The sequence below is a fragment of the Manacus candei genome, unplaced genomic scaffold (genome assembly GCF_025592945.1).
Source record: "Manacus candei isolate 608988 ecotype Guabito, Panama unplaced genomic scaffold, ASM2559294v1 h1tg000067l, whole genome shotgun sequence".
Classification (NCBI taxonomy): domain Eukaryota; kingdom Metazoa; phylum Chordata; class Aves; order Passeriformes; family Pipridae; genus Manacus; species Manacus candei.
Window position 1 is genome coordinate 9,554,874 of NW_026138115.1, and position 268,807 is coordinate 9,823,680.

Genomic DNA, 268,807 nt, shown 5'->3' on the forward strand with positions numbered 1-268,807 from the left:
CTTTATAATTCTTTTAAAATTGTGAACAAGTCACTGCTAAGTTCTAGAAGGGTGCTCCTGGGTTTAATTAAACCAGAGCAATCCTCAAGCTTCTTCTTAAGACTGAAACCCCTTAATAAGTAGGTCTATACAACGGGTGACTTAGGAGAACCACTTATTTCATGCAGATCTGTGAAACTGTGATCTGTTTCTTGTCATATACGAGGTGTTCTTCACTGGCCTTGTTGCTCATATGGACAGCTTGAATCTAGTAATTCCATTCAGCCAGACAGCAAAGTCTCTGTTGGCAGCTGCATGTCTGTGTAGGCCTTCCCTGAAGAATGTCCTTGTAATTGCATTTAGTTGGACATCTTTATTCTTTTGTGTTTCTGTTACTGATCAACACTGATTAAATCAGTGTTCACTGAGCCAGTTGCTGTTTGGAATTTTTATTTGCAAGTTTCATACTATCCCTGTGTTTAAAATAGACACCTTTGCTCTAACACATCTTAGAGGAGGTCTGCTACTTAGTTTTTGCATCTTGAATTCTTTCAGTGAACAGAATGGATCAACAAAGATGTACCAAAAATTTTGAACAGGAGTCAGTTGCAGTATAGCTTGTTTCTGTATTTTATACATAGTCGTGTAGGATTCCTGCAGATAGTAAAACATTAACGTTGTGTCACTTGGATTGGGCCAGCTCTTCAGTCTGGGTTAGCAAGATGCTTTTTGCAGGTGACTGGGATTTTTTGAAACAGATTCTTCATCATAATGCTAAAGCAGAGTGCAGCTCTAAGCTCTTTGCATGGTGCTGCAAAAAAAAAATTATTTTTTTTAAAGTTCTTTTATGTTCACTCTGCAACTAACAGGAAAGGAGTGCTTTGACCACAAAAACCAAGCAGTTCTGCAAATACATCTGGTGATTTAAAGAAGAATTGGCTTCTATTTTATAGAATATCTATCTTCATGCATTTATAGATCTTGTTGCATTTGAATGTAGGGGAACTTCAAAACACTGATTCATTTTTTTACCACTGAATTTCAGAAATTTAATTATATGAGAAAAACTGAAATTGACAGTTTGAAAATAGGTCCAGATAACTATTTCTGTCTTAGTCCATTAATGTTGATTTGCTCTTCTTCTGGAGCCAAGTGTGTGCACAAGTACGAGAAGTCTTTATGTGCAGCTTTGATAGCTATGAAGTAGTCTCATTTGTTCAGCCACAGAGTGGATAAGCTGCATTTAGCTGAGCTTACTTTCTCACCTGTGTTCTGCCCAGGACTAGCTCTAACATTCCAGCAGATGACCTGCTTTCTGACTTCAAGAAACTTTACCTCAAAGAATTATTGCTTTTTTTTTTTTTTCTCTTTTGGATTGTAGTAGGGAACAAGATGAGGTTAGCTCAGGAAGACCTGACTTCAGCCCTGATCCTATTAACTTGATCATGGAATGGTTTAAGAGCAGACAAAACTGACCACCTTGAAACTTGGGTCAGTAGGTAACTGTTTTGAGCATTCACAAATGTACAGTGTGTTTGCTGTGTAGTCAAGTCAATTTGAAAACTGTGATATATTAAGTTAGAAGTGAGTTATCATAGATTCTACAAGTCTTGAGTCCTAATCTTGTCTCTGGGATTCACTTTTAGAACAGCTTGTCTTTAGAAGGGAGAAAAGCAGCTGGACAAATCTTCTTAATATAGGCAACTCCTGTGTAATACTGCTGAAATTGTCAGTGTTAAAAAATTACTGGTGTCCATTTGGATTCCAGCTGTACTTGTTGAGGAAATTGTGTTCAAGCCTTCTGCCTTTTAGTATCTTTCTGCTGTGTCACACTGTCTGCATATGACTTTGAATTTTGCATTGCAAAGACATTTCAGAAATCATTCAGGCAGTTAGCATTTGCAAACTGCTTGGTTACATTTCATCCTTGCCATATCCTTTTTGGGAAGCAACTCCCCCCTGGAGGCCTTTTATTCAAGAGAACCTGTTTTGCCAAAATTTGGTACCTGTTGAAACTGCTTCTGAAAAAGTAAGAAGTTACAAGTCCAAGATTTTGCACTTTTAAGTCAGTAATTCACTGAGCATGAAAGCCAGGAAAAGCTTTTTGCATCTACTAAACAAACTCCTCTTCCACAATGGAAGGAGCAGTACTGGTGTGTGCTAGGCAAACCTACAGCATGTGTGCTGTCACTGTATGTGTAAGATGGGTTGCTGCTTTGATACTTATGAACTGAGCAGAAATCTGTCTCCTTTTTCTCCTGGCAGTAGAAGTGAATGAAAGAACCAATCTTGAGAGATCACAAAGGACAAAAAGCTGCTTAAGAAATAAGACTTCAGTCTTTGCCAACTTTTCAGAGACATTCTAATTGAAAATGAGTCCTGGTATTTCTTAAGAGATGCAAAATTCAAAAGAAAATGAAGGCTGCTTTTGAACAAAGGATTTTGCCCTGTACTGTATGTTGGCTAAACTTATACATAAACATACAATAGTTACCTTCCCAGTACCTCTCTGAAGAACTTAGCAAGCAAGTTTTTGCCTCTGGTGAGCAGAGTGAAGAGTTTAGAACCATAACTGTTTTCAAGGCTAATGGCCATACTTTTTCACTCTTGAGAAAATTGAGAAGCTCCTATTACTGAGCATCAGCAAAGAGTGAGAGATGTGCTTCTTGTTAGAAACTGGCCTTCCCAAGTAGACCTTTGTCTGAAGGAACTTGATTCATAGTTTTTCTGTAGTTCTTCAGCAAAGAAGAAACCAAGTTTTTTTGTGTCAAAATAATCAGGGCTTTCTTTTTTGTTTTTTTTATGTGACACAAACTTTTGTATAGTGTGTGTATGTATGTAGTATATTTAACTCTGTAGTTTCTACATATTTTCCTTTCTAAGTAGCATCCTTAATGAGCTGTTCTGGTTCTTGAGTTACTGGTGTGACATGGTTATGCTTTAGGCAGACTCAGGAGTGAGTTGACCAAACATCTTACTGTGATGAAGTCATTCAGTGAGGGGATTGCATCATCCATCCTCCTCTTGCTGTTTCCTCTAAGAGTGCAGCAGTGGTACCCACTGTCAGAGCTGCACCTTCACACAAAGCAGGCAAGGGAAGTGTGCCCATAATATCAGTGACTGTCTGCTGTGTGGATGAAGGACCAATACAGCAGAGGTGGAGAAAAGGGGTAGTCAGGCATTACTTACTCTCAGCTGTACATCAAGGATCTTTCATGTGCACTGGAACAAGTATGCCTAAAACAGGAATGCAGCTTTCAGTGCCTAAAGGGACACTCCTCTAAAACTCTCCATGCCAAGTAAATCCTCTCCTTCTATACAAATTTTAATTTCTTTACATCTGGAAAGCATTTGGCTTACAGCTATTTGCTTGTTCAGAAGCCGTGTTATCCATTCAGGGAGATCATAGGAGAGGCTGGAGGAAAGCATGAGCATGACTCTTCATCTGAGAGAACACCTTGCTCCATTGGATCTGGAGCACTATGCATGAGCCCCCTTGCTGCTTTACAGAGAAGGAAACTTGTGGAGATGTATCCCAATATACTGTGCTCAGTCGGAATTTATACAGTTTATATATATTATTTTTACAGTTTATATGCAGCCTATGGAAGTGTCAGGCATGGTCTGTGTGGGTGGCACCTTCTGCATGGAGATCTGAGATACCTGCAGTCTGGTCTGTTTTAGCACTAGAGAAGTACTGAGCTGTTTGGGAATGCTTAGTGTGATCCTTCAGCAGGTGCATAGCTGGCTTTGGTGCTGGACCTGGCACCCAAGTGGCAGTGGACCACTGTTTGGGAAAAGCACCAGTCATTTGACCCATGTAACTTGAATATGGTTTTAAAAGAAAGGAAAAGAAAAAAAAACAACTCATATGCCATTGTGATGGTTTTGTATTCCTGTAAACATCCCCAGCCTTGCAGTTGTTCACCTGTTCAAGGATTTGGACTTCAAGCTAGAGCACAAACATTAAGTGTTTGTGTGAACTATTTTGCTTTATCTTTCACTAAAAAGAGAAGCATTTGGTGCGGACATTGGAGCTGTTGTGTTTATATCCCCAAAAGGGGCCGGGTGAAAGAGATGACAACTGTGGTGTGTGTTGAAGGCCTTAAGCTGTGACTCTTGGTATGAAGAATTGAAATTAAAACTGACCTTGAAGAATGCAGTGAATTTTAACCCATGGAAGAATACTCTGTACTCTTAGTTAAAGCAGTATGTACTGCTGTTTTCTTGGGAGGGAGAGGTTTAGGACTCAATTTGTGTGTGACCCTGGCTAGCAGCTGTTTAGGAAATGTCTGTATGTGGGAGCCAAAAGTAGTGCAGTTCTCTGCACTAGTGTTCCTATGTAGCTTATATAGTTCCTGTGTAGTTCCATTGGTAACTTGTTCCTGGGCTGCTGAAAGCGGGAGACTTATTGAGAGGGTCAGGGACTTCAGAAGCATTGGCAGCTAGCAAATTCATTTCTTCAACAGTAGGTAAACAGGTCTCACATGAATATGCCAAGGGTTGGTGCTGTTCCAAAAATACCCATGGCGAGGTGAAACATGCACCAAACCATCTGACCAGTGTAAAACATTTCATTTTTTTTGCCAAAACTCATCCTGTTCAGACAGTATTTCTGATACCCCTTAATGGTATGTTAAGCTTAATGCATCTCCAGCCTCCCAATGTTAATTTCAGACCCATTTGAGAGAGGACAGAGGAATGCTGGAGCCTGAGGCTTTAGGTTAGCAGCCCCAAAGCCAATGGTGGCCCACATTTCCACAAGCCCTGGGCAGCATTACCAAGTCACAGCACTTCGTCTTAAATTGCACTGTATTCTTATGCCTCTGTGTTGCTATAATGTACATATATATTGGATTTTTTTGTAGATAAGACATTTTAGATAAAATTTTTAAATGGGCTCCCCCCAAAATATTTTATGCCAGATGTCTAATTTTTTTTACACTCGTGATTAACATGAATTTGGATGCTCTTTGGGCAGGGAAAAAGATAAATGGATGGTACATTGGCTTTAAAAAGGTAACAATGCATGTTTAAAAAAAACACTGGAGAAAAAAACTGCTTGGGAAAAAAATTCATTCAAATATATTCTATGTTCTGCATAATAAAGACTTTAAAAAAATGCTATATTGTGGGTTTGGCTTTTTTTTCTTAATGCTAATGAGGCTTTTCCCTATTAGGGAGACCAAACCCTTTTTCTCTTCTTTCCCAATCCCTCTCCCACCTACCCCCCAAAAAACCCTCAAAAAACCCTAACACACAAGTTTTGTACTGAAATGACTGTGTAAAACCGTAGCCTGTTTGTTTGCTCACATCAGTGTTCCCCTCTAGTCATGTACTCCAGAACCAGGAAACCTTGCGTGCGAGATGGATGCTCAGCTGTTTTCTGGCAGTCTCAGGTCCCTTGTACAGCAACAGCCTTGACGTGCAATCTAGAAAAGCTGCTTCTGTTGTGGAGAGACACCTGCAGTGGCAGCTACTCTTCCTGAGGTGCAGCACTCCCACGAGGGAGTGCCCCTCAGAGCTCAGCGCTCGCCAGGGAAAGCTGGCTGTGCTGGAAAGCCAGGCTGCTACCCTTGGGTGCTGTTACAGTGTCAGGCTGCTCTCAGCTGTCATGCTGCTAATGAGATGTTTGAAAGGGGTTCTTGATCCATCTCGCAAGGGATTCTTGACCTCACATCTGTCTTGCAGTCTGTGTCTTGTTTTAAACATTTCCTTCCATTCATCTCAGCCTTAAGTCTGCATAAACCAGATGTCAGTATTTGAAAAGGAGGTGCAAGTCCTGGTTTTAACTGTGGCTACACAAATGGGCCCAGGTGATTTGCAGCTCTGTGCTAAGGCTGCTGTAGAAATGTTTTTTCTGTTCAAGGTGTCCCTTTCTGGGACACTGCCAGCACTGGCACTTTTCCTCAGCAGGCTGCAAAACCTCCTTTCAGTGTCTTTCCCTAATAAGTTTTTCATAGTCCTTTCCCTAGTAATTTCCTTCACAGGCTCATGAACGCCTGTGGAGATCCTGGAATAGATACTCTAGACCCAAAGTAAACAGCCACTCCATGTTTCCAAAAGCCTTTGAGGGTTAGATAAGATGCTGCCGGCGTAAAAGACAGCAGATCAAGGAATAAAAACTTATTTTGAGTGGTGGAAACTTCCTCCCGCAGCTCGGGAACAGCCGGAGCTTTCACTGGGGAGCACAGAGCCCCGTTTCTGCCTGTCGCGGGCCGGGCCGGGAGCGGGGGGGCTCGTCCCCGCTCTCCCGCGGAGCGGCCCCGGTGCTCGGAGAAGGAGAGGCAGCGGCCTTTGCAAGCTCTTCTCCCCGGGGGCGCGGCGGGAGGCTCCGAGCCCTGATGCGCTGAGCCCCTCGCCCGGCCGCGGCCCCGCTCCTGCCCCTCTATCCCGGGCGCCTCCATCCTCCCGCCTCGTGCGGCCGGGCCGGAGCCGCCGGGCCCCGCGGCCGCCCCGCCCCGCCGGGAGGGCGCTGCGGCGGGGCTGCCCCGGCGGGAAGCGCCCGTGGTGCCGCTGGGCTTGAGCGAGGCCGGCGCCGCCGAGGCGAGAAACAAAGAGTCCCGGGCCGGGCGGCCCCGCCGGAGGGCAGCGCCCCGCGGGCACAGCCGGGCGGAGGGGGCGGCGGCCGCCCGGGCCATGCAGCTGCCGGGAGGGGAGGAGCGGAGCGGGCGGCGGCGCCCCGGAGGGGGCAGCGCCCGGAGGGAGAAGGGGGAGGTCTGGCAGTGCCGGCAGCCTCCGAGCGGGGCAGGGGCGCGGCGGGGCCGTGCCCGCGGCCGGCAGCCGCGGCGATCGCCCGGGCGGGGCTGGACCGCGCTTCGTGCGAGCAGGAGCCTCTCCCCGGCGAGCGGCCTCCCGCCCGCCCTCCGGTGCCCAGCGTTGCCTGCAGAGCTGCGGCAGCACCGGCGAGTGACTACGCGGGGGGAGGAGAAGAGGAGGAAAAGAAATCGGATTGCCGAAAGGATTAGGAAGCGGGGTGGGGAGGCGAAGCTCTCTCCTCCCGTCCCTCCCCGCACACACTTGTGAGGCTATTCAGAGTTATCCTTCAGCATCAGGGGCGGGCGAGCCGCGACCGCGAAAGGTGCTCGGCAAACTGCAAGAACGATCAGAAGGAGCGGAGCGGCCCGGGCCGGCGGACCGTGCCTCGGCCCCTGTCCCAGCCCGCGGGGCACCTCACTTCCCGGCTCCCGTGTTTTATATATTACTCTTTTTTCTAAGTTTTCCCCTGCTCCTCTCGCTTTCTCGGAGAAGGACAGGATTTGGAGCATTGCGGGCGGGCGTGCTGCCGGACCGCCTGCTCTGGACGTGCGAGGTGGGGAGAGAGGGAGGGAGAGATGCCTCTGATTAGAGGGCAAGTCGTGCTCATCCTCAGTTTCGTCTTCCTGACAACTTTCGTGGCTGTGGTGAGAGGACTGCCCGTGAGGAAACACCGCAGCAACAGCCCGAAGGAGAGGAGCTCCAAGCTGGCGGAGGTAAGGCAGCCTTTGGGGAAGCAGGGAGAGCCGGGAGGGTGCTGAGGCGAGTCCTTCCGCAGTCTCTGCACCCCTTCACGTGCCGGGAAAGCTGGGGAGGCAGCGGGCCACCTGAGCGGTCACCGGGGCTCCCTCGGAGGCGGTTGTGCATCTCGGACGGGAGCAGCATCCAACACGTGTCCCGCGGCCCGGCCGCCCGCAGCTCCAAGGAGAGAAGCAGCAGCGGGGAGGAGTGTTTGGGCCCCCCCTCTTACAGGCTGTTTCTTCACCCGTTGAGGGGCAGAGCACTTTCCCGGCCTGCGGGATTTTCGGGCAGCCTCAGGTCTTCGCACTGCACAGAGGCTGAAGGAAAGGGGCTGCTTTAGGCTTTCTGAAATCGGGGCCGAATGTCGTGACCCGGTGCCCGGGAAGATCCGTTGCCTCCAGCATCCCAGGTGGGAGAGAGGGGTTGCATTAACGGGGTTGGTGCCTTGCCAGGAACGCCGAATCTCCTCTACCACAAACATATGACGGATTTTAGCCACCATCTCACCTCCGCGCCGAGACGCCCCTGGGGCAGGTTCCGGGGCGACCACGCTCCCCTCTCATCCCGGCAGCCTGCGCCCCGCCGTGTCCCCCGGGGCAGGCGGCCTTGGGAGCCTCCCGGCCGGGAGGGAGTATGTCCCGGGGCTGCGCCTTTCCCTCCTTGGAGTGCCGGATCCTGGCCAGCGCTGGCTGCCGAGCGCGGACTGTGCAAGGGAAAACTTAAGCAGGCAGTGAGAGACTGGTCAGATTGGGAGACAACTGGTGGCATCTGATGGGGATTACAGGAGGGAAATAGGAAAGAAACAAAAGGAGAGCAGGGAGAAGAGTTTGAATAAGGACAACTGGACGGTTGAAACAAGCTGTTTTCATCTTGAAACTCTTCCCTGAAAAGAAATGGTTTGGGCAGCACAGCTGTGTTTAAAAAGTACTCTTTCAAAGAATGCTACTGCTAAAAGTAGGTGAAAGGAATAACTGAGAAAAGTGGCGATAGGAAGAGGTTGAGCAGGACAGGGTAAGAGCAGCTCAGCCCTCACTGGCGATACGCAGCAGTACGGGAAGCAGCAGATTTGATCTGCAATGTCAGTCAGACTGGCAGAGGAGGTGTGAAGTGATGGGAATATACCTTATTCCTAGTTATTGCCGAAACAGAATGCTGATATGTGGAGGAGTCGTGCTGCCAGCTCCTGTCAGATGCACTAAACTCCATTCCAGCATGAAATCCAGGGAACAAGTGCAAGGAGCGAATCTGATGCATGGAAAGCCTGGCCAATATGGGCAGGAGAGGGCACGGCCTGTGTCCAGCCAGGTACCGCTAGTCAAGTCTGGTAAGAGTTTTGAGTGGAGCATGGACTGAGCAGATTGAAAGAGGACTGCTGGGAATGTGTGCTGTAGGGCTGCTAATAACATGTTGGTGCTGTGCTTTGCTAGTGAAACTTTGAACCTAGACATAGATGGTGCTTCACTTGCCAGAGAAATGCCAGGCAGAGTGACCTCAGGCTCTGGCTGCAGGAGGAGTAGCCATTTACACTTGAAATCCAGGAAAGTATTGCAGCCCGGGGCGGGGGGGGGGACGACAAGGATAGAGACAAGCTGTATGTTATGAAGTTATGCATGTGCCTACCACGGGACTCTGCAGTGCAGCCTTCAGGCTCCTTTTTATCTGACATCTAAAATATGTGGGAGAGGGGAGCGAGCTGCTGTCAGTCGCAGTTTGTGAATGGTTGTGAATGGGGAGCGTTGTGCGGCCAGCCAAAGATCACACACGGCACTTACACAGCCCGGCCTCTGTCCCCAGGACCTTTGCTTCTTGCAGAAGTAGAAACATACAAGAAGTTTATAAGCAAATGTTTGAGGGTGGAGATTAGAAGCAAGGAGGAAGTTGAAAAATTAATTCCTCTGGGAGCGTGTTGGTGCTCCCGTGCATGCCCTGCATCCCTCCGAGTACTGGCTGCACAGTTCTCACGGCAGGGAGAAAGCAGCAGAAGACACATTGGCATGCATCTTCTAGCTGTGTTTTGGGATGAAATCCTCTGTTTCTGGTGCATGTCAGGGAGAATTTAGAGTAGTCATGCACAGCTGTTTGAACTAAAGCAGAGAGCACAAGCACAGCAGTATGGTGGTTAAAAAAAAAATCCGGAGTGATTTTGGGTCATACACACAGATGGTTCCTGTTGCAGCACTGATATGTCCTGTCTCTATGGCAGCAGGGTAGCCACAGCTAGAGTATTGGTTACACTATGGGTAATGCCCTACAGATGTGGGTAGAATGAAGAGGGCTGTGGGGAGAAAAATAGAAATGACAGAGAAGAGCAGATAGACAATCAAAACCATTAAAGAGTTATATAACTTGGACTTATTTTAATTTAACAACTTTCTTTAAAGCAAACATTTTTCATTGGTTTAGAATTGAATGGGAATTGTTATAATCTGTGCTGAGCCTCAGAGTTGCACTTCTATACTAATATAATTTAGAAAAATTAAACCAAATTTTTCAGTAAATTTTTGAGTTAGAAAGTCTTCTAATTGCAGGAAGGATGGAGGAAACACATGCTTTATTTTTGGGTGATAGCCTTATCAGTATGTCCCAAAGTCCTGTTCCTCAGTCAGGATCCATTACCAAAGGAGCAGGAAAATTTACATTTTCTCAGCTGTGACACCGGACAGAAAAGCTTTGCCTGAGTTACACTGTTCTCAGCATAAACAACAGATGTAGTGAGGATATTTGCTATTGCTTCAGTCTGTTTGACTGGAAGTTGAAAAGGCAGAGTGAAGAAGCTGAAAGGCAGTTTTCTTTCCAAACTATGACTTAAATCTAATGAGAGAAGGTACGTGCTTGTTTGGAGGCTTTTTGGTGATGTTTGGGAAGGCAGGTGGGCTCCAAAGCAGCAAGCAGGTGTACAGCAGGGTTTTTAGAAGTGATTTTGCAGATTGGATGCATCATACTTTGATGTGGGCAGAAATGTGGCAGGATGGAGCACTGACCAGCAACTGGCTCTTCAGATTTGGGTAACTGAACAGTTTGAAAAGCTTGTGTCCCTTGTGGAGACAAGGTACAGCTCATCACATCACTTAATGGTTTATTTATTTATGAAGTCAGGAGGTTTAAATGCAAAATATGTTTTGATAAACTCACTGGATTTCAAAATGTTGGCTTTGAACACTGTTAATAGACGTTTGAATTATTTCCAACTGATACTAGTTGATTCTGGTGCTTTTCTGGTAAATAGAAAACAGCTAGAGTCCTAACATGCTAGAAATGTAAATGTTAGAAATTATTAGATCTGTTTGAACCGACATCACAGCTTCAATAACTGTGCATAGAAATAGAAGTGCTAGTGGGAACAGTAATGGGGGTGTTGGGAGAGAGCATCCCGACAGTGACAGGGTGTGGCAGAGCAAGCCAACAATGTTTCATGGAGGGTCCAAGCTCCCAGTCTAGCTCTGGTGGGCTTGATGTGTGCTCTTCAGTAGGAGGGAACCGCTCTGAGAGAGGGGTCCAAGAGCAACATCAGCAAGCTCCCTAAGGCACCTGGGGTGTTACTGCTGGGCTTGGACAGGGGCAGGGGGCAAATCCAGGCTGGAGCTTCCTGTTGGAGTTCCCCTGGTCTGAGGCTGTGAGCAAAGCAAATATGGCATCTGCCATAAGACATAACAGAAGGGAACAAAAGAAATATCAAGCACAGCATAAAGGCTGAATTGGCTGCAAATCAGTGGGTTTGTGCAGCACCTGATATGACTGGCTCCAGGCCCCTGAGAAATAACGAAACAAGTGGCAACAGTACCTATTATTTACTGGTTAAATCAAGCAGTGAGAGTAGCGATGGGAAACTACATACAAAAATGTAGGTCTACACCTGATTAAAAAAAATTGGTAGCAGTCTTGATTTAAATTGACCTGCCCTGTGCATAAGGGCAAGTGAGTGCCAAGGAATGCTTAAGAATTAAATGTACAGCAGTCACGTGATGCCTGGATGGAGATAACAGCAAATGGAGAGTGAAGGAGCTTCAAGGTGATATGGCGTGGCTGTACTAGATAAAAAAGTGTTAAAGGGAAAGAAATATCATCTAGGCTTGAGTGGAGTTTGTCAGGAGACTGTAAACAGAAGTAGCCCTGTCATTTGGGAGCCCTAACATAGCCTAGACATGTTGGTCTGGGGACACCACTGGGGTGATGAGCTGCACAGGCACAGAGGTCTGTGGGAGCCTGCCCTGTGCCTCCCCCCAGCTCTTGCTCCTTCTTGACTCTTCTAGGGCTGTCTGGCCAAGAAGAGGATCTCACTTTCCCAGAGCCATCTCGCCCTGCTGTGGATGTCCAGCTTGTGTTGTCACCTGGGTCCGCCCTGTGTGGAGCATCTTGTTGCGCTGCCGCCTCGTCAGGAGGGCCCAGCTGGGGTAGGAGTGGGCGGCCGGGTCGGTGGCTGCCTGCACAGCCAGATCCTCGCCGCCACCGCGGGCTGTGTCAGTAGCAGAGTCATTTTGCCTGCGGATGTGCTTTTTACCTTTTCATTTCTTCAGCAATTAAGCGTTCTTGTCCCTGGCTTTGTCCTTGGCGGAGGTCGGATTTGTGGGTACAAAACGTTCACTGAAGCATCCTTCCGCTCTGAAAGGGGCTCTTTGTGTGCAGGGAGGTACTTCCCCCTTTGTAGCAAATTTCCTTTTGAGAAGTGCCAAATTATCTTAGTCAACACAGTTGAAAACCCTCCCGCCCTGGGGCTGAGACAGCAGCAGAAACAAAGGGGAGCCGGGTGTAGGGAAGCTGCCCAACAAGCGGGCTTCTTCCCTTTTCACTGCACAAATAGGTCTGCTGCATTCCCATTGTTACAATGAAAGGGGTTCCTGTAAAAGGCACATGTAAGGGGAAGAGATGAGGCATAAATCGCTCCACAGGGCATTGCCCGGCACTCTTTCTGGGTTCACAAAAGTGTCCAGCTCATGCAAACCTTCTCCTCATCCTGCTTCCAACCATGATACCTCCAAGCCAGGTGGGGTGATGGAGGGAGTGTGCTAGAGTTAATTCCTACTTTCCTCTTGTCAGTGTCCTATGGATAGGGAGTGCAAACCAGGGATCATCTGTTTTCCATAGTAGCAATAAATATTCTTCCACTCAGAATAATCCCCGAAACAAGCCCTGATGCTTCCCATAGGGAAACCTGAGGACAGTCTGAGCTATGGACAGGCCAGCAAGGTGTCCCATGCTGTCCAGCTCCTTCAAAGCAAATGTTGTCAGCCATAGGCTCAGGTTTTGTATAAAACACTGGAGCAAGGAAGAGATTGTGTCATGTTTCAATGTTAAATTATTTTTGTTTCAGACAGAAGCTTGCAAAATAGTGGTGCAAGGAGTTTGGGTTTTGTTTTTTGTTGTTTTTTCTTTGGTAGAATGTTTTGCAAGGAACCTTCATTGAGCAGTCAGATGCTTTTACATGGCCAGCTGTAAAAGTCAGCCTGCAGAGGATTGCTTCCAAACAGTCCCGTTTCTGCATGTTCCTTCTGTGTATTAACTCCTGAGGGTTGTCTGAGAAGCTGTTTGAGATGTACTTTCATCTCTGTACTCATGAGATGAAGACACCAAAAAGATGGTGACCTGCCTGCCTCTCAGTCATGGGTGGCCCTTGGCGTGAAGGGCACCGATGCCTCCTGGGCTTCAGGTTGGTTTCGTCTCCAGGGCAAGGATACAGCTTCAAAGGGAACAAAATGCAGTACATTGCTGCCTTTTGCTGTCTCCTGGCCACTGGATGGTCACAAGGTAGAGACCTGGCTGCAGATGACCAGGAAATGCTCATGCATGCAGGGAAGAGGTGGTGAGGTTTGGGTTTATCTTGGATTAGGAGCTGATGGTTGGCCTGGTCTGTCAGGGTCTTATCTAGCACTCAGGACTTGGGGTGCAAGGCAGGTCTGGGAACATGTCCCAAACCAAGAGAGCCACCATCATGTAGGGTGCAGTTGGAGTCTGGCACATGGCAAGGGTACAGTGCCCTTCAGATGAGCTGTCTTCTAGCCCAGCCTTGGCAGCCTGAGTCTAGGGGCGAGCAAGCCAGTCTCAGCTCTTTCCCAGCAGCTGAGCCCCCAGGCTCCCGGGATGGCAGTATTTGCTGGATGGCCTAGAGGTGCTGCAAGAGGTGCTCCACCAGTGGAGAACTGACACCTCTTTGCCTCCCTGGGATGTCCTCTCTTCCCCACCACTTGGCACACTTTCCTGCTGCCCTCCCTGCCCTCCCTTTCACCTCCAGCCATTCCCGCAGCAGCCAAAATCCCCAGGGATGCCAGCTGTGCCGTGCTGTGTGTCGGACAAGACAAGGTGTTGTACAAATGTCTTCACATAGGCTGTTCCCCCCAGCAGTTTCCCCTCTTGAGACATTGATTTTTAAGGAGCAGGCAGCCTTACCATGTAATAAAACTACAAAGATGCCCCTTAGGGGAGCATCTGGTTCTCTTCTGGGAAGTATCTGCAGAGTGGCCCTCCTCATGCCTCCAGCAGAGGAGGTGTGTGGGTGTCTCAGAGTCCACTTGGCTTCTGCATCCAGGATTACAGCTTGAGTACTGTGTGTCTGTGACCACTGTGGGGACTGGTCCTGGGGTTACCTCTAGGAAGTGACTGGCCAAAGGGAAGAGGAGGAGTCAACTGGGGGCTAAGATGCTGGAGAAGTGGGGCTTCCCATCTGGATATGCCCTAGCTTTCCTCTGACTTTGGATTTGCCTCTGCAGCCTTGCAAACCTCAGGCTTCTGTCTGATGGGAGGGGAAAAAAAAAGAATTCTTTTTGGTGAAGCACTTAAGAAGTAACAGAGGCTGTCCTGGAAGATCTTATGAACAAGTGAGTTATGAACACCACAGATTGGAGCTAGAGGAAGGTACCCCAAGACCCTTTCTCCACCCCACACTGATGTGCAGGAGTCATTAAATCCTGCCACTGGGCTGGGGAGGGGAGCTGAGCTCATCTACGGGCTGGGGAGCTGCAGCCAAGCACCTGGAGCAGAGGTTGCTGGCTGTGAGTCATCCTAGGTTTGTCTCTTAAGGAATAGAGATGCAGCATCCCTGCCTGGATCCCTTCCTGTGCAGGGCATGGAGATGCTCCAAGTCCAGCTCAGGTGTCCATTTTGTCTGTTGTTGAAGGGATCCCCGATGGATTTCTATTTGGCTGGTTAGCTGCATTCCCTGCCACACTGCTTGCATGGAGGGGCAGCCTCTGCACCCTGTGTGGGACAAGGGGAGTAGGTGCCTTGCCCTGTGTCTCCTCACACCACCCCTTTTATCAGGCAGGAGGAGGCTGGCATTGGTTCCATCAGTTTCTACACTTGCTTTGCTATATTTCGGGGGATTTTGCTTTTGCAGTTTTGCCTGGTCTGCAGCAGGGAAGGGAGCAGCAGCTGGAGCAGAGGGTTACCGTGTGCAGGCTAACAAATGCGGATCATTAGCTGGAACAAGTTAATGGTTACTGAAGCACATGGAGTTTAGAGCTGGAACAAGTTAACAGCAGCTCAGTCTGATGCATTAGGAGCTTATGCGTATTACAGCTCAACTATGTTAACAGAAAACATGTGCCCTAGCAGGAGCATTTGCCAGAGAGTACCAGAGGATACGGATGTGTGTCTGTTCACCTCTCTGGGGGACCTCTATGTGCAGTCTCTGTGGGGGCCCAGCTCCCATACCCATGGCTGTGCTGCATCTGAGCAGCTCCCAGTTGGCCTGGCTGCAGCAGAAGTTTCAGGATACGGCCTCAGGTTAAGGGTCTTCAGGTAAGGGTGCCTTGCCACTGGCTGGTGTCCTTGCAGCAGGCACTACCTGTCAAGAACAGGCCCTTGGGACCTCTGCACTTGGACAGTCTCCTGGTGCAAGGACAACCCCATGTGCTGTGCTGTGATATGTCAGTGGTGCCAACCATATACCCCAGTTTCCCCTCAAGGACTGTGTGGTTCATCCATGTGGAAGGCAGGGCAGTCTCTCCTCAGGGCAGGGACCTTTCCTGTGGTGAACCTTTCCGAGAGCCTTCTCCAAGTAGGACATGGGAGACCCACATCTATTCCTGGCCTTGCCACAGGCTACCTGAGAGACCTCGGGCAGGTCATTTTCTTTGTCTGCAAAATGGAAATTTTACAGCATTTGTCTCAGTGTTAAAGAGGGAGAAGATATTTATGGTAGTGTGACACTGAGAAGGGCAACAGCTAGACATGGCAAGGTGAAAAGCCACCAGGCTCCTACTTTTCCTCCTTGTGTCACAAGTGATCTGGGGAGTGAGGATGCCATTGGCAAGTTACTCGTCAGCACATCCACAGGAGAGCTGACTGCAGTGAGAGAAGCTGGGCTGTGCCAGTGGGATGCATGGTGAGGATCAGTGTCAGTAGCCTGGAGAACATCCCCATTTGTGGTCTTACACAGTCACCTATGCTGTGTCCCTGCTCCTCATGGTGCTGCATGCTGCTGCTTCTCCATGCTATAGTGTCTTCTGCTCCAGGGCTGGCTCTGCCTCAGGGCAACTGAGTCATCGACCTTGGAAAGAGTTTTGAGATTACTGTTGTTGCAATTGTGAGACATGGAAATAAATGTGAGACATGAGTAAGCCTTTGATGCTGCCTCCTGCAGCTTCCTACTCAAGACAATTGGGATGGAGCTAGTTAGAGAAGGAAGTGATACCATATGATCTAAAGTATTTTGATAACTGCATGAAAATTATAATCATGAGGTTGTAATAATATCTGCACAGCCTACAGTGTGCTGCCAGCTCCTGCTGGCCTGTCATAAACAGGATCTGCCCACGCAAGCATGATAACCAAGTGCTTTGTCGGTTCCATGAGCACTTGTAGAACTCCCCCAAAACCTAAATGGAGTCTTTACTTAAAAACAAAAAGGCAACAAACCAACAAAAAACCAACCAAACAAATGGAACCATAAAAAATACCCCCTAAAACCAGCACCCAAGTGTGAGTTGATTCTGAGGTGGACCAGAGAGTACAGCAGGTGGGAAATCATGGTTCTGCTCTTTACTTGGGCCTTAGCCCCTTTGCAGGTGGGATTGTAATCCAGGGCACAGGAAGAGGGAGGCAACTGGAGGTATTCACTTCTTTAAATTACCTCTGACAGATCTTCCAGAGCTCAGCTGTCAAAACCCTGAATGATAGCTCCTGCTAAGCCACCTGCCTGTAAGTCTAAATGTGTTGTGTCCGATGACTGGGATTGTGGCTCAGAAGGTCTTACAGACAGTAACAGGAACTGGGTGGCATCTTCACCTTCCCTGATATCTCCTAGGTACCCACCCAGCTCTTGACACCTCTAGAAGCTTTGGCAAGGCTCTGGGAAATCCGTTAAGTGGGTGATGAGCTGATGGGTAGCAGAGGTCACTTGCCTGATGTTTGTCCCATGGATTTTCCATCTGGCTGAAAGACTGCCAGTTGACAGGCTGTGTGCTGGTGGATGGGTTATGAGCCAGGAGGATCAAACTACAGCCCTCAGGAGGCTGTGGTGATTTCAGCTGGCTGGGCTAAAAAAACCCTTTCTTTGAGCAGTATCTCATCAAGGAGAGAGCGTGCACTATGGGAGGAAGGTGTCATAACCTACTGAATTTGTTCCTGGTGATTACCCTGCTGTTCAACCTTCCTTTATTTTCAAGAGACAACAGTGTTACTTGTTAACACTAGAAAAACCTCCCCTTTCTCCCAACCCTATCAGCAAAAATTGTCATGAGCTTTTCTGCAAACTACAGCTCGAGCTAACCCCAGAAATACTGGGCTTCCTTCTAAAGCAACCAATCATCTTCCCTCTACTTCCATAGTTTTATAGTATAGCTTTATAGTAAAATCCTGCTTTGGAGTTGTTTCTGCCCAGTTTCAGTCCAAAGATAATTTTTTCTTTTTCCAGATCTTTGCAGCTTATTTAGGTGAATATAGAAAGGAAAGTTCTGTGGTAAAAAAAAAAAAAATTGTACTTGGCTAATTCATAAGTGGGCAAGTTTGCAACAGGCTGCAGCACAGATTTTAAAATGTTGGAGAGAGCTTGGGGAAAGAGTAGGAAGGTCTATTCAGGAAAAGATCAATAGTTCTTCTGGTAGTTTCTTGTTTCAGTACACCATGGTAAAACTGTTCAAAGGAAACCTAACACAAGCAGTAATGATTAAGCAACAAAAGCCCCCATTCCTTATAATTATAGCCCAGTGTGATACCGGCCTTTAGCAAATACGTCATTTTCTTCACTGCAGTGTTAACAAGCCCAAACCACAGCCTGAATGTTGCCTCTGATCTGACTGCCGTGTGCACAGGTTTCTTTGGTTCAAGTTGAGTGAGTTTATGTACTTGATAATTGGCTTGGGATGGGTGTGGGTGGAAGCTGCATATTCTGAGCTTGTCCTATGCTGGTGACTCGCTTGCTCCACTGACTGCTGATGCACAAGCTGCAGCAGTGCTTCACTCCCAGGAGAGTTCTCTCAAATGTCCTTGGAGGGGCAGCTTTGCTCATCAGTGTGTGTAGTTACAAAGAGCACTGCCGGTGGGTGCGCTGGCAACTTGCAGCGCCTACAGTGATGCTGACGAACTTGCTGGAGGGACAAGTACCTGTGGTTGTGGTGGCATACACCACAGGTAGTGTGGCCCCTGGTTGCCAAAGTACAGTACAGCGCAGTTGATGTTTTCAGGTTGTAGGATCTGAGATGTCACATCTCTAGTAATTTTTATGTAGCAGCTGCAGCACATGAACATTGGTAATTTGCTTTTTTAACCCATGTTTAGTTCAAAGCCTTAGAGAAGTTTATAGCAAAATCGCAGATTTTAAGAGCAGATGAAATTATTAGAGCCTTGAATTTCTTCCCTAGTACAGATGTGGTACTCATGTTGAGCCTAGTGATGTGGGTTTGACAGTCTCCACAAGAGAAATTGTCACTTTTCTTAGCTTGTTCCTGTGGTTAATCACCTATGGCACTAAAAGCATGAGACTTATTCCTCAGTTAAATTTGTCTGGCTTTGACTTGAGCACATTGCTTCCTATTATGTGTTTCTGTTCTGGATTATAGAGTCTCTGGTGCCTGATGGATTATTCTCTTAAAGAACTGGAAAACCAAGTCATTGCTTCCTTTTTTTAACATGACGAACAAATTAAATTGTACATATCTTTCACTGGAAAAGTCTTTCCATCCCTTGAAACGGTTTTGTGGCTGCTCTCTTCACCATCTCCAGATTTTCGAGCAATTTTAATAGAGCTGTATGGGCTAGAAATGGGAAAATGTCAGCCTTTGGTCTCTAGAGCAGTGATGTGTGGCCTTTTTCCACACACCTTGTTGCCTGTGTTATGTACAAAGTAGGCATGACACTGGAGTGAATTTCTAATGAGTTCCTTCCCCTTCCAAACATCTTTTTTAAGCTTTTGCCCCAAGGTGTTTAGGTGATCAGTCCTACATGTGGGAGAGCCTGGACTATATGGGAAGAGCTCCTGGGCTGGTAGGTAGGAGGGTGTGATCCTGCTTATATTCTGCAGTCAAAACATGGTCTTCAGAAATGGAAAGCCCATGCTCTTTCCCAAGTACTGTCCCAGAGTTTCTCTCAGGTCCTGCCCTGGGAAGCCTTATTCCCAGCAAAGCAGGATATGCCAAGTGTATGCAGGAGTATCTGTGGCAATTCCGTTTTTTGAATTTTTCTTTTGCTTGGTGCTGCCTAGTTGCAGGAGAAGGCTGGAGCTCAGCTGTGAGGCATTGATGGCTTTCCAGCACTGTACTCTGCTTCTTTGGGGTGGTTGCAAGTGTTCTTCCCTTGGCTGCTCCAAGGGAAGGTGGAAGGAGAGGGGAGCTGTTGGTGACCAGCTGGGCGATGGTTTGCAGACTTTCTCTTGTGCTCTGTGGAGAGTGGAGGAGTAGAATGTTAACTCTGGACAAGCAAAGTCTTCTCTTCCTTTAGCTGATGCTCTGCAGTGGCCTAGCTCCAGGCTTGTTTGCTTTATCCAGCTGCTCCTTGGACAGAGTAGAGGAGAGAATGGATGTCATGCAGCAGGAGCGCAAATGTCGAGGGCAGCTGCTAGTTTGGCTGTCAGGAGCCCCTTGATGACATGGAGAGGACACATCTGATGCCATGGATGCTCTGACCTGGAGAGAGCACTGGGCTTTTAAGAGCTTGTTAAATCCATGGCTGGACTGGCTGGGGCAGGGCACTGAGCAGAACCTTACTCAGGAGGGGCATCTGATGCAGGGACAAATTTTAACCCAGCAAAGCTTCAGAGCAATGCAGATGTCAACAGGAGGGAAGTGTTGGGTGGTACAGTGCAATGACCATTGCTGAAGGACTCTGGGCCATCCAGGGCAGGCACTCTCAGTGTCCTTGTGCCTCTGGAGTATTTGGGCACTGAGGGAGCTCTGTTCACCCTGCAACACGCTCACAGCCAGTTCCCCTGGAGCAGTTTTACATTTTCCCTGTGGGAACAGTACTCTGAATTTCTTGAGCTTGTTTGGGCGTAAAATCTGAATTAGGCACTGAGTGTAAATTTGGAGACTTGGAGTCTGTTCCTGGCTGGCTTGGTCTGATGTCCTTGGGTGAGCTCGGATCTTGTTGCTAGAGGAGACCTCACTTTCCATGTGTATTAAATTTGGGTTGTCTGTGAAATGAGCTTACCCAGCCCAATAAACTCATTGCAAATTAGGCAAGAACGCCAGGCTCGCAGGGCTGTTGTCAGTCTCTAGTGCAGGGGTTGTGTTGGGCATCTGCATCTGGCAGCAAACCCAGCACTGTCAGGCAGTGTCGTGCAGCCAGCACTAGGACACGGCCAGGTTTGCCTGCTCAGCCCCCCTTACTGTTTATGTTCCACCCGGGCTCTGCCTTGCTCCCTGCTGAGGAGACCCTGGGTGTGACAGGAGACCTAGCAAGGGACTAAGGCACTGGGAGATGGGCTGAGACAGAGCCAGACATCCTTCCCATCCACCCTTCTCAAAACCATTGTGGTTTTGGATGGGGACAGAGGGAGGTGGGAGGGGAAGATGTAGGCAGAGTCATCTGTCTGTGCTCATGGTTGCTACCAGCAGTGCCACAGGAGCCTTCCTGGCCAGGGAGGGGGAGCAAGCCCCAAATGCTCTCACCAGGCAGCACAGGCACTCTCTTCCCTGCAGCCCTCTCTCCTCTGGGCCCATCTGGCGAAGTCTGTCACCGGCCCTTCTCTGCCTTCAGCCTGCTCTGGGCAGCAGCCAAGGGACCAGCGGCATCCCTGCTGCTCTTTTCCCTCCCCCGGGAGTGGAGAGATCACGGGCTTTGATGTACGGGCACAGGGCTGGGGACAGGCTGTGTGCACTCATGAGAGTCTGGCCAGGCTCCAGCTGCCTTTGAAGTGCTCCAGTGATCAGGATGAAAGGAAGGGGAGTCCTTCCCCAAACCATCTGGCTCTAATTGCAGGTAGAAATGCCTCTCTGCGTCCCCCCCTCCGCCCCGTGGGGAGGGGGCACTCCACACTCTTCTTCGTTAATCCCGCAGCTCTCAACTTGGCTGGCGTGAAGGGTGAGAGCTTGGGAACAAAAGAGGGTTTCAGATGGGCAGCCAGCAATAGGCATCCTCTGGCGGAGATGCTGGGGGTTCGGGCACCTCTGCCCGTGCCACAGAGGGGTTTGCCAGTCGTTCCCATCTCTGGTTTCTCAAGCACACTGGAGCCTGCTGGCCCTTTGGCTCACACTCTTTCGTGCCAGTGTGCACCGAGTGCAGGGACGAGGAATGTGGGAACTCGGTGTGAGCCCAGTTATTTGGCAGCACACGCTGGCCGCCTCCCTGCCCCCTCTCCCCCCTCCCCCCGGCTGACTGGTGCTGCCTGTGGGGCAAGGCTCCCTGCCCGCTCTCCCTGCTCCTCCTGGGACAAGGCTGCTGTGAAATGCCACGTGCCACTGAAGTGGCAGCAGCAGTTAGAGCCATTGGCAGCACTGGCAAGTGAGTTTTGTTGACTTGTTCGGCTGGGCATCTTCCCTTTCTCAAGGACCTGGAGGTAGCTGGGTTATATCTACCAGCAGTTTCTTTTCCTTCTTGTGGTAGCCTTTGGGCAGCATGTGAAATCTCAATTAAACCTGTGTTGCTTGAAGTTGTCTGCCTTAATATTAACACCACAGAACAATTTATTTTGATGAGGTTTTCCCCTTGTCATAAAGCCCTTGTTATAAACTTTTAATATAAATATATAAAATTATTAAACATGAGCTCTGGTAACTCAGTGACCAGAAACAGCCCATGCTGTGACCATCTCCAGGGACCAAGCAATGGCCAAAAAGGGAGAGCAAGATGTGGAAAGCCAGGCAAAATGGGCAATGAGACAGCAGAAGGGTGCAGAGAGGGTGGTTGTGGGTATGGGAAGCACCAGCTTGAATAGACCTGTAGGTTCAGGTGCAGCAGGGCTGAGTCCTAGCACAGCAGAGGACACTGGGTATTAATTTGATTGATTAACATGTTAACTGCTACCCTGATGCTGCAGATGGGGTGGAAGAACCGTTTGGTGCAGCCGACCAGACCCCCCTTTGCTGGGCAGCAGTTTCCTCCCTGCCCTGCACTGCCACCCTGCAGAGATGTTTTCACTGCCTCTTCCCTCTCCAGGTCTCTGCCTCATCCAACCCTCGTTCGGCAGGGGATGAGGAGCTGCCACCATCAGGCAAGGCACGGGGGCTGAGGCGGAGCGGGCAGGCTGGCCCACGGCGGCACAGACGTCGGGGGGTGGCTCAGCAGGCTGCCAGGAGCCCAGCAGTGCCCCAGCCCAGCAGTGCTGGCCAGGAGGAGAGCCTGCCCTTCATGCTGAACCTGCAGAGCTTGCCGGGGCTGGCCAATGTGGACCTGAGTGCCCAGAACCCCAACATTCAGGTGGGGAGTGGGTCTAGGAGGGCCATGGGGGGATGTGGGTGAGCGCTGCATGTGCTCTCCAGCCTCATTTGGTTCCCTAAGAGGAAAGATCTTGTGAATGGGGTCTGTGTGGCTTCTGCCATCTGTCTTCTTGGTAACTGCCAGCTGCAGCTAGCTGGCATTGAGAAGCTCCTTGCCAGAGGAATTTGCTCACACTCTTTTCCCTGCCCCCCCAGCTCCTCTCCACAGAGCAGGAGCAAACACTCCTATGTAGGTGACCTCCCAATTTCTGAGGGTGGTGTTTGCCCCTGTGGGTGACCACCAGCCCCCCTGTGCCTCCCACACTGTCCCTGCTCAGTCTCTCTGGATGAGGCGAGACCACTTGTGCTCCTCATGGTCCTGCAGCCCAAGGTGTCTCTGGCATCTCGGATTGGGAACCAGTGCATGGTCTGGTAGGTCTGTCCTAGGGCTGTGCCCTGGCTCACTGCCTTGCCTCATGTCTGCCTTAAAGGTGACCATTGAAGTGGTGGATGATCCTCAGGCCGAGATGGAGATGGACTTGTTGAAGGAGACAAGAAATGACTGGTCTCTGACATCCTCTGAGTGGTTGTCCCACAAGGACCTGTTCTGGCCCCTCTTCTGGGAATACACTGACCCTGCTGAGGGGGAGGAGGAAGAGGAGGAAGAAGAGGAAGAAGAGGAGGAAGAGGATGACAACCTGGATGTAGGGGACAGGGAGGAAGAAGAAGAGGATGATGAGGAGGAGGAAGATTACACAGCAGAGTATGAGGAGGAAGAGTCCATGCTCAGTGGAGTGGGAGGTAATTGGGACCAGCGATGGCCTGGGCAGAAGAACTGGATCTTTAAGGAAAAATATAATTACGGTGAGTTCTCTTGGTATGCACAGCTGCCCTGCAGACCTGCACTGCCCTCCCCTGCCTTGCCTGGCCCACAGCCCTGCAGCAGGGATCACAGCACGCTGGTGCTCAGCTCCTACTTAAAAAATAAGCAAGCATGCCAAGGAGCAAGGCCAGTACTCAGCTGTGGCTGCCAACAGTCAGACATGCTAGAGTCCCAGTGGGAATTGCCCTTGCATGTAATCAGATGGAGCATGGACTCTAGCGAAGGCATGCTCAGATGAGAAAAACATTGTAAATGTTTAATGACAAGTGCTGCTGCCATGGACTCAGATCCCTGCAGTGACACCAGTGCCAGAAGCCTTTGCCTCAGACGTCGGCATTCCCCCAGGAGAGGAGCTGCAGAGGGCTCCATGGCAAGTACTGGTGAGCAGACAGGCCATGGCACCACAGCAGCTCCCTCTTGCAGCTTCTTGGCCATGACCCTGAAACCAGTCAACCTTTGCTAGTACCTCATGCTTCAGCATCATGGCCAGTGCATTGGCCAAGTTCAGTGAGGAAGGGGACGGACAGTGATGCCTGTTTGGGTTGGTATGACTGGGAGCAAAGCTGTGAGAATGAGAGCTTTTGCTCAGGAGATGCTTCCCTGGGGTTGGCAGCGAGGACAAGGTTGGCTGGCCCTTGGCATCACATGACTGGGTACTTCTGTGTGTCCCAGGCAGCACTGTCCCTGTACAGGGATGGTGCAGAGCTGAGGGAGGTCCCAGGTGGCTGTTGGCTCCCCTTCTGCTAAGGCTTTGCTGAGGTTCACCACTCTCTGCCTCTTCCCTGCCTTGCACAGACTATGAAGATGAGGATGAGTGGAGCCTGTGGTCCCCTTGCAGCACTACCTGTGGCAGTGGGAACCAGAAGAGGACCCGGTCCTGTGGTTATGCCTGCACAGCAACGGAGTCGAGGACCTGTGACCTGCCACACTGCCCTGGTGAGCCCTTGGCCATACCAGTGCTTGGGTACTGTCTGACCCCAGTGTGGGCTGGTCCCCCACTGCTGCAGGCAGTGCTCATGCTTCAAGAACTAGTTATGTTTAGTGTGATCAGAGCTAATGACCATGGGGCTTTGTTTCCACAAAGAGGCTATGGTTGGGTTTCATGGCTCCCTAAGCAGTTGTGTGGTACCCAAGGGTGGTAGGAGCTGGGGTCCGGCTTGATGTGTGACTTCTTGCACCTCTCTCACACTGGGAGCTTGAAATTTTCTCCTGAGGCATATTGAGAGCCAGCTCTATCCAATGGTATTTACATAACTCACAGCCTCAGGCAGGTGTGTCCATCCAGTCTTGTTGCTGGCCCTTGCTTCCAAAGGCAGAGCTATGTCACCAAAGAAGTGGCGGAAGAGGGGCTGGAAAATGGATGGTGTCTGGTGCACATACAGAGGGAAGAATCTCGCCACTGGTCCTGGTGTTCAGCCTGGCTCTTTGTTTTGTTTTTTTTTTTTATTTCTCAAGGTGCAGAAGGGGAAATGGTCTTCCCCACAGAAGAGACACCTTTCAGAAGTGACAACACCACAGAACTGTTCAACTCAGGTCAGCCTCTGCTTCTGCCTTGCACTGGCTTCAGCTATGACTGGGGGGTCATAGCTGGCTGGTGGGGAGGGCTCTGCCAAGGGCTCCCACGTCTGGTGTCCAGCCTAAGTCACCCCAAACCACTACCATGTGCAGGCATCAATGGTCATGCTGGTAAACCCAGTTGCTCCCACAGCCCTGGTACAACACAGTCCTGCTTTACGGTTCAGTGGCTGAGGCCAGCCTGCTGTGTGCCCTCTCCCATGGGGGAATGCTGCCAGCCTGGCTCCGGCACAAAACCTCTTCCCTCTGTCACTGCCCTGGGGAGGGAGTCTGGCTCCAGCTCATCCCAAGAGCCTGACTGCTCCTGCCTGGTTGTTGCAGGCTCCACTGGTGGTATTGGCAAGGTGGCAGAAAAATGGCAACTGGGTAAAGTGGGGTGCAGACTGTGCATGCCCTCACCTTTCTGTACCTTCCCCCCAGAGGTAGACAGCTGTGAGAAGTGGCTGAACTGCAAGAGTGACTTCCTCACCAAGTACCTGAGCAAAGTGCTGACAGACCTGCCCAGCTGCCCCTGCTCCTACCCACTGGAGGCTGTCTACAGTGCCGTCAACCTGCGGGATGAGCAGCAGGGCAAGAGCTTCCGATGGCGGGATGCCAGTGGCCCCAAGGAGCGCCTGGACATCTACAAGCCCACAGCACGCTTCTGCCTGCGCTCCATGCTCTCCCTGGACAGCACCACCCTGGCTGCCCAGCACTGCTGCTATGACGAGCACACCCGCCTCATCACCCGCGGGAAGGGGGCTGGCGTCCCCAACCTCATCAGCACCGAGTTCTCCCCGGAGCTGCACTACAAAGTGGACATGCTGCCCTGGATCCTTTGCAAGGGTGACTGGAGCCGGTATCACGCCGTCCGGCCCCCCAACAATGGGCAGCAGTGTGCTGACAACCCCACTGAGGAGGAGTACCTCTCCCAGCTGCAGGAGGCCAAGGAGTACTAGCCACAGCCACTCTCAAAGGAGCCACTGGCTTGCACCCCTGCGCAGCCTGGCGAGCCCTGGCCCTGCTCATGGGCTCCTCGGTGGTGCCAAGCAAAGCGGGGAGGATGCACCATCTGTCTCAACCCCTCAGAGGGGTGCTTCAGCCCCCCTCAGATTTCTGAGGGTGCCGGAGGTTATCTCAGTGCAATCCCTGCCATGCCACCCAGGGCAGTCCTGCAATCCAGGGCTCCTGGGCTGGCACATGGGGAAACAGTAAGTGCTGGGAGTTGTAAATGGAACAAGGGGCTGCTCCTGCCCGCTTTTGTTCTCTATGACCTTTCAATGCAACCTGAAAGCTGAGCGCAGGGTGAAGCAGGCACAGCTCCTGCTGGCTTCATGCCTTGTCTGAGGAGCTGGTGAGGCACGGCTGCCTGCTCTTGCCTGTGCACCTGCCCTGGCACACACTGGATTATGTCTGAAACTGGGGTAGGTCCTCTAGAGAGCACACGGCTGTCCCAGCCATGCATACAGAGCAGGGTTTGCATGCTCCTCAGGTTTGTGCATGCACAGTTGGGAAGGAGCAGAGAAAGGCTTAGCAGGGTCCATAGGCTGAGGGTGGGTGTGGGGCAGGAGGAGACTGGTTACCTGGGCTCCCTTGGAAAATTGCCTTGCCACCAGGGTTTTGATTGCCAAAGCTAGACATGGGTGGGCCTTAGAGGAGGCCATCACAGGGGATGCACCACCTCTGTGCATTTTAACCCCTCTACCTTGGTGCTTGGGGGAGCAGGGTGGTAGCACCCATGCAAGTCCCAGCACTAGCCCACTGTCAGGCCTTGGTGCCCTGGCAACCCCCAGAGGATCTCAGTGCTCAGGAGCACCTGTGACACAGCCCAGAAGAAAGTCCTGTGTTTCCCAGTCACAGGCCTGCCAGGGACAGGAGACACCTTGGCCACTGCTCATGCCATTGCTGGCGAGGAGCAAAAAGCACCGAGTCAAGTTCTCCATGGGAAGAGGAACAAGTCAGGTGCCACTGGGAGCATCCAGCATTGGCCCTCTCTGGTCTGCTGCTGGACATGGGCCCTGCTCCATGCTGTCTCTGCCCAGGTGCCCAGCAGGAGACAGCCCAGGGAAAGCGACTCATGGGCACGCCCTGCGCCTCTCAGGCTCGCTGCCGGGCCAGGCTCACAAGTGTGGCTCCAAAGGAGGAACACACACATGCTAACAATGTCAATACCTGGTGTCCACAGATCACGAATCATGATGCTTTCTGTTGGCACTTTGGTCTTGCCTGGGTTTTATTCAGCTTTTCCCAGGTCGGTAGCAGTGTGTCCCAGCATATTTTGTGAGCTTTTCTGCAAATAAACTAGGCTGAGCACCTTTATCCCTGGACATTCAGTTGTTGAACCTGGCAGAAACTTTACAGCTTTCATTTGGAAAATTTTATGCATCAGAGGAAATAAAAGAGCAAGTCAAGCACACATAAAGACGAATGGAGTCATTTCTAGACTAGAAGTTTCACCTGAAACCTGAACTTCACCTGAGGCTGTTAGCTACTCCATGTGTTTCTGCAGGACACTGTTGGACCAAAAAAATATCTGTCTGGTTGCAGAGGTCCTTGGCTGACCATCCTGTGCTATGTCTGTCCTTGCAGGAGTTTTCTCCAGCATCAGTGAATATCCATGATCTGAAAGCAATCTGGGGAGTCTTTCTGGGAGCATCTTTATGTATGTTGAATGTATGTTGATCCTTTTGCCTTGGTTACTGGTAGAATATTGCATCTTTGGTCATCAGTAAGATGGTCATCAGCTAAGACTTCCTAGCTGGTAAAACAAAACTATTAATGAAGTTATCACTTAATTCTTCTTATTTAACTATTATTCCACACTTGTATCCCTAGACTCTGGCTGTGGTTTCTATCAAAACATAGGCAGGCATCATCCATTTCCCAACAGGTATGCAGTCTGAGATGAGCAGTGTTATGTAAGTAGTAAGAGGGAAGACAACCAAATAAGCATGATGAAGACTTAGACCCTGGAAAATTTTCTGATCATTACATGTTCCTACTCAAAATGGTCATTTGCTCACTAGTTTCTGCTAAAGAGGTAGGTCATAAAGAGGGGGTGGCAGTGGTCTGGTGGCTTGATTCTGGGAGCCTGGGATGTGTTCAGGGAGCCTCGTAAAGAGACACAGAGGCTTTTGTATGGGAAGCAAACAAACTGACCGGGCGAGGCCATGGAAGGATGAGCTTGTTATCTTCTGTCATTCAGCACAGCATCTTCATATTTCCTCTCCCATACCATATGTCATTATTAACATCATCAGACTCTCAGAGGAGCTTATTTACCATCAGTGCTGACTTCTTTAAAACAACCTCCTGTTGAATGTGCCTAGTGTTCCGTATTGGACCCACACATGGAAGCAGGACTTCTGCAAACAGCCTTTCTTGAAGGAGACTTGCAAAAGCTCAGCCAATTTGTTTGTTAGACTGGCTACTCTCTAAGGAAGTGCTCTTACAATAAGGACTGTTATTCAGGCTTTGCACCCTCCTCCTCTTTATACTGGCTATGTCAACCAGTCTAGTTCTGTAATAACTGGAGTTCCTGTCCAAGGGCAAGTAGAAAAATTCCTTGCATTGACAGCCCCCCACTCCCCGCCTCCCCCACAAAAGCTAGTTGAGAGCCAAGTAGCTATTCTGCTTCGCTGCCTCTATGGTTTAGACAATATAGGCATGAACTGGAGCATGAGAAACAAGAAGCAGTGTTGTTCCTCATACGAGCACCTTACACACCGGGAGGCTTTGCAGAGCACTTTGAGAAAAGCAGACCTTAAGCAAGCATTTATTTTTATATCCCATCAAAGATTCTGTCCAGCTCACTGCCATTTAAGTGATGAGTCTCTAAGGTTTTATTCCTTAGGTTTATTGTGGATTTTTTATATATAATATATATAAAATGTCTTTTATTCCTACAAAATTTCATAGAGAATAATTCTTTATTCTGATGCTGCAATAAAGCACTTCATATATATATATATACATATATATATATTTATATGTCATGCTGATGTCATTCAGTTGGGACTGGAGCATATGTTGCTATTAATTTTGGTTGAGAGGGATGACACTGTGTTGAACACTACATGTCTTGGGTTCTCAGTCCTAGTTGGCTTTGATTCCCTTCCTTAGGATTTATATTTGGTGATGTCTGGCTGCAAAAATCATAGGTAACAAAGACTATCTGGAGCCCACCACCACAGCCATGGTGGAGTTATAAAATGGTAAATCCCCAGGGGGTGGTGACCCTTGAGGTTTGAAGCAATGAGCGCTTCTGCAAAATATAAACATATCACACTTAGACCAGAAAAGAAAGTAGTTGTAGTTGTTGTTGTTGAAGTAGCCATGTTGTAGAGCCACAAGGAGAACGGGCAGGAGCCCCCCTGGGGGCTCTGCCCCCCCCCAGCCCCTGGCTGGGAGGCTACAGGGACTTGGAACAGTTTAAGCTGGGCTAAGTACCTGTAGCTATGAGCTGGGGGATGTTTCTCCACTGTGAGCAACAGAAGCGGCAGCAAGAACAGCACTGACCAGGGAAGGTGGCAGAGAGCCAATAGATAAGAACTGAAGAAGCAGCAGAAACAGCACGTAGCCAAAGAGAGACATAGAGTTGTCTGAAGGAAAGAGAGCCAGCAGCAGAGAGAGCAGAACTAAGCTCTACAGGGAGAAAGTTTGGGTAAGAACTGAACCAAAACCCCAAACTCCTTTTGTGACCTCTCCTAAGCGGAGAGGATGGACTCCTACTGAATGGAAGTCCTAAGATGCAGCATGCACTGCAGAGAGGAGCTGAAAAGTGAAAAGCTCAGGCGTCCTGGAAAGCCAGACCAGGATGGCCAAAGGAATGCAGAGGAGGGCCTCGCCCTCCCGCTGTTGCTGCTAAGCTAGCAGCCTGATGACAGAGCACGGGAGCTTTGCAAGGGGGCTTGACTCCCCTGAAGATAGGTATTGTCACGAAGACCCCTGCACTTCGTGATATGACGTGGTGAAGTGACCTTTGTCCCGGTGAGCACAGCCCACGGAAGACCCTCGCTTGGAGTCGAGTGGCTGAGAGGGCTTGGATACCCCCTCGTGTGTACTGGCAGAGATCCAGCTACAGCTTCTGCATGAGAGAAGAGAGCCTGCTGCCCTAGAGACTGCTGCTCTGAGAGTGGAAAGGATCTCTTCTTTCTTCCCTCCTGGACTTTTATTTGGAAGGGAGAAGAGATTTGATCTATTGTAAATACTGTTTTGTCATGGTAGAGATAATTAAGATTGTATATAATGTATTGTAGTATTTATTTTGTACAGTCATTGTAATATATTCCTTTCCCCCCATTTTGGGTCTTGTATGGTGTCTGGAAAACCCATATCATACTGGGTTGAGATGTGGGAGGGGGGCTAGAACTAGAGAATTGGATTTTGGGGCTCTCAAACCATGATGCATGGGATATGTGAAGTTTTGCTTAGAGGGAAGGAAGCCTTCTACAAGACCATCAGGGTCAGTGCTGAGAAGCAAATGCATTGCCTGGGCCCCAGGTTTTATTCCATGGTGAGCTTGGCCAGAGCTGGGTACTGGCTGATGTTACACCAGCACACTGCTTTAAGCAGGTGTTGAGCATGGAAGCAGGGGGAAGATAAAACCCAGCACCATCCCAGCTGGAAAACTGGTTTGGCAAACCACCTCCAGAGCCAACAGCTAATTATAACAGGGGGATTTGCAAAGCTTTCCAGGGATTGCAACTCTTTGTTGCCTTTAATTTGCTGCGTAAATCATGACGACTTCCAAGATCTTGCTTGTTTCCAGCTGTTTTCTCTCCTTCTCTCTTGCTCCTTTTGCTTTTTGCTGTCTGCACACCTGTCAAGGGTTATCTGCTGCTCCATCACGGGACTCTGCTCTGCTGCTGCCTGGCACGATTGCTGGCCCCTGCCTGGGGGGAGCAGACAAGTCCTCTCAGTGAAGGATACTCTGAGCTTCGCACGGGTCTTCTGCAACATCTAAAACATCGTTGCATGGAGCCCAAGCTGCTCAGACAAAATCACTCCCTGGAGGGGCAGTCAGCAGTTACATGCCTAACATGCTTTTATCCTCTGCAACAAGGTCCTTGCTGTGCTGGATGCTACAAAAGTCCTGGGCTATAGAAATCCCACAGACAGATAATGGAAGCAGGAAGAATTCCTGCACTAAGCAGGTGCTGAAGACCTGGAGATGTCACTTGAAATCACAGAGTGAGTCTGTGGCAGAGTCTCAAGCTGCACTTTTGCCCACTGCATTGAACACAAAACTTTCTGACCAGCATCACTGCTGGTCATCATTGTCTTAGTCTGCCAGCCTGGACTGGAGCTCGGTGTGGCTCAGCTGCACCAGTTCCCTGGCGTCTGACTTGAAGATGAGTTTCTCTGCACACACAAGGGGCCATGCCCAGATTTTGCTGGGGCACAGGTGGGGTGAGTTGAGCCCATCTCTCAGGGATGAATGTGAGATTTCATTACAGCAACAGAGATTCCGTTACCTGTCTGCTCTTTTTCAGGGCTCCTGCTCCAGTAGTCTGGTTCTTGGAAAGCACACAGGAAGCCCAACTGGGCCCAGAAGGAGCTGCTTTGGAATGAGAGGATAGAGGATGATAATGCACGGAGAGTTTGGCCAAAGCCTGTGCAGCAGACCTGTACTCCAAGGCCTGGCCTTAACCTAGGCAAGAGCAAAGTGTGATTGTGATGGTCTGTGGACCTTGAATTAAAACTGAAGTTTTAGAGAAGAAACAAACATTTCAGACATCCCTGTTCTGGTCTGTGAAGGGACACCCCACTGTGTGGCTACATTAGCCTTCTGGGCTGGGTGTGCTGATGGCACGCAGCTGCCAACTTCTCTGGAGCAGGAGAAGTTTAAAAGGAAAAAAAAAACCCACACTTGCCGCAATTTTTCAGGTGGCCACACGTTTCCACTTGGTCAAGATAATTTTTGCCCCTAAACTTGTCTTCCAGTGATGATGTAATTTTTTTTTTTACTTTTAAGTTACCAGTTATATTATCTGTACTGAAATGTACTGGACTCATTACATCTTTATTAGGCCCTCCCTTATTTACTAATAAAAATATTATATAAAGTGTTACCTAAAATCTAAATAAAGGCCAGGTACTCTGCCAAAGAAAATTTTGAAGTTGACTCGGTATGAGTTGTGCTTGATGTAGCCATGATATAGGCGTGTTGGTTGTTACTTTTTCACTGATTAGTCAGGTATTTTATAGGTTACTGACTGCATTTGTATTTTTTTCATAAATGAATGTTACAGATTGATCTAGTTCTCTTGGCCCTCACCTCTTTCACCTTCCTTCTCCCTCTCTCTCTCCCTTCCTCTTCCCAGTCCCACTCCTCATTGAATTCTGAAAGACTGTTCAACTTTTCCAAGTTTCTTAGGATACTGTGTCAGGCCCTGTAATACTGGAAACACCCAACTATTTTCACTTTTGCTTTAAAAACCCGTGTTAGTTAAGTTCTTCCCATTTTGACATTGAAGTAGAGTTGGGATGTTTGTTTCAAAGCAGTTTTAATTGTTGCTTAGGCTGGGGGCTTTCAGTCTGATTTGTAGCCTAATTTTCCCATAGATGTTTCACACATATAAATGATCAAAATATATGAGGAAGGGCCAAGTCATAGCACAGCTCCATCTAAACCCACATCCAGTTTCTGACAGCAGTCAATAGTGAGTGACTAGGAAGGAAAAGAGAAGGATAAGTACACTATTTCCCTGAAGCACTTTCCTTGTTTGCCAGCAGCTGGTGGCTAAGAGGGTTTCTGAGCTAAATGAGGAGGTTGTTCTGTTTAATAGCCCTTGATTGTTTTATTCTTGCAAGACTTTTTCCGCTCCTGTTCTGAATTCATGTGAACTTTTAGTGGTACCAAATCACCAGTTGCAAGAAATTCCAAAATTCACTGAATGTGTCCAGAGACCCCTTTAGTTTGTTGTTTGATGGTTGCTCCTTACTCATCTCCTCCATGTGCTTCATAAAGGCATAGCCAGTGAGCATCCACCTGTCATCACTGTGAAAAATTCATGCTTTTATCTCTGTTTTCTGGTTTTTTTGACTGTTGTTTTCTTTAATTCACAAGGCTTTCCCTCTTATCCTGTGTCAGTTCAGATTCTTAAAGAGCCTTTGGGCCGGAGTATACTGGACCTTGCTTTTCTCCCTCATCTTATACACACCACTCCCTTCTCCAAATAGCTGAAGGGCTGCAAACTGTGTCAGGCTCTCCTGACACTTCCAGTAAAGCAGAGGTCTGGGGTTTCTCATTAGCATCGTAGAGCTTCACCAGATGTCAGCTGTAGCCAAAGGAGTGTGTCTCTTTGCTGGCAGCAGGCAGGTGTTGTGCAGGGACCTTCACTAGCATGATTTGAGGCTCAGATCTCCTTTGCAAAGGAAACGACTGAAGTGGTGTAAGGCCCTGATTACCACTGCTGGGCCTGATAGAGCTGGCATGTCCTGGCACGCTCTGTGCACGAGTGCACAGCCTGCCCTTTTAGCACAGGCTTTCCTTTGCCAGCAGGTGAGTCCAAGAGGTTCACATGTGAACAGCAGCCAAGGCATGGCCACATTACACAGCCTGTTCTGCTGCTGTGGAGATGGTGATTTCCAGCCCGCAGAGCAGGGAGCCAGCTGGGGCAGTACCAGCATAACTCAGGGCAGTCAGCTTTGCTGGAAGAACCCTCAGATGGCTTCCAAGCAAAGCCCTGAATCCATGAGCCCCATGAATGTGGGTTGCTGGCTGAGGCCAAAGCGTGTCTTATTAGGGTAGCAGCAGGATGCCCAAAGTAAACCCTGCTTGTGATGAAAGGAAGGCAATTAAAATTCCACTTCAGTTGCCTTCCTGTCCCACTTCCTAACCTTCCAGCAGCAGGTGATTAGCAGGGCTTGCCTTCTGCTGCCCTGGCCCAGCTGTGCCAGCAGACCCTGCAGCAGGCTAGCGCTGCTCCAACAGCACAGCTGCCAAAGCACAGCCAGGACATTGTGATTCGGCTGTCAGGTTTGCCTCAAGTTAACTTAGAATGAGCTCATTTTTCCAGTTTTCAAATAATTTTGCTCTTTTCCTACCAAAGTTTTTCGCTGTGAACTCCCTTGCTAGCCTTGCTGTTTAAGGTTTCCCATGTTTCTGCCCAGGATTTCCCAAACAGGAAACCAAACATGCATGCTGTGCAGTAACATCAGTGTGCCTACATCGTGCTACAGTCTCGCAGCCTACCAGATGTGTACACTAGTTCATCTGTGCACAAAATTCCTGGCAAAACACCTGCATCCCTTTTCCCAGCCAGACAGTGCTTTAGGGAAGACAGCCCTGCAAGACACAGGGAAGCTCTACCATATCTACAGGTGCCTGCTCTTTGTGCAACTTCCCTTGCTGTCATAGGTGAGCTCACAGGGATGAGTTACACCATCCAGAATTTAGTTCCATACTGCACTCTTGATATCTGCCTGTACACACTTTATCATGAATTTTTTACACTTGAGCATTTTGGAATAGTGAGCGGAACAGGCAAAATGCTCTTTTTAGTTTAAAAAGCAACTCAAACTACTACATTCAGGTTTTTTGAAACAAGCTTTAAAGTTTTTTTTCTGTCTCCTCGATTGAAAGGAATAGTCATCACATGCCATTCAGATTTTAAAAAATGAAAAAAAAATTTAAAAATCCCCCAAACAATACATTTCACCCAGTAACACTGCTTCCTTCTAGCTTAGTAGAGGAGCTCTGCAGAAAACACTAGTGGAAAACAAAGTATGCAAGAGAAGCTCATGCCTCAAAAAGAAAACCAAGCACTTCTGTCACTCTTCAGGTTAAGCAGTTTGACACTTCTGATCAGAGTTAGATTTTTCCCCTCCTCCTATAAACAAGTTTATTGCTTTAAAAGACATCTCCAGGAACAAATGGTATTAGCAGGAGAGAACATGCAAGCGGTTTTCTCTTCCTCACCAGTTAAAGCAACCATTTAAGTGGGATGAGCCAAAAGTACTGCACTCAGTAGACTCTAAATAGGGGTGGGATTTATTCCTGTAAAATAGTTTGGTTTGGCCTGAAGTGCTTGGAGGTAGCTGACCCTGGGCCCCACAACCTGCTAGAACCATTCTGTAGGTGGGAGTTTCCCTAGCAGTGATTTGCTGATTATCTTGGACATCAGATGGCTAAAGGATAGTCATTCTTGTAGAGCAGACTAGTGGAACTGTAAGAAAGGACTATGCTGTTGGGATATGCAAAGGAGGAGAGGAACAGTTTGAAGAGGATCACAGATCCCTTCAGAAATGGGAAGGGTTTGAAACATTTACTAGCGGCAGATCAAAAGCAGAGAGAAAATGAGCAGCTGCTCACAACTAAAAACTGCATCAAGCTCATGCTCTCTACTCCCCCAGAAGTGAGGAGTAAATCACATTGGCATCAGCACTCCTCATTGATCGGTGTTTTTCCAGACAGATCCCTCCCTCAGCCTATCAACCGACCCTTTGAACTCAAGCCGATCTGAGGACACAAATTCCATAGTGTTTTTTTAAGTTAGGTTTATTTAGCAATAGAAGTATGTACATGTAAGAGAATCCCCTGCAGCACAAGACATGCACAAAGCAGTGAGGGACTGAAAGTGGTGCTGCTCAATAGCCTTCCTCATCACCTGTCATCCCACTTTACTCAGCGGCAGAGCCAAGATTAGAAACGAACAGGCGAGAAATTTATCAGTCCATGTGGCAGAGTCTTCAGGCAGAGCCTCCCAGCAACTGCTATTAAAACAAGCGGGCGCCATAGCCAAATGTCTGTTTTATGCCCTCAAAGTAGTAGCGCTGCCAGCCTTGCTTTGTTCTTTCCTCCTCACTGGCAGGAATGCCTTTGCCTTCCAAGCACACCTCTGTCTCACCACCTTTGTCATGGAAGTTTAAGGTAATGGTTGCAAAGTGCCCTAGAGGAACCAAAGCAAATCTGTCAGCAGTGTGCAGTACAGTATGGACAGCCCCAAGGAGCTGCTCTGCTCCTCCTCTCACACGGCAACATTTAAAAGACTCTCCAGGATCCTTCCCCGAAGATGTACTTATGACAGCTGCAGGCCTTCCCTAGAAACACAGGGAGGATAGGGCTCCCTCTTCATGGGGTTCAAAGCAGTTGCAGCCACAGCTGAGCAAGCTGCCACTTCATCCTTCCTAATCCCTGGTCACTGCTCCAAACAGTGGCTGATGATTCAGACATGATAGTCTGGGATAGGAAGGTGGGAGAACACTGGTGCAGCTCCCAGAACACCATGTACTCCCTGATCATGAGCCAGAATACAGTGTGGTAAATGGGGCTGAAATTCTTCAAACACAGGCAAGGGCAGTTAACACCATAGTCCATTTCTGGACTACTTACCAGCTGGCCAAGATTTAAATCTCCATTTCATAACAAGTTGCTTCTCAGGAACCTTGACAAGAGATAGAAAGACTGAGTAGTAAGTTTTTGCAAGTCCTGCAGTCTAACAGAAAACAACTGGAATTGTGTTGATATGAAGCCCTAGAGACCCCTTGAGAAACACATACAGAGGGAAAAAGACTTTAAGTGTCCTTTTCAATTCCCTTCTAGACAGGTAGGCCACAGTACAGCCACAAACACTGAGACAGGGTCCCTGTGCAGAAGACTTTAGTGGCAGTTGGGTCAAAGAGGAAAATGGTCAGTTACTATCTTTAACACTCCTCCAACCCCTAATAAATAAGTAAAATCACACCAAAGCAGGGCAGACCTATGACTGGTAGCCAGATTTTCTCCCAGACTGAAATCCCATATGTTAATCCATGCTATTAGGAAAGATTCAATGGCCACAGAAGTTACAGATAATTACTGGGCACCAGGTAGAACTCCACAGTTAGCTGACAGAAGCATTGCTACAGAACTGATACCTCAAAATTAAAAAGGCTGTCTCTGAACAAGATACACCTGGCACTAGTTAGTACTTACAAGGTCAACAAACTCTCCTGTGACACTGCCATCCAGCAACTGAAACTTGCCTCCTTTATCAGCCTCCAAGGTGGCTTGTGCGTGGCTGAAAGCTTGGACCATCTGAAAACAATTCAGGAAACCTGTATTACTTGACATTATCTGCTTACAAACTTGTTGCCTAACGCCTCCCATCCAGCTAAAAAATTTCTGGAAGAGGAGGTAAGTCACAGAACCACAGAGTATGTAGAGCAGAATATGCAGAGCTGCAAGGACCCACATGGATCATCGAGTCCACATCTTAGCCCTGCACAGGACTATCCTCAAGAGTCACACCATGTCCCTGAGAGTATCATCCAGACACTTCTTGAACTCTGGCAGGCTTGGTGCTGTGACCACTTCCCTGGGGAGCCTGTTCACCCTCTGGGTGAAGAACCCCTTTCTAATATCCAACCTAAACCTCCCCTGACACAACTTCAGGCCGTTCCCTTGTCATTGGTCACCACAGAGATCAGTGCCTGCCCCTCCTCTTCCCCTCACAAGGAAGTTGTAGACTGCAGTGAGGTCTCCCCTCAGTCTCCTCTTCTCCAGCTGAACAGACCAAGTGACCTCAGCCACTCCTTGTATGGTTTACCCTCAAGACCCTTCACTGTCTTTGTTGCCCTCCTTTGGATGCTCTCTAATAGCTTAATGTCTTTCTTATATTGTGGTGCTCCAAACTGCACACAATATTCAAGGTGAGGCTGCACCAGCGCAGAGCAGAGCAGGACAGTCCCCTCCCTCGGCTGGCAATCCTTTGCCTGATGCCCCCCAGGACACGGTTGGCCCTCCTGGCTGCCAGGGCACTGCTGACTCATATTCAACTTGCCATCAACCAGGACCCATAGGTCCCCTTCCATAGCACTGCCTTCCAGCATCTCGTTCCCCAATCTGTACAAACATCCAGGGCTGACCCATTCCAGGTACAGAATCCAGCACTTTCCCTTGCTGAGTTTCATATGGTTGGTGATTGCCCAGCCCTCCAATTTGTTGAGGTCTCTCTGCAGGGCCTCCCTGCCTTCAAGGGTGTCAACAGCTCCTTCAAGTTTTGTGTCAGCTGCAAACTTGCTTAGTATCCCTTCCAGTCCTGTGTCCAAGTCATTTATGAAGATGTTGAAGAGCACAGGGCCTAAAATGGAGCCCTGTGGAACCCCACTAGTGACAGGTCACCAGTCTGATGTCACTCTGTTCACTATTACCCTCTGTGCTCGACCCGTGGGCCAACTGATCACCCACTGCATGGTGTGTCTATCCAGCTGTGTGCTGGACAGTTTGTACAGAAGGATACTGTAAGAGAGTCAATAATGTAAGGTCTTCAACAAAAGTCAAAAACCCTGCCCTGGCCAGAAAAGCAAGGTTATAGGCACTACAGCAGAATTCTGCTTGCCCAGGGAAAAGAACCCTTAGCTTTCCAATTCTGTGCAGTGTTCTGAGTCACACATGGATTTACTTTGTTGATTTCTTAATGAAACCTATTTCTAAGAAAAGATAGTATTTTTTTTCTTTTTTTTTGATTTTCTTTTTCTTATCAAAATAGAAGGAACAAAAGACTAAGACCATTTTTAAATTATACAATGCTGCTCTCTCTTCCAAAACTAAAGTACATTTTAATACCACCTAACCTTAAAAGGAAAAAACAAAACCAAAGCACAAGCACAGAACCATAAATCCCAAGTGAACTGGCCACATGCAATAAGGGATACACCTACGGATAGGTGCTGACAGCAGTCTGGAACTGGCTTCTGGCTGACATTATCTCCTTGTCAGCTGTGTGAAAAGATGCATGCACAAGCTTTAACCACCTGCTCTGCAGACCAACTTTCTTCTGATTCCATTCTCATGGACTGTGAGTGTCCTACAGAATGCCTTAGAAAGCTTCTTAGGAAGAACTTCCTGTATGTAAAGGACAACTCTCAGAACAAGCCAAACATTACCTCCTGAGTAACGAATACCCGGTAGAGTTCCTCAGGAGATGTTAAGAAGGTGTCCTTCAAGCTGATCTTACAGGTAGGGATCTTGACTCCTATGGATTTGGACTGCGATGCTGCAGTACTGCTCTTAGCAGCCGCCTAACAAAACGACAAACAAAACAAACACACGTACACTTTTTTCTCATTAAAGAAACAAAAATCAACAAGTGGTTCACATATCCAAGAGAAAAAGCAAAGGCTCTCGGTAAAGATGCAATTAGATACAACCACACTCGAGTGTAAAAGGCAGATTTATCATTCTGCTTGGAAGAAACATCATGTCCTGCAAATAGAAACAGTCATGCCTATACCACAGATTGCCAATTCCTGAATGTATGCAGCCTATACACAACACAGGTTGCTCCTGCAAGCCCCAGTATCTAATACTATGTACCTTTCTTCACAAATCCCAAAGCATGTTTGCAGAGTTTTGTTTACCTTGCGGTCTTCTGCTTTAGGAGCCACCTGAGGTGTTGTTTCCATATGTTCACCATTCACTGTGGGCAAAATCATGCCCTGGGTGAATTCTGGAAAGAAAGGAATGTGCCAATGAAACCAACAAGAGATCAAGGAAACTTTTAAATTGTTCTTTGAAATACACAATCAAAAAGGGCTTCCTGGTTTCCCCTCTGCTCTTGGCTAGCATCACTGACTTGAAACAGTTTTTAGAAAAGGAAAAAGACCTCTTTTTACAAGCAATTAATTATTCTTGCCCTTACTACGCTCCACCGAAGGCCCTGTCAGAACCTGTCTACACCAACAATTAGGAACTTACATCCTCTTGGTAGCCTAGACACACCATATTCCACATGCTGCTCTAGCATTAATGTTAGTTAGCTTTAGACTTCTGTAGCTTTATTTCTCTCTCACTCTCTAATATAATTGCAATCACATCTCAAATACTTTTGCCTGCTGCTCTACAAAAAGTATTTGTCTAACCAAACCAAGTTTTCCATTTCTGTTTAGCTTGGCTCTTCATTTCTCATAACACTGTAGTAGAGAATAGTTACTTCTGACTCCCTCTTCAATTTATCTTTTTTGACACCAGATGCCAGGACTACACAGGGAAATGCAGGGACTGTCTCACCAATGCCCTGTCCAGCAGCACTAGCACTTTTGTAACTCCAACAGAATCTTCAGACTCTTTCAGAATTACGTTTGCTTTTTCTCCAGCTCTGTCACTTCTACCTTAACCAATTATGTAACATTTTGCTCCTTCTCCTTCTTCATGTCTTCAAACTGACAAAATTTCATTATACAGCAGAATTTTATCATGTGTATAACTTTGTATCCCACAATACTTGGTTCCCACCTACTCTTGTTTATTACACCCACAAGATCATACAGTTTTTCCTGATTGACATTCTCATCTTCCACTGGGTGACTGCATCTCCCACCCTGAATACTACAACACCTGAAAAAAAACAAGGTACAGAAATTTGATCCTAGAAAATCAGCAATCAGTGATGGTTTGTACTCAGCATATCTAGTACATGTAATGTAATACAGGTAAATGGACATAAAAAGTAACTGTAGAGTTCTCAGCCTATATTTGAGAGGAACACCAAACTTAACCAAAGCACAGTGATTTAACTCCAACTGCTGGACTCAGATTAACTTTAAAAAAAGAAATTTGATCCAGATGTTGTGCCACAGGCAGTGACTGTGTCATTGGGGTAGCAAACACATTTTACTGGCTTTATTTTTTCTATAGCTGAACTTCAGCACATGAAGGACAATTTCAGATTTAAAACATAAATCCAAAAATACTGTTTATTACTGGGTTACCAGCAAAGCTGTGCCACAGTGTCTAGACACAGAAGAGTTTCTTGCCAAATCCTAACAATTTCCAAAGAGACAGAAAAGTTGCTATTACTGCTCTGACACCTTCCTGTTGAGATGAGGTGAGGAACTCCTCGTTACCCCCATCCTTTCTTTAGCTTTAGCCCATATAGGTTCCCATAACATTTCTCCCTCTCATACCTGTTTTGAGAGTGCTGATGTAAGTTTTCATTGCATCTCTAATTTTTTTTGCACCCTCTTGCTTCATCAGGCTCTTCAAGTTAGTGTCAGGCTCATCTTTAGCAAGGCTGACAAGGATCTAAACAACAAGGACAAATATTAACAAAGCCATACTTGCACAATCCTTTTATTATTCAATTCAACATCACAGCTGATGTGTTTCAATTTAGTTTCAGCTAAACTTTCACAATCAGCAATGCAGGTTTATTCACCTTCCACTTCACCTGTCTCAGCCCACAGTAATAGGCTGTGTACCTAAATACCTTCACGTGCTACAGAGCCTTTACATCTAGAAGACAGGAATAATTTGATAAAGATGCAACATGACAGGGAGTGACTCTCTGTCAGAATGCAGTGACAGAAGGAAGCATGACGGTTTTAAGCTGAAAGAGGTTAGAATTAGACTAGATATTGAAAGGAAATTGTCTACTGTGAGGGTGGTAAGGCACTGCAACAAGTTGCTCAGAGAAACTGGAGATGCCCCATTCCTCAGAGTGTCCAAGACCAGGGTGGGCAGGCCTATGAGTAACCTGGGCTAGTGAAAGGTGTCCCTGTTCACACCTGGGAGATTGGAACTAGATGATCTTTAAAGATCTCACCCAACCCAAACCATTCTTTGATTCTATTAACTTCAGCAGTGTCTAGTAACATGAAAGGAAATACTAATGCTGTGAATATTCCTGTTAGAACAGCCATACAGCCAGCAGTATTAGTGTTCAGCTGCGCTTACCTCAACTTCATCAATGTCATTTTCATCCGAGAGATTAGGAATCTCCACATAACCTTTGTACTTCACTCCGGTCTTTGAGGTGCCTGCAATGACAATTACGTTATTCAGATCAACCCTTCTTACTCTGGTAATTATAACAGCAAACTTGTATTGCATTACAATATAATGTTTACCTTTATTATTATTTCCAAAATGAGATAAGTATCCTTATCCTTAACATTATACATGAATCTGACCTTGAAACAGAAGGGGGGGCACATCACTCACCAGTCCAGGCCAGCTTGATAGCCCACTCATAGAAGAAGATAAGCTTCCCTTTCCGGTTGTTGATGGAGGCCTCTCCATCCAGTTTGCTCACTTCTGTCACCTCACAAGCCCCTTCCTCGCCCTCCACCCTGACAGGTAGGAGGAGAGTTTTCAGCCGCTCCGTGGACCAGTTGGAAGCATCCCGCTCTGTCCTGCGGGAAAACCAGACAGGGTGAGAACCTGGGACAGGCCAGCACACACCGGGACTTATATCCAATGTTGGCTGGTCCTTGTCTCTCTGCCCCACTCCAACACACACACACACACAGAGTCCTTCCCCAGGGCACCCCCACGCACCCCCCAGCTCGGGCACTCCCACACATGCATGGAGCCGGGGGGCCGTCCCAGGGGATCAGCCTGGACGCTCCCGTCTCAGCACCATCCTGCAGGAACGGGGGGGAAGGCGGCGGCCCTGCTCGGGGCCCCGGCCGGGAGCACCCTCCGGCCCCGGGCCTCCCGGGCAGGTCGGGGCGCGGCCGCCCCGCTCACCAGTGCCAGTTGTTGACGTTGGTGGCATCGGCCCGCTGCTCCACAATCCAGCGAGGATCTCCCTCCCCCCACTTGGCCATCGGGACCGAGATCGGGACCGGGACCGCCGCCTCCGCTCCGACCGCCCGTAGAAACTGCTAGAACCGCCGCGCCGCCTCTCGCCTTCCGCCCGCCGCGGGCCCTTCCGGCGCGCCCCCGGGGAGCAACACTTGTCTTATTGGTTCCGCCTGGCTTGTTGGTTCCGCCGCGCCGCCGACAGCTGAGACTGGAGCTGTCGCTCCCGTCCCGTCGCGGCTCGCCCCCGCCGGGCCACAGCTTCCAGAGCGCCGAACCCCACTACCGGCCTGCGAGGCACGTCGGGATTAATAGTGAGGGAGTGGGGAGCGGCCGCGGCGCTGCTGGCGGAGAGAACTACATTTCCCGGCGTGCCCCGCGGCGCTACCGCCCCGCCCCGCTGTGCGGGTGGAGGCGCAGCTGGAGCGGGAGGGGCGGCGAGGTGAGAGCGGGGCCGGGGCGGCGGGGCCGGGACTAGGGGCGGGGACCTGGACCTGGACCTGGACCTGGACCTGGACCTGGACCTGGACCTGGACCTGGACGAGAGGTAGGGGCGGTGATGGTGATGCCTCTGAGGCAGCCGCTCGTTCCCTCACTCCGCTGAGGCAGCCGCGCGGTGCCGTTGCAGATGAACAGGGCGCGGGCGGACGAGGAGGAGTACTGGCACAGCTCCAAGTTCCGGGCCTTCACCTTCGACGATGAGGATGACGAGCTCTCGCAGGTAGGGAAGGTCCGCCTCCGTGAGACATGCGCGCCCGGCAGGGCCCCGTGGCTGTCCTGGCCCAGGCCTGGGCCCCGCGCATCGCTGGGGGTCCACGCTCCCTGGGTGGGTGGGACCCTTCCCTGGGTCGCCTTCTGCCCTGTGCAGAGGGTTCCCGTCTCGCCCCCCACAGTAGCCAGTCCGAAATCTCATCAGGACTGTGATTCCTCGCCCATGCACGAAGCTGCATCTGCAACTGGTTGGGCTGTTCGGGTCTGCATAGGGGAACCTTTGGGTTCCCAAGGTGAGGAAGGGCTACTATGTCTGCTGAACACCTACAGGACTAAAAGACGTCGTCCACAAGGAGCAGTGGAAGCTGAAGAAGCTGTATTCAAAGCTCCAAGGGATATCGATGGTAATAGGAAACAAAGTGCACTCTGCAACTCTGGTGGTCCTTATGCAAGCTCTTTTGTCCATAGCTAAAGGAATCCAAACGGGCAGTGAATAGCCTTCGGGATATTGTCGATGATGATGATGATGACCTCGAGAGGGTCAGCTGGAGCGGAGAACCTGTGGGAAGTAAGTGCGGAAATACTGCAAGTTATCCTTGAGACAGAGAGAGTTTAAAATTACTGTTTAAGTCATGTCACTTAGTCAGGTCAGGAGTATTATTTGCTATCTAATGCTGCATATCTAACCTGATCCTAGTCTCCCAGGTCGGGTTGTGAGCCTGAGTGAGCACTGGATTTACCTGAGTGGATCCACTTAAAAGAGAGTGAGCAGAAGCCCAAATTATATAAGGAAGAGCAATGTAGGCAAATGGAGGGAATACATTATATTTTTTCTAATATATAGTTTATAGCAGGTATTTTGGAGGTTATGGCTTGATATTCGTCATGCTCAGGTGGCCTGCAAGATTCTAGGTGATCATTTCCTTCACACCGCTGCCTGAAATGGCACCATTTAGAGTTCTCTGTGTTTTGACCCCACAACACTTTAAGGAGATATTCCAAGGTTTAATGTGTATTTATAGAATGACTCTTATGCTTGAAATTTGAAAGGGAACTGTAAACATTAAGTAAATGTGGTTTTGGTGTTGAGGGGAGCGAGCTCATGGCCCACACACTGTGTGTGTGCTGCTCATTGGAGTTCATGACCCACAGAATACGTGGTGCTTACTAACCAGTGCCAAACAATGAAAATTTACGGACCTTCAAAGACTGATCTTCTTGTCCTTTGCTGTAGCTCCTCCCACAGGCCATTTCTTTTCCTGCCCAAGGTCTCTCTACCTATCACCCTGATTCTAAAATATGTGTGTTGTGCAGCTGTGCGAAAAGAAAAGTCTTGAACAATCAGGAAGAAGACACATTCCTTGTTGCCAGAAGCATATGCACGCTGATAGCTATTTTGTCTCTGTGGGAAGGAACACAGTCTTCCAGTGTTAGGAAAGTCTGCTCTTAGGCTTCTGCAATTTGAGGTAGGCCAGGGGCTCTCTGTTTTGCTTTGTACTTTTAGAACAAGGACTGTGTTTTTCCCTGTGCAATAACATATAAATGTTGGATGGTCTACGCATTTTTTTACCCAAGCCATAACTAGCTGTACAACACTGCTGAAAATAGCCATTTCTGGAGGACAGTGTGCAACTGCTTAACAAGCAGTATTACATGAGACTGGGCTTCTGCATGGATAGATGCCCTGCATCTACTTTATGCTGAGGGTCAGAGTTACCAAGATGTGCAGAACTGACCAGCACACACTTGGTAACATTCCTGCCATGCCATAAGATCATTCTTTACAGACTCTTTTTCTCTGTTGTAAATGCCCTCTGTCTGCACACAGGTATCTCCTGGTCAATCAAAGAGACAGCCTCTGGCAGCACTAGCTCGCTGGAGGGCCGAGACTCCAGCCTACAGAAGGGCTCTTCCTCCTATGCTGCGTTACCCAAACAAGTTTCTTCATACTCCCTAAGCAGCCTGTTCAAAGGTGAGGATCATCATATACCATACAGACAAATGAGTTTTCCCTCAGAGTACCAAGGGGCAACTGTGCTATCTTATGTAAATTGTTTTATTGCAAAACAGGGACACTCCAATCTCACCTCAGGTTGGGAGTGTATTGGTCACTAGTCAGAAATTGGAGACTGCCTTGTGCACAAGATTGCATGCTTTTGTGGTGCGGGAGCAGGCTTTGGAGATTATAGCTTCTTAAAATCCGGGTTCCGTGGAACAGCAGGGTAGAGCACAGCTACTGTACAGCAATCCATTTGATTGGTGGAAAAGAGCAGGCTATGAAGGGACTGGCTTGACCCATGTAGCCCTCATTTGATCTTCAGTTCTGTAGAGAACACAGGTTGATTATCCTTTATTTGGAGCTCATCTGACACTTGTTGATGCTGGTTCAGCAAACGTGTGGTAGCGGCAGTGGCAGCATAGCTGGTTACAGGGGGAACTGCACAGCAGGCCTTGGGCAAACTTACACAACTTGCAAGAGTTCAGCTCTGTTGTCTCACAGCCAGACAACAAAACAGCTTTTACTTTGTCTCTCTTTCTCTGAGGTGGTTTTTCACTCTCAACTTTGATAATAAAATGATAAAGAAAGGCATTCAAATTGCAGCCCTGGTGGATGAAGCTGTCCGTGTTGCCATGGCCTGCTCAGTGCTTTGTGCTTGAGCCTCTGCTCTGCAGGTAGATGAGTGCATTCAGGCATTCTAACCTCTCCTGGCCTCAACACCAAGAGGGCAGATAGAGACGGGGTGTTACATGGTTTGTGATGCCGCAGATGACATCAAAGCCTTACAGTGCTAGCAGGTGAGTCCCAGCTGTGCTGGTGTAGTGTGAATCACTATACAGAATGGCTTGTTCTATAGAGGCGTAGCTGCAGCAAACTGGCTTGCAGTCTAGGCTTATGTTCCCTGTGGAAGAGATGTTGCTGCTGAAGAGACAGTCTCTCATCAGTGTTTTTCTTTCAGGACGAAACAAACTTCCAAGTTTCCAGTCTCTTTCAGATGGTAAGCTTTGGATCCCTACCTCATTTTGGGGGGGGGTGTGTACAGATTTACATAAAACAAAGCATTTGCAAAAAATGGGAAGTGTCATCTGCCTTATGGTGCAGAAAGGGAAACTGAATCATGGCCTGCCTGAAAGTTTGAAAGTTCAATTATGGGTTGTTCTTTTATCAAAGAAATTAAAGAATTGGCATGATGATTTGGGATAATTACAGCTGTTGGCTTTAGAGCAATGTTGTGTTGCCATTTGGTGCTTAAGTTTGAGTCTTCTACCATGAAAACTAAGAAAAGGATGGTTTCGGAAATGGATATGAATCAGGATTTTGATGTGCTACTCAGCTGTGCCTTTCCTTCTCAGCCCTCACTGACACTGGAGTTAAAAACTATGCCCCAGAGCTGCGCAGACCGAAAGCTGAGTACAAGGTGAGCAGCCTGTGCTTGTTGTATGCTGAGATCAGAGAACTTCCTGCTCCATTGTGATTAATTGGTATTTCAGACAGCAGAGGGCAATGCAGGGAATAGGACAGAAAGCTGCAAGATGCAGCCTTGAAGTAATTTGAGTATTCTCTGCTTTTTCTCAGAAGTAGGAAGCTTTGCTGTGTGTCTTGGTTACTCCTTCTCATAATAAATAGCCCAGCAACCTTTCTGAAAAGAATTTCTAAATAGTGTTTTATCTGTAAGCGGCTTTCATGCTGGGTTACATAAACTGGCATCACTTGTGCTTTTTACATTTTTAAATCTGAAACTTCAAAATTTCCTGTTCATCAATCCCTGGGACAACACAGAGGGAGAGTCCTAGCTGAGGGAAGTGTTTATCTCCCGTATATGCAGTGTAAGGTATTGGAGAATCTAGTAGGTTTTGGGACTGGGTGGATTCCTTCTGCTAGGTGTGAGGTTGTAGTTCCATGTCCCTAGGTCCAGCCAGTAACAGGACTGAGCACATATTCCCTACAGATACAGACATGCACAATAGTAACATAGCTGCCTACATGGATTAATGCAGACAGAAACCAGTGCCTTTACAAACAGACACATACATAAAACACTCCAGCTTGATCCTGAGCCTCCTTTCTGTATAAGCAGGATTGAATTCCATTAGTGGAACATAGACACACTCTATGGGTCCCTCCAGCAGCTGGTCTTAGACATCTGGTTTGTTTTGTAGCTAAATCCCAGATCCCAGTCTCCTCCAGTTGCTGGCACTTGGACCCTTGAGCCCCTAGGGTTCAAGGTCCCATGCCAATTCCTGGTTCTCAGACTGCTTGTTCTACATTGATCTTGAACTCCGTTAACATTCATATGAGCACATAGACTTGAACAAGTAGAGATTAGCTCAGTTGGTTAGAGCATGGTACTTTTCTGTGGACCATTTGGGGCAGAAGGCTGAATTACATCTGCTGGCTCGAGTGCCTCACAGAGACCTAGGTGCATTTATGGAGTCTGAGTTCAGGAGTGACTCAGACCACCGCCACTTTTTATCCACTGCTTTTAGGTCGTAGTGTCTGCAGGCTGCAGGGGAACAATTTTGCTCATTGCAACAGTGGTAGCATATTGCCCTAAGATGGTCTCACTACAGGCTTCGATGCCCTTGTTACGTTGTACTTCTCTTATGCAACTGTGCTGTTGTCCCTGTGCTCTCCGTGCTGCTATGGAAGGCTCACCAGCAGAAGTCTGAATGGTAACAAGAAACTGACTCCTTCCCCCTCAGTTTTGGGTTTGTCTGTTTTGAATGTATTTTGTTTGTCCTTCTGAAAGCAACATGGGAGTTTTAATTTGCAAGGAGGACAACCTGATGAAACGCACTTCTTATAAAGGATATGACGAAGGACCTTTCTGAGGCAACACAAAAGCTGTGTTAACATATGAGCCTTTAGCATCCCTCCCCACCAGCATATGCAGAGTCTGAGGGCTCAGCATCTGCACCTGAACACTGTAGGGACACATTCCCCGGAGAAGCTGAATGATGAATGTGAGAAGCTACACATCGGCCAGCACTGATGCAGCACAAATGGAAAGCAGCTTCGAGACTGCTGACATGGTCTGGCCTCTTGAGGCTTAAAAGCACTTTATTTTTCTTGTGGCAGGATTACAGCAGTGACTGGAGCCCCAAAGATACAGTCAGGCGAATGCAGAGGGGCAAGGTAAGGACTTTCCGTTCCCACCTGCTTGTAAGAGATGGAGGATGGGTGGTCCTAAACTGCTTTACACTTCCCTATGCTCCTGGCTGTTCCAAGAACAGGGAGGGGATCTGTGTTTCTTGCAACACTTAGCAGGGATGGTGCTCTGCCTGCTTGTTGCTTTGCCAGCTGACAGTGCTGGGATCACACTAGCTCAGGAGCAGCAGGGCTTTGTTGCTTTGTTTACTTGAGTTGTCCCCTCAGCAAGGCTCTGACAGGAGGTATCTGTACTGCTGTGCCCCTCTCTACCCTTTCTGCTCCCTGGGGCTAGGTTTATTTTAAAAATCTGAGGGTGTGGGGCTTTATCTCCATTCTCAGTTGGTGGCAAGTGGAGGGAGGAAGACAGAAATGGTCTTGGTTACACTGGAGCTGGAATCTTAGTTTCAGCTGCCTCAGTGTGCAGTGAGCACATAGGGAGGTTGTGGTTTTACTCTGCATGTGTCTCCTCAGGCTGAGGTGAACTAAAGGCTGAGAGAGGCCACAGATGTGGGGTAAGAAGAAGGGAGAAAGAGTTACAACTCTGCTTTCTGGTCTCCTCTGTGGAAAGGGCCCTGCAGAGTTCTCTCCTCCTGTCAGGACTAGTGGTTTGTGGTGTACAGAAAAGTTTTGCTGTGTTACAAGGGTGTTTGTGCTGAGTATACATTGTCTGCTGTCCTAGACTGGGCATTAATGAAGGCTGACTCTGCAGCTCTTTGGGACAGATTTCCAGGGATTATGTAGCATGTGGGTTCAGCTAAATGAGAATTTCTCCGCTGCTTGGGAGGGCAGTTATTCATGTTATTGAAGAGGTCATGGGAGAAGGATAGATTATACCTTGTGGGTTGGTTCAGCCTGAAGACTATTTGATTCCCCATATACCTCTTATATGCCTACTTATACCTCTTCTATCTCCAGGTCTGCTCTCTAGAGAGATTTCGCTCCCTGCAGGACAAGCTGGTGCTCTTGGATGAAGCTGTGGCAGGGCATGATGGAAATGTCATTACAGCTGTGAGTCCTGTTGGGGCCATACAGGGCTGGGACTTCTGGGTGACCCCACAGAGGATGCTTGTGAGAATGCAGTCAGTTGGCCTCTCAGTCTTGCAAGACTGGGGGAGTGTTCTTTAGTTAAAACCAGTTACTGAAAAGTGTCAGAGCTTAAGACTGGGAAGTTCCATATTACTGCTGGCTTTCCTGCCACTTTGCAGAATTCATGTTAATTCAGGTTAATAATAAGGTTAATAAGGAACCTGATCCATCAGCCTTACAAATCTTTGCAGCAGTTTCTTGAGGGTCAAAGTTTATTCTGCTAATTGCAGCACAGAAGATTTGAGGGGCTTCACCAGTTTTTCTGGCTTCTAAAGCAGCAGGCAGTAAATGGGATTGTGTCAGAGCTTCCCTCATCCAGGATATTTAATCCCTTGGATCTTTGCATGGAAAAGTTTGTCTTTGTAAATCTTGGTCTCACTTATCTAAGCTCCAGAGTAGGAGCTTAGGCAGGCATCTAGGCAGCTGTAGCCCTGGCTCACTGCTTGTCCTGAATCTGGTGGGTACCAGAATTCAGTTCAGTGCTGTAAGAGCTGTGTTTTCAGAGGCCCTTAGCAAAAGCTTCCCCAGGCCTTGACCAGTTTGCTGTATGTTTGTTTGTCTGTCTGTCTTAATTCTGAGCTGCCTGTCTGTGCTCACAGGTCCTGATATTCCTGAAACGGACACTACGGAGAGGTGCGTGTGACTGAGGCTGGAGTTTCTATAGTGTGTTTCAGTTAAGGGCAGAGGGGCTAATTCTTTCACTGGGTGCAAGTCACCAAGAGAGCAGCTGGGGTATTGCTGTTTTACTGAGCAAGAAATACTTGCAGTAAGTGTAATGTGGGAGGGGAGACAGTGATGCCCACAAAGACCCCAGAGAGGAGCTTTAAGGATTGGTAAGTGGTGGTGATGGTGATGGGGTGAACAAAAATCTGTAGAGGTAGCACATGGCTGTGAATTCAGCTGGCAGCCCAATGAATGGGCTATGCTCTAGCCTCCAAGACTGTGACTTAAGATGGGATAGGGTTGTTGAATCCTGCCAATGGCTCGCAACTCCATGCACCGTGCTTAGTCCCCTCTGGCTTGGTAGTGCTGTTACTTTACCCACCTGTACATAATCTCCTTCCCCTGTAGAGATCTTGTTTCGAGAGCTGGAGGTGCGACAGGTGGCCTTGTGTCACCTGATCCATTTCCTCAGAGAGACGGGTGAGCAGAAGTTGCTTCTGGATCTGCTCAGGTGAGGCTTTTGACCCGTCAGGTAGCAGGGCTGAGCACACTGCTTGGAACCTGCCTCCAGCTTAATGCTTGCTCATTCCCTTTTGCAGGTTCCTAGACAGGACTGAGGAAGTTGCTGTGAGTATTCCCAGAAGCATAAGCTCCTTTAGTGCAGAGGTAGTGTAGTGGGCAGGGGGAGGCTGGCTGCAGGGTGTCTGGTAGTCAAATGAGAGCTTTCTATCTCCATTTTGCCCTCTGGAATCCTGTATCTCCCAAATCCATGAGAACAGACTGCTTCTTTCCCTTCTCTCTCCAGTTGTCCCAGTACCGGGAGCACTTGAACATCCAGGATGTAGAAAAAAGGAGGGAATTTCTGAAAGGCTGCATTGGGTAAGAAGAAATGCAAGAGGGTGGGAGGGGGATGCTTCACAAAAGGTGATAGTAAAGAAAATTAGACTTTGTCTCAGTGCCACAGCTTATGTGGTTTGGGAGCTGATGTTGGTTTTGCCTCGGTGGGAGTGCAGTGTTGCAGACACAATGTAGACCAAAGAGGAGGCATTTGTGGTGATCTCTAGTCCAGCACCTTTTGCTGCTTACTTGGGGGCAGAAATGCTTTGAAGGACTTTCTGATCATTGACCAAGATGTGCAAGATGGAAGTTTGGGTGCCTGAGCACTTGAGGAAGTGCGTAGCGCCTGCTTCAGGTTGTTCTGTGAGAGGTGCCACATGTTTCTTTCTCTGGAGCCTGTCTAGGAGGGAGGCAGTTGGAGAGAGGAGCAGGACTGGAACTTGAGTATCGACTAGCCACTCAGGCTGGGGAGAATGGGAGCTGTTCCCCACATCTCTGTCTGTGGGGAGCTTGTTTGGTAGAGAAGAGCATCCTTCTGAGTGTACTTAGAAGTGAAGGATGCTGTACTTGTTAAGAGCTGGTGACAACATCGCCCTCCTTTGTGTCCGACCAGGCTGCCATTCTCAGCTGAGGATACCTCCCACATCCAAGACCATTACACCCTGTTGGAGCGACAGATCATCATTGAGGTATGAAATCTTTCCTGCTGGTCAGGGGATGGCTGGGACTACCTGTGAGATCTCTTTCTGTCTCTAACTTACACCACTTTGGATCTAATCAGCCTGCCCTGGCTAGTGTAGTTTTAACGGCTCTCCAAGCTACACGTGAAATACCAGATCTAAGACTTCGTAGCATGTTGAGGCTGTGCTTGTGCATTACCATCACAACACCCTCCCCAGGTCTCTACCCCACAGCTAAACAGGCAGTTCCCCTGGCTCATGTTCCCCCTGTCTGTCTTCCTGATTCCGCAGGCTAATGATCGGCACTTGGAGATGGCTGGGCAGTCAGAGCTATTTCGGAAATATCCTCGCAAGGCTTCAATTCTCAACATGCCGCTAGTGACCACCCTCTTCTATTCCTGTTTCTACCACTACACAGAGGCTGAGGTGAGGATGATGTGGGAGAAGACAAGGGTTACATCTCATCCTTGTAGCCCTCAAGTGGGGTGGTCAAGCTGGAGCATATTAAGGAAATAAAGGGAGACATCCCTCCAAGAGACCTTGTCTAGGACCAATTTTGAGTTATCTTTTCTGCTCTGAGACATTCAGCCTGGAACAGCTTGTCAGGGAGATGCCTCCTAGAAACCACTGTCTTTTACATCTAGCTCCAAGGACGCAGAGTTGGCCCTAAATCTCATTAGGCTTAGGTGTGCAGAACTGGTCTTGGAAGTGCTGGAGTTACACCAGTTGAGGATGTAGGGAAACCAAACCAGAGGGAGAGAGCTAATGCAGTGTGATAATTGCTCTCTTCTGCCAGCTGTTTCCCCTGTGCTCATGGCACTGACATGAGCAAGAAGCAGTAAAATCTCGGGGAGGTTCACCCTGTGCAAGACAGATGCCTTACAACAGGTGTCTGAACCTCTCCCGTGGCCTGTCCTGCTGAGTTTGTACTAACTTGTCTGCTTTCTCTAGGGAACATTCAGCAGCCCCACCAACCTGAAGAAAACATTTAAGGTGCGTGAGTCTCCCTCTGTTGTGGCAGCACTAGCTGAAAACGTGCACAGACAAATTGTATGTAGTGAGGGGGCTCAGTAGGAGGAATTTGAAGGGCTCAACACTGAGATATGGAGGGGGGCATGGCATCCTTGTTGAGCAGAGCCCTTCTGGAGCCTCAGAAAGGCAAGTGGGAGCCATGTGGAGACTTTCAATGGATGCACCCTGTCTGCAGCAGCACTTGCAAATCCCCACTTCATACTCCCTACAATGCTGGCTGTGGCCTCGGTCAGTATCTTGCTGTTTTGCTTGGCTGTTGGTGTGGGTCCTGACAGGGCTGTAGCAGATGTCATTCATGTTCAAGCTACACGTGCTTTCTGAGCTGTGCTAATGCTCTGACTGCAGCTTTCTGCCTTGCAGATTCCTGATAAGCAGTATGTGCTGACTGCCCTGGCTGCCCGTGCCAAGCTGCGAGCCTGGGATGATGTGGATGCCCTCCTCACTACCAAGGTGAGCTGCAGAAAGCTTTGCTAGGGACCCAGTTCCAAGTACTGGTATCTGCTACTGATAGCTGACTTGTTCTGGAGTTACTGGACAGACTGGTTTTATTTCAGCAGCACCCAGCACCTCTGCTGCAGAGTGTTGCAATACCTTTCTCCTCTCGTGGCCTAAGACCTGTGCTGGGCCTGGCCTGGCTGCAGCAACAAGGTTGGAGAAGGGCCCTTGAGCTCTTCTGCAGCAACAAGCTTGGAGAAGGGCCCTTGAGAGTTTGCAGCCAGCCTTTGCCCAGCCCCTGCATGAAGGGCTCTGCCAAAGGTGCTTTTGGTGGCTGGTATAGTATGTTGCTGGCGCTAGGAAAAAAGCATTTTCTTGTGGCTGGAGGAATTGCCCTTCTGGTTTAACATAGGTTTGATTCTTGTTTCAGAACTGGCTGGGCTACACCAAGAAGAAGGCACCTATTGGCTTTCACCGAGTTGTGGAGATGTTGCAGAGGAACAATGCTCCTGTGCAGGTAAACAAGGAAGCACTGCTTATGTTGTCTTGCTCTTTGTAGGGATTTGGTGTTTTAATAACTCCCCAAGTGAGCTGCTTCCTAGTTTGAAGTGGGAGAACAGTTTGCCGAGCTGCTGGCTCTGCCATGTGGGCACAGCACTTGGCTGAGTGACCCATGCATCAACAGGAAGTGTGGGTGATAGTGAGGGCTGGGTCCTAGGTCTGACTGCAAGAGAGACAGCAGGTCCAGAGTTGTCTGTGAACTCTCTCCCTCTGTGAATTGCCACCTTTCTTTGCTATATTAAATTTTCTCTTGCTTAATCTGGCTGGCAATGGTTAACCTGATCCATAGGAATGAGGCAGCCTAGGACTCTGAGCTTTGTGAGCAAAGCTTTACTGCCTCTGGGATCCTGACCAGTCTTTTCCAGGTCACTTGTTCCCTTAGGAAGGACAGGGTCAAGTCTGTGTGACCAGCAGTCTTGAAAGGTTTTGGGACTAAGGTGAGAGAACAAGGCAGGAGGTACCTGCAGAAGGGAGCTGAGACATTCTTCCATCTCTGGCAGGTGCTGCAGGAGTACGTGCGCCTGGTGGAGGATGTGGAGACCCGGTTGAACCTTGCTACCAAATACAAGTGCCATGATGTTGTCATTGAGGTAGGCACCTGCTGTGTGTGTGAAAAGATGGGACATGAGCTTGCTTTTTCTCTCTAGCTTTTCTGTGCTCTGCCACATGCCACTGCCATCATGTGCCTGGTGAGGTTTCTTGATCCCTGTGGCCTGGGAAAAGTGGTGAAGTTCCCAGTGGAAGTCCAGTGAGCCAGGAGAGTGACTCCTAGTATTTGTGTTATGAAATTGTTCTGTGTTGGGAACTTGATGGGGGATTGTAGAGTTGCCCTGCTCATCTGCAGGACACCAGCTCTGGAAGTGTCCAGGTCACTCAGCTGGATGTTGGTTTTGCTGTTTATCTAGACCTACAGGGATCTAAAGGATCGTATCCAGCTGACAGCATATAAGAGCAAGGTGGAGCGGGGCTCTGCAGAAGAAGAGAAGATGAACAGTATTCTCAACAACATGGTAAGAAGTTCTTACTTTTTCTTCCAAAGACTCTCATCAGAAATAGACATAGATAAGGTGTAAGGGCATGGTTGTGCTATATACTTTCTATCCCTGCTGGGAAGCTAATCTTATGTTTGGGGTTGCATTCAGCATAGGAATAAATGGTTATACTGTTGGAAAGTGCACCCTCTAGCCATAGCTGTCCTCCTCAGGGTTTGGGAGTCACTGACTTGGCCCCTAAGGGATCTATGTTCAGCATTGCTGTTAGTCATGTCTTGTTCTCTCTTTTAGCAAATCCGGTGGAAGAACTGAGCACCTGTGAAGGAGTCTGTTTGGCCATTGCCTTGTCATTGAAGGCGGAAACTGCAAAACCCAGTCCAGTGTCAGCAGAGCAGCCCTGTTTCTAATCATTGTATGATCAGCGTTTGTCAGTGACAGTGGGTGCCTATGGCTTGAGGGACAGTGGCATTCAGGCTGGTTGAAGGCAGCTACTCAAATGTAGCCATCAAAATCATGGTACTGATCCATCAGGGTTGATTCTTTTTGGAATCTGATTGTCTTTGACTTGACTGTAAGCCAGGCATCAGTTTTGTTTATGGAGGGAAGTTGCTAGGCACAGCAAGGTTAATGTTTGCTCTGGGTGGTGCCTGGACTTATTCTTGCAAGAGGAACAGTCAGTCACACTTGTGAGTCTTTCCACTAGACAGTGCTGACCAATCCCTGTAACACTTAAGCTGGCTTGGGCATCACCAATCATGGCTGTGGCTGGAGTAAAGCCTACTGGACCTAGTTCTCCTTGCATCCAAGGGTTGGGGGAAAGGACCAGCTGCACCTTAAAAACTCTTTTTTTTGTTGTTGTTGTTGGTTTATTCTGGCTCACTCTAGGAAAAGAGGTGTGTGAACTCCTGCAGAGAGCCAGGACAGCAGCCTCTGCCAGTATCCTACTGCTGGCACTTGGAAGATCCCTTTATCAGGGAAAGACAGGCACCTAGTGTGGAGCTGGTTAGAGTCCTGTTGGATTGGATGGAGAGCAAGCAGGGACCCCTCTCAGTTGACACAAACCTGCTGGCACCAGCAGCTCTTTTCTCTGAGAGTGTTATGCCAGGAAGGATTGAACTGCACTTTCTCAGAAACACAACTCCTCAGGCAACTGCTGGCTTCATCCTTCAAGACCTCACTTCAACTCCTTAAATAAAGCTGTTTCTTTTTCCTTGGGCTGTTTGTTTCCTTCCCCGACTAAGCACATTGTCACCCTTATGTGCTGATCCTGAGCAATTTATCGCACCTCCCACAAAGTGAATATGCAGGGTGTTTTCTCATGTTCTGAAAAGCACAGTGCATGTCACCATGGAGTGGCTTTGCTTTCAGCACTACCTTATTTCACACTTTTAATGCCATCAGCACAGATTAAATAATTTTAATGTTGTAGGAGACTTTGCTGCTGCAGAGGGGTCAAACAAACACGAGGGTGGGTTTGGATTCCAGCTTCCCTGCTGCACTGCACACTCTCATTTTTTTCTGTTGGTGGATGTGTTTTTCCTTACAGAATTGTTTGGGTTGGAAGGGACCTCTTCATCATCTAGTCCAATCCTGCTTTAGGAAGGTCACCTGGAACAGGCAGACCAGGACTGTGTTTGGGTTTTCAATATCACCGCTGTAGACAACTCAGCTTCTTTGGGAAACCTGTTCCTGAATTTGGCCACATTCACAGTAAAAAGGTGTTTTGTGTGACTGAAGTCACGTTTCAGTTTGTGCGCCTTGTTGTCACTAGGCACCACTGAAAAGCATCTGGGTCCCTTCATTCTCTCTCATCAGATACTTAGACACATGGATAAAATTTCCCCTGAGCCTTCTCCAGGTTCAACAACCCTAGCTCTTGGCCTCTCCTCATCTGAGAGATCCTCCAATTCTGTAGTCATTTTAGTGGCCCTTTGCTGGACTCTGTCCAATATCTCCATGTCTCTTGTACAGAGGATCCCAGAACTGGACATGGCACTCTGGATTTAGAAAGCAAGGATTACCTTCCTTAACCTGCTGGCAACATTCACCCTAAGACAACCTAGGATGTTGTAGACAAGGCTGAGGTTTGCTGCAAAGCTCTCACAAATGCTCCAGTCCAGGATGTTGCCTGGTTGTAGGAGTTGGAATGGTGTCACTGGTTGGGATTTACGTCTGGGAGCAACAGGAGAAGCTGAACATAGCCTTGTAGGTATCTGATGAAGCTATAAAATAAATTTTCACACCTGTATTCTCCAAGCATGAAGTGCTGCTGATGCTGAGCTGGGCTCTGTGCCCCAGTGTCCATGTTTCCACCACGTGTCCTGAGAGCCTGGGTAAGTGCTCCCCAACCTGGGCCTGGCAGTGGGACTGCACTTATACGCACTTTAAGTGCACTTTTCTCACAGCACTTCCAGCAGAACCCACTGTCTGCCAAACATCAGTTTAGTTGTTTGCTTTTTTTTTACCAGTCCCAGCTGAGGGTGGTGGAGACATTAACACTGTCCTTTGAATGCTGGCTATTTTAATTTGGTCCATTCCATTCCTGTGCCTTTTCAAAATTCTCCTTGTTATTTACTAAGAACTTGGTCAGTGACTGAGACTCCAGGTTGTTAAACTAGCAGAAACCATCTCCCCCACAGGGTGGTAGCGCTGAAACAGAAACATTGCTCTCCTTGTTTCATGGCTGAAGGGTCAGTGTGACAAGCTTCTCACTGGGCTATGAAGGCCCAGCCAGGAGAGGAGATAGGCCTGCAGCATTGCAGCAACTGCTTCCATACACAGTCAGCTGCCCCACAAACTCTTAGATAAGACAAGTGGGGAGAATGGTCCTCCAGGGGGATGCTTGGAATAAAATCCTCTTTCTAATCATCTCAGGGAGATAGGAAACAGGGATTATTAAATAGCTTTTTATAGATCTTGAAAACTAGCCAGATCCCAAGGCTTGGCTATTTCAGCTTTAATTCAGCCCACGTGGAAGCTGAGCTCTGTGCATGTTTGTCCCTGGCAGAGAGGCTGCCTGTTTTGTGTCATTCTGCTGCTACCCTTTGCCATGTAGGAACATTGATGGGCAGCCACCAAAGTCCTATGTGCCACTGTGGGCAGGCAGACAGCAGTTCCAACCTCGAAGCAGTGGTTTGTGTTTTACCTGCATGTGGCAGAGCACAGGTAATCGTGCTTCCAGTGCCCGGAGGTGCTGGTTGGTCACCTCTGCTCTCTCTATGGGCTCTTGAGTCCCTTTCTCCTTGCTTATCTCAGCAGACCTGTAGGGGCAGAGGCTCACATGCTTTTACAACAATGCTCAGCTGGTGTCCTGGGTGGATATTGCATTCCTCTGCTGTCTCTCATCAAACAGTGCTGTCCGCCTGCTCTGTCATTTGTCTTGTCATCCAGGAGCCCCGCATTGTGTACAGCTTCGACACCTCCATCCCTCTCTGCAGGAACTACACTGGTAATTAACATTCTGTTTCATAGAATAATAGAATCACAGAATCAGCTGGGTTGGAAGGGACCTCTGAGATCATCAAGTCCAACCCTTGTGAGAACCAGCACTGTTCACTCTCGGACTTTTCAAACTATTCCAGCTAACAACCCTATGTACACATTTTCTTCTACACGTTTCACTCTCTAGACTGTTCAACAAACCCACTTACCCCTGGCTGCCTGAGCTTTTCTCTTTTTTTGTCTGAATTTGCTTATTACATAGTCTTCTTGGCCTATGAACTGCTTCAGTTTCACTGTGTTTCTGTTGCAGCTTCAATAGAAAACTGAATTACAGAAAAAATTACATATATTTTGTAGTGACTACTGCTTTGGTGTAACAAACTAAACAGGATCGGGCCCAGTCTTTTTTTATCCTTTTATTTTTTTAATCCCCATGGGGGAATCTCAATAAAGCTATTGAATCCTGGAAACATACTAATGATTTAGTCAGGAGCATTCTTTCTGTTGAGCCAGGCTTTAATCAGCACTTACTTCTACTTCCTTGCTGGTAATAATGCACTCCACCCTCACCACCACAGACTATGTGATATATCATTCAAGGAAAAAGGAAGTAACTGGTCAATCTGCCCAAATCCACCCAGGAAAAAGCAAGCTTTATTCCCTAAATTCTCTGGTCCAGTTTACAGTATTCTCTCATGCTTCCTGCCACCATCTATCGTGTTTCAGTACTGTTTACCATGATAAGACACTGCCTACCCAGTTTTGCCTCACAGGAAATAATTTCTGTAGTGAGGCCAGGGACTAGTTGTACACATTGCAACGAGGCCCCTCACTTAATTATGATGGCTGATAGCAGCTGTAGCCACACCTGTTATGCCTGTTATTGTATGTGCCATACATGCAATAACATACACCTGGGTTTCAAAGTGAGCCCAGTCTGCCGGCACTAAAGACTGGGAGAAATCCATTCACTTGAGCATCTGGCAAGTTGTCGTCAATCACTTGTGGTTAAAATATGCATATGATTGTTTTTTGGTCTTTTTAATCAACTGTGAAGCAGAAGTGAAAGACAGACAGTGGTCTGACCTAGAGCTTCTGCTTCACTTGGTTCCTATAAGCAAATGAAGGATTGCAGGAAAGAGACAATGTGGGGATGTGTTTGGTCTAATCAAATGTCTAAGAGCTGCAGTGGCCTTTTCTATAATTGGGAAAAGGCAGAACTGCACCTCCTTGGACAATCCACAAGGTAATAAGGGTCTAGTCTGCTGTTACTGCTGGGCTTCTTACAAGGCAGAAGTGCAGCCTGAGTCTCTAATTCTGCCTCTGGGTGTCCTGCGAGACAGGGAGAGCATCCGCTCCCACCTCGGTCTGGGATCCTTCCAAAGAAGGAACTGTATCCGCTTCCACTGTGGTCTGGGACTGTGGCAAAGGAGGAACTGTAGTACAGGACTCCAGTCCTGCTTTTTTGATAAACTCTGTGAAAGTGAGGGCATCTGCTTTCTTTCCTGTTCGGGACTTTCTCTCTAGGAAGAGACCCATGTTGTCTCTGTATGGGAGGGCAATGGATCTGCTGAAGAGAGGCTCCTCAATCCCCAGCAGCTCTCGCACATGTCGTGAAATTTCCTGAAATACAAGATAAAATGCCACAAATTCTCATTTCACAGGGCAACAGATAAAACTATACATTCTGTGTCAGAGCAGCAGGAAAAATAATTGAATTTCTGAATTTTGGAACAGTTTCACACTTGAAGTTGTAATGCAAGATGGATCTGAACCCATAAGCCCCATGTGACATTGTAAAAGCAGAGCAGATCCCTTTTTCTCCAGAATTACTGTGGGGGATGACATCACATCTGGTCTCTTAGTGGCATAAATAGCTCCACTTTCCTCTTTGCACTTGAAGAACAAACAAGTTATAGGTGAATGAGCTGCAATCTCTCCTGCTTATTTCAAAATCATTGCTGTTTGTTAAGTTATAATGTCAACAGCAGAGTCTAAACACAAGAGTAAAAACTAATTAGCAGTAAGTCATACTGCTCATTAAGAAAATGGCTGTGTGAGCCAGCTAGACCTGGAACTGTCAGTGAACAGAGCCTTGCCATTATTTTTGAAGTCACTTCTGAGAATGTAACCATCTGATTCGACTGAAGCTTCAAAATACAATTCTCAAGGTTTTACTGATTTTTCACAGTGTTTGCTCAAAATCTTCTCCCAACTTGGGCTTGACTCCGAAGAGTAGTACCCTACTTTGTGTGATAACAAAAGAACACCAGACTGGTATCTTCAGTGGTTTTGATATATAAAATACCAATACAGTGGGATTAAAACCAGCAGTAATGTCACTTGTCCATGCTGCATAGCTTCCACCTAATTAGTTGTGTAGTTCTCTACCAAATTGCCATTTCCCCTAAACTGCAAACAGTTTCTGTCTCACTGAGCTGTTGCTATCACTTTTATTTCTATAGTAACTGTATCAGTTTCAACTGCTCACAGCCTTTAGTTTATATTTCTTGTTGGGAAGTGATGGCCTTAACGTTTCACCTGCTCTAGTGCACACTTCCTGAAAGACTCACAGGGCCACGTCCTGCAGAGCTCTGCATGCTTGGATTTCATCACAGAAAAGTTCTTTAAAACACAAATAACTAACAGGATAAGGCATAACCTTCAAGAACATCTCGGTTCCACTGAAGACTGTGAGATGTTCCCAGTTTACTTGCAAGCTTTGGAAAACATTACAGAGACAGTCTCATTTCCAAGCTTGCTGCACTATGCTGGCTATCACTTATCCTGAGGAATTTCAGTTCCTACAGGAGGAAGGTTACAGTTGGTACCTTTAACCCACGGCTAAGTATTTCTCAACAGTTGCATTACCATCATACACAATCCCTATATCCCAATATGAGGATGAGGCTTACAAAGGCTATAAAGTTCTTGCCACCTTTGGTAAGCACAAATGACTATAAAGGCTCTATCTGCTTGTACCTGAAATATTCTTGAAGGGCTGCTGTCTGAAAAACTAAGTGTTGTAAATTGATGCTTTCCTCTCAAAGCAGCAGGCAAACTCATGGCTCTAGTCAGTCTTTTTGGTGGCATATATTGTTTCAAACAGTTAAGATTGTGCAGCCAGGTAGAACGGTAGTGAAATAGCATTTTGGTGCTCAAGAACAAATCAAACTGTGCTAATACTCTAGTCATTGGAGCATAAAGATTTTTCTCTCTTCCAGGTTATTTGAACTTCTACCTATGTCTTCTGGGGAAAGTAACATCAAATTATGATGCAAAGCAGACAGTTTGGCTCTGTAAATGCAGCCCCAAGTCCCTCTGAGGTTTCCATTAGGGAAGGAAAGAAGGGTTATGAAATTTAAGTCAACTTGTTGATTTTCTGAACCTTTAGGAAGCCCTGGAAGGCCATATTGTAACCCCCAAAGTCAGTTCTTAACCATCAGTGTCTGTTAAAAAAATATGCAGGTTTGAAAAGAAAATGGCCAAAACAAGGAAGTAAAAATGAGTGTCCTTTTTGCCGCTTGAGATCAGTGGCTCAACTGCTGCAGGTTAAATCTGACTAGACTTTCAGAAGTTCTACAAATGAGTAAGTGGAAAATTACTAAAAAAAAATTCCAAGTGGTATCTAAAAAAGGTGTGTGCATCTTGCTAAGCAATTTTAGGAGCCCAGGGGAACAACATAGGCTTAAAGAAAGGCCAAGTACTCCTGGTGCACTTCTGGTGCCCCAGCTGCGGCCAGTTAAAGATCTGTACTTGAAAAGACTCTAAAAATGTGACTGTTTGGCTGAACAAGTTTGGTTGTCCAGTTCCAGGCTCACTGCCTGGGCAGGCAGGCCATGGCCCAGCCTGCTTCTCAGCGATAAGGGTCAGCGAGGGGGGTCAGGGGGCTGAGGGAGCCCCGGGACCCGCCAGGCGCACCTGCATGTGGCAGAAGTCCGTGACGCCCATGGCGGGCAGGTTGGAGCAGTTGGCGAGGACGAGGCGGCGGCCGGTGATGCCGTTGGCCCTGAAGCATTCCTGGGCGGGGGAGCGGAGGGAGAGGCGGGTCGCCCTCTGCCACTGCCGCCCCTCTTGCCGCTCACACACGCTCGCTCACACACACACACACACACGCACACACACACACACACACAGAGCTCAGGGCCATCGGAGCAGGGGGCGCTCAGGGCGGGGGCAGCCCCGCACCTCGTACTGGGGGAAGCCGAGGTGTGCCACCCACTCCGCCACCTCCTCGGCACTCCAGGTCAAGAAGGGGCAGGCGGACCGCGGCACTCCAGCGCCCTGGAGCTCGGGCTCAGGCTCCGGCCCCTGGGGCCCCGGGCGCGGCTCCATCAGCTTCTTCCCCAGGCCTCCCCGGCGTCTTTCCGGGATCCGTTACCATGGTAACCGCCACTTCCCGGAGGCGCACCCCGTTCTCCCCTCCGCCACCCCCTCCGCGCTGTCAGCCTGCAACGCCGCCCGCGCCCCACGGCTCTGCAGAACTAGATGCTGATTGGCTGCGTTGCCGAGGGGGGAGGCTGAGGGATGAGCACCAAGGCGCCACCATCTCCCTCCTGCCGGGATCACACGCCCCCGCTCGGGTGTTTCCGCCGCCCCGCTCGGGTGTTTCCGCCGGGCCGGCCGCCGCGGTTCGGCCCCGCTCGGGTGATTCCGCCGTCCCGCCGAGCCGTGCCTATGTCGGCCGCGGTCTCCGCCGCCGCCGGCTCCCGCTTCGAGCCCCCGGGCGGCGGCACCGCGTCCCGGGGCCCCGCAGGTACGGGCTGGGTAGGGGAAGGGGCAGCCTGCCGGCGCGTATTTTAGCTTTGGCCTTACGGGGAGGGTGGAAAGCAAACTCCCTCGTTTCTCGCGGAGAAGCCGAATTTCCGCGCTGGCAGATCTCTCGGATGGCTCTGTGGTCTCCGGGCTGCCGAGCTCACCTGCTCCCCTGCCGGCACACCTGCGCTCGGGCGCCTGGGACTGCAACTGGAGTTCCTGGCGTTTCCCCCCTGCGGGGGGGAGAGCGAGGATTGATGGAGGTTTGTGCTTTCCCCGGCGAAACAGACCCCGTCCCGCCTGAGCGGGGCTGCCCCCGCCGTGCGGTCTCTGCCGCGGGCGCGGGGCCCCGGGCTAGAGGTGCCTCCCAGCTCCAGCCGGCTCTTGGGAAGGGCCAGCGGCTCCAAGGGGCATCATCGGCGACCTGCGACAGCTGGAACTTGTCCGTGCCCGGTTCGCTGCCTTAATGCAGTCGGGCAGAAGGGCCGTGGAGCGTGTACCGCAGTCGCGTGGGGACAGAGCTTTCCTTCAGTTCAGGAGACTCGGGGGAGATCAGGAGCCATCTTTATAGACAGTCCTTTTAGCAGGGGCTTGGGAATTTCCATCTTGTCAGTGCCCTGTGGGAACCACTGCATGTTTGCTTTTTCGAGGGCTTTGTCAGCTCATTTTTACGTGATGAAATTTGGCCTTGTTATGTCCCTCTAAAGCTGGGATTGGTGGTTCCTGAGTGAATCCTGCTTCTGAGAATGGGTCTGTACCAAAAACATGCATAGGTTTTTGTTCTCCCTTTCCTACGGTTGAGGCAATTAAAAATCTTTGTTCTGCAAGGTGCTAGATACAGCTCATAACACGAAAAACTGGTTAGCACAGCTCTTTGTTCCACAGCTGTGACCTTGTCAACATTTGAGTGCTGGCTGCAGTTTTTCCTCCTGTCAGTGTATTATAAACATGAAACATTTATTTCACCTTCTCTTCTTATATTCTCTTTGTTGTTAGAAAATGAAGACTCAGCCCAAAAGACAGAGCCTGCAGATCAGCTAGTTGATTCTTTGGAGTCCAGTACTTCGCAGAGCGGGTAGGAAAATTCTTGTGTGTTGTGGCCCACATGCATGACAGTCTGTTTCACCCCTGTGACCTCTTCTGTGTGCCAGTTTGTTCTGTGCAGGTGAAAGGAAGGGACTGGAGATTGAATTGTCTGCTTTGGGACAGTAAATACCAGAATGAGTATGGGAGGGCCTGTTCTTACAGGCTTTAAGGTTATTTTAAAGCTTATGAGGTGTAGTTCATGGCTCAGCTATTCAAATCACAGAGTCATTCAGTGTGAAAGGAACCCTGCAAGGTTTTGTAGTCTGTTGTAAGAGCTAATAAACTTTCAGTGGAAAATTTTCAGTGTTCCATCTGAAGGATATTTTAGTAATTGAGCATTCCCACTGTCTGTAATTCTGATGGAGGCTGTGCAAGAAGACACCTTTTACCGTTTTCTTGACAATATTTTGGCTTTTTTCTTCATCCTTTGTTTTCTCTGTCATGCCATTAATGCTGCCTATCAACCCTGTTGTCAGATGTTTGGCTTGTTGGTATCTGTTGGGCATATGGTGTTTGTGGCCAAGTAATTTCATTGGTTACAAGCACACATGCAATGGAGTTTCATTTGCCATTATACATTCGATGCACAGGATATGGTTTCAAAAATGTGTGAATTAAATACAGTGGCTAAACCACAGCTTCATTGAGAAAGGCGGAAAAAATCCAGGAAAGAAAAACTGCAACAAACTACCCTACTTACTAAGGGAGCAGTTTGATGCCATCTTGGCTTGATGCTGATGACCTGTGTATCAGCCTTCTTGACTCTAAATGAGTTCTTCCATCTCCCTATAATATCCTCTGTTTTTCTTTTAAGAGATCAATACAGACCATGAGCAAAGTGGCCAGAGTAGATGATGGATACCTGTGGAAGTTACCTAACAAAATTGTCTTAAGTTAGATTTCCTTTGAAAGGGATGGAAATGATCCAGAAGGGTTGTGTGAGGAGGAATCAGCTGAACTCTATCTTTGTAAGTCTGCCTGTAAAGCCTGTGTAGCCCTTCCTAATCTTTCAATGAGACTCTTAGGTATCTGTGTTGTCCAGAGGAAAAAATTCCAAAGCTGTTAGCTCCTATGTTGAGGGAGATGTGTGCATCTATGGTAGCAAGTGACCAAACACCCCTTCTAGGTGAGTCCACGCAACTACTAAACTAAGGGGCAAATAGGCTGGAAAATGATGGCGTAGAAGTCTTAAGAATTCTTCTTATAAAAAATTATTCTCTCCAAGTGTTCCTTCTTTTCTTATCTTGTTCATCTGCTGCCATTTTCTGATCCTGAAATTCAGCTCGTTTGAATTGTACTTACTGACCTTCTGGTCTATTGTGCCAGTTCTAGGAGAGGAAATCACACTGTTGAGAGAATTTAAGTAAAAAATGGCTATGTTTCTGTACTTCATGGGAGTAAAGATTTGGAAACAAGAGCCACATTTGCCCTGTTCAAGTATTCTCTGTGAATTCAGGAAGGAATATATCCGAACTGTGGTTTTGTTTTGGTTTGTTTTTTTTTAACTATTCCACACTTTACTGATAGTTTGCTTTCTTGCTAATGACAATATTTCTCGTTTCTGAAAGGAGACATTTGAGGAAATCCATATATTTTCCATTACTGCTATGTTCTCAAGTTTCTGATCCTTTAGACTAAAGCAGTTGACACTGGTTTTATAGCGCTGTGAGAAGGCTTTGCTTTTCAAAAGGGCAGCTGTTTCTATTCGTATTTAATACTAGGTTGCTTCTCATGGAAGTTTCACGTATATGAGAGCGTTACAGAGGACAGACACTCTGCTGGCATCCATCTGTGTTCATTTGGGATGATAAGTCTTTCCTATTGAAAAAATGCAGCATTTTTTCAATATAATTTAGAACAAAGTCCTCAACCAAGAATAAATGCAAAAGATGTTTCCTTTCTTGCCCATTCTTTTCCTGCTACATACCTTTCTTTCTGTTTTAACATGTCCTATTGTTACAGTGCAGTACTCGGACCTCTTTGCTATTACTGTACTGCCATTGTATGTCTTACAGCTTGCTTATCTGTGGGAAGTGTATTTGAATATGGCAGAGACACCTGGGTGCTCCCTGTATCTGTTGGGCTTGCTTTTGGAAAGGCATAATCGGCTACTTAAATAGATGGCATTCTCAGGATGGCTGTCAAAACTGTTTTGAGTTCTTTCATTGAGCAGATGACCTCTGATGGAGTATGCAGATGTCATGCAGTAGCTGACACAAAAGAAGTTGTCCCTTCTTGGGCAGAAAAGTTGGCGCTGATGTCTGCCCTTAGTACAGTGTTGGTGAGCTAGCATTCTGTGGGGTGAGTGCAGTGAATTTCTGCGGTTTAAAGGACAGTAAATAAGGAGTATTCCACTGAAGTTGCTCTCTCTGGCTCACATGGAAGATAGTCACGCAGAGATGGCAGGACTGGGGTGTTAAGGGTTCTTTGTGCAGTTGGCAGGTGGTGACCACAGAGGCTTGTTCTCTTCAGTTCATTTGAATTAGAGGTCCAGAGCGGAGTGATTCCTCTGCTGACAGTGCCCTGGGTGCAAGTGGTGAATTGTAGTGCTCTCTTTCTCTGAAAGGTCACAGATTGGGTCACACCTGAGTGCAGGCACGACAGAGGATTCGAAGGAAGAAGCTCACACTTTGGAGGACCAGGAAGTGGCTGAACTAGAAGAGAAGCTGCCTGACAAAATCCATTCCCTCAAAAAGGTAGGTGGATGTTTCTTATGTCTGAAAGCAAGGACAGAGGCGCAGTGAGAGGTTTTCCCACCGTACTTTGGTGCTTAAGGCTATGGGACTGAGGCTTTAAGGGTTATGTTAAGATAAAAGCAGTATTGACATAGATTCAGTTACATTTTTTTTCTATACGTTAGTGGGAAGTAAATGTTATAAGCCTGATTTGCAAAATCCATCTCGTGTGTTTGGCTGCTCCTTGCTTCCTTACAGTTTTTTACTCTATAAGGCTGCTAGGTAATTCTCACCTTCTGCCTCTTGTCTGGTGCTTCTGGGAATTCCCTTCTTGCAGATTTATGGAAGAGGAAACTGAAAGTCTTTTGTTTTTTCTTAGGAGCAGCCAGTTTGTTTGCATTACAGATAAAGTCAGGAAACCTTGTGCAAATGACACCCAGCTCAGGACCTGTGAGTTTGCATATATGAGGAGAGAGGCCTAGTAAACTAGATGGACTTTTAACTCAGATGCAGTGATGACAGTTTCATTGTGGCTGTAGTCTAGATGCACACAGAGCTGAAAGGCTCTCCCTAGAGAGATTGTGTCTTAAGAATTCTTTCCAAGAGTAGTCAGCAAAATCTATAAGGCTGTTGCTTTGTTGAGGGGTGACAATTAACTCTGAAGCAGATGCAAAGATGTGCCTGCCCAAAGATTCCCATGGAGGTCAAGGGGTGTGTAATTTGCAGAGACTAATGCAGTATTTGACTTCAAAGTTCATGACTTTGGTGCTGTGGGGGAAACAATGCCTAGAGATGTCTTGGAGCCAGCCAGTTCTTTTACACTAACAGAAGCTTCTGCATGTCTGACTTGGTTTCATAAAGATGCCTGAATTACTAATGAGTTGTTTCAAATCCAACCAGAGACTTTTTAACTAGGATGGTCTTTGTGACAATGTTTCTTATGTGTTTTTTGCAGGAAGCTGGTGTTTGGGTAACCAACTATCATGTACCTCAGGGAGTAGGGGATATAGTCATGATTCAGTCAGATCACACTGGTGCTGTGGATATCCTCTCGGCTGAGCTGGAGACTGCAGACCTCCTTGGGGAGCAGAGGAAAGGTGAGTCCTGAAGGCAAAACATTTGTTTGGGTAATTTTTTAAGTGGCTACCCTGGCTAGAGAAGAGCAGAGACTGTCCTGGAAACACTTCTAATTCCTGCTGGAAATTTGGGCTCCTGACTAGCGAGTGGAAAAACTTCACATCCAGGGCTTCTGGGAGCAGACCCCAGAATGCAAAGGCCTTATCAGAAATAGCTTCACTGTTTTCAGATAACAGTTTGTCAGTAGTGAAAAGACAGATGAGCCTGTGATCTTTTCCCTTGTTTCAGCTCAGCCTCCCCCTCTTGCTGCACCCACCATGTGGACCACTGAGAAGATGAAGGAATTCAAAGCCAAGATGGGAAAGGAGAAGAATGGCCGGATGGTGGTGAAGCGAGGCGAAGTGGTGACAGTCCGTGTGCCAACCCACCCTGATGGGAAATGCATTTGCTGGGAGTTTGCTACAGATGACTATGACATTGGGTTTGGAGTCTATTTTGACTGGACCACGGTTACTAACACAGCTATTACTGTTCAGGTCAGTGAATCCAGCGATGAAGAGGATGAAGAGGAGGATGAGGAAATTGAAGGTTAGTGCAGATCTTATAAAGGTTAATTTGTGGTGCTTATTGCTATGCTGCTGAGAGTGTCTGTCAGATGCTATAATTTCTATCTACTTTGTTTACTCAACCCATTTGCTATCTCTGCAGCCTTTTGGGTTCTTGGTTAGACTGTGATAAGAAAGCATTTAGCCCTTCCTGTTTCAGCATATATCAATGGGTGTTCTTCCCAAAAGCATTCTTAAAATTGAGCACATTGAAAAATAAAATCAAAATTCACTCAGTCAGCTTCTTGCTGATAAAAAGATTAAAGTCTCAAATTTTACCCTGACTGTTTTTCTTAGACTCTCAGACTGAGAAATTTTTGGTGGAGTGGAGGCAAAAAGATTTTATTTCTGGGTTGGTTTCTTTTGGTTGTTTGTTTGTTGGTTTTTTGTCGTTTTCTTTTTTTTCCCTTGGTACATCAGTAGCTCATTCTGACTGCATTTGAAAGCATTGCTACCCATGTCTTTGTACTTGTTTAACACACGGCAATGTTGCCTGTTTTGCGGCTTCAGTGTATGTGTGACCATTGTAGCTGTGGGGTTGGTGTCTGAATTTTGCAGGCCATCCAAAGAGGGGTAGGTTCCTGTATGAGGAATCCTCTTGGAGAAGTGAATTGAGGACATTAACCCAATGAGGTTGTAGATAAGAGCTTACCCTTTCTTCTGCTTCAGGGCTGTATCACTGGATTGCTGTTATGTGTATAAAAGCAGTGAGGTGTCTAAAACGGAAGTTCAGGGAGAGGAGACCAGGCTGGCAGGCAAGTGAATACTCTCCCATCAGTATTCCCAAAAGAACTGCTTCTTAGTATGTCCTTTGTTATGATAAGGAAGACTGGACTTTGTGGGAATTATTTGCAGAAAGGTCAGAGGAGACGCTGTAGGTAATGCTGTCATAGCCTTCCATATGGCTGCATGTCTGTGCTGCATTCCAGCCTTGTTGGTCTTTTTCTGGACAGCCTAGTGGCTTAACAGGTTGTGGCCTACTTTATTGTCTCCTCTCTCCATTCAGGACTCTCCCCTGCTGGTGATGTGGAAAGGGGCTCCAAAAGCTATCTGCGGAACCGCTATGGAGAGATCATGCCTGTGTATCGGAGGAACAGCCATCGGGAGGTGCAGGCAGGCAGCCATGAGTACCCAGGCGAGGGCATCTACCTGCTGAAATTTGATAACTCGTACTCTCTCCTCCGCAATAAGACTCTGTTCTTTCATGTCTATTACATGAGCTGAAGAAAAGGGAAGGGGCAGGGATGGCAGGCAGGTAATGGTGAGTGTAGCAGGCTGCCACCCAGCCCTGGTACCGCCTGATGGGCACTGCTATGCGTCAGAACCAAGGCACAATTCTTATGGCTCTTCTTCAGACATGAACTGGTTTCTCCCCACACCCTTCTTCCCCGCTGTCCCAGGGGAGAAAGGTAGTTGTGACTGCCTGGTTGTTCCCAGGCATCTGCTCTTTCTCGAAGTCTTTGGGAGGTCTGCTCTGTGCAGACATCGGGCTGGGCCCTTACATCACAGCTGGTAATTGCCCAGGAGCCAGGTTCAGATGGCCATGGTTCTGATCTTTTGTGCTGGTACAAAATGAAGTGAAAATAATCTGTTACTATTTTGTGAATAACTTTTCCAACTCTCCTGCTGCATCTGCATCACTAGAGGGCAGCTGTCAGTTGCAATGAGCCAAAAGCACAGCTGGCTTGTCACCCAGCCAGGGTAACCTACCACCACTACAGTCACCAGCAGTCAGTGCTTCCTTCACTCACGCAAGTGGGGGTGCAACTGGCCAGCAGCTCCAGTGGCTTGGCAGTGCTACAAAAGGTGGGCCCCAAATGGCAGTCACAACTTCTGTTTGAACAGGGTGCACACCTAGTAGTCCGTAAGAGGATTTACTACAGATTAAGAATTGGATGTTGTATTTGTTAATTGTAGGGATATGTAGGTGATTAAAACTTCAGTGACTACCAAAAGTTTTTTTCTCTAATCCAAATGTGAAGCAGAATAAATACAAAGTGGTTGGAATACAACGAATAAATATACAGGAAATGTTTCTTAGTAGCAGCATGTTGGTTCACTGGTATTACAACCATATGTAGCAAGGTTCCCCAGAGAAATGTAGCTTGTCAGCTGCTATTGCTATTGCAAAGGTATTGTTAGGAAGTTCCTTGGCATGTTTTGGTGACTCGTGATGGTACTAGTGATGACTTTCTGCTCAAGTAGTGGCAGAATTGAACAAGGAAGAAGTTAAATCCATCAGTGATGAATTTTAAAATATGTTTATCAGTAACTGTTTTTTATTTTAATACTTTTAACATGAAATCATTCTCTTTTCTAAGAATACTGCTGTATTTACATTTTGATACCTCTGAAGAGACACAAAATGGCTGTTTGTGTGGTCCTAGTAGAGTTCTGAGTTTTATTTTTAAATTGTCCAGGTAAAGCACCTTTACTTGGTCCATTCCTTCTATTGAGAGGGAATGATGGACAAAATTATTTTGGGGTAATTAATGCCAAAGATTTTGCTCTCGTAGGAGGGCTGCATATTTCCTATGAAGGGTATATTGTAATGCTGTGCAATTTGCTCCATATTCAAGCTTGGCCTTTTAACTGTCTCTGCTTACTTATTCACTGCCCCAGAGCACTTATTAGGTCAAAATGGTAAGAGAAACAATCAGACTACAGTAGAGCAGCCCAAGCTGAGAGGAGAAGGAGTAGTAATGCAAAGAACCACTGTGGTCCAAGCAGCGCTTTCTCAGTGAGCAGGCATGGAGCAGAGTTGATCAGGGTAAGGAGAAGAGTTATTGCTGCTTTGGGCCCCGAGATGAGCAGAAAACAGCCACCTCTCTCAAAAGAGAGAGCGTGTGCTCCTGGGTGGGGGGGAACTGCAAAGCTGCCTTACTTAAGCATGGCAAGCACAGGACAATCTTGCAAGGAGACAGAACAGTAGGGCTTGGTATTTGTCAGAGCAAAATGCTCTTTCATTCAGCAGCTTGGAGAGGGCTATTCCTTCCTTTAGCCTCTCTTGGATGAAATGAAGGACCATCCTGTGGCCTTTGTACAGCACTTGAATCATGCTTGAGCAACTTAGGTAAGGTTGTTGGTTGTTTTTTTTTTTCCATCTTTTGTCTATCAAGTTCGAAGATGTTACAGATGGAGTGATGCTCTTCACTTGTAACAGAAAAGTAGCAGTATGTTTGTTGATATAAACCAGTGATTTAACACCATTTGATCGTTTGTGTTTTGTGTGTATAGACTGGGAATGAGAGGCTGGAGAGCAGCACTGCAGAAAGGGACCTGTGTGTTCTGGTTGATAACAAGTTGAATATGGGTTAGCAGTGCCCTGGCAGCCAGGAGGGCCAACCGTGTCCTGGGGGGCATCAGGCAAAGCATCGCCAGCCGGTCGAGGTAGGGGATTGTCCTGCTCTGCTCTGCACTGGGGCAGCCTCACCTTGAGTATTGTGTGCAGTTTTGGGCACTGCAATATAAGAAAGACATTAAACTCTTAAAGAGTGTCCAGAGGAGGGCGGTGGAGATGGTGAAGGGTCTTGAGGGGAAGCCGTATGAGGAGCAGCTGTTCAACCTGGAGCAGACCTCATTGTGGTCTTCAGTCTCCTCATGAGGGGAAGCAGGGGGGCAGGTACCCATCTCTTTACTCTCATGACCGGTTACAGGACTAGAGGAAATGGCATGAAGCTGAGTTAGGGGAGGTTTAGGTTGGATATCGGGAAAAGGTTTTTCACCTGAAGGGTTGTTGAGTACTGGAACAGATTCCCCAGGGAAGTCACAGCACCAAGCCTGTCTGAGTTCAAGAAGTGTTTGGACAACGCTCTCAGGCACATGGTGTGATTCTTGGTGTGTCCTGCATAGGCCCAGGAATTGCACTTGATGATCCTGATGGGTCCCTTCCAACTCACCATATTCTATGATTCTATGAACCTTTTATACTGAGTCACTGGAAAATACCATAAAAACTGTTTATGATCGCATAGAGAACACTATGGGCCAATGCCAGGAGAAACACTGCACATAAAATACAGCAGTTGGTCATGTCCCAGAGCAACAAGGTCAGCCACATACATGTGTGCTCAATATTGCCAGAGTACGTACAGCCTGTTCTGCAGGCTCTGGGAAGACTTGGTGGTGTTGAAACTCAGTGGTGAAACTGTGTAGGACTGTTAGAGGAAATAAAAAATGATAGTTACGTTTTCTTAGAGAATTCATTGGGTTGTTCCTTACAATATTTTCTACTTTTTTTATTTGGAAAAAATACTGACGTTCATCATTCAATACCTGTCATGGAACTCTTTTTGTAAAGTGGGTACAACTGTAAGTCAATCTGTGAACCCCAAATTCTCACAAGTTTATGGAATTTTACTTAGTTCCACCACTTAAAACGACTGTCTCAGGTAGAATCTTCCAGTAGAGGAGCAGATTAATAATTTTCTTCAAATTGATGATATAGGAAGTAAAAAATATCAACAGCATGAGAACAGCAAGTTTATTTAGTAAGGCCTTTAAAAACAGAAGCCAGTCTCTGAAAATACGGTCACAGTGTTGGAATTAACTGTGCCAAATTGTCAGGAGATGGGACTATACTTCTTTTCCAGCTTCAGTGAGTCTTAGGAGAAAGAGGGAAAAGGGCTTGGACCCTCAAATCTTACAAATTATGGTCTCACTCCATCAGATACACACTGTAACATTAGCTGATGAAGCAGAAAAAGCTGAGGAAGTACCATAATTCACATTCAGACAGAAATTTCAAAAATTCTGAAAAACCCCAGGTTCTTTAGGCCTTTAGATGGCCTAAATTTAAATAACATGTTTTAAGAAGTGAGATTTTTTTTCATGAGCTGTTTTATAAAAGGAATAAACACTTTATTAAAAGTTTATTGAAATGGTAATTGCTAATAAAATCTGAATTACCAAAACCTCTAGAAGCACTATAAATACAGGAACACTTTCATTGTATTTTTGCACAACTATTCCTACCAATATAGTTAGCTAAGAAATGCAGAGGTGTCAGCCAAGTGATGTGAATATAGGGTCCATCCACGTGGGATCCACCTGCACTGGGATCCATCCACACGGAAGGATGGGGTAAGACTGTTTTCAAGAGCATGTAGTGACAGGACAAGGAGGAGTGGGTTCAAAATGAAAGAGATTAAGCTTAGATTAGATATTGGGAAAAAATTTTTTACTGTGAGCAGGTTGCCCAGGGAAGCTGTGGATGCCCCATCCCTAGAGGTGTTCATGGCCAGGTTGGATCGGGCTCTGAGCAATCTTGTCTAGTTGAAAGTGTCTCTGCCCATGGCAGGGCGGTTGGAACTAGATGATCTTCAAGGTTCCCTCCCAACCCAAACTTCTATGATTCTATAAGTAAATGTGACAATACTTTAGCAAGATTTGATGGCAAGGTATACTTAATTGTATACTGCATAGAGGACAGGGTCAGACAAAACTGTCAAGGAGACCTTCTGCTGAGTCATGAGGTTCAGAAAGGACCCCCTTGCTTTTTAAACTCCTTTCTTGAGGTTGTAGCTGGATCCAGACTTAGTCCCTGACTTGACCAGCCATCTACATCTAAAGGATTTTATTTGCACAGTCAATCCTGTATCTCAGCTAAGATTTAAAAGTTTAGAATGCTATTAAGCACTATTACAGCAAGGAATCTCTCATCGTCGAGTAGTTAACCCTAAGAGGCATCCCTACTCAGGTGGAGATCCTGGTGCACAGCCTACTGCCTTGTAGGAGAGTGTTACAGCCCTGGGCTGTTCACTATTTATAGAGTAAGATGTTTGACTTATAGTCATATTTGTATACAAGCTGTGTTTTGGGTTGGCTCATGCTCAACTGGCCCTTAGCTGTTGAGCAAGACTCACAGCCCTGAACTGTTGTTCTTATCTGTCTTCTCAGAATCCACCTTAAGCCAGATACAACCATCACGACCACCACTGGTGGCTATTGCTCAAGCAGACAAAGTGGGAGGGGAGAGCACACTGTTACACTAGGCACTAAACAGAAGAAGATGAAAAGACCCTTAAATCTGACCACACTGTCAGCACTGCCCTACTCAATGACTGCCTTTGGTCCTTTGCTGTGAGATCTGCAGAACCCTGTGTGCACTTGCTGGTTAATGTATGATGCACTATCTGGCAGCTACTCCACTTTCTAATTAGGATTTATTTATGATGAAGGGAACTGTGACCTATATGTACATTAGATATTCCATAATTACTGATCCTCAGCCACACAGTTTGTTGCAGGCTAATGGGTTATCTCCATTGAAAACTTTTCTCTTTGTGTTGAGGCCTCCGTGTTGCCAATTCACAGCTACTTCCCCCTCCTGTCTTTCTGTTGCTCATATTAAGGTTGGAAATATATTTTGTCTTGTTGTAAAAAATTAATAAGGCCTCCTTACAACCAATTTTGTTCACTCACTGACACATAAGTAGTATGTGCCAGTTTTCAAGCCATTACGTAATGTTTTTTGTTAAGTTGCACTGTAGATGGGAAACCTATTGCTCAATTGTTGCTTTCTAAAGTGTAGACCAACCCTTAGTAAGGCTTTGGTCACTTTTTTGGAACTGTGCCCGTCTACCTGGTCTCATTGACTTAAGCCCAAAAGCAGCATTGAATTGGAATGTTGTTTCAATAACTATGTGCCCTGTCTGCAATGCAATGTGTCCACAGTCACACTGGCCTGCTGCAGTAGAACTGAAAGCATTCAGTATGTGTTGTTTCACTACTTAAGTTTACCAGACGTACCTGGTATCTCTTACAAACACAAGATAGTTTTAGGAATATTTCATCTGCAGGAAACAGAAGCTGCACAGTTGTCCAGGATAATTCTTCTTTTTGTTTATTTTCTTTAATCTCCACATTACAGAAGTATATTGTTTCTCAGGTATTCAGATAGCATTCATTATCCAAGTGACAACTCCTCTTTGGAAGGTACGCAGTCTTTATTAATTCTCTGATAAATCCAATAGCTTGGCTGTGGAGATAGTGATTAACAGCAGCCATTCCCATTCAAAATCAACCCCAAAGTTGTTTCAAAGTAATCTTATTTCTCATGTGTCATTTTTTCAGTTTGGTGTATTTCCCAGATTTGTATTCAATCTTGCTAGCTGGCTTAGGCAGTTATGGAAACCCTTCTTATTTTAAATAGAGACTTTTGGAACTAGACCTTGGGTCTAGAAAGAATAATAAATTAAAAATGCAGTTGCACTTCAGAGAAGGAAATTAATCCTCAGGAAACAAAAATTTCTTTGTTTTTGTGGAAGGAAGATTTCAGATAGGTTTTTAAAATGTGTTTCTTCTCCCTGTAATTGTGTGTAGAAATTCAGAAAGCTAAATCAAGGAAGAAGCTTCTTTTGCATTTTGGCCTTGCTTTTGTGAAAGCATAAAATTGTTTTCCATTTTGTTTTGAATATAATTTAGATCTAAATAAAATTTACATATCTAGCCAGAGATATAAGACAGTCCTGTAGTAAAGGACTTGTATAAAAATTAGCTTGCATAATTGTTTAGTTATAATAATGGTAACACTGTCTTGGGGTTTTTTATGACAGAAAAGATAATAAGCTCTCTATTGTTTTCTCTGTTTTTTTGCTTTAGGTGTAATGTAGCAACAGGAGTTTAAAATATATGTGCTTTACTGAGGATAGAGACTTAAATTGCTTAAATCAGGGACCACTAGTACTGATTACATTTACTCAGACTCTTTGGAAGCCTATAATACATGTTCTCCTGACATAGGCTTGTAGGAAATTAATGCTTGGGACCCATTTAATACCTGAACGGGTAAGATGAAAATGCGTAAGAGAAAGAGCTTAGTTGCCTGACTTCAGGTGCTCAGAAAGTCGAATTACTATGCATTGAGTCTAGAAGGCAGCCACATTCCTTTCTTTGTGGCTCTGCCCTGTGTGCTTGTCTCCTTGTAACCACGTATGGATGTAACCTCCATCTATGGCCCGCAGTGGGTCAGTTATCACCGTGCTGGTCCTGGTGAGTAGGGTTTGAGATGAACCTTGTAACATGTCTAGTTGCTGAAAGACTTACTTGTTCTTGCGGGGAATTAGGGTAGAAAATTAATCCCTAAATGAGTTCACTTTTATCCCCACTGCTTATACCCTTCCTTCTTATCTCACTACCCCTACTAAAGCCACTCTACAGAGGATTTATCACAAGGTGCCTTAGGAACAAGGAGCACGTCTGAAATCAGATTCATAGGTGTCATTAATCCAAGGGACTTCTCATTTCTCTGCCCATTTGAGTAGCAGAGGGACACTTCCTAAGATCAGGCAAGGAGAACCCCTGTGGGCTGATCCTGGAGATCTAAGCTGTTCATAGACTGCCTTGTTGCTGTAAGATGAGTATACAATGGTATTTGTGTTTCCTGGCGCCATATGTTCTTTGCCTTTTAAAATTATATGCTACTGTCAGATATCTAGGAACACCAGAGGACTACTCCTTTTGATATGCTGATGCTAAATCCAAGGACCAGAGGAACACTAGACAGACATAGAAGAATGTTCCTTGTGGCCATTCATCATTTTCTCTAAAAGAAAATTATGTCAGAATCTAGTGTTGTGAGTGGTGTGTGCTTATACATATTGAGGCTGGATAAAAGACCAAAGCAACAAAGTTGGTTTTTTTTTTTGGTTTGTTGTTTGTTTGTTTGTTTTTTCCTTCTACAAGTGTGAAAGAAAAGACTGTTTCTCTCTTTTTCATATCTGGGAAAATATTTGGTATGACAATGTCATGTAGATGACGTAGACAAATGAGAACTTCCTAACTGGCAGAATGAAAAACTGGGAGCTGATTGTGTTAAATACATTGGCTAATTAGACTATGAAAGAAGCCAAGAGTTTAGCAGGAGTCAAAGTGCTACGTCATTTATTTAAATAAATTGATTTGCAGTAAATACCAACTAAATAAAGTTTCAGAAGGTACATAAAACTGCAGAGTTCAAATGTATATTGCAAGGAAGAGAATTTTCTGTGGGAATATTTCACATTTGCCTGGAAAGTGTCTCTGGCTACTTCTTCTGAACCAATGGTGCTGTTGCAGCTGAAGATATAACATCAGTCCAGGTGGATGGTGGATCTAACTCCCCTTGGCTTTTCTACATTCTATTCTGGATTTTACATGTTGATTTCTCAGAAGCATCAGACAAGAAATATACCCTTTACTGGCCAGGGAGAGAGGAAGAATTCTGTAATCCATCAGTGAGGGTTATCTGTTTTAAGCCCATCTGGACTGGTGAGTCAAGTCCCTTGGGCAAGACATAGAATGCCAGCCACAAAGGCAAAAGACCAGAGCTAAGGAGGCGTTGCCAAGTACTGACCTTGAAGTTTAGGAGCTACGTTTGGAAATTATAAATAGCTTGCAACCTCCAGGATGCCTTGGTGACTGCCCTCCTCAGAGGGAAGCAGGCTGCCCTCCAGTCACAGCTCCAAGCCTCTAGCATAGTCCTTCACTGGGGAGCATCTTGTAGCTGGTCATACCTTTTTCAGACCTCCGTTCTTGTGAACTGTGATGGCTGTCTGTCAGTCTTTATCTATGTGATGCGAATATTTTTGATGTCCTGTGATTTCAAAATTGAGTGCTAACCAGTTGGTTTTCATGGGCTCCCAAGGTGTGAGTTTTAAATAGAGAAGATATTTTAACACAGTGTGGCACTGGACCTCTTGCCAAAGGGCATATATGAAGACTATATTTATAGTGTGCTTTCCTTCTACACTTGGTTTGTATTGTTTATATTTGATGTGTTGTGGTCAATTTGTAATAATATATTGAAACTTATTCCCTTTAAATAAACTTTTCACTATGCAACCAAGAACTTTGTCTTCTGTTTAAAGCAAGTGAATATCTTGATTTGAGAAACTGAACTACAGACTTTCCAATAAAACAGAATACAATTAAACTTGGTTTTATGAGCAAAGAAGAGGCAAATACTCAAAATGTACTTTGCAGTGTACTGGACATTTTGGTTGCAAATAGATAGGAAAATGGTCTGTTGTCAGCTGGTGATGATGGCTCCAGCCAGGAATTTTTTCGTCCTGTTAAAATGACTTGCTGGGATATTTTTCATGTAGATCTTCAATTTCTCTTCAATGCTTGCGATTGTACTGAATGCTTGAAGAATTGTAGAGGAAAAGCAAGTAGCCAAGCCCATATAATGGGCACAGGTAGAGTTTGAATATTTTACCCTCTAGTGCTTCATACTGGTACTTGTCATCTCCGTTTGCAGAGATCCCCTATAGGTAGCTCTTCTGTTACTTCAGCTTTCAATCTGAAGAGCTAAAAACATCTCTTCAGTTACCAGATCCACATTGAGTTGTCTAGACGAAAGTGTTTGCCCTTCATAGCTCCTCACAGCTGCTTTGCTCATCAACTTTATCATACTACAAAGATTATATTTACATATACTGAAGGAAGCATTTGCTGGTCAAAATGAGGAATGATTCCTGCAGCCAGAGTAATCCTTTCTCACCTGTGTCATTATGAAGTTTGGCAGGACAAGCGCTGCAGGGGTTCAGTTGTCTCAGTTCTAGTCCAGTGTTTCCTTGGAGCACTTTTATAAAATAATTGATGGGCAGGAGCAATCATAAAGTGAGTTGATCAAAGGGATAGATGATTCCGCGAAGTTAAAGATGTTTCATTGTGTTTTAAGAACACCAAAGAGAAACACCGCTACAGCTACCTGATCACCATGCACTCACTATGCATCCGTATCCTTGTGCTTGGCTCAGGCATGTGGACAACAGGAAAAGTAAGGAAAACAGTGAGGACACAGAGAAGTGATACATTAGTTCTTTTTGGTCCACACTCCGTAATTTTTGTGGTTGGGCTGCAGCAGAAACGCTCTGATAATGAGCTGCTCAGCAAAGGCATTGCAGCAGGCTTTGTTGGCCTCGCCAGGGAAGCAACTCTTCCCTGATTCAGCTGCACTGGGAGAATATTGTTCTTTGGCTGCTGAAGTCTTGTCATCGCCTTTAGTGGTGTTTGCTTATCAACAGCAGTTTTCAGCTTAGGAGAGCCATTGTTAGACAGGTGGTATCGGATACACAATGGAGTCTCTGTAGTAATACATACACACACATGTAATTATTGTTTAAGGAGTATCTACCACCATCCTGCCTTGCATTGATAGGAACCCTGACTGCCAAGTAAAAGAAGCAAGGTTCACACCTGCTCCTTTTTGTACAGATACCATCATTTAGGAATCAGCAAGCAAATTAACCCTCTCTGGAAATGGACATATGGCTTGGGCTCTAGAAATGGTGAAGGTCTGGAGCACAAGCCCTATGAGGAACAGCTAAGGGAGCTGTGGTTGTTCAACATGAAGAAGAGGTGGCTCAGGGGAGACATTATTGTTCTCTACAACTACCTGAAAGGAGCCTGTAGCCAGGTGGGGGTCAGCCTCTTCTCCCAGGCAACTAGTGACAGGAAGAGAGGACATAATGTTAAGCTGCACCAGGGGAGGTTCAGATTGGACATTAGGAGGAATTTCTTCACAGACAGGGTGACTAGATATTGCAATGGGTTGCCCAGGGAGGTGGTGGAGTCACTGTCCCTGGAAGTGTTTTAAGGAAAGACTGGACCTGGTGCTTAGTGCCATGGTCTAGTTGACAGGGTGGTGTTCGGTCATAGGATGGACACGATGATCTCAGAGGTCTTTTCCAACATAATTGATTCTGTAATGGGTATAATTTGATACAAAGGCAAGGGGTTGGCCCGGCTTCGGAGGGCCCTCCTCCCCCGACCGCCTCCTTGCTTGCCAGGGCTGCCACCGGCACCGCCGTGAGCAGGGATGGCCTTGGCCTTGCTCCCGCCCCGGGGTTCGAGCGTTCCCACCACCGGCCGAGAAGGCGCGGGCAGGGCGGGCCTGCCGAGCCCCTGTGCAGCTGTGGGGCCGGGGCGGGGATGGCCGGGGCCGCCCCCGTTGCCCTGCGGCGCCTTAATAGCGGCCCCGGCGACCCCTGCGTTGCCCGCTGCGATGCTGCCCGCCCACCGCCGAGGCCGCCCGGGGCCCGCGGGCCGTGCCCCGCGGGGCGGCCTCGCCTTCTACGTGCTGTGGGCTCTGCGGGAGCCGCCGCGGCGCCTCGGCAGGTACGGCCCGGCCCGGCCCGGCCCGGCCCGGCCCCGGGGTCTGCGCGGCAGCGGTGGGGCCAACGCGGCCCGGTCCCTGCCAGGGTTGGGCTCCCCCGAGGCCAGGGGCACCCGCACGCCTGGCCTTGGCCCTGGTCCTGGCCTCTGGAACTGCCTCTGCCCGCACGGCTGCACTGCCCCAGCTCGTGGCGGCACTCCCTGCCCAGTCTACCCGTTATTTTCATCATCACACCCTTGCATAGTTTCATCTTCAAATGACACAAGCCCTCTCCTTTCACCATTTCCGGGCATGTGTGATTTTAGGCCTGTAAATGTTTTTTTTTTTTTAACATTCATTTTGCTCCTTGATGATTTACATAGTGTTTTTCTTCCCTCGCAGCCAGTCCAGCAAGACGGGTTTCCAGGCTTGGCTGCCCCTGCCTTTGCCAAAGCAGCTGGTGGTGTTCAGCCTGGGAGACTGGAGCTGTTACTCTCCAGACACGAGCATCACAGTGGAAGTGCTGGTGTCCCGAGGCGTCGCACCACAGTGCATTGGCACGCTGGAGCCCACGCGCAGGTTATGGCAGGAGCTGCTAGGATGTCAGGAAGGGCATGCTGGAAAAGCTTTCTGATCTCTGGTGCTGCCTGCTTCTACTGGTGTAGTCCCAAAGCTGCTCAGGCCTGCTGGTCCTCCACCATAGTATTTCTCTCTAGTGATGCTTTCAGCTTCCTTTTGGCTGCTTTCAGGGCTGGATCTTTTTCGGCTTTGGGCTCTTACTGTCTAGGGTAGGAGCAGGAATTTTGCCCTGGTCAGTGTCAGTTGTGGGCTGAAAACCCATAGTGGTCCCTTCTGCAGGTCTCTGGTGTGGGAAGATGACTGGAGAATGGATATTTTCATGGCCTCATTGAAAGAGATGGACAAAGGCAACCCTGTGAGGCTTGTCCTGACTGTCAATGGACAGGTAAAACAACTGACATTCTCCTCTCCTCCTGCCTGGGATCCCAAATGTTAGTTTTTGAGCCACAGAATTTCTTCTCCCATCCTCTCCTTTTCCTTTTCTTTGCTACTCCAAGGTAGAGCTAACAAATGCGGATCTGAGCGCAAGCCCTCTGTGATGCTCCAGGCATACCCTCTAAACACAGCTTTGTCAGAACACCTGTGCTGCAGGAGACTGGCAGCAGAGAGCAGTTCACTTCCAGTTCCACTCTTTCCTGAGTCTTACAGAGTTATTTTACCTTGTACTGAAGCCCTTGGATTTAGCATATTGCAGTGCCTGGCTTTCCTTTTCCTTGTTTATTCTGTTGGTGCGGGAGATGAAATGTGGGCTATACCACTGGAGGGAATCTGTCCCTTGCAAGACATCTTTTTGCCCACCCTTTGAGGCTGGGGGCTGGCACAGTTGCTATGTCCTTTTATTTTGTCACATTTTCTGCCACAGCTGCTCCGAGGTGTCTCCAGCAGTACACCTGCTCACCCCTTCCTTGTCCCAGAGACTACCCAGTCACCAGTGTTTCCAGCAGATGATAGACCTGTTGGCCAGGATCTGGAGGATCCTATTGAGGTATGTGTATCCTGGAACCTTCCTCTTGTTATTTCACCCTCTCCTTAGTAACTTTCCCCCTCGCCAGTGGCCATTCACTTGATGTCTAGCAGAGACATTTGTTGCTACTCTTTTGGTTAGACATTGCTAAGAAAGTTTTGGAGCCAAAGATTCACTTGTGCTAGAGAAAGATGTATTCTTCGTTGAAGTGCCTTTGGAAAGGTTGAATTTAACGGTGCTTGGTGGGATGATTGTACAGCCTGTTTACTACTGGCACAGAGGGCCTTTTTGCCCTTCCAGTTGCCTTGTTCAGCTGTGCCCAGCAGCCTAGAAGTGGACCGCAGCACACAGCAGCAGTTAGCTGCATTGCTCAGCATCTGTTTGGCAGCTGATACTGTTGGCAATGCTGGCCCTTAGGACTCAATGGGAGGATGAGCCTGAAAACAAGCACCATGTGAAACTAATCTCTGGCCCAGTAACAGACAATTCACAGTAGCCTCAGGTCTTCAGAGCTGATTTCATTGGGACTCTTGTCACAGGTTAAGAGCCAGAGCTCAGAGGTGGCTGCTAGAGGATCCAGGCCTGGGAGGAAGGATGTCCATGCACCACTGAGGGCCCTGGTAGTGCCCTATGCCCTGAGGCCACCATCTGGCAAGGTGAAATCCAATGAGACCTGGAGAAATAGTCCTGTCCAAGGACCACCAAGAGTCCACTCCAAGAAGCCCAGGAAAGTTTTATTTGAACCCACAGCATCTGAGAGAGATCTTGATGAAGAAGGTAATTATGGTAGCTTCTAGCTTTATTCTGCAGGTCTTGTCTGAATGATCAGTCAATGCTGCTGGGCTGCAACTTCCCACCCCACTTCTCTTTATACCTCCAAGGCATGAGGGGCTTGTCTGTGTTGGCTTGCAAATGCTGAGAATGCTCTTTATTCCTGGATCAACTGATGAATTTTTGCCTGTCAGGAAAAGGCCAGAAATAAAACACGGGATATTCCTAGCATCAACACTTTGTACCATGACACAATATGCCTATCACTTCATACAAGTAAAAAAGTTTTATAAATGAAGGCGAATATCATTAGCCTTGTGTTACAGAAGAGTAAATTGAGGCACAGGAAAGTTACCTAATATGACATCCTGTAACATCTCCATTAGTCTGTTTGTTCCCCTACTAAGAGCATGCCACTTGGTCCATAAAAGACATTGCTTATTATTACAGTATAGAGAATATGAAAAGGAATATATATATAATTAGCATAATTGTACTGACTTTTCAGTAGTGAGCAGATAACTGCCAAAGGGTTTGGAAACAAAACCTTAGGCTTCTGGAGTGTGAATTCCAAGTCAGCTCTAGGGTGTGACCAAGTTTACTTGTAAAAACTGGACAATTACTCAGTGGTACCCATGTGAAATGACTTATTGGGACTTGGCTTGCTTCTCACAAAAGCAAATATAGCTCCATCCTTACGCTGCAGGCAGTATGAGAAGGGGGAAGTGAGTTTCCGTCACAGGGGTAAAATGCAATGGTGACAGCATGATGGCAGTCGAAGGAAGTGTCCCCTACTCTTACCTGTTTTGGGGATTTCTTCTGATAAGACTTTCTTCATGATTCTTTATTTCGCACCTTGTTTGTTGCAGTGAGGTAGTTTTGTGCTGGGGGTTGGAAAAAGGAAGATCAAAGGGCTCTTAAACTGTGAAGATTTCATGATATGTCTGCTGTCTGTTTTCTTTATGAGGCCATCTCTGTGTTCCCTCTGCAGATCTGACTGTGAAGGAGTTGCAAGGTGAGGATTTGGTTCCTATTGCAGTTTGTCTCTTCAGTCACTCGGTGATGCTAGTCCTTCCCTTTAACGTCAAAAGCCTCTCATGCTTTGCCCTGTATCTCCCCAGTGATCAAGGGCAATAAGTACATTGTGTGTATGTACTGTTCCTCTCCATGCAACTGCCATCAGTATAGGTGCTTCCAGTACTGTCAGGCTCTCCAATATGCTTCTGTAGCCCCTCTGAATCTCAGGAACACCTCTGGGTGCATAGCGCTTTGAGGAAAAGGGTAAGATGTGGAATAGACTTTGATTTAGCTTGCTCAGCCAACTGCAGAAGCCTGGGAGAGCAAAGGAGGAGGAACAGAGCAGCACGAGGAATATCTCTGGAAGCAGCTCCAGGCTTCTGATTGTTCTATCTTGGGCACTAACAAGCTGTCCCTGGGTAGCCTTCCGTTGCTAGGAGTAACACAAGGGATAGCACAACTGGGATATCACTTCTGGGGATGTATAATCAACGGACATCCAAGCCTGTCTGAGGTGGAAGCCTTGTATGCATCCTACATCCAGCTACTCTGCTCACAACGTCTCTCCTAGTACAGCAGTTATTCCCCTGAGCCAACTGAAAAGGTTCCTCAGGGAGCTATGTCCTTTGCCACTGCAGAGTGAAGGGACTGAGGCCCTTGCCTTCCCACTTCTTCCCTCTAAGCATTCAGCTGTCTTGTTCTCCCCAGAAAGGAAGGCAGCTGAGGGTGTCTTATATCACTCTGCTCACAGCCCTGTGCTCTCCTCTCCTCAGGCAGTCCCAGCCCTCGGTGGTGCCATGCCATGTGCCTCAGTGACCTGGGGACAGCTGTTCTGATTGGTGGAGAAGGTGTCGATCAGCAGTCCTGCAAGGATGTGCTCTGGAAGCTGGAAATTGGTGGGGACTTGAGGGCTGTCAAAGTCAATGAGGGGGGCTCAAGGACAACTCATGAAAATGGGAGGGGGCACTTGAGGGTCTGTGCATATGGAGGGGACAGCAAAGGTGTCACATCTAGTGCGGTCACCAGGCTGAGCTGACAGCATGGAGTGCCATGTGAGGCTCTGGGGTTGTATGTGAGAGACCTCTAGGAGCTAAGGTATAACTTCCAGATAGAGTTGGGGGAATTTTAAGGGGTAAAAGCAGTTTGCAGTCTGTGCATGGTAACTAGTGAAGTTGAGGTACGACTCCAGTGCATTGTGTCTTTCTGCACCTCACTGGTCCTTTCTTTCACCTTGCTATTCCCCTTTATTCCTTATACAGGAGGAATTCTGTAAGAGTTCCCTCTAGCCCTGAATCAAAGGAGAGGAGGAGACAAAGGGAGCAAAGGTTTTGAGTAAAGATTTTAGGGCATATTTTTAAAATCTAGATAAATCAAGAGCATCACTGAACTCCCACACCATCTCTGATGTTGCTCCCACAGACAGTGATTTGTGGCTTCCAGTGGATTTCCAGCTACAAAACACCATGCCATCATGCTTGCATGGTCACACAGCTACCTATGACCCTGACACCAAGCGTATCTACATCTTTGGGGGCATAAGGGAGGACAAAGACTACAGCAGCATTTACATTCTGGACACGGTCACCTGGAAATGGCTCCTCGTGGCTGTGAGTACTGCATCTCTTCCCAGACAAAAGCACAGGAAGGGTGGCAGGTTCTGCCTGAATGTGGCAATCAATGTGCCTGTGTCCTTATTCCAGTAGCCTTGGTCCACTGTTGTTGCAGGTTATCTGAGATGCTTAGTTGGGTTTGATAGATAAAAGAAGGCTATGTTGAAAAGCCACAAGCATGACAGAAATCAGGAGCTGTGCCTACAATGAACGAAGCAGGGTGAAAAAATGGTTGCTGTGTCTGGCCAGGCTCACGGGTGGGAGGTACAAGCAGTAGAGGGAAATGGTCTCTCATTTTATATGGTGCCATTGAGAGTAGCACCAGATGCTGAGGTGAAGAGCTGGTCTTCTCAAACCAAGGACTGCTCTGAGTACAGCAGAATTCTGAGAAGAACCTGTTGGCAAGGGACTATCTGTCCTTTTCTGGGCTAAGGTACAAGATGGCTTTTACAGAGTAAGCCTGGATGAGATCTTTCTTCCATGTCATCTTCTGAGGAAGGTGGTGTGGGAGATTGACTTCCTTCTCTTATCAGAGCATTCTGGTGGTGCAAAGTATGCAGAGAATGTACTGTCTACTTGTGCAGCAAAGATCTGGCTGGGGAGCCAACAAAGTGGAAGCTGAGACTTGTCAAACTCATTGCCCCTTTCCTATGGGTCATGCAGCAAATAATGTGCTTCTTGTCATAAGCATATGTTGAACTTTTTCCAGGCTAAAGGGAGGATACCAGTGCTCACCTACCACAGTGCAATTATCTACCAAAAGGAACTCTTTGTTTTTGGAGGAACTTTCCCCAAAAAGGCATCACTGGCAGTTGGACCCTGCAGCAATGTGCTCTGTGTCTTCAATCCAGAGCATGAAATTTGGTATCAGCCCATCTCAGAAGGGGAGAAGCCTCTGCCTAGGTTTGGGTGAGAGTGCTTTAATTCTAGCCCTCAGAAAAAGAGCAGGAAACCTCTGGTCACCTTCCCTCCCCCATCAGTGTTATTCCTAAAATATTAGGTGATTGTTCTCCACCGTTTAGTCCTTAAAATAGGGCTATGTTTTGAGCAATGTGACTCTCAGTACTGTCTGTCATAAATCCTGATGAGATTGTGTCCTTGGGCTGCAGGGCTATGGGTAGAGGCAGGTGTAGACTGAAGCTGTGGCACCTCAATAGAAGAAGCCAAGGCTAAAATGGAAGTTTTGGGAACTTACTGAATATGTTTTATTCACTTGCTTTCCCTCTGCCCAGGCATTCAGCTACTCTACTGAAAAACAAGCTGCTGATTTTTGGGGGTCGGAGGACTTCTCTTTACCTCAGTGACATGCACATTCTGGATCTGGGTAAGAAAGTCTTGGCTGCCTTGGGAAGGTCCGTCCTAAGACAGGGACTGGGGGGTGAGGCATGCTCAGTGGGAAGGTAGCAATAACAGTGTAAAAGCTCCTGACTAGACAATGGAGATGGAAGAACTATGGCGTTAAAAAAAAGAAGGGGAAAAAAAAAACAACAACCCCCCCAAAACAACAACAAACCAAAAAAACCTCCCACCAAAACAAACCCCCACCTTTCTGGGGTGATAGAGGAGGGAATAGAGAAAAACAAGACTGCTTTTTTTGAAGCAGCTGGGTAATAGAGAAAGCAGGTTGCTGATGTGGCAAAGCATTGAAGTTTTTGTCTAGTTATGAGGCTGAACTTTTTGGACATTTCACCTGCCTTTTCTCTGGCTGTCAGGTTTCATGGAGTACACACCAGTCCCCCTACTCGCAGGACAGCCTTCTGCACGTTGGTAAGATCGTATTGCAGACCAGGATCTATTTTCTTCCTCTGTCCTTTCTCCTTGAAGCCAGGTTTAAACAGTGCTGGTGATCAGACCCCGTTGCATATCTCTGTCCCAGTAGTCAAAATACAGTGACTCCTCTTCTGTGGGACTAGGAATTCCTGTCCTTGTTGGTGCCCCTATGGTGCTGGGGTGTACAGACCCCTCAGTCTCCCCGGAAATCTGCCTTTCAGGCTAGGGTAACCTTTCTGCTGTGTGCTAGTGCACTGTATTGTTTGGTCTCCTCAGTACTTGGAGAGGTACCGTAGCACACAGAGAGGAAGAACCTCCTGTACCAGGACTATGCTGGACCTAATGGGACACAATTGCCCATTAGAACAATTACCTAAATCAGGGCAAAGCCCATCTAGCCTGCTATCTCCCCCTACTAGAGCAAAACACAGGACTTTTGATAGGTCCTTCTGAAAGAATGAGGTGCTCTTCAGGCCTGATCATGGCCTGATCTGCAGAGGCAGCTCTTTTAGGGTTATTCAGCAAGTCAGGTTAGAAGAGAAGCAGAATTTAACTTTCTTTCTGCAGCTTAGCCCCCAACCTTCTACTGAAGTCTGCCCATCTCTGCCCATTGCTCTGACTGAGACTACCCCTTCAGGTGCTGCTGTAGTCACCTTTGCTTTGCTTTGGTTGCAGTTTCCATGCAGCTCTGGCTGTTTCAGACCAGAAGGTTCTGATCAGTGGAGGCTGCAATGCCATGGGAGCCCTGCATGATGCCTTTGTCTTCCACCTAGGTAAGTGACTCTCCTGCCCTGTTTCCATAGCTGAAGGTGACTGTGGGGCTGCAGTGGCGTTCCGGAACACCTAGTCTGGTCCATTTGTTTCATCCCTTGCACTAGGAGTGGGTTTGTCAGTATTGATAGCTCCTTTCTACTTCAGATACTCTTTCATGGAGCACAGTGATCCACCATGACCTCTGCTCTGTGCCTCGAGCTGGCCACACATTGCTTGACCTGACTCCCACCCACCTAATAGATGTGGACAAGGAGAAGAAAGAGGAGCACAGCCTGCACACGGTGTTGGTCTTTGGGGGCTCCAACTGTGCAGGAACCTTTTACAACAGCACAGTCAAGATCAAGCTGGACCTAGGATAATGCAGAATACTCAGAATGAGCCTGAACAGCAAGGGCTCTTCACCAGCCTAAATGCAGACATGGATGGCAATAAATGAGCCCAAGCAATGTTGTGGTCCATGTGTCTGTATGTAGGTGAATGCCACCTTGGCACAAGAGACTGGAGGTTTGTAACATCTTTCGGAAGGCTGTGGGTATTGTTCTCTTAGGGTAGCTGATATACAGTATCAGACTGGCAGAAATTCCATCCCCTATGGATGTCTTGGTACTTGGGCTCGGGTGCCAAAACATTCAGTGAGATCTGATCTAAGCCTCCACAGGAACACAGACAAAAAGATCTGGTTTTCCCTTCTTGCCCTACAGGTTTTTGGGCTGGAGTTCCTGGAGTGCTTTCAACTCTGAAGGTGACTCAGGTGTTTCGTTTCATTTGGGATGAGTGGAATGGGATTTACTCCTGCCACTTGGAAAGTTTTCATAGTGAAAGTATGATTCTGGTTTCAAGGGAACCTGAATGGGATTCCCTTAGGCAACAGTCTGCAGCTGAAAACTAGGAAAACACCTGGAACAGTGTTTGAGGGAAAAGGAATATAATTTTCAGTGTATGGGAGAAAGCTGTTTTTGCCTTGCTGACTATGGCACAATCATTTAGTGTTTCTCTAGACAGACCTTTATGATAAATTCTGTGCGACTGCTGCTACATAAGGAATAGGTACAAGTCCTCTGTCCCAGGCAGTAATTCTCTTATGTGCAAGGGGTGGCAGAGTTGCTGACTTAGCTCTTTCAAGATCTGTGAGACCCAACAAAGGTTAGGATTAAGCTGTCTTCCATCAGAGACTAACTCTTACTGTTTATATCCATGGCACTGATGACTATGCCATAGCTCTGAGGCAGCTCCAAGGACAAGCACAGTCTATACACTGATTCCTTGATGCTCTTTCTGTAGATGGTAGAAAGAAGCTGCACCTATGGGGAGTCCAGAATTGGCTCAATGCCTCACAATTGTTTGTGGCCACATTCCCCAACCCAAAGCCATACAAAGGGAACTTATGATAATTATAGATGCTTCTGCTTTAATCTGCTTCATGGAGATAGATTAGATAGAAAAAACTAGTAGCTGTAAGCATTCCAGCACAGGCATACTCCTCTTAGTTATCCAGGCTCCTTGGAGGTCCTCTGTCCTTCTTCCCACCCAGATGAATGGGAGACAATAGTACTAGGGCTTTCCGCTGGCACTGAAGTCCTACTCAGACTGTAGGGGTTGTCTTCTTTGTCACTCCAGCTGACTAGATTTAATGAGTAGAAGGGCTTCAAGCTCGCAGCTCTGCAGGGGTATCTGGCTGCCGGCATGGATGGCTTACTTTGAAGGCCTCTAACTCCAAGAGAGCTTTATTTATTCTGGTTATTGTGGGATATGGACCCATGTCCACTTTGAATCTGCAAAAGGAAAAGAATTGATGAAGTACTAAGAGTTGGACAGCCAGTACAGCAGTGAGCAGAAGGACAGAGCAGTATGCTATGCCTGCCCAGTATGGGAGAATCTCACAGTCATTTACAATAACAATAAAGATTTGTCCTCGTAGGTTTAAAATGCTAGAAAGGTTAATTAGTTCCTGGAGAGGCTGTGAAGTCTCCTTCTCTAGAGATACTCAAAACCTACCTGGATGCAATCCTGTGCCACTTGCTCTAGGTGAACTTGCTTTAGCAGGCGAGTTGTTGGACTAGATGACCTCCAGAATTCCCTTCCAACCCCAACGATTCTGTGATTCTGTGATCTTTACCAGGCTTTTATATAATGTGCAGCACAGGTAAGGAGGCACTCTGCTTTTCCTGGGAATCATGCAGCCATTACTTGTATGTGTTTAATGCTTTAAATAAATATAGATGAATCTTTTCCTCCTGTGTGCTGTCTAAATATAAGGCAAACAGGGAGAGAGAACGTGGAGTGTGGGCAACCTCAGCTTTTCTAAGGTCATAGATCATGTTTCCCCCCAGGGCCCTCTGAGAAGAGAGCACTGCTCCTTATTTCTAAGAGCTTCAAAAAGAGACAATATTTATTACATAGGATAATTCATGGAGAGAAGAACCAAAACTGGATAGGGCAGGCAGAATGGATACTTTCTAACAGACACAAGGAGCAGCAGAAGGCAAGGTCTGACAGCCCAGCACAAAGAGTAGGTGCCCTTGAAGAACGCCTCAAGTTTATCCTTAATTACCTTTCAGCATTGGCAACTTGAGGCACCAAGCACAGATCAGCCATGGAAACCTACAAATGTAGCAGAAAAAAGGGGTTACAGTAACTCAGAGCCTGTTCCATCACACTTCACAGCGGTGGCAGGCTTCAAGAGCAGGATAGACATTATTTTATCAGCCAGTACAGAGGAGTTGTCATGGCAATCTAATTATTTAATCCAGCATTAAATAATGCAACAACAGTACAAGGAAAAGAACTTCATAGCAGTCACTAGTAGAAGAAGCCATCAGCCTTTAGGGTTTTTTGGTGGTTTTTGTTTGTTTGTTTGGGTTTTTTGTTTTGTTTTTTAATTTCCAGCCGATCATGCTAGCCTGAAGGACACTGCTTCTATGGCAACTGCCTCTGAGCAAACAGGTCTGCTGGCAAGCTGCAGAGGGACATGATGGAGGGAGAGTGGCGTTTGCATGGCTGGGAAAAGATGAGTAAATATTGCTTGTTTGCACTGCAGGAGTATCAAGCAGCTCCTGCCAATGTCAAGACTTGATATGTGATAGGGCCTCTGCACACAGGCTCAGAGACTTGCAACCTGAAAAGAAGACTCAAGGACAAGACTGCCAGCTGCCTACCTGCACAGAGGCAGCTGCCCCTACCCCACTTCCCAGGTCACAAAGTCCTGGGTCCTTCTCAGAGAACACATTATTCTCCAAGATTAGATCTCCTAAGTAGCCTTTGCCCTCCAAGGGTTCCATAAGGCTGCTACTAGACAATTCTCTGCATCACAGGATATTGCAGGAGCCTTCCTTTTTCCCTCAGCTTTTATAAGAAAGATCCATTTGCCTGCCAAGCAGAACTACTAAATGGAAGAAGCCTGAGCTGCCTCTAGTTTGGTAAGGGTAAGAACAGCTTGTATGTGAGCTCTGTGAAATCTGTCCATGTTAAAACTGGAGAATCAGAGCAGAAAAATACAAGTTGGTTAAAGATTTCACAGAACAGAGGTAAGAACTGAACCCATGTTTCTTAAGCCAAGATTTGCCCCTGTGACTACACTTTTAACTGCAGATCTCTTAAAGATGAAATATATATCATCTGTTTCCACATTGTCTACTAACAGCCTGATCCTAGATACAGCTGCAGAATCTGGCCATCAGCAGGTTATAGGCAGGGACAAGTAAATATCTCCGTAACTCTTTGTCACTCAGTAATGGCCTAAGTAGGATCCATGCAGCTGTTTTTTCTTATGGTGAAGGCACTGCATGTAACTTCAGGCACAGGATGGGGTTGTGCTCTGTCTCCTCAACTAATTTTCTTTCCTATTTTAGGGAAGATACTGGCATTTTCAGTTCTGTAATGGTACACAACACTCTCTCAGATACTTACTTCATCCCCCACACAGTAGCGTCCAGCAGTGTGCTGTAGAATCTGCTCCAGTGCTGTCAAGAGAGGTGGTACACTGGAGTGAGGCATTGGAAATTCACTTGAAGAGGACACCAAAGACATTTTAGACTGATAATTATGAACAAGGGCATTTTGACCATGAACAGAGTATGAAAAAGGACCAATTTGGGACAGAAACTAGAAGGAACAGGAATCTTACAACGGCTTAGTTATGGGAGTCTTTAGGGTCCTTCAGGTTTTTTGGACCCAGGGTGATTTCAGTTGCTTCAGACAATGCAGGTGAAATACTAAGAGGATAATGTAGAAATATGTGAAAGGAGAGGGGAGAAATGCAAAGGTTCAGTCAGTTTGTGTCTGTCCAGAAGTGAAGGGGGCCTGTCATTGCAGCACATGGGAGAAATGGTTTTGAAGAAACAAAAAGCACCTTACCTCTAAAGAGGTAAAAAAATACTCTGCTACTTGCTAGACATTGTTGGAGTTTGCCATCAGATATCCGTTGTCTGATTACAAAAGCAAATACATATATATATATGTATATATAGATAGAACTTTAAAGCAAAAGGCACTAGCTTGGGAGCAGCTGGATGGAAAGAATTGCTGTGAGCCCTCATGCTTCAGAGTGAATCAGCTGCTGTGTGCAGGATGGCCCCAGACTTCCCCTCTTCCATGTGCAGCAGTGGTAGTGCCCTATGGGCAGCATCTTTCCTCTGAGACCCTGGAAAACTACCAGTCCTGGGCAAGGGACTCTGGGCAGGAAGAGCACTGTCTCTGTGGCAGGGCAGGACCACAGCACACTGGCCTAGAAGCTTCTGTTGTTCTGCTTGAAAAGTCAAGTAGGATGCCAGTGGTGCAGCAGTTTGTAAGGTCAGTCAAAATGCTGATAATTTTAGATGTCGGATGTACCTTGAAAGCCAGATGCAATACAATTCTGAGCCCATTCCATTTTTCTCTCCCCTATTTGTTTCAGGACATTCAGGTTCTGCAAAGGCAAAGCAACCTCTAGGTTAGATGACTGTTGCTGGATGGATCTTGTCCACTGTGTCATCTGGGGGAGGAGAGGAAAGATAAGAGTTGCCAAGCCTGAACCCCTAGCCTGAGCTCAGTGGATTGGGTCAGCCCTGACCTCACCATCATTGTATCATGCACCTCGCTGTATCTTTTTCTTGGCACTGTCCTTCCGTAACAGATCCCAGGGAATCCCTTTGCCTCTGCCTTTGGATTGCTCAATTCTCTTCTTCTTCTAATGTCCTAGACCCAGCAGTAAAACCACATGGGTTCAGCTGTTTCTGGAAAGAGCCCTGGGATGTTATAGGATTTTCTGTGTTGGAAATACTGTACTGTTGTTGCCACTGGCAGATCAAGCACAGGCTAAGCACAGATATCATCTGCTAACTCACAAGTCTGAAGTTCTGCCACCCTGTTGGCTGGCAACAATTTAAACAGACTGAGAATTTCAGAGATGGAAATCCTTTCTGATTTTTTCATTTGCATAGGTCTGACAAGGCAGTACCTGGAGTGGTTGAATGCCTGAGACAATGTGATCAGCAATCATTCTGACTTGGGCTCTCTTCTTTGGATCTTGGGGCAGGAGTCTGGGGTTAGGCCGTGTCTCTTCGAGGTAATGAATTATAGCTAGCTGTAGTGAACAGAGAGATAATGGGAGGTTACTGAAGAGCCAAGGAAAAGTTCACATCCTGAACACCTGGAAAGAGGAGCTGATCCAAGAGGATACAACAGCTTTTGAATGAAATTTGTAACCAGCACAGGGAACAGAATATCCTCTCTGATGTCTGCTTGTGACCTGTTGTCATTTAGTCTAGCTGTAATTTCAGGCAAATCCTGGCACAGCCATCTAAGTTAGACTAGAAATTGCTCAGTGAAAGGCAGAGTTATGAACCAAACTGTAACTGAACTCAAATCCTTGACAGCAGCTTCCCAGCAAACACTATGTGCTACTTCTGTTCCCAAGTGGGATTGTTTATCATAAATGCCATCTCTTTTCCAATGCACAGATGAGAGCTTTGGGGGAAAAGATAAGGCAAAGCCATCCCCTCCACATGGGGCAGCAGGCAGGAGTGAATGATTAACAGGGGTGAGGCTGGTAACTCACCGACTGAGAAAGGGTGATGCCATCAATTTTCAAGGCTGGGACTTGCTTCATTGGATTCAGTGCCTCGAATTCAGCGGAAAACTGTGGAAACAAACCTGAGCTTACTTTACAGCAATAAGAAATCCTTCTTTCTCTTTTCTTACCCTAGAACTCAGTTACTAAACATTTTTTTACCTGTTTTTTCTCTCTACTGCAATATTAATATTTTCAGTAAGTTATGCTATACTATTAACCTATAGCAAGCTCTCACTGGGGCTCAGGGATCACTGCATCCAGGGCCAGACTGCCTTATCGCTTGATAAGCCATCACTGCAATGCCCAGGATGGGTGGTCCTGCATCAGTGTTGGCATTACTGTTCTAGTTCTCCAACTCCGCCTTAGCCCATACTGGCACATTGAGCTGGTGGTATTACTAGGGCACAACTCCCTCCTAGGGACCCCCGAGTAAGTTCTCGTGAAGAGTTCTACCAATCCACCCCTTCCTTTGGCAGGCCCTTTGCAGCCCCCTGCAATATCATTTAGCATCTTTTGGACACATGCACCCTGACACACACACGCTTTCTGGTGCTAATTGAATGAGGTTGTGTCTGTGTTTAAAGTGCCGTGCAGCTTCTCAGAAGTCTATGCACCAGATATGTTCAGTCATATTACGGTAAGCAAGAGCAAAAGATCTTCAGCATTCTGAATTCAGTCACAGATGTTTAAGAGTTCAGTACCCTTGGAGACAGCAATGGTATCTCTATCCTTACCTGCTGTCCTCCATCCTTCACGAGGTTCACTGGCACCAGGTCATAGGAAATCCCTTTCAGAGCCAGTGCTAGGGAGAGCAGAGTGTACAGCTTCAGACAGGTAGAGTGCGACTATTTTCACTGGTAATGGATTCAGGGAAATGTTACTGTGGAAGGTGCAAAGGAGAAAGCCAGATCCACAACTTTGTGGGTGAAAAGGCTAGAAGGCTTTATTGAAGAGGAACTGAACTGAACAGGCAAGGATTGTAAGCAAAAAAGCTCCAACATAAAATGGCCTCCGCCTTATATATGGTAGGGTAGGGAAGGTTCTGGAACAAAAGGTGGAGTTAAGGTGGGGCATGTAAATTATGACTATAAAGGAAAACATAACCATACATGGTAATGCACCAAAAATCAACCAATAAGAACACAGGTTTTACATACATCACAAATAAGGCATAATACATGAAAATATACATTATAAACAAGACACAAAATTCACAATTTCCCACTCCCAACATATCTTCCTTTTTCTTTATTTTAATAAAGATAGAACTGATTATATAAATTATTTGTAATTTAGAGGGATTTCAGCAATAAAGAGCTTCAAGCTAAACATGGGATAAAATGTTAATTTGTAATACGGAAGGAGATAAAAGAATTTTTGTTAAACTTTTAAGAGACAATAAGTAACTTTGAAATAGATGATATTAATGAAATAATATGTTAAGCCCTATATAAAAATTATAAAAAGAGAAACCTCCAAAATAAAGTTTACCTGAGCTTTTTGGGTAGCTCAACCCAAAGGCAATAAGGGTTGCCTCCACCCCGAGGATGTCGGTTGCCTCTGCCCCAAGGACCAGTGTCTCCTGCTCTACCAGCTAAGCTAGTCCTAGCCAGGTCACGAGACTGTTCACTTGCTTGTCCACTCCAACTTAAGGTTGTATGGTGGGTAATGCACTGTCGGAGGACTTTTCAGTACCTCGCCTAGCCCTTACCTCGCCTCCCTCTCGACTTGGGCTAGGGAACTGTTATGGGGGGTTCGAGCCCCGAGCATTCCCCTCGAGCTCTCTGGCCAAAGAATACTCGCCCTTGAACTTCTCATTATACTAACAACAGAAGTTCAATACAGTGCAAAACTAAGTTTGTGAGATTTCCAACTTAACGATAAAGGACAAAAATGTAAACTTGTTAACTTTTTAACCTTAGCCCGAGCTTATAAACGGATAAGAAAGAACTTTATCATTTTGAGGTTTTTCAAGTTTCCACACATTCATACTCTCACACAAAACATTCATGGAGGCCTCCTTCATTCACACAAACACACTATTGCATTCACCTCAAGAAGTTGATTATTTGTGGAGTTTAACCAACTATAAACATTTGTATGAATTGAAAAATAAACCATATGTTTAAATCATATAATTAGTTTCAGTGTATAAGTTCAAGTATGTAAGTAATTATTCCTGTAAGTTGACATTTTTTCTATATTTCAAAGTAAATATATACTTATAATAAAAAAGTAATTAATATATGAAACCAAAAATTGTCAGGAATGCAAAAACATTTTTTGTTATAAAACTGTTACTCAGGTGTCATTTATCTTTATTATCTCTACTCCCCCTTTTTTCTTTTTACTGACAAGGTATACATTATCAACTACTACATTAATGTTAAACCTTGTAAAAGTCAGATTAAACGCCACTTTCAGTTCCGTGGACTACATTTTTCGTCAGACTTCTTACAAGGGATTTTGATGTGCATGGCCTGGTCTCCCTGTTTCTTTTGTGTTTCTTACTTCTTGTATTTTTTGTATGTTGTTTGTTTCAATTGCTGTAGAAACTTGAATAATAAACTTAATAAAGGTGTTAACAATAACATTTCAGTATAAATCAGGTAATCAATTATCAAAATATTAAAACAATATATAAAATTATATAAGAAATATTCATTAAAATGCATGAGAACACACTCATTCTAAAGGTTAAATGGTTGTTTTCAGTTACGTAACTTGTTCAGTTGTTGCAGAAATTTGTAGGCAGTCCTTGTTTTCTTCAGTTGTTATCTTCTTCGTTGTGATGTTATTCTTTTTTCTTTAATAATAAAACTCAATAAATATATTAATAATAAAGTAAATCATTATTAAACAAAAATAACACATGAAGGTAAATAAGAAATACTTATTAAAATATATGAGAACATATTCATTTTCAAAATCAAACTAAAAAAGCAGCTGCTACACTCACACTTCATAAATGTTTTTGTTTGATTCGTTGGTAGAGATTTCCATAATCATCATGATATGCCATTTCTTCTACATATAACAGTCCTTGATTGTCGGGGACTGTGCTTGTAATTATAACAATTTGTTCAGTCTTTTGGTTTTTGGGTCTTTGAGATGTTGTGTAAGGGGAACGCTGTGGATTTCTAAAGCTTTTAGAGGGAGAAGTAGCATTTACATTCAGAGGAGTTCTCTTGCATGTTCTTCCCTTTTGACAGGCAACTGTTTTGGCAATGTTTTTGGCGGTGTCATCTACAATGGCTTTGAGGATAACAGTGCCATTCTTATAAGAATAAACTTGGACAACTTCAGGCATGTGTGTCACCAGCTCTAGGGTGGACTGGAAGCCTAGGTCTTTGAGGGGCAGTGGTTTGTGGATCATGGTTATGTACTGCTCTTCCAGCTCTGCTGGCGTTAAGCCCTCCTTGGCAGATATCAGTATGGCTCTCACCTCCTTCTTCAATACTTCTATGAGTTGTGCTTGCTTCACTGTGTCTATGGATGTTATTGTTTCCTTTGGTTGGAGGTTTGAGTCTTGTATGCCTTGTGTATTGTATGTTGTTGTTACTATACCTTGATTCTTTTCTTTTGTATCAGATTCATTTTTTCCCAATGCATATGTTTTAAACTCTGACTTGAAGATGGTTGCTATTTCCTGATTATAAAATTCACTACTTTCTACTAGTGAACATACATTAGAAATATAAAACATTTTATCTTCTAACACATTGGTAGATGTATTTTCTGATTCTATAATAGTTTGTTTATCTTCATGATGTTTTCCACTTTTTTTGAAGAATTGATGAGAAGAATTGATGATGGCTAGGTTGGATTCTGCACGCTGCTTATTGGTTTTTATCATAGGGGTTAAAGTAGTAATATGATTTTCATGGACGCTGCTATCTTGGTGGGTGTTTATTTTTAGCAGGCTGGAAGTGCCATGGGCGTCGCCACCTTGACTGATGTTTATGTCAGTCACCCCAGAAGATGATGTCACCGGAGGGTTGCCGAAAATGGGCGTCGTTAGGGTCTTACTAGGGACAGGCGTTGCCATGGTGTTAGGTGATGTTTGTGTAGTTAAAATGCCATCTTGGGAGTTAGCAGGGGCGCCATTTTGCGAAGGGTTCCACGCAGTAGTGATCTTAACGCTATTTTGAGAACTAGTGTCAAGCTTGCCATCTTGTGTGTCTGTAAAAAGCCCGCCTTTTTGTGAGGGACTAAAGATGACTCCATTTTGATTTTTACTTTGTGAGTCATCTGGGAAAGCATTACACGGACTTGGATTTTTATTTTCCATTATTTCAAATTGTGATTCTCGTTTTTCTTCCTGGTTTTTTAGTTGTAATATATTAAGGATTAATGTCCATGCTATCAGAGATTTCGAAGCTTTCTTATCTCCATTATTACTTGCCATCCACAAAATTTTGCCAATTTTGTCCCACTCTTGACAGTTTAACGTTTCTGGGACTGGGTCTATATTTTTATTTGAGAATGTCCATGATTCTTGATTAAATTTTTAGATAATAATATAACTCCGATTTGTCTTTAGCTGGGATTCCATTTTGATATTAATTTTCTAGGACGAGTAAAAGGGGGTACTTAAGGTAAAAGATAATTTTGTTGTTGCTCACCTCTCCGAGTTAGGTGTTCTGATCTGATTTGCTATTCAGCTGTGGCGAGTGTTGGAGTTCAGTCTCGTTGCAGTTTTTCTTCAAGGGGAGCAGGCGAGTTCTTTGAACTTCAGAGACCTTCTAGTTGTGCCCTCTGCTTGAGCGCCATTTGTGGAAGTCACAAAGGAGAAAGCCAGATCCACAACTTCGTGAGTGAAAAGGCTAGAAGGCTTTACTGAAGAGGAACTGAACCGAACAGGCAAGGATTATAAGCAAAAAAGCTCCAACATAAAATGGCCTCCGCCTTATATATGGTAGGGTAGGGAAGGTTCTGGAACAAAAGGTGGAGTTAAGGTGGGGCATGTAAATTATGACTATAAAGGAAAACATAACCATACATGGTAATGCACCAAAAATCAACCAGTAAGAACACAGGTTTTACATACATCACAAATAAGGCGTAATACATGAAAAGATAATATAATACACTATAAACAAGACATAAAATTCATGATTTCCCACTCCCGACATGTTACCATCTCCATTTTAAAAAAAGACCATATCCCTCAAGGAGGGTGGTCTGAGTCCACTGAGAAGACAGTGCTCTTGGAAGTGATGGATCAAAGCACTAAAGATCAGTCCTGGCAAAACCACTGCATTTTTCAAAACAAGTTTTGCCACTCTTTGCAGCACAGCCCTTCCTGACTTGTCTTACAGAGGGCAAGGGACCACATGCTCACCTGCAAAACACTGCTGTCTCAGTACAAGTAGGGGCTGTTCCCAGCCTTGCTTAGCTCTCAAGACCTGGGCATACCAGAGTCTGAGGCAATATCATGAAGGCCTCTTATCTGTTCCCCTCCATCCCACTTGCTCCAGGTAAGCTGTGGTGTTCCCTTCCCTCCCCCTGGGAAAATGCCTCACTGTTCCAGTTCATGTTTGCTGACCTCTCTCTTAATAGGTGATTGATTAATCGAGTTGGTGAAGGGGAGGATACTGCAATACCACTGAGAGGAAAAAAAAAAAAAAAAAGAGATCTCAACACTGGGTCTTACCAATTCGCACTCTCCAAGAGCAGGAACTTCGGAAATAGCTATAAAGTATCGGCTGAGAAGAGAAGGACAGATAGAATGGTTATATGCTGGGAACACCAGAGTACTGTAAGGAGAAGAATGCATGAGCAGAAGGTATTTCAGGAACTGTAAGACAGGGAAGAGCAATGTTTGGGAAAGAGAGGACTCCTTTCTGAAAGTGGTTGTTCCTGATTTGGGCATCACTGTCTTTCATGATAAATACATGAAATAGACATGATAAAGACTCTAATAATTTAGTTGCACCTGATGTTTCCAGCAATGCACAAGTGACCTTAAAATTATTCCCTTTGAAGTTTCCCTTTTTGAAGTCCCTATCTGATGTTGGTATCTTCTATACCATCTTAGATTTCTGAAACCAATTCCACTGATTGTGCCAACCACCTGCACTGGATATTTGCATGGCATGAAACAGCTTTTTCAGCCTCACGGGGAAGGGCACGGCCTCTTTCCAAACAAGAAGAGCTTCTGCTGTTTGAGATGAAGGCCATGAGGACAGACAATTCATCTCTACATGAACTATAGCACCAAGGCACATTTCTCGGATGCTTCCACCCTGTTCAAGCTCTCACCTTTTCAGATGCCATGGTCAGTGTGTGCAGTCTACTCCAGGAAATAAAAAAAACCCCTTTGTTTTCCCTTTTAACTCAGCTGGGATGGGGGAAGGCTTTTCTCCTAAAACCAATGAGGAAAGGACTATGCCCCCAACTCTGTGCCAAGGACACAAAAACCAGCCAATCAGATTTCATCCTGAATCACTGCCCTCACCTCCTCCCAGCCCCAATACCAGAACTATTAACCAGATTTAAGCTTGGAAGCACATTTAGGAACTATCTTTATTTCCCTAGCATTTCATCCATAAATAAGATATCTAGAGAGCCTCTCAGGCTGTCAGCAGCTGCCAATGCAGAAATATGTCCCTGGGGAACAAAACAAAGAAAGAAAAGCCACATGCAGAATTTCCATTTCATTAGGGAATGACTGCAAGCTCTGGGAATGACTGCAAGCTCCAGGAACACGGGCTGCCTTTGCAGGGAGGTCCCTTAGGATGCTCCTGGAGCCCTTCTGCTGTCAGTGCCAGCCAGTGCAGAGGGTTTTCTACATTGCAGGACTAGGAGAAGCTGCTATTCTGCTCCCAGACCAACTTTGTGCAAAATACAAAGATTGCTTTTTTGTGTAACGGTCTTTTCTTTCCACACAGGAAACTGGTATTCATGTATGTCTCTAAATAAACCTGTAATCATGTCTCTCCTTCCTTCCATAGATCCCATGGCATGCCAGGGATCTCTCTGCATCTCTGCTCTCCCAGAATGCATAGAAATTATTCCAGATACTGGTAGTAAGGCAGAAGAAAGCAGGGATTTGCCCAATGAGAGTCTGTCAACAGAAAACCAGAGAGACACTGAAGATCCAGTCCTCTTTGTAACCCTGATGCTTCTCTTACAGTTTAGATTGGTTCAAATAAGTTTAAATGAGGTATGTCTTTGATTAAATTACTCTAGCCAAATTTACTGGAAAATGGTTTATAAGTGAGGAGGGAAATGATGGCAGTATTGGCAACATTTTAGTGGACAGAGTATTTCCTGATTTTCTTAAATTCTCTGCTTCTGGGATCAGGGTATTAGAAATCTCAGCTATGCTTTTTTTTTTTTCCCCCAAATGTCTAGCCTGCCGGGTTGCAGGGAAAGAAACAGAAACTGTGGCTTCAAAAGAGAGATATACAGCATTCATGACATAGTATTTTTAGTTATTTTTCCTGAGGACCTTGCAAATGATTTTTTGGCTCAGAAATTTATGTCCTTCACCACATCTATTTCGGACTCTGGTAGAGACATTTCTTCTGATCCTCTCTACAGTTCTTTTTTGTTTTTGCAGCCTGTGCTATTATTTGGAATAAAGTGTACTAGCCTAATTGCCTTGCTTTATAATTTCAAGGCCCTTGGGGGATTTCACCAAAAGGAACATGGAAAACAACCTGTCATTCAGCTAATAACTGTGTGCCCAGAGGCTGGGGTCTGGACTGGTCTCTTGAGTTCATGCTGCTTTGCTCCCAGCAGCAGGGCAGATCACAGGCAAAAACAATCATCTAAGTAAAGATTAGAGACAGTAGGAGTGTTTTGTCCTCAGTGGACAGGTCCCACAGTGACACTGTATCTTTCTCAGAGGAAAAGCTGAGCACGGGCCAGGGAAGTATGAAAAAAGAAGTGCCTGCATTTAAAACCCCATGGGGTACAAGCCCCATAAGCTGCACATTAGACTGGCTGGAACTGGGATGGTAGAAGGAGAACAACATTTGCTTGATGTCTACTGAGATTTCTGTTTTGGTTCTGTTTTCATTTCCAGCATCTGTGAGGAAAGTTTGGGCTTAAATACCCGTTGAGAGTTAAAGTCTGGGAAATGCATTTCACTGTTGTGGAAGTTGGAAGAAATACCCCAAACTATGTGTCGAGTTCTCAGGTTTCCATGCCTGTCTACTTCAGTATGGTCTGCTCTGGATACCACCTCTTTCTAGGCTATATTCGGGGTGCACTTGGGAAGGCAAAGCCTTTCACCTCTTTCCTGAGACCCATGACAACAAGCAGGCTGCACACATACACTGCTCCTTGGGGGCTGGTGTAGGGGAAACCTCGGTGTCTGAAAGGCACCCCTTGTATTCTGCTGGGTTCAAATGTAAAGGTACAAGCAGAAACAACAGCTTTGCTCCTAAACTCTCAGTGTCTCTGCGGCAGGCCTTGGTGTTAACAGCGCACGTGGATAAACTACGATAAGTAAACACCAATGCTTTGAGAAGCATTAGTTTTATTCAGCAAATTCCTTGCTCTCCACTGAGACAGAGACACCGGGGCAGCAGTCCTCCCGGGAATCGCCATGGCGGCCTTTCCGGGGAGCCAGGGCACCAGAAGCCGATTGCGGCCGCGATCCCTGCGAGCGAACCGAGCCCCAAGCCCGCTCCCTCCAGCTCTGGCGCCGCCATCGTCCCCGCTCCCCTCCCGCCCGGCGGGGACGCTCCGCTCCGCAGGGAGAGCGCGGAGCCAGCGCCGCGTACCTTGGCGGCGACGGCGCTCATTCCCGTCCCGGCCTCAGCTCAGAGCTCGGCGGCAGCCCGGGACTGCATTCCCGGGACTACATCCCCCGGCGTGCCCCGCGGATGCCCCGCCCTGCAGTCCGTGCCCAGGATGCGCCGCTCCCGGCGCGGTGCCGCGCGCGGCGGATCCCTGTGGATGCCGCCGCGCCAGAGGGAGCCCCGCCGGGGGCCGGGGGGGCCGGGGCGGCCGGGCCGCCCCACCGCTCCGCCGGTCTCCGCCCGCCCGGCCGCGCTGGCCCTTGTCACCCTCCTCAGCTTCGCCTCCCGCTTCCACCGCCTGCCGGAGCCGCCGCACGTCTGGTACGGGCCGGGCGGGGCGTGCGCCCCCCCGTGCGGGCAGTGCCCGAGCCCCGGGGTGCGGGAGTGCGTGTCCGTGTCCGTGTCCGTGTCCGCCTCCTCCCGGGAGCAGCCGGCGGATTGCGGCGGGTTGCGCCCTGACACCCAGCCTGCGCCCCGGCCTTGCCCGGCTTGGGAGGGCCCCGTGTTTATCCCAGACAGATGGCGGGACGGGACCCTGGCAGGGAGGACCCCAGGGAAGCGCTGCTCTCTCTGGCCAGCCCGCTCCTCGCCGCCGCTCAAGGGACGTGCTGCAGAGGGTCCTGGAGAGGCGGTTTTGTGGGACTGTGGGCGTCAGGCTGACTTCTTAACATCTCGGAGGTCAGCCTGGAATCAGAAGGCAGACTAGAGATTCTGGAGTGCTGATATCAAACTTTAAAAAAAGGGCCCATCCTAGAATGACTTAAGTATTTCCCAGTAAATGTAATGCATCATCTGTATTGAATGTGTGGCAGTAACCCTCTGTATGATGAAAAGATGAAAAGACTTTCCTGGATTTTTTTTTTACTGTCTTCAGCATTATAGAATATTGGTTATTGTTAAGTTTTGTTTTGTTTGTGTTTTGTTGGTTTTTTTTTCCAGTTGGGATGAAACTCATTTTGGGAAGATGGGAAGTTACTACATTAATCGGACTTTCTTCTTTGATGTCCACCCTCCTTTGGGGAAGGTAAACTGCTTTTCTGTTACATATTTTAGAAACCACAGGAGTGGGCCAATAAAAGTCTATTCTTGCCTTCTGGACGAAGGTTGTGATAAACTCCATTGTCTTTCCTGTTGTTGGGCATCATGATAATTTGCATTCTCTATCCACAACCTCAACTTGCAACTTCTTGTCTTTACAAAAATACTTCAAATAAGGGAAAACTATGGTATTGTACATTGGGTATTTGAAAGGCTTGAAATTAAAAAAATCAGTGTGGTAGTTATGGCTTGGAGGGGTTATGTCATAGCAGCCTACATTTGAAAGGAAACAAACAGCTTGTGATAACCTGTGTGCGAGTGAGATGCCTACCACAAAGGACCCTGAGAGCTCTGATTTTCTATTCTGACTTGTTTTAGCAACAGTGTGTAGTGCTGATGAAGATGCACTCCTACTGCCTCGACAAGGTTATCTTCCTTTCAGACTGAGTCTTCTGAACCTAAAGGGATAGGGAGCTATGGGAGATTCTAGAGAGACAGAATTGTCCCTGCTCAATCCCACACCTGCTATTTCTCTTTAGCATGCAGTCATAGTCCATAGCCAAAATTGTCCTGATTTTGCCTTTAGACAAAGAGCAATGTGTTTGCATATGTTATCTATACATAAACTCTTGTTTGGATGATATGTCTGAATTAAGTAGTTGTCCTCTGGATCAGTCTTGGCTTCTATAAAAATTTTACCTGCTGCTGGCTTCGGTGCTTTTTCCTCCAGTGCAAATTCCCTGACCAGTTTTTTTTTCACCTTTCCTCTTCAGATGCTGATTGGACTTGCTGGCTACCTTAGTGGATATGATGGTACATTTCCTTTCCAAAAGCCAGGGGACCGATATGAGCAGCACAACTACATGGGAATGAGAGGGGTAAGGTTCTGCAGGCTAGTATTGAGCTGATTAACTTTCCTGTGCTTTTCAATGCAGAGGTTTATGTCATAAGAACAGCTCTCCTGGATCGGGTCGAGGTCTCTTTAGCCTGGAGACCTGTCTTTAAGCTCCTTAGAAAAGTGTCAGTGGTTCTTTTGTGAATAAGTCAATGCCTGGCTGTGAGAGTTCGGGTAAGAAATTAAGGTGATTATTGAGGCCAACTCTTGCTGCTAGTCAGTGAGACTACACTCCTGTGTGGGACAGATATCTTGCCTGTTCTGCCAAGCAAATGTTGCTGAACTTGGGGTTCTGTCACTTCATTGTGCCTGGCTGCTCTGCTGGGGAGCCAAGGATGTCAAAAAGCCAGGATCATCCACTATCACCTGCAGTTTGACACCACCAGGGAGCTGAGTAAACTGATGGAGCCTGCAACAGGGGGGCAGAATTTAGACTTGTATTCATCTGAAACCCTGGCTGTACTGCTGTCTAGGAAGACCAAGAGCCATATAACTGACAGCAGATAAGACAAGCCAAAAGAAGAAACAATGTCCAATTGTTAGTACCTAGAAAGAAGAGTAAATCTTGGTTTAGTTTCTAGCAATTTGTACTGCTTGCTTTTCTTTTGATTTCTGTTCATTCTCCTTCAACTATCCTTGGTCTCATTTGTGTAAGGGAGGTGAATCTGGTCTGGTAAAGACATAAGGTGCAGGTGTATTTTGTTCTTAGATTTCATATTCTAGTATCTTGTTAAAATAAGTGGAGTATAGTTGATGTGTAGTACATTTACTTGACCAATCTTTTTATGAATATCTAACGTAGTCTAGCAAGAGGGTGACTGACTGTTGTTCCTGACACCTCTACAAGCAGAGTAAGTGTCTGTCCTCTGAACAGTGTCTTTGTTCAGTTGGCTTTTGTCCAATATTCTTAGTGACTCAGTTCAGCGACTGTGACACCTCCTGTTGTTGGTAGGTGTGGAAGATGAAGGAAAGGAAGGGGTGTGAGCACTTGTTCATCTTATGAAGGGTTATAACTTCTCCCATGATCTTCTTTTCCTGCAGTTTTGTGCGTTCCTTGGCTCCTGCCTGGTTCCCTTTGCCTACCTCACAGTGTTGGAACTGTCAAAGTCACTGCCAGCAGCCTTACTCACAGCTTTCATCCTTATTTTTGGTAGGTGTTTCTGCTACAGGAAAATTGAGTAACCTGACTGTTCAGATAACTTAATTTCTGGATTATCATGTGTTATCTAATCACTGGATATTTGAGTTAATGAGAGACCTTCTCAAAGGCAAAATAATTTCACTTAATATATGCATATATGAGGCTTTTTAACTGGTGATCCTCTTGAGAATATTACAGTCTTGTTTAGTTCATAGCTACTTCTGTTATTTGCATAACCACAGCATTAGACTACATTTCACCTCAATTTTAAGAATTTTTGTAAGATGTATGGTCAGGAATGATTTTGCGCACTAGTGAATTATATGAATTATAGAGATATTTAACAGCCTCTGCGTTACTACAGAAGAGTTCACAGTAAGAAATGGATAAAGTTCCTTGTTGAATTGAGCCAAATGGAGAAATTAACATTGCAAACAGAGTTACCCAAATTGGGGTTTTGTGGGGGCACACAGATATTAAGGCATGGAGACTTAAAATACCCAAGTAATATTCATTTCTTATAGGTACAATTTGAAAGATGACTTCTCCTGTAGCGTGCTCTGGCACAATGCTAGTGCCCTCGGTAGATCGTTGCTGTCTGTAATGCTCTCCATTTGAATATGTTATCAGCACTTTCCAAATGGTGTTTCACAGATACTGTTGTACTGCCTGTTTTTTGGTTCTGTTGGGTTTTTTTCCATTTTTTTCCCAAGTAAAAGTTGAAATTTTCTTATCTCCTTCTGTTTCTAGAATTTCTCTCCTTCTCCTTGTCTTGACTATGCTCAGGAAACTGACTTCCCACAATCTTAGATTCGCTTTGGATCTGCAAGCCTTTTTGACATTGTTGTGTGTCTCTCTGCAGATACAGGCTGTATTACTTTGTCACAATATATTCTGCTGGATCCCATTCTGATGTTCTTCCTCATGGGAGCTGTTCTGAGTATGGTAAAATGTAACAACTGTGCAGATAGGTAAGATAAAGATGATAATTTTGTAAAACTATAGGTATTCAACTTTCACACAGATAAAGTACTAGAACATGTCCGCCATTGGTAGTCTGGGTGAATGGCTGAAATCGGATTATTTCAGGAAATTTGGAGGTGAAAACGGCTGTTGGTAGAGGAGAGAAATTTTTAGTATAAGTTTTTTTTGTAACTAGGGAGAAAGTATTGTGACTGGGGTACACCAAGAGAGAGGCTTAACCAGATTATTTTAGCATGAAGGGAAATTCTTTATTGGACATGGGCGGGAATATAGTTATCAAAGATGAGGAAAAGGCTGAGGTATTTAACACCTTCTTTACCTCGGTTTTCAACAGTAAGACAGGTTGTCCTGAGGACAGCTGGCTTCTGGAGCTTGTAGAAAGAGATAAGAATCTGAATAGCCCCCCTGTAATCCAGGAGGAAGCAGCGACTTGCTGAGCCGCTTGGACCCCCACAAGTGTATGGGACCAGATGGGATCCACCCAAGGGTGATGAGAGAGTTGGCAGAAGAGCTCACCAAGCAACTCTCCATCATCTACCAACAGTCCTGGCTCACTGGGGAGGTCCCAGATGACTGGAAGTTGGCGAATGTCACGCCAATCCACAAAAAGGCCCGGAAGGAGGACCCGGGAAACTACAGGCCCGTCAGCCTGACCTCAGTGCCTGGCAAGGTTACGGAGCAGATCATCCTAAGTGCAATCACACAGCACCTACAGGATGGACAAGGGATCAGACCCAGCCAGCACGGGTTTAGGAAGGGCAGGTCCTGTCTGACCAACCTGATCTCCTTTTATGATCAGGTGACCTGCCTGGTGGATGAGGAGAAGGCTGAGGTTGTAGTTTACCTGGACTTCAGCAAAGCCTTTGACACTGTCTCCCACAGCATACTCCTGAAAAAGCTGGCAGCCCACGGCTTGGACAGTGGCACTCTGTGCTGGGTCAGGAACTGGCTGGAGGGCCGGGCCCAGAGAGTGGTGGTGAACGGGGCTGCATCCAGTTGGTGGCTGTTCACTAGTGGTGTCCCCCAGGGATCAGTGTTGGGCCCAGTTCTGTTTAATATCTTTATCGATGATTTAGATGAGGGAATTGAGTCCACCATCAGCAAATTTGCAGATGACACTAAGTTGGGGGCGAGTGTCAATCAACTGGAAGGCAGGAGGGCTCTGCAGAGGGACCTGGACAGGCTGGAGAGTTGGGCTGATTCCAATGGGATGAGATTCAACAAGGCCAGTGCCAGGTCCTCCACTTTGGCCACAACAACCCCATGCAGCACTACAGGCTGGGGACAGAGTGGCTGGAGAGCAGCCAGGCAGAAAGGGACCTGGGCGTTTGGATTGACAGGAAGCTGAACATGAGCCAGCAGTGTGCCCAGGTGGCCAAGAAGGCCAATGGCATCCTGGCCTGGATCAGGAACAGTGTGGCCAACAAGTCCAGGGAAGTGATTCTTCCCCTGTACTCAGTGCTGGTGAGGCCTCACCTGGAGTACTGTGTCCAGTTCTGGGCCCCTCAGTTCAGGAAGGATATTTAGGTGCTGGAGCAGGTCCAGAGAAGAGCAACAAGGCTGGTGAAGGGACTGGAGCACAAGTCCTATGAGGAGAGGCTGAGGGAGCTGGAGTTGTTCAGCCTGGAGAGGCTCAAGGGAGACCTCATCACTCTCTACAACTACCTGTGAGGAGGTTGTAGCCAGGTGGAGGTTGGTCTCTTCTCCCAGGCAGCTGTCAGCAAGACAAGAGGGCGTGGTCTTAAGCTGTGCCAGGGGAGGTTTAGGTTAGATATTAGGAAGAAATTCTTTACAGAGGGTAATCAGGCATTGGAATGGGCTACCCAGAGAAGTGGTGGATTCTCCGTCCCTGGAGGTCTTTAAGATGAAACTGGATGTGGCACTTAGTGCCATGGTGGTGGTAGTGGATCAAGGGTTGGACTTGATGATCTCAGAGGTCCCTTCCAACTCGGCTGATTCTGTGATTTCAACAAAAATAGTTTATGTAGTTTTTGGAACTGCAAATCTTGAACATGAAGGTTAAACGTTTTAAAACTTACAGGAAAGAAAGCTAATAAAAGATGCTGTAGGTCAGAGAAGGATGGTAGTAGCTTATTCAAGGTTTTGGTCCTTACTGGAAAAAAATATTGTTATTTTGAACCAATTACTTTGATTCCAGGCTAGAGAAACACAGTTTATCTGTGACTGTAATCCTATAAACACTTATAAAAATCCTGCTGTCTGAGGTAAATAGTATAATTTGTTTAGTTTAGAGAAATTGTTACAAAAACTTTGAGAGAAATAGAGCCAGGATGTTTCTGAATAAAGTAGTCAAGTTGCTGAGGATATTTGCCATAGACCCATCCAGAGGGGGATGGTGATTTCTAGGTATTGGTATATACCAAAAGGCTTCTTCATGGCTGGGCTGCACAGAGTAGTTTCCCCACAATGCATCCAGAATTCAAAGAAACAAAACCTCAGAATACTGTGTTATATGTGAGCAATTCTTATTTCATGAAGCGTTCCAAGAACTGATCATATCAATCTTAGTGTGACTACAGTACACATGGCTAAAATGCAGCCCCTAGTGTCATGTAGGCCAAGGCCATCCTCATCTACAACACATACCCCAGGGAGTGCAAGCACTAAGTTACAGGGCAGCCCTTGATCAGCTCTGTGGGCTTTGACCTGAACTTATTTTTCATATGTTACAGCTAATCCTCTTGTCAAAGTAGTTGATATCATGCAAATTAAACGCCAGCTCTCTAGCTATAGTTTTGCTTAGGTCATGGGGATTCAAAATGCAAACATCAAGGCATTAGGAACTGGTAGGAAAAAAGGTTTTAAATTCTGCTGTCATCCTTTCTCATCTCTTCTCAGTGGTTCAATTTTATTTCAGTTTCTAGTTTGTTTGCTTTTTGCTGCAGCTTTTGTTTGTGCTTCAGATAGATGTTTTCCACTATGGCCTTCCTGCTTTAGTAATGGTGCTCTTTTTCTCCTGTTCTCCCCTGTGTCCCTAGCTTTTTGTCAGAAGTAAGTTTATGGAGCAAAAGTCTTGTTTCTTTTTCATGACTTCTGTGTGGTCAGACTTTCTTCACACTGGCATTTTAGCTTATACCTGGTGTCTATGTTTCCATCCTCAAAGGGGAGATCTAGGAATGTCCTGTTTTAAGTGTTGGACCCTTCTGAAACCTGTATAAAGGTTTCACAAGCCTGTATCTGAAGACAGTATCCTCGCATGATTCTAAAATTAATGAAAAACTAGTTTTTCTATTCTTCCTGAGAAGATGGAGTGTAATTTTGCAGGATAATTTATTTGCTGTTTATTTTCGTGATCGCAGATGCCCGTTCCTGTAGCCGTCATTTTGTTTACTGACTTTCTGCACTGGTCCTGCAGGCCATTTTCTGCCTCCTGGTGGTTCTGGCTGAGTCTGACTGGCGTGAACCTTGCTGGAGCTATGGGGGTAAAGTTTGTTGGCCTTTTTGTAGTCCTCTTGGTAGGCCTGAACACAATCTATGACCTATGGGACTTGCTGGGGAACCTTAGTCTGTCACTGGTGAGTTTCAAAGGCTTTTCTTTACTTTAAGTGTTTCTTTGTTTTGTTTGCTTTGTAATTCTCCCAGTCTTTGACAAGGCTGTAGCTACTCAGACAGTGATACTCTGTGCAGCAAAAAGGGGCTTCTGATGTGGATGATGATAAATAAAGATTAAGGTTATAATGAAAAAACTATTGACAGACTTCTGGAAAACAAACAAACAAACTTACATTAGCAGGATGTAGTGTCATAAAAGCACAGCAAAAAGAATGTTCCTTTTTCCTTAGAGAAACTGTTACCTTTCCAGTTGGATGATTTTTCAGTCTAAGCTAAAAATGCTCATTGGGAATGGCTTTAAAATGGCCCAAAGCAAGATGTTGTCCAGCACTGTTACATGAGCTTCTGAGGAGTGTGTGCTACCTGGCAGACAGGCATGTCTTGCAGCACTTGGTTTGCATAAGCAGCGTGAGCTCAGGCTCTGCTTTGTGAGAGTTAAGGGTGGATAGGCCTCAGAGCAGGAGCATGCTATCCCATCAGGAGTCATAGAAATGCTCTGCAACTTACAATATCCATAGCCAGTCCAGAGGATGAAGGCAGCCATACCCTCCTTGATTTCACATATATTTAGTTCCTAGAAGCTTTAAAAATTTGCTAGTGAGTTTGAGCACCCTGTCCTAATATATTGTATTTTACGTTTGCGGACTGTGAAATCTGCTTTTTTGGAGAAACACCTTGATGTACCATTTGCTGTCTTGCAACCAGCAGGAAAACAAATTCTTCAGTCACGTCTTTTAAAAGGTGTTCAGTTCTCCTCTTGTCTCAGCCTCTTCTGAAGCTTGAAAATTCTTCTTTTTTCACTTACTGTTTTTTTCTTGTTTGTCTCATACAGTGAGGGTTTTGAGGGACTTTTTCTATTCCCGCTGTGTGATTTGTTTTTCTTTGATTAATGTGAATCAATATGGGCTGCAAAGATGCAATGTTCCAACTCTGGAGAAGCACTTCTTGAGCAAAGTCACTTAATTGCATTTGAAACGGCACAAATCCATCATGTCTATGCTTTCTGCCAGCAGACGGCTGCACAGTGATTTCATTTGTGTTGCTGGAAGCAAAGGCAGCAAACCCCTGAGTGTTATACTATATAAAGAAATTTACTCCAAAAGGTAGATGCTTTCTGAATAGCTATTTGTCAACCTTGGTGCTTGATGAGAGAGGAAAAAAAAAGTGAGGATTAAACTCCTGAAAGGCTGAATAACTTAATCTCTGTATTTGTTAGGAAGCTACTCATGATTATGTACAAGCAATGTTTTTGGGACTAATTTGATTTCTAGAATTCTCAACTTATCTTAGTCTACTCTTCTGGTTTGCTCAATACTGTCTTTCACGTGCATTTTCTTTTTGACTTTGCATTGAAGTCTATAGTTAAAAAAACTACAGACTTAAGTGCAAAGTCAAAAAAGAAAAATGTGATGTCAGAAAATTTTCATGAAGATTGAAGCATATTGAGACTGTTTTAAGCAGGCAATTGCAGATTAGTTCATGTGCCTCTCCAGTGCATAAACATGGCTAAGTACCATCAGTCAGCATTTTTGGAAGCGTCCAGTGGTTATTAAGTGTTCTGCTGGAGTACATGAGCTTAACAACTCTTTCCTTTGTTGACTTCAGTGAGTTCTTAGTTTTGTAATATGTTTAGTTCCTTTTCCATTACTTCTGAATTTGTTGGATCTGGTATTGAGGGATGGAGAATGAATAGCTTAATGATTGATTGTGTGATAGCTATCATGTAAAAAAATATGGAGAATAGCAAGTACATCTGCTTTCATCCACTTTGAAGTTAGTGTGGACATTTAGCAAGCAATTTTTGCTGTTTTACTTGCTTTTTCTTCCGCAACTATTTATTACCCACCCTGTGTTTTACATTATTTACTCTACTACCAATAGTGTTAGTGGGATGTGAATCAATAATGCTTGGGCATCTGTGTAAAAAACATCTTTTTAAGTGATTAAAATAAATACTCTGCTTTTGTGTTGAGATAGCTGAAACAGATTTTGCTGATGACTTTTCTGTAGCTTCTGGCTAAGCAGCAACAGAAGTTGCAGTGTGAGAACATCCTTGCTAAGCAAGGTGATTTCTGTGACTGAAGCATATCTAAGTCCCCAAGAAGTCCTGGTTACATTCACATTTGCATAGAGAAACTTTCTTGGAGAACAGGTTTTCATTTTCCCTTTTGCTTAGCTTTGACAGTTACTATTTTGGAAGCCATCTCTTTCCTGTGATTTTGTGTCAAGATGTGTACCACTGATAAACAAGTTAAGGTCCTTGTTTTCAAAGTATTTTCAATGAGAGCTGCCTAACCTCATTTGCCAAAGTTAGGGATGCTCAGCACTTTGCAACGTTAAACTCTCCTATTGCCTGTTTTTGTCTTTTTTCTCAAGACCCTGAAATTTCAAGGTACCATAAGTCCAGCTTTGGGAGATACATTGCCAGGTCTGCCTCAGCTTTTACTTCTCTCTAGGCCTTGTTGAGGTAATTCTGCAACCTCCTGAGCTTGCTTGCATGTCAAGCTCCAGCTTTAGGACCACTACTCAGAGTCCTGTGAAGTAAGGAGAGGAATTGTTCCTGCGGCTGCACTGTTTGATCCAAGTTGTGTTTGTTACAGGTGATGTTTGGAAAACATTTAATGGCTCGTGTACTTTGCCTCATCGTGCTCCCACTTGCTCTCTACACGGCTATGTTTGCTGTTCATTTTGCAGTATTAAATAAAAGGTATTTCACAATGTTTTCTGCAGAAGAAGAGTCACTTGTTTTTGCTTTTGATTAAAGGCTACTGATTATGTATTTCTCCACTTTCAGTGTCAGAAGCATGGCCACAAGCTGTGTCTTTGTTTAATTTCCTTCCCAGACTTCTGCATTGTTCTTACAGAAAGGCTCTGGCCAAGCTGGCAGTGAAACTGAATTTTAATTTGACACTTTCTGAAATGCCAAGCTAGTAACCTAACCAAACTCTCTGTCTTCTTTTTTTTTTCCCCTTCTCTTTCCTGGACCTGAAAATGTCTCAACTTCATTCTTTGTCACTTTGTAATTAAAAAAAAAGTCATTGCATTCCTGAAAAATGCTTTGGCTGTGATGACAAAAGTAAGGCTGAGTGTGCCCAAAGGGAAGGCTCTTCTCTGAGTGCCTGCAACCAAGGGATGCTTTTTATATGTAAAGAGCACAACAGCTAGTAAAATGGCCAAGTAATGTTTTCCATATGCCAGCATTAAGAAATGAGGTGAATATGCATTTCACTATAAAAAAATAATTTAAAATTAAATCTGTTATTTTTCAGTTAAAGTCAACTGATCTTACCATTAACCTCTTAGCAGAAACAAGACTAAAAGAGCTACAGAGAGAGGCTTTGTTATATGTATCCTGACAGTTGGTCAGTTTATCTTTGAGTGTAAGAACACTCAAAGATCTGTGTGGTGCTTTTATGCAGTGCCAGCAGCTACATTTTTGTGACCTCAAGTCCTTGCAGCTCTGGACAATTTCCTGCAAGACTATCTCTCTGCTATGATTCACAACATTAGAGATGCATCTAAAGGAACTGCATTCATTCTTCTTCTGATGTCCTGTCTGCTTTTGTTGTTTTTCCTCTGTAAAAACAATTTGGTAATGCATGACAGAGATTTGTGTGCTTGTTTATCTGCATTCTGAATTGTCACATTCTTTGCTGTCTTTTGTAGTGGCCCTGGGGATGGTTTCTTCAGTTCAGCATTTCAGTCCCAGCTGATCGGGAACAATCTTCATAATGTCTCCATTCCAGAGCGTGAGTGTCCAAACAAATAAACCAGTCTGAGTGTTGTCAGTATACATGGGGGTTTAAATAAAATGGCATCTCCTGTGACTCAGTGCAGGAGAGTGCAGATTATGCCTTCATGGTTGTGCTTAGATCTATGCTGTTCCTCTGGGCAGTTTTACGTATTGCCAGAAAAGAAGGTGGCTGTGTTCAGTGCATGGTCACTAGCTGTTTCATCATATTCCTTCAAGAGGGAAAGATGACATTTTGAGGGATTTGACTGTTTTGTGTGCATGCATCTTGTTATTTTTTGGCCTTAATATTGCTTGAGACAACAAAAATATATTTGTCCTATTCACCATAAGTTTGTAAGGTATTCAGATGTGGGATTTGTTTTCAAAACATGTGTAAATCAAAACTATTGGGTTCTTTGTGACCCAGTGTGCCCCTGGTCCGGTTGTGTTCTATTCAGCATGTATGTGAATTTATGGGAAAGATGGCTCTGTGATTGTGCCCTAATCCTCATCTTGCCTAGGGACTACTGAGCCTTTAATCTGGTTTAACTGTTTGACACTTCATCTTTTCTCTGGCTGTTCCCTGCTCCAGAACTGCTACTGGAAGAGCATCAGGTCCATTCTCCAAGACAGAGTTCTCTCACTTGTGTTGGGAGGCTATGAAGGAAGGTGTCTTAAGCCAGGGTATCAGCTCTGCTATCTGATAGCTCATCTTGCCTTCCTTCCCTCTTGTATTGCCCTAGGGGTCAGCGATGGAGTGCTTCAGTGTAGTCATGTGCTTTTTAAACTTGATCATATTTTAATTTCATCATATACTCTTGGAAAGCCATCTCAAGCCTCCCATTATTGAAATTGCATACAAAAGAACTAGCACTTTTGTTTATGTTAAAACTCAGTGGGAGAGTTTTAATTGTTTAAGCCAAATGTTATATAACAGTTTCACTGAACTGTGGTTGAAATGGAAGGCAAGCTTGCAATGAGCCCTGTGGAGTAACACGTCAAACAGGAAACAAACTTCATCAAAACGGACAGGACAATGTACATCTGATTGGAACACTATAGACTAGCTGGGGGAGATACTTAGAGGAGAGCTGCCTTATGCCTTTTTTTCCTCCTTCCTTCTCATGCAGACTTGGCATATGGGTCTGTGATCACAATGAAGAACCTTCGGATGGCAGGGGGATACCTTCACTCTCACTGGCACCTCTACCCAGAGGGTGTTGGGGCCCGCCAGCAGCAGGTCAGTGTGCTGTGATTGTATTGCCTGTGACTGCAACCATTGGCTCACTCCCTTTGCATTTAGCATTAGGGGCCAATGTGACAGGAGCTGTGTATTTATTTAGCATCTGTTACCCCCTCAGTGCCACAGCTGTGTGCTTGGCCTGGAAGTCTGACTAAAAAGGTTTGAAGACAACCTACCACATTGCACCAGAGTGGTGACTTACAGTAATAAGGCCTTGCTGTAATGCAAGACCACTGTCCATAAATGGAGGCCAAGAGGACTTCAGAATAGTCTTCCATATGAAAGTTACCTCAAGGAAGGCTGTAAAACTTATGTTTAAAACAAATACATTATGTTATAGGTTTTGTTGCTTTATATTAAAAGCAAGGGACTAGAACTGTTGTGTATTGTTTTTACTCCAGCCTCTGGTCTCTGTGACCTTACATGAATTCCTCTCTTTTGTGCCTTGCTTTCTGTATGTGTCGCCAAAGAATTTATAAGGCTTTGCTCATTAAATTAGATATCTGTACATTTGTAAGCTAATGTAGCCATAATGAAAGTATCTGAGCTGAGGGCTTCTCATTAAATAATTAAGCAATAAGTGAAAGTAGAAATCAGAAATCACGTAACTATCTCTAAATAAATAGTACAAAAATTAAGTAAATTTCTTATTTTTGTCCATCATCATCAAGCTTCACAAATCTTTGCAGCTTCTGCACCTTTCCCAAGATATATTTTACAATTGTTCTGAGCTCCTTGAAAGAAAGTTGCCAGAGAAACACAAGTGTTTGGTTTTTAACTCCCTTCTGTCTCTGTGGTGAGGAGGAAGTTTTCAGAAGTGACAGCTTTATCTCAATCTTCTTCTGCTGTTTGTCACAATGAAAATTTCTAATACTCTCATGTAACATTGATATTTATTACAGTAGATTGAGATGTCATACCAAAACTGGCTCAAGTATAGGCAAAATTCAAGTGCATAGCATGCCTTACGAAACTAAAAGCAGGGAAGGGGAATTTGAAGAGGACACTAATGGGAGTTCCTTGAGGAAAGTGGGAAAGGGTGGAGATTTCCCCCCTGTGCTCCCTACTGTGGTGGTCGGACAAGGGTAGGATTCTGGGAGAGTCTTGGGGCTCTGGAGAGGGGAACAGAATTTAGAACTTGGAGATTTAGGGAGGAAAAAGTGATCTCTTTGCCCCTACCTTTCCCCCATCTCCTGATGGCTTAACCTCAAGGTATGAGGTTCTACCTCCAGCTCTCCCTTTTTACCTCACCCTCACACACTCATCTGTGTTCTCTCACCCACCCACTGGGACATCTGCTCCCATCTGAGTGGGAGGCACAGGTCTGGGTCTGGGTCCCACGGAGCAGGGCTTGCTGCTGCTGGAAGAGGAGAATGAGCCAAAGGGACTCCGTTCCTCATGCTGTGGGAGCAAGCATCCTGGAATAAGATGGTCTCTCGTGTCCATGGTAGCAGTAGGCGCAGTTACTCTGTGTGAGGCTGAGCAGGCTGGCAAGGATCAGCTGTGTAGCATGTGCAGCTCTAACAGCTGATCCCTGAATCTTACCTTGCCTGGATCTTTTGGCAGAAGTATTATGGTTGTCACAGCCTATTGTCATGCATCCAGTGCTGCTTCCATCTTCTGGCTCTGGTCAGTGATTATTCAAGAGTTCAGGTTTGAATATCCTGTTGTTGTAGAAGGACCCATTGGAGTGAGAGGAGGTCAAACTGTATGGTTGGAGGCTGTTACTTATGATGCCTGTGAACCATAAGTGTAGTGCTTCTGAGCATATACACTGTACACTGTACAGTGTACACTGTACACTGGCTAAGAGGGGTGATCTGGGTTAAAGAGTGGCCCCAATTGACTTTCTAGGGGGCACAGTCATAAAAGTAATCCCAGCATTTCTGTGTTATTGGTCCATTCATTTGGGACTTCAGTTTGCTGGGGAATGTGTGTCTGCTATCACCAGCTTTTTTCTTGTTTCGTAAAATAATAATTGCTGTCCTTTCAGGTCACTGCCTACTTACATAAAGATTTGAATAACCTGTGGATTATAAAGAAACATGATTCAGATACAGGTAACAAATACCAGTGAAGTGCCTTTTATAACTACTGCTTCAGTTTTTCGCATAAATATTCTGAGTTCCCTCCAGGACAGAGTATCCTTCATGGAAGTGAGAGGGAGAGGAGGAAGAACAGGGGGAAGCTGGCTCCATCTTGATTTATGTTGCGTGTGTCTACTGTGTTTTTGGTTCTTCTCTAGATTGTACAGTTGAAATAAATAAACTTTTCTCAGCTTAAGGTTGCATTGACAATTTTTCAGCTGGGTAGGGCCACAAATAACAGCAGAGAGGAAATTAGTCTGAACTCAGTATTTTTTGCAATCTGTTATTGTGGCAGAGAGTCCTGTGGAAGTTGGGTCCTGGTAAATTCTGGTACACTGTATTTAACAGATTTTTGGGAATGATTGCTTGGGACGAGATAAGAGTACTGAACATGACAATCTATGGTTCGTACGTACATCTGTTTTAGAATATTACCTAGTGTAACTAAGGCATGTTTTCCCTGTCAGTTTCCTTTTTTTTACCCACCGCCTGTGTATCCACACAAAGTTGTTTGCTTGTATTGTCTGCTTCAGGCATGAGCATTAACAAGAAACTTTCTAAGACCCTGATGTGTTTGTCAGGACATTGATATAATTAGTTTGCCTTCCTTCAGCAGATCTGTCAGACCCCTTGAGCCCTGTGGAGTTTGTGAGGCACGGAGATATTATTCGTCTGGAACATAAAGAGTAAGGATGATTTCTGGGATTCAGAAATTACATGATTGAATAGAATTGGTGGGAGATTTGTCCTGCTGGAGACAATGTGGTTAGGCCAGCACGAGCAGGCTGTGTGACAGAGGTATCTGTATATCTGCATTTCCAGTGTGAGGTTTGTAGAGGTTTTTTTTCTATGGTTTATGTTTGAAAGTTGTCTTAAATAGGAAACTTTTAACGGAACAACACAACTTTATTAGAAATACCTGTGTAAGCAGCAGAGATATTTGTTCTGCTCTGTGAGGTGTGATACTCCGGGGTAACTCTTTTGCAGAGAAGCAGTTTTGAAACCCTCATTGGGTGTGGGCTTGTGCCCACTCTCTGAGTTTTCTGGGCAAATAAAGAGTGAGGTGGTTTTTTTTTGGTGTACTGCAAGTGTCCTGTTCCTACATGCATAGGCAGTATCCACCCGCTGAAGTTCTGAACAGCATTGAAATCACAGCAGTGAAACACTGAATGAAAATGTCAGCTGGTGCCTTCCTTCTCTGCAAGGAATACCTAAGAGGAACCAAGTCACCCTAGTGACTTGATGTATGGTTTTTGTCTAGTCTAATATCACTGTGCCAAAATGCCTCATGCTTTCACAGCTTTGATTTCATAACAGGACCTCAAAACTTGTGAGCCAGGAAATCACCGTCATGTTGTATTCAGTATGGCATCTGCACAAATAATTGCTTAGGTTTCCGAAATTATTATAAGACCATTTTTTTAAATTCCTTGAATTTGGGGGTTTACTATCAAGTATACGATAATGAGTATGATAAAAATTGATTAGGCAAAATTGGTTAAGTCGTGGTGAGGTCTGCAGAGCAGGAGAGGAAGCAGCGGTGCTGCAGAAGAGATGCAGCAGGTGGCGCTCGCGTTTAGGACTGACTGGGATATGGCCAGGTTTCTCTGGTTGCCTCAGTCACCAGTCTGCCTGGGGGGGAGGCTGGCTACCTGCACCGTGCTAATGGTGGCCACTGATTCCCCCTAAATGGTACAGTCTTTCTCCTCAAAAGCAAAACTGATCACAGAAGGTCAGGATCTTGCTTTTCTTCTTACAAGAGCAAATCTGTTTGTCCCACCTTTACTGTTAAAAAAAAAAAAGTCCACAGCAAAACAAAAACCCAACGTCTTCTCCACTTGGAGGTGATAGATTGTAGCTTGAGGGTTCTATTTATTCATGCTGTCATCCTTTTCCACACTGCCTAGTGTGGCATAAGCTCAGAGTTACATGGTGGGAAGTGACAGATGCGATCAGTGTCCCCCATCCTGTTTAGGCTGAATCCTGCCTGCCCTCAGCTGGAATTTGGTGGTTAGAGCAGTGGCTGATCTCTGAATGACTCAAACCAATGTTCTAATTACAAATTGACAAGGTTCAAAAGTTTTAATTTCGTTTCAGAACTTCTAGAAATCTGCACAGTCACCAGCATGAAGCTCCCTTGACGAGGAAGCATTTTCAGGTCACTGGCTATGGAATAGTAAGTGAAGGCAAGATAGAAGAAAAACTCCTTTTAGGGAGAGTTCGTATCATGCCAAGGGGATTTATTGTTGTTTTTTTTAGTTTGTTAGCCAAGGTGATAGATGGGCATCTACCATCCTGAAGGAAAAACTGATTTAGTGTGAAATGGCTTATCTCATATTTAAAGTCTATTTAATGTGAACACAGATAAAAACATAATTTAAACTTTTACTGCCAGTCTAGCTTTGGCAGCATTCAACTCCAGAAATGACAAACTGAGCAACCTTGAAGTTGCTCTGACAAGTATTATTTTATGTATTTGGCCTTGTCACATAGACAAGTGCCTTTTTGAAAGAATGATGACAGAATTTTGAATCATGAAAATGAAATCTGCTTTGCGGGTTGAATTTCTAAATGCAAGGATCTGTTGCCTAAACCCCTTTTATGAAGCAGCCAAGTTACCCCTGTTTATGCTGTAATTCTGAACCACAGTCAAGCATGAATTGGAAGAAAAAAAATTAAAGTTGGCAAGATAAAGATGTATTTGTGAATGCTTGCTCATGTCTAGAATGATGTCCTCTGGATGGGGAATCTCTTCTGTGAAGTCTGAGTGAGAGTAGTCTGGGCTCATTTGTTTAGCTTTGCCACCATTACAGTTTCTGAATTTGTTATTTGCAGTGCTTCAATTCTGTATGTTTTCTAGTTGGGGGGGGGGTTGTTTGGGGTTTTTTTTCTGGTTTTGTGATTTTTTTTTTTTCTGCAATGCTATGTTTGCATGATAGAATGGAACAGGAGACTCCAATGATTTCTGGCGGATTGAAGTGGTGGGCAGAAAGACTGGGAAGCTCATCAAAGTCCTACGGAGTCAGATCCGGTTAATCCATGTGGCCACAGGGTGTATATTGGGCTCTTCTGGAAAGACTCTGCCAAAATGGTAAATAGTTTGTAATTGCCCTCCACCCCAACAAGGCCTTGAGCTGACATGGTCCTTTACTCAATGATACTTTTAAACTAAGCAATAACCACATTTCCTCCATTTTTTTAAAAGAATAAAAATGGAACTAGCAGGTACTAAAAATATAATCAGAGGGGAAGATCTGGGTTAGGGTTATGCATTCTGTTACAGTGAAGGTATCATCATGGCTGGGCTTCACAAATGAAGATTTGGGAAGGACTCTACCCACATTTGCTGCAAGCACAGTGGTGGCTAAAGAGGCCAATGCAAGACAGACAAGTCCAGTTGCAAAAGGCACAGCAGAAAGACTCCTTGGATGGTATCGGCAAGACACGGTTCTTTCTGCGTTGTCTTTTCTCCTCGAGAGTGACCCTGTGTGCTTTCTCAAAAGCATCAGCAACGCTATAGATGGTGTGTCTCCAGGCCTCCTGATTTGAGGCCAGAGTAGACCAGTTATGGTGATCAATATGGTCAAGGCTGAGATGTTGTTTCAGGGAGTCCTTGTATCTCCTCTTTGAGGCTCCTCTCTTGCAGCAACCAGTGGCAAGTTCACCATAAAGCAAGATCTTAGGGAGGTGGTGGTCCTTCATCCTTGAGACGTGCCCTGCCCAACACAGCTGTGTTCTCAGCAACATGGCCTCAATACTTGTGACTGCTGCTTGTTCTAGAACAGATGTATTGGTCACATAATCTGACCAGTGGATGTTTAGGATTGTACGGAGTCAGCGTTGATGGAAGCGTTCTAGGAGTCGCAGGTGGTGGCAGTAGATGACCCATGATTCAGATCTGTATGAGAGAGTAGACAGCACTATGGCTCTGTAAACACTGATCTTTGTACTTTTCTTCAAGTGTTTATTTCCCCAAACTCTTTTATGGAGTTTTCCGAAGGCACTCTATGCCTTTGCTAACCTGTTGTCTATCTCTCCATCAATCTTACCATCTGAGGAGATGAGGCTGCCTAGGTAATTAAACTGCTGGACTGATTTGAGCTCTGATTGGCCAATGGTGATAGGGGGATGATGGAAGACTTCCTGAGGTGCAGGCTGATAGAAAACTTCTGTCTTCTTCAAGCTGACTTCCAGCCCAAAAAGCTCAGCAGCTTCATCAAAGCAGGATGTTAAACACTGCAGAGCACCTGTGTGGGCGACGAAGGCGACATTGTCAGCATAAAGCAGCTCCCGGACAAGATGGTTTAAGGTCTTAGTATGGGCCTTCAGTTGCCTTAGGTTGAATAGGTTTCCATCAGTACGGTATCGAATGTAGATACCATCTTCTTCATCGAGGTCTGCTGTGGCCCTTTGGAGCATCATGCTGAAAGATTGTGAATAGGGTTGGTGCAAGAATGCAGCCTTGTTTCACACCACTGGTTATTAGAAAGGGCTCAGAAAGTGCATTGCCATATCTGACTTGGCCGTGCTGATCCTCATGGAGTGAGATGATCATTTTAAGGAACTTGAGGGGACAACCTAAACGTTCCAAAATCTGCCACAGACCTTTTCTGCTCACAGTGTTGAAAGCCTTGATGAGGTCAACAAAGGTTACATAAAGACCTTTGTTCTGTTCCCTACACTTCTCTTGCAGTTGTCTGAGAACAAATAACCATGTCTGTGGTGCTTCTGTTGGCTCTGAAACCGTATTGGCTTTCAGGTAGAAGTTCTTCTGCTATAGTGGGTATTAGTCTGTTCAAAAGTATTCTTGCCAGGATCTTGCCAGCAATGGAGAGCGGAGTAATGCCCCAGTAGTTTGAGCAGTCTGATTTATCTCCTTTCTTCTTATACAAGGTGATGATGACTGCATCAGGAAGGTCTGATGGTAGTTCACCTTGTTCCCAACAGCGCACCACAAACTTGTGAAAGTTAGCATGGAGTGCAAGGCTCCCATGTTTCCAGACTTCAGGTGGAATTCCATCGACCCCAGCTGCCTTGCCAATTTTCACCTGCTGTATGACCTTAAGAGTTTCTTCCATAGTAGGGGCAGTATCCAATTCATTGTTCACTGGTTGCTGTGTGATGTACTGAATTGCTGAGTCTTGCACTACACGGGTGGTACTGAAAAGAGTCTGAAAGTGTTCAGACCAATGATTCAGAATGGAGGTTTTATCTGTGAGAAGCATTTGACCATCTGTGCTGAGTAGAGGGCTTTGGACCTGATATGTAGGCCCATGTGCTGTTTTCAGGGCCTCGTAGAATCCTCTGTGATCACCCGTATCTGCACATAATTGAATTTTTCCTGCTAGATTGATCCACCACTTGTTCTGGATGTCACAAAGTTTCTGTTGGAGCTTGCTGCATGCAAGACAAAAGGCTGCTTTTCTTTCATGACAAGATGGCTGAGCAAGGTGTGTTGGTGAGCAGTTCTCTTCTTTCTCAACAATTCCTGGATCCCTTGATTGTTTTCATCAAACCAGTCTTTGTTCTTCTTGAAGGAGAACCCTAAGGACTCTTCAGAGGACTGCAGGATGCTATTTTTAATATGTTGCCAAAGTGTTTCAGGAGAGGAATCTATGGAATGATCCTCGAGCCTAGTTTGAAGGTTTGCCTGAAAGCTGTCTCTCACTGTAGCTGATTGAAGATCGTTAACTTGGAGTCTCCTCCTTGGAATACTGCCCCTTTTAGGTTTGAACTTCAGGTTGAAGTTAAGTTTACAGTGCACAGTCTGTTTGGCATTCTGCACTGGGCATCACACGGGTATGATGAACACTGCGAACATCTCTCTGTCGCACCAAGACATAATCAATGAGGTGCCAATGCTTGGATCTAGGATGCATCCAGGTTGTCTCTAAAAAATAATATGCCTTACTAAGAGATCCAGGAATGGCATGGACATAGATCTTGTCATCTGATAAGTCCAGGAGGGGATGACAGACGTGTTCTTTAAGTCCCATTTTATCCTTAGGGTTCACAAAAATGGCTAGAAGCCAGGGCAGTTCATGCTGTTCCATACCATAATCATCAAAATTTTATTGGTATTAATTTGTGTTGTCGTTGGAAGACCTTATGCCATTTTTGCATGCAGCATCTGAAACAAGGGCAATGGTTACAAGTTGCTATTAGCAGGGGTCAGGATTTTCTGTCCTAGAATTATATATCTTCATCATTAAAATGACATGTATGCAGAGACACCAAGACTAATGACAAGCAAGCTGCCATATCTGGAAAGCTGTTCTGTGTGGGATGCTACCATGGATCTGGAAGCAGCATGTGTAGTCATGTTGCTACTGTTTCCAGAGCTGCCTCTGTTTCTGCTAGCTTAGATTTCCCTTCACTGTGTTACGGTTAAACCAGATTATAAGGAATCCTGTGGATTCTGAATCATAGTGAGCGCAGGCAGGTACCTACGGTGACTGCCTGGTCAGGAATGCAAGTGCCAGTTAGACTTCACCATAAAACTGGACTCATATGTAAATAATGTGTTTGGTTAAAAAGAAAAAAAAGACAGTCTCTGTCAAGAGCATTCAAAAAAGGTTGTGATTTGGGTTTTTTTCCAACAAAAACTTACTCTGTGAGTGGAAGTTACTGCCTCAAAACATTGATGATACTAAGAGCTAAGGGGAAAAAAATACTCTTTAACTGCAAATAGGGATGGTTTAGAGTATATTTAGTTTTTATATTTCTTTTTAATTTAAAGGGTAGTAATCACTTTTCTTCCAGGTAAGGTAATTAATTAGTGGATTAATTAATTAGTGGTGGTTGATAGAAAATTCCTTATTAATCTGTCACATTACTGTAGGGTTTGATGCACTTCCTCCCAAAGTCTTTGATGTGACCTGCCAGAAATAGGGTGACAGACTAAAGAACACTTAGTGGTATCTCCTAAGGTAATTCTTTTATTTCCGTAATACAACTGTTGTAGGCATGGATTCATTTAAATTAATGATGGTGATTTTCTTCTGGAGGGACTATAAAGGTTGAACTGACGTAGTTGCTAGTTGTGAATGTTTGTCATTTTCAAAAATCCCACCTATGGACCTAGGCTTTTTTAGATGTCCAAAGTTAGAAATGTGGTTCAAATACTCAGTAGAATTTTGATGTTGACTGCCTTGCAAATCTGCTTTGGTTTCTACATGGTTCTTAGAGCATGTAAGAATGCAACTGCTGAGGTTACATGATATGATAGGTGTTGTGGAGAAGTACAAAGCTAAATGGGGAAAAATCAGACATGAACTGGAAATATTGAGTGTTCTTGTGGAGTGGTGGTTAACTGTTCTACTGTTCCTCAGGGGTTGGGAACAAGTGGAAGTCACCTGCACACCATACCTGAAGGAGACTCCCAATTCTCTCTGGAACTTCGAAGATCATATTAACCCTAAGTGTAAGTAATTTATTTCCTTTCAGTTTGAGAGTGCATCTTGGCTTGCTGTTTAAGGAAGGGATGAGCTATCAGATGGCAATAACTGGCATTCAGCATTTGGAATATGTGTGTTCTTTCCCAGTTTAAGTGCAAACTTGCTGAACTTGGGCCATTGCAGAGTTGTGAAGCCTTTTTCTGTTTCACTGTTTGTACTGCAAGCTGGTGATAATGCTTGAAGTGTAGTGGAAGTATAAAGACTTTTTTAAGGATTTTGAGATCTTCACGGACAGCACTGCAGTACAGGCTGTTATTTTTAACGTTTTTTGTTTAATTGGGAATTATTGTCATTGATGTATGTCATACATATTTCAATGATTTTTAAAAAAATCTAGGATCCACCTTGTTCTGGTGTATTTTTTTCCCCTCACTTACTGGGGGCATGCTAAATAATCACTTTGCAGTACCATCAAGAAATTAATAGTGTGTGACAGAGATATGAATTTGCCAATAATGACAGATGGGCCTTGCAGCCTCATCCAGGAGTTACATGTTTCACAGCCTCATCTGGCCTGAGTTATTCAACACAATTTTCATCCCTTGAATTGCAGGTGACTTGGGCTGAGTTCTGATTTATTAAAAAACTTACTGTTCTTCATCCTTTGAGAGCAACTGTATGCAAACCAAAGGAGAGAAATCCTGGGCTCTTGACTTGGTAGAATTTCTTGTTCTGTTGTAATGCACTCCCACACATATGGCTCATATAGATAAACAGCAGCCTGTGAAGAGTATGTCTCTAATTTTAGCCAGAAATACAAATCTGTTAATTTCATGGAGTTTGGTCTCTTTCTCTTGCTCCTGAAAGTAAAGGAGGAAATCTAGGAGTACATCAGTTGTAAAATTCACTGGGAGATACTTTTAACTGCAAGCCTCTGTGTTTAGAATATGAATGAATTGCATAGAGAATTCAAATTCTGGAAGCAGATTTGTTGCAGAAGGAGAGAATGTAGTTTTTTATGAAAGATGCAAATAAATGTAAACCATACAGACGTCTAATCTATTTTTCTCTCTTTTTCCTGTAGTGCCCAATATCAGCCTGGATGTTTTGAAGCCTTCTTTTGCAGAAATTCTGCTAGAATCCCACATGGTTATGATCCGGGTAGGATGTCATTAATTCTAGATTATCATTTTCTTCCTCCTCTCTCTTGCATCAAAAAGAAATAGCACTTTCTGAGAGATCTGGGTGATGGCTGCAAGCTAGGGCAGAATTTACATGCCTGAGCAACCTACTTGAATTTATACTTAGAAAAAGGAATGGAGCTAATTCGTCCAAGTTTGGAAGCCTTGGATGTAATGCCTGGCTCTGCTGTTGGTGTGATCTGGCTACAGCCTAGTTATGTCATACTTTACTTACCTTCCTGGAAGGTTTTAAAGTTAAATTAGTATTTGTTAGGCAGGAGGATGTTACTGTGGTCAAAGTCAAGAAAATAAGCTAAACAGACATTTAGGAGAACAGCAAGTGTTTGGATTGAAAATGGAAAACTCCTGATTTTTTTTGAAGTTCATCAAGGTGCTGTGATTTCTGGTTTCTTCTTTATCTCTGAATATATATAAAAAAAGAACAGATTAAATATTTTCAAGGTGAACTGCTTGCAGTCTTTTCTCCATGATTGTTTTTTGTACTCTTGGCCACAGCCCTTCTGCTTCCAGCTCCTCAGTCCTTCAGCTGAAGAATGAGAAGTTACTATTTTGAGAATGGAGTCCAAGGTTTTCTTTGCTATTGTTTGTAAAGGTCTTCTCAGATTTTTAAGAGAAAGAAAGTAGTCAAGGAAATTATTGTTAATGCTTGTAAAGTGTTATTGTAAAGCATTTCCATGGCAATCAGTATCTCAGGTAAGGAAGCACCTGCATGAGTTTCCATGGAAATAATCTTTCTGAAGCTTGTTTTTTTTCATAGTGGAGGGAAACTTGTCACAGTAGTCTCTTAATGAACAAAGGTCTTGCTTATGCAACATGTGTCCTCAGTAACAGAAAAGCTGGAGAAGAGAAATGAGAGAATACTGCCTCTTATGGTACCTAAAGAACATTTTCACTTGCACAGTAATAGTAAAACATTAATTTTCCTCATTGCATTCCCTTCTGTGGAAGATGATGTGTTCATGTAAGTCAGAAAAGAGCTTTCACTCAGGAAGAGTGAAAGATGTATGTTTGCGTACACAGACATTTCTGGACAGGTGTTGCAGCATAACTGCCTGCTCATGTAAATTTTATGTTGACTTATCTGTAGGGAAACAGCGGCCTCAAACCAAAGGACAATGAAGTTACATCCAAACCTTGGCACTGGCCCATCAACTACCAGGTATATTGATTAGTCCACCTTCTTTTCTATTTTCAAGTGCTTTTGCAGTGCCTCTGGAAGCATAGCACCTCTTCATTGCATTGAAGATGCAATTGGACTGATGAATATCCATTTTACTTCCTTCTGATCTCTTTCTTCAGGGCCTGCGTTTTTCTGGTGTCAATGAGACGGATTATCGTGTCTATTTGCTGGGAAACCCAGTAAGTTGGAGTGGGAGGTTCCAAGTCAATGTCTTTAGGAAATTTTAGCTTAGTCTTGCTTCTTCCATTGACAGTGTTTCTCTTCCTTCTCCTCCTTTTGGACAGTGTCTCTTATTGTACTCTTAATGTTTGCATGTAACTTTTCATTTCCTCTCACATGCACGTGTCTACCATAAAGTCCCAAATCTTTATTTTTTCCCGTGTAGGTGATTTGGTGGCTAAATCTGGTCACTATGGGGTTATATCTTCTGATAACAGTTTGCACTGCAGTGGCACTGAAGAGAGGTGTCCAACTGACATATGAACTCAAAGGTAAGGTCAGTCTTCCTTTTCATAAATGCCTTTTGCAGACGCCTGAAAAGTGTATGGATGGCAGGACTTTGTGTGTCAGGGGTGGGAAACAACTGAGCTTGAATTATTGAGCAGTGTCCACAAGGAAAAGAGTGGGATCTTCATATGTTAAGTAGTTTAATGGTGAACAGCACAGATCTTCAACAGAAATGCTACAAGGGATACAGGCCAGTTGGATCAAAGTCCTGCTGTGAAGGTCTGCATGTTCTCTGTTCTACTGTAGTATGCACAGTGTTTTAAAATCAGAAATGTTTCCCGATCTTTTTGCAAAGCAAATGGCAAACACAAGAGATACAATGGTCCTTTTTTGAATCATTTTAGAGGTAGAGCTATTCACAAACCCTAATAAGTCATATTTTGACCATTCCAGTTTACTTCAATGGTTGCTTCGTTTTGTAGCTCTCCTTGAGGGAAGTGAATCCTAAAATGTGATGGGAAACCACTCAATTATAGAATAAGTTATTGGCTAAGCTGTATGCAGACACCAGAGCTCTCACTCTCTTCCCCAGGCTCTGAAAGCTAGGCAACATTTCTTTCCAGGCAGAGTGATCATGTGGATGGCTCATAGTCTCATTGCAGAGAGAATAAAAAACATCAGTAACTGGAGTGACCTGATTAGTCTGATGTATGCCCTGAGGAACTGCACGTTTGGTCTTAACATACAGCATAATCAACCTCCTGCCAGTCCCTTGAGATTTATGTCTCTATATTTCTTCTCTTTACTGTTCTCCTGACAAGTGTTTGTAGTGTAGGGATAGGTGCAATCGCGCAAGACTTTGTAACAGAAAGCTAGAACTTGTTTCACTTAGAAAAACTGCAAAATGCCTTTTCAAATGGGTTAGATGTTGTTTTTCCTTCCTTCTGCATTTCAGAGAATGTTACAGGAAAAAGCTGTGAGCAAGATATCTCTCTCTGTAGTATGCAGACAGATAACATGTTTGCAGACATGTCCAAGGCCTCCTTGGGAAGGCGGCAGAGAATCGGAGAGGATAAAGGGGGCCTTGAGGGGGCGGGAACTCGCCTTTTGCCCCTGAAGATCCGATGCATGCTGCATCATAAAAAAGTGGTCCTTGCACCTGAAATAAACCTTTTTTATAATCCTTCCACTGCCTTGACATTCTTGGGAAGAATACTTGCATATGTTTACCTTACAGTATGTTTATAAAGAATGCAGCCAGGATGTTGCAGAGGCTTGAAGCAATTTCAGACCAATACATGACTTCCTGCAAAGATCTTTCCTGTTGAGTTTATTTAGTGTGTTAAGGTTTGCAAATACGAACTGTAGCTGAGTTTTTCTCTGTCTGTATTCTTGTGTTCCAGAACTATCCAGAGTTGTGCTACGTGGTGGAGGGCAGATCACACTGGGTTGGCTCCTTCATTACCTCCCTTTTTTTATGATGGGACGAGTTCTCTACTTTCACCACTACTTTCCTGCCATGCTTTTTTCCAGCATGTTGACAGGTAAATACTAGAGTCTAGGAGAAGACAAGGTGGAAAAACAGGTGAAATTCCATTAAATTTTATGTTTTCAGATTAAAAAGTTTATTAATTTTAATAGGCTTTCTGCTTGCTTGTGCAAACTGCTTGAAAACGTTGACTAATTCAAAATGTTTTTCACAAAGCACCTTACTGGGCCAAATTGTCTTTTTTTTTTTTTTTTGTTACTACCCTGAAAAGGCAGTCATGTCTAGTGTTTAGGGCATTTAAATTTAGAGATGGGATTCCTATTCTCTGCTGTTTCACTCTTTATATATGCTTTTGTACAAGTTGCTTCTCTTTGTTTGCTTTCCTGACTTTTCTGTCATGTGTGTTTATAATTTGGTCTTGGTAGTTTTTCCTGTGATTTTGTACCAACTTAGGATCTTAGGCTCAGATCTCATTTGCATTTATTCAAATGGAAAGGTAGGGGAAAAAAGAACCTTCTGCTGATACAAAACAATCTCTATAGTTTTGAAGGTTGCGACAGTAAATGAATTTAAAATTTGAATGGTCTTCTGGTGTTAACAGAGCTTCATCAGCCCAGTCAGTGAACATAGCAGCTCTGTTCTTCCCCTGATTCCTACCTCTTCCTTCTCCTAGGAATCACCTGGGACTCACTACTGAAGTTTTGTGCTGGGTTCTTGTCACCCAGCACTACAGCTAGAAAAGTATATGGAGGGGGGTTCCTGGCGCTGGTTCTGCTTATCCTGTACAGGTGAGTGCTGAAAGCTTAACTTTTCATGAATGTGTGATAGCTGCCATCTCAATGGAAACTTTAATGCCTGTTAATTTTCCTTAGCCTTGAGTCTCTGTCTCTCTTCTCTCCTGAATTTGTCAGACATCCTCAAGCCCAGTCCTAAACCCTCAATTTTTATTAGATTCAACATCTGTGTCCCAGTAATGCTTTATAGAACATTTTTCCATTGCAGGGAATCTTTCTTTTATCCTAGCACTCAGTGTGAACACTCTATTTTCCTCCAATCCCAAAATCCAGTGGTTTCTGGTTCTAGTCCCAATGATGGTGCCATATTCCTCAAATATAGGCAGATTTTTTATTGCTGTAGGTTTTATCAGCTGGCTTTTCTCCAAAACTGTTGGTTTCTAAGAGAAAATACCATGTGTTATAAAACTGTTTGCTATGTATATATTGTGTTCAGCAGAAATCAGAAGGTCCCCAGTGGAGCTCAGTGCAACCCAAAGATTCTATAGGACATCTCTATGGACTAATCTGCTGCAAAGTTCTTGAAACAAAAAACTGTGCGGTCCTTGATGGGCTTTTGATTTCTTTCCACAGCTTCTACCTCTTCCATCCTCTGTCCTATGGGATGATAGGACCTATGGCCTCGGACCCTAGCAGCCCCATGGCAGGGCTCCGGTGGATGGACTCCTGGGAGTTCTAGAGCCAACAAGGGAGGCCTGGGAACAGCGGATGAGAAGCATGAGATCTGCTGCAATGTCAGGCTGATTCTGGTGCTTTGAAGACATGCCCTCTCTGGAGAACTCTGGGTATAGGTAGCCCTGTTGCTTTGGCATTTGTTTGCACTGCCTGCATTGGAATATGCAGAGGATGAGAAGGTCCCCTTAAATTAAAAGACTCATGTCCTGAGTCCTTAGGTTATATTCATGGACAGCTGGCTCCTTAGATGTCAATTCTTTTGAGCAATATATACCAGTCAAACAGCAGTGGCATTCCAGCACTCAGAGCAGTAGAAGCTGGAGGCTGTCTGTGATTGTACACCTATGTGTGTCTTCCTTCTTGTAATCTAAGCACCATTATAGTTGGAAAGCCAGACAGTGTCTGAGACCTTAGGACTTCTATCATGATTAACAATTATTCTTTTGGTGAGGTTTTTGAAAGCATCCTGTAAGTATATGGGGACCTCCATTCTACCCTGCCCTGGCTATCTGCAGTTCTTTTGTTCTGACCCTGAATTTTTAGAATTTGACTGAAAGGAGTCCGCTTGAAATCTCTTGAGCCACTGTGCCTTGCCTGTTTCCCAGGCCTTCTGCATACAGAGATGAAATTGTTTAGCCCTATATACTGCCTTGCTTTCTGGTCACCTTTAATCATTTGTAAGTTACCTAGCAGGCCTGTTTCCAGAGCCAGACTGTTCCAACTCAGCACTTTGTAGCTTCTTTGCAGTTCTGTCTGAAACTGCCAAGGAAATGACAGTGGAAATGACAGGTGATTTGTTTTCAGCCCCAGTATGCTGTGGAGACCAGCATGAGGATGTACTAGAGACTAATATGATAGCTTGGAAATTTTACAGACAGCTGTCATTCACCTTTTGATCCCAGCTATTTCAGTGCCAGTACCTGTGCTTTTAGGGGAAGGCTTCATCTTAAGGAATGAAAAACTGGCTGCTGGCTGCTGGTGCCAAGGTATCTGCTTTCTGTATTCCCATATGGAAAAAGTTCCCTCTCATAGATTGCTGGGCATCAAATTACTGTATTGAAGGAAATGTGAGGCCAAGCAAAAATTCTTTGTCTCTTAAGTGTCAAAAGCCATTGAATGTTGAATCCACCCCTTCCAAGAAATCAGAATTCAGTTTATCAGGTGCTTTTGTCCTGTGTTAGGTCTATTTTTGTAGATGTTCCTTTTATTCCATCTCCTACTCTTCAACCAGTTTCAATTTCTTGTCATAGTTCAAGTTGCTACCTTGTAGCATCCAACATGAATGACACTTAGACCCCACCTGTGTTCCTATCAAGAAGTAATATTTGAGACTCTTTTGTGTATGTTTCAATGCACTCAAGCCTTTCATTTCAGAGTTCTTGTTCTGCTCCACAGCCTTTCATCAAAATTACAGGTGAGCGTATCTGCCTTTAAACTTGAATTGTGCATTTATTTCTCTTACCAAATCTTGAATTCTAATGTATTTCCTACCGCACAGAAGGGCTGCATTAGCATAGTTGTTCTGTGGGGGGTACTAGACTCCAGTCAGACTTGCTTTCATTCCCCTTCAATAGAGATCCATAGCATTGTTCAGTAAGGCAGCTGCTTGCTGTTGAAAGGCTCTGGCTTGGTATGTCACATCTCTGCAGAAGTTGACTCCTATAGATACTAAGTCAAATGGGATGGACATGTGCTTTTGATTCTAAAGGTTTTGAGTTAATTACCTGCTGGTCATATATGGTGGGAAGTCATTGCACTAATTAGCTACTGGGTTTGATGATTCTTTTCCACTTGTTATTGCAGGAAGTGCTCTTACCTGCATGAGCCAGGGGCTCACTGTGGTGATATATAGGCAAGAAGGATGAGAGAGAAGGCTGCAAACTTCTTCAGATCCTGCTTGATCTGACAGCAGCTGCGAGTTGTTAACTGTTGGCAATGTGAGTGGCTGACAGTGCAGTGCTGCCTTTGTAACAATGGGATTCAGCATCTTCTAGTCTTGGTGAGATAATTAATTTAATATTTTGCTATCCTGAATCTGAGCTTTCCCTAGGGTAGTCCCATTTTCATGAGGAAGATTTTCCAAAAGAGCTAATAAAAACTATGATTTAAAGTGCAGAGTTTTTTTGCAGCACACCACGCTTTCTCTTAGCATTAACAACAAAAAAACCCTAAGAAACATGAGCATTTTGGAATGACAGTTTCTAAAACTCTTTATTCATCAGATTAAACCTGTGCGAATGCAAAAATTGAGTCAGTAACCTTGATTTCTTCAGTTATTATGAAGGGGTCAGCTTTGTAGAAGTTGCCTGAAGATGATGAACCACTCTTTCTTGGCCAGGGTCCCTCCATCCTTTATCACTAATAATCTTTTGGATGTGGATTGGCAGCTGAGTGCTAAAGGTGGCAAATGTCACGCTCCCAACCCACCTTCCTATGCACAAGCCCAGCTTATGTTTCAATACACACAAGGGTTTATTTTTCTTTAGGACTGTCATTTCAGAAATTCTCTGAGAGCATTAGATTGACATTGAGACTAATCTGTTTCTTAGGTCTTGTATGCTGGTAAGGAGATGGAGGCATACAGTGAAAAAAAATCTTGCTATTCCACAAGAGGGAGCAATTTACAGCAGAACTTTTTTTTTCTTTTTTAATCTGGAGGTAAAAAGATTGAAAGATCTATATTGAAGTCTAGAGAGCAGGTGTTTCCTCTGTACCCTGTGGACTCCAAGGTTTGGGTATTCAAGTAAGGGTAGACTGGTGTAGGTCTGTCTTCTTTCAGGAGAAGAATACTGATTTTTTTTTTTATTTTATTTTTTTGTTTTAGAATTTGACCTTCAGTATTTGGTTCTTAAAACCTGTCAGGCCACAGCTGGAACATAATAGTAACTGATATTTTGTGAGGTCAATAAAATAAAATAATTGGGATTCCATTACTGCTTCTGTCTTAAAATGTCTGAGGAGTACAAACATGAGGCAATGGGTGTAGGGCACTCTTTGCTTTCTGGATGGAATTTGGGCTGCTTCAGTTCAGCTTTTCCAGCTGTGCTTGTGGAATGAGTTCAGGGTTTTTTTGAGGACTGCTTGTTAGTCTTCTTCCCCAGTCATGTGGAAAATGGCTCACAGTGCTTTCTGAGGCCAGAAGATTCAGTTCTCTGGAGCAGCTGCTCTCTTTGAACTTTGCCAGACAGGGCTCCTTTTATCACTGACAAAGTATTTCATCAAATTGTATCCATGGATTCAAATCACAAAAAGCTGCAGGCTGCCACATTCCCTGGTTCAAATTCTTTTTTGTGTGTAAAATATCTTCAGCTCTTTAGTCTTTGAAGGATAGGTAGAGGGCCCCTAGGCTCATCTAGCTTTATCCTAGACAATCCATCCATCTTAAAAGGTTTCTGTTAACAGTCACTTCAGGACAGATACACACGTATCTACTGCAGCAGCAGGGACCGGCTTGTTTCCAGGAACTGGACTACTCATTCTATGAGACAGGGATGTGACTGTGAGGAGGATTTGAGTGGACATTTCTGTGTCAAGGTTGCTCTTGGCCCAGGTGGAGGACTTTGTGTCATCACTGCTCACCACCATTGTTTGCAGCCCGGTGGTATGAGAGCCACCACCCCTTTCCTGTCTGTGGAGGGTTTTCTTTTTGCGTCTCGGTTGGAAAGGCTGATTGATGCACAAAGGGCATTGACAGGATATACCTTTTTATATTTTCCTCCTTTCTTCTGCTTCTTCAAGTATGCCCAAAGTACAGGACATGTCTTTGCTTTCCCCAGTTGTTAGGTTGTGCATCCGTTTCATACAGGTGCCTGAACAAGGGGTAGAACAGGACATCTTGTAATATCCTGAGTAAATGAATACTTGTAATCTGAGAACAAAACCAGAACCTTGTTATGGAAAGGTAAACAAATGCATTACTTGACAATTCCCTCCTGTTCCTCCTGAATCCCTCTGAGAATCATTTTCAAGGGGCCAACTCTTAACACAGAAAAACTGGCATTTACCTGAAATTCTCCATTGCCACACTTAGCAGCTTTCCTCCCATGCTGTGCCTGGGTGACTTACCCTCTCGACTGGCACTCTGTGCACAAGCCCTGTTTCATCCTCTCGGGATCCTGCTGACAGTGTGAAAATCTCCTTAGCCCTATGTCTCTGCCAGCTGGGGAATGTAGGTAAATTTTTTTTACCCCTTTACAGCAAGTGACCCCACACATGGGCAAGTGTGTCATGAAAGCAAAAGTGTGTGGACTGTTAGAACATAAGGCTCTTTCCTGCTGGGAAAGGAAGGCTGAGGATAAGAACACCACTTCCATAGCATACTTGCTGTTTTCAGCGGGGGACTGTGAACTGCAAGCAGTCAGGACTGAAAATTGTCTCTGTCTTCTTTAAAGTACTAAGACCTTGGTTGCGTGGTGGGTTGTGAGTTGCTTCACTTTTTAAACTTTTTTATGCTCTTTACTTGAATGTCAAGGGCTATGATTGTCACAAATAATATCTGAGGTGGTGATATATTAGCACGGATACCACTGCTGCTGCATTTGTAAGTTGTTCCTAAAACGTTGCCAAGTGAGGTTATTGTGTTTTACAGGAGTCACTGTTTGGAGCCATCCTTGGAGAACTTGCCCTTGGATGAGCAAGAGTTTGTAGCAGCAGTGAGAGGGGTTCCTTTGTAATTCTGTCCTGTATCCTGAACCTTTCTTACTAATGCTGTCTGTGTGTACGTGCGTCCATCTGTCCACGAACTGAATGTCTTCTAACCACAGTGCAATTACTGTATCATACAGTGTGGATGGGAGAATGTTCCCTTGAGCTATAAATGTGTTTTGTACAGGTGATAATGGAAAATGAGGTAGAATTTGGAATTTAATTTTGTAATAAATACCTCTTCTTGGAAGCATTCTCTTTGTGCCTAGATCTTGGGGTGGATTTTTTCTCCCTTTCCTCTCTTCCTCACGTACTTGAAGTAGCAACATGAACTTTAAACAGACCTATTGAAGAGTTTGATCTAGGATAGTGATGATCTACATCAACTTTTAGCACACAAGTGTTGTTGGACTACAATTCAAGGAGGTCAGATTTTACTGCAATCCAGGCAATTGCTGATAAGCACAGCAGGAAGTGAAACTGGTTTATTTGGATGAGAATAAAGTATGTGTGTTGAAGCAGGTTTACTTCTCCCTATTAAAGACGTGTTAAATTGTAAATATGTATAATGTGTCAGGTTTAATGGGTATTTTCATCAAGCTTCTGGTAGATTACCTGTGAACACTTTGACAGATTAAGCACTTTATTCGGGAATCCAACATTCTTCTACAAGTCATTCTTGTTTTCAGTCCATAGCATCTGTAACACCAGACTGGTGCACTGTTCTGTACAAATGAGGCCCTTGCTGTGAAGTAAATGCAAGAGTCTGTAATAAAACTGAAATGCTGAAAATCAGAATCTATCTCTACACCAGGCTGTAGTGAGAGGCCAGCATATGCTTTTGAGTACAATGTAATAGGGGATTGCTTGGGGTGGAACTAGGTGGGGAAAACCGAAGTACAGCTGACTTATCTGGGGCTACACATTGGTGCCCAGATCAGTGCTGGAGAAGAGCCAACCAGTCTGTTTAGACATGTTCCAAGGGCTGCTAAAGTAAAACCAGGACAGCTGGGAACTGTACTATGTCCTGTACAGAGTGATACAATAGGCTATTAAATGGCTTCTGAAAAGCCTATTGACATCTTGTACTGCTTCACACAGTGCAAGTTGGTCTTTGGATATTGTCTGATCAGGGCTGTTGTTCTGGAAGGAAGGAGTGCTGATACAGAAGCTGTGCTAGAATGTAGGGAGACAACTGAAAGGAAAAAGAATGAAGTATTGTTCAGAAAATGCTGATAATATCTGGAGTAAAACTTTACTTCTCACTGCCCTCTAAAGGAAGAATGGCTTCTTTCTGTAGGTAAGTGATCTCACGTGGGCGTACACTGGTGAGCGATTCCAATTTATATTTGATTCAAACCTGCCAGATTTCTAGGCTGCTAGATTCCAGCCATCACCCTCTTACATGTTCCTCAACGAGAATGAGGCTTTACAACCTGGTGTTTTAGTATAGATTTTGTGCTCTGTCTTCGAGCTGCTTTCTTAATCTTCTGTTTTCTAACAAAATAGAAACTTTCAATGCAGGTTACTTCCTCTGGCCCTTGATTTCCCATGCCCCTTCTCATTTTCTTCGGTTTACCCATATGATGTCCCAAACTGCACACTGTCTTCCAGCATCAGTCTCTCCAGTTCAATATGCTGAAATAAATCTTCACTACACCTACCACTGCTGCCTGGTTTACATCCAAGAATGTGGTTGTACACTTTGGAGTTGTTTTCTAATGCACCATCACTAACTCTGTAACTCTGGCCCATGTAATGCATGCTCTGGAAATAGAAAGTTTGTGCTTTATCAGAATGGGTGTAGTCTAAGTGTCGCAATTGCTGTAAATTGCTTTGTCCATTTTTACCCTTCTTGCAGTCATTGCTTTATCTCTAGATTTCATCCAAAGCCAGTCATCCTGCTGTCATGCAGCTGACAAAAGGTAGTCTTCAGGCTTCATTCACCTGATCTGTTTTTTTTTTACCATGTATTTTAGTCTTAGGTAGTTATGAAGTACCTGGGCTTCTCCACTGACCAGAAAGGGAGTTTAGATTACTTGTCCATATGAAAGAACTGTGTTGGATCAGCTGAGTCCCACCCTGGCAGTGTGCTGATCCCTTGCAATGCTTTAGGGACAATAACTATTTGGTTTTGAGGTGGAGAATGAAACTAGCTGAGAAGTGGGTAGACTTGGTTAAGATGAGAATGTGAACATGTATAAGATGGTACATCTTGTATTAGAAACAGTGTGGCCAGCAGGACCAGGGCAGTGATTGTCCCCCTGTACTCAGCACTGCTGAGGTTGTACCTTGAATCCCGTGTTCAGTTTTGGGGTCCCTCACTACAAGAAAGACACTGAGGTGCTGGACCGTGTTCAGAGAAGGGCAACAGAGCTGGCGAAGGGTCTGGAGCACAGTCTTAGGAGGAGTAGCTCAGGGAGCTGGGGTTGTTTAGCCTGGAGAAGGGGAGGCTCAAGGGAGACGTTATCACTCTCTACAACTACCTGAAAGGAGGTTGTAGACAGGTGGGAGTTGGTCTCTTCTCTTAAGTAACAAGTGACAGGACAAGAGGAAATGGCCTGGTACCAGGCCATTTCTTCACTGAGAGAGTGGTCAGGCATTGGAACAGGTTGGCCAGAGAAGTGGTGGAATTACCAGCCCTTGAAGTGTTCAAAAAACATGTAGATGTGGCACCTGGGGAATGGTTTAGTGGCGAACCTGGCAGTGGACAGTTAATGGTTAACAGTTGGACTCAACGATCTTGGAGGTCTTTTCCAACCTTAACAATTCTATGATTCTACAATCTTTATTTAAGATTTATGAACTGTGTGAAAAGAGGCAAATAAGTGCAGCCTAAGTGCAGCTTCAGTGCAGCTGAAGAAAGTGAGTTTAAACAATTCAATAACTTCCAGGCAAAACCCCATTGGAAACAAGTCTGAGAAGCAATATTTAAATAAAAGTCAACAAGAGCACCAGCACCAACTATCCCAGTGTAAGGCAAGGCCAGGAATAGCCAAAGAAGCCAAGCATGAGAAGCTGAGTAAGAAGTTATTAATTAACTTCAAATACGAGAGAGAAGCGTCCAGAAAGTGAGAATGCAGATTACTGAGGGCTGCTATGAGAGAGTCATGTGGAGGGGGAAAGCAAAAAGGCTGCTTCTCAAAATGAAGGCATAAAGAGCAATATCGAAGTTAATGAAAAACTGTCAGGACATAGGTAGTAAGAGATGCATCAAGAGTTAGATTGCTACTTGGCAGAGATGAAAAGGCATGAACCGATGGGTCATTCTGAAAAGTTGTGACCCACACAGCTTCAAACACTTTTATAATAAACACCCTACTGGGTTATTTGTCTTGTATGCCAGTTTTTATCAGGCTAGTTAGTTTTTTCCTTAATCATTCTCTTTGGTCTTTCTGAGTATTACCACATTTTATACTCCAAGTCTTCTGAAATACCTTTGTTTTGAGCATTACTAAAAAAGATAAAATTAACAATTTAGTTACTAATGGATTGGGAAGTGCCTTGTGATATGACATGGTACATCATTCTCCTCAAGACAGAAACTCAGTATTTATTCAACACTTAGGCTTCTTTGACTCTGGAGTTTGCAGGTGCAAAATTCCTCACTGAACTGGAAAATCATTTTTGACAAAGCCCCAAAACTAGAATGGCTTAGATAGGTGAGGAGGAGAAAACCTCAAGCAGGAAAGGATCCTACACATGGAAGGAATAACACATGGGGTTTGCTATGAGACCAGATGGCTGAGTGCAAAGCTGAAAGGTGGGAATGCTGGCACAGCCCTGCCATGAAGGAATGGGTGCAATGAAATATAAAATCTTTGTTTTAAAAGATCATGTAAAAAATGCTATTCCTGTAGACAAACACTGTAGGTCAAATGTTTGTAGGAGATGACCTAATCAATAGTGTCAGTTTAAAGTGCACAAAGGAGGGAGAGAACAGACGGAGTGGAGATCAGAGAGAAGATGATCAATGACAAATCAGAGATCAGCACCCGCAGCGCTTCTGAAACAAGTCAAACTCAGCAGGGAAACTACAGAGGAGGGTCCACAGGGAGTAAAACATCCTTTCACCAAGCTTTTGCCATGATGTTTCAGCAGCTGAAGGATGATCCAGTCCAGAAGCATAAGGACAATCAGAGGAAGACCCAAGACCATGTGCACCATTCCTAGGTAGGACAGAAGCCAGGTAACTGTGCTAACACAATGTTGTCAGGCATATTAGCTAGAGCACCATGCTAAGCAAATGAGGCTGGAGAGCTTTGGGACCACAGGTGCTTGCATCCCACCAGCTTGGAGTGCGCGCACATCTGTAGTTGTGTCTTATGACCAAATTCATCTTGTGTGTCAAGACTGACATGGTTGATACACTATGTGAACTCACTTTGGTAGAGTGACTTACAAAAGGCAGAGGTTGCTTCTTGGAAGATCAGCCTGGTGGTGATGGATTATCACTGTGCTAGAGAGCACAAGGTGAGTAACAACTGGGATAAGGTCTGAGCATCTTTTAAGTGCCAGGCCTGGTCCAACAACTTGGTGTGGTTCCCTTTGGCTTCTCTCACCACTTCATGCCCTGTCATCCTTGTAATGTTTTCACCTACCTGTACAAATGTTCCCTAGCTGGCCACAGGAGATTCAAGATAAACCTGGCAATGTCTAGTAGCAAATTGAAGTCAAAAGGAGTTTTCATTTTATTCTGCTACTGAATCCTCTCCCACACATTGCTCCTTCTCCCTCTGCCTATCCCTCTTCTCTTAGCCCAGATCCCCAAGGTTGGTAGTGCTGCCCTGTTCTCTCCACAGTCGTGGTGGCAGTCAGCAAGCTCTGCAGCTTGCCTTAATCATTTTATGGACAAGATTATTCCCTCCTGCATTGCTTTTGATTCTTGTTATGCAACTGTATTTCATGACTTGCTTTGCTACTGAGCTGTGCCACACCATGGCCTGAGGGGATAGCTTGAGAAGACTGCTGGGAGCATTGCATGAGTTCTGATCCCACCTGAGGATGGGGATGGGAGTCTGGGAAAAACAGGAACTGTCATGGTCTGAGGTTTTCAGACTGGGGACAAGGGGAAAGAAGGGGATTAGGCAAGCCCAGGAGTCTGTATAAGAAGTGAGCAGGGAGCCTGAGGCAGCTAGATCAGAGTATCATTATTCATGAAGACTCACAGATGTAGAATTGGAAATGAGCACAAATTCAAAGGGGGATATGGGTTTGTTAGTGCAGCAGCTGGGATGAAAATTGATGGTGCCACAGCAGCACATGCAAAGCAATTGTTCCTGGGCCAGGCAGATAGGGCCTCTCTGGGCAGGAAGGATTGTTCTCCAGGTGCTGTGAACCCTGACTTCAGTGCTGGGGACTGGCATTTGTGAGCTTATTCTTAGTTCAGTCACACAGTTTTATGAGATCAGGCAAGTTTCTTTCCATGTGGGTAAACTGAGAGAACAAGTGAAGCTGACACTTGGCAAGGGCAGTTAAGAGTGTTGGTGCTGTAACTTGAAGGGGCTATAGATTACAATAACGAGACTCTGCAAACTAAAAACATAAATTTGTGTTCTCCTAAAGCACAAAAGAGTGTTACCATCCTCATTGCATGTCAGTGAGTTTCTCCAGAAACTTCCCTCCCCTTTCTCCAAGTAGTCTACAGATGATTTTAGAGCAGTCTGTGCTGCTGACTCAGTTGTTTTTCACTCATGAGAGTTCTAGGGATGGTCTTGTAGAAATCCAAGAACAGCTCAGAAAAGAGCTGAGCTGCCAGGTTAGGTGCATGAAGCCAAGGGAGCTGGCAAGCATTGCAGGAAACCCTCCGACCATGGAAACATTTGCAGTGGTCAACCTCTTGCTGAGATTCTCATGCTTGAAGGCTCACAAAACATTTGGAACAAGAAGGGAGGTTTCCTTGTTTGTTTTTCCTTGTACTTCAAATCCTCTCTGGACTCCACTTGTGCTCTCAGAACTTCAGTGCTCTGACAGCAGGAGAAACTCCACTGACAGCCACATAGCTGCAAGGGAGAAGCTGCTTTGCACACAGGGAAGAGCACCGTGTCTCCCAAACCCTTGCTCTTTCAAGTCACGTGAATGGTGGTTCATATGTTTCTTACCCCTGTCTCCCACATCAAGTCCCTCCTTGCAGCTCCTTTCTCCTGTGCTGGAAGACCTGTGCTGTACAGGTTAAAAAATCCTGGTTTTATTAAGGGAGGGAACATGTACCAGTGCCAAAAGGCAGCAAAGGGATGGATTCACTGTTCAGAGAGTCAGGGAAGGTGGGGAAACTGCTCCTGAATGTATCCAGCCCAGAAGGAGCTGTTGCTGGGGAAGGCAGGGAAGAAATTAAGAGTTCTTAGACTCTGCTGAGTGTCATACCAGCATGAAGTTTGGGTGCCAACAGGCGGGTATGGGCAGCACATTGCCCCTTTCATCAGCTGGGGTACCTGTATTTCTCATGAAAGGAAGGCATGTCATGCTGAGCACTCTCATTGCTGCCGTTATGTCTGGGGTGTTCTGACACTTGAGCCTTGTCTGCGCGTGTTCAGCGTGCAGCCACCGTCTGCCGCACAGAGGGAAGGTGCAGGGGGGAAGGCTTGGGACAAGATTCACCATTTTCTCTTGCTGTCATGGCTTCACTGCTATTGTCTGAGACACCCTTGCCGTCAGGAGCAATGGCTGAACCTGTACTTTGTTGTTGCCCTGGGGCAGGGTAGCTGATATGGTGCCTATGTGGATGCGAGGAAAGGTGTCCTACATCCCAACTAATCTTCAGGAGCTGATTACTCTTAACTTCAACAACTTGTTTTTGTGGTATTTCTCTTCCTCCACTATCAGCCAGGTCTGAATGTACTCAAAATGTTGCTAGGCAAATACTCAGCCTTGTTTGCTGCTCTGACTTCACATATGTGCGTCAACTCTACTCCTCAGTATCCTGTGGCCTGGGATGACTCTCCAGGATGGAGATAAAAGGATGGGGCACTGGAAAGGATGACTCCTTTCCAGTGCCCCAGCAGCACACCGCTGCCTATCTGTTGTTCTACCCTGTCTTGTTAGCAGGGCCAGGCTGTACTGTCCAGCCAGGCTCTGGTGAAGCTCCACAGCTGTGTGTTTGACAACTGGCTGAAATGTCAGAGTACCTTGTGCAGATGACACAAGATGACACTTCATGCTCTTTGCTGGTGTGCTCGATCAGCTGCAAGATAAAGGTTAATGTTTGCATCGGCACTACTGGGCCAGCATTTGCCCTGCTCGGATTAACCCAGTATTTCCTGCTGCTTTCCTAGCTGCCCTTTCAGGCTCCTTGCAGTTTCAGCAGTTACCATCACAGTGATTTATCATCACTGCCCAGTGGGAACGTTCCCCTTGCAACCACACAGCTAAGACACTGTTTTTAGTGGGAACTTGTCCTGGACCAGAAGATGGTGGCCAGCAGCAGGAAGCACTGCAGGCTGGCAGGTTGTGTGTTTTGACTCCCCAGCTGAGATGGCCCTTCATCTTGTGCCTTTTCTTTATTATTGAATGCTTTCAATTTATCCCCTGTTCTCGAAGAATATAGATGTGTAGAGATGGTATGCTCTTTGGGGTTTTCTTAGTGTGAAAGGTAAAATGCTGTATTTCTAAGAGGAGTCATTATTTAACAGAAGCCATTTGCATTTTCCCAGGTCTTGGAACCTTTGACATTAATTCAGTCTTTTCTACCAGTGGCATTTAACACACAGTATACTTGTGACATCATTTGTTTTGTGGCTCAGTGATCTGACAGTTCAATGTTTTTGTGATTTTGTTGGACTCTTCCTTCAAGAGCCCAGCTTTAGAACAGGGTTCTTCAGCCTCCTCTAACCCTTGTGGAGCTTTTCCTATGCAGCATCTTGTCTGGTCTGCACTGAGAATGCGAGGTCTCAAAATCCTGAGGAAACAGGTAATTTATTCTGGCACTTGCAGAGCCATCTCGGGTGGCTTACTGCTGTCACTGCAGTCAGTGCTGTCACTCCAGCTCTATAGGAGAAAGGCCCCTGGGAGACAAGCTGGGGTTGATAATGTAGCATTGTGCCTTTGAACTTGTTTCCTCCCAGGGATTATTTTCAGTACTCCTTTATGCCTACACTGAGTCAATATGTTCTTGGGTTGTGTTGGAGGCTGTTGTCTTCTCTCCTGATTACAAGAAATAAGTCTGATGTACAGAACCAGAACTTGTAACAAGATCAGCACAATTGTTATTTTTGTGCAGACTGCAATGGTTTCAGTAATATTTGTGCTTCTGTATTGTTGCATCCTTATGAAAACCTTAACTTTCCTGACTTCTGTTGTGCTGCTTGAGACCTCATTTGCCCCTTCTTGCTTTGTTTCCTCTGTGCTGCCTACATCCTGGGGCCAAATTAAGCAGTGTCTGAACAAGAAAGAGAATCTGTGCATTGTGAACACAATTGACAAAGATGATGTCTTCCGATCTGTTACTAACAGCTTTGTCTGGTTTAGTTGTCTTAATTAGCCTCAAATTAAATACGTACTTTGCAGTGTCTAGACTGCGTCTGCCTATGGAAATAGCAGGTGTCTGCGTGGCATCCAGAGTCTCAGTGGATGTGGCCAAGAGCTAGAGGATGGCGGAGCATCGCCGAGGCCCTCCCAAGCAAAGTTACGCTCGGAAGGAGCTGTGCTGAATGGTGAGGGAAAGTGTCTGGGTCCCGGTGGTTCCCTCGCTGGCACGGCTCTGCGGTGCTGCTTCGCTCGTAAAATCAGGTCGACGGGAAATGTCAAACGTGAATGAGCCGAACTTTCTGCTCTGCCCTGCGGACCCGGGATAAGGAGGTTTGGGGATTTTGAATTTCGTTTTTCTTCCTTCCCCCGAACGGGAAATACTCGGTGAGCTCTTCCTTCCCCGGCCGGGACAGCCGCGGGGCAGAGCGGGGCAGAGCGGGGCAGGGGCGGCGGGGGGGAGCGGATGCCGCCGGGGCGGGGGGCGCGGGGGGCGCGGGGGTGCGGGGGCAGGGCCCCCCCGGCGGAGCGAGGGGCGGGCGGCTGCCGCTCGCCGGCCCCTCCGCCCGCGGAGCCCGCGGTACCAGCGCCTCGCCTCGCCTCGGGCGGCGAGAGGCAGGGCCCCCGCCATGGAGAGCGGGATGCCGCTGACGGGCGGGCAGCGAGCGCTGATCCGGGAGAGCTGGCGGCGGGTGAGCAGCAGCCCCGAGCAGCACGGCCTCGTCCTCTTCACCAGGTGAGCGCGGCGGCGCGATGCGGACGCCGGCACCCCGGACCGACCCGGGCGGGAGGGATGGACGGGCTCCGCTTCTTGGGGAGAAACGCTTCCCTGTGCTTGGCGATGGCTCCCAGACAGCTCCCTTCCTCTGGCCTCTCTCCACTCCCGAGAGCAACCGGGGCCGAAGCCCCTCCGTCGCCCAGCCGCGGGTGCCGTGGGGCAGTGCTGGGCTCCGCTCCGCGCTGCTCCCTCGCCTTTCCCACCCTCTGCCAGTGAGAACTTTGTTACGCGGAGACGGAGGGTGAGAGAGAAGCGGCGGGCAGGGTTTGTCGTTTCTGCCCACTGATCCCCTGCCTTGTCGCCACGACTTCTGCTGTTTGAAGGGCTGCTTGTACCCTCGGCTCTGGGAAGCGTATGGAAGGGGCCGCCTGACTGTTCCCTGATCAGGGAACTACTGCGCAGCCCCAGGCACAGATCTGGCCGCCGGGGAGGGATTCAGTGTCAGGGCAGAGGAAATGGTGTGCCGGGGGGAATGACTGATACCCAGCTTCTTACCTGTGCTACGCAGATTAATATATCAATTATGTGAAGAGAAAAAGGAAAAATCAATGAAAAGTCATTTAAAAAGAACAGTTGGAGAGTTGATGAGCAGCTTCTGGAACAAGTGGGATCCTCCCAGAGCAGGACTAGAGCAGTGACAGCAATGTGGGGGGAGAGGGATGCAGTAGTTTAATGTGCAGGATGACGAGAGAGAGACTGTCTTGCCTGAATTCCCTGTGGCCTGTTAGATCTACCTGGATGGTTGCTATTGAGGCCTATATGTGCCTGACATGCAGGGGCAGAGAAGATGGGGCAGGGGCAGGGGGGGTGGGATGGGAGCTGGTGAAGGTGTCGGAGACTGTCTGAGTTTGTGCATGCCCCCTTGCTCCAGACAGCTGCTGGAGCTTGGAGACCTTCTCTGATTTGTGAACTTTTGGGTTCAAGGGGATCAAGAAGTGGGAATGGGAAGAGTCGAGCCAACAACCAAGACTCTGGGGAGAAGGGCTAGGCTGGGAGGAATTTCGGTGAGCTGGGACTGGTCTTCAGGTGCCATAGACATGTATCTGAGAGCTGGGGTTGTGGGCCAGGGAAGTAGAGAGGTTTTTGCCTGTAGCTAATCTGGATTGCCCAAAACCAAAACTTTTCAGAACTTTTGAATCCTTTACAGGTGGGAGAGTTCAGTAGGTGGGAAGGGAAGTAAAAGGGGGCTGTGGTTGTGCTGCTGATGGGGTTGTTTCTGGGGTGAGTAGGACTTTAAATAAAGCTGAGGAAGTGAGAAGATGGGGTTTCTTTCTTGCTTTTGCAGGTTGTTTGACTTGGATCCTGACCTGTTGCCCCTTTTCCAGTACAACTGCAAGCAGTTTGCCAGCCCTCAGGAGTGCCTCTCTGCCCCTGAGTTCCTGGATCACATCAGGAAGGTGAGAGAGGTGCTATGGCATGGTTGGAGCACAGTCTCCATGGACGAGGAAGCCCTTAGGCAATGACTCGAGACTGTGGTGTGTCTTACCAGGGAATGCATGGGAAGTTTCCTCCTGAGACAGTAACTGCAGGGGTTACTCTTGCTGGCAGAAGGCACTATTGCCAGGACAAAGTGTCCTACAATAGTGGGGAAGGGATGAGGATGCGGGTTGTGGTGGCTAAGAAGCACCATGCTGATTTTTGTGTCCTTGTCTGAGAGTGAATTGCCTCCTGTGAAAGCTGGAAGCCTCCTTCTACCTGAGTGAGATGCCTCAAGGAGCTCACTTCTGTCTGGACAAGGACCGAAGCCCTCTGCTTGGCCACATGCTGACCAGGAGTTGGCACAGAGCTGGGCAGTGGGCAAGGCTTGCATGGACCCATTAATGTGGAGAGGCTCTTGGTGCAGCTGCAGAGCCAGAAGGCCCACAGCATTTCTCAGAGAGCCTCTGAGCACAGCCTTGGCTTGCAGATGCCTTCATAAACTGCCTGGCTCCATCTTAAACCACTTTGGTGCCTTGCTTGCCTTCCTCGTAAGAGGCTGTTTCAGGACTGTGCTCCTCTGATAACTGCAAGCTTTTTATTGCTTTCCAGCCTCTGTTTGTTGGCAAAGTTAAGTCCATTTTTACTTCTATTATTGCTTTGAGCCGACATAGCTATTTGCTCTTGTTGGAGATAAATTCCCTGCTGAAATTATAGGGCAGAATTCTATTACCCCTTGGCTTTGCCAAGATAACCATGCCCTGGCTTTAATCTCTTCTTCTAATTTTGTATGTCTGTTCCCTTCATCCTTCATTGCATTTCTCTGTCCTGTTTCCATTTGGTTCTTGATGCTCCTGGGAGACCATGTGGTATGTGCTTTACCAGCCCAGGTCAAGAGACCTGGCTGTACTATCAACCTCATCTCTTCAAATACCTTGGCTGATCTTAGAATCAGAGTGGCCTTATTCACAATTGCACTATCTTGGCAACTCCTAGTTGGAAACTCCAGTCCTAGCAACTTCCCATACAGTTGTCCTGGGGTCCTAGCAGTTGTAACAACTGCATCAGCATTAGGTCTTAGCCTGCAGCTACTCTGCAATAGGGCTCTTTACCCTCTCTAGGACAGGGTGGTTAGCAGTGCTGCTTGCTGTGCACCTCTGGCAGTGTCCCATGGCAGGATGTGGTGTGTGCTGCTGCCAGCATGCCTCACTGATTTGACACATGGATCACAGTAGAGCAAAGGAAAGCTCAGAGGGCATCTGCTGGGCTGGGAGCGGGTCAGGCTGACGAGGGTGAAGTAGAAGAGTCAGACTGTTCCTCTTGCTGTCAATGCCATTCTGCCTTTCTGCTCCTGCACCAGGTCATGCTGGTGATTGATGCTGCTGTGAGCCACCTGGAGAACTTGTCTTGCCTGGAAGAGTATCTGTGCAACCTTGGCAAGAAGCACCAGGCAGTTGGTGTGAAGACCGAGTCTTTCTCGGTGAGGTGTCCTCTCTTGTTCTGTTGCAGCTGTGTTTGTGCACCCCTGCCTGCAGCCCTTGGCTGTCCCCATCCTTATCCTGGGTTCAACTGGCTGGAGAGAAAGCTGGTGGCTCAGGGCATCCCGCCCAAGGTGCTGATAACCGTGTAGTGATATTTGCCCAATGAGGGAAACCCTTGAGATCCCCTCATTTTCTGTCCTTCCCCAGTAAGCCCAGGGAGAAAGGACAGATGGGTGCATGGCATTTCCACTGTTTGAAGAGGACCATGATTTGGGGCACTGCGGTCTCTCCTGTGACACAGGGCTTCAGGCTCAACCTTTGCCCTGGATCTCTGCATCAAATGCTCTGGGCAAACCTTGCCACATCTGGAAAAGGGAGCATCCACTTCTCTATATCTGCACTGAGATGGGGTTGCTGCACCCCAGCCCCTTCTTCCTCCATGGCAGTAAGACCTGAGCATCTTACATATTAAACCCTTGCTTACTCCTCTCCTGCCAGCAAACATGGACAGAAATGCTGGATAATTCAGCAGGGAACGGCAGGTTGAAGAAAAGGTTTCTAACCAACACATGGCTCACTCCTGATACTGCTAGTTTTTGTCCTCTTCAGAGGGAGCAGGACGCCTTTTGTTTGTGGCACCAGCCCTGCCCTCAGTGTGTGGGTGCCCCTGCATGGGGTTACTCATAGCTCTGTGAGGGACAGTGCCCTGTGGAGAAGCCTGAGAGGCATCAAGGCAGGCCCTAAGCATCCAGCCTGGGATCTGACCCGCTCTCCTGACATCAGGACATGGCTCAGCTCTGCTGCTTCACTGCTATGCCAAGGGGTGGGGCCGTCTACTTGCATGTGGGAGCCGTGGAGGATGGATGTGTCCCTCTCCCCTGGTGTTGCATGTGTGGTGTCAGCCCTTGCTCCCTGCCTTGCCCTCCCCAGTCACCCAGTGTGTGGGATGAGGGCCTGCATAGGACAGGGAAGGGGATGACATGGGCTAGCTCTGGGTCCCCTTTGAGCTGCCTGGTACTGCTAGTGGAGGAGGAGCAGGTGCCCTGCAATGGGAGAAGTCAAAAAAGGTGGTGAAGTGAGACAAGGGACTGCATGTCATCCCCTGCTGCTGAGCTTGACACCTCCCTCTTTGGTTTGCAGACTGTTGGTGAGTCCTTGCTGTACATGCTGGAGAAATGCCTTGGCACTGCCTTCAGCCCAGAGGTGCAGGAGGCTTGGAGCAAACTCTACAGTGCTGTGGTGAAAGCCATGCAGCGCGGCTGGGACACCCACCCAGAAGGGGACTAGATCTTGCCAGCCATCCCCATCCCTGACCATGCAGCAGTCCTGAGCACAGGGAGCACTCACACCACACTCTCTGCCTCTCCCCACCTGTCTCTCTCTGTGCACCAGCCCATTGCTGTCTCCACTAGTCACATGTGCTTTGGGGCTCTCACAGTGATTCAGCCTTGCTTCAACACATCTCTGCCTTTGCCAAGGGCTGGCAGGGTACGTCCCTGAAGTGAGGCCTGGGTGTGCAGCAGCACAGGTATGCCACTCTGCCCCAAGTTCCTTTGGGCTAGTTGGAGCACCAACACCCATGTACCTACTCTGGTTTTTAGCTGGCTCATCTTCCTTCCTCTGACTACCCACCCTAGTTAGGTGACAGCTGGCATAGGCCTCTTGGGCTTATTTGCCCGAGGTCCTATTTGCTGTGCCTGTACTTGCCAGGTCTGGCACTGCTTGCTCCTCCTGCACTGCTGTGTCTGGTCCAGCTGTGGCAGTGATGGATTTGGCTCCCTCCAGGGGCAGGGGCAGAGGCAGCAGAGGTGAGGGCTGGTCACAACATGAGGCTTTTCCTCCTTTCCCTCCACCAACACATCACTAACAGATGGTTAATCCTGGTGCTCTCTTCAGTCTTGCCTCTGCCCTAGATGGGATCCATGGTTTTCCCTGTGTCAGGTTGGCCACAACTCAGTAGGTTTCCTAGGGATGATTCAAGCAGTGGTGTCACATTAGTCTGGGCTGCCAGCTGAAAGGCTTTGTGTTGGTTTGGCCAGTTGGTTTAACCTTAGAGCCACCTGAAATGCAGCAGCAGTGTCTGTTTACTGCTTTGTGTTGAGGAGAATAAAATAAATACAAGGCAAAGATGTCTTAAAATAAAAATGAAGGTTGCAATCATGTCATGGCAACAGCTTCCAGAAATTCTGGCTCTTGGCCAGAGGAAGCATAGCTGGAATCTTTCTGCTGATGCTGTCAGAACCTGGAGTGCTTCCCAGCTGCACACAGTACCCATGTGCAGAGTTCCTCACAGGAATGAGAAGATAGCATCTGCCAGAAGAAATCCCAGAAAATGGCTGAGAAGCAGTACCTGAGGGCTCTGGGGGAAGCTGAGCTTGAGCACTTTAAGGCAGTGTTCATCTTTATGTGGAAGTCACTGTGGAACAGGCAGAACCATGTTTCTAGCCATCACTAGCCCCAGAGCAAGTACATGGAGCAATTTTTCAGTTACAGGGGTATGGACAGGAGGAGTCTGGTGTTGAGGGCTGAGATGGTCCTGTTCTGGACACACATTCCTCCAATACTCAGATATCCTCCAGGCTGGGGCAGGAGAAGGCTCTCAAGCCCATGCCATGGAGGGAATGATGGGTCTCTGATTTCCTGATACCAGGCCTGATGGTAGCCATGGACTTCCAGCAAGCAAAGAGCCTTCCAGCTGTGTTTGGTAGGCAAACTGAGAGGTGTTGTAGATCAGGCAGTGAACATCCCCATGTTCATTGTTCTCCCCATGGTACCATGTTCTGCTTCTGCAGTGCTACAGTGTGGTGCTGTGCATTCTGGCCTCTGGCTCTCTCCATCTGCTGGATGAGGCGAAGTCCTCCCCATTCTTGCACCCAGCAATGAGGGATGGAGGACCCAGGCCTGGAGGGAGGCACTAGCTGTGATGGCATGATATGGGGCAGGAGGGTTTGGGAATGCGAATGTCCTCTTTGCAACCCTGTTCTGGGGCATCAGCCTTCAGCATCATGGGAGTGTGACACCTTCTGGCTCTGTGTGACAAGTAGGCAGCTGTGTGATGGGTGGGGTGTGGGTGTTACTGCCTCAAACCATCCCTGCTCCCTCTAGCTTTCCCAGCTCCTTGACTTCTCCTTTTCTGTGCCACGTTTTGTGTAACTCCCAAGAGAACTGAACTAGTTTGTGTGCCTCTTATACCCAGCTGTACTGTTTAATAAAGAACAAGAGTGTATCTTAGCCCTTTCTGATGCCTTATGTTTATTTTAATATAAAAGGCCCAAGCAGGCCAGAAAAGGAGTATGACAGAGGGGTTTACCGGTTTCTTGTTGGCTCTAGCTTTGGAGATACTAGTCACTGGGAACACTTGTGTAGTGCAGCTAAACTAACGTAAGAAGGCATCCAGCAGCAAATGCCTGTTGGAAGTTTTTGTGCATGGTAATTGAATGGGTGGGCAGCGGAGGGGCTAGCAGAGACATCCTGCTACTGATTACTCATTGCCCTTCAAATATAACAGCCTCTAATGGAATTAGAATCTTAAGCAATCAGCCTAAAAATCCCTTTTCTGTTGTTCAGCTGCTGCTTTTGTTTTTTGGCATAGCATTGGCTCACCTGGTGTTGGTCACCGGCTGCTGGTTGCCAACAGCAGCAGAGCATGGCCTCACAGTGAATTCCTGCCTTCTCCATGCAGCATCCACCCTGCCAGCTGGACTGCAGAGCTGCCCCATCAGCCTTGCCCAGGGAGCAGCTGGTGAGGATGCAGAAGGTCCTGTCTCCTCCTTCTTGGGCATGTTCCAGCTTTGACATGGTGGGTTTCCAGCCCTGGGAGAGTTCGGCACTTGATGCTGAAGAACAGTGCCTAGAGTGGGGAAGCCAGCTCAGGGTCTGTAATAGCATCTCGTAAAGGCTGCAAATCCCAGCCCTGGCACAGGAAACAAGGGTGAACAACCTGGGAAAGGCATGCTGCTCTGCCTTGGGGAATGTTTAGGATGGGGCTTGTTCCACGGGGCAATGTGTGAGGGGCTGTGAAGGGCAAGGAGAGCAGCAGAAATCTTAATGCAAAGAAATCCCCCCTTTGGGTCACTGCTAAAATAAGTTTTCCAGCTCTTCCTGGCCTTGGAGCACAGCTGCCAGCCTCAGGGCTGGTAGTGGGACCCCAACTCCGGTGCTGCAGGGAAGGGCCAGGGCAGCAGCCTCCAGCAGCACCATCATCTTTGACTGCCTGCAGCAGCATAGCCGTTTGCCACAGCTCCCACAGACTGCCCCTTTGCTTTGGCTGCTGCCTGGTGGGGATGCTCCTGTCATTGCCCACGACCGGCTGGCACAGTGGGAGACTCCATGCAATTGATTGGCCCTGGCTGTGAGGGACTTCTGAGTGTGCAGGCTGCAATCAGGCAGTGGGTTTCTGAGGGCCGGCATGGCGCAGGTGCAGCGTGATGGGGCTCACACAGCCTCCTTAGGCTGTGATGAGCTTCCCCAGTGGAAGGGCTGGGAAAGCCATGAGCCAGAGGCAATTGCAGCCCGCGCTCACAGCCAGAGCTCCTGCCCCAGTGTTTAGCCCTGTTTATCACTCATTATAAACAAGGGGGGGCCTCTGTAGGGGTGTGTGGACTGGGATTTTAAATTTTCCAGTTTTTCACCTGAAGGAAAGCCCTAACCATGCCTTCTGCCTTTCTGCCTTCTGCCCTGTGCCATAAGCCAGAGTGGCCAGGCAGGGCTCACCTTGGAGGAGCTGTGGAGGAGCCAGCAGGAGGGACCTGCTGAAACCAGAGGCAAATCATTCAAGCAGGAATTCAGGTTTAAAGAGCAAGTTTTGGGAGGGATGAGGGGAGTAAAAGAGTACTGTCTGCTCGAAATCTAGAGAAAGACTCCAAAAATGTTGTTCGCTCCCTTCCATGGGACTTGCTGGTGGGCAGTTCACCTTTGGGACCATCTGACCCAGATGGGATGGGTCCCTGCTGCTCCTGCTCCTTGATGTGGTCCCAGAGGGGTTCCAGGCCACCCTCCTGCTACCTTCAGGCAGTGTCTGCACCTTTGCTGGTGTTCTGAGCCAGCCCTGCCAATGGAGAGAGTGCTGACAGAAGGTGTGCAGGGAATGCACATGACTGTCCCAGGGCTGCACCCCATCCCCAATGTAGGGATGGTGCCAAGGGCTGTGCCAGTCCATCTGATAGGGTACAGTGAGATGCTCTCCTGCTCCTGTGACTTTGCTGTTTCTGTCCACTTGTTGGGGTTTGTTTCTGTGGGGGCCATGGTGAGTGGCAAGGTGTCTCGAGGTGGGGTGTCCAAGAAGTTTCCTTGCCACTGAACCCTCTGCAGAACATCCCAAGGCAAGGCCAAAAGCAGTCCACAGGTGGGAAAAGGGGATGGAGTACTTCTGCAGGCTCCACTGGAGAGGGTTCCCCCTATACTGGTGCCAGAAAAGACAGGTTGGGGTGATGACGCCAGGCAGCAGCTGGGTGAAGTCGTTTTATTCAAGGCACGGTCATAGCAATAAATCACAAGAAGGTACAGACCTCTGGCACATTCCTACAGTGGGGCAGCCAAGGGCAATCAGACCAGCAGCCTGAGCTCCTGAGGACACAGTGCCACTCACAGGCACTTGCTTCCACCCTCAGAGAGGCCACCAGCATCCCCCTGCCCTGTTGGGGCTGCCCCTGGAGCGGGCAGTGGCTGAGCTGTGGGCAGCCATGGGGGCATGTGGGCAGGAAGCCACCAAACCCCTGGGATACTTTTTGGGGTTGGGAGGGAGCAGCTGAGCTCAAGACTCACCTGAGGCAACTGCTTGGGTAGATAGTGTGCTGCAGCCACTGCCCTAGCATGCAGGAGCGTGGGTGGGACTGGGGCCATGGGGTTGCCAGCTGGCTGGGCCGAGACCCACCAGCATCACAGGAATGTCCCAGGGTCCACTTGAGTCCAACTGAGACCCACAACTCGCTTCTGGGCTGTCTTTTAAATCCCCCCCCGCCCAGATCTGGCACACTATGCCCCCCCCACCAGTGGCACCACTAATACTGAGCAGTGCCATAGCTGAGCACCTGCCTTCGCACAGCAGCACTCACCATTCCGGCAGCCCGTGCCGGCAGAGCTGCACTATCCTCCCTTCCCCACTCCAGGATGGTGGCAACTTGAGTTGCTCTGAAGCTAGCAGAAGAATCAAGGACAGGAAAATCAGCCCTGAGGCCTAAGAAGGGCTGAGCAAGGAGCCAGCACGCCCAGGTGGGCTATGATGGGAGGGACTGAGCAGGCTGAGGATAAGCCCTCGTCCCCCAGCGGCCACCACAGATACTCTGGCCAAGCTGGAAAACTCCAGGGATGCTGTCTGGGCAGGAATTGGTGCTTACACTAACCACAGCAGGACTCACACTCGAGAGGCAGTGTGGCTGCTGGGGGAGCATCCCACAGCTGTGGCTTGTGGGTGAGGGCAGGCAGGATGTGGTGGACCAGGAGGACCTGGAAGTCTGGGTCCTGCTAGCCCTCACCCTGCTTTTTTGTTGCAACAGGACAGAGCCATGCTGGGTGTCATGGGCAGCCCCAGGGAGAGCATGAGCACGAGGGGGATACTGGCAGGGGAGAGGAATGACAAGGAGCTGCTCTTGTAGCCATCAAACAGACTTGTCCCTTGACCTCCCACTTCTCCCCCCAAGAGCCCAAGGGTGTAGGCATAGTGTAGCGAGATGGAAGGATGGGGTGAGAAGTTGAGAAAGAGCTGGGCTTGCATTTGATGCCTACCTTGGGGCAGGGCCACTGGTGCTCAGGCAGATGTAGGAGCTGGCCTGGGCACTCACCTCCTCCACCAATGCACACGCATGTCAGCAGTCTCTGCTTTAATGGGCAAAGCAGGGGGCTTTGAGATGGCTGCCTGAGCAGTGGGTGGGTGGGGTGGGATGCAAGGGTTAGAGGTGGCCGTCCTCTGCCACTGAGGACCCACAGGACCATGTGGTGGTGGGCACATTCGTCTGTGCTGTCTGGGCTGCTTCCTTCTCAAAGAGGGGCAAGGGCCTTCCTCCTGCCCCCAAAAGCATGGCCTCTCAGAGAGACCCTCTCCCTATACTGCTGCACCCCCTCTTCCCCACTGTGGGCTGGAAGAGGCAGGTGGTGACAGGGGGACATTAGGGGGCTCAGCCAGTCCAGGCAGCAGAAGGACCAGCAGAGCCTCCTGCCACCTCCCATGCAATAGGTCTCCCCCTCACATCAGTCCTGTCACCCCCTGTGCCATCAGAGAGATGGCCCCCACCAGTGCTGGGAAGGCTCCTTCCTGCCCCATGGCACATCCTCCATTCTCAGCACGGTTGGTCCTCAGCCGGCAGCATGGATGTTCACTGGTAGCGAGCCTGGCTCTCCATCACAGGGCCGCTTCTGTACTCGCCCTCCACTGTCTCCAGCTCTGTCTCGAAGCTCTGCAGCCCCCCATCCTCCCCATCCTCTCCTGGCTCCAGATGGTTGCCCATGGTGCCATAGGACTGGTGTGCCGGAGAGGCCGCTGGCGTCAGGCTCAGCTCAGGCTCCTGCAGGACAGTGGCCACAAAAAGCTGCCCCGGGGGGCAGTGGGCCATCAGGATGCAGAGGAGCAAAGGCAGGAGTCAAAGCAGGGCTAGGGAGGGGTACTCACATTGGAGTTAGGGGTAGAGGAAACACTGCTCCGCTCCACATCATTGAAGCTGCCCTCAGACTGGTCAGACATCTGAGGAGAGGGAGGCCAGGAGGAAATGGTGCTTTGGGAGTCCCAGCTTTGGCTGGGGACAGCCAAGTGCTGCCTCAGACTCCCTGTGGCAAATGAACCCCAGAGACGCAAGGAGAGGATACAGTGGGATGAAGGAACAACGTGGGCAGCTGCCTGCACTCACCTGGTAGCTGGAGGGTTTCCGTGGCTGCAACTTCTTCAGGCAGAGGCCAAAGAAGGAGAAGATGATGCAGGAGAGGAGGACCACAAAGGTAAAGAGGGTGACAGGCCGGGTGGGACCTGGAGCACAGAGACACTGGGGCAGCACACGAGCCTCCAAGAACCTGCTACATGTCCAGCTGAGCCCCCGGCTGATGCCTGCTTTGTGTCTTACAATATCTCTGCCCCCTACCCAAAACACTAGCTGACACCTCCCTCAGATGCCAGGTCTCCACACCACCTTCCCCCTTCCCATCCTCCATGCCATGCCAAACTCAGGGGTGACACCAGTGGCTTGCCATCCCCAAGCATGACCCTCAGCAGTGGCAGGGTGCAGCCTCGAGCTCTCCTACCGAGGCGCAGGACAGAGAAGAAGAGCAGCCAGAACATGCAGAGGATGGGGGCCACCACGACCTGGCTGATGGCGGCCACGTGGAGGCGCTGGTTCAGCTTGGTGGGGATGTACACGTAGTAAATGTTGTACCGGTCAACCATGTGCTTGAGCAGCATGTAGAGCAACCCTGGTGGGACAAGAGGGGCCATTTGGGAGGAGGGCAATGGGGACAGCCAGGTCACAGGGAGAGCAGAGCAGGCCCTGGGGATGATGCCCAAGAGTGCCCTCCTGTACCATGCAGGAAGCTTGCACTCCCATGCCCCTGCTGGTGGTTGGGACAGGCTGTTCTTGGTGTGGCTGGGACCATGGGCATGGGATCACACTCACCGAAGGGGACGATGATGGGGCAGGTGATGCTGTAGGTCATGACAACAGAGAAGATACAGGAGGTCCAGGCATACTCTAGTCCAAACTGGAACTGGTAGGCTTGGCTCTGGGGCATAACCAACAGAGTCATTACTGCCTCTGCAAAGGCTTCACCTGCCTTTGCACCCTGGCTCACAGGATTGCCTCATCCCCATTAGCACCCAAGGGGAATCCTGAAGAAGTCCCCACAAGCATCTCCACAGGACCATGACAGCCTGAGTTTGCAGCAAGCGTGTCTTGCTGTGCTGGGGGTTGTGCAGGCTCAGATGTGACCAGAACCACATACCCGTTTGACATGGAGCCGTTCGGGCTCAGACTTGGCAAAGCAGAGGCGGGCAGTGTAGACAAGGAGGCCTGGGATGCGCAGCAGCTCCATAGCTGTCCCAATCAGGCTGGAGGTGACCACATAGTTTACAAAGAAAGCGCCGTTGTCTGGGAGGAAAACACACCTGTCCCAGGGACAGACAGTGTGAGAGAATGCTCAGGCAGGCAGCCAGGAGAGCTGCTGGGGGCTGACAACAGGTGCTCCCGCTTGCCTGGGAAGTTTGGGAGCTTCCTGCTACTCACTGGAACTTGATTTCGGCTTCGTCCAGAAAGTGGGTGTCGAAGAGCCAGCGGAAAAACAGGTCCAAGCTGGAGTGGAGAGAAGAGGAGCAGCTCAGAAAGAGGGGGAGCTGCAGAGCAATGTAGGGGACACACAGTGGGCATGTGCTTTCCCCTGCCCTGAAGGGCAAGACCCTCTGGACCCTACACTGCCAGAACAGCCCCTTCTGCCACACAAAACCACTGTGGAGTGGGTGCCTGCCTCCTGGACAGCCAGGAGCTGTAGCTGGGGCTATGCAAATACCTGACCAGGTCCTTTCAGGGTCTGCTGAAGGGCTGGCCCCAAGCAGCAGCTCACCACCACCAGCACCCTTGGGTCAGCCATGGCAAACTGGCAAGCTACTCTATGCCACTCCTCCACAGGGAAGCTCTGTCTGTGACCAGCTATGATCAGCTTGGCAGTGCTAAAAGGTGTTTTTCTCCCCAGAGACTGCTGTGTCCCAGTGGCAGTGGGACTATAGCCCTTTGGGGCTGGCTTGCAGGGCTGAGGGGCCTGGGTGTGATCCTGGCAGCTAGGGAGCACGGAAAGCAGCATGGCAGGGTGGCCTGTACCTGCTCAGACCCAGCGAGGGCAGGATGATAACCATGAACACCAGGAAGAAGAAGCACTTGTGCATGGTGATCTGATTTTCACTTGACCTGCAGAGAGGGGAGAGAAGAAAAGAACATTGTACTTTTCTGAGGAAAAAGCAGCTGGTGGGGCAAGGGGCTGGGCTGGGTCTTGCTCTTCACCAAGGAGCTACTCCCAGCCCCAGAAAGGCATGTGCATTTGTTCTGTGCATCTACTGGGGCCTTGAAAAGCATCTCCCAGGCCAGGGGGTGTCACCATGAGGAATCTGCTGTAGCGAAAGCTCTTGTATTCCAGCCTCTCACCTCCTTCATCCTTGCCCTCTCCCACCATCCCTGCTAGGGTAGACACCTGACAAGAGGCAGATGGGTGTATAGAATGGGTCCAGGAGCCCCCATTTCCCCCAGGAAAAGGAAGGGAGCTGGTGACAAAGCACCTGCAAGGACTTTTTAGACCAGGCACAAAGGTTGGGGCCAGTAGGGGGTCAAGACAGAAGAGGGCACATTGTAGGAGCTGGGCAGTTTCCTCTACTAGGAGACTTTCAGCATTCTGAAGCCTTGGAAGGTTGGAAGCATGCCTGGGATGTGGCAAACAAGTCAGCCTTGGAAGGCTGGAAGCATGCCCGGGATGTGGCAAACAAGTCAGGATCCTGGCCCTGCTGCTGCCAGTCCACCATCACATCACACCTTTCACAAACTTCTTCAGATCCATCTTAAAACCATCTGCCTTTGACAGTAGACTGGAGGCGTTCAGGACTATGGGAAGGAAATGGCTCCTTTGGGCACAGACTTGGGTCTTTTTCATGGAGAGAAACACCTATTGGGCTCTGATGGGGTCTGCTGCTCCACTGCCTGCCTCCCTGCAGGTTGGGTCCCCCTTCCACTGAGGTTCCTCCCATCTATGGCAGCCCTGGGGACCATGGGGGCCAGCCTCGTTACCTTGTCCAGTGAGACTCGAAGAATGCTGAGTAGTAGACAAGGAAGGGCAGGAAGACAGAGAAAGCCCAGAGCAGCAGCGTGGGGAAGAACTGGGTGATGATGGGGTTCTGTAAGAGGAGAGATGCCAGACATCCCTCAGGAGTCCACCAGAGCACAGTCATGCTGGAGATAGCTCCGTGGGCCTCCTGGCACAGGATGGTGTGTGCAGTAGGCAGGCCCCCCCTGAGCAGGGGCATTTGTTTCAGGAGAGAAGAGCCTGAGGCCAGCCAAAGGCACTACAGCCATGCTCTGAGCTCCAGTGCCCACCCAAAAGCTCATAGGTCAATGAGCAAGAAGATGTGCTGCTGGCAGCTCCTAACATCTCCTAGAACTCTTCTCAGACCTTTCCTCATGCATGGACAGCAACCTGCCCACCCTCATGGACACCAGTACCAAAACACGTTTGCACAGGTTCCTCAGGGCTCTGCCACTGGAAACACAAGGAGGGGATGGATGGCAACCAGAGGCATGACCACTCCTTGTCTCTCATCAATGCCCATCCCAGTGATGGCTTGTCTTCTTGGGCCAGTGTAGAGCTGGTACCCCATCCCTCTCACAGACAAGCCTGGAAATGGTGACCCTTTAGGAAAATTGGCATGGGGTGCCAAGGACTACCTTGAGGCTCTCCACAGGGTGTGTGACATTGAACATGTCCATAGTGTTGACAATGATGGCTGGCGTGGTGAGGAAGAAGAGAAGGACGAACAGGCAGATATTAAGGAGGATGAATCGCACCCACCAGGATGTGCCACGGACTGACAAATTCTCCCTGCGAGAGAAAAACACGAACTGGACATGATGGCGAAGAAAAGCCACATACCCTGGGCCTCCCAACATAGCTTCACAAAGCTCTGCCTCCTGATATCCACACCAGCCATTTTGGCAGACACTGTTCTGAGCTTGCCCTCTTCCCCTCCCAATGCTGCTGTGCTGTCACCTGCAGAGCCCCCTGGACCAGAGAATAGCCACAGAGGAGGTCTGTACCACCAGGGGGCTTTGGAGTCAGGCTGGAGAAATTGGAGTCTGGCAATCACCCCAAACTTCAGCTGGCTGAGCCCTGCCTTGGGGTGATGACCCCTGTCACTCCTGCTGACTTCTGCTATGGCAACAGGAGGGATTGCCAGCTCCTGCCACCCTGGGAAAGTGTTCTGTAGATACGGACACATATCTATATTCTTTCTTACAGCTAAATGGGCTCCCTACAGCTATGGGCATGGGCTCCTTATAGCTATGGGCATGGGTTCCCACCACATCTGCTCGCTCCCGCTTCCTCCCTCCCTCCGGCCACGGGGGTTCACCAGATGATATCGCTGGGTGCAGGGGCATAGCGAACGCCCCAGTGGTGTGACTTGACCACGGTGGTGACAGAGGATTGCTGGGGGTGCTTGCGGCAGCGGATGTGGCTGTAGTCCTTCAAAATCCTGCAAGAGCAGGGAGCCAGGGGTCAGGTCTCAGTTCTTGTGAGAGCCTTCCCGCAGTCCCAACAGGGCGGCCATCTCTGCAAATGGCAGAGGCACAGACGAGACAGACCCACTGCCTGGCTTTGGCTGGAAAAGCCGGCAAGATGCCCCAGTTTCCCAGTAGTGGTGGCCATCAGGCTGCAGGATATTCCCGTGTCTGTTGCATGAGGGGCACTCACACAGCTGTCATCCTCTCATCCTGGAAGGTGACGAAGGCCATGTCCAGCCGCTTGAGCGTGATGCGGTTGCGCTCAGCATTGAACTCATCTGTGAGCTTCTCCTCCAGCTCCCCATAGTACTGCTCAGCATCCACCTGCAGGAGCAGCCGGAGCTCTGCTGCGCTTGCCGAGCTAGGGCACAGGCAAGCTGCCACGCTCTGCCTTGCAGCCCTGCCCGTACCCTCCTACCTGCTCAAAGCCACAGAAGCGGCAGCAGAAGATGTGGGCGCAGGGGTGGGTTTTGATCATGATCTTCCCCTCTTTCTGTGCCTTGGTGGTGAAGTAAAGCCGCCCCTTCATTGCCTTGCGCCTGCCAGGAAGCCAGTAGGGGTGAAGGTCATGTGGGGAGTGGCAGACATACAAACAGAAACACAGCCTGGGGCCCCTGACATGGTGTACCACTCCCACCCACAGAGGCAATGTGGACGTGCAAGCACTCACCTCTCTGCATCCAGCTTCATCAGCTTGCGCACGTCGAAGCAAAACTGGACGTTGGTGATGGTGCAGCTGGGATAAGCCTCGCTGCAAGCACAGGGACATGTTGGCACCAGGAGCCAGGACATGAGGACAGCCCTTGCCACCTGCCTGCCACTCATGCAGCGAGGCTGTGGCACACTGCTACTCACTGGAAATGCTTGATGATAAGGGAAGGGTCTGTGATCTCCTTGGGGATGTGGGTAACCATCAGTGTCCGGGCGACCTGGGTGAGGAGAAGGGGCAGAGGGGGTGGGTGTACAGGGGATCTGTGGGACACATCACTGCTATTCTGCTCATCCAGCAGCGAGCTGGAGCACCGACTGCCATCCCCAGGCCAGTCAGCACAGGACTCCTCAATGCCTCGTCCCAAACCCTGGGGGCATAGCCAGACAATGTCATACCCCAGACAGATGGAGACAGCAGAGCTTCAGTCTCAAGAGACAAGACAGCAAGAGAGAGAGATCTGTCCCCAGGCTGTCAGACTTTCCAGAAGCTGGCAAAAATCAGATACACCTTTCCCTGCCTGCCCAGTCCCAGGCTGTTTCTAAAGCTCTCCCTACCTACTGGGACCAGCATTTGTGCAATGCAAAAAGTTGTCCATTAGTGCTGAAAAAGGCAAGGCTGGAAGAGGGGTGGTTGCTCACCTTCTCGTTCTCTCTGTATTCTAGGTGGACAGAGTGGTGAGCCATGCAAAGAATGGTGAGGATGAAATAGATGAGGGCGAAAATGCTGTGCAGCCACAGGAGACGGTCTCTGGAAGAGGGAAAGAGGGGATCAGAGAGAGCTGTGGTGATCACGTGGCATGGGACAAGCCTGGCACCCGGCACCTCACCCATGGCCACCCCTTCCACCCAGCAGGACCTCCCTGTGCCAGCTGTCAGACCCCTAACCCCAGGGACTAGAGGGGCAGCACCCAGAGTGTAGGCTGAGATACTACAGAAATGAGGCCATGCAGCCCCGAGAGCACTTCTACCACCAGTGGAGTGCAATGAGCAGTACCAGTGTGTTGGCTGCAGTGGCTGTGCTTGTGCATGGCGCAGAGAGACACAGGCGCTACTGTGAGTGGCGTGCTGTTCACATGGACCTCTGCCTGTCCCCAGCACGGGGCTGTGGTAAGTGCTGTGCCTGTGTGCTCCCAGCAATGCCCACCACAGCACCAGAACACACAGCTCCCCTGCATGTGGGAGCACCTACTGTGTTGGGATGTTGGCGATGGTTGTCCGGCCAAAGTGGGTGGGATTGTGTCCTGCAGAGGAAGAGGAGAAGCAGAAGGTTAAGGGAAATCAGTACAATGTGCATGTCCATGTTTGCAGTTAGTGGCTCTGGTCTTTGCTCCCTCCTTTTCCATCTCCCAGGTCCCCGCCAAGTCCTCACTGCCCTGAACTTCCCTGTCTCTTGTGTTCCTCTGTCCCCCAACTGATGGTGGGTTCATGCTCCCTTGAGGGCTTCTGACAGAGGGGTTCTTCTGCCTTTTGTCTCAGAGGCATAGTGCTTGCCCCAAGGCTGGGAAGCTTGTACAACACTCCTTCCGTAACTAGGGAAGCACCTACCAAGGAGATCCCCTGAGAAGTTGACGGGCAGGATGACAGCCACGGAGAGCACACAGACCAGCATCAGCAAGACCAGGAGGTGCCGCTGGAAGGAGAGGTAGGTGGTGGCATCGATCCCACACTTGCTCTGAATCTCCTCGTCCCTGGGGAGAGGCAGGTGGGGATGAGTGCTGGTGGTTCCTCCCCACCACCTCCCACCACAGGAACTCTGACTGCTCCAGTCTCCAACAGCCCATACCAACTCATGGCATCCTGCCTATGGCACAAACGATTTAGGCACAGAAGGAATGAGGGACAGAAGCAGCCCTTTGGCTGCCATCCCATTACAGGACTGGTTCCTACCACAAGAGGTTGAAGCCCTTTTCTTTGGGATAGGATCTAGGGGCCAGGGGAAATGCGGAGATGAGCCCTCTGCTCTCTCTTCAGGGTGGATGTTTTAAGAGGGCTCTCCTCTGCCGCTGGTCCCAGCAGCTCCGGGTGATGGGCCACCACCTGTGGACACCAGCTTCCCAGGGGTGGGCAACAGTGGGGCATGGCCTAATGCCAGGGACACACACTTACTTCATTTGGTAGATAGAAATGAGCCAGGAGCAGAATCCCTAGAAGGCAAAAGTCAGGATGAGATGAAGGCAACCAACCCCACCTCTCCAGCAAGGAGCTGGGGCACAACATATGCTAGAGACATACAGAGCTGATGCAGTGCCTATGGCCAGGGAGATAAGCAAATGGAGGCAGTGCCCAAGGCAGCTCAGCAATGCTCAGCTCAGTGGCAAAGGCAGCTGCCTTGGGAGGAGCAGGAAAAACACAGCCCAAAGAGCTGGTGGGAAGCTGAGCACAACCTCTCTTGAAGGTGATGAGAGCCCTGAGGGACCATGCAACCTTCCTGAAAGTGGTGATAAGAGAATTCCTGTGAGTGGGAGCTGGAAGTCTGCTGGGGCAGGAGTGTAGATGGACAAGGAAGTCTCCCTGCAAACATCAACCAACAGGTCATGGCTGTCAGGTGCATATTTTTGGCTGCAGAAGGATTTGCAGAGAAAGCTGAAGTCAAGCACTAACCCATTGTCCCAGGGGTGACTTCCTGGACCTCAGCTTCCTCTGAATATTAAGGAGCATCTCTGTAACAGGCTCCTGGCTCCCAGCAGCTCCCTCCTCTGCCCCTTTCCTGACAGTCCCTAACATGCAATGCACTTTTTTGACCACTACCAAGTGCTGAGCCAGCACTGCTGTAAAGTGATACTGGACAACCTAAGTTCTTGTGTAATAGCTTATTCCCTGTCACCATGTATGCAATATTAGGGGGTCTTCTCCCCTACACATTATTTTATGTTGTGCAAACACTAGTGTTCATGCAAGTTCAAGGTGCCTCTGCAGTCCTCCTGGTCACAGCCGTACCAAACAGCACTCAGCCATCTGGCCTCTTCACTTTACCACTTTCTGGAGGATTTATAGAATCATAGAATTGTAAGGCTGGAAAAGACCCCTAAAATCATTGAACTATTAATCAAGCACTGCCAAGTTCACCACTAAACCATGGCCCTAAGTGCCACATCTACACAGCCTTTAAATACCTCTAGGAATGGTGATTTCACTACTTCCCTGGGCAACCTGCTCCAGTATCAACCCTTTCAGTGAAGAATTTTTTACTAATATCCAATCTTAATGTACCCTGGTACAACTTGAAGCCATTTAGCTCACCTGTGTGGGTGAGCTTGCACTGGAACAGGTTGCCCAGAGAGGTTGTGGAGTCTCTTTCACTGGAGTTATTCAAGAACCGTCTCGATACAATCCTGTGCCATGTGCTCTAGGATGACCCTGCTTGAGTAGGGAGGTTGGACCAGATGGCTCACTTTGGTCCCTTCCAACCTTACCCATTCTGTGATTTTGTTATTCTGTACTTGCTTTCATGCTCTCTACAAACTTCTCCACAAAACTGCTCTTCTCCCCTCTTAGTGTACTTTACATCTAACCTGGCAGAAATGAGATTTTTCCTCATTTGTGAACAGTTCAATTTTTTAAAGGATGTCTTCTTACTTCTAATAATCTCCCTTAATCTGCTCTTTAGAGTGATGGCTTTCCCTGTGATCTTTCTCACTTATTTTTTGATGAGCAATATACATTTGCCTAGAGCATCTGTTACAGAGGCTTTAAACAGGCCTCCTGCCACCTGCAAGGGTCTTGCTTGTTTTGCTCCTTTCCTGCCTAGTTTTTTTTAATAAGTCATGACAATCTTTTCATAGTCACGCCAGTGACTGACTTTTGAGCTTTTGCTCAAAAAAGAAAGAGGCAGTAAAGTGTGTCCATCTGTGTTTGTTTCCAGTAAAGCCTGGTATGTGCCTGGTGTGACGGAGAAACAAAAGGTTACTTTAAAGTCCCGGCATTCAACTGTGCTGGCAGAGGAGGAAATGTGGTACAGGGGACTCTGTCCTGATGGTTGAGAAAGATCTCTGCAGGCATGCAGCATGGCTTTGGCCATGCATCCAATTAGGTTCCTATAGCTGCAAGGATAGCCATGCAGCTGGGAGATGCTTGCCCTGATGGGGGCATCCCCTCAGAACTGCCATTCAAGATATATGCCTCAAAAGAATCCAGGACGAAGAAACCCTTCAGGTTCAGTTTCTCCTATTTAACTTCTGACCTGGGTTTCTGATAAAGAACAGGACAGCCTGGGCCAGGACAAGCCCAGTCCAAGCTCCCACTGCCACAGCCACTGGCACTCACCACATCCTTGTTGTCAGCATCCAGGGGGCTGCTTTCTGACGGGGACTTCTCCTTCTCACTCTGCTCTCCATAGAAAAGCGAGGTCAGACTTTGCAGTGAGGGGGGAAGAGGAGGGGTGAGGTAGAAGAGAAGCAACAGACAGGAGAAAATAAGCACCCTTGGAGAAGTTCTCTCCTAGGAGAGCAGCGCAGGAAATGCCTCCCCCCTCCCTGCATCCTGCACTGGGGCTGGACCAGTGACTACAACTGGGCTTGGGACAGAGAGGTTGCATCTTGCTACCTCTGTGCTGACAAGTCTCCACAGCTTCTTTGTGGCCCTGACCCATGATGGGGTGGCTCACAGAGAATTAGCCTTAGCTCCAGCATAAGGGCCTGCTAAAACAGATATTTTCTATTCCACTGTTTTCTGACGTCTCAAACGGTTTTACAGTAAAAAGAAATGTAATCAAAACTTGCATTTTAAGTCTTGATTGCCCTTTGATCTCCCCAGTGAAGGGAAACATCACCTGTCCATTGCCTGACTCAGCTCCAGAGTCCAAGGCCAAGAGGAACTGGAGAAGTGAGAAGGCAAGAGTGGGCCAGTGTTTGCTCTTGAGGGCTGCCCAGCCTTACAGAGACCCCACCTGTGTGCACCTGCCTGTGCAAAGAAAGATGCTTTGCTGCCCAGGGTGAGCCGTGCTCTGGCAGGCAGGCAGTTGTGGGAAGCACAGCCCACCTGGAAATCTCATCTGGCCTCTACTTTTATTAGAACACTGCTAATTTTTGTGGGATTCTGCATCTGGCCCAAATGACAGGCCAGGCAAGTTGTGTAGGTACGTGAGAAACAGTATTATAGCTGTGTGTCTCCCTCTGCCCCCTCCACCAGCTTGTCTTGCTCATCCCAAGAGAGTGGCAGGAGAAGAGGCAGTGGCTCAGTCCCCACTCAATAGCAGCTGTTGGGCTTCTGTCCTTCCCAGGACAGTGCCCTCAGTGGCACCCAGAGCACTGTCACCAAATGCTACCAGCAAGAGCGAATGAAAGCTCATCCAGGCTTTCCCTATCCCCACAGCAGATGGTGCCTGTGTCTCCATGGGCAAGGACAGCCAGGCCATTCCCAGTGGGGAGGAGGGACAGGAACACCTGCTGAACTTCTCTGTGTGCCACCCTGCAGTGCTGGCCTTCCTTCCAGCTCTCTTGAAGAGAATGGAGCCATCACCCACACTGGTTTTGCATCCTCCTCACCTATCATTGTCCATCAGCAGCGCCAAGCGCCCGTAGTCCCAAGCCGCTTTCCGAAGACAGGAGAAGACCAGAAGGAGAAGCTGAAAGAAGAAAGAGGAGACCCCATGGGACCTTCTCACATTCCTCCTTTTTGCTTTCTCACTCATGAGCCCAAGCTCATGCAAACTCTTGCCTCAAGTCGAACTGTTCCTGCTCTGTAATCTCACCACTACTGCCCAAGTGCTCCCTGCTGCCCATCAATGATGTGGGCAAAACCTTTGGTCCCTTGCACTCACTCCCATTCCCTGAGTCCGCTGTATGCACCGGTGCATGGGCTGCACTTGTGTGTGGTTGACAGAGCACCCAGGGGCTGCAGTGCTGGTAGAAATGGCACCCTCCTGGCCCACTCACCAGCCAGAGGATGAAGTTGATGGCAAGCACAGTGGGCACTCCCCCGAAGGGCAGCCCTTCCAGGACGGTGCTGCGGGAGCGGGCACTGAAGCATTGCTCCTCTGTGCTGTTCACTGGGGCATCCAAGAAGATGAGCATATCCAGCGAGGTGGGGGCAGCACCATCAGGTGCCGGCTCCACTGAGTACACGCTCTCCATCAGCGCCATTGTGGGGTCTCACTCTGCAACACAGAGGCATAGTATGGATGGAGAAGCTTTTGCTTCAAAAGGGGCCATCGCTCTTCCAGGTCTCCTCCATCAAAGTCTGAGGAGTTCACTAAGAGTAGGGCAGGGAGAGGACTGGTTGGTGACCTTGGAGCACCCCCAGTCCCAGTCTCTCCCAGGGAGTGGCCGTGGGACACAGGGCAGGAGGTGTTGCTGAAGAAATCTCACAGCTACTTCCTGCCCTTTCCCCACCCCCATGAAACCCCATGCTATTTGGTTGTCTTTGTCATACCTGAGACAGGTCTCTCACCACCTCTGCCCCTCAGTCCTGGAAGCTGGGTTGAGTCATGGCCACCCCAGTGCAGTCAGCAGGCAGGAATGAGGAGCTGAAGCATTTGCTTGAATTTCTGAGAAAAAGAGCAATGATGATGTTAACAACTCAGCTGCTGGGCTGCACTTGCTTCTCTCCCCACAGCCAGAATATGTACTGCCTATGGAATATCCCTAAGCCCTCTGTCCTCCTCTAGCATCACAACCTCCCTTTCAGCTTTCCACCTGAGCAGAATTGCTCCTTCCAAGGTATCGTCTTCAGAAGAATTAGTTTCTCAAAACCCTAAATGCTAAACTTCCCCCCCACCTTCCCCGGGAGCTGATACCACAGGCTACAGTCCTCACTGACAGAAGACACTTTAAGGCCATTAATGGCCAATACTGTAACTTATTTCCAAAACCTGTCCTACTACCATGCTTTAGGTAGGCGAGGATCCTCTCCAAACATGCGGTGCCTGGGAACCCTGGGAACAAGCACCCTACAGCAGCCAACAGGGCTGTTACTCATGGGGATGCCACAGACCTGCGTGCCAGGACACTGATGAACAGCCGCTGCACTCACCAGAAGGACGAGAGAAGAGGGAAGCAGCACAGCAAACACTAAGAAACATGGGGTGGGGACAAGGGGGCCAGAGTCTCTTTTCCTCATATGCCTGTTGTGCCTCTGTGCCTTAGAGACCCCCCTGGGCACCTTCAGACAGCTGCTTCTGGTGCCTGGAGAGCTGTGCAGCCTTCAGAGGAGAACAACTATGTCTATGGTGACACCAAGCACAGTCTTTGGAGGCCTTGAGCTGCCAAATACAATTTTGAAGTTGTCCTGGCCCTGAGCAAGGGCTTTTATTGGATTACCTCCAAGGGGGTCCTTCTAACCGCAATTATTCTACATCCCGATTCTCAGGAACTTGTACTCCTGACAAGAACATCTTCTGGCATGCCTGAAGTTTATAAGGAGCTATATAAGTGCCTTGCCTTGCAGACATGCTGGGCACAGTATATTATGGCCAATGTATTGTAACCAGGGCAAAGGCCACATGAAAACTCAGAATGGTGTATTAACATGTACTCCTGTGAGCTTTGCATTCAAGCCACTGGGCATTCATTCCTCTCCTTCCTTTGTATCTATATTCCATCCACAACTGGGACCCTGCTGCAGTCCCCACAGTCACACAGACATGGGTGATCCCTGCTGGAAGATGCTCAAAGCCCACAAGGACAGGATTAAGAAATGGAGGACGATGCAAACAAAGACAGCTGGCACCTCCAGGGATCTGAAGATGTGAAGTGTTTACGGCATTTTTTTCCACCAAGACCAAACAGCATCAACTCTTCTTCAACACCAAAGAAAACCTGATTGAGAGGTCCTTGGGGAGCACAGAGATAGCACACACAAAATGTCTTGGCTTAGAAAGGGGATCTTCCTGAGCTCTACACAGATTTGCTTTTGTTGGGAAACATTTATTTCTGCCGCGTCAGTGTGACAGATGGGAGACTACAATAGCACGTGATTTTATATACACTGCTGTAACCTCAGCCTCTCTCTCTTAGACCATACAGTTTGCTGCTTGAGGAGATTAGTCCTGTCCTAAAGCTCCTGAGAAACCCAGACACCCCCACCCCACAGCTGAGCAGAGCAGGCAGGCTGAGAGTGCTGAGGCAGGAGCTGACACAGGTTATATGCCTAAGAGACTGACTCTCTTTGATCTCCTCATCCAGGGAAAGAAAAGGCTGAGGAAGAAGGAGGTTTTCAAACACAAGAGTTGACAAAAAAAAAAGGGTTCTGACAGTCTGGACACTGGGGATTCCCTAGGGATTTTCAACCCAAGCTCTCAAGAGGGTTGCAGAATTTAAGGACTACTCTTGGTGCCTGCAGTTTCCAAATTAAACACAAAAAAGATGATGACTTCTTTATTTTTTTATTTTATTTTCTTAATTTCTAAAGCATAAATTTCATCCCAAAGAAAAATCTCCACTGGAAGTCTACGAGTGGCTGGGATGATTGGACCAAGGCTATGAGCCCAAAAGAGCCTGAGGCTCACCTTGCTCCAGGGTTAGGTTGGCATCTGGCTATCTGCAGTCCCTCCTACTGTGCATACGGTGCAGTGTCACCTGAGTCTTGGGCTTCAGTGTCTGCTACAGATCTGCCCATCCTGCCTACAGCATCTTCAGTTCTCCTCAGAGGTCCCTGGCCATATACACATTGATCTGGCCAGTCCATGGTGTCTGGAGACATCACAGTCCACGCTGGGACAGCTGAACATTGGTGTTACTCTCAAAAGAACTGCCAAGTCACCTAAGATATGCTGATACTTCTCTAAATGGCATCCCAGTAGACTTGGGGCTGAAGTACCATCACTGCACCCAGGTGTGAAGTGATGAATGGGCTGGCAAAGCCTCCCTGTGGTGCCCTCATTCATGTCCTGCCCCCCAGCCAAGGTTGGGAGTCCTGTACTTCAAGGGCCAGCACAGCCCCATCAGGATACAACCCCTGACGAGGGACCTCCAACATGAGGAGACCTGTGGGAAATGAGTGGGCTACTCTGGCAAATGGCAGCTGGCTTGCCTGCCTCCTGCTTGCCATCAGGCAACCACCGGGGCCACCAGGACTTCTGGCCAGGGTCTGCTCTTTGCTATGGAAATGCTCTCAATCTGTTCCTCGCAATGTGCATATCTCCCTTCCTCTCTCCCCTCCTCCTGTAAGCAGCAAAGCCATTGCCATCTGGCATTTTCAGCTGCTAAATAATTCACTGCCTTTTTGTTAACAAGGAGAGTGTGTCTTTGACCGACAGAGCTGTTAGACCTTCAGCAAATAAACAAGGAGACTACTAGCAACTTCCAAGTCCCTTCTCTGCCACCACCGCTCCACCACCCAGCGGTAAGATCCTGAAGCTTGTTTCTAGGCACCGTTTTCACGCTTGTAGGAGGAACATCCTGTTGGAGGATGGCAGGGTGAGGGGGATTTTCACAGAGATCTGTACAAGTTGTCTTTCCCTATCAAGTGCTTGTTGCTATCCCCTTCCCCCAGTAGCAGATATTTTGCTCCTGGTGGCCAAAAGCAATGGGTTTCTCCTGGAGATGGTACGAGTATCTCCTGTTCCAAGCTCTCCTGCCTCAAAATTTCCCAAATGCAATCCTTCACCCTCCCAGCCCAACCAGTTCATGTCTCTCCACCTAGCACTGCTGTTTCAATATTAGGCTGCAGAGAGAAATTTCAGGAACAGAAGGTACCTGAAGACCCAGTCCAGCTCTATCCCCTCTCTCTTAGGCACCTCCAAAGGAGCTCAAAGGAGCCATCATGTCATGCTTAGGCCTGTAACACAGTGTATCTCAGCTCCCCTGAGGCTGATGTTGAGGTCACTCTCCTGCCCTTTCCCTGGTCCCTTCAACCCCAGATAACCAGAGAAACTTACCTCCAAATACCCAAACCAGTACTTTTCTAGACCATTTGTTCCAGCTAAACTCACCTTTTATGGTGCTGCTCTTAGAAAAGTTTATACAAATTATATAGCTGCAGCATTACCATTAAAATAACTATTGGGAGCAACCAGCTAAAAGTAAATCACGTAGCTGCTCTAGGTTCAACACATGCAGCAGAAACAGTGAGAGCAGATTTCTGCTCACGCGCACCAAGAACAGCTTGAGCTCAGACCTGTAGGACATGTTCAACCTCCCTCTGGTTGGACAGCTACATTTTTTGGTATACAGAGTTATAGATCACAGGAACACTGCAGGTCACAAAGTCACTGCGAAACCCCTAAGCTAAATTTTCACACCACACATTTTGCAGTATGCAGGTGACAACACTCTGTGATAGTATCTGAAAGGTTCAACCAAACTCACAGCATTGCCAAAACAGTTCCTGTTCCCAGCTATGCCACTACCATTGTGCTTTTTCCGATCTTAAGGGCCAAAGGAGGAAATATTGTTGCAAATAACAGAGCTGAGTGGGTACCTTCACCTCCAGAAGGCGTCAGGACAGCTTCCCGTTAGCTGTGTATGAGGCAGTGCCTCTAGATGCCAACCACAGACAGGTGTCCCTCATCCGCCCTGTTCTGGAGAGCAACAGCAATGGACTAGTCAAGGAACACAAGAGTGGACAGGGATGCAGTTGGGAAAATGAAGCAATAACATAAAGCCAGAAATTGCAATATATGATCTATTCATTATAGGTCTTAGAGGAAAGATGCTAAAATAGGGTTAGCAAACATATAGAGCAATAGAGACAGGCACTCCTTCTTTCTTCTCTTCTTGATGGCTGTGAATGGACAATGAGTGTATGAGATTTGTCATCAAAACTGATTTGCTGGATAATTTCTATGACGCATTTTCAGTGTATAAGGTTTGCCTTGAATATTCAGTGCCCTCTTTGTTTTGTTGATATACCAGCATATGTTTATTCTCTCTGGTTGGGTGGGCACTAATCCAGAGAATCAGATTTCCAATTAAAAATAAGGCATGTCTTAATTGCTAATACAATTTTTCAAGATTTGTCTTTCCCTTGAAGCATCCTGCCAGCAAACTCATTTGCTAGGGGATTCACAGACAGCTGGAGTAGCAAAACATCAAAACAAAGTCTTAGGAGCACTGAGATGACTAAGCTGAGCTTTCCAGCATGCCTACACACACCCAGCCTCAGTGTCCCACTCTGGCAGGGATAGGGTTAATGATTTTGGCTGGTGGGTGGGCAGCCAGAGCACAGGGCTGCGGATGGAGCAATCGGTGGCTGAACAAAACCAGCAGAAAAGCCAGGCTGAGGACCTAGACCATGCCTCCTAGAAAACAAGCGTCTGTGCTACCCGACTGCCTCTGCATCCTTCTTCCATCACAAGTCGATTTTGGCCAGGCTGCAGGAGGGGAAAACAAGGACCACTGTAACAGGGAGATCAGGTTCACGCCTTGGTGTGCACAGAACCAGGCAGGGAGGCAAACCTCCAGTGTCCCACCCTGCGGGACTGCAGTGACCGACCTTGCAGGACTGCAGCGAGAGGGCAGGACACCTGAGCCACTGCCACTGACTCAGCACAGCTAACCAAGTACCTCAGGATGGGAAAAGGCTCATCAACACCCTGCACTGAGCTCAGCACACACCCCAGCAAAGACAAATACGGAGCATGGTGACCTCTTATTTCTGTAGCTCAGTGCATGGCAGAACAGGCCACATTTGTCCCTAAGAGAGATGAGCACAGAAGGGATGGGACCACAGACAGAGCCCTCCAAAACCCCACAGAAGTTCAAGGCTCCCTGACTCTCCCTTCACCCTTTCCTCTTAGATTCATGGCCTCCAGGTCCAAAAGGCAAAGAGAGGTTCTGGCTGCTCATGGCCTGTGAAGTGAGCACATGTGGGAAAGCAGCATCCCTGGGCACAGCTCTTTCCACCTGCTTCAGTATCCCCAGGAAAGGCACCTGTACAGGAGACCAAAACCACTGTGGCAGCACTCTACCTCCCCTGGGGCTGTGACCACAGAGACTGGAGCCAGACCCTGCTGGGGAGCCAAGATGCTGGATGCAGAGAGATTGATGGCACAGACTATTGGGGTGTCCTGTGCAGGGCCAGAAGTAGGACTCGATCCTTGTGGATCCCTTCCAACTCAGCATATTCTATGATTCTATGACACCAACACTGGTGTGACTGCTGTGCCCACACCCTGCGAGGCCATGGCATAGACAATCCACCAGCAGAAGACCCCATCCCATCACCAGTAGGACATGGGACATACACCAGCCTGTTCTGTTAGCCTGCTGGAAACCAGATTCATCTTCCAAACAAGGAGAACCAAGAGCAGCAACATGGCTGGTGGGCAATAGAGGCTGGGGTTAGTAGGGTTTGGAGGCAAAGGACCACTCTGCAGCAACAGATTACTCCTAACAAGTATAAAACACCTGCTCAAAGACTACTTTTGTCATTGCCAATGAAGATATGATACTCAGAGAGGCCAGGAGGACTCATGTTCTCATTGATCCCACTCCCTCCCCACCCATACCCACCACTCAATGAATTCAATGAGTGTGAGTGCACGACTGAGTGCATAAATCTGCTTAAAAATGGTGTAGATAAACTTCACCTCCACCAGAAAGCTCTGGCACTGCTCTCCCACTGAGAAGCACAAATGCCTGCCAGGCTCATTGCCAGCCAGGGCAGGAATGCAGGGGGAATAGCCAGCCCATGAGCCCACTCAGACCCTGGGGATGCAAAGCCCATGGCGAGGTTCTTCCCCTCAGTGGTGAGCCTGCCTTCGGCACTGCCACTCCTATCCCCAGTGCTTCACCATTCCCAACCTGTCCTGCCAACACTGTCCATATAAATAATGTAACCCATCAGGAGGCTGAGACTGATCCCATTTTGGGGAGCCAAGCAAGTTTTTCTCTGCTCAGGAGTCGTAGGTTGCCACTACCTTCAGGAAACCCTGTGCAGGGTCATGCTGCCCCAGGGACTCACCTGAAACCAATACAGCATTTGAGAGCCAAACCCTCCCCTGCCACGTCCCCCTGCAGTGGCTGCCACGTCACCTCCAGCTATCTGTTCTCCCCTTCTTGCCCAGCACCACCATGTAGAGAGGGGTTTTGGCACTTGGACAGATGAAGCTCCATAAGTTTTTGAAGGAGAAGACATTCCACTCCCCAGCCTCCCTTGAGACTGTGTAGGACAAAATTCTGGCCTTCCTCTGTGGTACCAAACAGCCACCTGCATAAGCCCCTTCTCCTGTGGGCCAGGCTGATTTGCTGCAGCGCTCCTCAGCACAAATATAAAGCCAAATCCCAGGCAACCGAGAGCAAACAGTGCTTACAGTGAGATCTACAGCCAGAGAGATTTGTTTAGGCCAGTGCGTGGGAGATGCTGTGCACAGAGCAGCTCTTCTCCAGCGCCTCCTCCACACATGTGCTAGCCAGCGGCTGCTGAAGCCAGCGCACTGAGATTGGGAAGGAAGAATCGGAGCGGAATTTATTCGTTCCACCCCCAGCCATTTTTGCCACAATTGACTAAGCTGCCACTGCAGGCTGGCTCTTAACCCATGTTTGGTTTGCATTTCCCTCTCCTGCTGTGCACACAGTGTGCTGAGCCCCTCACACCACACTTTGTGTGTGCAAGGCACCAAGCAAACATGAGCTAACGGGGCTGCAAGCTCCTAGGGCAGGCACCCGTCACTCATTCTGTATCGTGCACCCTTGTCCTCTGATAACACTTAAATCAACACTCTTCAGCACAAAGGATTACGTGGGCCAAGCGCAGCCCAAGCAGAGGGTGGGGAGCTGCCGGGCTGCTAATAAGCAATGGTTGGGAGCAGAAAGCCAGAAAAAGCAGCCTTATAATAAAGATGGGACAGACTTTTAAATAGGGCCTGTAGTGACATGGTTTTAAACTAAAAGAGGGTAGATTCAGACTAGACATAAGAAAGAAATTTTTTATGATGAGGATGGTGAAACACAGTCACAAGTTGCACACAGAGGTGGTAGATACTCCATCCCTGGAAACATTCAAGGTCAGGCTGGACAGGGCTGCGAGCAACCTGGTCTAGTTGAAGATGTCCCTGCTCATTGCAGGGGGGTTGGACAACATGACATTTAAAGGTCCCTTCCATCCTAAACTTTTGTATGATACTATGAAAAAGCCAGGGCTGACAGTGGGGGATGGAGACCCAGGTAGCTCACAAGTGGGAAAGGGGCAGGGTATCATCCTGGGGTTTCCAGTTAGCATACACACATGTGCATGCACTTCTATTCAGAAAAACAGTACTTCAGGAAAACACTAACCCTGGTACCACCACATTCCTGCTCCAAGCTGGGACGCTGCATGCTCTTCACAGTCCTTAGAGCAAGCTCTGCTCTTGCAGTTAATTAATGATGACACATGCAGATGAGGACACCTCCCAGCCCCTGCCGCCTTTGTGACTGAGGGCCATGGCAGCTGGCCCTAGGGAAGGGTTTGAGTTTCCCTGCAAAGGGTATCTCTGGGCTGCTTATTGCTTGCCAGCTCCAAGACCACAGTATGTGCCCACATACAGCCAATCTCACAGAGGCAGCTTACATTTGGCCTTGAAGACTAGAGGAAAGCACCTCTCAGTATGGCTTCAACAGTGGTGGGATGGCTTCTTCTGCCACCCAGGTAACTGTTCTCACACAGAAGAGGATTTTAAGGCCTTTGTGAAGGAAAGTGCCACCTCCACTGGGAAAAACACTCCCTTGTAGAAACCTATATACAAACCAGGAGCAGCTGTGCCTTGGTCAGGCCCTGAAGCTGTCACTGTGAGTCACAGGCATCTTTCACAGTGCCACAAGATGCTAGGAGCACTGTGGTCCCTGGAGATGGGGGAAAAGACAGGATGAGATAGGGAAAAAGCAGCTCTTTCCTGCCCAAGTCCCTTCCGTTGTTTGGGGAGTAGGGAGCTGTGGAAGGTAGAAAGGAGAGTGGGAGGTTCATATCCTGCCTTTTATAAAGCCACCCACTGCAGAGACTGCCAGCTGCAGGAGCAGCCAGCACAGCTATAACCATCACTAGTGAGCAGAGGGAACTTCACTCGAGGGCAGAGGGAAGGAAATGGCAAGGAGGGGACTTGGATTGTGCATGAAAGGGACACAGATCGAGAAGCCCAATACTCACACTGCTTGGGCCACGTGATTCTGGTGGCTTTGCACCCCAATGTCCTGCCTGGCCAGGATGGCATGGGCCACTTGGGGATGGTAGAGACCTCACCACCGAGCTGGTGGAGAAAGTAGGTGCATTTCAAGCCCTTGCACAGCCACTCTCAGCTGCTGAGCTCCAGCCAGCCCTCCTCACAGCTCATGGCCACGAGCCTGCTGTGCCATGTGGGGTGAGCATGGGTACATGGTGGACTACCAGGGGTCTGGCACTCATGCTGCTGGGCCCAGCTCTGCTCCACTCCAGCCTGCTGCTCCCTGACAGTACTGGGACCTGGGAGTACTCTCCCACTGAGCACCCTCATCCCACAGCCTCCTAGGAGTCAGTGCGCAGTGTTATGTTGATCTGTCGATCCCCTTCTCCTGGGGCCAGCCATGTACCTTTCTCCACACTGCTCTGGGGGATGCCTTGGTGCCCAGCTGCCACCAGCCTCTCCACCCTTCGCTCCTCCCCAGCTTCAAGCAGCCACAATATCTCCCACAGCTGATTCTGCTGCAGGAGCAAAAAAACACTCCTGCCCTGCCCAGCTCCCCTCTCTGCAAGCACAAAAGCTTCCTCCCGAGAGCAGTTCATTACAATGCTATATATATATACACATACACACACACAAAATACAATTTTAGAGCATCTGCAGAGCTAGAACATTTCTATTGCCTGTGCTTGGTGCCAGGAGAAGAGTGAGGTTTGGGCTGCAGCAGGAGACCATGAGCACACCACACACCAATCCTGGCCTTGACAAGGCTTTCCTCCCACCTCTGCCCAGCTTCCGAGCAGATTTGGGTAACACCATATGACTGGGATGAATCACGCCACCCTGGGAGCACGGGAGCTGGCAGCTCAGTGAAGGCTCTGGCACCAGCGAGTTGCACAAGCAGGGATGGCCCCAGAAGATGCTGTGTAAGTCGCATCCAGTCGTGCCAGAGGGATTAGCTCTCAGCACACTGGTTTGAGTCAACAGTGCATCAAAGGGAAGGGAAAGCCTTTGATGATGTACACAGGTGCCTGCAACAGGAGCACAAGGGGAGAAGGTGCTCCCCAAGGCCTGGCTTGGCCACCTTCCTCCCCTGGGGATTCATCCATAGGGGGACAATCAAATCACCACCTATCTCCCAGAGTGTAAGCAAATTTGGTCCTTTCAAAGAAGGAGAGAAGAGACTGAGCCCATCTCATAGTCTCAACACCAGATTGCAGTGCCTTTGCCTGAGCCATGGGCCAGCTGCCTGCCCTCCCACCAGATCCTGCCCCCATGCAGGGCAATCCTGGTGCTGCTTTTCACTGGGGCAGCAGAGGGAGCAGGCAGTCACTCTCCTCTGGTCACTGGGACACACATCCAGCCACCTTTGCAGCCCACACAGCCTTTGGGGGAGATGAAAGCTGTTGCTGCTGCAGCCAAAGGAAGGTGGCTCTCCCAGGCACATGTGGAGCTGCAGACACATGGCTCTGCAAAGCACTGACGTTTCAGCCTCCTCCCAGTGCGATGGGTGCTCACATAAGGTGACAAGACAACTTGTCACCAACATTTCCATCACCCCTGGGGAATTCCCCTCGCTCCAGTCACGTACCTGCCGCAGGGCACAGCAGAGCCAAGCAGAACAGAGCAGACAGCCCATCACACCCACCAGCTTACTCCCATCTCCTCCATGGAGAGGACCTGGAGAGATGGCCCTGGAGCATCAGAGATAAGGGGGAAATCACAGGACTTTTGGGGTAAAGACTGGGGGTCAGGATCCACCCCCATACACACGTATCACGGGCAGGTGGCCCAGAACACAAGATGAGGGGGACACAGATGGTCAGGAGGCAGACTCTGTTGTGCCAGTGCTGGAGGCTGGCCCTGCCCGCATCTACCATGCTGCCTTCCTGCCCGGCTCCGGCTATGCCCACAGCCAGCGCAAGGGGCATTGGGAGTAACAGATGTGATGAAGAAAAACACAAGAAATGGTTTCTTTCCTTTCAGGCAGAGAAGGAAGTGTCACATCTAGACATGTACAGCAGCCAGGCTGAGAAAGGGACAAGGCATTGGGAGGAGAGAAGCTGTGGGCTGGGAAGCACAGCATTGCCCAGAGGATGTGAGACAGATGGCAGATTTGGCAGCAGGGTGGTCACTGAGAGACCTGCAAGCTCTTTCTGCTGCAAGAGCAAGCAGAAACACAACACTGTGTGAGGGCTGTCAGCCCAGCCTGGTAGGTTTGCTGGGGGGGTCACATCCTTTCAAACGAGCCACATCCAACAGGCAGCATCAGAGACACTTCATGGGCAAGTCAACCTTGGGAAAAGGCTACCTAGGATCGGGGGGAAATGGGAGGGAAGGCAGAGAGATTGTCCTTGATTTCTCTTCACAAGCCTGCCTTCCCTGCACACAGGGCACACAGCCAGGTTGGCACTCAGGGAAGGGCTGAAAGCCCCTGCGCTGCTTTGCCCACTTGGCCAGCAGTGCAGGGTCCCCAGGCAGCCAGCCCCTGCCCTCCACATCATCACTGCTCACAGGGAACAGAAAAGAAAGGGAAATTAAACATGAGGCACTGCAGCAGACAGCTGCAAAAGGAGCTTCCCCAAGTTCATGCCCCCTTCTCCTTCCAGGGCACTTTGGGCACAGCAGAGCCAGCAGCAGGAATGCAGCCGACCGAAGAGACCTGGGGACCCAGAAGGGATCAGTGTCCCAGCAACAGCCACTGCAAGCCTCTTCACAGCCCAGCAGCTATTGAGACCCCACCACAATTAGCAGGAATCAGACAGGCTCTATGTCCATTTCAGCAGAGATGCTTGGGGATTGATATGGGAGCATTGATATGGAGGTGTTTGCAGAGTGGCTGGGTGTCCTGGCCCTGTCCCACTCAAGGCTCTGCTCAAGGAGGGAGAGAGCTACCATCCCACTGACACAAACACTCTCCCTGCTTTCCATGTCTTGAACAAGGTGGGCCCTGAGGAGCAGAGAGTGTTCCCCAGCATGTTCAGGGAACATGCAGCCAGCCTCCAGCACTGTATGGTCATAGTTTCTATAAGTCCAATTACTAAAGTTTTGCATAGCGAGCTTTATCCAGCCCAATCAGAGAATGGTATTTGCAAAAACATCCATCCCCTGACTTTCCTGAAACAACTGAACGAAATCTGAAAGTCTTTAAAATGCACCATTCTCAGGAGGTGACGCAGCCACTGCAGCTCTTATTATCAGTATTTGCTTTGTTGGGGTTTTTTTCTTGTTTTTAAAGAAGGAAGAGTTTGATGAAATTTCATGGAAGAAAACATAAGAAATTAAAAACTTAGATAAAATAATACTAAACTTGATGAAAATCTCCCAACAGAAAAATCCAATGAAGCTGTTTGATGAAAAGATTAGCAGCAGTAATATGAAAGGAAAAAGCAATAAAGAGGACTTGGAACCAGAACAAATAAAAGAATTATGACTCTTGGAAACATACATCTGACTTAAAAGTAATCAGATTTTGTCTGAACTAAAAACTTTTTAAATTAAAAGACAGCCAATTTAAAACTGGAAGTTCTTACAACCTACACGCTAAGACCTTAGATCCCTCTCACCAGTGAAAAATAAATCAGTAGAAATTCATGTAGTGTGTCCTTGGTGCCAGATCTGCTCAGTGGGAGCTAAAGCCTGATGAACTGCAAAAATGGCTCTGACAGCATCAATCTTTTTTGAAAGCAGAGGGAAAAAAATGTTTCAATTAACTTAGTACATGGATTAGTTTAGTCAAAGTTCTGAAAAATTACTGCAGGTTAATGCAGGAGAGCTTGGTTCCCTTTCAAAGCCCAATGAAGATGAAGTGTGAGAGGATAACCTCTACTAGTTCTGAATTCCTAAATGCCAGAAATAATCAGGATATATCACTGGCTATATTTTACATCTCCTCTAATAAAATTCTCTTCCTATGATATGGTATTATAGTAATACAATATAGTATAGCAGTATAGTATTGTTAAATTCTTTACATATACAAAATGTTTTCATAAACTTTTTCTCTTTTGTTTTGTAGATCCATACATTTTAAGCAGTTTTATTTAACCAATTAGAAACCACTTTTTAAGTGCTCGCTTTCTGCAATTTGAATTGGACTTCATTTTCCACTGAAATACAGCTGGACCAAATTTATAATAATGATGTGATATCTAATAAGAAATACAGCACTCACCATTTTGTAATGCAAGTAGTATAGACATTAAATATCTAAATAGTCATATATTATGCTGTAAACCCACTCACATAAGCATGGTGCAGCCTCCTGCTTAGCCCTAAGTACCACATCATACTCATCAGTGAGAATCAACTTGTCCTTAGCAAAAGAGCAAAAGTGTACAAGCATAGCGAGATTAAAAATAGGTATTTAGGTTTTGGCTTTCTGATCATTAATTTAAATTGTGACTTTAATACATCCATCCTACTCAGCAGAAGGTCAAGAGCCAAATGAGGCACAGATCAAACTTATTCTGAAGTCTACGAAGTTTGGTTTGTTTTTCTGCCCTCTTTGCCATTACACTTCCATATAGTTCTGCCCTCCCTGAGAAAAGTAGCCCAGAAACACAACGACTAGTGCATGTCACTAGCCTGGAGCCTGCAAACCCTGGGAGTCTCCTACTTGTGTAGCTCGCATACTCAGGGGAGCAAGGCAAACCTCAACTTCTGCTCATTTCTCCAATGCTGCCTTGGTGACTGAATTTGTCAGAAGACAGAACAAATAAGCACAGAAGTGTTGAGGCTGAAGAGAGATCATCTAGTCCAGCCTTCCTTCTCAAAGTAGGGTCAGCTAGAGGAAGTTCTGCAGGGCCATGTCAAGGTAGACTTTGAATATCTCCCAAGTATGGACACACTGCTCCAAACCACAGCAATGCCAAGAAGACCATCCCAACCTACTGTTGGAACCAGATCCACCAGCCAGGGGTGTCCTAAGCCCCATGTTACTAGGGGCTGTCCCAGTGCCAGCTGGGATCCCAGCTGCTCAGGTGCCCTGTGGCCACAGCCAGCCACTTCCATGCCTCACAAGTCACCCCTCAGCTTCCCAGCCCTCACACAACCTCAGCACCTCAGCCTGTGCCACTTTCCTGATGTGTCATCCTAGTGTGGGTAACCTTACTGCATGGGTAGCAGAGCAAGAGGATTCCTCCACCAGGGTCACCTTGGCTTGGCCAGTGCAAGGTCCCCAGTCCTTGTCTCAGGATACCACAGGCTTACTTTGGAGAACAGCTGGGAGCCACTGCCCAACTACCCTTCCAAACCTGAGGTTTGCCCTAACTCGCCCCACGCAGCTCATCTGAATTTTAGTCTCTCCTTGTCCATCCAACACAGCACATTAAGGGCCTCATTGTCTCAATTTCCATCATCTGTGCCCCAGCTGCCTCCTACCACCAATTCCCAGCTAACAATAAAGTGCTCTCTAGTGAAGCAGGTTCCCTTCCTTTCTGTCAGGAGGAATTCAAAATTACATGATGATGTATTTTTCCACCTTTCACAGCCTGCTTTTCAGCACTTGGGGAAACAGTAGAGCTTGGCTTGTTCAGATCCTGCCTTCCTCTCAACTCACCCACAAATCTGCAGTGACAAGACTTTGGTGCTGGGGATAGGGGAATCGGGTCACCCAAAGCTTCTGCATACTCCCACTGAACAGGAGCACTGAGCCTCTCTGCTCTGGGATTCCATTTTAAACACATCTTTATTTGAGATCAAACTACCACTATGAAAAGCCCCTCCTTGGTCAAAATGGTACCCACAGCTTCTCACGGGGATGCTGCTGGAAACTACACAACTGATTCCTGTGTTGAAATGCTTCTATGCCACGGTGTTCATGCTCTCCAGAGGCTGGGCAACATTACAATAATTTCAATTAGGAAGTCAATTTCTCGGGCAAAAAGGTTTTCTCTGCAGCCCTTAGCATGGCTGCAGCTCTTAAGCCAACACAGCTATCATCCAACAGAGGGCTATACCAGGACAGACAAGGCAGGACAGCACTGGGGCTTAGGTAACGATCAAAATGAGTCATAAAAAGCAAACCTGTTGAGGAGGTGTGAGATCCAGCCATGGCTGAACTGCCACAGAGTTGAGGGTGACACACGGACCAGGGCAGAAGGCTGGGAGAGAGAAGCCCATACCCCCTGTCAGGCTACTCTACCTCACCTTCCTCTGCTTCTGCACAGACCCACTGTGCCCTTTCTCCCCCATTAACCAGCAACAATAGTAGACTGGACCATGGGAAGGGCTGTGCACCTCCCTGGACTGCTGTCCCATTGTTCCTGTAACAGTGTGAGCAAATTGCTGCCATTGTCCCCACCTAATAACAAGGTGTGATCACAGCCTAATTACCGTCTCGGACATATTTCAAGTAGTAACTTCAAGCCAGCTTTGAAGAGGTGTTTAGGCACCTTAAAGTGCAGGTAGATGCCAAGTGGGATCTTCTAAAGCTCTAAGACCTTGCTTGAGGTTGATACCTGGTTAGGGACTGAATGTGATCAAGTTATAGCTGAAGGAAATTGGGACTGAAGCTGCTTCTCCTGAAATAATCTCAAAGCAAACCTGCTCTTACTCTGAGCACAGTGCATCAGCAATGCAATGTTTTCTTCAGACTTGGAGCTAGGTACACAAAATATATTTACAGCAACTAAAGTAGGTAAGAAATGCATAAGTGACAACAGTAGAAGGCTTTGGTGTTTATAGGACTCATGGAGGAGTCAGCATTTGCACAGCACACAGCCTAAGAGTTTAGGTGATTGATTAGTTTAATATCAGTTGAATTCACTTGTGGGTGTTAGAAACATTTCTCCCTCTCCTTGCTGCTTTGGGAAAGCTCTCACAGTCTGTTAAGAGAGGAGTATTTCCTGTGAGAAATATTTTAAAGCAGTGACACTCCTTCTTTTACAACTCTGCAGATGTAGGCTCTGAAGCTGTGCTGAAATCTGCCTTACGTTCCTTTGGCCCAGAAGTCTCTGCATAGAAGGAGGGCGAGTATTTACCTGCGAGGGCCTATGCACATCCCTGATCAGCATCCCCAGAAAGCACTGCTATTTCTGCTCTGGTTTGCAGGACCACCCTATGCTTCCCATTGTCAGCAGACAGCAAACCAGAGATAAAATAGTTAACTTCGGGGAGAGCTTTAAAGAGGGGAGCAGTTACAGAGCGATTCAAGTGTTATCAGGCAAAAAAAATAAGAGCTCGAAGGCATTCGAATGGAGTTTCAGGAGCCAGGATGGAGCCATGGGAAGAAAGCAGAGGTTTAAGCTGAAGGGAAGACGGAAAAGCCCATATGTGCTATGGAGTCAGAGGCTGCAGGGGTGCCGGCTGCCTCCCTCCTTTTATTTATTACTTATTTGTTTGCCAGTGGCTGTTTGCCAGGATACTTAAGACAAATCCTTCCTGAAGGAGCTGCTTCTGCTTCCCTCTCCATCTGTTGCCCAGCCTTGACCACCACTTTGCAGGGCAGCAGGGAAGGCAGTGAGGCCAAGGCTCTGATCTGGTATTAGGGTCATTCTTTCTGCTTTCTATTTTTTCCACTTTCTCCCCTCTGAACAAATACTGCAAACCACTACAACAACACCTTTATCCCAAATGGCATATTTTGCTGTCTCTCTGCTGCTCAGACAGGCAGCCTGACGGTCATACAGCATCATAAATCCCCAACATGGGGCAAAGTGCTTTCTCATATCTTGTTTGCCCACCTGGTTTTCCCACCACACCCTGCTCCCTCCTGAACTCTCTGAAAGGGGAGAAGGCAGGTATGTGCAACAGTCCTGGGGATGGTGGCTAAACAGTTAAAAGGAAAAAGATGTTCATGCAGAAATAATATCTGCCAGCCAGACAAAGGTCTCTCTCTCTTTCTCCTGGATAACACTCCTTCTATTCAGGTTTCTGAATAGCAAACCTACTGTGCTAGAGAGGATGGGGAAGCAAGTGAGAGAGAAGGCAGGGCCTTGATCCATGGACAGATCTGGATGAAGTTGTAAACTGGGGGAGAGCAGCTTGGCCAGAGCATTAGATCATCCTGATCCAACAGCTCTCTCAGAGTCATCAGTATCACAAAGCTGGAGGGAGAAATGGGGAGAGGTTCCCCCTCCTCTCTCCTGCCCGTACAAAGCAGATATAGCACCATCAGGTGTGGCTCCCAGAAGGAGGATTCTGTGGCCAGGATGACGTGGGGACCAAGCAGAAGCCATGACATGACACAGTGGTGGAGTGACATTTTATCTCGCATCACAGGACAGTGGTGCAAGTCAGCATGTGTGCACTGGGAAAGGACACTGAGGGGCTGGGGCTCACTCCCTGCTTCTGCCACCAACTTGCTCCAGCAGCCCAGGGAAGCCACTGCACCTTGATGGGCCTCAGCCACCCATCAGGCGGGCGGACACAAGCATTAATTAAAACCACTTTGCTACGTGGTCCAGGATGAAGGCAGGCAAACGGTGTCTAAAGAGAGCCAAGTACCCAGATATCTTCCATAAAACCAACTCGTTCCTGACTCCCGGACCCACAGAGCGGCCCTCGTGCGCTGTCCCGGGGCTGCCCGAGGCGATGCTGGCTTACCCCCACGGTGAGCATCCCCCGCCGCAGTCCCACGCGGCAGGCGCAGCTCGGCGCGGGCGGACCAGGCTCAGCCCCAAGCATGTTTCCCCCCCACCCCATCCACCCTATAGCCAGGTCGCGCCCCCTGGCCCGTCCTGCATCCCAGGAGCGCCCCAGTCCCCCCTCGCCGGAGCCCCGCCGCCCGCCGGGACCCCGCCCGCTGCCGCGGCGCCGCCGGCCGAGCCCCGCCGGCTGAGCTCTGCAGCCCGACTGCGGCTCCCGCCCTGCCGCCGCCTCCCGCCCCGGACTCACCTGCTTGGGGGGCCCCGGCCACGCTTACTCCGGGCCCCGCGCCCGCCGTCCCCCCGGGCTGCCCAGCAGCGGCCCCGGCCCGGCACCGGCAGGGGAAGGGGAAGGTGCCGGGGCCGGAGCCGGGGCCGCCGCCCCGCCTCCCCGCCCGCCCCGCTGCGGCGGAGAGGCCGCGGTTCCCGGGCTGCTCTCGCCGCCTCGCCGGTGCTGGGGGCCGGGGCCTGCGGTGCCGGAGCTCTGGGCCCCGCGGGGGAGCCGCCTCCCGGCCCGAGCCCCCGCCGCGCTCCCTCACCGTGTGTTCCGCGGCATCCGAGCGGGGGGCGAGGCGGCGGCCCCGGCGCTCGGCGCGGGGAGCTGCCGGCGGAACGCCTGGGTGCGGGGTCTGCGCGTCTCAGGCTATTTCTGGGTCTGAGGCTGTGCCCGCCGCATCCGCCGCTTCGATCAGCTTCCGCGGCGCTCGGCTCCTCGGGATGGCTGCCCGGCGTGTGCCACGGGGGAGAGCGGAACGGGCCTCCGGGACCGACAGCCAGCGCGGTGGGGGTACACGGGGGGTCAGCCTCCGACACAGTGGCAGGGGCAGATGGGTGGGTGCATATGAGACCTCAGCAGCGTTTGCAAAACCTCTCCCCTTGATGCAGCATTGCTCAGCTGCTTGGCATGGGGGGCGGCAGGGGTGGTAGCAAAGAAACTTGCTAGGGGTTTTGTTCCTGCAGAGGGTCCGTGCCTTCCTGTCATCAGGAGTGACCGGCAGGAGGGACAGGGACCTGACCCCACCAAGGTGCAAAGGGGCTTTGAGAGCCTCGTTTTCCTTAGGCATCCCACCCTGCTCCCCATTTCTCCAATCTGTGAGGATGCAGGCAGTGCACTTTATGCTGGAGAAACGGACAGCAGCACATCCAGGGTTGCAGTACTGGATGTCTCGCATGGCTACCAGTGTTCCCCAACGATGGTCAGAGACACCACCTGCAAGTGAGCTACCAGGCTACAGTCACCAGAATGTGACTGCAGGGAAGTCTCACTGATATCCCGGTTGCTTCATTGCTCCCGCCTCCTATGGGTGGCTTGGGGTCCCACATCTGTGGCTTCTCCAGATGCCGAGTAAACAGTGTTGTTCTGCAGCATCCTCTGAAGGCTTGTTTGGGCTCATTTCATCTCTTTATGGTCTAAGAAGCACAGTTCAGTGATTAAGCTCCAGCCATTTAAAGAACCTTCCAGTCTCACAAGCACAGCCATGAAAACCATGAGAAGAAGCATCAAGAAACTAATGGAAGATAATAAGCTGCCATCCAAGAACCTTCCTTCATACTGCAAGTGGAAATAGGCTGGCACAGCTCATGGACCATGAGGAACCAAGGGGTGAAAGCAAAGTGGCCCCCATAGCGTCTTTCTTTTTTCAGGCTACCGAAAGCCGAGGTAGCACTCAACTGATTTCTGGTCTGCTGACGTATGGTAAAGAGAACAGGTGGGCTACAATGCCTATTCACTATTCACAATGCTACAATTCACTATAAAGGAGACCTTTATCTCCAGCCAGTGACTTCTAGGAGCTACTATAGCCAAAGCAAAATATGCCTGAAACTTTAGGGAACAGCCAAATAAAAAAAAGACCTCCAAATCACTTTCACTGCCATCTTCTTCAGCCATATGTATGATGTGAATAATCCACACAGCTTGCCCTCTCACTCCAGACAAGCCAGTGTCAGTCCTACAGCATCACCAAGGCTTGGAGACCTTGACTGCTGCCTTGCATCAGGGGACACTCAGGAGAGAGCAGACATGACTGTGCCAGCTTAGTGCAACATGTGCTCTGCAAACACTGAGCAACAGGGGCTTGTGGGAGAAACAAATCTGGGGGGATTTTCTAAAATGTCTCGTGACTGTGATCTGCCACTGGGTCCCCAGTATTTGATACCCTACTTCTCAGAGAGTGAAGATTGTGTTTTTCATAAGCCATGGCTTCTCTGACCTACTGAATGGAAACCAACATCCTCCATTACTTAAACTGGCAAATGCTGCTGGGAAATCTTGACTGCCGAGCAGAGCTGGTAACCTTGCTGCTGGAATGCTGCCCCAGTCCCAAAAGAGTGAACACCTGCTCCCCCTCCTTTGGCCTACCAATACATCAGGGATCAGACAAAGCTGGACAAATCTAGCCTGTGCATAAGCCATTCCCTAGGGATATTTATTCTTCCTGCTTCTGGCACAGATTGTGCCTAGTTTAGAATAGAATAGAATAGAATAGAATAGAATAGAATAGAATAGAATAGAATAGAATAGAATAGAATAATAACCCAAAAAGGAAACATAGAGGAGCTCAAACAAGGAGAAAAACTCCTTTGTTCCTTCAGTGGCCATGATTTTGGCCCAAGAAGAGCCTTACAGATATGGTCTCACAAGGGCTCAGCATCCCATGGTTTTTAAGTCTCTCCATACGCCTGGGAAGCATAAGCAGTGTGTGGCTCAGCCTCCAGCTGTGTGTGTGGAGGAGCTGATTACCTCCTTCCCACATTGTTTCTAACCCTGCAGCAGTGCAGGAGAGACATGGAGCTGCAGCCACAGGCAGCAGGGGGATGAGGCACAAGGAGCTGCTTTGCAGCTGGGACTGTAGCACTGCATCCTGCTTGTCTGTGTGATGCTTCCAATCACAATTCCTCTTTTCCATCATTTGTGGCTTTAATATTTAAGCTGAATTTCTCCAGGCAGGCTCAGGGACTCTGGCTGAATTTGTCTAGACACATTTCAGGCAAGATAGTGCAACTGTTCCTGAGAATAACATCTGGAGAAAAAGACTAATGTGTCTATGTTTTTTAAAAAAGCTGTTGGTTTCCCCTTGGGCAGCACCAGTGTCTCTGAGGTTTGGAGCCAAATACTGGCAAAGGTGTGGCCTTTAGCTGGGGATGTGTCTGAATACCCCTGTGGAGCTGGTGCATGTGGAGCTGGAAAACTGCAGTTTGCACAGACTAGGGGCAGACTTGAAGGGTCCGGGAATGAAAATACCCTTTAGTCCCTGATCCCTGCACCCAGCCAGACTGTGTGTCTGTGTCCCTGGCTGACAGCCCAGACTGGTATGGCATGGCACTGCTGAGATGTCCCCATGCTGGCTGCTCCACAAGGATGGGTGGGCCAGCTGCAGTGCAGCAAGCGTGGCCTGCAAGCCCTTGACCGGTGTTTGCCTTTAGGCAACCATCAAAGAGAGCCCTGACCTCCCTAGTGCGGGGGTGGGAGCCAGTACAGGGCTTCGTGGCGCTCTGTGGTGTGGGCAGGGCTGGACACAGCACCTGGGAAGCAGGGCTTGGAATGGGCAAAAGCAAAATGGCTGGTGCTGGCATAGCACAGCCCTGGATGTGGTCCCAGACTTTCCTACCTGCAAACTGCTTCCAGGACAGAATTGTCTGTTTCCTTGGAGGGCTCATGGAATTATTACATTTTGTTCATGCTTCAAAAGCAGGAATGAATTTGTTCTCATCCCTGGAACAAGTGGGGTATTACCCTCTGTGTAGAGTTGAAAGCTCACACCTGAGGAGGTCGGAGCTGCGCCCACCCTGCGGTTCTGGGTGGCTTCCCCCTGGCAAGGGCTTCCTCTCCCCAGACCTGCCGGCCTTTCCCAGCGCTGCCTGCCTCTTTCCCGAAATACCTCCTGCCTGCCGTAACTAAGGAAACGGGGCTCCTGTCGGCAGCAGTTCCTCGTAGTGCGGACATTGCTAAGTCTCGGAGCGCGGGGGAGCTGCGGGTACACTGCGGGCTGAGGCAGTGCCAGCCCCAGCCCGGCCGGGGCCCCCGGGCTGCCCCACAGCCCGCTCCCAGAGCCCGAGTGCGGGGCAGCGCCTCCCGCGTACACAGAACCGCAACCCCTGCGCAAGGGAGGGCTCTGTGCCCTTCACTGGGCCTGCCTGGTGGGGACCTCCGACCTCAGGGAAATGCTTCTCCCTTCCCACAGGAGACCGTGGGACTCACGCTTTGCAAAAGGAGAGGCTGGCAGAGCTGCAGCAGAGGCTGAGCCATCATCACACCAGCCACCTCAGTTCCGTTAATTAAAAAAGTTAATTTCTTAATTTTCAAGTGCTCACCCTGGACCTTCTCAGGGCTCTTCGAAGGCAGCTTGCCATTGGGAATAGCTGAGAAACTGGGACCATAGCTGCTACGCTGGGAAATCATCTCTCCCCCATGCCGGCTCCCTCGTGGTTTGGTGTCTGCGTGCTTATAATTTCAAATCTGCTTCAAAAATCACCTACCACCTAGGCTGCGTGACCATGCACTAATCAGTTACATTAAATATGCTAATTGGCTCTTCCCAATTGCCTGTCAGCTGGGACGGTGTGGTTCAGTGCTTGTAGGCACGAGATTTCTCTGTGGCTCCAGATCTCAGTTTTTTGGCTGACCTCAGTAAGCAGGTATTCCCGTGATGCTGCCCAAACACAAAGACATCTGCCTTGCTCCAGAAGACACCCTGGCTGGGCCCTCAGCACAAGTTGTCCAAGTGTCTGATGCAGCTTAAACCCAGCATGCCCATCTAAACAATTACCATCCCCAGCCCTCCTGGCTGTCAGCCACTACTGCCTGCAGCAGTGCCTCTGTGGATACTCCCACCTGCTCCTGTAAAACCACAAGCCACTGATGCAGCTTCTTGCTTGGGGCTTTCCTCTCTTCACCTCAACATCCTGCCACTAACCAAATGTTCATCCACTTTTCCCTCCCCAGATCCTGCCTCTCGCAACATGGAGCACTTTGCTCACCTTTTTGAAGAAGAACCCATTGGAGAACTTCTCCTAGACATTCAGGTTTGCACTTGATAGCACCAATCCAGCTTTTGTTCATCAAACATCCTTTGTATTGCTCTGCAAATAGCTAGTCTACACTTCCCCAGAGGTCAGACCAACTGCTCACCTACCCTGTCAATGCCATTCTGACCTAGCCCCATGTCTACTTTGAAAGCCTAGGGAGTGCCATGTTGCTTCTTTGTGGTCTGGAAAGAGATGCAGAAAGGAACATGGGTCCATTTACTCTGTGGAAAATACATCTCCCTCTCTTAGACATATGTCTGTTAGAGAGAAACAAATTAATGCATTGTTATATGGAGCTTGAAGTGGAAGTCATGGATCAGAGCGAAACATTTTCTGGAAATCTCAGGGAAATGACCCCTCTGCTTCAAGAGGTGCAACTGGCAATTCCTGACAGAGTTAAAAAAGATCTAGGCTGAGCACCTGACCTTCTGAAGGTCAGAAAATGGCATTTCCTGAAGCAGAAAATGGCATTTGTGATGATGTCTAGAGCAATGAAAGATTTATTGCAGATATACCAGGGAAAAGTGATGGTAGTTTTAATGAGAATATCAGTGGATTATAGATAGGGGAAAGATGCAAGCTAGCAGGCTGAGCTGGGAGAGGCAGTGAGGAAGATGCACATCAGGTAATGAACCATACTGTTCTGGCCAAATGCAAGGGCTCTGCATGCAGGCTGTGTCTCTGCCCACATGCCAGCCTTCCTGGGAGAAAACACTCAGTGCACTGATGTCCTCCCTGGCTAAAACAGTTGCCAGCAGCACAGCTAGCTAATGCATGGGGGCACAGTCCTTTGTGAAAGTCATTAACACTAAATAGGCTGTCTCATATACTAAATATTCAACAAAACCATTTTTGCTGAGTAGCTCATTGGCCTTTCCTTTATGTACAGAATAGCATCAGAATTAAAAAAAAAATACCAAAAGAAAAGAAAAAGAAAGGGCTGTTCTAGGTCAGAAAAGGGATTTATATAGGCTAGTATTTTGTTTCTGAAAGTGGCTGGCAGCAAATACCTTGAGAAGAGCATAAGAACAGAGCAGAAGGATGATGCTCCTATAGTGTCCTCTCCGACTCACCAGCAAATGCATCATTCTTGAAAGAGATTCAGAAGCATATAGAAGGTGGGCATCCATAGCACCTTGCAGCAAGGTGTTCCCTGGTTAAACCACATATTGTATGAAAGGCACAGTGTCCCTTGTGGCTCTTCTGATCTGAGGAGCTACTTTCACCCACTTCTCAGACTGGATCATGCAGTCAACATTTGAGCCTAATTGACAACAAATAATTATTAATTTCCCTGCTCATGCTGCTGTCTTTACCTGTGGTTTTACTGTGTGTATAATTTATCATCTTCAACTAATTTCATCTTTTATGAAGACAGGCTGAGAGAACTGGGGTTGTTCAAGCTGGAGAAGAGAAGGCTCTGGGGAGACCTTACAACAGCCTTCTGGTACCTAAAGGTGACCTACAAGAAGGGTGAAGAGGGACTTCTTACAAGAGCATGTAGTGACAGGACAACAGGGAATAGCTTCAAATGGACAGTAAGTTTAGATTAGATGTTAGGAAGAAATTCTTTACTGTGAGGGTGATGAGGCACTGGAACAGGTTGGTCAGAGAAATTGTGGTTGTCCCATCCCTGGAAGAGTTCAAGGCTAAGGCTGGATGGGAATTTGACCAACCTGGTCTAGGGAAAGGTGCCCATGCTCATGGCAGGGGGTTGGAACTAGATGATTTAGAAGGTTCCTTCCAACCCAAACCATGCTATGATTCTATGGTTCTATCCTTTGCAACACTTTTCTCCTTCCCCTCCTTTCAACGTGCACTGAAATGAAGGCGTCACTCAGGTGGAGATAATGGGGAGTTTATCAGGATGGAGTTACACTGGGGGGGAGCTGGGAATGCTCAACTGAACTGAAACCAGAAGGGAAATGTGAATGAATGACATGCAATTAATGGCTAATACTGCCACCCCATGACAAGCGGAGTCCTGAAACACTGGTGATCACTGCTGATCGCAGCCTTGTTTCTGGTCCCTCATCCACCTTCCCACTGCAGCTCCCGAGCAAAAGCTTGGAGGACTCCTGGGGCACATTTAGCCGTGTTGCAACAGAGCATGAATCACTGCAGCCGGTAAGATTCACATCAGATGCATCTTTTGTCCTTCTGCACTGCGGACTGCAGTTCTCATCAGTGACAATTTGGGGAGCTGTGGGTGGGGGCTGCTCTTCAGGTGGATCCTGTTCTGGGAGAAAGTGCTGCCCTCCCAGGGGAGATCACAGCTGCAGGGCTGGGGACTCCCCAGCAGAGCTGGAGAGGGCAGAGATCTCTCTTGTGCTGTGATGCTTGGCTTCCATCCCACGACCACAAATGACCTCCATGTGCGAGACCGTGGGCAGGCCAGCGCTCCCGTCCCGTCCCTCCTCCCGGCCTCTTCCCTCTCCCCTCCTCCCGGAGCTCCCGGCGGGCTCCCAGCGCCATCTGCCGGCTCGGCCCGGCACCCCCGCCACGCCCGCGGCCCGTGCGGTGCGGAGGGCTGTCCTCTCCCATGAGCCAACCCATCCCCAGCATCCCGCGGGCTGTTCCTCAAGAGGCGACAGACTCACAGTCAGACGTGGACCTGCAGCTCTTGGCTGCAAACATGTCGGAGAGAGGCCAGCGGCAGCCCTGGAAAACCGTGCAGAGGGCGGTAGCTGGGTGCCCTGGGAGGTCCGACGGAGAAGGGTCGGGGCTGAGAGGGTGCCTGGAAAGCCAGTGCCCCCTGCTCAGAGCCCCTCTCATGCCAGCGATCGCCCCAGTCTGCTGGCTCTTTCTGGCCCCGACAACCCTCGTACTTTCTTTCACATCACACCGAAGTTCTCTCCATCCCAGCATATTCACCTCTTTTGCTCCTGTTTCCCAGCTCATTCCCGTTCTGCCCTCCACACCCTGCCAAGACTCCTCCTGTCTGAGCTCTCTACAGGGCTCACCTTGGCCCTGGTCCCTTCGAACTCCCAAAGAGACTGTGCCCCTGTTGTGCAGCCCTTGCTCCCTCTGCTCCCTGGGTGCAACGTGCCTGCTACCCCCTTCAGCTCTATGGGGCAGCACCCTTTCCCAAGCTGTGAGTGAAACAGATCCTGGCTTCTCCTTCTGGCAGGCATTTTGGAGACCTAGGTGCTGGCTGTGCTTAGCCGATATCCACCAGACAGGAATCTGAGAGAAGCAAGTGAAGAAAAGTCTGGAGAAAGTCCAAGTCTCACTGCTGTGGAACTTCTCCCTTATATTTTTTCCTCATTTTTCTGTTTCCTCCCCTAACTCCTCAGTGGGTCTTCAGAGGAGAATAATTCATCCTTCTTGCTGTTAACACCGTGATCTTCAGTAGTCATCCCCTGCAGTCGTCTCCTGAGGAGAACCACCGCTTCTTCAGTGCAGTCCTCTGTTTGATTTTCTCACTCAGTCACTGTTCCTGCAGGGAGGGAGAGTATGGCCAGAGGTGCCATCCCCACAGCAGACACCACAGTGACTCTGTAGGCCTTGGACTACGATTGTTCTTTGGAGATGTCCAGAAGCTTGGGGATAAGGGAAATTTCAATCTGATAGATGCATGCTCTTTCTTCAGGCAGACTGATGTGTAGTTGCCATTGACACAGTACCATCAGCCTAACCTTGATCTTACTCAAAGCAGTACTATGGTCTTCATTTGTTTGATATTAAATACATCAAGGGGTTCCTGGAAACTAGCAAATAGCTACCCGTGATCAAATTATGCCTTTCTTTTCCTACAGCTGAGAAAAGAAAGCAGCATCTCAATTAGTTTTTCTTCGCTCATCTGGGGACATAATATTTCTGGAACAAGGTTTACCCTTCAGCCCTGCCCAGCCCTGAGGTGGAATTGGCCTCAGGGGCCTGCGGTTTGCTCCCAGCATTTGTAGGGATAACTTGCCCACCCAGAGCCCCATCCCCCTGGCACAAAGAAAGAGTTGCTTCCTCTGGAAGTCCATATGACCTGGGGACTGGGAAAATGTGAATGTGGGGCTGCCTTCAGCCTCCTGAGAAGAGAGCCTGGTTCTGCCTCTCATCCTCTTCCTAAACAGGGCTTCGAATTTCTTCTGTTAAAGCAAGCCAGATTTGCTGCAGGAAAAGATGCTGTTTCTCGCCACTAGGGACAGAGAGCTGCCCAGAGGGTGCTCTGGCTAGTGATGGAGCTGGACAGGTGTCTAGTTCAGAGCTGCACAGAATGCACCTCCACCCACTCAAGCGTCAGTGTGGGAATCTCTTTCATGTGGGCACCTGGCTGGCAGAGATAATGGCCCTTCTTCTGCGCCAAATCCAGGGCTTAAACATGTGCTTGGAAAGTGAAGTACCTGGACTCCATCTCCTCCTGAATCTCCCACAGTTTGAGCCCAGTGTCTTTCATACCAAGTTGCTTGATGGGATGGGATGGGACCATCTCCTTCAGTGGAGCTTGTCAAGCTTGTGTATGGCATATGGGAACAGAGAAAGGCAAGCTGGCGTTTTACGTGGCATTGGGTGGCTGAAGGCATGGTCTCTCTTCCCAGTGCTGTGAGTGTATCTAACATAATAGATCATAAATGGAAACTGCACCCACTGGGGCAGGTGGAAATGAAGCAGGCAAGAGTCTGGCCCTCCATATAGTAATCAAGTAGTCAGTTAAAATCATTGCCACTTGGAGTGTGGCCGGGGTGGTGGTTGTGTGCAGTGCATGTCGTGCACTAGCTGATAGCTGGCATTTTCACAGAGTAAAAGTAATTTAGAAACTGCTCTTACAGATCCACTGGAGGAGCATCTTGATAGCAGGAGCAGCAGCCATGTGACAGTGGGGAGAGAGATCGCTTCTCCCAGAGCGCTGCTGCAGCAGGCAGAAGGATTAATCCAAGTCTATTTTCTGGAGTTGGTTTAACACTGTGTTCGTTTATCTGCAGCTTCTGCAGATATGAAACATTTCATATTTCAGGTCTGATTTCACTGTTTCCAAGGCTGAAAGGCTTTTTTCTCTAGGGAGCAGCAGTTCTACAAGAGAACAACAAATAGGAGCCCTAGGGAAGCAGCAGAGGGAAGGAATATTTTATCTTTAGTAACTGGTCATTTCCATTTTGGAGGCAGTGAAAGAAGAACCATCTGGTGCATGCTGAATATTCACAATGTAAACAATTACTTGGTTATGAATATGTGCATGTGTTATTGTTATTTATTATTTATAGGATTCCCTAGGTGTGCATGACACTTCACAAGCAGAAAAGAAGACCAGGGCTCCTGCACCCTGATGTGGCCAGCATAAATTTAACACAATGTTCAACAGCATCAAAAGACTGCAGACGAGGGTTGGGCAGCTGGCTGGGAGTGAGAAGGAAGATGCCAGCCCTGTGAAAAAGGGCAGTGCACAATTTCTGGAGCAGTAGCTGCTTCTGCTGGCAGAAGATTGCTTCAGGTGACCATCCTCACATATTCATGCCTGTTAGTTTGGGATTTAATCCTCCCCTGCAATAAACACCATTTACATTTGTTATTTTAGTTTTCTACTCCTTAAGAGCTCTTTCCTGAAGTGTCCTGCCTGGAAATGATGCAGAATGTCAGGAACCTCGGTCCAATACTTTTCCTTGTTGTGGTAGTCACTTGGGAGTAATGGGACTGCTCAGTTGGCTTGAGCTTTATGCCCCAGGACCTTCAAATCAGTCAGCTGAAACAAATGTTTTTAAAGATGTTTTATTGCGTACTTTTCCTAATAGTCAAAGTATCTTGAAAGCAAGGAGAAGAGTCCAATCAAGTCCCAGGAGGACACATTGTTGTCAGGGTGTAATACTGAAGCCTGCTGGGTATGATGGGAATTAAAGAGCACCCAGATACCTGCAGAGGATGTTCAGAGGAAGGAAGAAATGCCTGTAGTACTTCCACCTTCTCATCCTTCCTTTTCTTCTCGCTTCCTGAACTTTTTTATAGGGGTTTTTGCCCCAGCATTCAGCCATTCTTCTGGTGCTGAGCTAGTATTGTGGGCAGGGTTTGATGAAGGGGGCAGTTGTAGGCACTTGAAGGGAAGAATCTTGAGTCTCTTAGGGGAAGACTTCCCACACTATTATGGGGACAGAGCTCAGGGGCATTTGCAGGGCCAGGGGGATGGAGGAGTGAGTGGACCACAGTGAGGGACAACAACCCCAGCTTGGGCTCAGGGCCATAAGTGCCTTACCTCCCATAACATGCCCTTCCTGCCTGTCATCAAAATTTTCTCTTCCTGCTGTTACGCTCTGATACACTGAACTTTACTTGACTGCAAAACTTTGTTTCCTGTCACCACCAGCAAGTAGCAAATGAGTCAAATGTTGATTTTTGCAACAGCTTTCCTGACACAACAGGGTGCACCATAAATTCTGACTTAGTGCACTTGTTTCAAACAGACCTGGTGCCCCCCTGCATGGGCCAGCTAGAATGGACTACAGCATCATGAGCAATCCGATATCCCAACTTTTTGGAAACATGTTGGCCATTTGGTCTTTCTCCTCTACTCCCCCAAAAATATTTAGATGTTTATATGACTCCAAGAATGAGGGAGATAAGTTAGGAAGGACAATGAAACATGTAAGGACTTTCACACAAGACAAGACAATGTTAGTGACTGCTCTGATTTTTTGTGGCCAGAGCTCTGTATTCCTGTTGATCACCTGTAAACAGCTGGCATCTCACAGTCATGGGACTCCTCCTGTTAGTCACCACCAACATCAGAGGAATGTAGCCATTGTGACAGCTCCATGGTTTCAGGAGAAGCAGTCCATGCAGCCAGCACCAGCTGAGGTAGAACATAGCAAAGCAAAGTCAGCTAATGTTTTGAAGGATGGTCTTGCTTGTACCCTGGGCATCACATCCTGTTTAAAAATAAATGCTGTAAGTTAGAAGATCACTAAGATCATCTTAGAAACCAATTAATTTTTTCCTTGTCTAAATATACCCTCGGTGCTCACTGTACTGGGGACATCTGAGTCTTGGACATTTTGGCAGAAATGACAACAACCTGGTCTGTGGGGAGGCATTGCTGTTCAGATGTTCAAGAGCTGGGTTTAGTTTGATAGGCATAAAACATCTTTTACAGACTACTCAACAACTCATGCTTCATTGGAGGCAATTGACCCTTTGCCAATAAATATTTCACTTTGTCTTCTGAAGTGCTAGAAATCCATTCACTAAAGAACATTTTTACAGGGAAAGGTGGAGAACAAGCCCTTTTGAAGAGTGGAGTTCTAGATATATTCCCTCTCCCATTCCATTCCTCTTCTTCATTCACATGGCTTCTTGACTTGAAAATGTCTCTCAAATACAAAGATACAGTAAACCACAGATAATGTCGTCAGGTGGCAGATTATTTACTCATTTACTTTTGGAATTTCTGGATTAGTTCTCAATGAATGCCACTATCTTGAATCATTACGTGTCTCTGCATAAAGACCTTGCACACCAAGCATTATCTCCTGGCTTAGTTCTACACTGAATGATAGGCTGGGAGATTTGTAATGAGAAAACAGCAGCTCCATCAGCCTGGGGAAGGTTCAACACATTGAGGCAGGAGGTTTGGCTGTATAAATCCCCTCTCTTTCTCAACACTGTCCTTGAAGGAAGAAGAAGGGGAAGGCAGTTTAGAGATTGGCCAGATGGGAGCTGAAAAAGAGGTTCAGTAGTTTAAGTCATAAATTGAGATACAGCACATCTTGACATTGTGCTAAAGTCATGACCTCAGGTCAACCTTCCCTTTTTAATAAACATCTTCCTCATAGAACCCCCCAGCACAACTGGCAATCTACATCAAAATAATTAAAACCCAGCTACCTAAAACCATGGCATCAATCTGCCTGACCTCAGTGCTGCGTGCCCCTCAGCTCTCAGGTATATGTATAACAGGAAAAATACTCCAAGATATTCTCTCTTTCTTTCAGAGGTTTTCAAAACACAAACCAAGAAGAAGTATTGAGGGAATTGGGTGGCTTCATCTAGAGAAGACATGGTAGCCACTTTCAAGTATGTTAAGGACCGCAGTGAGGAAAGGATTAATCTTTCTCTGAATCCACTGGGATAAGGATTAAGACCTTAGACTGCTGCAAGGGAGCGTCAAGCTATGTATGAAATACTCTGAATGAATAACAGTGAATTGAATGGATTGCCCGGGGGTGGTGGAGAATCTGCATCACCTGAGATCTTCAGGACCTGATCAGACTCTTGTCAGCAAGGGACAGGTAAGCTTGGAGCAAGAATATGGAGAAACTGGGAAAGATGTTTAAGTTGGCCTCTGAAGGTCATTTCTCACTGTGAGTAGAACCTTAGCATTAGATTTGTTTCAGGAAGATCAGGTCCTTCCTGGCAACCTAAGTAGAATAATGCAGAACTGAGCGAGGAAAGGGCTGAGCTCCCTTTTGCTTCATGCCTCCACCTAGGCAGATTTGAGGCTGGTCAGCACAAAAGAATGCAACTCTGCTGCCAGCCATACTGTATTTGTTTTGTTGCTGAATTGAAGACATCAGGCCTCCCCTGTTACTTTTTGTGGCCATTCAGCTTTACCTAACCCAACAGGAAACCTCTCCAGACATTGTGGGTCTTCAAGTTTTGGAAGCTAACTACCCAGACAAAGAAAAAAACCCAAAAAACACTTAATAAGGTTTGTAGTTAAGTGATAATTTAAAGCAAGCAGCGCCTGGTTTACCACAGAGAGCATTCATTTCTTCCAAAATATCAGAGCAAACAGCAGAGATTTACTGACTAATTTTGGAGAAAAATCACCATCAGACTGTATCCTGAACACTAAACTAATAGGACTGTCTGAGGCAATGCACATTTTGGGTTGGAAGAAATTATACATAATTTGGGATGCAACTCAAAGTGAGATCTTGAAAGATGTTGAGCAGGCTGTATCAGAGCATGGCATCAACTGGAACAATATTTATTCTGTTTAAAATCTCTGAGCACAAGGAACTAGGAGATCTGGAGACAAAGCTATTAAAACTGTCATCTGCTAGTCATTACCAAGAGTAGCCCAGGTGATTGAACTAGAGGATGAAATCACCAGCTGACAACTGTATAGGTTATGCCAGTGGCTTCCCACCCCACTTGCTAAAGGGACATACTGGGAAAGAGTCTATACCAGGGAAAGTCCCCCCACACAATTAGCCAGCAGGGGAGAGTGGAGTAGTGACACTCAGCATCATCATGTGTTCTTTATGTCCAGCTGTGAAGTTCTTCCAGAGAAAGGCATATAGCATAATCCCTGCTCCCTTCTTGTTGAAAAACAAGAAAATCTTGACACATGAGTGAGGTGATTGACCTTTGGTTGAAAAGCAGAATGGGGAAATACTCTAACTCTCGGGTCACAAAAAGATTCGGACAAGAAAAAGTGAGATAGTATTTCTGAGTGTCACACATTGAAATTGTCTCATGATATTGGTTTTAGAGCAGGAGAAAATCCAATTCATGCAGTAAATGTTTTTACTTTTAAATATTTGCTCCAAATTAACTACTGTTCCCATTTTTCACTTACTCCCTGTGGTAATCTCCTTATTTACCCATCTCTCTCTTATATATGCGCATGCATAGGCAAATTCATCCCCAGTCAACTTCTCCCTCATCCTGTAAACAGCTCATAATATCAACACAACAGCATTGAAAGAGGATTTATTTACTATATAATAAAATATGAATCCACTATTTTGACAGTGACAAACAATAAGCATCAGTTTGCAGGAGCATTTTAATGAGAATGTGGGGAATAATCTGCCTCACCATTCTTCAGTTCCAGTGGAAAACAGTTTTTCCCCTTCCCTTCCCTTCCCTTCCCTTCCCTTCCCTTCCCTTCCCTTCCCTTCCCTTCCCTTCCCTTCCCTTCCCTTCCCTTCCCTTCCCTTCCCTTCCCTTCCCTTCCCTTCCCTTCCCTTCCCTTCCCTTCCCTTCCCTTCCCTTCCCTTCCCTTCCCTTCCCTTCCCTTCCCTTCCCTTCCCTTCCCTTCCCTTCCCTTCCCTTCCCTTCCCTTCCCTTCCCTTCCCTTCCCTTCCCTTCCCTTCCCTTCCCTTCCCTTCCCTTCCCTTCCCTTCCCTTCCCTTCCCTTCCCTTCCCTTCCCTTTCCTTCCCCTCCCCTCCCCTCCCCTCCCCTCCCCTCCCCTCCCCTCCCCTCCCCTTCCCTCCCCTGCTTTGGCTACAGCTTTTGATGTTCCCTATGCAGGCAGGCTTAATGTCTTTCATGAGATGCAGTCCCTTCAGTCAGGGCTCTTTCATGACATGAAAAGCTTTCTCTGTAATTTTTTTATTATTATTTTTATGTAAGCTGTTAAAACATGGAGAAAACACTGTCTGATTATTTAAAGATAAAATCCAGACTGGGTCACATATCTCTATTGCAAGACTCAGTCTACTTTAAATTGATGAGCTGAGGGAATATTGGAGGATTTTTATTCTCAGTAGTCGTGACAGGCGAATGAGGGAGGTGGGAGTGAAAGCTAGATGGGTTCTGAGCAGCTTTTCCTCCAGTTCTGCCGGAGGTGTCTCTTAGCTGTTCATCACTGTAGATCCAGTGCCTACAGTCTTGGTTTGCACTTGCTTGTATTATTGCCACTGCTTTTCTCAGAAATGTTGAATCATGAAAGTTATCTGGGAGAAAAAAAAGAAGTTATTTCTAAGGAAGAACCCTTGAACACTCGGTTGCTGTAACCACCTTCCGTGCTAGTGCACGTGCAGGAGACAGGCACAGCCACTCTCTCCTCAAGGCCTCTCTCCCTAGAAACTGAGGCATGAAAAACATTTCAGTTTTGCTCTGCACCTTCAGGCAAAGGGAGAATCTCTTGTGGAGAAGCAGAGTCTGTGCTGAGGGGCTGGCCAGTAAGCATAGGACCTCAGTTAGGCAAAACATATCTTTATTCGGCTTTTGACCAGTGCAGAGTTTGACTGTCTGCAAGGGCACAGCTGCAGCTCAGCAGCCCTCTTTTCTCCCCTTCTCCTGTCATGTGTGGCTCATCTGTGGAGGGAGAGAGGGATGCTATTCATTGGAGCTGGGAGGGTGCAGCACGTAGGTGTGTAGGAGAAGGAGCGGCTGTGCACAGCGCCTGTGTAGACAGTACAAGGACAGCGTGGGTGGGCAGAGGGGGGTGAGGGTGTGCAGCTGTCAGAGAGCAAACACGTTTCTTCAAAACTTTTACCAGCATGTCATACTGCCCAGGCTCCACTTGCCCAGGTCAGAGCCTTTCCTGCTGTTGTGTTAAGGTGCCTGCAAAGCTAGGGAGGCTTTAAATCTGCAGAGACTTCCCCTCACGTTTCTCCTTGCCCCTAGTGCCCCTAGTTCCCCTAGTGCCCCTGGTGTCCCCTCACCCTGCCTCCCTCACCCACGCCGTGGGAAGGAAGGGTACTCCACAGGCTGTAGCAGCAGAACGCCCCTTCCCACTCCTCTGCTCTCCCCGTGGGACTTGTCAGAACCTCAGAGCCCCAAGAGCACACTTCTCTTCTCCAGGGCCCAGGTCGTCCTCGGAGGGAGACAGAGGGACTAGAAGCAGATACGGATGGTGCTGAAGGGACAGCTCCGGCGGGGGATGGGCAGGGTCCGACCGGGGACAGGGACATGGGGAGGGTCGGGAAGGGAGAGGACCAGACAAGAATAGGACTAGGGAGGGAGATGAAGAGAAGGAGGGAGAAGACCAGACTGGAGCTGAAAAGCACAGGGACAAGTACAGAGACAGGGAGAGACGGGAGGCATTAGACGCAGAGAGACAGACACGGGGCAGGGACAGAGAGAAGAGGAACAGGACAAAGCCGAACCGAGCAGGACAGAAAAAAAGCATGAGGGGAGAGGGAAAGGGAGAGGGAGGGAGAGAGGGAGAAGGAGAGCAGGGCAGACGCCGGGCTGTGCTCCGGCTCGGCTGCCATGGGGATCTCGGCACAGCCAGTTGTAGCAGCGGCTCCGCCGGCGCCAGACACGCCGGTACCGGGCGGCACCCGCCGCGCCTGGGGACAAGGGGACTGCAAGGTGGCAGCGCGGCGGGGCCGCGGCGGGGACCCCTCCGGGCCGCCGGGGCTTTGCAGACACCGCGGCGCTGGGGAGCCCTTTGGGGCTGCCGGCATGGGGGTGCTCGGGGTGCCGGGGCACCTACACGGCCACCCAGCCAGCTGCCCGCCGCGAGTGGTCCTCCGGGCTTTCCTTGAGCCCTGACGATGCCGGCTGAATCCCGGGGCCGGGGGTACCGGGACTGGGGTGCCCGCCCGCCCGGCAGGGATGAGCCGTGCCCACTCGGAGCCGCAGCTGCAGCAGCGGGGACGCCCCGGCCCGGTAGCCGAGCGCTGCAGGTTGCCTCTGGACACACTCGACCAGCTGTTTTGTACATTTTCTAATTTCGTGCAGAACAGGGCAGCGGTCATAGAGGTAATCTGTAGATCCGTGGCTTTAAGGGATAAATTAGAGCACTGGATTTGATCCGTATTGCAGTGGATTAGAGCAACCTATCCCCCCTCCCCTTCTCCTCCTCCCACCCCTCCTTTCCAATTCACTCCCCCCTCCTTCAGCACCACCTTTTTTCCTTTCATGCAATACCAAAACTGATCCTGCCTGGCAGAGGGACTCTGCTAGGCGAACAGAGCGGTGACCACGTCGCCTGCACACCGCGGGAGCCGCCTCTCCCCTTCCAGCCGCCGCAGCCCCTCCGGGGCATCGCTGCTGCAAGTTCCCCGGAGGCAGGCGCCGAGGTGTCTCCTCCGGGCGCCGGGAAGCAGTCGCTGCCCACGGGCTGTCCCTTTGCCCCGGCCCGGCCGGGGCCGTGAAGCGGCGGCGAGGGAGAGCAGTCCCCGGAGGGCATTTCCCAGAGGCAGCGGGGCCGGGACCTGGCAGGAAATGGAAGGATGAAGTGTGTAGCCGGAGCGCTGATGTTCCTTCTCTTCTTGCTTTCCCCCGCAGGAACGTAATCCGCAATGCTAGTTCTCAGGTTGCTCAATGTTGTGGCTCCAGCCTACTTCTTGTGCATCTCCCTAGTGACCTTCGTCCTCCAGATCTTTCTCTTCATCCCCAGCATGTTCAGAGACCCTTCCACCACCCCACTTTTCTCTCCTGCTCTGCTGCATGGGGCCCTCTTCCTCTTCCTCTCAGCTAATGCCCTGGGCAACTACGTCCTTGTGATCCAGAGCTCCCCCGAGGACTTGGGCAAGGACTTAAACTTGGGCAAAGGAGGCGAAGTGGCGGACTGGCTGGATGGAAGCAGGTCCCCTGGCTCAGCCTTGCCCAGCACTCACTTCTGTAGACTGTGTGCCAGAGTCACCCAGAGGCATGACCACCACTGTTTCTTCACAGGGAACTGCATCGGGAGCAGGAACATGCGAAACTTCATCATGTTCTGTCTCTACACCTCCTTGGCTTGCCTCGACTCCCTGGTGGCAGGCATGGCTTACATTTCTGCTACACTCTCCATGTCCTTTGTGGACCCACTGGCCTTCTTCACTCTTCTGCCTCACTCTATCAGCCAGTTCTTCTCAGGTAAGGACTCCTTGCTCAGACATAAGGAGTGGGTTCCTCCTCTAGGGCTCCTGAGATGGGGGGGACCTGATCTTCCTTGGATAGCCGTGTTGTGGAGAGGTGGTAGGGAAATGGGCAAGAGGGGCAGTTGGCCTTCTTTGGAGGCTAGAGACAGCCTTTGCAAAGGACTTTGCTTCACATGAAATAGAAGTTGGGACCTACTCCTGGTTACAGCCACAGCCCTATTCCTAATGCATTAGGCTCTGGAAAATGCTCCGTAACCAACCTGTTGGTGACAGACTAGGGCTATCTGTTGTGCAGGACATATATTGCAATTAGACAGAGGAAATGGATTTCACTCATTGTTCTGCAGGTGTGGGGAATCTTTTTCTGGTCTTACAGGCAAAGATGGGGGGGTTCTGTAGGTTTTTGTATCGTACAAATCTGCAGGTTCCCCGTATTCCAGCAGATATGCCCTCATTCTCTTTGTCCAGGTCCACTCAGCCCCTCCACTGTCACCCACCTCCCGCCTCCTGGCAGTGCAAACTTACTGAGATCTTTTCATCCTTTCAGCACTGGGAATTGGGATTCAGGCAACAGAAACCGAGAGAAGAGTTAATGTGACATGATTAGCCACCTCTTTTGTGACCCCAGTCTGAGACACAAGTCCACAGAGAACCAGAGGAAATTCTCTGTGCTCACTCTTTGCAAGAGCTCCACATCAAAAGCAAAAACCTTCTCCTTGCTGCCATCCTTTACTTTTCTTTCTGCTTCTTCCCCTTTCCCCTCTCTCCTGGCCTTTCCATAAATCTCCACAACCCTTCTCTTTCCCTCTCCTGATGTTGCTCCCATAACTCATCCTCTGCCCTTCTGGCCTTGCCTCTTCACCTTGCAACACACCCTCAGACTGTCCAGCCTCAACCCTTTCTCTGTCCAAACCCGAGAGCTAGAGAAGAGACTATACAGACAGTTTAGACTGTTACTTTGCCCTGAAAGCAACTACAGAAAATTGACATTTCCCCCCATGCAGTTTATGCCTTGTACACTTAGATCAGCTTTCACTAGGTTAAAATACGTATCCCATATATTTTAGCTTTGCAGATTCAGCTGAGCTCAGTAAGAAGGGAGCCTATTTTGGCTTGTGCACTGTCACCAGAAGTGTTGATTACAATCTGAGTGTGGAGTCTCCACTACTAAGGATACAGGAGCCAGAGAGGCTCCAGCTTACTTTTCAGATTCCAGGCTGGGTTTGGAGGTTTGCCATCTGAAAACAAACAAATATCTCTCTACTTGGCAAATTAGCAGATTTGTCATGGTAATCACTGAGAGACAATAAACATGACATCCTGCCATGACATTTTTATGGAGTCATTTTTCCATCTAGAAGAATTTTTGTAAATAATATAGCATGAGCTTCACTAGCATTAGAAACACTGGGAGTGATTTTCCCCTGTGCCTAAGCTCTGGTCAGCACAGCAGCCTGGGAGGGGGAGCAGGGATGTGGGAGATTATCAAGGAATTAGTTCTCTCTGAGGGCTCATCTCCACTGAGCTGCGTCCTAGCACATCTTTGCAGAACCACTGAAGTGACCCAGCTCTGGTGTCAGCAACTGCAGTGCCAAACACAGCAAGTGGGCAGTGTTTAGTGGGACACGATGGGGCTGGGTGCAGGGTTGGGAGCCAGAGCACCCCTGACAACCTCTAGTTCTGCTGGGATGAGAACTGCTGCCTCACACAGCAATATACAGGCATGTGGTGTCTTGATTGCTTGGGAGAAAGGACCTACTAGGCTTCTACCAGCACATTTAATCTCCAGTTCAGGTAAGAAATACACAGTCTTGAACAGTTACCTGGAAGGGCTGCCCACACAGTATTTTTCATCTAACTTAACTATTACTTAAGGGTTGTTATATGATCCAGAGAATTGCTGCAGCAGGGAAAAAGCTTTACCTTTCTTCTTCTCCATCATGCCCACTGTACTGCAGAAGGAGTAAAGGAGGATAAAGGGTGAATCTGCTGGTCTTACGTCCAACAAGTGTTCCCTGTTTTCATGCTGGGAAAATTTTCAGCTGGCTCATTCTACCCAGACTGTGCTCAGGCATGCATTTCAGAATCTGACCCAAAGTCTATAATTGCAGCCTATGATTCAGCTTTTCTGTCATGGATAATGTATGGCAATAAGCTTGAAATCATACCAGGTCACTTAGAGCAAAAGTGGATCCGAGACTAAAAGAGACTGTGGTGATGAGGAACAAATGGAGAGCACTTTTGTAAACATAGGTCAGATTGGATCCACTAGAGAAATTATAGAAAATGCTTTATGTAGGTAGCCTGAAGAAAAGGTTAAAAAAATCATGTATCTGAAAGGGATAGCTCAGAGATGCTTAATATTTTCAAGGGGAAACAAGGGTAATTACTTTCTGGATGTTGAATTTCATCAGCTTATATAAATAAAGCTTACAGCAGCCTTGCAAAGGTTCTAAAGAAAATAGCTGTATTTCTCCATATCCCATCTGAGTATCAGCTATAGGAAAGAACAAATGTCTGTCACATTCTGGTCCAGTAAAAGAGGGACAGAGAATCCCATATTAGGCTTCCTACCTGGTAGATTAAGTTATTCTGGCAGAATTGGTATGAGGATTTGTCATTATCCTAAGGGGCTTGTTCTTCTATTGCTGTGTTGCATACAGAGCCCACTGAGCTGAATGGGGTCTAATAAGAAGGGAAAGATGACACTGCATTTTGGAAAAAAACCTGAATGACTCCTGAGTGTTTTTCAAGTGAGGACAATCTCTGAAAGCTTGAGGCTGTAGTCAGTGTCCTTACAAATCATCCTCAGAGGAGCCTGCCCCAATCTCTCACTTACAGCACTGCCAGGTGGAGAAGCCAGGATTCACAGATTGCAAAACCAGATGATATCACCTAATCCAGCCTTCTGCAGAAGAGAAGGAAGACATGCATATCAGTGACCCTTATATTGAACTTAAAAACTGAAACAGCCATGTACCTGCTCCACCACAGTTGCTCTTGTAGGGCCCATAGTCTTCCAGAGGGACAGGAGCATGTGAGAGATGTTTTATTTCTAAACCTTGCAGGAACCGGTGAGAGGATATCAGCTATTTATACTGGTATTGAAACACATTTAACTCCCTTTGTGTAAATATGGGTGTTTAATAATACAGCAATATACACAAAATACGAGTGTAAACATCATATGGGCACACAGAGAATATTATATTAATAGGTTTAGATTGGCTTATACACTGAAAGGTCACTCAGTGATACCTGCTGTTATACTAACATTTTCCAGAAGGAGTTCTAAAATCATTGTAGAGGAAAGGGCCCACAGAATATTTTTATTTAAATACATTAATCATAAATATATACTAAAAAACTCTCTGTTGAATTAGGAGCTTCAGATATACAAAGTATTTTGACTATTCTAGCAGCACCTTATAAAAGGAATTTGGATTATATTTTGGAAAGATTTCTGTTTCTTTCTTGCATTCATGTGAAAACTGCCTTTGCCAAAGGTAGGAAAGTCGTTATTGATTTTTTTTCTTTCTTCACACACACACACATATATATATGTATGCATACACACGCATATAGTGGAGAAAGAGAGAGAAAAATGGAGAGAGAAATTTCAGATCTTTTTACCTCGTATTAATAAACACAGTAAAGTTTCTGAAGCACCTACATGCTGTAGGATCCACTTCCCATTTCAAAAACCTAGAAGTCTTAGATTCATTGTGATGAGTAGATAAATCCTTAAATAAATTAATCATTCTTCAAAATAGTGCTGGACTCTTACAGACATGCTTAATTTCTGACTGACTTTGGCCCTATAATCTAGATCCTCACATTAACAGTAAAATGAGAGGTGTGGAGAGACCATTATCATTTTAGTATTTCCCCAGGGAGGTCCATTGCATCAGATACTATGAAGAAAATAAATTAACATATTTAGAACAAGCAGCCTGTCTTGCTCCTACGTCGCCTCTTGTGGCCAGAGGCTTGTTGGTTCTTGGAGCTGAGTGTTACACTGCGTGTGAGGTGTGTCTAAGCTCTTTCTTCTGTTGTCCTCCCTCCCCCTGACTCTTGGTCTGCAGGAGCTCTCCTTAGCTCTGAGATGTTTGTCATCCTCATGCTCTACCTCTGGCTTGGGATCGGACTGGCCTGCGCTGGCTTCTGCTGCCACCAGATGCTGCTGATCCTGCGTGGGCAGACTCGATACCAGGTGCGGAAAGGGATGGTGGTAAGAGCCCGGCCCTGGAGGGAGAACCTGCAAGAGGTCTTTGGCAAGAGGTGGCTGCTAGGACTTCTCATCCCTGTGCTGAATGTGGAAAGTGACTACCGTAGGCAGAAAGAGAAATAAAATACCCACGTGCGGGTGTGCAGCCCGTGCACACAACGCCTCCTCTGTTCTCTCCCACTGTCTCCTGGATCACTAAAAAGCTGGGCTACTCCATGTCTCGGGATTGCAGCTGCTGTGGGAGGAAAGGATGGGCTATCAAACAGAATAAATTTAGCATATTAACATGGAGATCACAAAACATGTAGATGAGATACTGCAGCTTAGTAGTCACATCACTGCACCTGTGTATGTGGCAACAGTCTTTGAAGTAGCAGAAAAATTAGTCAGACCTTCTTGTGGCTCCCTGCCTGACTCCTCCAGTCACCAGCCCCATTAGTCACCCTACATAGTCCTAACAAACCACAGCAGGAGCTTTCAGAGAGGCTGGACTGTTGTGATATACTGTAAAAAATGGTGTCTGTTCCTTGGTAGGGTTTTGCAGGGTGCCAACATGAGGCAGGGTTACACACTTGAGGTAACTTCATGTGAGAGCATTCTTCAATGAGCATTGTTCAAGAAGTGTTTGGACAATGATCTCAGGCACATGGTAGGATTCTTGGGGTTGTCCTGTGCAGAGCCACGAGTTGGACTTCAGTGATCCTTGTGGGTCCCTTCCAACTCTGGATATGATTCTATGATTCACAACACTGAGAAGCGCTTAATGCCAGAACTACAGTGCAATCAAGCTGCCCTTGATTGCAGGCTATGCACATGGTAAATGTGACAGGTAAACCTTCTCTCCACAGCCTAGAAAATCAGGAGGAAGACAAAGAGAAATTGAGAATTTCTCATTTCTGTTCTTGATCTGCTCTCTATGCAATGATATGTCAGGACTGTAGCTCTGCTACTTATTTTTAGTAGTCCTTTGTCCAGTGACAGAGTCCAGGCAAAGCTGCCCTTCTGACAGGGAGCAGCAAGCAGATAAATCCTGATCAGATGGAGGCACAAGGAGAGGAAAGCACAAGGTGAATGAAAATGTGTTTGAGAAGCTGTGTGATGAGGCAGGTGATGCATGCCTGTGAGAGACAGAGGGAAGTGTGGACACACAGTGAGCAGTTGGGAGGCTGCCAAGAGCCTTGCTGCTATGTAAGAGCCCTGATGCATCACCCTCTCACAGGGGACACCTGCACCATTAGTGCTGTGAAGAGTTCAAAATCCCAGAAGACAGGAAGGGTTTCCAGCCTATCAGGACACTTCATTTTGCACTAAAACAAACAGAAAAATGGTTATCTCAGACATCCCTGCCACACTGTAGTTACAGGCTGTCCAGGGCAATTCCCTCTCGCATTGCTGCAAAGGGGTAAATTCATCCATGTTATAACTCCATTAAGGAGGTTAATAGAATTACTACAGGGATTAATCCACTTAATGTGTCAGTTGTTTTTTAGCTGCAGCAACAGTCCATGAGACCCTATGCTAATAGGTGCCTTAAGAAAGGATACCACGACACCTCTACCAGGATCATAGCGCTGGATTCCCCAGCAGCTCCAACAAGCAGCCTCTGTTTTGGCAAACTGCATCACCCTATGTGGGCTGGATAGGAACGCATCGCTTCTCTCTAATAGGGTGAGGAGTATGCTGACAAGCTGTGAGAAATGTTATTTCTTCCTCAGAAATACTCTTGGTGCATCCCAGGTAGGGGAATGCACCTTACTTTCATCCTCGAGTTTCTCACAAGCCAGTGGCACTACAGGCTTTGTAAGCGTCTTTTACCATTCACACTCAAATACATGTTTGAGTCAATAAGAAACAAAGTCTATTGTGATGAGCAAAGTAACCTTGAAAATATACTGGAAAAACCCTTAGCTGGATAATTAAAACATGTAGGATCTATGTCCTTCCATGTTGTGTGTGTTCGCATGAACACACCACTGTTTCCATGTGTAACACGCTGTATTTTCACTAACAGTGAACAATAAAAAGTGTTCTGATTTTTTACATGAGCTCTATTGTGCTTTTTGACAGTTAGTTGTCATTAGCTGTCTCTGTACATTTGTTACAGCATACACACAGACATGTTGAAGGAAGAACTTAGGATTTGTTTATTGGCTTTGCCAATAATTCATTGTGTGATTTTTGACAAGTTCTTTCATCTTCCCTACTTTAATGTAATGACCAATCTAACAATGCATCTAATAACCAATTTGCAGACCCATTCTAATTTCTATCTATAAATTACACTATCAACCTCAACTGAAAGGTATGGGAAAATTAAGCTATTATCATCGCCCACAAACAGCATCTCGACATAAATTATTCCTTACTGGCAAATGGCATCAAGGTGAGCAGACAGTCACCTTGATGCTGGGACTAGAGCCAGAGTCTTGTGCCACACACCTAACCTTGGAAGGATTCCCAAGATTATTCTTATTCCACAGACTCAGTGATCCAGCTTCTTCTCCTTTATATACTTAAAGAAAACAGGCTGTCAACATTTCAGGCAGCAGCTACCTCCCACCAGCAGAAATTATGGTGTGAAATCTTTGCCCTCTGCTTTTGGTGTTTGATGGCCTCTGCAGTCTTGGGCAGTTCATGGCACTTGGTGCCTGCTACCACAGTGCCTTGGGCTGTAAAACTCTTTGGAGCCACATACTGAGAAAAGCAAACAAAATGAGAGTTTCAGTGGGCCACTCTGCATGGACAGAATCCGTACAGTACAACAGGATTAGTTGCCTGAGAAGCTTGTTGCCTGTTCCCATCAGGGTTGGATCCTGCCTGGCTCCTGTGTCAGGGTCACAGCTGTCTGCCCTCACCACAAAATTTCAGTCCTTGCAGAAGCACAGATCCCAGTTTGAGTCAGCACAGCCCAGTCACACATAACTATTCTTCCTGTCAGGCACCTGTGTTCCCAGACGTGAATTGCTGCATCACCATTTTATGCAGCTAAATGGTTCCTTTGCAGTAAACTGCTGGATTCCAGTAGTAATGGTGGGACTTTCAGATGGATACAACCTTTACAGTTATGATCCTCTGGGATGGAAAGATCTATAAAAATAGAACATTAGACTGGCCTTATATATTGACTTATTTCCCTGCTCATTCCCAAGTGTGTGGACTGCCCTGTTTTGGGTAGCATAGTGGTTCTGCAGGAACTGTTGAGAGTAGCTCTTTAATTAGCCAGCTGCCCTGCCATGCCTTCCTTGCCATACCTTTCTGTACTTGTAGAAATCCTTGGCAAGAAAATGTACCAGGGCTCAACAACTATGAACAGAACCTTTTCTCTTTGCTATGATTTAGTAAATGGAGGCTGAGCTCAATGGCAATGTCACAAAATCTAAATCTGTTCAATGGCTTTCAGGTTTTCTAAGGATAAATAATAAAAGCTTCTCATCCTCTGTGCTTACAGAGTCATATACTTACTATGTGCATTTCAGTACATAGCACCTGTAATAGCAAATATATTTTGGAACATGATTTCTTGTAACAATGCCGAAATACTTACAAAGGTTATAAAAATAAAGCACTTAAAGCTTCTCTGGCTTTGGAAAATCAGATGACCACCATTTCTTCTCTGATAATGCTAATGACTGAAGTAAAAGCTCCCTGTTGCTAAAGATCTTGCACAAAGACCACAGACTTTTGCTTAAGTGGCTTGTCTATTTCAAATGTGACTACCTGAAAATATGGTGTCACCTCAGAGGTCTCAGAAGCCTTTGCAATGACAGTGTAGAGCAAATCAGGGGATGCAATTGTGAAATAAACCAGAAGTCTGTTCTTACATATAGTAAGAATCTCATATAAAGTAAGTAGTAGGTGATTTTCCTCTTCATACTACATTATTGGGCAGCCCTGAAGGCCTGCATGCAAAAAGTCTTCACTAGATATTCTCAGAGGATACAGAGTTAAAACATAAGAGTCTCAAGTAATAAGGCAGAGGGAACATAAGAGAAGAGATGACATGAAATAGCATTTATCTTAAGAAATAGCCAGCTCAAGGGAGATGATCACAGTCTAAAAATACTTGCAAGGAGACGGACTAAATGAATGAGGAGACTCATTAACTGTAAGGAGATAGCTGGAGGAGGACAAGCAGTCCTGGACTGAGAGAAAGAAAGAAAAGCTGAGGTCAAGAGCAACCAGAGAAAGTGGCCTCAGTGAGAGCAGAAGTGTATAGGGATTATGAGAGCCATCAGGCAATATGAGGCATGACAACAGAATTCAAGTTATCTTCACTGATTGTTGACTGAATGAACACAAAGTTAAGAAAACTCATTGGTAATCACCTCCTGCTCAAAAAAACTCAAAACCCCAGCAGAGCCAAAAGGGTTTTTCTCTCTTGAACAGCAAATTATGTTATAAGCAGGAGATGCATGGATAGAAATCATGAGTAGCAACTGCAGAGTCTACATAATTCTCTTTGAGTTATTTAAAGACTAACCAGAACTATCATGGTTGGAGTGAAGCAATGACCTACTTGTTCAGATAAATAAATAAACAGAGAAGAAAATTTAAATCATATGTGGAGTCTCTGTACCCTGCTAGATATTCAAATCTACGGAAACATGATGTCAGACAACAGTAAGATGGTCTCTAATAACAATGTGTCCACATGTGGGGTCTCTGCTTTTCCAGCTCTTTTCCAGAAAGCCAGGGGAATGAAGAATCCTTGAAGATTACACCAAAAGTCAGCAAATATGGACCAAGCAGTTCTTCAGTCCTTTTATGGAGCCATCCTGGCAGCAGTCTTGTCTTCATTACACCAAAGAGCTTTCAGCATTGGTTGTCCTACTGAATCTGACTGGCAAGTGATGTCAGAGGTCTGGCAGGCCAGTCCCATGTCTCTTAAAGCTTTTGGAGCAGATTCCTCTAGTATCCCCAGGTGTTTACAAATAAAAAAATGCAAGTTCCCAAGTACCAAGTGTCATACACTATTTGTACAGTGCCTCATTTAACATGTTGTCAGTCACCTTAATAGTAGTTCCAGAATTGCTATCAATTAAAAATAAAGGGACCATGTTAATCAGTTTACTTCAAAAGAGGCAAGGCAGTGGATGGCAATAGCAAGTTCTATGTGAAAGTTTCATTTGTCTGCTACTGATTTTACTGTATATATACCAGCTTAGAGGAATGCACAGCCCCTGGTCTATATTTCAGCTGTTTTGCTCAGTCTGTCTTTATCACCATTCATTCACAGATTCATGTTATTATCATGCCTGACTGGAAAATTTTCATTAGCTGTCAGGTCAGTGATTTTACTGCTTGTATTGGACAAGAAGAGATAAGACCTGAACTTATGTTTCATCAGACTACTGAAAAAACAATAGATTGGTTTGTCATTGCAATACCCTTAATAATCTTATATGTTCACTGTGCAAGAGAGTTAACACAGTGGACACACACGAGAGTACCCTAGGAGCTAAAAAGCAGCTTCTGAATGCAGCCATGTCACAGAGGTTATTATCAAGGAATTATGTTCTCATCCAGAACTGCTTAAGACCAGAGATGATCTTTATGGTCAGTGACAAAAAATCCAAGAAACAGATCAGCAAGAACTCCTAGTGGTTTATGATTGCTGGGAGGAACTTGTTGACCAGTACAACACAAGCAATCTTTGTAGGTCTATCAGAGATGCAGTTCATAGAGACCTAAAATCTCTTTTAAAGCTCTGGAAGTAAATCTTAAAAAATAATTTCATGCAAGGAGGAAAGGTGAAACTTCATATCAAACTTCAAGACCCAGTTTCTGGCTCCCAGAACTGGAGTGTTTTTCAGGTGTATGGATTCAGCCCACCACCATCTTAGATCATTCCACTGCTTCAGGATAGACAGGGATGTCAGAAGTTTGACTACATAATCAATGGAGCTGGCAGGCACAGTCAGCCTGGACAGAGTCAATATCCTGTTGCAAGAGATGCCATCAGCTCAGAAGGAAATGTTACTATCCAGGCTGTCAAAAGGCCACTAAAAGCCCCTTAGCTTTCACTAAGCTAAGGTAAGGATTTTTCCTGTAACACAGAAGCTTCCTATCAGATCCAGGTACAGAAGAGAAAGAATTCTGTAGTCAGGTTGGAGGTCAACACCACATTTCTCCTGTTTGCAATCTCTTTTTGGCTTTGTGTATGGACTACTCATGAACTAATTTGGCCAAAACTTGCTCAGCATCATCCAATCACCTATTGGCATCTACTGGGAAGGGATGAATTTCAGCAGGGGCTCATAAGGATACATATTATGTTGATGGGAAAAGAGAAGAAATGTGTGAAATATGTGAAGGAGCATGTCAACCCAGCCTGAAAATTATACCAAACAAACTCAATATGAACCTGCAGAACAAGATGTCAGGATTTCATGTTGCATATGAAGAGGAACGCGAAGCAAAAAAATCACAATAAACCTTTTCTATCATTCTTTAATGCAGTAAAGACATGGAATATTATATTTGGCATTGTCTTCATTAGTCAACCAGATGGAATTCACAGAAAAGCCACAAATTATTAAGAAGTTGTAAGATTTGAAATATTGTTACGTTTGTTTACCTTGAGAAATTACAGCTAAAGTGGATGTAAGGAAAATGTGGCAACCATGCATGTATTTTGCAGGGTGGGAGAAATAATTCTTGTTGGACACACAAGCATCAGTTAGAAACAGTTCAATTTAAGAAAAAGAAATGATATGTTAGCATTTCAGGAAATACTTCCAAATAGCACTTCTTCCACTCTCAGCCTTTAGAATAAACTTAGGTTGGAGAAGCTGAAATCTTCACATCTAGGGAGCTACAGAATGAACAGGGTAAACTGCAGTGAATAGAGAACTGCCTGCTGTTGCTGGAAAAGTAATTAATAATAGTGGGGAAAAAATAATCCAGAGAAGTTTCTATTTTTTACCTAGACAGTTGCTCAAGCTTGATCCAAGAAGAGTTACCCTTTTCTTTTCTGCTTTGCACTTGTTGCCATCTCAGCCGGGTTTGAAATATTTATTCATACTAGTGCTAATTTATTTAATGGAAGTAACATGAAATACAAATAGTTGTGCAAATAAAGTTATATATAGGTGATATGTGTTGAAAGAAACAAAACCCAGTGTTTTGGTCTTCTCTTCATAAGCATGGGATTAGAGCATGATTCCCACATGGCTTCTGTTTGTAAATGCTACAGCAGTGATTGACAGATGGCAGAGAATGTCACAATTTTACATCCCTAAAGCAGTTTTTGTTCAATGAGCTAGGATGATATTTCTCACCATTTCAATAGGACTAAGAGATATCCAAGCTGCTTCTGTTTTTACCTTTTTTTATACTTTCACATACTGCCAGAATGACCACTCCATGCCTGTGTAAACTGAAGAAAACACACTTATATTTGTATTTGATTTTTTTAACCTTGAAATGAGCAGTTAGGTATGTCAACTTCCCATAAGAGAACTTTCAGATGGTTTGGAAAAACACTGTCAGCTAAGAACTTCTGGAAATGTCAGGACCCTCTAATAGAGCAGCTACATAAACACATGCAAATTGAGATGTCATAATAGATTTAAGATCAGTTTTGAATTCTGACATAATTTTAAGATATTATTTCTTTTTCTTCTTTATTCTTGCTCCTTCTCCCTCTCCTTCCAAATAATACAAGAAACATTTTCGACAAAACACAGTAGGTCTTATAGAAAAGATTTACATGGAAGAACTGGGAGACCTACACAGTATCTGGGAAATACCAAAGAGGATAAAGCAGACATTTCATTAGCTCAGCTATTATTATTTATGAATCAGCTAGAATGACCTTTTATACTTGTTTGATAAAATTTCTTACTGAAACCCCAGTGGAAATTGTAACCAATACATAATTTAAATTTCCAGCAAAAACTTAAAATTAAGGTTCATATCTAAGCTGAAGTGTTAAGAGGCTGTACGGACTTTCACTCCCCATAGGAAGTCCCTGAGGCATAAGAAGAATTACTCTGGTGGTCAGAAGTTTTTAGCACTCCATCAGAGAAAATAATCCTTTTGAATTTAACTAGCCAAATGTCAAGTCTTTTAACAAATGTGAATTTTGAGAGGGAGGCTTAATCATTTGGGTTATATAGGTGCACAAATAGCAAGACTGTGCCACTAAAAGATTCTTCAAGGCATATAAAAGTTCCAGTCATTAATGCACTACTACAGATTACAAACCATCTGAGATAATTTTAAAAATTTACACCACTCAAAAGTCAGTTCTTACAAATCCTTTGTCCTGATCTTTTTTACTTTGGACTTTGACAAATCCCAGTGTTTGTCCAAATAAATTGTGCAAACTATGTAAACACATGCAAGCAAGCAGGACAGAAGCTTCATGGATGAAGAGGCAGTAATGAAAATACTCAGTCCTACTAGTTGCAGAGCACTGTAGCTCAGTCTAGGACAAAATATTTGAGCATATTCTTAGCTTCAAGCATAGACATAGTCCCATAACTGCAGTTGCACTACTCACACCCTTCACTGTACTCATGTGTTTCACAGTTCTGTTGGTTAGACCGCAGTACTCAATGTCTTCCAAGACTGCATTGAGGGCATTTTTCTGATTTCAAGTATTGTCACTTTTTAGATAGAAAAATGTCACATCTGATAAGCCTCCAGGCTTTTGACCCCAGTTTCACATGTTGCACTACTACAGTTACATGATTGGGCTTACATGGTGGGGAGGAAAATGACACGTGTGGGCATAAATTAATACATGAGTGGGGCAAGACAGATGTCTGCTTACACCACAGAAGGTTTTTTTTGTGCCTGCAACACAGCCAGCTAACACTCTCTCCATTCCTCTAGCCTTATCAACCTTGAGATATTTATAAAAGTTTCCCTGGATAGGCATAGAAACATTGATTTTAGTCACCTATATTTCTTCCTTTCAGTTTTCCAAACCATAAGAAACCAGCCTCTATACTTACTTGTGGAATTACATTAGGGGAAATTAACCCAGTGAGTATCTAGTTTAATTTATTAACATGAACCCAAATGTAGGTTAGTATAACCAACACACAGATGCTCAGCCTTTAGAAAATCCAGCATCAGAACCATGACAGCCCACAGCCATGACTTCTTGTTGCAATTCCTATATAAAGAGCTTAAAACACTTTATAATAGAGAACAAGTTTTACTTTTCTCATTTTACAGTTGAGAAGATCAAAGTGCCTTTTACAAGGGGAGACAAGAAACTGAGCCCGGGGTCATCTCAACTCCAACCATATGTTATTGTTTGAATTACTTCTTGCAGCAGTAGCAATGCCAGTGCCAAGTGCTTTTGAGGTGGGTGTGATTTGCAGGATTAAAGCCACAAACTTAAGCCTACAGCATACTTTTTGGCTGGAAGAGAGAGCAGGGGAGAAGAGCAAGCACTCAATGAAAGCAGCAAATGACTTCATCTCTGCCATCAAGATACATTTCAGATTACACACCTAAATCAAATGGGAAAAATAATCTTTGTTTAAAAATAGAATGTTCAGATTTTTAAAAAGAAACCTGAAAACTGGCTTAGGACACTGTGTGGATGATTACTTTAAAATCTATTTTTATGCATCTGTGACAAAAATCTTTGGTAACATTGGTGTTCAGTCTCCTTTCCTTTGCCTTTATTCTTTCTCCTTTACTAACAGCTGTTACCTACTTATGGTATTAATTTTGTGGAATTTACTTCCTTTTTTCCACTTTCTTCCCGTCAAATTGCTGAGATTTTAGGTGTCAGCCATATGGCAACCAGTCCCTCACTCAAAGTTCTCTTATTTTATCTTCTACCTGATGTGACAATTTAGATCGTAGAAAAGCAATGGAAAAGTACTGTGCATTGAGAACCATGTATAATTTAAAATAAATACTTTGTCATGCTAAGGAAATACTGAACATTAATAGCAATCACTAGAAGAAGATTGAGAGCTGATGGTACACACCATAAATATCAAGTTTTCATCAAGATCTTCTTAAAGTTAATAAGAAAGAGACTAAGGCAAATCTCAAAAAAATAAGAAGTCCAAAAGCATATGTTAGACATGTCAGTGCTAATGGTCCTAGTTGGACATTAAGTGTGAACACAATTGCCAATATTGATTTCATGCTTTTAAGTGTGCTTAGGTTAGCCAAGTTCTCACCTGGAGCTCGGGTGCCACAGAAATGTATGAGAGGAGTCCAAGAACTGACTGTTGCTATATCTGTTCTCATCCCAAACCGAAACAATTTCAGGCAAATAGAGACTTACTTTTAGTCACATTTATATTTTGAAGGGACCTAAAATGGATGCAGCAGCCCATTTACTGAAAAATGATGTGCTAAGGACTCATCTTCCATCAGAACAGGGTGTGATAAAGGAATTACAAAAGCATGCCCAAAGATAAGTTATGCTGTGGAGAACAATGGGGTGGTTTCCTCCTTTCCTCATGCTAATGTGAGATGCAGGCAGTGGTCTGTTATTGTGACTGTCATATTTTAAGAAAAATGGATCTCTGCATGGCTTCTTAGTGCTTGGTTGTTACTGAGTCAACTGCCAGAACAGTGAGATGAAGCAGTCCTCTAAGGTGTTCATCTGTGGATAAACAGATGTTATAATGGCATAAATAGGAAAAGGGGTATCAGGGAGTAATCTTGCCCCTAGGAATTCAGGATTTTTATTTTATTTGCATTCATCTTCTTTCACTCACCCAACAAAGCTCACTGATAAACTAACCCCTTTCACATCAGATGGCTGCAGTGCCTCAGGCTGGTGGGTGTTTAGATGCTGGAGAAGCAGTGGAATTTGAAAACAAAGCAAGCTTTAGCAACTCAACAATCCTTCCCATAATTTTGCTGGCTCCAGGATTGGGCAGAAATAGTGCATTCTGCTTCATCTAACATCACTATTTTAAGTTTGGTTGTAGAAAAAAATGAACGGCATAACAATTTTAATGTGCAGGCAAGTTCGACCTTGCCATCCCAGCTTTTCAAAGAAATAGACCCTTTGACTTTGGCTATGAGGTGCATGTCCAGACTGCCCAGTTGGATTTTTAACTGCCAGAAGCTAGTCAGGGCCCTTGGTTTAGCTGTGCATCAACATCTCACTCTGAATGACACTGTCTCTCTTAACTACAGTCTCTTAACAGTCTCTACCCAAATGCTGCTACTGCAGACCATGAGCACTACAGCAACAGACCGTCAGTGCAGCTACCTGCTCTGCTGTCTCAGTTTGGGCTGGTTGCATCTCCTATTATGCATCTGGAGGTGTTTCACTATTAAATGATTATTGTCAAGCTCAGACTTTCGTCCTTGCACAATCAGTTTGCAATCAAATGTTTTGGAATACTTTCTGGTCATTTATCTCACAGTTGATCTCAACAACCTACTTTCAGAATGTTCTCAGAAAGTACTACTATGTAAGTGTGCTTCAAGCGTGGTCAGTGATAAATTCTTAACCAATAAGAACCAATTTCACTTTGATATGGACTATCCTATTCTGACTTCCGAGCATGTTTGGACGTGTATAGCATTATCATTTGCATGGGAGACAACACTTAGCAAGACACAAAACAATAGGCATTGTTAACATTCACCCTGGGTAAACCAGCTTTCCTACTGTCTACTCGTATTTCACACTTTCCACACTAAACACCACTCATTTCATAAAACAGTCCTTGCACTGAACTCTGCCTCTGGCACATGTAGAACAAGGCCTACCTGGCACAGCAATGTCTTGTGCCATTGCAGACAACTAAGCAGTTCTGGCTGTTCATGTGGGCTTCTGCTTCTTCAGCATGAGGTGGTGGATCCACTTATTGAAGTTGGGGTCCTGTTTCTTGTACAGGCAACCCAAAGCAATCCAGGTGAAGAGGATGAGGTTAAACAGAAATAACATCTTCCTCCTTTCCCACAACACAGACTATTTCCATATTGCTTGAGATTCGCCGAAAAAGGAATGCTATGACTAACACCCCAAAACACTTAAACTTTCAGCCAAAATACATTTTCAATTCCAATAAAAACATCTCAGTTTTCCATCGAAAACACATCAATTTTTCAAGCAATCCTATCTATTAAAAAACAGTAAGGACTGGTTTTCTGTCTGTTATTGGGTTTTTTAGTCCTGGTAAATGTATGTGGCCTAAAAAAAATCATTACTACTGCTATGGAAAAAAAGTAAGACTGCATAACTGGGCATGGTAATAAGCGTTCCAGTTCCATTAAACTAACTCAATTAATTTAATCACAATAAGAACACAACAAAAACAATTAAGAAGTTGATGAAACTCTCCTTTTGGCCCTGGAAAGTCCATTTCCTCCATTTCTTACTATGTATGAGATGCAGAAGAAATCTATGCTGGCAGCACTCCAGTTCAAGATAAGACATTATACTGCTGCTGCACAGTGGCAAAAGCATTTCGCAAAAATTTCTGTTGAGCAATTAGAAAAAAGCCAGACATATTATTCCTCTCAGATCATGACAGTAGCTTGTTTTCCACTTCAAAAAGTAATTCAGAACATTTTAAATGATGGTTATTAAACATTTTAAATTCAGCAAGTCTGAATAAGTTGTGACTGAAAATTTAACAGAGCTAATCAAGAAGTTCTCTGGATCATCAATACTATTTCAATGAATTTCACACCACTAGGAAAGATTTCATAGGACTGAGGTGTGGGAAGAACTAATACAGCATCAGCTTTCCAATGGGTAGGTAGACTGATCTAAATTAACATAGCCGGACAACTGAAAGAAAATAATTAAAAGATACATAATTTTTGATTACTCTAGGGCATAGAAAGCAAAAGTAATTGAAATTATTGAAGCTTATAAGAAATAGAGCTTGTCAAATAAAACTGACTCCTTATACTGATCAACTAGAATTAGAAACTGGTTGAAGACACAGCCAACACACATAGTATTTATACTACTAATGGGTATTTAACAGTGTGCCACATGGCAAACTGAAGGCATAATTATACAAAATTAACTGGCGTGTGTGAAATATATTGCAACTACAGTTTCTGAATTGTATACAGAGATCTATTAAGCACTATCTTCTACTCTTACTTTAAAATGGCATAAAATTGGTTCTTGACTGTAACATTATTTAATATTGTTTTCAATAATTGAAATACAAAAGAAACAAAAATCTAATGATGACAAAGTTTCAAAGGAGAGAAGCAGAGAAAATTAAATGAATATGACTGGACACTTACTAAAACCAGTTTGCTTTGTTTTCTGGCTGCAAACTGCATTCAAAGGAATATGGAAACATACTTACAGGACAGGTGTTCACCAATCACAGAAGCATTAGGCCCAGGGATTATTTAGACTTCCTATCTGATGTCATGGCCAAGACTGCTACAAAAATGAGGTAGAGCAACAGCAGGGAGGGTTGAAACTGTACAATTCTTTTAGCAATCCTGTTTTGCTATTAGTGTTCCAATTAAAAATGTATTTAAATTATTTTAAAGGATCCAAAAAGTGTCACAGATGAATAAAGGATCCAAAAGATTTGAGAGTTTATTTACTTACTTTAAAAAAGAAAGCTGAAGAATGACTTGTTCAGTTTGTAAATGCCTACAGTGAAAACAGCAACATCACAGCACGCACTTCAGTTTAGCAGACAAAAGGCAAAAGATCTGACAGCTTAATACTGAAAGATGACAAATTCAGGCTCAGTATAAGAGGCATGTTTTTAATAGTAAGTAATTACATTTTGAACAATTTGGGTGGATTCTTAATCTTAGGAGCTTTCAGATCAATGCAGGATGCTTCTTCTAAAAACTGCTGTAGTTCAAACAAGAATTTGAGGAAGTCTTGGAAACTGCTCTCTGCAAGAGAGCAGACTGAACACATGGCATTTCCTTCTGCCTTCTGAATCAGATTACACTGGAACTGTTAAATTTGTCTCATGGACATACCTCAAAGGAGGTAGATTTAAGAAGGGAAGGGAAGTGGGCATCATCATTTTGGACATGTTGGACCATGCAATACAGTTGGGGCTATATGGCTGCATTACACTGCAGCCTTAAAAAAGCACCACCCAAGTACCACCTGAGTGTAAAATTGTTGATAGAGGCCCCACATTTCTGCACCAGAAACTATGAAAATGAAAGCAGTAACAGCATGCTATGTTCAATCTAGCAAATGCCAGAAATTCTGCAAGCCAGCAGATTGCTCAGCCCAAGCCTGCAAGGGTACTGCTCCTTTCAGACTGTTTGTGTCATGAGAAAGAAAAACAAGAGGGGTGCAATGCACCTGAAAGAAGCAGTTCACCTTTTCTGCCTCAGTGAAATAAAGGTGAACAGGCCTGACATGCTGCAGACAAGACTTTACGACATAAATGAAAAGGCAGTCAGAAGAGACAGATGTCTGCAAACTTTCTGCTTGAATTGTAACCCATATCTTTTATAAACACAAAATTTGCAAACACTGAGTTTCCAGTCTCAGGAAATTAAATTACTTCAACTGATGGCACTCCTTTTTGGATGTAAAGAAATGAGATTCAAGTTAATGCCTTGTCTAGTGCCAAGTAAAAGCTTTAACTGGAATCTCTTGTACCTTAGAACAAGATCTCATGCCACAAGGCTGCTGGATCTTTTGGGTGTGACTGCCAAGTTCTCACTTTTGAGAGTTATCTTTGAACAAAGCAAAGACCATATAAAGACAGCCACATTTTGAAGAAATGTGTTTTAGTGAAAAGCTGGTATACAGATTTAGCTGGAGAATGTTCTCCAAGAGAGACTGTAAAATTTTTCACTCAAGGAATTCTTTTAGTAGCCAAGATTCATACTTCACAATTTAGAACTTCTGCATACCCAACTGACAGAATTAAGATGCAGCGTAGGAGTTCACCCTGCACAGACGGTGAGCATAATGTACAGTCATCACAGAGACAACAGTTCAGAGATGGAAAAATCCTTTCAGGTTGTTCATGACAGATCTATGGCAATGGTCACCCACGACAATATATTTTTAGAGTTCTGTACAGCCCACTTCTCCGCATGCTCCTCCCAGAGACCCTTTAATTCATACATACTTTTAAAGCTCACGTGACTCTCTTCAGCAAGATACATCATAGTATCACTTTTGGATCTGCACTTTCCCACATGGGCAACACGCTGTTGTGGAGCTGTATTTAAAGCAGGCTTTGGAACCAAGGACTTTGCAGTTTAACAGCATTAAAACAGCCCACAAACTTTTCAAGTACATATTTTATTTCATTCATATTTCACAGTCTTTTTCTGTAAAGTTTTAGCAAAAAGGTCATGTTTTATAACAGAGTTCTTAGGCTATTGTATTCAGAGCTAGCAATGGACTTTGAAAGTACGGAAAATATTTACATTCCAAATAGAACAGTAGAATTTCAAAAAGACATAGCAAAAGTAATCAAAAATACCAACATTTATTAAAACATAATAGAAAAACAGCAGTCTGCCTGACCCATCAAGCTACTTTGCCTGCTAGTTGTCAGCAGCAACTGAAGACGCAGCAGGCCACTCAGCTGACTGTATAGACTGGGATAGCTGTCTTCAGCTAACCTGTTAATATGAAGATCAAAAAAATCTGTAAGTTCATTGCTTACAGCTTTCCAATCAGAGGCTAATATCTCTGTTCAGATCTACTGTACCACTTCTAGATTCTGGTCAGAATCAGGACCTATTCTGGTCCTGATGTAGTCAACTAATTTTATCACCGCATTTCCAAGCTAACCTATTTTATTACAGTGTAGCCAAGAAAGGAAAGTCCTTATTGTTTAAAGCTTTAGGAGGGGTTCCAGGAATAAAGGCAGTTAAGAGAATCTGAACAGAATGGTACCTGATGATATATTTATCACCAGGGGCCTTCAACATACTTTTTTTTTTTTTAATAGATGTTGCATCAAGATTTGTCATTATCTAGGGACATGGTTCCTAAGAGACTCCAGATTTACACAGAATTTTTCCAGAGTGAATTTTTCTAGTTCAGAAAATACTATTTAAGTTTGGACTGATGCCCAGTAGGAGATTTCTAACCAGCTGCTGGACTTTATTCACAGATTTATTGAATATATATTTATACAAATTACACCAGCTGAAAGGCCCATTAGCCGTAAGCACACCCACCTCAGCCCACCCTCAGTGCTGTCAGGGGAAAAAATACATGTGGTACTATGAAGATTATGAGAGATTTCCATCAGCTGAAGTCTCCCTAAGTCAGATGGCATTACCCTGCAAGGGAAGTTTTTAATTCCTTTTTACTCCATCAGAGCGGTGGAAATAGGATGGAGAAGAGGTCATCAGTAGACTAATTTTTCCTTATCTCTCAAACAGCTAAGATTGGACTTCATTTTTCTGACTTCCTTTTATCTGTAGGTAGCCTGAGCCCATCACCTTGTTTTCTAGGACAGTCATTACTTAAAATACATATTCTGAACTTCAAATTCTCCTCTCCATTTAATAGGTAGAATAAGAACTTTAGGAAAAGTAGGAAAAATATCCTATGCTCTTTCTCATACCTCACATCTCTAGGTCTGTTATATATATCTGATCAATGGAACTGTCTCCTCTCCTTGTAAGAAGCTCAGAAGAAACAAACTCATCTTCTCTCCTAAATGGCCTAAAGGCACCATCACATCTATCCTGCCAAATGTCATTTGGTGCAGATGTCACAACCGATAGACTGTGTCCAGATCGGACATGTCCTACATTGTTACACTGCACTCTGCTGCTTTGCTGGCTGAGTTTCGGTATTGCTGGGCTGTGAGATCTAAGACATCCTAGTATCACAACTATGGCAGGTATATTTAAAAAAATACATGACAGAACAGTCTATGAACACTTTTAATCAATTCCCACGTACTGTACCAGTCTTCAGCAGGTGGGCAAGATCCCATGAAAGGTGTGGCTACTAGTTTGCTACAGCTCCACTAGGGTAAACCATACTACAGTATTTCTCTCTAGGCCCATGGCTAGTACAAATAAGACTCATGTGCTTCCTCTTTGTAAGACATGTACAGCATTTCTTTTCATCAGTGTAAAAAGGGTGAAATCCCCTATGAGAGAGAAGTCCCTTACAATTTCTCTAATGCACCTATTTGAGGAAGACTACAAAAGCATTCTCTACAGTCTTCTGCAATATTGACACCCAGAGGCATCAAAAAATGAAAAGGTCTACTCACAAATTAGCAAGACATCCACTGTAGTTTCAAGTTTCTTTTTTAAAAATCTGAAACAGATCACAGAAGTAATCAAAGCATCAAAATACCCAGTCACCTAGATGGCACACTGAAATTATTGTCACACAGAAAGGAATATATCATAGATATACTTAATGTTCTTAGACAAAGCCATTCTCAGTTTTCTACACAGACCGCTCTGGAAAAAACCCTTCAGACTGGAGGGAGTGACATAGTAAAGTGTATACATAAACTGAAAAGAAATAAATATCTGTAAAACAGCTTTTCTAACGTGACTACTGTGGATCTCCACTAGCAAGATATCTTAGGCCAGTATCTTACGCACACAGTAGTGTTAGCTATATCTCAAGCAGGTTAGGAACGATATAAATCTATGAGGAGGAAAAAATGTTCCGGAGTTTGTTGGGTTTTTTGAAGTTCAGGCTTAGGTGGATAAAATTTTTAGGGAGTTTATCCAAGCTGACACATCCCCACCCCTACTACATGCACCTGATTTCTCTAAATAAAAAAAGAGATGGAAGGGGATGGGAGAAGAACTTCACCACAGACCATTAAGCTCCTCTCATTTCACCTCTCTTTTTTTATACTTGGAAACCTGATTTCGCAGAAGAAAATGGGCTTTATAAAGATATACATATCACGTAATATGCAATTAGTCTTGTCAAATTAATCCTGGTGAATGAATATCTTCCTTGTCCTTTTTTTTATATCACTGCAGCTGTTAATATGAATGTTTAATCTGTCAGCTACTGAGAAAATGCAAAGCCACCATCCTTGTACACTTCTTACCATTAATGCACATGGCTTTGGAACAAATGCTTCCAATGCAAGCCTTGTGATTTTTATTCACTCCAACCATACAGATCAAAATCTAAAGTATACTCATCAAAACACGCCATTTCATTTGGGTCCTAAGACACTCATCACCTTACCAAAGACTGCAATGAATACAGAATGCCTCTTCACCACAACCAGATTTCCACTAATTCAAATGAATTAAAACCCCAAAGCCAGCCTCTCTGCTACCAGAAAAGACAGCAAGAACCTGAAGATACCACCCCACCAACATCGTTTCCTCTCCTCATACCAACCCCCTTTGCCTACTTGGCATTGATGATGGCCCAACAGTGGGGCCTGTTCTGCTGTTGCACTCTCAGAACTGACTATCTGAAGATGGGAATAGGAAGATGCTTGCAGAATACTGCAAATGACTGTCTTTTCACTGCAAGAATGGGAATGTGCCAGCAGAGTACATCCACGCTTCTCGAGTCCAAGGAATTATACAGAGTTAGCATGGAGTTCAAGTCACACTGCAGTACTAAGTACCCATTCTGTCAAGAACCCACCATACTATTCCAGTCCCACAGCTGGCCCTAAAGACAAATTGTTAATGGCAATGTGACTTTGCAAGTCTTGGACTCAAAAAATGCTCAAGTAAAAGTTTGAGACGGGAAAAAGGAGGCACAGAAATAAGTTGACCAACAGCTATGCACCTTTTTACTACATGTTGGGATATGTGGGGTCTTCGAGGTTGCTATCAGCTTTGTCAGACCCTGTTAGAGAGGCTTCTAGCTCTGCCCATGACTGTGGAGCATTGTTCTTTATTGCCTCTATGAAAAGTTGTGTTTGGTGCTTCAGCCGGTCCAGCTCAGCCTGAGTCAGCTGGTTCTGATGAATGAGCTCCTTGGTCTTTAAAGTGATCTCCAGCAATCCCGACCTGCGTAGCACAACAAGCGTATTCTGAAAGCGTCTGCACCTGCTTTGTTGCTGCAAGAGCAGCTCAGGGGTAGTGCAAATCTCTTCTGGTATGAGAGGGGGGCTCCACACTGCAGACTGCATTGTAGTCTGTGATGCACCCTCACTCTCATGAAGGGTGCACTTTGCTGCCTGCAGAGTTCCGAAAGGCAAAAGGGGAGTCAAACCTGGCACTTTCTGAGTGTCACTGGAAACATGATGAAAACCAGAAACAGCTGACAGTTTTCCACTTGTCACCAGAGCTGAAGAACTTTGCTGGTTAGAATCCTGAGGGGTCTTAAAGCTAACTGGTAGGTGGGCAAAAGGACTAGTAGGCAAGCCTGTGCTCATCAATACAGAAGAAGTCTCCATCTTGGGTGCTTCTGTGCAGAGTCGTTTATGGCAAGTGGTTTCCTGACATTCTTCTAGATCAAAGGAGTGATCTCTTTTGCAGGGTTGTGGTGCTATTTTGGGATAAGAATTCAGGATGGGCAAATAATTAGTGGAGTCACTTCTCTTTTTCCCAACAGGGTGAGGACTAATGGGAGGTGGGATTGATGGACGAAGAAACACTAGCTGTGGCTGAGCTGGAATCACTTCAAAGGATGGCTGCACAGTCCAAGACTGGAGCTGTGATGAACTCCCCTGAGAAGTGAAACAGGGAAAAAACAGAAATCTTACAGAAGCATTGTAAAAGAGGATCAAAAAAGTCTTAAATGAAACAGGTAGACTGTGACATTTCTCCATATTTGATATATATTGTCCAATTAATGTGTTCTGAACAGTTTTCCATCAAACTCATCCTTCTTCTCTGACAACAGGGCATAACACTGGAATCAAAGTTGTAATCCATAATCCTTTTACTATGCAACAGCAGATATATTTAAAAACAATTCAATCTGAATTTATACATTTTTCCTAAAGAAGGATTACACCGCATATTTAAATTATACAATGTTCATGTAAAAGTTCAATGCAGACTTGGAGTCAAACAACAAGTGCACAGAAAAGTTGAAAAATAATTAAGCTATGTAGTTATGAAATATATTAAGAGTCAAGGAAAGACTGCACAGACATTTTAGGAACAATTCAGACTCCCTGTGTTGAAAGGTAGCAACTCAAATCTTGTTGATTCTATTCTTATAGCAAGCTTTTGAAATGGTTACTTAAAATAGACAACAGCTGTTCAGTAAGTCTTGCAATCTTAAGCACAATACATGGTTTCAATAAATTTAAAAACATGAAGTAGAAAAAAAAATGCTGAATATCAACCAATGCAAGCAAAAAAGCCTGCTGTAAGCCCAGAGGAGTTTAACTTCATACCTCTGGTGAAACAGTGCACCAATAAACCTTAAAAGCATTATATTTCAAGAAAAATGCCCATGTTTTTACTCCCCCCCACAAGCCATATTCTGGAATATAAGGGTTATACATCCATTTTTACAAGATATTACCTCTTTTTCCTCCAACACATTACTACAGATCTTCATGAGATCCTCTGGCCAAAAACATGCCTGCTTTTCTCCAAAGATATCAAATGGTCTTCTAATATATTTAAGTCATCACCACTACAATTATACTAATATAATATTGTCAGGCACTTTTTCAGTTCTTTACAACCTGGAACACAACTGGCATGCTTGCTGAAGGAACAATTTTTAGCTACCACAAATACATTTTATTATTTTTAGTACTATACTGAGTCATCTGAAATCCATATCCTTTCCACCAGTCTCATAAATTTTAAATGCTTATATGCTTTGACAAAGTCCCTTTCCCCAATTAATGATCTGAACTCACCAAAAAAAGATACTATCCACTGATTACGACACTGAGACTTGGCGATAACATTCAATTACCTACTCTGACACAATGTTTCTTCAGTTCAGTGGGTCCTTACGGAATAGGGATACAGAACTACTAGCTGTAAAATTAAATATTACTACCATAACAGAGAAAATAGGACATACAAAAGAGAAGTATGTGGAGATGTTAGGAGTAAGGAAGCATATAAACACTGTGGCTATACATACACAGGACAGAACATGTAGCCTTAAGGAGCAAGGCTTTGGAGTCAGAAGTGGTCATGTCCTGCACAACTGTACAGCACCCACACAGCAGAGCCCTGGAATCACTGAGGCCAAAAGAGCTGTGGTAACTCTTTATCTTGTTCTTGGGTTTCTTCCTATCTCTTATCTACTTTATTCTCCTTTTCCTTCTCATATTGCACTCTGCTCTTGTTCTCCTACTCAAAATCTCATTTTCAGTAGAGGAGGACACCTCTATTTTACTAATTCTGCAAATTGTTGTGGGTTTTGTTGTTTTTTTTTAATGAAAGCTATGGAAGATAACATCCTGTCTAAAAAGCCTTCCTATTTATTAAGGACTTTTACAAGACTGACAGAAACCTTGACACAAGTAGCACTGTGTTTTTGAGAATTGATCCCTGCTTGATTTTTATTTTGTTTTTAGTAACATTGTTGTTAGCTGTTTATATTCTGAAATTGGGTCAGCAGGTAACCATCATTGTGCAGGATCACAGTGGTTCCAAGACAGAAGGACGATGCTGACTGAAACTGAAACTGGAACAAATAAACAGCAGTAACTGGATGCTGCCTTTTCTTTTTTTTTTTTTTGGTCTAGTGTGCCCAACTGAGTGCAGTGCTGAAAAGACCATATTAAAAAGACGGCCAACATGACTGTCTGAGATCACCAGGCATAATGAAAAAAGAGAAAAAGACACTTCATTATTATTCTGACCTAGACTCGTTGCTTTTGATTATTGTAGTAAACATTTTTCAATTTAACATTATTGTCCTTAATCATACATAATTAGCCTTAGATGTTATGACACACTGCTCAAGAGAACCAAGTGGTAATTTTATCTACCTCCAACACTTCCTTGCCAAATTCTGTCTTTGCTATACTACCAGGTTTTTTTTAATATATATGTGGTTGGGGGTTTTTTTATATATATATAAAGCTACTTATTATTAGCTGCTTCTGCTAACTGTTCACAACACAACCTGGAGCTTAACATTAGACTGCCACCGCAATCAGTGCTTAATTTTTGAGCTCTGGGCCAAAGCCTATCAACCTTTAGCGAAGCTTGGCCTATTCCCTACCATAACTAACTTAAGAATTTGTTAACATAGTCTTTGTCCACACATCTAGGAACATGACTAAATATTGAAATTGTTTCTTGTCAAGATAAGGCACAATGCTCAGAGAACAGAATCATCTCCCCTACAAATGCATGATCTGCTAAATACTAACAGAAACCCATATTTGTATGTATTGTGTATCACAATAATACACAGTGTTTAATAGGTCTTGCTTGCTGTCATAACAGATTCAGTAAAAAAAGAACTTTTGCTCTATTTCAAAAATGAGTGTGTACAGAGTAAGAGGTCTAATAACAGGACAGTACTTGGAGCTCCTGTATCTTCTATTAAAATGTAAAAGTTAGGGGTCTTGCAGATGTGCTGGAGGAATTACACATTACAAAATACTGGAGAACATAAATAGGGAATATAATTGTTGCAATGTGAGCCATCACATGCAGTTAAGGGAAACAACTACTAAACTACAAGTATCACAGCTAACTTCAGGTAAGGATTTAATTTTTGCATTTATAACATTCTGGATTAGTGTTTCCCACTGCATATGAAGCCCTTATAGGACCTAAGAACAAGGAAACAAACCTATCATCCTACTTCACCATCTTTATTGAATGAAAAAGACAACAGCAGTTTTCAAAAGCAAATCACCCATTTCTGTTTAATCTTTGGTGCTATTTACATAACATTGTTAAAGATGTATTTTGGGAGGATTCCTTTAAGACAAAGAGGTTTAGTAGATATAGCAGAGCTTCTCCATCTCACTTTTTTTTTCCATCTTAGTGATTCTAGCCTGCCCCTCAAAAGAGCAGACTGTCACATCAGAACTTAAGTACCAGTTACTTTCCAGACTGCAACAATGCAAAATCTTTTTGAAAGGAAAAGTATTTTTTAAAAAAAAAATTAAGAACATGGAATAGCTTTCAATATATTATTTCTTCCCTACCTGCTTAACTAGCACATTTTTCATTACGACCATAGGAGAAAGTGCAGGAAAGGAGCTGCTTGTGGTCCTCGGGCATTGCCAAGGTCCATCCTCTGCATTCCAACACAATGTATTCAGCACATCCTCAGAGTCCGTCTGCTCCATAGCACTTGGGCACTCTGAACTTCCATCTGTCAGATGTAGAATTCAGCTGTTAGTTGTTTCCCATGCAACATGCTTACTACTTCCTTTCAACCAAGTCACAAAGAACAATAAAGTTTAGATCTGTAATATCAACAAAATTAGAGCTGCTGTGACAGCTGTCAAATAGCCTTTATTAAAAGGCTTTATATTTCAGGTCAGTTCTCATAGACACATCTTCTCCCCAAAAAACCTACGACTTTTTGTTCTTTTGTATTTAGTCTCCAAGGGACTGCACGCTATCATGAAGGTTGCTCTAAAAAATTGGTACAGGAAAGAACTACAGGCTCCAGCACTGCCATATCCATTGTTTGTGCTGCAGGCATTTTGTGTCTTGAAATTTTCTATCTAAAAACCCAGTACAGGAGATATCTCTCACAAAAGCTTTTTTTTTCTCTCCTTTAAAGGCCATCTTTGCAGTTTTGTTGACTATTAAAATGGCACACTGTGTCTACATTTTACTGATGTTATAACAATTACTCTCTGGTTTATCAGGCTCTACTGACAATCTGGTCAGCCCATAAGACACATTAAGCAGCATAATCCAACAGTTCCTTCAGCACTGCATAGAACAAAAAGTAATTTTGCCATCCTCACTTCTAGACTTTCTAGTCTGAGATTCTTCCATTAATTTTTTTACTAGTCACATTTTAAATTCCCATGCCATTCAAATTCACAGGATGAACTTTATAACTAGATAAAGTTCCACTCCAAAAGACTTCGGTGGTAGGATGATTGCAGATGAAACCTATCTTGCCTAGAAAAGCCCTCCACGGTAATGAGACACAAACTGAAAGGGGTTAGTCAGATTTATCAAACATCACCAATAAAAGCAAAGCCTGAGCAAGATAACACACAAAAAAGTTAACGCAGTGGTTTTCCCAACCTGAATATCCAGAGTCTTTGTCAGATTCAGCTGCCGCCATGCTGAGCCGATGGTTGAAGCTCTTCATTTCCATCACTTTTCCCAGTAGTTCCTCAAGGGTCTCAGGAGATGACTGTTTTGCCTGAGTGCTTCCATAGTGCCAAGGGCAGTTTTTAGTGCCTTTTCCGTCGAGGAACTACAAAAACAATTAAGAACAAAGAAAGACTTTCTCTGAATCTAAACAAAGCTCCATTAGCATAAGACAACAACGGTGGCCATGTTTCTCAATAAGGAAATCAGGTTGTGAAAGGTTTGCTGTATCTGTAGAGCCATCTATAGAATTCTATTAAACTCTCTGCCTCACATTTGCCATGTTTATCACACATTTAGGGTAGAAAATAAAATTGCCAGTAAAACAAGTTTATCTCCTGCAAAACTCTCTAAACTACGCATGTTTAATAACACATTACGGAGTAGAAAAGATAGGCAATAATTCCTTGCGTCAACTGACACTTTGTAGACTCTTCTGAACTTAAGTTTTACACCTGCCTTCAGATGATTTTTCAAGTTACAGGAAAGTTTTCATGAGCCAATCTTTCAGTCCCCTGCATCAACTACAAAAGAACAATATCACAGTAGGCATGGCTTTGAATCTTTTAGGATAGGCTAAAGATGCCAAAATAACAAAGGCATAGGAAGGAATAAACTAATTGAAATAAAAATATGGTACATGTATTTTAAGTTTTTAAAAAATCTTTACTGAATGCCATCAACTAATCAAAGGTATTTTAGAAGTACTGAATACATGGATGCAGCTGAAGGGGTAGAATGCACCCATCTTATTCAGCTCCTTTCTTCAGGGGCTAAGCAAGGCAGAGTACAGGGCAGCCAGTCTTACTCAATTACCTGAAACGGGACCATTTCACATTGAAAATTTCTGAGTAAAGTCCAGAGTAGATTCACCTGGAGAGCACAATGCATCAGTAATTTCTAACTCAATTATGAATTCTGTTGGACAAGCTAAAAATTCCTTACTGCACACACAAAACTTGGCAAATAGGAACGTCATTTCTATATCTGCTAAAAAGGCAATGCCTAAATCTATATAGTTCAGCAACATGGGTAACCAAGATAAAACAGCAAATACAAAGTGTATGGTTGTTATCTGTAATTAAAACAATGTCCCTCTGAGTCAAGTAGGACAGTTGCATGTCCTTTTACTCTGCCAGTGAGCTAACTAGAGACTTCCAGAAATACCTCAAAGTACTGAAAGAATGAAACACAGACCAAAAACTGATGTATTAGACATCTCTTCAGCCCCAAAAAGCAAACCAAACTAAAAACTAAAGGCTATTCATAAACAAGATTTATATCAAGAATTATAATTACTCAAGCCATATTTATCCTACAAAAACTTTGATGTCCCAAGGACTGAATCCCAAAACAAGACAGATGTGCTGAGGGAAGCCCATACAACAAATACAGCTAAATCTGGAAAACTGTGGTTTTGTTAACAGCCTGATTCACTCCCAAGAGTAAAGTCATCAGAGAAAGGAAACTTAAATAAGCTATCAGTGAACATGCTGGGGGCTAAAGAAATCCATACTGCTAGAAGTGCGACACGTAACATACCTGCAGTGCACTCCTAGGGGAGACATGGCCTTAGAAATGCCATTCCTGCACCCAGAATGAAAGGCTGAAACTAAACACTACAAAAATCAGAATAATGTAGTAACATTATGGTCTCCCATACTACATACTTGTCACAACCTTCAGCTGCTTCCTGAGAGTAGGCAGCTTCTAATAAGACAAAGTTTCAGGTTCTCTGAAAGAAGGTAACTGAGAGCTTGGCTAACAGGAAACTGACATAACGAAGTGCAGAAATTACTTCTAATGTTATTTGTAGAAATTATTTTCCTATAAAGTAACCACTTGAAGTTATGTCTCATGTTAAAGCTTTGTATTTAAATTATAAAAACAGGAACTCAGGAGTCTGCATCATAGTCAGGCTAGCAGTCCATCAGCAGCAGCAGCATCCAGTGCAAGCTGCTTCAAATGACATTGCAAGAGACATTCTGGAACAATTTACACTGAAATGCAAGTTTCTTCTTAAGGTCCTGCCAACTGGTTGTTAGAACTGTGCTCCAAAATCTCGAGCCTCGGCAGCTACAGTAATGAATTCTGAAATGGTAAGACGCCTGTCTATATAACTACAAGAACGACGGAATAATGGCCAGCAGAAGAGATTTTCCTCAAGTAGCTACTTGTGTAGTCTTTACTTTCAGTTTTCAGTCACACCTGCCTGCCTGCTAACAGGTATGGAGCAAACACGATTACGTAAGAGCAACCTAGATGCCATCCCTGGAATGGAAGGCGTGCTTTAAGTCCTCGATCCATGTTCTCACTACTTAGTCCTTTCCAAAACACCCCAAACCAAAACTAGAAACAGAAGGATAGAAATAAGTAAAGTAAGAACACCTCATCTGCCAGTTTTGCACGAAGGGAAGCTTTGGGAAGGGCTGGCACATCTTTTTCTCTTATGGAACAAACCAAAACAACAAAACCACAACCCAAAATAAACAAACCAGAAGCGCCGCTCTCCCGAAACGCGGGCGTGCGATCCCTCCTGCCCGTGCCCGAACCAGAGCCGCCCCCCGGCCCGGCGGGAGGGAGCTCCGCCGCGCACCGCCCGAGGTACCAGGCACCCCGCCGCCGCCCAGGGCCGTCCCCGCGCTGAGTCCACCCGACCGCCCCTCCGCCCACACGCCAGGCCCGGGCCCCGGGGAGCCCCGAAGCCCTACGGCGTGAGGAGAGCCCGCGCAGGCGGGCCGAGCCACGGGGCTGCCGGGCGCGGGCCGCCGCCCCGCCACACGGCGAAGCGCATCAGCGCATCCCTGCACGGCCCCCGGGCCCCGCGGCCGCCCCTCACCTGGGCGCGGGGCCGCCACAGTTCCGCCGCGCCGCGCATGCGCCGCATCCGCCCCGGGCACGCCCCGCCCGGACGAGCCGCCGCGGAAGGGGCGCGCATGCGCACAGCGGGGCCGGTGTGCCAGGGCTCTGTGGTGGTCGTTTCCCGCGCTGGAGCTCTGAGGGGGCCGGGCAGCGCCATCTGAGCCAGGAGTCTGGGATGATGCGGGACTTCCCGAATGCTGTGCAAATGAGTACGATTGATCTTGACGCAGAAGTTTAGAATTCCATGAATGCGAGATGAAACGCTGACAGCCACTTGAAATATGAGGAAAGCAGCATCAAAGAAGTCCAGAAGCTTTACACTCATCTCAAAGAGGGGAAACATGGCAAAGGGAGTCATCATAGAATCAATTCGGTTCTGAGATCATTGACTCCAACCTATGACCAAACACCACCCTGTCAATTAGACCATGGCAATAAGTGCCCTGTGCAGTCTTTCCTTCAACATCTCCAGCGACGGTGACTCCACAACCTCCTTGGGCAGCCCATTCCAATATCTAGTCACCCTTTCTGTGAAAAAATTCCTTCTAATGTCCAACCTAAACCTCCCCTGGCACAGCATAAGACTGTCTCCTCTCATTCTGTCACTGGTTGCCTGCGAGAAGAGACTGACGCCCACCTGGCTACAACCTCCTTTCAGGTAGTTGTAGAGAATGATAAGGTCTCCCTTGAGCTCCTCCAGGTTAAAGAACCCCAGCTCCCTCAGCTGCTCCTCATAGGACTTGTGCTCCAGACCCTTCACCAGATTCATTGCCTGGCTCTGAACATGCTCTAGCACCTCAATGTCTTTCTTGAATTGAGGGGCCCAGAATTGGACACAGAGCTTGAGGTGTGGCCTCACCAGTGCTGCATACAGGGGAAGGATCACTTCTTCCTGTCATGAGTGAAGGATTTATGTGGTTGCTAATTATGAGGTAGTGAAATATGTGGATTTTGTTACCATGCATATAAAACAAGGGCATATAAACAGGAGGAAGTAAATCCTCTGGTTCAATGAATATAACTAGAGTTCTTGTTCTGAGAACTCCATAAATGCTACCAGCACCCAGAAATCTGTCAGAATACTTTGCATTCGGACATGAAAACCATTCATTAGAGAAAACTGAAAAGGCTGTGTAGAAGGGCTAAGCAAAGACACAATGAATTCCCTGAACAGAAATGGAAGAAAGAAATACTTTCATTGTTATGATGGTCTTGTTAAAGAACCTGAAACATGCTGATTAAAAAGATCAACAAGACCTAATAAATTCCTGAGTGAAAAACAGAAGGACCTTTAATCTCCACATAGTCTCATAACCTGTCAAATGCAAAACAAAAATATCTGTGATTACATGAAATGACACTGTCATTTTGAAAATACGACACTGATGGATTCCAGTCCTACCAATCTGAAATGCTGTGAGAGAATGCTGGTGACACATATTCCTAGGATGTATTTTTGAGTATTTAAATGCCAGAGTTGGGTCTGACTTACATCTAAACTGTGGTGTGAGATATGTGATATCTGGACTCTGGATTTGGATCCCTTACTGTTTAGAAAGTTTGGGTTCTGAGGAATAGCATGTCAAGAATGCTGTTGTATCATCATATTTACTCAGGCATGGTCCTGTTTGCCTTATACCCAGACACAACCCTTACTGATCTCCACAGATTTCTCAGGATACGGAGTATGTGTGGGTGCTCACTGAAAACAGCTCATCAGAGAGCAAGCAGCCTATGTTTGGGACAGACAACCTGCAGTTCAGTTCAGTTCAGGTGATTTGGAACAGATTTGGAATGTGTGATACCAGGCTTTCATTCAAGGGAGAGCAGGTAGGAGAACTGAAATACTGTCTGTTTAATAGAGCAGTTTTCTTGGATAGTCAAGGTAAATCTGTTTTCTAAATAAATTAAATCTTTTCACCTGAATTCTCCTTGACTTCAGTTGAATTAAACCTTAGGTTTATATTGAGCATTATCATCTGAATTCTTCCTGCTCCAAAATATGCCTTTTTTGGTGGTTTTAATAATATTTCTGTCATTGCTCCTTCTCTTCCTTTTCCTCTCATTTGATTCTTCACTGATCCAAGATCTTATTTGCTGTGTGAGTTCAGTGACTACTGTCAGTGGCAACAGGATGTTTTTCATTCTCCTTATGTTGTACAGTGGTTGATTTGTTTATCCTAAAGGTGAGTGTTTTGACAAATAAGTATTAACTTTTTGTTCACTTCCCTGTTTATTCTGGCCATACAACAGGAAAAGTGTGAAAAGAATATAAGTGAAGTATGACTGCATGTTTATTCAGTTCAGGTGTTTCAACACTTTTATTAAAAAAAGATGTTGAATCTCTTCTTTCAGAAGAAGATGCAGGAATCATCTTTTATGTCTTAAGAGGGACAAAGGCAAGTATTTATCCAATTGGTGGTTAAATAATAGGTCTTGTGTGCTTACTGAACAGTTAATAAAGGTGTTGATGCACGGACTTCATAAATGCTTATGGGACAAAGAATCTTTTGTCCTAACACAGGAGTAGAAAGAAATGTTTGGCAAGCTTTGAAAGTAAAGCATAGCCAGGTCAGAATAATGTGGTTTCATATTACATTGTCAGAACTGGAAATGCTAGGTCTGAAAACACCATGTACTCAATCTTTTTTTCCATATACTTACTTATTTGTTTTGGTGCCACAGACAAAATACAATTTAACAGGTACTAAATTGTATTAAGTTAGTCTACAAATAAATAGCTTTATTCATCTTGCTTCACTGAACCACAGTCTAATATTTATGATATTTTAATACAGGTATCTTTGCTTCTTCTATCATTTGCTTCTGTAATTTTAATACATAAATAGAAAAATATTGTTCAGATGATGCCTCCAAGTTTTCATTGGTTTCATCAAAAGAATGAATTCATGCAAATGAAGTGTTTGCTTCACCTTTCAGCAGAGTGGCACTCAAAGGTGTTTCCGTTTATATTTGTGTTAGCTGTGTTGTTGGACATTAAAACAATACTACAGCTTCAAATCTGTTTGAAAAGACATTCCACATGTGGGGTTTTTTAATAATTAATATCTTATTTAATAATTATCAAAGCAGGAAATGTGTGATCATGTGCTCTGACCTGAAGTCTATCACAGATCATTGAATTTCACCTAGCAGTTGACTTAACAAGATTTTTCTCTGTATTTTTGCAATAGCTCTTTTTTCTTCTACATTTCAACTTTATCTAGGTATGTATCCTTTTCAAAGTACACATCTTTCATATTCTTTTATCTGTCTGCGACTTCATCTTTACCATAAATGTATCCAATTTTAGAGAAGGCAGAATGATGTTAATTTAAAAATAACAAATGATTAGCAGAGATGGCATATCAATAATAAAGCACTTTGGATGCTCTTTACACTCTTCTGTACTGTTTTATGTTCGAGGAGAACAAAAGCAGTTGTAATACCTCCTTTGCAAGCTCCTAGACTTTTGGGCCAACTGAGGATTTGGGGAAGCTGTGCAAAAGAGCAGCCCCAGTGACTGTTTTTAACTCTTGCAGCATCAGAGCATTGCAGCAGTCCTGAGTACTCTGGATGGCAGCAAACCCTGTTGTATTCTCTCACTTTCCCAGCACAGCCACCTTCTCTGTCTTCAGTATAGTCTCCAGTGTGTGGGAAGCTACAGTATAGAAGGATAGAAGGATAGCTTTACTTAATGCAATGTTCTCTGGGAAATCTCCTCATGACAGTGTTATTTTCTAATGGAGAAATCTACAGGATTTACGCTGTTGTCATGCAAGAGCTACTGTTTGCTTCAAAGTAGACTAGATGTCATGTTTTCCTGCAGTTCAAAAATTATTTCTGTTTGTATGGTGGTGGTAGCTTTGGGAGTTTTTTTGTGTCATGAGTGTTGAATCTGTTAAGACCATCTCTACTGACTCTTTACTATGTATTGTAACTTGTCCAGTATCTTCATTTTTCTAGTTTCATCCTAATTTTATGAACCTGAGAATTGTGATAAACGTCTTTACACTCTACGTGGGTTCTGTATACCTGCGTTATTTCTAATAACCACTGGGTGTCGTGTGTCTCTTTGGATTACAGAATGTAGGGAAGGACAAACATGGTCCAATCAAGGACTGCCTGTGGACTTTTCTTTCAGGATGAATAGGCTTTTATCTAATTTAGATAAAATTACAATAACTTTAAAACAATGTTATTTGTTTAGGCACATGGTGTGATTCTTGGGATTGTCTTGTACAGTGCCAGGAGTTGGACTTTGATGATCCTCGAGGGTCGCTTCCAACTCAGAATATTCTGTGATTCTGTTATTTATGTACCAAGGGCAACAAATATGAGGTAGGAGTACTACGGACAACAGCCTAATTCTCTATGTGATTTATTCCCAATACCATTTGGCCAGTCAATGAATGACAGGTTTGGTGGAAAAACCCTAAGATGTCAGTAGGTAATTAAGGATATCCTGAAGCATAAATGCATAATGTAGAAGAATTAAAGATGCATTGGTGGTCTCAAATCTGCATTTTCCTAACTTTTAGGAACTATGTTTGACATGGCTGTATTTGAGAATATTAATTTGGTAAGGATTTTGGCCTGTTATTTTCATAATTTTTACGAGCAAATGAAAAGGCAAGAATTTGTAACTTAATATGCAAGGATAACAAATGTCCTTCATGCAGAAGAGAACTTAAATCTTGAACCTTCAGTACAGACCTGTGCTATGGAGGATTAAAGACCAACCATATTAGTTGCACATAGAAGGATTACATTTCCTACAGACTAGTCATTAGAGAGATCATATGACGTGGTAAAATTGATACAGGCATGTGCTGTGCCTCACAGTATGGAGAGATGAGCCAAGGATGTAGACTGGACGTAGGCTTTCCGAGAATCTCAGATGCCGCTGTGACTCAGTTGCTTTCCCTGTAGGCTTGTTATGTTAGCTGGCTGAATTAGTCTGGTGTGGGGGGCTTCTCTTAGTAGTGTCTGAGGCTTAGCTTAACAATATGTTTGTGAAATGTTCAGAATTGCTAGAATGATTTAAAAGACAAATACAGAACTGGCTCTTGATTTGTAGGGCAAAGTATGTTCCCCTATTGTAGGAATAGTAGAGGATTTATATTACCTATAACTTAGAAATCTACACTGATTATCACAGCGAAAAACTGAACACTTTGTGTCCAATGCTGTGGGAATTGTGAGGGCTTATAGGAGCAGATCAAGGAAAAGCTGCTAAGTGCTGATTTTTACAGTGGGCTGTGTATAGTATAGCCAAATCTGAACAGGTTTTTATGACACTAGAAAAAGGCAGTGCCCTGGTGGTAATACTTCACAAATCTTCAGAGCAACTTTTGAAACTTGTTGAGTACAGCAGCTCTTCTGAAGAAGTCTTGTTGTATAAGAGGATGTCGGTATTAATTAGAACGTGCTTTTGTTCCAGAGTCATTTATGGGCCTTACTGAGGTCCATAATTACTGTTTGCAACCTCTGGTCACGGAGAAACTAAAAACCAGTTTTTATTTCAAGTGATATAGCAGAATGGACAGAAGATACCAATTGGATTCCTAATCTACGTGCATGTCTGCTTTCTGTTGTGCTGAATTCATGAGGAGCTGCTGGAGGCTCACCACTCTTGAAAATGGGGCCACTTGTTTGCGTGTCTTGGGGAAAATAATGGAGTTTCCATGAAATGTTCTGACAGTAATTATCTTCCAGATTATATTGATTTAACAAAAGGGAAACCTTTAAGGAAAGTCTGTCAATACTGCTGAAAAGCTCACTGAAAAATTGTATAGTTTATTAGTAAATATGATGTTAATCAGTGCACTACAAAACTAAAAATAAGCGAAGTAGAAATAAAACAGAAATAAAATGTGGTGGTGATCCATGTTGCTTTTTTTTTAATTGAAATTTAGTCATTGGTTTTGGTCAAAACTTTTGAAATCTTGGAATATAGTCCTCTAAATTTCCAACCTTCTGGAACAGTTTTAATGTTTTTATCAAATTTCTCAAGTGCAATTGTTACGGTGGTCAGATAAAATGGAGGATTGCATAGTGGGAATAGGAATGCCTGAAAATTTTTATTTCTGATCCCAATATATTTTTTGTAATTGGATTTGTGATACCCTACTGTAATATTGTTTTCCTTTGTAGCATTGCTGCATGGAAAGAAATAGCATTGATATTAAATGCTTGTACGTTCCCGAAGACCCAAGAAAGAAACCTGTAATGGAATATCAGAAATTACAAGCATACCCAGGCTGCCACACTCTTGTCTAACTGCTTCAGTAGGGCAAAAGCAAAGTGTGCTAAGGATGGTAGAATATTTAGCAGATGTTGTGGCATTTGTGGCTCCAGGACTAGCCCTGTGCAGATGTAAGACTGAATTAGATTCTTTCAGTTTTGCCAGGGGCAGGAAAAATCATATCCAGTCAGGGAAGACAGTTTTTCATTTTTTTGAGGACAGTCTCCACATGATGGCAGTAAAAAACCTCTGGAATTCAAAAGTGGCTTATGTTTCACCTTCAAAAGCCAAAGGGAAAAAACAACTCAAGATGAAGAACTGAGTATGTGACTGAGCTTTTAGATTTCCCATTTTTCTTCTGGTAGTCCTTAAATTCCCCACATAGTTTTCCAGACAGCACGGCTACATGCAGCCTGGCACAAGGAGAATAGGTCACCTGTCACATTATACTAGGGCACAGTGTCACTCACAGGCATGCCTTCAAAGGATATTTTTGGTTTCTTATGCTGAGTATTAATGTGCAGAGAGAGAGAATAAGGAAAAAAAGAGGCTGTTTTTAATCCCTATCTGAAAACTTGTCCCTGCCTAAAGAACTTGGAGACTGTAGCTCATCATTTCAAGCCACATAACAGAGAGCCCTTGGACAAGAACCGAGTTTGCCCCAACTGGGCATTTGACCAACTTGGTTTGATCGCTGTAACGATGCCAGACAGAGATTAGTTGTGGAATGAGTTTGCAGTTGAGACTCAGCCTGTCTAGAGCGCTTGTATGTCTTGGTGTATGGAAGCACTTAGAGAGGAGTGTATTTAAAGAACCCAGAAGCAGCTGTGTGGCTAAAATTAAAATGCGTTTTTCTTGTATTGTTTTTGCTTGGTTTCCTGTTGCACACTCTGGACCTGTCTTACGAGAGCAAATGGGCAAAGGAAAGAGATGAGTCAAAGGGATGAAAATCAATCCTAGAAATTCCTGCTTTGCTTTTTACAGCTTAGATGCAACAGATATTTGACATGAAAAGGCCTGTGGCTAAAACAGTCTTTGAAAGTCTGCTCTTTATATTCATATGCCTTTCATTCCATTCTTCAGTCATTTAGCCCATAGATTTCCTTTTTGTGTGTGTGCGGGGATTGCTCCTCCATACCTTTTTCCCCAGCTTTCCTCCCCAGAACATAGGTGGTCTAATTCTACAGTGCCTAGCACCAAAAGTGCTATAGCTGATCAAGACGTTTGTAAAAAATATCTAAGTGGCAGAAAAATACTGATGTGTAAATGAAAGCATAAGGTACAACATAAATATGTATCAGAACAAGATCTCTGATAAAGCAAAGTTAAAAATATAAACAAGGTTAGTTTATAATCAGTAGAGCAATTGCCCCTTTAGCAGAAAGATAATTTTCTTTGAAAGACTATATTACTTAGAAATCTTAGCATAAAAGACATTTAGCAATAAATTTATACTCAGCTGCTTCTGACATGAGGAATTATTACCCCAGAATAGCACACAGGGAATTGGGAAATAGATTTAAAAACTTGGTCAAGGTCATATAGGAAGTCTGTGGCAGAGTCAACAAAACATGAGAATGGTAAGGGCAGTTCCTGTTCACTACTTCCCTCTCTGATCATGTGCCTTACAGAGGTTGTACAGCCTTGCTGTCAGACCAAGAACTCACTTAGTCTGATGCCCTGAAAGCTGCTTTGGAACTAAATACAAAACTCGATAAGTTATGGCCAGCTTGGGATATGATCCCATATGATCTTTTAGCAAAGGAAAAGGTCATGTTTAGGTGTCATAGTGAATGTAAAGGAGCTATTTAAAGAAGCACAACCACAATCCAAAACAGAGGAGAGTTGCACATTATAGCATGAAACCCCAAGTCAGCAGCACTGAAAGAGTTGCATTATCAATTTGAACTGTCAGGGTCTACTCTAGAAAAAATGAAACCTAAAAACCAGGGGGTGGTTAACAGAGTCTGAATAAAACAACAAAACTGAAACTGTTACTTGTCTGAATCAGCCTTCTGCATCAGCAATCCTTTTGGCCAGTATTTTGGGTATTGGGATTAAAGATTCAGGAATGGTAGCCCCATTAAATGTTGCTGGACACTGCGGCCTTCAGAGCTACCAAGTTCTTTTTCTTTTTTAGTTTTTTTCTTTTTTTCTTGTCATACGGATAATGCAGCTCTGATATTCTTGTACGTTTTCTACAAGAAGAAAAGATGGTGATTACATTTTCTGGTTTGTTCTTCCTCTTCAGAAATAGCTCAGTTGTGAATGACCCTGTCTGATGAGTAAGAGAAGTTCAGTATGCAGTTTTGGTGCTACAAAAGGGCCCATTGGTAATGTCAATGCATGTTTCCCAAGGCTTCGGAAAGGTCATTGAGGGTCTCCATTACATGCAGTCTAGAGCCTGCTACAGTTTTCTCAGACAGTTTAATCTGCTGCCTGTATGGCCTCCAGTGTACAAGCAACTGACAGTCTACAGTTTTTGGAATTGATTTCCTGGAATTGTGGAAGGCCTGCTTGGCCTCCAGATGACAGATGTGTGCTAGAGCTCTTAGTGCTGCTGCTCTACAGAGATGAGAGAAAATTTGCCTCATTTCAGCATTTTCTGTAAGCTTTTAAATCTTCTTGTAGTGATTTTAGGGATAAAGTTATCACTAAGATACAAGCATCATTCCGAGTGGGCACCATTAATAATAATCCTTCGTTTTCTGTAGCATTTATCATCTAGGGACCTTTATGGGTTTATAAATATTCTCTAAGACAAACACCTCACAAATTTGAGAAGTCTTGTCATAGTCATTTTGTGGCTGGGGAACCAAAAATTAAAGGACAGAGAAATGAGTTGCCCAAGTTCACACACCAGGGCAGTGTCACCACCAGAAAAACAGTTTTTACTCTTAGAGTTTACTTCAAGCCATTAATGTGGCTTCATGCTGTAACTCTCTTGTTTTAATGAGGATTATACACATACTTTATTTGAAGCACATGAAAAGTACATGTTCTTCTTAGTAAACACAATACCTGCATAAGTAGAAGAGTGAGAAAATAACTTATGATTTCTAACCAATTTTCCAGCTTAAGGCCAAATATTTCTCCCATTTATCCTCTCTATATAGCAAGTGTTCCTAAATCTGGACTATAGGTGCCATTTTCTTCCTCTTATAGTATATAGAAGTAAAATTCAAATCTCAGACTGAGAGTCAGCAGAAAAAAACCCAAATGATGAATGCATACTGGGAGAAGTTTTGAGTTTTTATTGAAAAATATTAATGTAAACAGTTCCATGAGAATGGGTGTTAATTTTTTCCTTTGATGATAGGTTAAGCAGGCAATCTGAAGCCTGAATGATCTGCTCTCCTTTCAAATCTAGAAATGTCTCTTCAAACATAGAAATCAGGAATAGAAAATAGTAAAAAAAAGCTGGGATTCTTACTACAAAAATCCATCTCAATGAACATAATGGCTCATTTGTCTAAAATACAAGGGCACACATGGTGGCTTGTCAAGAAAGAGGATACATGCACCTATTATGAGAGCATGAAGATTTCTGTTGAAATCCCAAGCCAGAAGTATCTGTTGTATAAGGCTTGAGTTTAGTTTTGGCTTTTGTGAGGTGGCACTTTTTTGAGGTGTTTTTGCTTTCTTTGAGAAACTAGCCAAATCCTCTAAGGCGTGGAACTTCATAAAAACAGGGAAAAAAGTTTACATAGACTGCAGTTGGAAAGGAATATAACAGCTTACTGTGAGAGAGCATAATACATATATAAATATTTTGTGACAGCCTTGATACAGAAAGTAGAGGAAGCAACTAGAAAGGACAGAATAGCAGCCTTGTGCTAAATAGGATATGGATGAGAACATGAGGGTGGAAGAGAACTTGTGTGAACATGAAATGAAAGTATCCACAATCCTTTTGAAGGAGAGAAGGAAAAACAGCAAAACAGAAGAAAGAAAGGATTTCAAGAAAGCAGAACTTCAACAAACTCGGGATACTCATAAGATCACATCATGGAAGAGAAGTTTAAAGGAATAAAGGAATTAAGCACTTCCTGATGAAAAACATGCTGTTCGGAATTTAATGATCCGAATGCAAGGAAAGAATAGCAAGTATATAGTAAGAAATCATCTGGTTAAATCATATACATTGACCTCAAACACCTGAAAGAGTCATACAGGAAATGAAAATTATGTGAGATTACTTAGATTAGTATAAAGGAATGCATAAGTATGTGGGGACAGAAATCAAAAAGAACAAGGCACAGAAGAAGTTATAATTAAGAGAAACAAGAAACCTTTTATAAGTGACCAGCTTAAAAAATCTGTTTCTATAGAGAACATTAGAGTTTATGACTATTGAGTTTCTACTTGAATTCTGTAAGGAATAAGAGAAAGACTGAGAAACTATTCAATACTCAGTTGAGAGAGAAAACTAGTAATGTCTTAGATCAATTTAATGCCTTTCTTGTTTCAGTATTCACTAAAGAAGTCTAGTGTAATCACTTGGGTAATACAATTATTATAAAAAACAGAGAACCATGATCTTGCAGACTAATAAAATGGACTCCAGCTTATTTAGAGCACTGGCCAAAACTATTTAAAGATTTCAGCAGGCATCTCTGATAACATGGAGGTGCTTGCTAAGGTTCCAAGATATTGAAAAAGGAAAAGTGTAGTGCTTAAAGGGTAAAAAAGAAGAAGCCAGAGTATTTTTCACTTTAACTTCAATTCCTAAAAAAGTGCTACAACAAGTAAAATGGACAAATAATCAAAGCAATTATATGTAAACATCTGGAAGATGGCAAAGAAATAACTAACAGACAGAATGAATCTGTTGAGAGCAGCCAACATCAAACTAATCTGTTTTCCTTCTGCTTCAGGCTGATAGAGCTGTGAACAGAAAGAGCAATAATAGATGTTGTGTGTCTTAACTTCAGCAGGGTTTCTGACCATCTTTACATGTCGTATATACATGCCACATTTTTCTAAGCAAAGCAGAAAAAACTTGATGTGGACATCAAGATGGTAAAATTAGTGCAGAAGAGCATACTCAGACAATTGTTAGCTGTAGCAGTGGTAGCAAAATAGCAAAAGGAATCAATACTGTCAAATTGGAGGGATGTATTGTCTGTTTTGAACGAGCACCTCTCCTGTGTCTTATACTATTTGGTATTTTCAGTAGTGGTTTGGGATAGAGTACAAAGTATGTTTATTCCATTTACAGATGGCAGTAGGCTGACCATAGCAAGTTGAAGGACAGAATTCAAATTTAAAATGGTCTTGACCAGTTGGAGAAGCAATCTGGAAAACTGGATGCAGTTCAATATGAAGAAATTAGAAGTTTCATATTTAGGTGGGATTAAACAGCTTTAACAGCTAGGAATAGAACATAACTGGTTAGTCCTTTAGAAAAAGATCTGGGCGATAGAGTACATTTCCCTTGGGTGCAAACCCAGAGATGTAGCCTGTAAGATACAGGACATTATGGTACTCAGCATCAGTAAGGTCTCACCTCGGTTATTGTAGTTAGCATTTATGATTACATTTCACGGAGGAGGTGGGTTAACTAAAATGTGTCCAAAGGAGAACAATGAGAGTGCATATGATTTATGAGGAAATTTTGAAGAACTGGTGCTGTTCAGTCTATAGGAAAAGTCTGAGGCAAAATATGTCTTCAGATACATCTTCAGATGTGTGATCTGGATGAGGGGGTCGAGTGTATCATTAACAAAATTGCAGATGACACCAAGTTGAGGGGGAGTGTCAATCAGCTGGAAGGCAGGAGGGCTCTGCTGAGGGACCTGGACAAGCTGGAGAGATGGTCTGATTCCAATGGGATGAGGTTCAACAAGGCCAAGTGCTGGGTCCTCCACTTTGGCCACAACAACCCCATGCAGCACTACAGGCTGGGGACAGAGTGGCTGGAGAGCAGCCAGGCAGAAAGGGACCTGGGAGTTTGGATTGACCGGAAGCTGAACATGAGCCAGCAGTGTGCCCAGGTGGCCAGAAGGCCAATGGCATCCTGGCCTGGATCAGGAACAGTGTGGTAGCAGGACCAGGGAAGTGATTCTTCCCCTGTACTCAGCGCTGGTGAGGCCACACCTGGAGTACTGTGTCCAGCTCTGGGCCCCTCAGTTCAGGAAGGATATTGAGGTGCTGGAGCAGGTCCAGAGAAGAGCAACGAGGCTGGTGAAGGGACTCGAGCACAAGTGCTATGAGGAGAGGCTGAGGGAGCTGGGGTTGTTCAGCCTGGAGAAGAGGAGGCTCAAGGGAGACCTCATCACTCTCTACAACTACCAGAAGGGAGGCTGTAGCCAGGTGGGTGTTGGTCTCTTCTCCCAGGCAACCAGCAGTAGGACAAGAGGGCACAATCTTAAGCTCTGCCAGGGGAAGTTTAGGTTGGATATTAGGAAGAAATTTTTTATGGAGAGAGTAATCAGACATTGGAATGGGCTGCCCAGGGAGGTGGTGGATTCACCATCCTTGGAGGTTTTTAAGATGAGACTGGATGTGGCACTTAGTGCCATGGTCTAGTAACCACGGTGGTGTTGGATCAAGGGTTGGACTTCATGATCTCGGAGGTCTTTTCCAACCTGGTTGATTCTATTCTATGATTCTGTGATCTTATATCAGAAGTTTGTCCTCCTCCAACCTTTCTCTGTATTCATGTAAAGTTGGCGGCAAAACTATTAGACTAAACTAAATATCTAAATCTATTAGATATTTAAACCAAAAATAACTTCCATGTTTTCACAGCAAAAGTCACCATCAGGTGTAAGACGTCTTCATTTTTCCTTTTCAGTTGTTTTTCCTCCACAAGCTTTTTAAAATATTATATTGGGACCTTAAAATTGACTTCTAATTTAGTCAGAAATTTTTGGCTCCACCTAACAAAATTCTGAGAGTCATATCTGTGGTTCAGGTAGAAACTGCAATGTCCATATAAAGCATCTTCTCACCAAAGGCACCTTCTCACAAGGCCTTAGCACCACTCTGCTTACAGAATGAGAACTTCAAGCATTATTCTTATAGCCCAGTAACATGGTGGTAAGTCACAAAACAGTGTATGTGAATTGTTTAGTAAAAACTACTTTCAGACCCCTGGTGACTTGAAAAATCAGGATTTCTTTGTAGAAAAGAAACTACCAAATAATATACTTTTCCAGAAGTTAGGTTTTGTTTCACTTTAATTTCTGTCTCTATTTTGTATATGAAATCTTTGTCAAATACATATTATAAAACCATAAAGTGCTTTTACTTTGTACAGAACTGGAAGCCTTATGGCTGGAATTCATGATATTCTTAGCCACAGGAGAACAGAGATGGAGCCAAGTGTTAGATATAGTGAAGGATAAAATAGGTAATAGTATATCGTGTAATCAAGGAAGGATTTGATCTGCTAGAAATTAATGGAAGAGAAATCATCAAAGAACATGATTAGCACATCTTATTTCCATTCTTTACAGTGTTAAATTCAAGAAGTGGTTATTTTTATGGTATTTTTAGTAATGGGAAAGTTTTTTAATAATGCAGCAAACAGGTAACTTAGAAGTAGTTATTATTAAAATTCCCTGTATATTAACCTGGGTTGAGAAAGGGAACAGTAAAAGACTTAGTGGCAAAAGATGATTGGAAAGACTGAAGTTATGAAAACAGCACATTTTTTCTGAAGTGAAATGTAAGCATTGTCAAGAGTTGTTAAATCACGAGATAAAAAGAATTCACACTTATTTCAAAAAGAAAATTAGTTTCTTCAGAGTCTCCACATCAAATGAATGAAGCTTTGTCTGTTGAAGTGGAAGAGAAAACATGGGTTTGATGATTTTCCAAGTGAGACATCTTCAGTGTCATTGAAAGTTATCCACAATGAAAATGTAATTCCCTACTCTAGGTCTTCCAGCATCTCTTCAGCTGCAAACTCCTTTCAGAGCATTCTCAGTTCATTTTTGAAAACCACAATATGACAGATCAATTGGTGACTGCACCTTAAAAAAAAAAAAGAAGAAAAGAAAGAAAGTAAGGCAAAGACTTGAACTTGATAGAAAGTTGCAACCTTCTTTTCTTCTACAAACATCAGATTCAGTGTAGCACAAAATGAGCAATTTGAAAATGATTGAAGCACTTTGCCCTGAATACTCTCATTCAGACAGATTTAAATTTGTAGTTTCATATTAGATACTGCAAGTGAAGAGACAGAGGAAAAAAATTAAAGGAACAACTAAAAGAATCAACTTTGACATTAAAGAAGATGGTTCGTTGCACATGAGAAATGATTCAGTAATGGATACAAGTATCCATAGAGAAAAACAAGGTCCTATTTAATGCTATTGATTTTGTGTCTGAAAAGAAAAGCAAAGAATATTGTGTCCAGGTTGGTATAGATATTGCCTACCAGTTCAAAAGAAAAGCAGAGAAGGGATCTTTTAATTTGTTCTAATGATGCAAATAAAGAAAATAAAGCTATTTACATTAAACATCACTTTAAACGTTTCTATGGTAGATGTTCAATAAACATTGAAAATATAATTGTGAAATAATGTAGCATCTAACACATCATATGGCGTATTTTGGGAGTTCAAATACTTTCCTGCAACCATCTATCTCATGTTGGCTTGATTAAAAGGATTGATGCTTCACCTTCCCAACACCATTCAGAGGAACTCTGTGGAAATTTATGACCTGATTTTCATTTACAGTAAGATAAGGACTTGCATTTCATAAAATGACCTAAACACACCTGTAAGTCCATTTTGCAGCATCCAAGCACTATTATGTCATATTTTTGTCAAAAGAAATCAGATCTAAAATATCTCAATACTTTCATAAGAAATAACACAGGCTTTCAAATTTTTATTGAGCCCAAAGTGAGCTGTGGTCAAAACACAACAGACTTTGCTGGTTTTGTTTTACAGAGATGTTACATTTAGAAAAGCTATTACATTGTGGTTTTGGGGTAGAAAGTTTATAAACATGCAAGTTTTCAGCCAAAGTCACACTGAAAAAAATGGCACATCTACTTAACAGCTAGAACTGCACAGGGAGAAAAAAATGTTCTTTGATTATTATTGGGGTTTTTATAACTTGAAATGTTATTTAGTCAGCATCATTGATTATTCATACAAATGCTGGATTTTGGTCTAAATTAAAAAAAAGTAGGAGAAATGTAGTAGGTAGGTTCTAAGCCTACTTCTCTTCCTTCTTTTAACACTAACAGGCTTCTTACGTGACATATATGGGAAGAAGTTATGCCACAATTTATGTCAAAGTAGTAAAATTTGGGAGTTTAATCACAATTTACTCAAATTCTGACAGATGTCACTTTTGCAAAATATATACAGTTTTGTTCACCTATCAGTATGTGTCTCTGGTGATTCAAATTTTATTTGGTTAAACAATTAATCGCTGAAAAACAGTTTTTAAATATTCTGGAATGGCTTGTCAGAATCCAGCTGCCAAATACTCTGAGCATTCTCTGTCTCTACTGATCTGTCTTCACCCTGATGGATCTCCTTTCTAAAGGGAGCAAAAATGGTCCATTTCCAAAAAATCCCTGAACAGACTAGCATGGAGCATTGCTTTTCCAGATGTCGTTACTCTGGAGTGTCATGGTACCAGAGAGGAAACTGGCAAGACCTTTTTCTTGTATCTTAAAGCTGCTGCTTCTTGCTATGAGGGGGAATGGAGGAGAGAGGAAGCAAGTTACCTGACTTACAAAGAAATGAGGAAAGGAAGTCATGGGTCAGGTAGGGGTACAATATTTGTCAGGACATGGGAAGCACAGCTCCAGCTAGGATCGGTGGACAGAAAAGGAGGAAAAGAAATTCTTTAATTAGCAGAACATGTAATTAAACCTGAGTTCTGGTGTTCTTTTACTATCATAAAATATATCTGATATCTACTAGCAAAGTGCATCTTATTCACTTCTGTGCTCTGACCTGTATTTCATTTATACTGGTGATTTTATTACTTCAGTCTGACTCTGACAGTGTCATGTACTATGATTTGAAAGATTAGAACCCTATCATTATAGAGATCAACATAGGTCCATATGATGGAATTTGCATTCACCCTTAATTAATTATTTATTCCATTAAACGGAAGAGCAATAAGGTTAGGCTTACATTCTATAAGGTAAGCAGACTGTCCCAAGTAATTATAGATCTGTTAGCCTGGCATCAATCCAAGCCAATACAATGGAAAGTTATTAATAATTTATTTAAAAAAAGAGAAAAATGAAATAATAGAAATATAATGAACATTAGTCAAAGTAGATTTACGGAAAATCAGTCTAGTCAGTCTTATTGACATTTATATGTTATTAATTTATAGTGACTAATTATACTTGTTATATAATATACTTATTATACTAATTTATACTAATTTATATTCTTACAACTAGTTGAATTGGGCCTAACAAAAAAGACCTTAATTCAAAAATGAACCTTACCCAGTGTTAACAAGGCACATGCTGCTCTGGTTGAAGAACTTGGAACACAAAAAATAGTTGTTAACAGGGAGTCATCATGAATGGAGTTTTACTTTATACTAATGTCGTCAGTAGGCTAGTGAAAGGCTAATGCTATTCACTATTTTCCCCATTATTATAATAAATAAATGGTACTAAATGTATTTGTTACATTTGTGGGTAACATAAAAATAGGAGAAATAGTAAATACTCAGTGAAGCCAGGGCAGTCTTAGAGGACCACTTGGGCTGGTTGATTGAGCTATGCCCATTCAAATAATGTTATATTTTAACACTGCCAAAAGCAGCATATTTAGGGGCAGAAAATATATTGTCTGTTCATCTACAGGAAGAGGAATTGTTTCCTGGAAACTGATACTGAAAAGATTCCAAGGTCGTAGTGGACAAATGACTCAACATGGGTTCCTACTGTAATGATTTGGCAAAAGTAGGTAATTTGAATAGGAAATGGACCAAATTTTGGGTATGGAATTGGCACTGGAATCCTGAATAATTATGCAGCTTGCACTTTAAAAAGAACGGTAAGCATTTTGAGTGGATAGAGAGCCACAGAAATAATTGCAGAGAATTACATGGTAGTTTGACAACTGAAGAGCCCAGTCTGCTTAGTTCATTTTTTTAAAGAGAGAAGGAGAGAGAAATTATTCAGAATTTATTTGATTACAATGTATAAATGCTTTCCTGTCGAGAAAATCCAACATTCTAAAGGGCTATTCATTTTAGGGAAGATAGACATAGTACAATAGCATCCTTTTGTGCTGGAACCTGTATCCAAATAAATTCACATTAGAAACAAAACTCAAAATTTTTTAACAGTGAAGGAATAAACTGCAGAGGAAAATGGAGATGCTTTATCTCCTAAGATGAAGATTTGAGAGTTTCTCTGAAGAAATATGAATAACCTTCAATTCAAAACAGGACTGTGGTTTTTTACATGCATTTGTGAAAAATAAGTTAGTAGCCTTGGTATGAAATGAAATTTAATAAACTGTGATATACCAGAGATCCCACTAAAGGATTTTAAAGTCTTTTCTGACCTATGAATTTATAGGGAAAAAAACCATTTTACTAATAAAAATATATCAAGAGAATTTTAAAGTTCTAAGTCATCCATTCAGAAAAGGGAAAACCAGAATGCAGGCTTCCTGGGCAAATTTTCTCCAAACTGTTTTATCTGTGCACTATGAAATAGTCCAATTACATGTTCTTAGATGTTGGAAGTCATGTGGAAAATGGATAATGTGTAAAAGGCAGTGCCTGGGTAGAGCAGTGGAATAGTACTGTGGAAATATTATGTGATCATGCAATTATAAACTTATTCTAATGGATACACATGAACAAAACTACTACAAGCTTGTGAATGCTTGTATCTGCAACATCTGTGACCCTTTAATGGGAACAGTGAGACTGAAGGGGAATAAGAGGCCAAGGCAGTTAAATAGGAAAAGAGTATCCTAAAGGCAGATGTCTCTGAGATGGCTATAGAGTGCTTTAAAAATATTGTGGAAGAAAAAGACCTCTTTTAGGGACTGTTTCTGCTTTCAAAAGAATTATTTAGATCCAGTTCTTCATTTCCTTTGTCCTACTGTAGGTTAACTTGGAAGAAATCTTGAAGGGTATTATGTTTAACTAATTGTCAGATCGATCAGTCGCACTGTTTGTCCAAGCATACCAGGTTGGCTGAGCAGAGCTTGATGGGAGTCTGGAGATGCTGGAATGAAAGGAAAGAGATGCAATTTCTACAAATTTCGCACATGGTTTTCCTGTCTCAGGGATGACTGAAAACTATGATTGAAGAGCTGTGAGAACTCTACATTTTATTTCACATTTCTGTGGGCTGAAAAGGCATATAGAAGAAATGTCATAACTGTCTGAATAAAAAGAGAATAAGAACTTAATTTGAGTGATTTCTCCTTGTTCTCAGATGCATATAGTGGCATAGGGATGGTTTTTTTTCTGATATATGCTGCCTCAGGAAGAACCTAAATGGGCTCCTCTCATGGAATAGTAATAGTAAAAAGAAAACAATACAGACTTAGGAGCAAATACAGCAAGGCAGTGAATCCATGTGTTCTTCTGTTTACAGACTATGAACTTGCATTTTACAAAGTATACACTTTTTTGTTTGATAAAATTTCATTGCATAAAACTTAGATGTTCATTTCCCTCTGCAACATCTTTCTTCTCATTCTCCTTTCATGAAATAAGGAATGAAATCAATGTAATAGCTTTTTCTTCACACTGAATGGAAAAATTGCAATAATCTTGGTGCCCCTAGTAGGAAGTAGTGGTGGAATTATACCTTCTAGTGAATGTTTTCCTGATTTCAGTAATACTCTTCTAATATCAGTGAGCCAAATGATGTTCATGGAGTTTCCTTCATACTCTTTTATACTCGGTTGACCATTTCTTATATCACATTAACCACACCGCTAGTATAGGACATGTATTCTGTTGGCTTGGTGACCTTCTGTATTTAAATATGAAAAGAGGTTTTGTAAGGTAGAAGTTTGGTCTTCATGATTTGAGAATTAGATGGAGAATAAAGATAATGATAATGATATTCAAAGGATAAGGATAGTATACTCAACAAGAATAATGAAAGGGTAATAGAAATTTCTATCACCAGTGTGGAAGAATATAGATTTAGAATTTTTACCTGAGAAAACAGGAAGCCTGTATTATGTGCTAGAAAGAACTGGCACTTGAAATTGCAACTCCACTAGCAAGGATTTTTAATTAATCTTTCAATTCTGGGATGGTACAATGTGATTGGCATGTACCAAAAATTGTTTGCTTTTAAAAAGAGAGGGAAAAGCTACAGGATTGTTGTTTTGACCATGATGTTGTGCAAGGTCTTAGGAAATGTTTGACAGGAAGAAGCAATCAAGATCATGTAAATAGAGGTAAACAGAAAATGGGATAAAACGTGAGATGGTTTTATCAAAAGTAGATCATGTCAGACAAACCTCATCTTTTTTTGAAAGGATAAGGGATTTCTTTAAAAGGTGCAGTGCAGTGGACCCGATACATATGAGTTTAAACAAAACATTTGAAACTATTTTCACAGAAATCATTATTTAAGCAGAAGAGGACAGGATTTGGAATTAACAACTGTCTAAATACTTATAGTGAAGAATTTTGAAAGAGAGGTTGTAAAAACATACGGAATTTATTTATGGTATTTTTCAAAGATTCATCTTTGGACTGATTCTCTTAATATTTCACATTAGTGACCCTAATACTAAATCCAGTTTGTGCTCATGAAATTTGCAGATAACAGAGAGTTAGGAGGTATTATTAATATAGAGGAGAATCTGCCTATGAGATAGGAAGAATGACATGACTGTCAACAGGAATCATCACAATGAGAAAAATATTTAATACTGCAAAGTCATGCATTTAGGGACCTTCTGCTGTGAGTTGGAGGCTCATTGGTCAGCACAGATACAGGAAGTCAGGCCTCTGTGTTTAGTAAGATAAATGCACTAATGGTATTTTTCAGCCATGAAGAAGGCTTTGCAAATGTCAAACCCACATTTTTCTGTGGTTATTGGAAAATGTCGATACAATTGAGACAAAATACAGCTAGATCTCCTCTGGATTACTGGTATCAGTATGACGCTCTGTAGTGGAAAAAAGGTGAATTTAAACTGGAACAAACCCAGAAAAGGTCTACAAGGATCATTAATGGAATGGTAAAAATGTCTTTTGAGAGGAGATTAAAAGACCATGGCTTGGTTTGTCTGACCAAGATGAAGTTTCAAAGAGGATATGATTACTTTCTAGAAATACATTTGGGGGTAAATAGCAAGTAGGGAGAAGAACAATTAAAGTTAAAAGATAAGATTAGATGGATATGAATTAATCAATAGTGCATTTAGACAGTAAGCTAAAAGAAGTTCTCTAGCTATCAGAAAAATGAACTTCTGGAACTGTCTTCCAGACACAGTAATAGGTGCAAGGAATCTGAGTGGCTTACAAGGTCACAGCTTGATGAATTACAGGCAGGCCAGGGATGGTCATGAAGTTGGAAAATAAAGCTTGTGAAATGAGGCTTTATGCATTTGGTATTCTGTCATCCTTATAAGAGCACTAAAAGAAGATTTGTTTTCTGTATACAGCAGTGTCAGGAAGTGTTTGGTGGCACATGTTTTGGTTGCTGCACAATTAAGTGAAAGAGAGTGAGGCCACAAAAGTTGGTAATGAAATACAACAGCACAGGCAAAAGCTAAGTACTGGTGTGATTTCTGTTCTGTGGATACCAGGCATGTCCAGGAAAGCAAAATGACTGTCTGCTCAAGGATATGTTTCAGTATGGGATCCAACAGTTTCTATGGCTGATATGTGCAAAGACAGAGGATGGGGCCCACCCAGACCCACTCATTAGATAAGTTTCTTCATCTCTTGCTGGATCATGAGCTTTTAGTAGTAATTGTTGTATTTAATTGTTGCATTTAATTAATGTATCACATGGTTCTGAGTTTCCATTTATTGCCTGAAGAGGAGAAGAAAAAATTTCTTGTTTTCTTCTCTCCTTTTTGTTAGTGTAATTTAACTCTTGAAATCTTTTTAATTCTCCCATCTTTCTCTGATGAGATTGGTCATGAGAAAAGCTTTGATGGGATTTCAGATTTGGTGCACTGCTTTCAAGTCAGAAAGGAAATTTTTTTACTTGGTCAAGTTGGAAAGAATCTTCTTGAGAGTGCAGGATGGGATGGAGGGTGTTTTTCCCTGTAGTTTGTAAAGTGTTTCACTTTAGTGTCATACGAGTTCATCTCACCTAAAAAAACCACTGTCATTATGGGGGCCTTGGAAGTGACTTCTGGAAGATGGAAAGGGAAGTGTGGATGTTCTTGTGCCTGTAGTGTCCTTCCTCATTCTGTGTTCCAGGATTGAACTGACACATAATATTGATATCATTCAGGAAGTACTGTTTTGTCTATGAAATATAAACCCAAGTTCTTGTTGTTTGAGTTTATTAAAGGTTGGTAGCTCTTTGTCAAGAACTGAGGTTCTAATTACAGATTTGCAATGAGTTACCAGCTGACTGACTGCATTCCCTCTGAAGTTTGAACTAGGCATGATATATTTCATCACTTCCTGAACTGCTGTGTAATATGCTTTTCTGCATTTGAATGTTTGGATACATTTAAATTATGGGACAGATAAATTTATAATCCTCTTCATGCTGTCTTGAAGAGAGAAGTTTCTAAGACACATTGTGCTGAGACATTAACATTTATCATCTTAGATTATTACTACATTGTTATGACTTTACTATTAAATATGACATCAAGTATAAAAGCATATCCTACCTTAAAAAGGGTTGTAATGAGAAAACACCAAACAAGACAAATAGTAAAGAAAAACATTAAGCAAAGTAGTTCACATAGTAATTCAAGACAAATGAGTATTTTTACCTTCAGAAATGAAAAATGCAGCCCAAATGCCAAGTGTAAGGAAGAATTTAAAAGACTTCTGAGAGATTCTAATGGGAAAAAAATATTACCTTCCATCCATTTTCTAGTTTTTACATACTTCTAAAAGTAACTGGGCTACTTCAGTAGTAGTAAAATATTCAGTCTACTTTTAAAAATCTGAAATAAGTTACCACAATATTTCAAATATTTGCACAGAGGTAAATGTTGTATCTATTTATAAATACTGGTGGAAAGGATACTGAATTTACAATCTAAGTACAATTAAACCAATGTATTTATGAGAGATTTAATTTTCAAGTAGCTCCACTAGAGATCAGTATTCAGACCAAACCTTTCTTATGGAAGACATTTGTAAAATTATAAGCTATTTAAAAAAAAATATTAAGGGTATGTTCCTGAAAGTTATTTTAAAGAGGTTTTTTTTGGTGGGTTTGTGACATTTTTAGGCTTGGACCTTTCCCAGTACAGCAGATCTATTCCCAGCGTTTGTCATTCCAGGACACAGAAATTGCCTCTATGCCATTAAGAAACATGCTATTACGGGATATGGTGTTGAAAATCTTTCCCTAAGGGGTCCAGAAGAGGTACAGTTCTTAGTTTAAGAACTTTGTCTTTCAAACCTCTCCACCAAAACCTAAAAAACTAGGCCATCTCCTAAAAGGTCATGTAGGTGTGGCCAATACAGCTCTTTTAATTAAATCTTTCAAAGGACAAATTCTCTTATATAGCGAGATTAGAAAAAGCTGTAGGGAAACCATGGCAACCTCCTTGGCTTATAGGTGTTTTTTTAGTTTCTTCCTTCCTTCACTGGGAGGAATGTACTCCTTCTCCCTTCTACCCTTGATTTACTATTTTATAGTCTCCCCTACCAGGAAGAAAATTTTCATCTCTTTCTAGTAGTCTAACAAGTCACAGCTGTTAGTTCAAGCAGCACGAAGGAATTACTTTCCTGTTTTCTCACAGTGGGGGAATTTAAATGCAGAGCAAAACAGGAAGGGTTTTATGTATGTTATCCCTGACACAGAACTGTTAAGTGGGTTCCAGTGGGCAGAAGTTTAGTATTTGTCTGATGAAGTGAAGGAGAGCAACTCCTGTCATGTGAGCAAAGAAAGGAAGAGAAGGTGCTCCAACAGTAGATGGATCTGTTTAGTCAACAACCTCGGACCCTGTCTCAAGGACAAAAGCTTCTTGCATCTACTGACTGCATCATTCACCTATAGCAATATGCCACTTAACCTTGCCTGGCAAAGATAGCATCAGTTGATGTCTTTGGAGGTACTTATGAGGAAAATGTCAAATAATCAAAGTTACTGCTGCCTTATCATCTTTAGGAAGCCTTTTCTCTGGACTAAACAAGAGTGTAAGGGAAGTCAAAGTTCAAAGACAACTTTTTGTCACTGAATTTCTGATATCTATAGATCCTATCTTGCTGTCATAAACCCCCAGAATCAAGGACCTAGCTTTTGAAACTCCACTTAAAACGATGTTTAAGCAAGAGAACACCTTTGAAGCCATTGCTGATAGTTTAGAGAGCTCTAAAAGTTCACCTTCTGACTTTGACTTTCTTCCAGGCATGGGCTGTCGGTGCTAAGGTTCTACTCATCTGTCACCTATCCTCTGGCAAGAAACTTTGTTTCTATACCTCTCAGTGCATAGAAATTCGGACATCACCCTCGTTCAGGAGAATAATTCTGCAGATGATTTTTAGACTGGCTTGTGACATGCCTTGCAAGTGCACTTATAGCCAGGTGTACTCACCTGCAAGTGATCCATTAAAGCCTTTTTTCCCCCTTAGATACAGAATGAGAGGGGAAAGAGTTCTGACATGGGAAAAACAAAAGAAGCAAAGCAAGGTCTTTATTTTGTCTGCCAGGTGTGTATACTTAAGTTTAGTCTTTCTATATAAAGACTTCAAATGTGATATTAAGTGTTCCTTCTATAAAATGAAGTGGAGTAGTAGAGAGAATTAGTTAGGTGGCATTGAATTGCTGGTGCCAGGTGCTAGTCTTGGGTTCATTTGTTGATTGGTTTATTTTCTCAATTAAAAAAAATGAGATCTGTGGGAAAGAAAAAAGTAGCATAGTGAGTGTAGCTTTCATTTGTGTCACAGCACACAGAGTAACTTTTGGAAAGTGGCAGGTCCAGCATTCTTCCTAGTTTTGATTTGTTTAAGGCGCTACTTTCTGGTCAGTGGCTCACGGAACATTGGGCAAATTGAGCATCGTTGTGGCTGCCTGCATCAAACCTTCTTTAAACAGAAAGTAAACATCAGGAAGATAGAAAAGACCAAAAAAGAATTTGTGGGAGAACTAGGCAAACCACTACTTTGGGCAAGAAAATGTTAATAGCAATCTTCGTTCATATTCTAAACATTAAAGATTCATTAAAGATTTCATTCATTAAACATTCATCTAAATGCAGTGGCACAGATATCATCCAGTACTGTCTCCTCATCCAACCATTCATGTAGCTTTTTCAGAGACAATTAAAAAAAAGCCCTAAAGGAGAGATAATAGATATTAAAGTGGGTGGGAGAAGAGGGGAAGGAATGCATAGCAATTCCAGTGATGAAATTTGTTCCTTTCCCTGTCTCTTGAGTTGTTCAGTCTAACAACCTTCCGGTCCACAAAGCTAACAATGTTGCCAAATAACTGCAGAAAAAATTTCCAGAAAAGGGTGGCATCTGATTTATTTCCTGCATCCTACCCTGTCTTATTGTGGTTTTGGCTGCAAGACTGCAAGTCTAAAGCTGAGAGAAGTGTCATCGGCCCCTAGAGACAGTGTCCAAACAATTGAACATGTTTGGAGGAAAGGTTTATTCTTTGGCTCTCTCAATACTTGTAACTGCCAAGTATTGAGAAGTTATGGTCAGACACAGACTCACTGTGGTTCATGGCTGACTCTTGGTTTCAGAAGTATCTGGAATTGTTCAAGGAAAGCTAAGGAGGTGTCTAAATATTTCCTGAAGGTTTCTTTGATATTTTGTGCTGCTGATGGTCTTTAGGCATGGTGGTTTGTCTCAGAAGACATTACTGAGTCATACTTTGGTAATGAGATTGGGCTAGTGTAGGAATTTTAACAGAGAGATAAGAATTCCTTTTCTGTTCATCTGAGAAACTGGATTCACTGAGATCTCTTCAGCTCAAGGCAGGCAAGTTTTGGGAAGAGCTGAAAGCCACAGAGTTCACAGCCTGTTTTCAGGGCTTGAATGAAATTTGGCTTTTGCTGAAAATCATTTCAGTTCTGGGAGTGACTGTAGTTAGCAGTCCTCTTTTAGGAATTGACTACTTGCAAAGACCACAAGAATCTGCCAGTCCTAATCAAGGGAGAATGCAAAAAACAACACCCCTCTTGCCACTCTCTCTTCCGCCCCCTTCAAAAATAAATCAAAATTGCCCCGATATCCAAAGTTAAAGACAAAGTTGAATATAGATATATTTATACTCATGAATATGAATGAGAGATCTAAATCTAGAGAGAAGATGGTTTTATTTCTCTCCTTATGATGATCCTTTGTCTTGTGTTTTCTTTGGGCCATTTGGTTTGAAAGGCTCAAAAAAGTGATGATTCTGACTAGAAGCAGAAACAAAGTCTTGCCCCCTTCTGCTCTGGTATCTTGTTAATGAAAAAACCCTTGAAGAGTAAAACTTGGCCATTGTGGAAATGTGAATCATAGAAGACATTGCCAGGAGGAAGAGTTTCAATTTCTATATTCTTTTTCCAAACATATGCACACTCAATATATATACTGGATTTGAATCTCTGCAAATAGGACAAATACCTCAGTAGAAGAAAATTCTGCATGCTTTACTAGAGGACAGTAATCCATCCTTTCAACATGCAGGATGGATTTGGGTCTCTAGGCCTTTGAATAATTTCCATCTATATCTCAGTAAAACAAGAAAGTACATCATGTTCTTGGTGGGCTGTGACCATTGCCTTTCAAGTTGCAATCCTTCAGATCTTCATTAGTCCTTAGGCTATTATTAAATGCTTGGCAACGGTTTTATCTTATCTTAGTTGGTAATGTCTGCAGGTGCATTAGATATCTAGAGAACTTACTTATTAGATATCATTTTTACAGCAAGGTAGTTCATGCCTTCTGGGAAACTTATTACTTGAAGAATCACCATCAAGTTAAGACTTTCTTTTGCCGTTTCAGATTCTTCCCTTGACAGAGGCCACCTGGGATCTCAAAAGGGCTCTAGTTTACATGTGCTTGGACAGCTTCTAAAATTTAGGGTAGACAGAAGATCAAGCTATGTCCACAACAGAATACACAGGTTGCATTATTTTGTTAATTTTATACTGAAGAATGATATGCACTTTGGATATGATCTACACCAGAACAAGAGAGTTTAAAGTACAAAATAAACATCTGAAGTTTGGATTTGGTGCATTTTCCATCAACACATGAAAGACTTGATCCAATACTGACCAAATATACATTGATGGAGGTGTTCTTCTTTTAGCCTGCTCCAAAAATCATGATTGGTTTGCAATCCAAAAAAACCAGAGCAACTCTTAAATCATAAAATCATAGAATACCACATTGGAAGGGAACCTTGAGGATTATCTTGTCCAACCTTTCTTGGCAAAAGGATGGTCTAGACAAGATGATCCAGCACTCTGTTTAGCTGAATCTTAAACTGTTCAATGCTGAGAAATCCACCACTTCCCTGGGGAGATTATTCCAATGGTTGATTGTTCTCATTGTGAAAATTTTTCCTCTTTTGTCCTATAGGAGTCTCCCCAGGATTAATTTGTACTCATTAACCCTCATCTTCTCCATGGAACCTTGTAAAAATGGAGTCTTCTTCTTTATAGCCACCCTTTAAATACTGGAACATGGTGATATGGTCTCCCCTAAGCCTTCTTTTCTCAAGCTGAACAAACCCAGTTCTCTTAGCCTTTTCTCATATGGCCAGCTTCCCAGTCCTTTGATCATGTTTGTGGCCCTTCTCCGGACCCTCTCCAGCCTGTCCACATCTTTTTTTGTACAGCAGGGACCAAAACTAAACACAGTATTCCAGGTGTCCAGACAAGCACTGAGTGCAATAATGACTTCTTTACCTCTGCCAGTGATGCCCTTGTTGATGCAAACCAGTATCCTGTTGGTTTTCTTTGCTGCAGCAGCACACTGCTCACTCAGATTGAGCTGCTTGTCCACCAGGACCCCAGGTCCCTTTCCACTGTGCTGGTCCGCAGCCCAGTAGATCCCAGCCTGTGCGGCAAACTTTGTTGGAGTACACTCGATCCCATCTTTCGGGTCACTTATGGAGATATTAAACAGTGTTGGGCCCAATACTGATCCCTGGGGAACCCCACATGTGACAAGTTGCCGGTTTAAAAGGAACTATTTACCACCACCCTCTGGATGCTGCCCGTCAGCCAGTTCCCCACCCACCACACAGATCACATAAGTTTCTCTAGGAGAGGGCTGTGGGAAACCATATTAAAAGCCTTTGAGAAATCCAGGTAGACGATGTCGACTGCTCACCCCACATCAACTGAGCAGGTTACTTTGTTGTTTAAGGTGATCAGGTTTGTCAAGTGTGACTTGTCCGTGGTAAATCCATGCTTGGTTTTCCCAATCACATGTTTCATCTGACTTGTGATAGGCCACAGGACAATTTGTTTCATAACTTTTCCAGGAACTGAAGTAAGACTAATGGGCCTATAATTTCCTGGATCTTCCTTTAAGCCTTCTTGTAGGTGCGGTGGCATTAGCCTTCTTCCAGTCTTCTGGGATGTTCCCTAGTCTCCACGACTTCTCAAAGATTATGGAGAATGGTCTCACAACGAAATCAGCCAGCCCTCTTACCTGTGGGTGGATACTGTCGGGGTCCATCAATTTGTACGGGTTCAAGCTCCTATAACAGTTGACATACCAACTTTTCCTTCACTGATTTTAGGTTTGTGTTTGCATCAACCTGGATTTTTGTTCCCAAGGCCTGGGCCCCAACAGTGCTGGTAAAGACAGTGGTGAAGAAAGTATTGGCAATCTCTTCCTTTTTAGCGTTGTTGGTGACTAATTAATCTCTCCTGTTTAACAGTGGGCCAATATTTTCTTTCTCTTTTTACTTGTTGTTTACATACCTGAAGAACCCTTTCTTGTGGTTTTTGACATTTCTGGGAAATTTCAATTCAAGCTGAGATTTTGGTTTTCTAACTGCATCTCTGCACACCCTGGAAATGCCCTTGTACTTTTCAACTGGTATTTGCCTTTCCATCTCCGGTATGCTTCTCTTTTGGTTTTGAGAAGACTCAGAAGCTGTCAGTTAAGCCAAGGGGGCTATTGCTCTGCCTACTTCCCTTACCTTTAAAGGGTAATGAACTGTTTTTGAACTTCCATGTTTCTCAGAAGAAAAATGCTAACACAGAGAAAACTTTGCAATTGGTACACTGTGGCCTACCATTTACTTTTACCAGCTCCCTTTTCTGGCAGCCAGGCTATAATGCTCCTTTGTGCACCGGGCAGATCTTCTTCTAGCATTAGTTTCATGGTGAAATGTGCTCATTCTCACAGAGTTTTTCCCTTTAAAGAAAAAAAAACTGAGGACATCCAATCCTGTGCTTTAGGAATCAAGCATCATCAGAATAGGCTTATCTAGATGGCACCTCTGGTTCCAGGGCAGTCCATTTGCCAGATTCACACTCAGAAGAGTCCCTAGAAATTGTGACATCCACAGCATCTTCTAAGCAGAGGTGAGAGGAGGTTTCTATCCTAGCTCTGGTTTGTCAACAGCTCATTAAAAGAGATGTGTGTCTTCTGGATCTGCGGTAAACATGCACATTAACAGAGCTCTTCCATGTTTCCTGCTGGAAGGAAAAAAATGTCATCTTTTTCTTTAAGAGAATACTTGATTCTCAAGCTGCTTCTGCTTAAAAATCAGAGAAGCTATAGCTTATTTTCCAGGAGCAAGAGACAGACGCAACTGAAACAAAATGTAAATAACCAAGATCTCTCCTTCTTCTTAGGTTCTGAATGACAAAGCAAGCTCAGTCTTCAGTAACCAAGTAATACAGTGTGTGAGGGCAGTGCCTCACCTCTCCCTGGCTCCATTCTCCACTCATACCTACTGTTAGCCTTAACTTTGCCTAGTCTGAGCTTCTTTGCACAGAAATCTCACAGGAAACTCTTCACTGTCCAAGATTTCAATCTTCCCATTGTATCTCTGTTAGTTCAGAGTAGGAAGGGATACTATAGGACAAAGGAGTTATACCTTCACTTATCATTAACCTCATAGGCAAAGCTTCAGACTGAGCTAATGAGGTTATTAAAATCACAGATATGAGGTAATACTTTTATGAATTGGATGCAGATTAAAAGGCAGAACTGTTAGATTTTCCACATGACAAAAGGTTAATAGTGGGGTGCCACAAGGTACAGTACTAAGTACTCCTATTGCGTGTTATATATTGAGCAGTTACTTATAAAAGATGAAGTGAACAATGAGATGGCAGATATTGCAGATGACATGAAAGCATATCAGTAGCTGGAATTCAGATCCATACCTAGCTCTCCTAAGAAATCCCCCTGATCCATTGCATTTTTTATCACAGCAGATTCTTTTAGTCCTTTTCACTGTATTCATGAATGTAACTTGCACAATACAATATCCCAGCAACCTTGTACTTTCCATTCTGCTGAGTGAGGTTTATAGCTTTTCATTTTCATTTTCAGCCTTGGGCTGACTTGAAAGACTGAATCCATGTCTCAGCCTGCAGACTGGAAGCACTTAATTAGTATGCAGGGCAGGTACTGAAGGAGGTTGTCTCTATGCGACAGCTCTCAATCCACTTCTCTGATTATTATGGCTCATAGAAAAGAGAGTCCAAGGGAAATGGAAAAAAGTGAACGAAAAAAAATTACTGCCCTTTCAAATAAAAAAAAATGGTATAAATTATCTGGAAATATCAACTAAGAGAGTGTATCTGCCTCCCTCTTAGTAGCCAGTCATTCCCCTGGTTAATTTAAAGGCAAGTGTCTGTTAAAGATTGTCACAAGGGAAAAGCCAAACCTCAAATACAAATTACCTGTTGAATTTATTATGGGCTCTTTTAAGGGAGAGCTTATGACTTTAATAAGAAAAGCATCATAGAACAAAGTAAAAATCCACATTGCTGCCAATTTTTTTGTCTTCTGCTTGGGCAGATAGGAAAGCTAAGCCTATTGTAAATGTCTGCTTTTGCTCATAGAGGAAAGAACAAGGAAGTTATGTATTATTATGATTTATCTGTTTTGTTTTAGCAATATATGAAACTCTGGGTAAAAAATACTACCTTTGCCTGTTGTCATTCATCCTGATGATAGAAAAATATTTCATGGATAATCAGATCCTCTCCTGTTTTTCCAGTTACATATATCCCGGGTGGCTGCTTATTCATGGCTAAAATACTGCCACTTCTAGGTAGGAATATTGTGACTGTTTAACAATGGATTGTTATACTATGCAATTGTTTTGGGACTGAAAATTACAAGTAATCACAACTAATTTCTTCTTAAAATAAGATTTTAGGGGTCACCTTTTATATGGTGATTATCTTACCTTGTGCTAGAGTTCTTGTCTTACCCTCTGAGCCAGTGGTGAGAGCACTTAACAATGAAATCTTCGGGGTCTTGAGTTTGGTTTGCTTAAGAAGGTTCAATTATACCATCTTCTTCCTCTCTGGGAACCTGCCCTAACAGTTAACAAACTGGTTGAAGTAGGGCAGTGTTTTTCTTCCTGTTGGCTCTATGCCTTTGTGGTGAAAGGAGCACAAGATTTATGGTTCCAGAAGAATAGCAGACAAGAAAGGGCAGGACTTGCTAACCTGGTACTCCGAGTTCTCACCTTGAAGATGGGAGTCCTGGGTTCAACAGCATTTCACAGTTCTCTCCCATTATGCATCTTTGTGCAGCTTACCACTAATCCTTTTGGAGATTCTGATTGGGGCATTTAATTTTCTTCTGGCACAGTACAGGAAGCTATGGTACCTAATCCTTGAGGGTCAGGCAACTAAAATGAGCTGTTCCAATATGTATATTTTTTATTGGAATACAGTGAGGTATTTTAAAAAGTGCCCATTTTATCAGAAGAGGAACCCAGAATTTCAATCTTGGAAAACTTACTGCGATAATCAATGAACAGCTAGTCTGTTCAATAGTGAGTAAGATGAAAACAACATGGAAGAAATTATGGAGTCAAACTTCAGATGACCAATTCAAGATCAATTGTAATGTCACTAACAGAAAACATTTCAAAGCTTCAGGAGGTGCTGGGTTTTAATTTTCATCAATCATGTATAAACCATAATTATCAGTTTAATTATTTGCATGCAGACTTATGTAAAATCAATAATCACCACTGTAAGTGAAAGCTGTAATTCCATCATGAAGAAGTGACACAAAGAATGGTGAAAATGAAGCCCAAGTCACTACATGTCAGAGCTGAACTTTCCTGGGTTTAAGCTGCTGTGTACGGAGTATAAATATAACCTAGCATCTGCACTTTTTTTCTATTGTGAATTTGCAGTTTATTTAACAGTTCGGCTTCTGTTTGTGATGAAGCTGATTGTTTACATAGCACAATAATTACAATTTTTTGCTAATTCTGATGGGACTAAAACACTGTCGCCTGACACTAAGGGGACAGACAGATTCTTTTAGGGACCCTCGTCAGAGTGATGATGGCACTAAGTTGTAGTTACAATTAAAACTTTTCTTAATGGAATATTATGACTAATATAGCACAGAATTTCTTATTAGAATTGCACAGGATTTCTACAAGCAGAATCAATGTAGTACAATTTATAAATAGCTTAACACAGAATTTATAACACAACTTATGATTTTTAATCACCTAGACCCTTTGCAGGTCAGATCAGATCAGCTCTTAATACACATTTTGCCGTATCAATATAACTGTTGTAATCTAGACTCAAAAATCATATAAAGGATCCAAATCACTTACTTAGTCCTCTGAGGAAGCAAACAATGGTGGAGGCATGCCTGGGCATGGGGAGGTCACAGTTCTCACTGCCCATCAGCAGTTCTGATTCAAGTTCCTCACTTAGGACTTGTAACTGCTTGATTTTGTAGACAGTGCTCTGTGTGCTGTTTTAGGCTTCCCCATCCTGTGATGGGATCATCAGCAGGGCCTGGTTGGCTGGGTACCTGGGACCTTCCAGGCCAGTAAGGAAGGAAATAATCAGCCTGGTGCCCAGGAATCTTGACACTGGCAGGGAGGGGAAGAAGAAATCTGTTTGTTTTGTGTTAGACCTTCAGGGCCTGATAATGAGGGGAAAGGGAGCTCATACATGACTCATGCTGTCACAGAGAATGACTTTGCCTTATAAAATGGTGCTAGTTATGCTAACCATATTATCAGGAGTCTTAAGCAGAGTGTACCAGTCACACACTCCTAGAAACATGAAGTTATTTTCTATCTCAAAGAGATAAACACAGACTAGGAAAAGGCCTAAATTCACCCATCGTGAAGCACCTTTGATGATGAGAAGACTTTCATCATTCATGAAACTAGGTTTTATTTTTCAAAATATTTACATAGTACATGAATGGGTGATAAAACATCAGTATCACTGTCCTTATTTTTAGACTGCAATTCTCTTCAGCACAACAATTAAGTATGCATCCTCTGCTAAGTACAAGGTAAATAATGCAGCTGATTTCCTGGGACCTGATTGTGCCCACAGTTTTAACCATGTTGCTCATCTTGTGCTCTATGTGAACAACAAGAAAAGAATGAATTAAGATTTCATGGTAGTGTGAATTTTAGCATTTTAAATTTTGAAGTGATTGACTTTGCAGCCATAATATTCTTTTAATGTAATCTCTTTATGTGTAGTTTCCTGTGTTAATTCCATCATGTGGAACCACATTAAATCTCATATGAACCATTAGTAGAACTGGAACTTATATATGCTTGTGCAGACCTCTGCCATTTGAGCTAACCGACTTTAACAACAGGCAGCTATCCTTTATGAGAATCAGCCTCTGAAGGCAAAATGAGAGAAGCACTTTGCAAAAGGATTTCATGGCTGTTTGCTGACAACTGAGGAACTATGGGACAAAGGAAGCCATGTCGTGGTAGTGTATGTGCCTAATGGCTACAGACCCTCTGCTCTGACTCACTTCAGTCTGTCTCCTGTATCTGGAAAAGGATCTCTCCGTCAGCTCAGCTCAGCCCAGCCTTTAGTAAGATATGCTCAGTATGGATGAAATGATCAACAAATTTACGTACTAACCTCTAATATGTACTGAGTGTACACAGCTAGCCAGTAGCCTTTATTATGTCAGGTTGTTTTCCACCTTACCAGCACAAATTACGTAGGGAACACAGAAAAATTTCTCTCCACCAGCGCTAGTCTGGCATTTGGTCTGTTGTTCTGAAGCATCAAAGTACTGAACCTTCTGAAAACAAGAATTTTTTAGCATTGACAAAACAATATCATTTTCTCTAAGTTATTAATCAGAAAGGACAGACACATCTATGCTGACATTGTAAGATGTATCACCCTGAGGCAGATGGCACAGAAAATTTAAATTCAAATTATTAAATTTTGACAGTTACAAGCAACTAAACCAAGGCCTTATAATGTCAAGTGTTCGGTAACTAACACTCTGTTATACCAGCTCTTGACAAATGCAAAACTTTCCTAGTAAGATCTGAGAACTTAGTGGGGAGAATACATGTAGATAGATACACAGGACTCAGAAAGTGCAACTGATTAGAACCAACCCTGACATAGATCAGCTTTGTTTTGCTGCCAATATTTAGGGAAATCGATAAAAAACCTAAACAGACTAATTGTTGAAAAATAATATTTTAAAGGGCTTTTGGATTCAGTACAGTAGATTTTGTTAGCAAGGGTGTTCAAAACATAAAAATTTATCTTGTTCATCTCCTTTCAGCATTTTTAGTCACTACCAACTGTGACAGTTGTGAAGTCCTTTGTATGAAACATAGGCCCATAACAAAACAATTTACTTATTTTGGTAGTTGGCTGGAAAAAATCCTCATATGCCAAATGTAAAATTGAAACATTTTATCTTGCAATTTCCATCAGTTACTGTCTTCTGTAGTTAACTACCATTTATGTAGTGCTGTTGATCATTAAGTGTTTTATTGTAAGCTTATTCAAAGACACTAAAACAACTGAATTTTAAAAATAGGTATAGTGGCAGCTCCTTTATACTGTAAAAAGCTGTTTGGAATCTCTGTTGCAGTACACAGTATTATTACCCATATTAGGTGGGATTTTCAAAAGTTCTAAATTTTGAACAAAATACTAACTTGTGTTCTGTCTTTGATTAGAAGTTCTAATTTAATACAGTTAGAATATATTCCCTGTGATTAGAAATATAATTGATTTTCTAATTGTATCAACACTGGACTATTTCAATCAGAAATTGATGATCTGCCAGTTAATGTGACAGTTTTTTGAAGAGGAAAATCTGGACATTTATTAATATTTTTGAGAAGTTCTGGGCTTAACCAGAAATATTAAGGTTTACCTGACCCAGGCAAGAGCATAGTTTACCTGACTATGCTAAAACTAGAGATGCCCTGTTCTATTTTGTGTGTATCTGTATACTATGCACCCCTGTTTCGTGCTGATGTCCTCATCCCTCATCCATCTTCACAAAATACAAGCTTAATTTATGCTGAGCTTTTCTGCTAAAGGGGGAACTAAATAGGTCTTGGGGCAGGAAAAACTTGCTTTGGTTTATAGGCAAACAGTACAGATTCAACCTGTGCTAGACATTATCAAGTTTCAGGTCTCCAGAGATATCCTGACAAGTGTTCTGGCCTTGCTAGTCTAGATGCTTCCCCGCAAACTTGGTGTCTTGCTAGTGGACAGTGAGAAGCAGGAATTGATAGGAGAAGAGATAGCAAAATGTAAAGGTATTTCTGTCCCTTTTCGTCATGTTAATATCTCTCTACATGACCCTCAAACTTTCTGCTATATTCTTATTAGTGCCCAAATCCTCAGTTACTTTGTTTGCTGAGAATAAGTAGTTTTTTGCTCTGTTTGGGCTTTTTTTGCAAAGTAACGAGCTACAATAATGTGCTCTCTTATGTTTTTCAGAATTTTTAGGTGCTGGTACTTTCTTTATGTTATGTTCCCCTCACCTTCCTGGGTCTTTGTGTTTACACTGAAATAGGCATCCTGTGTAGAGGGAGAAACTCCCTACAGTGCCCAGAGAGGCACTGTATTGACAGGAGAGAAGCTTGTCCAGCAGAGTAAGAGGGAGCTCCTACCAAATGCACATAACCCAGTGACTGGAAAATCACACTAACAAGCCTTTGGCTTCCTTTTTCGGGGCCTAAAGCCCATGGACATTCCTGGGAAATAAGACATCAGTCATGAGGG

The 268,807-nt window shown here is 45.4% G+C and overlaps 12 protein-coding genes and 1 long non-coding RNA gene across 33 annotated transcripts; 7 read left to right on the forward strand and 6 right to left on the reverse strand.

Moving 5' to 3' along the window:
* The first annotated feature begins 6,726 nt into the window (after positions 1–6,726).
* On the forward strand, positions 6,727–32,187 carry ISM2 (isthmin 2). Of its 2 annotated transcripts, XM_051806373.1 has the most exons (6): positions 6,727–7,451; positions 22,000–22,260; positions 22,751–23,123; positions 23,938–24,078; positions 24,598–24,675; positions 25,138–32,187. In XM_051806373.1, exons 1-6 carry the CDS (start codon positions 7,314–7,316, stop codon positions 25,653–25,655), a joined length of 1,509 nt encoding a protein of 502 aa, XP_051662333.1. In that variant the 5' UTR covers positions 6,727–7,313; the 3' UTR covers positions 25,656–32,187. The 2 variants fall into 2 exon arrangements, with proteins under 2 accessions (XP_051662333.1, XP_051662334.1); XM_051806374.1 differs by lacking the exon at positions 23,938–24,078.
* A 2,995-nt stretch (positions 32,188–35,182) lies between these two features.
* On the reverse strand, positions 35,183–42,335 carry AHSA1 (activator of HSP90 ATPase activity 1). Of its 2 annotated transcripts, none has more exons than XM_051806401.1 (9): positions 42,152–42,335; positions 41,624–41,814; positions 41,357–41,439; positions 40,588–40,705; positions 39,043–39,131; positions 38,569–38,703; positions 36,617–36,718; positions 36,035–36,086; positions 35,183–35,591 (listed from the first exon to the last, which is right to left on the reverse strand). In XM_051806401.1, the coding sequence occupies exons 1-9, from the start codon at positions 42,229–42,231 to the stop codon at positions 35,419–35,421; spliced, it is 1,023 nt and encodes a 340-aa protein (XP_051662361.1). In that variant the 5' UTR covers positions 42,232–42,335; the 3' UTR covers positions 35,183–35,418. The 2 variants fall into 2 exon arrangements, with proteins under 2 accessions (XP_051662361.1, XP_051662362.1); XM_051806402.1 differs by having other exon boundaries at positions 41,624–41,809; positions 42,152–42,321.
* A 210-nt stretch (positions 42,336–42,545) lies between these two features.
* On the forward strand, positions 42,546–55,561 carry VIPAS39 (VPS33B interacting protein, apical-basolateral polarity regulator, spe-39 homolog). 2 transcript variants are annotated; one of them, XM_051806376.1, is made up of 20 exons: positions 42,546–42,647; positions 42,834–42,926; positions 43,385–43,484; positions 44,745–44,888; positions 45,874–45,912; positions 46,268–46,332; positions 47,994–48,050; positions 48,981–49,073; positions 49,751–49,784; positions 50,223–50,325; positions 50,414–50,441; positions 50,620–50,693; positions 51,265–51,340; positions 51,623–51,757; positions 52,283–52,324; positions 52,724–52,813; positions 53,229–53,315; positions 53,860–53,949; positions 54,265–54,369; positions 54,643–55,561. In XM_051806376.1, the coding sequence occupies exons 2-20, from the start codon at positions 42,834–42,836 to the stop codon at positions 54,661–54,663; spliced, it is 1,476 nt and encodes a 491-aa protein (XP_051662336.1). In that variant the 5' UTR covers positions 42,546–42,647; the 3' UTR covers positions 54,664–55,561. The 2 variants fall into 2 exon arrangements, with proteins under 2 accessions (XP_051662336.1, XP_051662337.1); XM_051806377.1 differs by lacking the exon at positions 42,546–42,647 and adding an exon at positions 42,726–42,752.
* A 1,634-nt stretch (positions 55,562–57,195) lies between these two features.
* Positions 57,196–62,127, reverse strand: SAMD15 (sterile alpha motif domain containing 15). Its single transcript, XM_051806406.1, has 3 exons — positions 61,981–62,127; positions 61,714–61,812; positions 57,196–59,415 (listed from the first exon to the last, which is right to left on the reverse strand). Exons 1-3 carry the CDS (start codon positions 62,125–62,127, stop codon positions 59,104–59,106), a joined length of 558 nt encoding a protein of 185 aa, XP_051662366.1. The 3' UTR covers positions 57,196–59,103.
* Positions 62,128–62,174: 47 nt separating this feature from the next.
* TMED8 (transmembrane p24 trafficking protein family member 8) lies at positions 62,175–70,916 on the forward strand. 2 transcript variants are annotated; one of them, XM_051806385.1, is made up of 6 exons: positions 62,192–62,548; positions 63,544–63,622; positions 66,200–66,329; positions 67,264–67,405; positions 67,674–67,973; positions 68,997–70,916. In XM_051806385.1, exons 1-6 carry the CDS (start codon positions 62,320–62,322, stop codon positions 69,212–69,214), a joined length of 1,098 nt encoding a protein of 365 aa, XP_051662345.1. In that variant the 5' UTR covers positions 62,192–62,319; the 3' UTR covers positions 69,215–70,916. The 2 variants fall into 2 exon arrangements, with proteins under 2 accessions (XP_051662343.1, XP_051662345.1); XM_051806383.1 differs by lacking the exon at positions 63,544–63,622 and having other exon boundaries at positions 62,175–62,548.
* A 9,063-nt stretch (positions 70,917–79,979) lies between these two features.
* LOC127479585 (rab9 effector protein with kelch motifs-like) lies at positions 79,980–88,925 on the forward strand. Its single transcript, XM_051806750.1, has 13 exons — positions 79,980–80,092; positions 80,472–80,648; positions 80,928–81,033; positions 81,511–81,633; positions 82,152–82,389; positions 83,351–83,398; positions 84,174–84,296; positions 84,820–85,007; positions 85,720–85,919; positions 86,243–86,334; positions 86,723–86,777; positions 87,456–87,553; positions 87,699–88,925. Exons 1-13 carry the CDS (start codon positions 79,980–79,982, stop codon positions 87,911–87,913), a joined length of 1,776 nt encoding a protein of 591 aa, XP_051662710.1. The 3' UTR covers positions 87,914–88,925.
* A 20-nt stretch (positions 88,926–88,945) lies between these two features.
* Positions 88,946–102,464, reverse strand: GSTZ1 (glutathione S-transferase zeta 1). Of its 12 annotated transcripts, XM_051806395.1 has the most exons (10): positions 99,868–99,944; positions 99,260–99,311; positions 98,229–98,538; positions 94,338–94,405; positions 93,589–93,669; positions 92,989–93,114; positions 92,382–92,457; positions 91,461–91,513; positions 90,106–90,155; positions 88,946–89,326 (listed from the first exon to the last, which is right to left on the reverse strand). In XM_051806395.1, exons 5-10 carry the CDS (start codon positions 93,637–93,639, stop codon positions 89,200–89,202), a joined length of 483 nt encoding a protein of 160 aa, XP_051662355.1. In that variant the 5' UTR covers positions 93,640–93,669; positions 94,338–94,405; positions 98,229–98,538; positions 99,260–99,311; positions 99,868–99,944; the 3' UTR covers positions 88,946–89,199. The 12 variants fall into 12 exon arrangements, with proteins under 12 accessions (XP_051662355.1, XP_051662351.1, XP_051662352.1 ...); XM_051806391.1 differs by lacking the exons at positions 98,229–98,538; positions 99,868–99,944 and adding an exon at positions 102,342–102,464; XM_051806392.1 differs by lacking the exon at positions 98,229–98,538 and having other exon boundaries at positions 99,868–100,007.
* A 7-nt stretch (positions 102,465–102,471) lies between these two features.
* On the forward strand, positions 102,472–135,131 carry POMT2 (protein O-mannosyltransferase 2). 3 transcript variants are annotated; one of them, XM_051806351.1, is made up of 21 exons: positions 102,472–102,680; positions 103,299–103,383; positions 104,171–104,275; positions 105,334–105,442; positions 106,296–106,404; positions 109,794–109,953; positions 112,591–112,697; positions 113,657–113,739; positions 114,854–114,963; positions 116,960–117,026; positions 117,667–117,739; positions 119,151–119,229; positions 119,993–120,144; positions 124,385–124,476; positions 125,535–125,611; positions 126,740–126,811; positions 126,952–127,011; positions 127,218–127,323; positions 128,683–128,823; positions 129,442–129,556; positions 130,136–135,131. In XM_051806351.1, the coding sequence occupies exons 1-21, from the start codon at positions 102,472–102,474 to the stop codon at positions 130,239–130,241; spliced, it is 2,217 nt and encodes a 738-aa protein (XP_051662311.1). In that variant the 3' UTR covers positions 130,242–135,131. The 3 variants fall into 3 exon arrangements, 2 of the variants coding, with proteins under 2 accessions (XP_051662311.1, XP_051662312.1); XM_051806352.1 differs by having other exon boundaries at positions 117,670–117,739; XR_007907554.1 differs by lacking the exon at positions 130,136–135,131 and having other exon boundaries at positions 127,218–127,328.
* An 8,781-nt stretch (positions 135,132–143,912) lies between these two features.
* Positions 143,913–150,247, forward strand: NGB (neuroglobin). Its single transcript, XM_051806407.1, has 4 exons — positions 143,913–144,077; positions 145,405–145,516; positions 146,896–147,015; positions 148,157–150,247. Exons 1-4 carry the CDS (start codon positions 143,971–143,973, stop codon positions 148,301–148,303), a joined length of 486 nt encoding a protein of 161 aa, XP_051662367.1. The 5' UTR covers positions 143,913–143,970; the 3' UTR covers positions 148,304–150,247.
* Positions 150,248–152,463: 2,216 nt separating this feature from the next.
* On the reverse strand, positions 152,464–184,135 carry TMEM63C (transmembrane protein 63C). Of its 3 annotated transcripts, XM_051806349.1 has the most exons (25): positions 183,806–183,887; positions 170,314–170,408; positions 166,327–166,441; positions 165,831–166,051; positions 165,441–165,520; positions 164,221–164,308; positions 162,064–162,101; positions 161,503–161,645; positions 161,147–161,198; positions 160,597–160,705; positions 160,102–160,175; positions 159,917–159,997; positions 159,665–159,785; positions 159,437–159,570; positions 159,096–159,218; positions 158,413–158,566; positions 157,759–157,865; positions 156,805–156,891; positions 156,217–156,282; positions 155,936–156,098; positions 155,611–155,716; positions 155,243–155,410; positions 154,855–154,970; positions 154,620–154,691; positions 152,464–154,539 (listed from the first exon to the last, which is right to left on the reverse strand). In XM_051806349.1, the coding sequence occupies exons 4-25, from the start codon at positions 166,035–166,037 to the stop codon at positions 154,327–154,329; spliced, it is 2,502 nt and encodes an 833-aa protein (XP_051662309.1). In that variant the 5' UTR covers positions 166,038–166,051; positions 166,327–166,441; positions 170,314–170,408; positions 183,806–183,887; the 3' UTR covers positions 152,464–154,326. The 3 variants fall into 3 exon arrangements, with proteins under 3 accessions (XP_051662309.1, XP_051662310.1, XP_051662308.1); XM_051806350.1 differs by lacking the exons at positions 170,314–170,408; positions 183,806–183,887 and adding an exon at positions 184,095–184,135; XM_051806348.1 differs by lacking the exon at positions 170,314–170,408 and having other exon boundaries at positions 183,806–183,927.
* A 16,985-nt stretch (positions 184,136–201,120) lies between these two features.
* On the forward strand, positions 201,121–208,321 carry ZDHHC22 (zinc finger DHHC-type palmitoyltransferase 22). Its single transcript, XM_051806405.1, has 2 exons — positions 201,121–202,048; positions 206,139–208,321. The coding sequence occupies exons 1-2, from the start codon at positions 201,490–201,492 to the stop codon at positions 206,402–206,404; spliced, it is 825 nt and encodes a 274-aa protein (XP_051662365.1). The 5' UTR covers positions 201,121–201,489; the 3' UTR covers positions 206,405–208,321.
* A 13,155-nt stretch (positions 208,322–221,476) lies between these two features.
* Positions 221,477–233,627, reverse strand: CIPC (CLOCK interacting pacemaker). Of its 2 annotated transcripts, none has more exons than XM_051806371.1 (4): positions 233,232–233,627; positions 230,324–230,498; positions 229,258–229,427; positions 221,477–225,837 (listed from the first exon to the last, which is right to left on the reverse strand). In XM_051806371.1, the coding sequence occupies exons 1-4, from the start codon at positions 233,613–233,615 to the stop codon at positions 224,959–224,961; spliced, it is 1,608 nt and encodes a 535-aa protein (XP_051662331.1). In that variant the 5' UTR covers positions 233,616–233,627; the 3' UTR covers positions 221,477–224,958. The 2 variants fall into 2 exon arrangements, with proteins under 2 accessions (XP_051662331.1, XP_051662332.1); XM_051806372.1 differs by lacking the exon at positions 233,232–233,627 and adding an exon at positions 231,209–231,927.
* Positions 233,628–259,081: 25,454 nt separating this feature from the next.
* LOC127479444 (uncharacterized) lies at positions 259,082–265,537 on the reverse strand. The gene is made up of 3 exons (XR_007907566.1): positions 265,384–265,537; positions 263,980–264,112; positions 259,082–262,249 (listed from the first exon to the last, which is right to left on the reverse strand). It is a non-coding gene; the product is annotated as an uncharacterized LOC127479444 (long non-coding RNA).
* Positions 265,538–268,807: the final 3,270 nt, after the last annotated feature.

Excerpts from the sequence above, each read along its gene's own strand:
- ISM2 (XM_051806373.1), top strand. The coding sequence starts at position 7,314 with ATGCCTCTGATTAGAGGGCAAGTCGTGCTCATCCTCAGTTTCGTCTTC. Across the intron at positions 23,124-23,937 it reads TAAGGAAAAATATAATTACG|ACTATGAAGATGAGGATGAG; the intron begins GTGAGTTCTCTT and ends TGCCTTGCACAG. Across the intron at positions 24,079-24,597 it reads TGACCTGCCACACTGCCCTG|GTGCAGAAGGGGAAATGGTC; the intron begins GTGAGCCCTTGG and ends TTATTTCTCAAG.
- AHSA1 (XM_051806401.1), bottom strand. The coding sequence starts at position 42,231 with ATGGCCAAGTGGGGGGAGGGAGATCCTCGCTGGATTGTGGAGCAGCGG. Across the intron at positions 41,440-41,623 it reads TATCAAGCTGGCCTGGACTG|GCACCTCAAAGACCGGAGTG; the intron begins GTGAGTGATGTG and ends TTGTCATTGCAG. Across the intron at positions 36,719-38,568 it reads GGGTATTCGTTACTCAGGAG|ATGGTCCAAGCTTTCAGCCA; the intron begins GTAATGTTTGGC and ends AATTGTTTTCAG.
- VIPAS39 (XM_051806376.1), top strand. The coding sequence starts at position 42,834 with ATGAACAGGGCGCGGGCGGACGAGGAGGAGTACTGGCACAGCTCCAAG. Across the intron at positions 50,326-50,413 it reads TTGCTTCTGGATCTGCTCAG|GTTCCTAGACAGGACTGAGG; the intron begins GTGAGGCTTTTG and ends TCCCTTTTGCAG. Across the intron at positions 52,814-53,228 it reads ATGCCCTCCTCACTACCAAG|AACTGGCTGGGCTACACCAA; the intron begins GTGAGCTGCAGA and ends TTCTTGTTTCAG.
- SAMD15 (XM_051806406.1), bottom strand. The coding sequence starts at position 62,127 with ATGGAGCCGCGCCCGGGGCCCCAGGGGCCGGAGCCTGAGCCCGAGCTC. Across the intron at positions 61,813-61,980 it reads TCGGCTTCCCCCAGTACGAG|GAATGCTTCAGGGCCAACGG; the intron begins GTGCGGGGCTGC and ends TCCCCCGCCCAG. Across the intron at positions 59,416-61,713 it reads CGGACTTCTGCCACATGCAG|GAAATTTCACGACATGTGCG; the intron begins GTGCGCCTGGCG and ends CTTGTATTTCAG.
- TMED8 (XM_051806383.1), top strand. The coding sequence starts at position 62,175 with ATGGTAACCGCCACTTCCCGGAGGCGCACCCCGTTCTCCCCTCCGCCA. Across the intron at positions 66,330-67,263 it reads AAATCCATTCCCTCAAAAAG|GAAGCTGGTGTTTGGGTAAC; the intron begins GTAGGTGGATGT and ends TGTTTTTTGCAG. Across the intron at positions 67,406-67,673 it reads CCTTGGGGAGCAGAGGAAAG|CTCAGCCTCCCCCTCTTGCT; the intron begins GTGAGTCCTGAA and ends CCCTTGTTTCAG.
- LOC127479585 (XM_051806750.1), top strand. The coding sequence starts at position 79,980 with ATGCTGCCCGCCCACCGCCGAGGCCGCCCGGGGCCCGCGGGCCGTGCC. Across the intron at positions 81,034-81,510 it reads TCCTGACTGTCAATGGACAG|CTGCTCCGAGGTGTCTCCAG; the intron begins GTAAAACAACTG and ends TTTCTGCCACAG. Across the intron at positions 82,390-83,350 it reads GAGAGATCTTGATGAAGAAG|GCCATCTCTGTGTTCCCTCT; the intron begins GTAATTATGGTA and ends TTTCTTTATGAG.
- GSTZ1 (XM_051806388.1), bottom strand. The coding sequence starts at position 97,651 with ATGGCAACGCCTGTCCCTAGTAAGACCCTAACGACGCCCATTTTCGGC.
- POMT2 (XM_051806351.1), top strand. The coding sequence starts at position 102,472 with ATGCGCCGCTCCCGGCGCGGTGCCGCGCGCGGCGGATCCCTGTGGATG. Across the intron at positions 106,405-109,793 it reads TGTAACAACTGTGCAGATAG|GCCATTTTCTGCCTCCTGGT; the intron begins GTAAGATAAAGA and ends CTGGTCCTGCAG. Across the intron at positions 114,964-116,959 it reads TTGGGGCCCGCCAGCAGCAG|GTCACTGCCTACTTACATAA; the intron begins GTCAGTGTGCTG and ends CTGTCCTTTCAG.
- NGB (XM_051806407.1), top strand. The coding sequence starts at position 143,971 with ATGGAGAGCGGGATGCCGCTGACGGGCGGGCAGCGAGCGCTGATCCGG. Across the intron at positions 144,078-145,404 it reads GGCCTCGTCCTCTTCACCAG|GTTGTTTGACTTGGATCCTG; the intron begins GTGAGCGCGGCG and ends TTGCTTTTGCAG. Across the intron at positions 147,016-148,156 it reads TGAAGACCGAGTCTTTCTCG|ACTGTTGGTGAGTCCTTGCT; the intron begins GTGAGGTGTCCT and ends TTTGGTTTGCAG.
- TMEM63C (XM_051806350.1), bottom strand. The coding sequence starts at position 166,037 with ATGGCGCTGATGGAGAGCGTGTACTCAGTGGAGCCGGCACCTGATGGT. Across the intron at positions 160,706-161,146 it reads ATCGCCAACATCCCAACACA|AGACCGTCTCCTGTGGCTGC; the intron begins GTAGGTGCTCCC and ends TCCCTCTTCCAG. Across the intron at positions 156,099-156,216 it reads GAAGCCGAAATCAAGTTCCA|GTGTGTTTTCCTCCCAGACA; the intron begins GTGAGTAGCAGG and ends TCCCTGGGACAG.
- ZDHHC22 (XM_051806405.1), top strand. The coding sequence starts at position 201,490 with ATGCTAGTTCTCAGGTTGCTCAATGTTGTGGCTCCAGCCTACTTCTTG. Across the intron at positions 202,049-206,138 it reads TATCAGCCAGTTCTTCTCAG|GAGCTCTCCTTAGCTCTGAG; the intron begins GTAAGGACTCCT and ends CTTGGTCTGCAG.
- CIPC (XM_051806371.1), bottom strand. The coding sequence starts at position 233,615 with ATGATGACTCCCTTTGCCATGTTTCCCCTCTTTGAGATGAGTGTAAAG. Across the intron at positions 230,499-233,231 it reads TGTGGCGGCCCCGCGCCCAG|TTCCTCGACGGAAAAGGCAC; the intron begins GTGAGGGGCGGC and ends TTGTTTTTGTAG. Across the intron at positions 229,428-230,323 it reads CAAAGACTCTGGATATTCAG|ATGGAAGTTCAGAGTGCCCA; the intron begins GTTGGGAAAACC and ends TACATCTGACAG.